We start from the raw sequence: 288,358 nt of genomic DNA on the forward strand, positions 1-288,358 counted from the left end.
CTATGGTATGGTGGTACAGGCTGTAGTGGATTCAAACATGAGGTGCATGGACATCATGGTAGGATGGCCAGGACATAACAATGACAAGCGTGTCTTGTGCAATAGTGGATTCTTTAGAAAGTGTCAAGGGGGGGAGTGGTTGGCAGGTGCACCCATAGTCGTGTCTGGACACAGTTTTAGAGAATACATCGTGGGAGATGGTGGCTTTGCATTGTTGCCTTGGCTTATGATACCATACAGGTGAGATTGTTTGCTGGAAAAACGAAGACGAGCACTGTTCAATTTTCTTCTATCATCGACACGTATTATGGTGGAGCGCACCTTTGGGCATCTGAAGAAGACGTGGAAGATCTTGATGGACCCAATCAAGAATCCAGATGTGCCATGTCTCCCAAAGCTCATACATGCATGCTGCAATTTTCATAACTTAACCTTAGACTATGACGAGGACAGGGATGTAGCTCCTGAGCTTGATATGAATGATATATTGCTTATGTTGCAGATGAGGACTTACTTGAGGCCTCTTGCATGTGCAATTCGTCGATGGAGTATGTGGATTCAATCAATCTTGAATGACCTTGAGTGCTAGATGTTTGCTTTGAAGCGGGCCCTTATGGAATTGCGAGCCATTCTGCTCCTCAATTTTGGTATATCTAATGTCTTCCGTGGTTGAAGGTGGTTCATTTAAAAAAATTTGGAGTCGTTAAACATTTTACAAATTCCTTTGGTTGCTCTAGGTGCGTTATTTGTCAATGTTTTAATATTGTTTTTTTCGCTAAAAAGGGAAGATTGATTATGTTGTAATTTGTCAATGTTTTGATTATGCTGTAATTTTCTTGAATTGGTTAAATTTGTTAACGTATGTATGTAGTATTATGCTTTGCAACTATTTAACTAGCCTATGTAGTGTTAACTGTGTGGCGTCCCTATTCTTCCTGTTGGGTTTGTCGACAACAACGATGAATTGCCGTCTTGTGCCATGGTTTCATTGGATGGAAAATCTATCGTTTGGCAATTTGAAGCGGCGATCACCATCGCCACACCTTTTGGCCAGATTCACGGATGAGCAGAAAGAGGTAGGAAATACACACCTTCTGGAACTGTGAATGAGCTCGGTGGGCCGATTACAGGTTCCTCTCGGGTGGTGCGTTGGCAAGCATGGACCCAACCAGGCGTTTTTGGGCACGCGGGGACGATGGCCGCTACTACTGGGCGTAGAGTTCCAAAGCCAACTGGGCAGACCCGAGCGACGCACGAGAACACGCTCTTAGAAGCTTGTTATGGGGACATCGTTTAGCTCTAGAGGCCACCTAGAAGTCCCGCATCACCGCTAGCCACTGTACGAAGAATGCCTTAGGTCCTGTTTCCCCGCCATGCAGGTGCGCGCATCCAGTAGTTTGACAATGATTGCTGGGTGTTTGGCCACCTGTGGCACCACCAGAGACCCCGTCTGTGGACTCTATTGGTGAAATTTGCTGCCATCGCACCGCACCCCATGGCGCGGAAACAGGCCCTTATTAGTAGGTGTTTGTACCGATTTGCAGCGTCACCAAAACGACTCGTCAAACTCTAGCGAGCCAGCCAGTGGTATTCAGACACAGTTCATGTATTTCCTTCATCTTTCTTTGGAGGTTCCTTGCAGCTTAAAAGAAAAGCATGGCAGAACGACCCCCTCCTCCATTTCATCTCAATCCTGCCAGGTCGCCTCCGCCCTGGCAAACCCCCCAACAGTTCCGTCAACATCTCTCTCGCCTCCTCGAAGACGTCGCTCTGCTTAAAGTTGTGTAGGTGTCTTGTCTTTCACGTCTTCTTTCCCGGAGGACGAGCTTTCTTGTTGCTTTTTTCTGGAAGAAGTAGGCAATGGGAGTTCTTGTTTGAAACGCAAGTATTCCACGGGTATTTATTCCTGCATTTCTTGCAGAGCTGATGAATTGGAGGCTGTAGTTTCCGTTAAAGTGGCACTCTCTACCACTGAGGGTTCCGCTGTTGCAAGTATATCAGATCGGGTTTTTCGAGATGTCTCAGGATGTCCTTATTCGGCTGTGGTACTGGAGGCCGTTGAAGGAAAGAGTTCTGATCTTAAGAGCTTGGAGTCATTGACATTGGAAGCTGCAACTAGCTTGCAACAGTCCATCGAGAATCAGCTTTCGCCATTACTCGCAATTGTGCAAGGTACTTCAACGTGGGAGGAGGCGGCAGCGGTTGCGAGAATGTCCGAGAGGCAATTGAAAACGGTTCGTAACCGCAGGTGGAGGCGGAGAAGAAGGCAGCGTTCAGCAGAAGCAATTCGTAAGGTGACCGAAAGCAGGCTAAGATTCGATGGAAGAAGCCATTTGCGAGTTTCTTGAAATGTAATGTATTCGCTTTTGTAGGAAAAAGAAAGGTATGATCAAGCAGATCAGGAAGCAGATGAATGGAGGGCGAGACAGATTGCCAAAGATATAGCTAGACGAAAGGTGATTAGCTTCGGCTCAAGTCACTCGGATTTTTTCCTCATGTGAAAAGTTGCGTATCACTGTTTCAAGTTATGCTGTATTTTTTTTTTGTCAGTAAATATCCCTTAATTTTGAACATAAAATTTACAGATGGAGAAAATGAAAGAAGTAGCCAAACAGAAGGCCAAAGAGGACAGACGAAAATTGGAAGAAGAAGTAAGCAAAATTGTGCCCGGGTCACAGACCTTCCTATCTTCTGTAACTGTGGACACAGAACGTTGTAATCTGACAGTTCAAAGATTTTCAGTTACATCTTACCTGCGTTTCTTTTGAGGCAGCTTGAGCTTGTTCTCGTTGTTGAGAAACTTCAAGAGCTAAGGACACTCAGGATTCAGAGGCTGAAGAAACAAGGTTTTGGGCCTGTGTGCTATATTTGCATCATTGACTTATACGTCCGAACAACTTGTATATAAAACCTTTGACATCGTGGATCTTCCATTTGTTTAGGCTCCTTCTTTCCAGAAGAAGACAACAAGTTCATGGAGCGGGTGCGAGCTGCTGTGGAAGAGGAGGAGCGACAAGCTGCAGCTGCGGCCGACACGAGTGCCACCGCAGCAGCTATTGCAAATGCAGAAGAAGCTGGAAAAGCTGTGATTCCCACAGGAGTAAGGCCAGAAGATGTTTCACTTGCTTTAGAACCTTTGCCATTTGTAACAGTCCGATCTCTCTGCTCCTTTGAAGATGTTGACTCTCCAAAAATTGGAGAGTCAACATCCTCAAAGAAGGAGCAGAGGGATCTTATTGTTACAAATGGCCAAGGTTCTAAAGCAAGTGAAACCATGGTCACAAAGATTCGAACGTCAAATACTACACTACAAGATGAACATGGAGTCTTGCCACCAGAATTCTACCATTATTATCATGGTAGCAGTGCCGATATGGGAACACTCATCGAGGTACCAGCTAATGCTCAACTGTGTGTGGGTGTGTGGATATGTATGTGTGAGAGCATTTGTTTATACTTTGGTCTACACCCACCCTTGGGCACTCGTGATGTTGGTGGATATGTCATAGTAGCTAGTCCCTGCTATGCGTGATAGAGTTTTACGATTTTTAACCCGACTATCATGAGATTGAAACTGCGCTAGTTATTGGTTTTCAAAGGATGAGTTTGGGCATGTCCTGGATTCATCTAGATATATGTTCCTGTTGTATTAGCGGACATGCATATTTCACCTTGTGAATTTTTTGTCCATGTTGCGGTCTGCTGATACTGCGACAAATTGTTTCTATCTTAAGTGGTACATTGCTCTATCACCCTTCTTTCATCTTTTGCTTAGAAATGAAATGAAATACTATAGTCTTCACAAGCAGAATAGAACGTGGACTACTTTTTGATTAGCGTTCTCCTATAGTGCTAGACAAATTGTTTCTATCTTAAGTGGTACATTGCTCTATCACCCTTCTTTCATCTTTTGCTTAGAAATGAAATGAAATACTATAGTCTTCACAAGCAGAATAGAACGTGGACTACTTTTTGATTAGCGTTCTCCTATAGTGCTAGCCTTTGTCATGGCTGACCTGCAGACTCTTAACGGAAACTTAGTATCAAGACTTTTGTCTAAATGGTTGTTGAAGTGTGCGTGGGTGTGTGGATATATGTGAGTGAGAGTATTTGTTTATACTATGGTCTACTTTCACCGTTGGGCACTGCATGTCGTATCAGCTAGTCCCTACGATGCGTGATATAGTTTACAGTTTTCAACCTTGGATTATCATGAGATTGAAACTGCATTATTTGTTGTGTTTTCAAAGGATGAGTCTGGGCATGTTCCTCGATTCATGTAGATATCATATTAGTGTACATGCAAATTTTACCTTCTGAAGTTTTCATCCATGTTGCGGCCTGCTGATATTGTGATAAATTGTGTCGGTGGTCCAACATGTGGGAAAACCTTTGTTGAAGGGCTCGTATCAGAGTGAGCATTTCTCAACTACGGGTTATAAGTTTTACTTGAAGACTTTCTTGCTCCAAGGCTCTGCCATTTTATAGTTCAAGTGTGAGGCAGTGAATGTTGCCACTTAGCCCTGGTATGGCCTTGTCGGGTAGTTAGGACTAGTTAGGACATTTAGTTTACTTGGGACACTAGTCCTATTAATTGAACTTGTAGTCCTAAGTTGAGTTTAGGCCCTATATAGGCCACTTTTTGTACTTTATGATTATCCATCTGCAACACTTCCAGTTCCTTAAGCTTGTCTGCTCGCATTCTAGCTTCCTTCCATTGCTCCCCACAATCAACGGTGGTATCAGAGCTAGATTTACTTGCTCCTATTGGCCTTCCCTTTGCACATTGCAGTTCAGCTCGTTCTAGCCTCAGTCCTCCATGATTTGGAGCTTCACCTTCAGTTCGCTTTCAACTTCGATTTGCTGCTCCATATCAGCCTGATGCTTTTGTGCAGCTTCGACTTGTGCTTGCAGCCTCGACTCACGGTCTTTTTTGCACAAAGATCTCTAGCCAGCTGAGCGCCACTTTTTAGTGTAGACCTGTGATGCCATTTTCTGTCATAGCTTGCTGTTCAGAGCCAACAGCAGGCGCGATTGTTTCATGGGCGCTTGCTGTACAACAGCACCTACACAACTCAGATGGCTTCTATTTCGCTGTCGGTATAGGTGTACTTGCTCTTGGCACTATCACGACCCGTTTCTGTCTCAAAAGAAGCTGTCTGTATAGTCGTACGGATCCGTACAAGCATATGAATTCTTGACGATCGGTACAAGCGTATGGATTCTTGACAGACGTGTGTACTGTATGGATTTTGAGCTCATACTGCCGTACGCCTTCACGTGCTATTTCGCTATTTCGCTACAGGTCTGTGGTGGCAGTCCGTACAGTATGGCATCCGCCAACATTTCCTCTTTGCAGGTCCTTTTTTGACAGCCGCCTGGTTCATTAATTCTGCTACAGTCTGCAAGTTCCAGCTCAGCTCCACATTTCTTGGCCCCATTTGCATTTTGTAGCTCGCATTTGCAGAGCAGTCAACTTAGTTGACTTTGAAGTTGCCAGAAGAGTTAGCTTTTGGACTTTTGGGTCTACTGGCAGCACATTGTATTGAAATTGGCGTATAGTTGGATTTGGTACTTCTTTGCAATTTTCCTATGCCCTCATTTTGGCTCAATTCTTCCACCAAAATTTGGGGTTTTTGCAAACATTGTAGTGTATTGCTCTCAGATTGCCTAGTAAGGCTTGGTCCTTCAATTTCTTGCAAGAAATTGGGGATTTTGCTCCCGTTAACTTGCATTGGCATTTGTGCATTGAAGACTTCACTTTCAGGTACATTGGGGTAGTTTGGTGCAGACATTTTGGGTGCACGACAGCTTTTGGGAACATAATTTTGCAGTTGGCTCAATGTTTGAGCGGCCCATTTGGCATTCATGTTTGCAGGGCATTGCTGTCATTTTGGGCTTGACATTTGCAGCTTGAAGCTAGATTCTTGGCCAGCCAGCTCATTGCAATGATAGCCTTTGACATTTGCAGGTCACTTTTTTTTTGGGGGGGGGGGGGGGGGGGCAATGGGCAACAATGAATTGCTTGAAATGCTGTCCGTTGAGAACAAGCTCGATGGTATCAACTATCCCATGTGGTCGTACAGGGTGCGCTGCTTGTTGGTATCCAATAATTGTTATTGGATCAGAGAGTAGACCCGTCTCTCCAGAAAAGGCACCTGCTGCCACCACACTCACGACGGGTGGTGCTACCCCGCTGCTATTTTGCCACTTCTGGTTCATCTACCATTGCTGCCGGATTGCCTCTCACGCCAGAACAACTATGTTGGGATTAGAGGGATGCACATGCATTGTTGCATGGGACACTTTGGCCAATCTATATCAGATTCTGAAGGAAGCCGGGGTTGCCTATTTTGCGTAGGTAGTTGGACACCGTGAAGATGAATGAAGGGGACAACATGGAAGCATATCTCACACAAGTCGACGACTTTAGAGAGTAGCACATGTTGATGAGATTGTGCTAGATTCTAAGGTGGTGTCCACCACATTGGATGGCCTATTTGATTCATATCAGGGTTTGGCTATGACATTGAGGCTAGTAGCCATGGGTAACTCCAACCACTACTCCTTCGATCAGCTTGTTTCTCTACTCTTGCAGGAGTAGAGTTGCCAAAATCGGCTTGTTTCTCTACTCTTGCAGAAGGAGTAGAGTCGCCAAAGTCGGCTTGCTTCCATTAATGCAGGTCAGGCCTTTGCCATGGATCACAAAGGCAAAGGCAAAGGGGTAGGAAATTTCATCAAGCCCAAGCCTCCTTCTGGTACTCCATCCTCTTCTACCCTGGCTGATGGGAAGAAGAAAAAAGTGTTGTAATTATTGCAAGAAGCCAGTTAATGACATCTTTGAGTGTCGGAAGCGCATTGCTTCAGAAAATAAAAAACAGTAGCAAGGTCTTGCAGTTTCAAATGCCCCTGCTGCCCATGAGCACAGCCATGAGGCAGCCCATATGGCTCATGATGAGTGGGCATTTGTTGCGACTTCAAAGCATGATGCAGCTTGATCAGTTTCAAATTCTATGTCCGATTGGTTTTTTTGATAGTGGTGCTTCTAAGCACATTACATCCTGCAGAAATCTATTTCAGCCCTGAGTCCTTGCATGATGCACCCAAGGGGTTAATTGTCACTTGTGCAAACAAAGCATCTTATCCCGTTAGAGGGATTGCCATGACTCTTGTGGAATTGTTATATGTTCCAGGTATGAAAAGGAACGTGCTTTCTATCTCAGCCATCTCGATAAATGTCTTCAGGGTTATTTTTTACGGTTATCGTTGTGTTGTGTGAGACAACCGGCATGATAACTATATCTTGATGTATATCAAAAACAGGCTGTTACAGAAGCAAAGGCAGCTTTGCTGAATATGTCATTTCAGATACACACTTGTGGAATGAGAGATGGGACATCTCAATTGTGGAAGTTTGGTGAAAATGCATTCTAAGGACATGGTGATAGACCTTCCATCCATGCATGCTCTTACTAAACAAGATTGTGAGGGCTGCTTGTTGGGTAAAATGCATCATTCTCATTTCCAAAAGATGGGACTGTTGGTGCATCTAGGAAGTTGCATCTCATGTGTAGTGATGCATGCAGGTCAATGTGGACAGTATCACTTGGGGGCTGTTTATACTTTGTCACGTTTGTGGATGACTTCACCAATCATACTTGGGTTTATCCTTTGAAGTCCAAGTCTGATGACTTCTCTTGTTTCAAGCATTTCTTGCCATGGGTGAAAATGATAGTGGAAACAAGCTCTTGACCCTCCACATTGACAAGGGGGTTGAGTATATGTCCCATGAATTTTCAATTTTCTTAGCAGCTCGGGGCATAATACATCAGTGCCATAGTGCCCAGAAACGGCATGTCTAGGCACCTGAAATGGTTCGCCATCTTGGAACTAGAAACGGCGTTTCAGGCAGGGCCTTTTTTTTTTGGGGACAGTACCTGCTGCTCCTCCTCCTTGCTCTCCTCTCCAACATCTCCTCCTTGCTCTCCTCAGCCCTTGCCCTCTCCTTTCCTCCTTGCTCTCCTCATCTATTGCCCTCTTCTCTTGCTCCCCTAGGCCTTGCTCTCTCCTCTCCTCCTTGTTGTCCTCTCAAGCCTTGTTGTATGACATGTATTGATAATACTTATATATAAAATATATTTTATTAATCTTAAAAACCGAAACTCCTTTTCCACCGTTTCTTCTGGTGACCGAAACTCCGAAACACCATTTCCCGCTCGTTTCCATTTCCCCGTTTCCGAAACTCGTGGGAAGTATGATCAATGCACACTGCCATACACTAAGATAAGGCTGTCAAATGATTTCAAATGCATTTTCAGTGGCTATAGCTCAGAGTGCCAAGGGTATAGGTTGTATCAGCCTAGTGCAAGCAAGGTTATTGTCAGTAGAGACGTGGTTTTTGTTGAGAATGCAGCTTTACCTTGGCTGAACTGTAAAAAACAGCCATCAGTAGATGCCTTTGATTTGTTTGATTCCTTGCTGCCCCTCTTTCAGTCAAACACAGATTCAGATCAGATTTTGTAGGGTCCAAAATTCAAATCCAAAGGCTTCTAACAGTTCACAGCCTTCTCATGATGGTCTAAGCATTTTTTGCTTAGATGCTGGTTTGGGGGAGACTAAAATGAAATCGTATAGTCTTCACAAGTAGCTGTAGCTTGAATGAAGAGAATGTGGACTACTTTTTGATTAGCCTTCTCCTTTAGTGCTAGCTTTCGTCACGGCTGAGTCTGCCCTTCACCTCCAGAGTGCCAACAGAAACACAGTACGAAGACCTCTGTATAAATGGATGCTCAAGTATGTGTGGGTGTATGTATGAGAGCATATGTTTATACTATGGTCTACACCCAATGTCGGGCACTGATGACATCAGTGGGGATGTCATAGTAGCTAGTCCTGGTATCTTCTCCGCTCTCTAAGTGTCCTGGTATCTTCTCCGCTCTCTAAGTTTCCACTTAATACGGAGGGTCCACACTTGAGGTGGCACCGAATAAATAAGTTTGGACATGTCTTGGATTCATCTCTCTCTCTCTCTATCTATCTATCTATCTATCTATGCCAATGTTCAGCCTGCTTTGCAGCCACTTGATGGTCATGCTATTGAGTAGGTAGTTGCAGAGGAGAGGGCTGTCATTAGACAACAGAAAACAGTCCCACGGTGGCTCTTGGAGACTCTCAGGGACAACAAGCAAGCTGAGCCCTTGGCTTTCGGCACAAGAGGTGGTCTGAGATAGATGCATGGCAATTTGCTTGATGTTGCATTGATTGCCACTGCTTGCAGTGAAGAACCTCTATGTTGTAAGGATGCATTTGATATCAGGGAATGGATGGATGCCATGAGAGCTGAACTTGATTTCATTCATGCAAATGGCACATGGGAGTTGTGTGACTTGCCAGGAGGCAAGCGTGCCATCGGTTTATAAGGTGATAGGACAGCTTGTGTTCATAGTTGTCATTGGTTTACCTACATGTTGTCTGAGCAAGAGTCAAGTGTAGGTGTGTTTTTCAACATGGTATCATAGCATGATGAAGGTAAATATAATATGGCACTAGAGCCCAAGGAGGTGAAGTCCTTGGTAAATCCCAGTAGAGTACTCTTGAGGTCTACTTTTGGCAGCTGAAGGCTGAGGCTGTTGCTCAAAGAGAGGAGAGTAAAGGTACGCATTTGACAAAGGTCAGGTAGGTGTGCTTCAAATCATGGCAAGCTTGTAGTGAGTGCAAAGGTACGCATTTGAGAAAGATTTCAGGGAATTTATGGAGGCACCCCATGGTGTCTCATATGCCTATTCCCAACTTTGGAGAATAGGGGAATGTGGGATGGGAGTAATGACCCAATTTAGAAGATAAAGCTACGGTGAGAGCACTCTTGGTTATTTCTGAAGGTTTTGAGACCCTCGAGGACGTGGTGCTTAGAGATCGCGAGGCATTGCTGATGATCATTGGGATGACTGCTGAGTTAGTTCTTCCGCACTTTTAATTGGCAGAGATCATAATACAGTGAGGCCTGGAAGATCTTGAAGGATCTGTATGAGATGAACAATGTGGTGCGGATACTTACCAGGATCAGTATTTACAATGACACCGGGAGAGGGAGAATGATCATGTGGAGTAATATCTAAACATGTACTTCTAGGTCAAGTCCTAGCTTCTGGTATCATGTTAGAACATGCAGTTGAAAAATCAATCATCCATGCGTTCACACCTGAGAACTCTAGATCCCACTAGGATGTGCACACATATGTAAACCACACTTGGACCTGGAATAGACAGCAAGATATGACAAACAATTAACGGAATAAGAACTCCAAGGGAGGGCCCAAAATGTATTACAAAATAGTGCACTCACAAACCACCCCATGTCGAGAGTGGGCTGCTGGATCTTAGGCAGTATCTAGCAGCCAAATGCCTTATGCAAGGCCTTATAGCTTCCTGGATGCGAGATAGGGAGGAAAGCTGCAGCAGGAAAAAATGATATTAAACAACATACTAGAGCCATCATGGACAGCAAGAAGAGGGCACAATTATACTTCAAGTGTAACCTGATTTCTCTAATCTCGCTTCTACTTACTGATCACGGGAGTAGCACCATGATTATCCACCCAGCCAATTCTACCAAGGCTTCCCAGCAAGAGAGAGAGAGCTGTATCAAAATCACGTAAATCATCATTCTCCACTTCTCTCACTAGCCTTGACAGACCCCAAATCCCTAGATAGATCTAGATGCCACATGTCATCCCTATAGGGCCTTCCTAATGCAACATTTCACCCCTCTCTTGGGATGCATTTAATTCCTTGCCCCTAGGCACAATCTTTGCACTAGGCCCTTGGTCTCAGATCTATCTAGTCTGGTGCTATCAGCCCTCACCTAGGACCTTGACATTAATCCCTCCCGATCATTTACATAAAGCGCAAACACATATATTACAAAGATAGATCCTATAAGGGAAATGTCGACTGATTCTTCCGAGGTCATGCTACCTCGGCTAGAGTGTAACATTCCTTCCCTCTTCAGACATCAGCGTCCTCGATGATAAAGTCTGGGAACACTCTCCGCAACTGATATACGGATTCCCAGGTAGCTTCGGATAGAGGCTGACCATGCCATGCAACCAACACCGTGGGTATCTTCCGATTTCGTATTTGCATTGTTCCTCGGTCCAGGATTCTTGTTGGTTTGCGCCTTGCAATATCCTCTATCTCCTGAAACAAAACCACACCTTCGATTAGTGAGTCACCAGTATGTAAAAATTTCTTTAAACGTGAAACATGAAAAACCGGGTGCACCTTACACCCCTGTGGCAATTCTAATTTATAGGCTACACTGCCTATTCTTTTCAGAATTAACCACGGCCCACAGTATCGAGGTGATAACTTAGCACACTCTCCTGAAGTCAACGACTTCGAGTGCGAAGGAATTCTGAGAAAAACTTTTTCTCCTTCTTCAAATACTCTTATAGACCGATTTTCATCCGCATACACCTTGGCTCTATCCATAGCCTGACGGATATTAGCTCTCGCAAGTGCTAGCATCTCCCGCATCTGAACTACAAAGTTCGCGGCACTAGGCACTTTCTGAGGTATTCCAACTATAGTCGGATTGACTGGTCTATAACCATAGTTCAGCTCAAACGGACTGAACCCAGTAGATGAGTGTTTCCTATCATTGTAGGCAAACTCCAACAATGGCAACCACTTGTCCCACGTATGTTGCCTCAATGACACATATGCTCTGAGCATATCCTCTAAAGTCTGGTTGACTCTCTCCGTCTGACCATCCGTCTCAGGATGATCCCCACTACTCATTCCCAACTCAGTCCTTAGTGTCTCAAATACCGCTGTTCAAAAATGACCGGTAAATCTAACATCTCTGTCTGATACTATGGATCTAGGCAATCCATGCAGACGAAATATATGTCTAATGAACAAATCCGCCACTTGCGGGGCACTAACAGACTCTCTAGTCGGAATGAAGTGAGCCATCTTGGTTAGACGATCAACCACCACAAGGATAGAATTATACCCTCCTTGTGTTACAGGTAGCCCTACAATAAAGTCCATGGAAATGCTCTCCCACTTACTTAGTGGTATTTCCAAGGGCTGTAAAAGTCCGGGTGGCTTCACCCGCTCGGCCTTACTTACCTGACACGAGAAGCACCGTGTCACATATTCATGAATATGCTTTTTCATCTTTGGCCAAAAAAAATCTCGCTTCACGAGATCATATGTCTTCTCGACTCCTGGATGTCCCGCACACGGGCTATCATGGCATTGTCGAATGACTCTCTGCCTGAGATCATTCTGACTAGGTACTACTACCTTGCCATTTCTAACTAGCATACCATCCTTTATGGTATATCTTGCATAAGTTTGGCCTTTTCTGGATGCCAGGTCATCCTTTTCATTTTCCCCGGGTTTTAACACATGAGCTTTAGGCCATAAGCTCTGGACAAACTCGTCCACCTTCTGAGTTTCTCTAATCTCGGTCATTAGAGCACTCTCTAATACCGTGAAACTCAGGTTGTGCATAATGCGAGATAACGCATCAGCAACCTTATTGTCTTTTCCTCTTCGGTACCGAATCGTTAGATTAAACTCCTGCATGAGCTCTGCCCACCTAGCTTGGCGGCCCCTCAAGTCAGGCTGTTTACAAAAATGTTTCAGAGTATCATGATCCACATCCACATAAAACTCTGAACCATACAGATAATGCCTCCATGTTTTCAAAGCATGGATAACAGCATACAACTCTAATTCATGAGTTGGCCAATTCCTTTGAGAGGGAGAAAGCTTCTTGCTTTCAAAGGCTACTGGCCTTCCCTCTTGAAGGAGAACTGCTCCTACCGCAATGCCACTTGCATCGGTTTCTAGGAACAACGGTTTCTGGGGATCAACTATTTTTAACACCGGTCCTGAGACCACAGCTTGTTTTATGGTGTTAAAACTTTCTTGTTGATTCTGTCCCCAAATAAAAGGTACTTTATTTGAGGTCAGATCAGTCAATGGCGATACTATTCCGGAATATCCTTTGATATGCCTTCTATAAAACTGGACAAATCCCAAGAATGATCGCAACGCGGTCAGACTCTGAGGGATTGGCCAAGTCAGTATCGCAGCCACTTTCTTCGGATCCATCTCTACCCCCTGTGGAGTAATTATGAACCCTAGATACTCAAGCCTAACCATACACAGTATAGTTTTCTTTTTATTCACATAAAGACTGGCTTTCCTCAAAGTACTGAACACTATCCTTAAGTGTTCACGATGTTCAGTAAGACTTTTACTGAATATCAAAATGTCGTCAATAAAATGTACTACGAACTTTCCGATATACGGACGTAGTAAATCGTTCATAAGCATGACGAAGGTCGCTGGAGCATTGGTAAGTCCAAAAGGCATTACCAAAAACTCATAATGACCAAACCTGCTTCTAAAAGCGGTTTTATGCACATCCTCGGCTCTAATCCGGATCTGATGATAGCCGCACTTAAGATCTATCTTGCTGAAAATCACGGCTCCATGTAATGCATCTAGCAAATCATCAATCCGAGCCATCGGATACCTGTGCTTAACAGTGATATTATTCAATGCTCTGTAATCTATACAGAGGCGAAACGTATCATCCTTTTTCCTCTTTAATATCACTGGTGAAGCAAAAGGTGAGAAACTTGGTTGAATCTGCCCCAACTTGAGGTATTCTTCCAGTTGCCTACGCACCTCCGCTTCTTCAGTAAAGCTCATTCTATAGGGAGGTCTATTTACAGGTTCTGCCCCCGGGATCAGTTCAATCTTATGCTGAACATTCCGCTCTGGAGGTAACCCATAAGGTAGTTCATCCCTAAAGCATTCAGAGAACTCCTCTGTTATAAGATTAGCCAGCTTGGCCATCTCATCACTTTGCGTAACATCAGTGCTAGTCGAAGAATCATTCACCGACTCTACCGATGCGGTGCAAAGGTATAAAAACTCTACTTGAGCCTTTCTGATTTCCATCACGGAAACCAACGGTCCCTGAGGTATATCTCTTTCACCTCGCAAGACATAAAGCACCTCATTCATCTTGAATTGATATACGTGCTTTTTCCAATCAATGGCTGGATTCTTCCTAGAATGCCACGCCATTCCCAGGGCTATATCCGCATGAGCAAGCTTAGTCATTTCAAAATCAAGCTTCTCAGCATAGTCCTGAATCCGAAGTTCCAACTGGGTAACCCTTTGGTCCCATACTTCAGTTGAACTTCCATCTGCCATCCTGACTGTGTACGCATAGTCAGATGGACTTGTCTTTAATTTCAGCCTCTTCACGAGCTTGGAGTTAATCACATTGTGAGTTGACGCCGAGTCAAACAACACAATGACATCATGACTGGCTACTTGCCCTTTCATTTTAATTAACTCCGTATCATTAAAGGCCGTATACCCCGTTGCTGCGGGCTTAGATAGGATGTTATCAGGTGCACTCGTCACTAACTTAGTAACAGACACACATAACAAACAAGGTACTAACCTCTGAGAAGATCCCGCTAGCTGAATCTGCATCTCTTCCGCTCTGGGACTCCCCTGCATCTCCACGTCGCACTCTGAGATCACCATCTCAGCCATCCGACGATCTTTATTACGTGGACAATCTCTCCACTGATGAGGTTGAAGGCAACCAAAGCATAAGCCTTCTCTCCTCGCTTTTTCCCTTTGTTCCGGGTTCAAGGGAGACTTAGACCAAGCCCGGGCTGCCATTGGAGTTACTTTTCTCTTCACTCCAATGGTGGTACTTGGTTTAGGAGTTTCAGCCGGTCTCGCCTGCTTGGCTTGACCACTCGGCTGCGAACCACTCCCTTTACTAGTCCACTTCTTCTTAAACCCAGATTTCTTCGGATACCCATACTGGGTTCCGACCTGTGCAAACCCACTTGGCTTGCTGCCCTTGGCATCCTCGTAGTTCAAGGCTATAGCTATTGCATCATCTAGCGTGTTCGCGACTTAGCCCGAACTTCCATTTTTATTCGGTCATTCAATCCAAATATGAAATCTTTCACTTGGATTGATTGAGGCAGGGGTTCGTCAACCTTCATTACACTCTCTCGAAACTTATCAGTGTATTCTGCCACTGATAAATTTCTCTGACGCAGGTTCCTATACTGATCCCAAGCTCGGGATGCCTCGTCAGGAGGTAAGAAGTGTTTCTAGAACTCTCTTTTAAACCCCTCCCAGGTAGTGGATGCTATACCGTCTTTTTGTTGTTTAATCCACCACCGATCCGCCGCCTCACTAAACATATGGGTGGCCTCGCGGATCTTTTTGATGTCATTTCTGATCTCACAAATGGCGAACGCCTCGTCCCATTTGTGTAGCCAGGTCTCAATGACATCGGAGCTACGGTCGTTCATCCGACCAGAATACTTTTCCGGTCTGTAATTGGCAATAATTGGCACTTTAGCCTTCCTAGGCTCCACCGTATGGACACTAGACTCCGGTTCCATTGGAGCCTTTCCCTTCTCCTCTCGAGAAGGTCTGGCAGACATACTCTGTAGTGCTCTCCTAAGTTCGGACTGCCCTGCATTGGCTTGTAACTGCTGTGCTAACAACTGTTGCAAAGCATCTTCCAGCAATGCAATCCTGCCAGAAAGTGTGAGCTACTGGGCGCGATCCCTGCTGGGTCGGCCGGACTCCTGATTCACCAGGGTCCCTCCTGGAAGCCCCTTCTTCTGCTTCCATTAAGTTCAGTAGGTGTTTTGTTTTGGGGCTTTTAAAAAAAAAAAAAAAAAAAAAAAACTCCCCTAGAACACTGTAATCACAAGCTGACACAATTCAGGGTACTGACACTCTGAACACAATTCCCTATACTAGGGAATTCCTGCAATCCCACATGCACACTAACTACGCATTTGACACAGGCATATATCCGAATCCCGCTTTTCCCTATACTAGGGAGATTCCTGCAAATTAACTCAGACTCAAGTATACAGGCATCTGCACAATCTGTCCCTGCTACAGCATCAAACTCTCATGCATACTTGTCACTTTTCACGCAAACGGATCATCAGCAAACCAAACCAGGGAAAAAAAACATAGAATCGACAGAAATGACAAAGAACCTTCCTGGTCTATGAATTCTGATCCAAAACCAAAAGGGAAAATAGATAGAAGGCCCCCTGGAATTCGAATCCTGCTGCTTGCAGCCTGCACGTACGCTCTGCTATCAACCTACGGGCTTGGTCTACCCTTTGTAGTCTGTAATTCACCGATCGGCACCGTGCCTTCAGCGATGCCCACACCAATGTTACCCGAAGCCAATCGTCAGCCACCACGTCTCCGTTAAATCCACGAAGGGCATCGTGATATGGGTCTGCGCTCCACGCCTTGTCTTCGTTTGGTCGGGAGACAACGGTATTCTCGGAGGAGGATGGCGATGAAAATCCTCTCGTCTTAACCCAATGAAGGAATGAGAAAAGCAAGCAAGAGATGATCGCGATGATGATCGTCTCGCCTTAGAACTGAGATCTTCCGTGAGGGTATCCGGAGACTTACACTTCCAGACATTCACCCGTCACTTGCTTGCAGGCGTCGCCGAATCACCACCTACGGGACCCAGGCTAAAACTTCAATTCCGAAAGCCTGCGTTCTCCAATTCGTAGGCCCACACGAACGCCACGATTGCTCCGTCACCACCAACGATCGTCGACAGGCCTTCCTACGGCCCCTGCTCCGTCACCACGCTTCAGCCCGTTAACTTGCGTTGCCCACAGGTCTTACGCTCCATACCTTACCCCTACACAACCTGGAGCTCTGATACCAAATGTAACCTGATTTCTCTAATCTCGCTTCTACTTACTGATCACGGGAGTAGCACCATGATTATCCACCCAGCCAATTCTACCAAGGCTTCCCAGCAAGAGAGAGAGAGCTGTATCAAAATCACGTAAATCATCATTCTCCACTTCTCTCACTAGCCTTGACAGACCCCAAATCCCTAGATAGATCTAGATGCCACATGTCATCCCTATAGGGCCTTCCTAATGCAACATTTCACCCCTCTCTTGGGATGCATTTAATTCCTTGCCCCTAGGCACAATCTTTGCACTAGGCCCTTGGTCTCAGATCTATCTAGTCTGGTGCTATCAGCCCTCACCTAGGACCTTGACATTAATCCCTCCCGATCATTTACATAAAGCGCAAACACATATATTACAAAGATAGATCCTATAAGGGAAATGTCGACTGATTCTTCCGAGGTCATGCTACCTCGGCTAGAGTGTAACATCAAGTGTGCTGAGAAATAGACTCCCTAGCAAGAAATGCTGAGGCCGCCAAAATTAGCTTGATCATAAAGATGCTTGATGATAAGGAGGAGTTGGTGGATGTTCTTGAGACCCGTGATGTGACGCACACGGAAATAGATAGAGCAAATGATGCAAGGCAAACTCCAGATGCTGGAATTGGAGATGGCTTTGAGTTTTCTGGTACTACACGGCATGGAGAGCATGCCCAGCACATGCACATGATTAATTCAATGTGGGTATTTTGCGCCAGACTTCCAGAGATACATTTGTTGAGCACCACATTGCTACACAATTCCATGCACAGAGTGATGCGGATGGAACTGCCCCTATAAATGATGGGAAACAGTATTGGGATGCCCATCTTGTGCTCTACTCAATATCCCTTGATACATTTATGGGTACTAGAAGTGCGGAGACACTCGAGCTGATGAGAGATGACAATGTTCGTAGGACTGTTCACGTGCTAGTGGACAGTGGAAGCAATCACAGTTTCATCAACACCAAAACCCTGCAAAAAGGTAGGCTTGCAGCCAATGACTATGATTTTGTAGGAGATCTATTTGCCTTGGATATGGGTCCCATTAACATTGTTTTGGGATGTGATTGGATGAAATCTCTTGGGGAGTTTAGTGTCGATCAAAATTCCACGACTCTGTTTTGCGTACAAAGGCAAAGTAATGATGTTTTGGGGTGTGACAACTACAAAAATGTACCTTATTTCAGACGGTCTTTGGAGAGATGTGGTGCAATGTGTTACGGCGTCTTGCTATGCCAGCAAAATAAAGTGGACAACAAACTTCCAGTTGGGTTGTTGCAGCCTTACCCATTGTAGAAGGCAAAATGGACACCTTGCTATGGACTTCATCACTGGGATGAGACATGGGACAGCATCTGTGTCTTGGTTGACATGCTCACGAAACAAGCCCATTCATACCTACCAAGACATGGTATTCAGCATCTCAGGTTGCCTGGTAGTTCGTTGATCATGTTTTCAAGCTTATGGAGTTCCTCAGGAGATTGTCAATGATAGGGATGCGAATTTCTGGGTCACTTTGGCAGGAATTTTTTACAGTAATGGGCACCATACTCACTCTTAGCACATCATACCATTTTAAGACTGATGGCCAGTCTGAGAGGGTGTACGGATGGGTGGAGTAATACCTGAAGCACTTTTGCCATGACACTCAAAGGCCTTGGGATAAATGGGTGGAGTAATACATGAAGCACTTCTGCCATGACACTCAGAGGCCTTGGGATAAATGGCTTGGACTTGCTGAATTTTTCTACAATAATACCAAGCATTTATCTATTGGGATGAGCCCGTTTGAAGCAAAACATGGATGCAAAGTAAGGATGGCTTCCACGATTTCAGATATGGCTGTCAAAAATCAGCAAGAACAAGATGCCTCGAAAAGGATGGAGGCTCTTCTAAATTTGGCTAAAAAGGACATGCAAGATGCCCAAGCCAAGGAGAAGAAGTATGTGAATGAACCTAGGAGGTATTTGGTTTCAAAGAGGGGATTTTGTGCATCTACATCTCCACATAAACGTTATGCTTCTTTGACGGGCAATACCAACAAGAAGTTGATATTTTGGCCCTTAAAGGACCATCCGTAGGGTTGGAAAAGTTATCAATTGGAGCTAGCACCCACAATGTGTGCCATATATTATTGCTGAAACCACGTGTGGGCCAGAAATGTGCATGTTCTCTCAGAGTTGCCACCTATGACTGAGGACGCCCATGTTAGAAAAATAAACTGTTACACAGCAGAAGATTCACCTTGTAATGTGGGACGCAATTCAAATACATGTGCTTACTTAATGTAAAGAGGGCAACTCAGATCTGAAAGAGAGGCTTCATGGATGGCCACATGGCTGGGGCTGTTCCAGCCCCACAGTTTACCCTAATTGAGGGCAGTCGGCCCGCCCTCCATGCTGACCTGGGTGGCCCAGTGGGCTGACACAAAGGACTCTGATCTGCTGCCCATGTGGCAGCCATGTTGCTGCCCACATGGCAGCCTCATTCCTTCCCCCTACAGATCCATCAGGTGTCAAGCCCGTAGTCTCTCTTCATTGGGGCCTCACAGGTGGGGCATTGACCCAAATCTCCAACTGGCCATATCCTCTATATCCGGGAGCGCATTGTGGATATCAGAGATAGAATACTTTGTAACAAGGTATACATTGAGTACCTCATCAATTGGAAGGGATTACTGGAGGATAGAGAATTATGGCAGCCAAAAAGCATTGTGCAGGAGCACCCACATATTTTGTCAGGCTGATCACCAGCATTTTGCTGTTCTGGCACCTGTGTATGACAGCCACAGCATAAAATTTTGCAGAATTTGTATGGGAAGGATATATATCTAGATGAAGCCAGGAACATGCCCAAACTCATCCTCTAAAAACGCAACACATAGTGCAGTTTCCATCTCATGATAGTCATTCATAAGGTTGAAACCATAAACTCCATTATGCATAGCAGGGATCAGCTACTATGACATCCCCAATGAGGCCATCAGTGCCCAACAATGGGTGTAGACTATAGTATAAACATATGCTCTTACACATACAAATCCACACACCCACATATACCTGAGCATCGATTTATACAAAGGTCTTCATTCTAATGGCTATAATAAAAGGGGAAAAGAGATCCTAGTTAGGGGTATCCCTAGTGGCAAAAGGGAATTAAAAGGGCTAAAAAGGAGATAATGGGAGAGTGTGTGTAACTTCTATTTCCCTCATTGTGTGGGTACTTTTGATGTGTCATCTCATCTACAACTTCCTCCTTCCATCTGCTCTACACCTCTCTCTCTCTCATTGTTATAAGTTCTATTTCCCTCATTGTGTGGGTACGTTTTGATGTGACAATCCTTATCTAATCTACAACTTCCTCCTGCTTCGTACCTCCATCTGCTCTGTACCTACCTTTCTCTCTCTCTGTCGCTACCGCTACTCATTCCTTCCTTCTGCCATCTTTCTCCTTCCTTTCACTCCTTTCTGCTATTCTGTTCCCTTTCTCTACATCTGTCCGGTCACCTTTACTACAGGGCACTCCCGACTGGCTCATCTGTCCGCTCAGCCCATCAGATGATTGGCTGGTCAGACCCTGATGGATGAGGCTGACCAGCTGGATGGTTTTGGCCGAGTAAGTCTAGTTGGTTCGACTGCTGGTTGTTTGGGGTGGTGGTCAGCTAAGACTAGCCTAGGGCTACAAAGACAAGTGCATAGTGCTGCCGCCTGTTAGCACCTATGTGTTGGGAGTGTAGGGTGACACCTTAGGTGTAGGCCCGGGGCACTTTTTACTCCAACTAGTGGAGGTTTTTTCCCCCGAGCTTGGCAGGCACACTTCCATGTGACCTGTAGGGTGTGCTTAGCAAGCACAACCCTATCCATGTATATGATGTGACTTTAGTCACATCTTCTCTATCATTCATTCCAATCATTGCTATTGCACTTGCTTACTCCTTGTGTGTCTTGTCTCTGCACCAACAAATGGTATTAGAGCATTCTCTGTGACGTGACATCCTAACGTGTAGCCACCATCTTCCAGCCGCCATCCCCCCATCGCCTACTCGTGGTGTAGCTGATATCGTGGAGCAGCCTGTCGTCGTTCGAGAGGAGCGCTCTGTTGTTGTTCGTGTTCTGCCGCCCTGCGCCGTGGAGCTAGTCGTGGAGAGCTGCTGCTGTATCTGCTCTGCCCTGGTTGCTGAGTGCTGCTGCCTACGCCTGGCCGTCGCCCCTATGCGTGGAGCTGCTCCAGCCTAGTGGACGTGCTGTCCATCAAGCTCAGGCTCCAGCTCAGGCCCGTGGACGTGAGCCTGTTGCAGGCCCCCGCTTTGGCCCGTGGATGTGCACCTGCCTGTGGTGGCCGACGCCTGCTCATGCAAGCTGCTGTTGCCCTGCGTCGTCGCCCTGTTCGTGCAAGCCGCTGCTGCCCTGCGCCGTCCCCCTGCTTGTGGAGGCCGTCACCAAGCTCGTGGAGCTAACACTTCATCTTCCAGCCTCTCTAGCCTAGTGGTCGTACGGCCCACCGACTAGCTCAGGCTCCCGCTGCACGTAACTTGCACCTACCTGAGACCTGCGCCGTGTTGTTGTTCGTGACATGCACCTTGTTGCCGTTCTTGAGGTGCGGTTGGCTCCTATTGAGGTGCGGCTGGATCTGGTGCGGGTAGCCCTGTGCTAGTGTGGAGTGGCCTGTTTCTAAGGAGCGGCCGGAGGTGGTGAACACAAGCATCGTCTTGACCCTGTGAGGCTTATTTTTGTGCGGCCCTGCGACGCAGCCAGTACTCGTGCTGTCCTGTTTTGGTGCGGGCAGCCTTCTATCCGCGTCCTGTTACTGGTTTGTAGCATCTTGCTTGACGTGCTGGTGGTTTTGGCCCGTGTGCCTTGGGGTATTTCTTTATTTTCAGGTACACAGTCATACAGGGCAGAATCAGAGGGATTTTTGCATTTTGGGGAAATTCTGTGCAATTGCAATGGCAGAAAGGGATGTTTTTGGATTGCTCTCTTCAGAAGATAAGTTGGATGGCACCAACTATCCTCTCTGGTCGTACATGATGTGACATGTGCTTGTGGCCAAAGGTTTTTGGGGCATTGTGGATGGCACTCAGTTGTGTCCACATGCACCAACAACCGCTCCTTCACCCAGTTCAGAGGGTGAGTCATCTCGGATTACAGAGATATCACATGCACCTACTCCAGAGCAAAGTCGATGGGATGGCCGGGATGCCAATGCACATGCCTTGATTGCATTATCTATTAAAAGAAGCATTATTCCTCACATCCGGTCATGCAAAACAGCAAGGGCAGCTTGGGAAAGTTTGGCAAACTTGTACCAAGTCAGGAATGAAGCCTGTGTGGCATACTTGAAGAAGAAATTGGAGACTCTTCCTATGCGTGATGGTGATTCCATGGATGATTATCTCACGAAGGTAAAGGATTTACGGGAGCAATTAGCATCTGTGGATGAGATTATTCCGAATGCCTCGTTCGTTTCTACAGTGTTGCAGGCCATCCGCGACACGTATCAGAATGTGTCCACTACTATGCGGCTTATGATGAAGGGTAATCCTAATTCGATTACCTTCGATGAGCTTGTTTCTGTACTCTTGCAAGAGGAGCAGTCCAGACATAACAGGACCGTGATGCGTGTGGCTGATCAGGCTTTTATTGCCAGCCAGAAAGGCAAAGGTAAGGCTGCGTTTCAGGGGGGCAGCAAGCCCAAGAAAGATGCAGGCCAGCCATTTTTGCAAGTATGAAAAAGAGGGTGATAAACCCAAGAAAAAGGGGAAGTGCAACTATTGCAGGAAGCCAGGACGTCACATTAATGAATGTCGCAAGAGGCTTGAGAAGGAAAAGAGCAAAGAGGCCAGCATGGCAGTGATGGATAATGTCCCCAAGTCGGATAACAAAGAGGCTGCAAATTACACTTATACATCCTCCCATGATGAGGAATGGGCTTTTACAGTGTTATGCAGTTACAATCCGTCTGTTCATGATGCATGCCTATCTGTGAGTGATGCCAATGCATGGTATTTTGACAGTGGTGCTAGCAAGCACATTACCTCACAGAAGGATTTGTTTACATCTTATGCAGCTGGTTCTCATGGAGGCACGGTGACATGTGCCAACAACTCCTCCCATCCTGTGCAAGGAGTGGGAAAGATTGTACTTACCGCAGCAAATGGTGGTGCATTTACACTCTCTGATGTGCTATGGGTGCCTGGTATCAAAAAGAATTTGCTTTCAGTTTCAGCCATTGCCCGTGGTGGCTTAATGGTGAAGTTTTTGGATGACAGATGCACCGTACATGACATTAGTGATGGTGATACAATTGTGGCTTCTGGAACTTTATGCCATGGTCTTTACAGACTTGATCACTATGAGAGTGCTTTGCATGATGCTTTATTCACCACCAGGTTCTCATGGAGGCACGGTGACATGTGCCAACAACTTCTCCCATCGTGTGCAAGGAGTGGGAAAGATTGTACTTACCGCAGCAAATGGTGGTGCATTTACACTCTCTGATGTGCTATGGGTGCCTGGTAAGAATTTGCTTTCAGTTTCAGCCATTGCCCGTGGTGGCTTAATGGTGAAGTTTTTGGATGACAGATGCACCGTACATGACATTAGTGATGGTGATACAATTGTGGCTTTTGGAACTTTATGCCATGGTCTTTACAGACTTGATCACTATGAGAGTGCTTTGCATGATGCTTTATTCACCACCACCCCATCACAGCTGGCAAATGCTGAATTATGGCATGCTCGATTTGGCCATCTCAATTTCAGAAGTTTGCTGCATTTACACAGCCATGAAATGGTGTCCGAGATGCCACCCATACATACTCCGACTCGCCATGTATGCAAGGGATGTATCTTGGGGAAGATGCATCGCACTCCGATTCCCAAAGATGGGACTGTCAGAGCTGTCCGGAGATTACAGCTTATACACAGTGATGTTTGTGGTCCTATGAGGACTCCATCTATTGGGGGATATCTGTATTTTGTCACTTTCATTGATGATTTCTCTCGTTTCACGTGGCTCTACCCATTGAAGGAGAAGTCAGTGGTGTTTACAAAATTCAGACATTTTATTACTCAGGCTGAGAATTATGCCTCAGAAAAAGTGGGGGCACTTCGCACTGATCGAGGGGGGGAATACATGTCCAAGGAATTTCATGCATATCTTGCAGAGAGAGGCATCATCCATCAGTGTACCACTCCATACACCCCATAGCAAAATGGGCTGGCTGAAAGGAAAAACAGGTCGGAAATGAAGATGGGGGTTTGCCCAACAGGTTCTGGATGGAAGCTCTCATGTGTGCAAATTATGTGCTTAACAGATGTCCCACAAAGGCCTTACATAATCTCACCCCGTATGAGGCATGGCATGGTAGAAAGCCTTCTGTTGCTCATCTCAGAGTATTTGGTTGCTTGGCCTATGCACATGTGCCACAGCAACATCGTACTAAACTTGATGATAAGGCTCTCAAATGCATTTTCGTGGGGTACAGTGTTGAAAGCAAAGGGTATCGGCTGTATCATCCATCCAGCAGGAGGATTATTACAAGCAGAGATGCCATTTTTGCTGAGGATTCCACTCAGCCATTGCTGTCCTGTCAAAAACAGCCTGATGTCTACTCCAGGGATGTGTTTGAACAAATGCTGCCCATGACAACTGAAGGTCCCTCATTTCAGAACATTCCAGTTTGATTCCCCATGCTGTTACGCAGGCCGGTACAGCACCTAATCAGCCTATTGTGGCTGAACCACATATGCCTATGGATGAGGCAAATATTGACCAGGCAGTTGATGACGAAATGACAGCCATTCAGTCATCCAAACGGGTGCCCAGGTGGCTGATTGAAACATTACGGGACAGCAGGTTACATACTCCTTTACCTGCGAGGACTCGTGCAAAATCTCATCATGCATCTGGGTTGTTTACTGATTATGCCTTTCAGAGCACATGCAGTGATGAAGAACCTTTGACATTTGAGGATGCTGCAGAGGACAGTAATTGGATGGCAGCCATGCATTCAGAATATGATTCTATCATGCAAAATGAAACATGGCACTTGGCTGAATTGCCTCCGGTACTAAGTGGGTTTACAAAATTAAGCGGAAGGCTGATGGTTCAGTAGACCGCTTCAAAGCAAGACTCGTTGCGAAAGGGTATGCTCAGCAAAAGGGTATTGATTTTGATGAAACCTTTGCGCCTACCTCTCGCATGACCACTATCAGATGCATGATTGCCATGGCAGCCCATCATGGATGGCAAGTACATCAGTTGGACATCAAAACAGCGTTCCTACATGGAGACTTGCATGAGGAGGTTTATGTTACACAGACTCGTGGATTTGTGCAGGATGGTCAGGAACACTTGGTGTGCAGGCTTCGCAAAGCTCTGTATGGCCTTAAGCAGGCACCTAGAGCTTGGTATGAGAAGATACACACTTATTTGGTTGCCCAAGGATTCCGCAACAGTCCAATTGAGAGTACCCTCTATGTTAAGAGGACTCACGATATTTTTTTGGTCATTGTTTTATATGTTGATGACATGCTGCTCACGGGCCCCAATGAGCAAGATATTGCAGCCTTCAAGGCTGAATTACATTCCTCATTTGAGATGAGTGATCTGGGCCCTTTGCATTTTTATTTGGGCATTCAGTTTATACATCGGGATGATGGTATTGTTTTGAAACAAACTAAATACATCCAGAAGTTGCTTCAGCGGTTCTCTTTCCAGGATTGCAAGCCAGTTGCAACTCCTGTGGAGCGTGGCATGAAATTCAGCATCGAAGATTGTGGAGATGCCTTTGATCAGAGATTGTACCAGCAGGCTGTGGGCTGTTTGATTTATTTGTGCAATACACGGCCAAATATTCAGTTTGGGGTCTCCTTATTGAGCAGATTCATGCATTGCCCAGGAACTAAGCATTGGCAAGCTGTTAAGCCGGTGTTCCGCTATTTGCATGGTACTCTGCACCTTGGTTTATTCTTTCCCAGGGGGGCTGATCAACAGCTGCATGCTTTCTGTGACTCCGATTGGGCAGGATGCTTTGACACAAGAGTGTCCACTTCAGGTTTTTGCTTCTACTTTGGGCAGTCATGCATCTCTTGGTTGAGTAAGAAGCAACCCTCCGTGGCCACTTCAAGTTGTGAAGCTGAGTACAGGGCAGCTTTCACAACCACCGTTGAGTGTGTTTGGCTCAGGTGATTATTTGCTGATTTGGGTATGAGACATGAGTCTGCTACCTCTATTTTTACAGACAGTCAGAGTGCTTTGGCGATTGCGAAGAATCCCGTCTTCCATGCTCGCACAAAGCATATTGAGGTTCATTATCATTATGTCAGAGAGAGATTGTCTGCCTCAGAAATCAGCATGATCTATGTGCCTACACATGACAATGTGGCAGATTTATTCACCAAAGCATTGTCTCGTGAGAAGTTCAAAGGCTTTCGCAAGCTTCTGAACTTACTTCCTTTTGGTGATTGATATCACATTTGCCTTGTACATTGTCACCACTTCACTCCAGGGGGGTTTGTTAGCACCTATGTGTTGGGAGTGTAGGGTGACACCTTAGGTGTAGGCCCGGGGCACTTTTTACTCCAACTAGTGGAGGTTTTTTCCCTCGAGCTTGGCAGGCACACTTCCATGTGACCTGCAGGGTGTGGTTAGCAAGCACAACCCTATCCATGTATATGATGTGACTTTAGTCACATCTTCTCTATCATTATTCCAATCATTGCTATTGCACTTGCTTACTCCTTGTGTGTCTTGTCTCTGCACCAACACCGCCTGCCTAGCCATAGGCTGGTTCTCACTACCAAGGTGAGAGCCCAGTGCTGCCTACCTACATCCAATGTCATGTACAAGAGGACTCACGTGGTGGACAATGAATAGATTATAGCCTACGCATGCATAGGCATCATGTAAATGTGAGAGATTGGAGAGAGAGAGAGAGAGCAAGAGAGTGAGAGCTTGAGAGCTGAGTTGCAATAGAAGAGTGTAAAAGAGTACAACTCAAAGAGTGAGAGATAAGGTTTTGTCCTAGTGACAAAACCTTAGTATTCACTAACCATAGTTAGTGAACTAACTGCGGTTAGGGGGAAAAACCTCTTAAAGAGGAAAAAGTGCCCCTAACTAGCTTATTAAATTACATTGGCTACTGCTGAATTATATCTATAATTCTAACACCCCCTGCAGTGCCAATGTCATGTACAAGGCTGATCAATCACCAAACGGATATAAGTTCAGGGCACTGCGAAATGCCTCAAACTTTTCACGTGGTAGTGCTTTGGTGAAAATATCTGCAACGTTGTCATGTGTGGACACAAAGATCATACTGATCTCTCCTGCATGCAACTTCTCTCTGACGTAGTGATAGTGAACCTCAATGTGCTTCGTGCGAGCATGAAACACTGGATTCTTTGCCACTGCAATGGCACTCTGACTATCAGTGAGAATTGGAGAAGGACCCTCCAAAGATAGATGAAGATCAGCAAATAGACGTCGCAGCCAAACACATTCAACTGTTGCTGTAAAAGCTGCCCTGTACTCAGCTTCACATGATGAGGTAGCCACTGTAGATTGTTTCTTGCTTAGCCAAGAAATGCAAGATTTACCCAAAAAGAAACAATTGTCACTAGTGGACTGCCTAGTGTCATAATCACTAGCCCAATCTGAATCACTGTAGGCATGCATCTGCAAGTCACCCCCCCTGGAAAATAGCAAGCCAAAAGACTTCGTGCCCTGCAAATAACGGAAGATGCGCTTAACTGCCTGCCAATGCATAGTTTTTGGGCTGTGCATGTACTTGCTCACCTGAGATACTGCAAACTGAATATCAGGTCTAGTGTTGCAGAGATATATGAGGCATCCAACAGCCTGACTGTAAAGTGTGGCATCAACTAATTCTCCTGCATCATGCATTGTGAGTTTCAGCCCTGGCTCCATGGGAGTGGCTATGGGCTTACAATCATGCATGTTAAATCTGTCCAAGAGTTTTTGCACATACTTGGACTGAGACATAACAGTGCCACGTCTCTCATGAGAGAATTGGATCCCCAAATAAAAGTGAAGCAGCCCCAAATCTGACATGTCAAAGTTGGTCTGCAAATCAGCTTTGAAATCCGCAATTTTGTCTTCATTGGACCCTGTGAGCAGTAAGTCATCAACATAAAGAAGGATGACTAAAATTTCCCCCCCATCCATCTTGATGTAGAGGGTGCTCTGAGTAGGACTATTGTGCAGCCCCTTGCTGGTCAAAAAGGCATGAATCTTGGCATACCATGCACGAGGGGCCTGTTTCAGCCCATACAAAGCTTTGTTTAGCTTGCATACTTGAAGTGCATTTGCTGTAATTTCAAATCCTGGAGGTTGTTTGACATACAACTCTTCCAGCAAGTCTCCATTTAAGAAGGCTGTTTTTATGTCCAACTGATGAATATTCCACCCAAAATGTGCAGCCATTGCAATAACTGATCGGATGGTGGTCATCCGGGATGTAGGAGCGAATGTCTCCCCATAATCTATGCCCTTTTTCTGAGCATAGCCTTTAGCAACCAGCCTTGCCTTGTATCTGTCAATGGAGCCATCTGGCTTCCGTTTGACCTTGAAAACCCATCGTGTCCCAATGGCATGTTTACCTGGTGGCAAGTCGACAACATCCCAAGTTTGATTTTTTTCAATGGATTGCAACTCATCATGCATGGCATTCATCCAATGCACATTGTCCTTTGCCTCTTCGAATGTGGCAGGCTCCTCCTCATTAAGAAGAGTACGTGCATATGCTGATTCCACTGAATTAGCACCTTCCATGTGCCTTGTTGCACTGCGAGTCTTGCCAGGTAACGGAGCATCAATTTTACTCTCCCTGAGAGTCTGTAACATCCAGTTTGGGACTGTTTTTGCTGCATGTATGTCTGCAATTTCTTGCTGCACCACCTGTTCCACTGCCTGTGGAGGTGGCAAGACATCGTGTGGCGGAACTAAAGCATCGGGAGGTGGCTGTAAATTCTGATTTGCATCAGAAATATCAGCAGGGGAACCCAAGGCAATGGGTAGCAACCCCTCAAAGACATCCTCTGAAGAAGAAGGCATTTGAAATTCAGCTTGAGTGTGAGCTGAATTTTCTGCAAATATCACATCTCTACTGACAATGATCTTGCGTGTAGCAGGATTGTAGAGACGGTACCCCTTGCTTTCTGCACTGTACCCCACAAATATGCACTTAATGGCTTTATCTGACAACTTGTGCCTAAATTCAACTGGCACATGAGCATAAGCAAGGCATCCAAAGACTCGGAAATGATCCACTGAAGGCTTTCTCCCATTCCAGACCTCATAGGGAGTTTTTGTTTTTAAAGCCTTAGTGGGAGCCCGATTCAAAATGTAATTGGCACACATCAGACCCTCAAGCTAGAATTTGTGAGGCATGTGTTTGCTTTTCAGCATACATCTGTCCATCTCCATGAGAGTTCTATTTTTCCTCTCAGCTTTGCCATTTTGCTGAGGGGTCAGCCTCACTGTGAGCTGATGCACAATACCCTTGCCTTTCAGAAAAGCATCAAAATCTGCAGACAAGTATTCCCCCCCTCTATCTGTGCGCAATGTCTGTATTTTGAGTCCGGTTTGATTTTCAACCATGGCTGAAAAGTGTTTAAACACCATGAACACTTCTGATTTGCGCTTCAGCCCAAAGACCCAAGTGAAATTGGAGTAATCATCAATAAACGTAACAAAGTAGAGATGACCACCCAATGATGGAGTCCTCATGGGACCACAAACATCACTGTGTATAAGCTGTAATTTGCAGACAGCTTTAACTGAACCATCCTTTTTGAAGGGAAATCTATGCATCTTGCCTAAAATGCACCCTTCACAGGCATGTGGAGGAGGTATCTCAAGAGGTGGCAATGCATCAACCATAGAATGCTTTCGAGGGTGTCATCAAGCTGTTGTAATGCATGTGGCCATATCGGGCATGCCATAATTCTGCATTTTGCATGGCAGCAGTAGGGGTAGAAACTGCAAGAGCATGGGCTGCTCTTTTCTCAAAAAGATCAAGCTGAAAAAGCCCACGCAGCAGAGTACCAGATAATCTTAAGGCATAATCATCTTCCCTGTCTCGGACAGCACATTTGTCATCCTCAAAGATGACCTGAAATCCAGCTCTGTTAAGAGTGGACACTGAAAGAAGATTTTTGGTGATACCAGGCACATATAAGACATCTGAAAGTTTGAAAATTGAGCCATCAATGGCAGTAAGCTCAACATCTCCTGTGCCACGTACTGAATATGATGAGTTATTGGCACAAGTGACTTTCTTACCAACGGGAGGTGGATGCAAGGAAGTAAAAAGACACTTCCTAGAAGTGATATGCTTGGATGCACCGCTGTCAAAATACCAAGTGTTCAGTGTTTCATTGACACTGAAAGCAGATGCATCAGTAGAAGAGTCATAACTGCAAGTCAAAAATGCATATGTATCATCATTACAAGTGGCTGTACTATCCCGAGCATCTGGAGCAGCTAGCCTAGAATCTGAAATGCAAGATAAAAAGGCATAATCCTGTCCAACAAAGTTGGCTGCAGCATCCCCACTGTCAGATGCATGAGGAGCTGAATCTGAAACAGCCATACCGGAGCTGTTTTTCTTCTCTTTTGCAAGCCTTTTCCTGCATTCTGCAATGTGATGACGTGGCTTTTTGCAGCAGTGACAAAAAGCCTTCTTCTTGGGCTGGCTTGCATCATTTTTAGCCTTTTGTGAAGGCTGTCCTGACCCACTGGAAGGCTGATTTACTGATGTCTTTGCCTGTCCCTTTGTTTTTGATTTAAACTTTGAGAGCATAGCTTGTTCACTTGCACGTGAAGCCAAGGTTTTCCTGGTCTGCTCTTCCTGAAGCAGAAGTCCTATCAACTCATGAAAAGTGAGAGGATTTGCACCCCCCCTCAATGATAAGTTCAGCGAGGTATGAAAGCTGAGATAAGACTCAGGAAGAGAATTCAGAGTGGTAGTAAATATCTCCGAATCAAGAATAATCTCATCTATGTTTAATAATTGCTCTCTGAGATCGTGTAGCTTTGTGAGGTGGACTGACATGGAGTCACCCTCTTCCATATGTGTATTACTTAACTCTCTTTTCAAGAAAGATACCCTTGCATCATTGCGGGCTGCATACATGCTTTCTAAAATATCCCACGCTGCCTTCGAGGTCTTACACGACCGGATATGCGGAATGATAAATCTTTTCTCTGAAAGAGAGATGCATGACAAAGCTAAGGCATCCCGTGAATCCCATCTCTTATGCTCTGGAGTAGTGGCTATAGCTGCACCAACAACTTGTTCTGTAGCTGCACCCTGTGCACGACCTCTTTCACCTCCTTGCTGAGGAGGGGTATTAGGTGCCATACTTGCTGGTCGGATCTCACCCCCATTCACATAATCCCATAAATTGCAAGAAATCAAAATATTGCGTACCATAAAACTCCAGAGGGAGTAGTTGGTACCATCCAACTTGTCTTCCTATGAAAGACCACTGAACTGGAAGTCATTCTGATTTAGCTGGGCCATATGTGAGAGAGATTTAAGCAGATACAAAACTGAATTCCCTTACTGGGAATGAAATGCACAACTCCCAAAAAACACAGCCAAGCACTAGCTGTAAATGCAACTCAGATTTCTGTACTTGCACTGTCAGAAATCTGTCCAAGCATAAAAAACTCTCCAGAATCTGCCAAAAGTGCTGCAAAACACTTCAAGAAAGGCAGTATGAACTAAAATCTCCAGAAATTGCTCTCCCAACACAAAAGCCCCAAATTAGGCCCGAAATTGCAACCAGAAAGGGGCAAATTGATCAAAAGCCCCAAATGTTGCAAAAATTGCCCTCTGTCTGCAAAAGCCCCAAATTTAACTGCAAAATTGCAGTGTAATCACAAAATCCCCAAATTTCTTCAAGAAATTGTACTGCAAAACTTAAAGCCCCAAATTTCGAGCTTGAAATTGCAATCAGGAACGGGCAAATTCACTAAAAGCCCCAAATTTGCAATTTCTGATCAAAAGCCCCAAATTTCAGACCAAATCTGTAGATCTGTCTGCAATGTTTGCTTCGCAAGTAACTGTGAAGCTGAAAATACCCAAATGACAGCAAAGAACTGCAAGTATCTGCTGGTACAGTGAGTACAATCGACCAAGTACGAATGTACGACTGAGTACAGATTGTACGGACAGTTACACAGAACCATACGGCGATGAAGCAGGCTGTACAGAATCAGGACCTGTACGGGAGCATAGCCTGTACGGAAGCAGTCACAGACCCTGTACGGAAGCAGTACGGAAGCAAGGCCTGTACGGAAGTAGGGACAATGACCTGCTGTACGGCTTGTACGCGCAGGTACGGATGGTGACAGCGAACCGTACGGCAAGTACGAAAGCAGGTACGCGCAGGTGCGGATGGTGACAACAAGCCGTACGGAACTGTACGGCGAACCGTACAGTATGGCGACGGACTGTACGGCTGAAGATTTGCTGTACGGAATGGAGATGCAGAATGTACGTCGCTTCACTTGTACGGACGACGAGCTGTACGATGACCACGCAGGTATTGAAGGTACGGATGCAACAGGAGTAGTACTGCAAGGTACGGTACGGCAGGTATCAGGTACGGCAGGGTACTGAAGGTACGGAAGGTAGCAGCAGGAGCGTGGGCTGTAGGCTGGAGCTGAACGGGGAAGAAGCAGGGAGCAGGATCAATTGCTCTGATACCAAATGTGAGAGATTGGAGAGAGAGAGAGAGCAAGAGAGTGAGAGCTTGAGAGCTGAAAGCTTGAGAGCTGAGTTGCAATAGAAGAGTGTAAAAGAGTACAACTCAAAGAGTGAGAGATAAGGTTTTGTCCTAATGACAAAACCTTAGTAGTCACTAACCATAGTTAGTGAACTAACTGCGGCTAGGGGGAAAAATCTCTTAAAGAGGGAAAATTGCCCCTAACTAGCTTATTAAATTACATTGGCTACTGCTGAATTATATCTATAATTCTAACGATAAAACCAGCCTATGGCTATTGAGTTGAGAGCCTAGTACTGCAATATCTTTATAAAGAGGACTAATAAATAGACTGCCTATGCATGTACATGCATCATGTAGCGTAGGCGAAGGATGTGAGATGCACTTTCTTGTGGAATTGAACCTACTTGGAATTGGATGTTGTGAATATCTGCCCTAACGGCGAATTGAAAATCATAGACAAGTCACAATACCTTGTTCCTGTTTTCTCGCTAAAAATCATGGTGCGAGAGTAGGGAATCATGGATCGAGAGTTTGATATAAACTGACAAGGGTATGCTTTTATTATTCTTTTCAGGTTAGGCGAACTTGGGATAGGTTTATTCTACCTGGTGGAAGGTGAGCTTAGACCATGGTTTGACACACAGCTGGTGCTTTATTAGGATGGGATTTTGTATAACATTGTAATATGAGATACACTGTTTTTGCAGCCGCATACCTGGTCACTGGGTTGAACCTCCAGCACCAGCAGATGCTGTATGGGCATCTTGTCTACTTAGTAGTATATGAATAGGCTATAGTTTGGAACAGGTTCTAACGCATCAGAAGAAATGACAGTTGGATTAATCCATATAATTCAGGAAGGGAGCTTGACGTTACAAATGCAAACAAATGACTTCCGCCAGATCATAAAAGTATATCAGTTTGACTCGGACTCGAGTTTTATGACTTTACTCACTTTTGGGTTGAAAAGCAGTCATATACTGGAAAGGTCAAAAGGTATTCAGAGTTTGCAAGAGTTAGAAGGAGAAAGTTACATTCCCATGTGTCAAGGTCAACAGGGAGCATTATCTTAGATAGGTACATGCCAACTGCAGCCAAAGGAAGGCCTACTTTCAGATACCATCTGAATGTGACTTGTATATATGGTCATCAGCTATGATTAAAATTTATTGTTTTGGATAGTTTTTTGAGGGTATACTAATTATTTGAGTGTAGGATTAGGATTGAGTGCGAGCTGGTAAATCTGGTTGAAGGCAAGCAGAAGCCATGCGGGTATGATATGGCAGTGTACTTAATTGTGTTTGAAAAGCTGAATTTTCTGCTTTAGTATTCTAGTTCATTTGGAGAAGCTCTGTCAGTATTCTTGTGGGCTGAACTAAGAACAGGCTAATCGTTTTATTTGATAAATGGCCTCTGTCAGAAAATAATCTGCCGTCCCAATTCATATGTTTCTGATAAAGACGAATGGGTTGATTGCTCCTCAGTTCTATAGCTCATTGTATTGCTAGTACAAAAAGATAAGGCTTTGTAGTGAAGTATAGTGAGTGGGTTAAGTACTGTTTTATGCTAATGTATTTGTGCATGAAGGGAACTTTAAATTTCTAAAGGAGGCAACATGAGGAGTTTCAATACCTGCTTTCTTTTCTATCTTAACTTTGCAAGCTACTGTCTGAATAAATCTGTCATATTTAGATGTGTAACTTTGTTTCAGTTCACTTTAGTCATTTGTTGCCAGCTCGCAGAAAGGATGCATAGCGTTCAAAATACTATGCACAGTAGAGTTGAACCACTTGTGAGTTGGTGACATGAATGAAGAGAACTTGCATTCGTGGCTCAGCTGAATCTTGTTGGTGTCACCTATAGGCTGGGACTATTAAAGTTGTCATTTGTGCAGTATGCCTTCCTACTGATGCTTTTGGTTTTAATTATTTAAAACACATGCAACAAATAAAGTAGAATGAACTGAGGTTTATTTATTATGAAACTTTAGGTGAAGAAAAAGGTGGAGCGAACAAACTGTTTTTTTTAAAGTAAAATAAATAAATAGCAACATTCTTTTAAGTAACGCTTTTTTTTTGGGTTTGGTTAATAAGGGCATACACTCTTTGGAAACAAGTTGTGGTGAAATAGTACAAATGAGTTGCCTCTCAGTGGACAGAAAATTGGGATTCAGATTATCTGCTCCTTTTGTACGTAGTAGTATATTGTAGAGGTGTCCTCGCAGCTCGTATCCTTTGTTGGCGATTGGGGTCTCGTGAAGTTTGATGCATCTTCTTTAATCCATGCGATTTGCTAGTGTTCCTGGTGGTTGCTAAGATTTTGATTATGAAGCGGTCCTTGAGTTGCTTGTATCTGTTATAATATCAGTCGACACTTTAGTTTGGGGTTTGGCCATATATGCCTGCTCCCCTTTTTCTATACTAGATGTTTGGTCGATGTATTGGTCGTGCATATGATGCAATAAATAGTGTCATTGAGTTAGTGTTCCTAAATCATCCACGTTGATCACAAAAGTAGATCCATACAGATAATCTCCACTTTTTCAACGCGTGAATAATGGCATCTAGCTCCTTTTCATTTGTTGGCCACTTGTAACGTAAACTCTCAAAAACTAGTGATTCACTTTTTCACTTTTTCTCTCTTTAGCAAAGAGCTACCCTTGTCTAGGGATGGATAGCACAATCCATAGATAGCCCGAAGCTCATCAAGAGTCTTGCTATAAATCAAGGTGTCATTGATATTGACCACAACAAAGATATGCATGTAAAACATCATTTATCATATGATCTTGACTACAAGGATTATTTTTGTTAGAGAGTGGAGAGGTTACCTTTTCTTCTCTGAGATTATCACAGGTGTGATGTGGCGCTTCTAGCAGTAGACCTTGGTAGTTATTCATATCTTCAAATTGTATGAGTGGTATTTCACCACAGGGTCCTCGTGCTTTGCATGATTAATGCCACGAGTTCTTTTTCGTGGTTGTTCTTTCATAATTAATAAAAGTCTACTTCACGACAAATAAAATAAAAACCACAGGGCCAAACACATTAACATTGAAATGGTGTCCCTCATAACTATTTTAAGAAGAAAATACATCAAGACTAATAATGTGAAGAGGATTATTTGGAGTCAATTATAGACTTAATCAGATGGGTAGTTCCTTTGCCCTTACTATGGTTAAAAGGACCAATGTTAGATGAGTGACCAAACTTCTTGCACTTAAAGCATAGTCCTTTAGGTTGAGCATTAGCTTGTCACGAAGAATCATTAGGAGTCTTGTTAGAAAGAGGCCCCAATGTGTGCTTTAGTAAATGTGCCTTTTTAGGCTTGGTGTTGTTAGCTCGATGGTTCTTACTCTTTTAAGGCTTTCCATTCAGACCAACGACGAAGGTCTTACTTCTTAGCATATTATGGCCAAAATGCTATCATAGTCCTTCGCAAAATGAATAGCATGATCGAGTGTCTCTAGTTTATAGTTTTGGTTCTAGTAGTCCTTTAGAAGACTACTCATGAAGAAAGTCAAAGTGCTTGCTAGCTAAAATTTAGAAATTAAGCACTAATTTGTGAAGATCTCATGAAATGTTTGCGGAGGGTTTCTCCTTAAGATCCCACAAAAAGAAAGGGCTATCCCATACAGACACGTCTCCATGAGAGTAGCTCGAATATGATTAGGTAATGGCAAAGTGTGCCTCCGCCTATTCTTCCAAGTGTGAACATAATTAGGTAAATGCTCCTCCTTTTCTCATGAATAGACCTTGGTAGAAAGGAAAGGCATCCTTATGTGAACACACTGAGATCTTAGCTTCTTACTAAGCAACAAGACCTGTTGTCTATACGGTCTATATATGTTAAAATAAATTATTCAGCACGTGGAGCATCTGTCTAGACTCTACTTCCACGTGAGGTGGTATAAAAGGTCTAGGTCCTTCAAAGTGCCGATGCTCCTTGCCAAGATTCAGTTCCATTATGATGTCTTATTGGATGTCTGCAACAAAGCATGCATATAATAGCAAGCAATAATCAATAGTATATCGCAAGATTATAATATGAAAAGAAGAGCACGCTTGTTTTAGAGAGAGAGAAATGTAAGAGAGCTTTTGGCATATTGCTATGGAAAGAGATAAAGAGAGAGAGACTCAATTGCATGCGTACACCATGCAAACCTCTCCATCACATAAAGGCACATTCTTCTTCTATTCCTCTCATCCGCTCCCTACTCTTGCCACCCTGAGTACTACGTAAGTGCTGTTATCTGTGGCGGTTAACATGTTGGTGCATAAAGTCGAATTTGAGGGCGTTGTTCATTGTCGACAAAAGGGATGGAGGGTGGCCAAAAATGTGTGGACAAAAGGGAGGGGCAGACACATATATATAGGCAGCACAACTGAGGGAATTGAGGCTTCTTTTCGATGTCGAAGACGAGACCTGAACGTAGATTTTGTATGTGTTCTTCGACGGTTGGTGCTCGTCGGGGTATGTCCCTTGGCAAAATGATCAATAGCTGAAACAAGTTGAACCACGTTCAAGTGGCCTAACGTGAAGAGGACAACAAATAGAAATTAAGTGGCCAAGAAAAAGGGGGACCGAAATAGAAACAAGAGAGAAAGGAAGAGAGAAAGGGGGAAGAAATAGAAACAAGAGAGAAAGGGGGAAGACAAAGGAGCCTCAACAAATCACAAAAAAGATAGAAATATTTTACAAAGTAGTGAATTTCACTTCTACAAAAAGTCGCTGCCTCAACTTAGGCCTACCTGTGGCAGGCCAAAAAATGCATAGTAGCGCATCGGGGGCAGTAGCAAAAGTTGTGTTGGACTCTCGCAGTTGGGCTGCTAAGGCTACTGAGGTGCCGACTTTCGGAAAATTGAGCTGGAGGAAGTTATAGAAGTGGATGTTGGAATCATCCTTATGCAGGTTGTAAAATTCCTTCCATGTCCAGCGTCATCGCAGCGGCATATAAGTGGCGTGGACTCGTCGCAATTGACCTGCGCAGCAGTATGTAAATGCCCTGTCACCCTGTGCTTCAAGAATGGAATGTGATGATTGTGGCTGCAAACCCACGTCGGCATCGGTGGCATTTGGTCAATATGGGCCCTGGGGTAGCTTGAAGCCTCCGCGTTTGTGGGTGGCGGTGGCGCCAGTGTCGGAAGCTCCGTTCAATAAGCTCTCGATTGGCTGATTGAAACTCGTCAGCTTGCCCTTCCACCTACCGACGTCGGTGATGTCCTCGATCACCCGAGAGGATGTGATCGTGTCGAACCATGTGTGGTGGTTGGGGGCCTGAGTTATTTGTCGTCATCAAAGTGTCTTCGACATGTGTAAAGAGTCTGCATCGTGCTGTGGGGGTGTGTGTTTGTTGTGCTGTGTGGAGGAAGATGGATGTGGGGCAGATGGGGCGATACGGGAGGAAGGAGGGAAGTCGGACTAGGAAGGACGGGGGCGGGTGGAGCAAAAATGCCTGTGCAAGATTAGAATTGTGCTGGGGAGATGGATGAATTTATCTTCAAAGTTGCTGAACTTCCAGCAGAAAAATTGTTATTAAAGAGGATAATGATTCTCCTTGGGTGGTAACGAGTCGAATTATGTGTTAGGAGACAATGGTAAATGTACTCAGCTTCTTGCCTACCCGTTGTTTTGCAGCCAGTCAAGTGAAGAATTTACAGATCGGGTCCTATAGGGTAGAGTAGGCAAGTCGCCGGGCTTGGCTAGGTCGAGTGGGAAAAGAGTGGAATTTTTAATGATGACACGACCCATTAAAATTATATGCAGTAGGGTGGTGGGGAAGAGCAAGAATGTCAACATCTTGCTTGAGGACTATATCTTCGTGGAAATAAGGCATTACTATTGTCTTGGGTTTTGCAGGCCTCAGCTATGGCTTGCTCTTCTGTTGAGTCGATCATTTTTTGGCCTGCCCTTACAGGGTAGCCTTAGCAATGGTTCTACTTTGGCAAAGCTAAAATAGGAGAGTTTTTAAATTTCATAAATTTGAGAATTTTCTCATTGGCCTTTGTTAAAGTTGTTAGCCCAATAAATGGGGCAATTATGCACAACTAACTATTGTGGGTCTCTCTCTCTCTCTCTCTCTCTCAGCTTCCCTCACTCCACCAGTCGTCCCTAGCCCACCCACCCTTTGCCTCCCCATTCTCTCTCTTAGCTTCCCTCATTCCACCACTAGTCTCTCTCTTTCTCTCTCTCTTAGCTTCCCTCACTCCACCACTCGTCCCTAGCCCCCCCCTTCGCCTCCCCATTTATTTTGGGCAGGCCTATTGAATGACGTGTCATTCATCTTTTTTTACTTGTTCTTCTTGGAGCCGTGTTCGGAGGCGGATGCTCTATTGATATTTTATTTTGGCTAGCTCTGTTTTCTAAGACCTTGGCAATCTCAGACATTCTAATCAAAGCATTCATAAAGTTGTATTCATGAAGAGAGGCTCGCTTATGATCGGTCTGGTGTCCCTAGAGGTAGCCCTGGAATGTGGAGTAAAACTCGGACGTACAGTGGGCAACTGATTTAAGGGCAGCATCCTAGAAATCGTGGGGAGAGGGAGGTTGCTGAGTAGTAGATGGTTGGGGAGGAGCTAGAGGCCATGGGGGAATGGAGCTAGAGGTCGTGGTTTTGACGACTTCACCATGGAAATAGTTGGCCTAGTTGTCGACATACTGTTGGGGGTGAGCCAGTCATACCAAAATGTTAGGCATTATTGTGTTGTGCCTATCCACATTTTTTACTTTTGTAAGAAGAGTAACTGCTCGTGCTGCATTTCGAAGCTGTGGTCTTCATAGGGCTCTGCCTTTGTGCTTCTTGCTGCTGTAGTCAAGGACCCTTACAATGTCTTATCCATCTAGCGGTACTCTGTGTAGGAGCCACTGACCACTGGGAGTCCAAGAGCGTTCTTGACCGCATCAAGACTGAGTCTTTTGATTATGGTGTTGTCCTCCTCATGAGAGCCCAGATATGTACACTAGGTCATGTCATTGAAGTTGGCCACAGATTGGGTTACCAACGTCCGTCCTTGAGCACGGCATATGTGGCTGTGTTGTGATAGTATAGCCATTAATCGATCGCTCCCATCTTGAATTTCGAGTGTACAATGAGGCCATCAAGTTGGCGGAACAGACAAGCTAGTCACTTGCATGGCGTGTTTTGGGATCATCCAACCTACGTTTTTTGGTGGGGCATGAGATGGATTATTGAGTTGATTGCTCATGTTGTTGCATGGTAGGGATTTCTAAGCCTTCCATCTGACCGGGTAGAGGAACAGAGATGGTGTGGGATGAGGAGGTGGTGGCAAAGAGGAGGATGGTGTAGACTTCGAATTGTGGGATGTTTGAGTCAAATGTAGAGGCTAAGTCTTCCTAGGTGAAGAGGTCCGAGGATTTCAGTGAATGGGAGCTGTTTGATGGCATCCGAGGAGGTGGTGATGTAAGCCGAAATGTTGGTGGTGAATGCAAGAAGTCTGGTAGATTCTAATGAAAATTTGGTAGAGTTTTGGGGTAACTGCTAAAGTAGGGAGTAAAATGAGCTCTGGGCTGCTTATATAGAAGTTTAGCTAACACTATGACTCGTGGCATTATTAACGCTACACAGCATGCCGTTAGCGACGAGTCATGGTAGTGTAGCAACGATCGTGGCATTATAGTTGTAGCATTATCTCAGACGTAGTGTTATGCCTAGAGCGTTGGCAATATATTAGAAGCCTATATAGGGGTCGTGCAATGTCCGAATAGAAGATAATAAATCTTCGATAGTATCTTGCATGCCCGATGAGCCACTGTATGTCTTTGGCATTGGTAGGGGTTGGTAACTCCAAAATAAGTTTGATCTTGTTGTAATCTATGGAGATCTCATTCTTGGACACAATGTGCCCTAGATTTACCCCATGTTTTGACCTAGAATTGGCACTTGAGAGGGTTCAAGGATATTCGATATAAACACCTCAATTCTAAGGTACTTCAGATGATCATCCCACTTGCATTGGATACATAAATCATCTAAGAAGACCTCTAAAAAGTCTCTCACATATTCCTTAAAGGTTGTGATCATCAAACGTTGAAATGACGCGAAAGTGTTGTAAGTCCAAAGATCATTACCTTAGATGCGAGCACTCCCCATTGTATGGCAAATGCCATCTTGTGCTAATCTTCAAGCATGAGGGATACTTGGTTGTAGCCAAAGAATCCATCTAGGAATTTGTATGCTTCCTTGCATGCCACTCTCTCTAGAACATGTTCAGTTAATGGAAGTGGAGAATGGCCTTTCCTTGTGGTGGCATTACTTCCTTTTGAGATCAACGCATACTCATATTTTCTTATTCTTGCCTATGGGGGATACCCAGTCCATATGCTCGATCTCATCTATGAATCTGATGTTGACTAAATTTTGGATTTCCTCATGTACCAACGCTACATCCTTCAGATTCATAGGATAAGTCCTTTGTTTGACCGGTTTAGCATCATCCATCATAGGGATGGTGTGTTGTATGACCTCTGAAGGTATACCCTTCATGTCGTATATTTATAGGCAAAGAAATCCTTATACTCAAGGAGAAGTGCTATTAGTGCATCCTCCTCTACTTGGGTGAGGTCATTGGCATGATGAATACTAGCTAAGGCTCAATGCCTTTTCGTTCCAGATTTACCTCTTTCACCTTTGCAGGGCCATCATGAGCATGTAATCCACTCTCATCAACCGTTTGTTTTGCTTATTGGTAGGGTATCTTGTGGTCCTCGCTAGTGTAGGCCTTATAATGAGGCGGGACTTGTCATAATTCTTGTTTGTCTTCATCCGCTTCTTTTACGGGTTCCATGGGCTACTTACTTGCCCTTGGGCTTGGTTTAGTTTTTCTGGGGCCTTGGTGGTGTCGCATTGGTTGCACTCATAGTCCCTACAGGAGTAGTCATGCAGCTGAGTCACTTGCCCTAGTTAGATGAAATCCTATTTGTTGAGGAACATCTATGGAGGTGAGAAAATGCACCCAACTATGTGAGAACTCAGGATCCAGAAGCTGAGCATACCAATGCTGGTCCCAATCCTCACCCTCATTCCTCTCACTACATGCCTATGCCATCTTGACTGAGGTTGACTCCTGGGTGGCATCTGACTCAGTAGCAAATAGAGGTCTAGCCATGGGGTGGGATTTCCAAGTATGCAGGTCCACTCTTATGGTTTGGTCTTCATGCCTCAAATATATATTGTTGGCATGCCAATCATGGGCTAATCCCACTCGGTGCAAGAAGGGTCTTTCTAGGATGGCTTCATATCTAGGATCATTCTTGAAGTCCATCGCTATAAACTTCACTAGGTACGTGAAGTTGAAAACCTTTATCTTGGCCTCCCTTAATACCCCTAGGGGTTTGGCTGTATAACCATCAGCTAGCCTCATTATTAGGGTCGTGGATTCCATGTTGTGCTTACACCATTTTTCCCAACACTGTTTCGTGAGAGTGTACACGTACACCATCTCCGCCATTTAAGATAGCAATATACTTCCATTTCTAGTAAGAGATAGGAAGGACGACATTGTATTCTCACTCTCGCAGTACCATCCCAATTTAATTACTGGGAACTTCGATTGTTCTTCCTCATCTACGAGGCCATCGTCTAGCATCTCGAGGCCTGCAGGTTGAGTTTTCACTATCTGGCCATTCATCCAGTCCATGAGGTCTCTTCAAAGAGTTGGATTACATCTTAGCAGTGCCGCTATGGGCATCTTGACTTCAGTGGATAGGAATGATGCAAGGCCTGCTATGTCTCTTTGGACGTCTGACAGGGACTCTGCCTACCAACTTTGGCTTTTGAAATCCATAGAAGGATAAATTCTCATCTTCATGTAGCCTCTATAGGATGGGATCCTCTCATTACAAAAAATTTGGACTAAAAAAAGGGGCCCTTTGGAGAATTACTAAACTATTAGAGGCTTGGATAAGTTAATATGGTATCCATGAAGGAGATTATGCCATGTGGACTTCTCTGTAACAAAGGCTCCCCAAATCTAGGGAAAATTTTAGTTTTTTTCCAAAATACCCCAAAAAACGTCATTGGTGGTTCACAATAAGAAATTATCTTTGACAGGCCTGCCCTGACCATGTCAGGCCTCCTTGTTTTCCTCCCAGGGCAAACTATCCCCTAGCTAGAACTATGCTCACGTTTTTTATTTGGTTCAACAATTTGGCCCAAACTTTGACTTCCTAACCAGCTCTCCCCCTATTGTCTCTCTTCCAAAATGTTTCAAACATTCATTCCCGCCACTTTCTAGTAGTTGGTTTCAAAATATCTTCTTTCCACTCTTGCTTAGTCATTCTCTCTCCTCTTTGCTCATGTTTTTCTTCCACATTCGAAAATCTCTCAAAGAAACTTCTGTCGAAGCTCTGTTCATCCCTCTTCTCTTCTATTCATTCTCTACTTCTTTCACTCTCTCTTAGAAACCAAAGTTGCGACCTAAATCTGCTTGAAAGGAGTGAGAAAAATGGGTGTTCTCTCATTTTCGGTTCTTTCCTCACCCTTTTGGAGTATAAAGAGTCACCTCCTGAAGTTGTGACCTAAATCTTCTTGGACAGAGAGAAAAGCAGGTGTTCTATCATTTTTGGCTCTTTCTCTACCTTTTTGGAGTATATAGAGTCAACTCCAAAAGAAGGAACACATACTTTCGAGGTAATGAAGTGATTTCGCCTTGAAAGTTTTGTTTGTATTAAGTAGATACGTTTTTGTATCACACTTTGTCTATATGTTTGTTATAAGAGACAGGGAAGAGGGAGAGATTGAGGTAGATGATATATAAAACTACAAGATGATTTTCAACATTTTTTTCTTCAGTGGTATAGCAGGGATAGATAGAGGAAGGGAAAGAGAGAGAGAGAGAGAGAGAGAGAGAGAGAGAGAGAGAGAGAGAGAGAGAGATTATTTCAAACTACTATGTTGTTTTCTATTTGAGGGGATGAGTGAGGGAGAGAGAGAAATAAAATAGTCCATTTTTTCTTCATTGGTATAGGAGGGATAGATATAGGAAGGGAAAGGGAAAGAGAGAGAGAGAGAGAGAGAGAGAGAGAGAGAGAGAGAGAGAGATTATATTTGAAACTGCTATGTTTTTTTATCTGTTTGAGGGGATGAGTGAGGGAGAGAGATAGAAAATAGTCATTTTTTTAGTTGCTAGTATAGGAGGGGTAGATAGAGGAAGGGAAAAGAGAGACAGAGATTATATTTTGAACTACTATGTTTTCTTCTATTGAGGGGATGATTGAGGGAGAGAGACAGTTGTGGGTGCTACAAAGTGGGTCGGAAGGATGCAATGGACATCTCCAAACATTGGAAGGGAAGGATCTTAGATTTTGAAATTTCTCGTGGCAGTAACAATGTGACACATGTATATATTCAACATGTCTTTACCCATGCAAACATATATGTGCATCCGAATGCAGGACTTCCATATCGTAGGCCCAATTGTAAGTTTTTCAAAGTGTACTAGTACTTCATTTGCTTTTTAGAGTATTTTCATTTATTTGGGGACGTTGACACTATTGTCTTATGCCTTGTATTTGTTTTACAAACTTATATCCATCTACTTACAAAGAGTCAGAGCCTACAGCATGCGTAACTGGGGTGTTGCATGTCTCCATGTTTATATCAGGAGTCTTTAGTATGAAGGTCGCACACCATCAGAATTAAAAAAGGACGGGATCTTTTTCTATGACTCAATGTTCATTGTACCAGATGAAGAAGGACAGTATGGTAGATTAGAATCTCTTCCCTTGCCCTCTTTTGATAGTCCAGAATGGCCGCTTCCAACCATGGAGATAAGTGAATCATATAGAAATAGAATGTTTAATGATGTGAGAAATGCTATGAAGCCAACTACTGGTGGAAGAAATGCTAGGTTGAGCTGGTTTCTTCCATTTCCATGCTTTGTTGATTTCTTTGCAAGTTGTAAGCAATTAAGGAAAACAAAGATTACTTACACTTGCAAGAGCTTAGAAATGGATTGGCTATCTGAGCTATTTGACAATGGATGGACAACAAGAACATGCCATGCTAAAGATTTAGTACAATGTCGATTGAAAACTTCATATGTGACATTTCGGTGAGCAAATCTTACAATTCTTGTTTGTATAAAAAATGATCAGGATACTATGTATTAATAGATCCCAAATTTTGCAGGTATTTCATTGGAAGACAAAATCTCTGCATGACTTTCACATATAGAAGATTAGATGAAAAAACCTTCAATGGGAAGCAATGAATAATGATTTGCGCGATGGGACTCACAGTCCTATTGTCAAGGTATCAATTTATCGGCAAGGATATCTTGATCTAATGTTGGAATTGGAAGAGGAGTGGACCATGCGATTTATCAGGGAAGAATTGCAGTTGGCAACAACAAGCCCTCCCCAAGACTATTATTTGACTTGATAATCGCAAAGTTAGATATAGGGATGAGACAAGTATCCTTTGTAAGAATTGTTGCCCCCCCCATACTCTAGAGATAGTAGAGACATGATGGTAGGTATTTCATATGATATCTAGTTTCTTGAATCCTTAGTGCTTCAACAATGCACTTGGCAATGAGACATTGTTACATGTATGAACAGAAATCATATATAATACAAAGTGTTGTTTCATTTACTATTAAGATTTTTTAAATTAAGTCTGCACCTCTAGATTGATGGCTCTCTATGGTCTATGAATGATAAAGTGATAAATATTTGTAATTTTAAATTTGTGTGAGTATTTGTATATCTATATTGTGCAAGAGAGAGTGTGAGAGAGATAGAAAGCAATTAGAGCGTGAGAGAGAGAGAGAGAGAGAGAGAGAGAGAGAGAGAGAGAGAGAGAGAGAGAAGTTGAGAGTACAATAAGTGACACAAATAATGCACCTGGCCCCATGAGATAGAGTTAGATGTATGAATAGAGAGAGAGAGAGAGAGAGAGAGAGAGAGAGAGCAGTCAGGGACACAAAGGGAGGGAAAGAGACAGAGGGAGGGGGAGGGACACAAAGGGAGATAGAGAGAGTTAAGATTGCATTTATTCATTTGCACCTCTAAGTTGAGAAAGAGAAAAAACCGAAAGTTAATTAAGGTCTTTGAGAGACTAAGAGATTGAAAAAAAACTGATCCAAAGGGTGGATCTGCTAACAAAATACAAAAAGTGTATACGTAAAATCAATGTCCATGACAATGGAGACGGGGATAGAAAGAGGGAGATGGAGAGTGGGATAGAAAGAGAGAGAGGTAGAGAAAGGGAAGAGAGAGAAAGCTAAGATTGCATTTATTCATTTGCACCTCTAAGTTGAGAAAGAGAAAAATAAGAAAGTTAATTAAGGTCTTTGAGAGACTATGAGATTGAAAAAAAACCTAGAGACGACTAATCCAAAGGGTAGAGCCAGTAACAAAATACAAAAAGTATATATGTAAAATCAATGTCCATGACATAGATAGCTAAGGGCAACATGGCAACAAGATGATCATCGGATGTCAGAGAGATCATCTTCCCGAGCATCCTCCTACACTCATGGCTTCCCCTAGAGAGGCTTTTGACTAGTGGATTTCATCCACTGATTCCCATGCTCTATAGATTAGGTTTATCCTATCTTCTGCAAGGCATTCCATCCTGAGTCACACTTGAGAGCTCTCCTTCCTGCTGATAATCCCTCTCTTCAATTTTTTGATAGACTTATCCATGGGCAATCTGTCGCGATTGCTAACTCCCGTCACCAATGGGTTTCGTTGGATATTTTAAGCTCTTTTGACCAGAGTGCTAACTTCAAGAAGACACTAGGTAGGGCCATGGATAATGTCCCTATCTCTCTCTATGAGTACGCTATTCTCATCGGGGATGATTCATCTTCCCCAATTCATTTGATCGAGAGAGATGCAGCCCTTACTGCTCCTTGCGACTAGGAAGTTTGATGAGGATGTTCGCGAGTAGCCCGAGGGTCCTGCATCCACAGGTCCATCAACAAGTGGTGGAGGAGATGACCTAAACCTAGACCTAGAGCCTAAGGAGCATACTATTAGCCTAGCTGAGGAGCAAGTTGAAAGCGAGGTCATCTTATCTTTATATCCGACTCGTGCATATCCATCCTCTACCTCTATAATCCAGATGAGGCAACCACACCTTGCTTCGATTGATCCAATCAGGATTGAGGGTGAGGAATACCTTACCCTATTGGAAGTGATGGAAGAAAGCAGTCTCCAAGAGGACGAGGTGCTATGTTGGCTCTCGAATGACATTTTTGATGATGTTATTGACTTTGATACTCCAATCAATCTAGCAATCGATGAGATTGCATGCTTTGATGACTCGAGCCTCACCGATCTGGAGGTAATCTATCTAACACAGAAGGCAATTGAGGATGTCGCACTAGAGTATGACATGTCCGATGAGTAGTTCATGAATTCACAAAGGGAATTGTTCAGGGAGAGACATGAAGATGCTGGCACCTCAAGCCAACATGAAGTTCAAGACCAACCACAAAAGGGAGTCCAGTTGGACACTGTAGCTGACGCACTCCGTGATGAGGTAGAAAAGGTATGTAGCTTTGCTAGCTTCATCATGTGATTCAAAATCATCAGTATAATTCTAGGTTCCATTTTAGGAACAAAAATCATTGCTTTTTCTTCAACTGGTAGGGAATAAAAAATAGGGTTTAGGGTTTAGAGTAGAAAACCCAACCAAATTTTATGATTTTAAACCCAAGACATCTTGCCACTGCCACTTGCCACTACCACTTGCCCCTAAATTTTTGGAAACAATTAGGGTTAGGGTTTTGTAATTTAGGAAATTTTTTTTTAGTTCTAATCAAATTTGGGAGGCCACTGACACCCTAGCAACCATGTGCATCATTTTCAAGCCAAAAACAAAAATAAACCCCCCTCGAAACGCTAAATCTGACATCATGCGACCAGAGCCCTATTTTTGTTTTTGGCTTGAAAATGATGCACATGGTTGCTGGGGTGTCAGTGGCCTCCCAAATTTGATTTAGGGAATGAAAAATAAGATTGAGGGTTTAGGGTACAAAACCCAACCAAATGTTGTGACTTTAAACCCAAGACATCACTAACACTTGCCCTGCCACTTGCCCCTACCACTTGCCCCTCCCACTCCATTTGTGTAAACAATTAGGGTTATGGTCTTTTCATAAATAGAAATCATATCTTTAAGAAATCTAATTTGGGAGGCCACTAGGACCCTAGCAACCATGCTGCAAGCCCAAAATCCAACATCATGCAACTAGAGCCCAGTTTCTACATGGTTGCTAGGGTCCCAGTGGCCTCTCAAATCAGAATTCTTAAAGATATGAATTTTCTATGTAAAAAAACCCTTATTCTTATTAATTCTTGAAAAATGATATTTTATTATTTTATATAATCTTTGGGTTTTGATGTAATATGTTGGTTGCAGGATATTTTATGGGTATCATGATGAGTATACTGGATGCAAGGGTGAAACCAGAGGGTCTTTTGGTGGGGGGATGGCGTCGATCAGCTACTACATCAACAGAGTGGCTCAACACATTTTGGTATTCCATAGACAATTATCGCCAGATGGAAATATGAACATCATGAAGTTCACGGTCCTCAGTCGGATGGTGAAGATGGATCGTGTTCTTTTGATTAGGTGTAGTGTAGCTTTATTTTTGTTCTTGGACACACGATCCAGTCCGCTTCATAGTATTATAGCTATTGCAGGGCTAGCTGGCATTAGAGATCCCCAAGCTATAGAGAATGAAATTGTGCAGCCCTCTCTACTTCAGCAAGCAAAAAAGGGATCTGAGCCAAGCAGGAAGAAGCATAGACTAGAGTAGCTTAGGCATTCAAGGTTTGATGATCTTTGTAATACTACTCAATGTAAATAAAGAATACCATTTTCAAATTATTTTCTCTTCCTGTTTACAGAATATTGTTTCCTTTTCTATGTTAAGTAAAATTGAGTATTATTTCCTTTTGCATGTTTTTCGGAATGAAAAAAGGTCATTTATGTATATACCCATGAAAAAATGGTATATGTTTAGGAACTATATTAGCATTATACTCACTATTACCATGCTATAAGTGGTGTAAAGTACTGAGTGTTCCACCCTATCATTAGTGTAAAAATTCATGCTATTTGAGATAGTAGTTACCTCTTATTGGCTTGAGTGCTCCAACTAAGGTTCGAAAATCCAATTATAGGAAGCATATTTGTCATGTAAGCATCAATTTTAACCACCAACTGGCCCTTATAAAGCTTCACTAGGGTCCAAATAGTAATGATAATTGATGGTAGGTCATTAGATTATTAGATCATGGGATCACATACAACCATAAAAGAGTAACGTATAGATTTGAAAAGGAACTCCTATCGGTCTCTAGATTACCTCTTATAGTCAATAGTTGTGGTCATAAACATGCATAAATCATCATATCTTGGAGTGCAGATCATGATAACTGGCTTTGGTAGTGCAGATCGTCATATGCTAGAGTGGTGATTGGGCACAAAGTAGTTGGTTGTGATTGCGTACTCCCCATGACTCTGAAGCATAACTTTGTAGATGCTTGGAGTATCTTTGTGCACCCACCTTTCACGTCGAAGATGCCATTGGCGAACTCTTGTGATATCTCTTATAACACATTAACTAGCTTGCAAGCTTCTTTTTAAAAAAATGATAATCGGTGTGCCACTTCTCATCGATCATGCGTAGTTTTACAAGGTAGATAGCCGACACGAATACTTGTTCCTGGCACAGCTTTTTTGGCTGTCAATGATTGTATACCTGGCTTGCTTCCGTCGTGAAAACCTTCCATCAACATCCTATAGTCTTCAGGCCTTTAGATGCGCCGCAAGATCTTTCCATGCCTTTGGAGTAAACTGGCACACAATTTGATCGTTCAGCCGCCTTCTTATCCTATCCCTATGCAAAGGAGGATAGCATGATATCTACATACATGGCTCAAGGCAGAGTTACACTCAACACCAAATATGTCTTCGGGCAATGAAGAAAATATAACTACCAGCTGAGATTAGAGAGCGTATAAGAGCCGTGTCTCATCCCTGGATTGAGAGTCAGGATCAGAGCCTCCCTACACTCATAAGAGCTGAGAGGTCTCATGGATGTCTACACCAGCAGTTCTTTACTTTACAATGAGTCTACGTAGCTTGCCTCTTCCGCTATCAATCTTGATTAGGTATGAACAAGAGTATTGGTGGTAGTATAGCTTGGAAGCTATCATATGAGGGAGAGAAAAGAAGAAGAAGAAAAAGAAACAACCAAGCACCGTGCTCTATCCCTGGGTACTCATGGGGCCTTTGAATAAATATTGCATGCAACCTATATGAAAAATAAAAATTGATTGAAAATCAATATTATTATCATTTTCTATGGAACATATGCTTATGCAAATTGCAAATTCACAGATCTAGCCATGGCAAGCTCCTACAACCTGCAAATCAACTAGACCAACCCTGTGAAACCAACCTCAAGGCTAGCAAGAGGGTGGTAAAACATTAACTAAACAAAAGCCTTCACAAAAATATACTCAGCAAACACTCCACAAATAGATAGGGGGAGCTAAAGCACTCCCGTTCAAAGTACAAAGACACAGACTGGCCCCAAAGCCTTGGTGCCCTTTTAGTATTTCTTTATTAATTGAAGAGTGCCACAAAGAGATTACACAGTGAGTACCAACTCACATGCATTCAATGCTCTTCCTTGACTCAGAGGCATCAATATCACTATACATTAGGCTTTGCTATCACACCCATGTGACCATAGGCATCCATACTCAGTGCAAACACATGCATTTAACATGGGAGCCATTATTTACAGCCCAAGCAAGGCGACATGCTCTCCAATCAATCACAAGTGTTCACTGATCCACTGGGATACCCAAACAATGGGTGAAATTCATAATTGAGCTGCCCCGATGCTCAGAAACACAAACAATATTTGCAAGCATACATTGTAATCATCGTACCAAGAAAGTCTCTTAAAAAACATGGCCCACCACTCTCGAGCAATCACTAGAAAGCATGTGTGGACCCTTTACTAGCCCGAAGCTCATCCCAAGCTCTTTCATGAGCCAATGCACAACTCCCTGCCAGCTTTCTGCTCACATGGCCATGTAGTTGGCTACACGCAGGACCCAAATGCTTGTACACGTAGCCCAAAGCCTCTGCAAAAAGCTCACATGAGCTAAGTAAAAGGCCAGCACCAGCCCCTTCACAAGCCGGTACAAGTTGTATGGCAGACTTGTGCGTAAGTCTCCAGTTTTGGTAAGGAAGTCACGGGAACACCTGCAGCAATAGCCAAGAGCAATGTATGCACATTGTGGGAGCCCATATTACCATCTGTATAGCCCGTACGTCTCAGTAGCTCCATACCAGTAGCTTCTACTAGACCCGTATCCTAGGGAGAAACTTGCACACCCCCATTGCCTGGCTTCGCCACTTGATTCTCGGGGTCGCCACATGCAAGCATTAAAACTCATGCCCTCGTGACATACCTATATTTTGAAACATGGCATGTGACCTCGATTGCATTTGGATGTTACAAGGATATGCAATAACTGAAATACATGTGAATATATCATCATGAAAGCATGTATTACCATGGAAAAATAGCATATTTGATTGCTGAGAATCTAGGATAACAATCCATATAAACTTCACCATCTTCCAACCACTTTGCATGTAATGGAGAATAATATTTGAATTTTACTAAGTAGTGGCGGGAAACTCTACCTCTGATCTTCCTTTCCTTATGTGGCAAAATCTACTTTGGAACTAGGATTTCATCCAATTCCTCAACCTCTGGTTGCATCTCATCATGCATATCCTCTAGCACATCACCCTTGAAAGACTTAAAGAGGCTTACATGGAAAGCATTGTGAATCCTGCACTGATCCGGTAGCTTCAACCTGTAAGCTACATCACTTAGCTTCTCTGAAACCTGAAATGGCCCACCATATCTCATGCTAAGTTTGGGGAACAACCGGTCTTTGCCCCTTTTCTTTTTCAGCCTTGCCTTTTCAAAGTGCAAAAGACCCCAATCACCTTCATTAAATATCAATTCACGATAGTGATGATCGATTGCCTTCTCTTTTGCTTTGCCTGAGTCTTCTGGAGAGCGTGCTTTGCCTTCTTATATCCATGCTTTCAACATACCTATCAGCTTCAAAAATCTTATCCTTTGTATGCAAGATAGGTGGAACTTTCTTGCCTCCTTCCACTATTTCAAAAGGAGCTTTCCCAGTGGAAGTATGCATAGTATTGTTGTAAGAAAATTCTACTAAGGGTAGAAACTATTCCCATTGTGTCTTATGCTCAGACACATAGCATTTCAGCAAATTGAGAGCAGTCAAATTAGCTTCTTTGGACTATTTATCTGACTGAGGATGAAAAGAAGATGCAAATCTCAGCGTAGTGCCCATATTTTTGAAGAGCCCTCTCAAAAAGAGACTCATCATGCATGGATCTTTGTCACTTATGATAGACTGAGGCATCCCATGGTATTTGAAAATGTTCTGCATGAACAACTTTGCCATATGATCCACTGTAATTTTCTTCCTTACTGGAATGAAGTGTGCTTGCTTACTGAATTGGCATATAATAGTCCAGAGACCATCATTCCCCGTATGCATCCTAGGAAGTTCAAATATAAAATCCATGGCAATGCTCTCCCACGGTCTATTTGGGATTAGCAATGGTTGCAACAATCCAAGTGTCTTTTGCGTGTCAAACTTGACCTTCTGGCAGATGATGCATGTTCTGACAAAGGCATCCACATCCCATCTCAAAGCTGGCCAAAAGAAAAAGTGTTCCACTGCTTCAATCGTAGCATCAATGCCTCTATGTCTTGCATACTGTGGAGCATGACTTTCTATTATAACCTTTGACCTTAGCTGCTTTGACATGTTTCGTGCTCTTTCATTATGTTTTTTAAAAAGTTTTTTGAGTTGCAATTCTTGTTATAGAGTTACAATATGCATCTTTTCTAATAAATATCAAAGGTATAGGTGGGAGGTTTGGTGTTTTATTTTTTATAAGAATTCAAGGCTCTTCTAAAAAGAATAGTTATGCTAGTACATCTATGTCACAAGAGAGAATAGATATGTTAGTATAGGAATTCAGTGATCATCTAGAGAGAATAGGTATGCTAGTACATCTATGTCTTGTTACTCTAAAATGTTTGAGCTATTCTTGTAAATAGAATCTAAGTTGCTACATTTGACCATGTATGATCAAATTGCATTGTATAATGTAGTTTGTGATTGAAATTCATTAGAGAAGTCAGGCCACTTCCAATATTCTAATGCCCTCCACCAGCCAATATTCTATTGCATTTTATTCACCTTATTCTTCCATGTCACCAGCCCAAGGGCTCCCTTACAAGGCCCTTTTTAAGTCCAAATTTTTTGTAATGTCAAACATCCTTTGCATTAGAGAGGGATCATTGGTTCAAGGGATGTACATGCCCTCCTCTTCAACTCTTTCTGACACTTGAAGTGCCTTCACGTTTCAGGGGGTTCCTTGGTAATTTGGATGATTTGTGTTATCCCCCTTCCTTGATTTGAGCCTCTGATCAAATTTGGCTTGGCATTCATGTACCAATTCCTATAATAATTAAAAAGTTGGTGCATCTGTACATCATTGATGCATATAACTTGAAGCCATAACAATAGAGTGAGAGGATGATTGCAAGAATCGAAAAGGTTCTTTCATATATGGGACTACACTCTGGGCAAGTAAAGATCACAAAAGATGAGAAAAGATCTAGAAAAACAACCAATGTTCCTTGTAAGCCAAGCTTTAGTGGTGTCAAGGCTTTAAAATTCCTTTCTACAAAGAAGAAGAATGACAAATTCAAATGTGCTAATGAGTTTGATGTATGGAGAAAGTTACACAATGCCTCTTGTGAACGAGGGGGGAAGGGACAAAAATACTGGAAAAGGCATGAGTGTGGTTAGCTCTTGATAGCTTGGTACCTTTACTCTACAAAAGAAAAGATTCGAAGAAGATGATGCAAAGTGTTTCATCAATGCTGTGAATGACTTTAGTCGGAATATGGAGATAGCTTGGGGAAAGAATCATTTCACACAATACATGGTAATCTCTAACTTGGACATTGAGATGTGCATATTGAATGGTCCTATATTTACGAATTTGTTTTTCTATTTGCAAGACATATTATATGCTCATGCACCACACATGGCATGGAATTATGGAAGCATCGGAGTGTGGTTCACTCAGGGCATGGAAAGATCCCTTTGGCAAGCACATTGTGCATATAATAGAGCGACCCAACATGGGGGTGGTAGAACTAAGTCAAGCACAATGGTTCAATTGGTTCAATGGTGGTACAGGCATATTGAAATAAGAGCTGCTGCAACACTAGCGTTCAAAGAGTCCTTAGTGTCCCATGCAGTGCAAGATGTTAACATGGAACATTGAAGAAGAATATACAACTCATTGAATGCAAGACAGAATCATGCAAGGTGGCATGCAACCCATCCTAGACAAGGGCGCATATGGGTGGAGATAGATGAAAATGATGGTGTAGACTCTTCCAATGTGGATGCCCATGCATAAGTTTCAGAATTTCTTTGTAATTTTAGTTATGTGATTGCAATAAAGCCAATGTATAATGGACATGAGTTGCAGTATAAATGAGAAATTTTGTGTTATTGGATGTTAATTATAAGTATTTAGCTCAAGGTTGCACTAACTTTACTTTTTTAGATTTTTATTGAAACAAGTATTTTTAAAAATTAGGGTTTTTGTCCCTATATAAGCGAACGCGCCCTCATTTTCATTTCATTGTTTAAAGAGCTCTCCACTCCCACACCACCTCCCACTTGCCCCTGAGATTTCCACCCTCCTATCTCTCGCACCCTCACCCTTTCTCTAGCACACTCTCTCCATCCCCCATGGCTAGGCCCAAGATCAAGGCACCACGGAGACTAGCACAGCCAGACCCACCTCCAGACTCAAAGATAGAGAGTGATAGCCCCCCCCCCCTCTCCCCGTCGAAGGGAGAAACTGCCAATCCGAAAGCCAGACAGGGAGCAAGAGGGATAGAGGAAGGCATAAGAGGAGGGACAGAGGAAGGCACAAGAAGATCCTCTGATAGAGACGGATGACTCAGAGAGCACAGAGGAGGAGCATGCGGAAGAGGAACAACAAAGTAGAGGACCAAGGCAAGAACAGACAATTAGGGTCTATGCCAATGGGGGAGAGGTGCCCGATCTCCAAGTGCAGGTCAAAGAGGACCTCAACATCCAGGAAGAGGCCTCCACATCAAGGGCAAAGAGGCCCTCCTCTAGTGAGGTGGTACAGATTCAAGCTAGGGACAGTGGCACTTAAGGAGATCAGAAAGTTTTAGAAGTCCATTGATCTGCTCATCCTGATGGCTAGCTTCACAAGGGTGGTATGCGAGGTCATGCAGGACCCCAATGTCTCGATTTTACAGGTGCGAAGTTGTGAAGGTTGCCTAGCATATTTCTAAAGATGCCTTGCTTGCCCTGTAGCATGCATCTAAGACCTACCTAGTAGACCTCATGGATGACACCTAGCTAGCTACCATCCATAGGAAAAGGGTCACGGTGACCGCTGCAGACATGCAATTTATTGTATGTCTTAGGAAGCCCAAGGGCACTTAGGGATTTTGTATGCTCCACCTTGTACTCTGCCTACGGGAATCTATCTTGTACTCTACCTATGGACATCTAATTTGTACTCTACCTACGGGCATCAATATAATAAAATGTCGTTTTTGGAATTGTCTTTGTATGTGCAATCTTAAATTTATTTTCAGTGTATTTTCCATCTATTAATTTATTTACATACACTCTCAATTTACTTAACGAAAGACTTTCTGATGACGTATACAAAAGCAAAATGAAACAATACACATTAAATCAAAATAATCAGGGATTCACTTGGATCCCAGACGTGAGTTGGTGGAGACTCAGGAAAGTCATACTTTACTTCTGGCCTAAGGGCCTAGCCTTGTTGTCTCATATTCTAAAGGTATGATGATTTTTTTACCAGGCATATTATTGTCATATTCCTATAGACATGAATCGATACCACTGGATGTATATTACTAGATTTCATTAAATGGTAATCTATATGACTAAATCCTTGGTCTCTATAAGAATCTTGTCTATAGCTTCAATGGAGATAAAACTTTCTCCATATCAGTCAAGACTAAAATTTCTTCCAACCCCCTTCCTGGGGTAATTTGTGAAAATATGTTTCAGAAAGTGTGAAAAGCTCACACCATACACATGGATCATTTGGATGCCTGTGACTCAAATATTGAGATGCCGCATGGTGCACCACCATCCAAGGTTGATTCAATTTTGCTATATTAGAATAATCTATGATATTGTGACATCGATAACAAGTGGAGCTGCGCATTGAAGCCTGTAGTCCCACAAATAAGGGTTCTTGTTCTAACTTGTCCTTGTTGTGGATGGATGCAGGTGAGTGGAGCTCCTTCAATGTCATTTGGTATTTATAATTGAGCAAAATTACATGATTTTTTCATAAACTTTCTTTGTAGAGATTATCTTATCACAAATTGTCTTAATTGATAAGTCTAAGATGGATAATGTTTGTCTTGAAATTGCACACACACCTGGGGGATGGAGAAGGGAGGATAACCCTCATCTATTGCCATCGATAACATTATCCTATCTTTTTCTATTTCTTTCTTTGTCCATATGTACTTTCACAGGACTATACTTGGCACGGTGATCTACACAAAATGGGCTATATTGATCCCCTTACGGCTCCTTTCCCCTTACGGCTCCTTCCATTGGGGTCCAAGGATTTTTATCTATTATTTCTAGCAAAGAAATCCATAAATTCATCCAACAACATGACAATGGTTTGCTTTTTATCGATCTAGAGGACCAACAACTACTATTGATCCAGTTAAGTATTTTAGATTGGTGCCACATCTGGGAACTTTCTGTAAAATCTTCTGACAATGCCCTTTCCACTATACAAAAGCTATCAAAGGTTGTTGGTAAGATCATTTCCAATGATGAATTAGAGTATGAGGAATATAAGAGAAAATTTGATGGGGTAATTAAATCTTTTTGCCGCTACCACAATGCGGAGTATCTTTTCGATTATATTGGAGGAAGGAAATGTAACGCCACGATTACACCTTTTTCCACAAAATTACATTCTCTGATTCCTTTTGACACTTTATCTCAAGAAGAGAGAAATATCCTTATGCAGGACTTCCTTGCACCAAATACTTTGGCTCTTAATATCAAGGATATTTCAGTTAATCCCCTTATCCCAAGAAGGATATTAGAACAGACATTTGCACATCAAGTGGACCATAAATTGTGGTCACTCAATGACTTAAGCGTTGTAGCACCCATCACATTTCAAATGTGGACAGTTTTGGCTGGAAAAACTGAGAATATTGATGCTATTAAAAAAGAATACAAGAACATGGCTATTGAAGGGAAGACAACACATATAGATAACATTATCTTACCGGAGCTCTTTGCACTAAATGATTTAGAAGAGTCAAATTGCACATCAAAACAAGGAATTTTTTGCAGCCACAAAACTTTATTACCTACAAAAAAAGTGCTGGATGTTTGGAATTATATGCGACCCTACTTAAAATGCAACTGTAACAATATGGGGTTAGAGTGTCCCAACAAGGTAATGTGGTTTGACCATGCTATATGGTACATACTCAATCATGTACACCAATTTATGCATGGCAACACCCTTACAGTCAAAATATATGCCTTCATACAATGGTGCTCTTCTTTTCTTCAATTCTCAGTTAAGCAAGCCATGATTTTTTCTTGCTACCGGGATTAAGTCAATGAAGGTGTCAGGGCCATAGTAAGTGATCCAGACATTGACCCATTTCAGGGGCTTAATGGAAAAGGGATTAACTTTTTGGTCAGATCTCTTAACCCAAAATGGGCTAGAGTTATGGATGAAAGGCAACCAGAAGTTCTAGAGGTGGAAACAACTCGACACGTGGTGGGAGACATGGTGGTGTGCCAAGAAGAGGAGGCTACCGCCCTCCCATAGGCAAAGGCAGAGGGCAACGTGCAGTGGACTCCTATGGGTTCAATAGGGGCAGTGATGCTAGGAGAAGATAAGATACTATTGATTTCTCCCCTGGTAGATCATCCGTGATGGACAGCTCAAGACGTGGTAACACAGGATATGATACAGAGGAGGGTAGTAAAAACTCTTCCAAAATATCTCTAATAGAGTATGGGGATCCTACTAAAAAGATTTTTTTGACACAGGTTCACAGATATATCTCTTTTTCGGTTCACGGAATGAAGATGTTGGAAAGTACAAGAGAAAATGACTTTTCACACTTCATCCATGTTCTTTTTTATGACTTTTTTTCTAAATGCTTGTAATTTTTGCAAAGTGATAGTGGAAAATACTATCTTTGATGAAATCTTGTTAACTTGGAAACTCCACAAAAATCTACTAGGGTACATTTATTCTCCAAAAGAGACCTTTTGCAATAATACTGAGTTACAATGCTCATGCCACAAATTTGGTAAATTTATCGATAAAAAATGGAATCATGTGGTTACTTGTGATTTGAGTATAATTGATTACGAACCATTAAGACATGAGCTCAAAAAAGGACTTAACCACATACCGGTTAAAAGGCCTTGTATACGTGATGCTCTTAATTTAGCACTTGAACAAGCTTGGAAAAATTTGTGCCACATACTTGGCATTTCCCTATGGGCTACTTTAAAATCTTTCAGAAAATTCTCTTATGATTGGCTACGGAACCAATGCAGAAAGTTACCCAACCATAAGAAATTTAGAAAGATGTATGGAGTGATAAATATTTTTGGGAAAATTTGAGAACTCTCAAGGACCATTTTTTCATGCATGGTATTGACAAGGCTTCTAATAACGTTGCATTGGTGTGTCGGAAATTTGCTCATGACTCGGCCTTCAAAAGACTTAATGATGGAGATTTCAAATTAGTAAATAAATATAGAGGTGAAAATTGAAACCGAACTCCAAGCATTTTCTATAACACCTCTATCCACTCAATTACCATTTATTATGGGTATATACAAAGCCCATAAGAACACTTTAGATGGATTACCAATGCTGCTGGTTGCATTTATGATGAAATTTGACTTATCAATACATGCATATCAAAAACATGCGTTTCACAACTTAATAGTAAATCCGCTAAAATGCAACATGAGCTCTTTCTCAGAGGTGGAGTCAATTGTTCTTGTTGGTGGGGGATTGAATCCCTCTACAACTACACTCTAAATCTTCCCAACAAAATATCTAGTATTTTTTCGACTGACATAGCACAATGCTATGAAAGCATTCCTCTAGAAGGGGAACTTGGCCTAGTTAACATCATAAGGGAGGTAATCATTATGACATTTAAGGATAGTAGCTTCAATTTTATCTCTTTTCAAAAAAAGCCTCACTCTCCAATTGAACGTATATGGACTTTGGTAGGTGGACTTGAGCTAAACTATGATATGGAGGCAGTCATTAAAATTAATTTATGGCTCATTTCCAACATGTACATTCAACTTAACAACATGACCTGGAGGCAAAAGAAGGGAATTCCTATAGGCTTATCTTGCTCACCCATTTGGTGCAATCTTTACCTGTTTTACTTTGAGTACAAATTTTGCATCAATTTGGCCAGACAAGGCAGATGGAATATTTTGAAATGGTTTGAATATCGCTTTAGATACATCGATGACATTTGCCTAGTCAATATACCTAACCCTATGATACTATGTTCCCTTGGAGACAATTGTATTTACCCTCTTGAGTTCATGGAGATTATTGCTGATACCACAACTTTTTGTCGACTGGATAGTGGTTGTATAATTGGAACTAGTGCTAAGTTTCTTAGCACAAAGGTCATTATCACATCAGTACATGATGGAGCCTTCGTCATCCTAAAATATGACAAAAGGGATTCCCTCCCTTTTAAGGTTTCAAGATTCATCAAGGTGGATAGCAATAGACCATCAAAACTTTGCTATATGGGTATATGCTCTCAGATTATCCTATCATTTACATTTGTAACAATGACAAACAGGCGGCTTATTTTATTCATAAACTTTTCATATACTTTTCTGAAAATGGTTGTAATAGCTTGAGGCTCAGGAGGGTTGTTTCTAACTTCCTTAACATTGATTTTCTTGGGACTTCAATCAATACTCGAGATCTAATAAAAGTTATTTGATATCACTCAAAATGATGCTCTTAAACTATTATTTTTTGTCTAAGTTCTTTCTCTTCAAAAGGTGGGCACCATGACCCCTCTCTACAAGGAGCATGGTGACCCTTGTATGTAACTTTCTCAAGGGTGATTTCCATGGCACTTTGATCAAGACTGAGGATCTAATAAAATTTTTATAAATTCTACTTTTATAAAATATCAATTCAAAATTTGATAAACATTAGGGATTATAATTGACTTTCTCATAAATTGGTGTTCCTGAAACATTGATCAAACATTCATGATCTAATCTAGGCTTGTTCGGATGTCTATCAATTCTAAAGGTGGGCACCATGATCCCCTCCCTACGAGGGGACATGGTGACCCTCGTAGAGTGTGGGTTTGTGAATGTGCGTGTGGACGGTTGGGTGCGCGCACACACACACACACACACACACACATGTGTATACTTTTTTAGAAATATTAAATCTTGGATTTACCATCAAAGCTAGACCATGACTTTTATCTTTCTTTGTTCAAACATCGACTGTCCGTGAGGAATTGCTATTAAAAGATATTGTTTTTAAATAATTACCCATGGGACTTTGCATGGAAATGCACATAAGAGATGAAACGTTGCATGAATATAGACCGACTGGGTCGCCCTGAATACGTTGATGGCTATATAAGCCTCCCACTCAAACCATTGTGATTCAAGGCGCATCTTCAATTCCTAGGGATAGAGCATGGTGCTTGGCCGTTTCTTTTTCTTTTTCTTTTTCTCTCTCTCATATGATAGCTTCCGAGCTATACTACCGCCAATACTCTTGTTCATCCCTAATCAAGATTGATAGTGGAAGAGGCAAGCTACGTAGACTCATTGTAAAGCAAAGAACTACTGGTGTAGACGTCCATGAGACCTCTCAGCTCTTATGAGTGTAGGGAGGCTCTGATCCTGACTCAATCTAGGGATGAGACACGACTCTTATATGCTCTTTGATCTCAATTGTGGTAGTTATATTTTCTTCATTGCCCGAAGACATATTCAGTGTTGAGCATAACTCTGCCTTGAGCTGTGTACTTAGATATCATGCTATCCTCCTTTGCATAGGGATAGGATAAGAAGGTGGCTGAATGATCAAATTGTGTGCCAGTTTACTCCAAAGGCATGGAAAGATCTTGCGGCGCATCTAAAGGCATGAAGACTACACGCTATTGATGGAAGGTTTCTATGACGGAAGCAAGCTAGGTATACAATGATTGACACCCAAAAAAAGCCGTGCCAGGAACAAGTATTCGTATTGGCTGTCTACCTTGTAAAACTGCGCATGATCGGTGAGAAGTGGCACACCGATTATCATTTTTTTAAAAAGAATCTTGCAAGTTAGTTAATGCGTAGAAGCCATATGAGAATCATATTTTTGCTCCCTTGATACAGCTTAATCGTGATAGCTACACATAAGAGATCTCACAAGAATTGGCCAACAGAGTGTTCGACATGAAAGGTGGGTGCGCAAAGATACTCCAAGCATCTACAAAGTTACGCTTCAGAGTCATGAGGAGTACGCAATCACAACCAACTACTTTGTGCCCAATCACCACTCCAACATATGACGATCTACGCTACCAAAGCTAGTTATCACGATCTGCTCTCCAAGATATGATGATCTATGCATGCTTATCAACACAACTGTTGAATATAAGAGGTAATCTAGAGACCGACAGGAGTTCCTTTTCAAATCTATGCGTTACTCTTTTATGGTTGTATGTGAACCCATGATCTAATAATCTAACGACCTACCATCGATTATCATTACTGTTTGGACCCTAGTGAAGCTTTATAAGGCCAGTTGGTGGTCGAAATTGATGCTCACATGATAGATACGCTTCCTATAATTGGATTTTCGAGTCTTAGTTGGAGCACTCAAGCCAGTAAGAGGTAACTACTATCTCAATTAGCATGAATTTTTACACTAATGATAGGGTGGAACACTCAGTACTTTACACCACTTATAGCATGGTAATAGTGAGTATAATGCCAATATAGTTCCTAAACATATACCATTTTTTCATGGGTTAAAATAATCAGGGATTCACTTGGATCCTAGACGTGAGTGTGGAGACTCAAGAAAGTCATACTTTACTTCTGGCCTGAGGGCCTAGCCTTGTTGTCTCATATTCTAAAGGTATGATGATTTTTTCACTAGGCATATTATTGTCATATTCCTATAGACATGAATCGGTACCACTGGATGTATATTACTAGATTTCATTCAATGGTAATCTATATGACTAAATCCTTGGTCTCTATAAGAATCTTGTCTATAGCTTCAATGGAGATAAAACTTTCTCCATATCAGTCAAGACTAAAATTTCTTCCAACCCCCTTCCTGGGGTAATTTGTAAAATTATGTTTCAGAAAGTGTGAAAAGCTCACACCATACACATGGATCATTTGGATGCCTGTGACTCAAATATTGAGATGCCACACAGTGCACCACCATGCAAGGTTGATTCAATTTTGCTATATTAGAATAACCTATGATATTGTGACATCGATAACAAGTGGAGCTGCGCATTAAAGCCTGTAGTCCCACAAATAAGGGTTATTGTTCTAGCTTGTCCTTGTTGTGGACGGATGCAGGTGAGTGGAGCTCCTTCAATGTCATTCGGTATTTATAATTGAGCAAAATTACATGATTTTTTCATAAACTTTCTTTGTAGAGATTATCTTATCACAAATTGTCTTGATTGATAACTCTAAGATGGATAATGTTTGTCTTGAAATTGCACACACACACACACACATGCACACATGCACACATGCATGCACATGCACACACACACACACACACACAAATGTGCATCTCTAATATGAAATCACTACTAGATAAACCGAATTCTTACTGTTCATAACCCTAGGTTCTCATTCCTTTGTTCCTTCAAGATTCAAGAATTCTCACAAATATCTTTAAAAATTACAATCCAACAATAAACCATTCCACATCATTCATTCCAACACATAGTTCCATGGAAATCAAATTAGGCCAACTACCCTCAAATATCTACTTCTTGGTATCCAATTTTTTGGTGAAGTTGTTTACAACAAATTAAGTGTATAAAGTTAGATCCATAAGATAATGAAAGACAATTCATCTAGCAATTAGTTAGGGTAATTTAAAAAATTAATGCCATGTTCTCTTTTGCTATTATATTCAATGCATTGATGTTAGGCATTGTGCTACAAAATGTATATTTGTGCTTCTCAAATTCCAATTCATCCATGCACTTGTGTGAAAAACATAAGGCAACACAACACATGTCTACCTTACATAATTAAGTCAGTATTCTAAGTCTTATCAAGGCCTTTTACCTAAGCTAGCATCAAGTTTCATGGATAAGCCACAAGAAGATTTGATTGAACTTGGTCACTATTCATATTTGTCCTTTGAATCATATTTTTCCAAATGTAGTGTGCATGGACATTGATGCTTTCTTGTTGGATGGTCATGAAGGTAGACCTTACATCCATTTGTCTTTTTCTCTTGCATGGATGGAAAGTACATTTGCAATACATGAAAGACATGCATGTGTGTCCTCAAGGTCAATACCACTTTGAGGGAAGATGTCCGTTGATTATTTTACATACCTCTTTTGATAAGAGTTTTGAACGAGAATGACTTTGGCTTTCTGCAACACATGGAAGTCATGAATTTGCATTCTAAAGTGAGACAATATTTGGTGAGAAGGAAGGTTCTCATTGCTTTTACGTGCCTCGTGTCTTGAGAAAACAAGAGTACATAAATTATGTCTTTTGATATCCTAGGTTGTTCCTTGAGGTAGTACAAAGTAGAATGCACTAGTGAAGCGTCCTTTTTATCAATGAAATGGAGCTTTCGATTTGATGATCGAGCACTAATCCCCTACCACTATCCTCTTTTGAAAGGTTTCTTCCTTGATCACATTATATCCTTTAAAACTTGATGATCCAGTACTAATCTCCTACCACCATCCTCATGTTTCTTCCTTGATGATTAAGATCTTCATTATATCCTTTAAGACCTTTTTCTTGAAAATAGATGAAGGGATGCACCACTAATGAGCCCAATATCTTCTCCATTCTAGTGGCTCATGTAAGCTTGAAGGTCCTCTTCATATATATGTTTTGGCGTATAATGTCTTTATAGTGGTAATGATGACTACACACTTGTTCAAGCATACCCATTAAAACAAAAAAAGCAAATAGAAACATCAAAAAGTTGTTTCCTACATCGTACTCCCTCTCCACCTGTTTTCATAAAAAATTATTTTTTTAAGGTTAATACATTTTAGGTTCTTATCTCCATCTCTTGTTCATAAAAGCTTTCATCATAGCACCCCCTCTTTGTAAGAGGCTTTAAAAAGCTTTTTGGACTTATCTTATGAAGGATCCCCAGAAGATATTCTTATGAAAGGGTTGATCACATTTTTGCAAGCAACAAATTCTCAAAGAATCCTTCTTTCCCTTCACTCACTCGTTGGCCTTACCGTGCTCTCACTCGGTAGTAACTATGGGTCCCTACTAGAAGCGAGAGACTCCAACCCTTACATCAATGTACAAGGAGGGAATAACATGAGGATCATTAAGAATGATCGATACAATATATTTCTAACATCATTATTGGAGTTGCATGGAGTAGTGAGACTTGCCATGCACGGTGGGCCTATAGGTAGCCAAGGCTTGAATGTGGAAAGTGGATATGCTAGTAGAGTCAATGTCTACATATGTTGAACTATAACATGACAATTTGCTAAGGGAGGAAGGTCACGTGTTGACAAAAAAATGGCAAGCTCAGGTGACATGGATTACCTTATAGGACCTTAGATGTGAGGCAATATGAATGAGCCCTTTAAGAGTAGGGAAGTTATGACATCTCATATTATACCCTTTGTCATTGTCTCAAAGTAAAGTCTCACTTTTACATCACCTTTGACATGAGACTCTTGTTGTTGTCAGTGGAGTCAATAACAAATCTTGAGGTACATTTCCATAGGAACAACATATCAAGTCTCCTAGGTTAGGATAAAGAGAATCATGATAACATTTGAGATTCCTTGGAGGTTTGCGGGGAAAACTTTTGTGAGAGAGTCCATGAGTAGCTATGTGCGTGCGTGAGAATGCATGTGCATGTGTGTGCACGTGCATGCACGCTCATGTTCGCAACACACGCATCTGCACATCATTGTCGCGCAAGGAGATGACAAGGCAAGGTGACGTGGATGTAAAGGGCAGCCTGAATTATAGGACAGATGTCGGGGGAGCGGTGTGAAGAAGTGGAGGGTGCATTATAAGGTTTCTAGTCATTCAAGCCATCATCCCATTGGCGTTTTTACACCGAGAATTTCTCTTCTCTCTGATCTCCACCATCTCTTCTCAGCTTTTTCATCCAGATTTTACTGCCTCTTTCACCATCCTGTGCATGAACCACCATGTCTTACCAATACTTGTTCAAGTATATTATCATCGGTGACACAGGTGCCTCTCTTTTCCTGGCAGCCTTGCTTTGTTTCGCTTCTGGTAGGAGTTTTTTTTTCTGGAACGAAGGCCTTGTGTGCGCATCATGTTCGTAGCAAGATACATTGTCGTAGTGCTCCTCTTATAATAAGTTTTCGCAACCGCAGGTGTAGGCAAGTCATGCCTTTTGCTGCAGTTTACGGACAAGAGATTCCAGCCAGTCCACGATCTTACAATAGGAGTCGAATTTGGAGCACGGATGATAACTATTGCCGCCAAACCCGTGAAGTTACAGATTTGGGACACTGTGAGTCCGGCCTCTTTGCTTGTATGCGGCTTTGCCAGTTCGCGTCTCAGATTGGACGCTACAATTGCTTCTCCCTTTATATTTCTCCTTGATTTGTGGCGCACTTTGCGGCAAGCGATTTTTGATGTGCAGGGAGGATTAAAGGAAACTAGAAAGAGAGAGAGAGAGAGGTGTGTTTTGATTAATTTGAGGGAGAGGAAAATATCGAAATTTAAGACTTTCAAGCGTTTTTATGCATCCTTGAACTTAAGCGAGAGCATTGAGAAACTCCTGATGATTTAGTGATATGCAAATTTTGCCTTGTCAAGTTTATCGCAGAAAGGATCTTGGTAAAGTCCGCAGCTTCATCTATGTCTCTATCTCCCTATCCTCACTGATCCCAAGAAAACGCCTCTGCAAAGCTAGATTGGGGATGCATGTGCGTGCCCTCCCCTTTCTTTTTTCTCATGTAATATGTGCATAGGCAGATGTAATCTACAACCTAGAGGCTGAGAGAGCAGTCCGCAGGACCTGAGTCTGAATTCACATACTGCTCACTAACTTACTGTTAGGTCCACTATGCCCTTGCATTCTAGGGCCCACATTTCTTTTATGCAATGAGTCATGGAATAAATTGTGGATTTGGCAACATGTAGGAGGTAGGCTACAACTCATGTGCCAAGTCTACCTCTCAGTTACCATAGCACATACAGGGACGTTGGTTATTGTGTCTCCTTCCAATAAGGAGCACTTTTGCTTATGAAACCCTTGAGTTGCACATGATCATCGTTTGAGCTCAAAATTTCCCTCTACGTACCTCTTCATCCTAACTTGGCCTTCCCACATTTTCTTCTTGGCAAGCTGTAGGCTGATCACCCATCTCATGTCAGAAATAATGCTGGAGATCTGACCTTACAGCCATAAAGTTCCTTTAAAGGCCTCACGCCTAGATATAGGCTGCAGAATATATTCAGGGCAAAAAATAATAATGTGGCTGATTATTTATCCAGCCTCTTAAATCATCTACTTGGAATCTGAACTCAGCATACCTATTGGCTGTTGGAGTGGTCTATGGCACAGCATAGAGCTTAAAAATGAAACTTGAGATGCCATATATAGGCATTTTGGGCCTTGTTTTGTAAGTCTTATCTCTGGTTAACGAGCTTCAGTTTTGCAAACTCTGAGCCAAGTCTACCTACTAGTGTATGACCAAACATGTATGACCAAACACTGCAAACCCTAATTTGACTATGCTAGATGAGATACCTTACACTGTTTTTGCTGTGGGAAGTGCGGTGTGCAGGACCTTGTATAATGAATGAAGTCCATGCTTATAGCCAAATAAGTCCAGTGGGATAACCATTTAGAAGGCCTACAGACCTCATCCACTTTAGCTTTACTTTTAACCATTGGTTTTTACCAACCTGAGTTTAGACACCTTCAGTTCATCTAGCTGGGTGAGACCATGTTAGACTTGCCCCCCACCTCTTCCCTCAGTTATATGGAGAAGTTACAAGGGATGAACTTTAAGAATCGCTTGAACATTTTTTCCCAATATTTCTAAATATAGGCTATGGTCAAGGTAACTCCTTAGACCCTTGGACCTTGTAGACCTAGTATCCATTGGCATTATAAAGGTCACATCCCCACCTGTGCAACAGAAGCAACAGCAGCATCAGATCGGCAGACTGCATAAAGCAGCTGAGGAGCAGGTTGGGTCAACAAGCGACTGCCACATAGCAGTCAGGCGGCAGTCTACAGGAGCTATTGTTGTGGCAGACATGTCGGATGGACTGTCGGGCCAGTGTGCAGATCTGGGTTAACTATTTTAGGGGCATCCAACCCCTATATAAAGGGACCTATCCTTGGGCTCCTTATTTTGGGGGTATCCATCCCCTATATAAAGGGTATATAAAGGGTATATGGCAGTCAGGCGGCAGTCTGCAGCAGTTATTGTCGGCAGACATGTCAGGTGGATTGTCGGGCCAGTCTGCAGATCTGGGCCAACTATTTTGGGGGCATCCAGCCCCTATATAAAGGCTCCTAGCCTTTGGGCTCTTTCACTCATTCATAGAGCCTCACAATTGGCTGCCTTGCAGAGCAGCAGGGAGGTGAGGCCTGGAGACAGTGGGGGTCCACATCTAGGCGGTACCTTATCTACTAGATGATGGCACACTATGCACACCTTTGTACAAGGTTTTGTCCATCTTTGCATATTTACTTCGGTTCATTAACTGTCTGCATCTATCTATATTAAATTGTGTATACTATAAGGAAAAGGAGTGAGATTTGACTTAGCATTGTGTGATTTCTGGGCAATGTTTTTCACAATCTTTCGCTGTGCAGGAGTGCTGGCTACGGCAAGCAACCTCCATCTCTGTTTTCTAACAGGCCCATCGACATGGAATCTAGGTTGTTAAACAGACCTTATATTGGGATCCTAAAGGATTATTAATTTCAAATGGCTTTACTTATTGTGTTGGATAGGTGGGGCAAGCATATAACTTTTTCTTCCATGCTAGCAAGTTTTCAAATCATGGATTTCTGCTCCATAAAGCTTTTCACTTTTTAGGTTTGAGAAAATTCGTAGAGGTTCAAGTTTTACCAACATGCCCTAGAGTCTTTTACTCAATCCTTGACCGAAAGAGTTTTCCCTATGCTCATCTAGCTTTAATTATCCACAATGTTGCTAGGACCTCGACATATTCAATGAACACAAACTCAATTGAACTAGTTGCATAGTGGATCTCAAAGTGCTAGTTTACTATCACACTTAGATGCTCTAGTTGGAAAGTTCCTTACTGCCAACTGAAATTCATTCAGCAAATGATCTAGTGGTTGCTGACATTATCCATTCATAGTTCATAAGCCGAAATGATTTAGTAAAATGATTTTTCTTGAACCTAAATGATCTATATTGCTAAATTAATCCACTCATGGTTCATACCTATTCTGTCCACATGCATTGCCTGTCTGTCGCAATTCGAAGCCAAAGCTTGTCAAGAATGACGATTAAGAGCTGTATGCTCGAAGTCTGGAGCCTATATGCAAAAGCACTAGAAAAGATCACATGCAACAACCATTTGCACGCTTTTTTTTCCCCATGAAGAATATTTCTATTAAGTATGAAAACAGCCCCAAGCACAAAGTGCTCAAGGCAAGAGTAGACCAGGTGTAGTATGAGAAACATGAAGATAGTCCTCTTGGTAGAAGCAGGCCCTCAAAGTGCATTCTTGGCCAAATGACCATCAAAGTGTGTGTCCAAATACTAGCCATGGTGTGACCTGGGAACCATCTGGCATCAAGTGCCTTTGTGAGGCGCTATGATCACCAAGGCATATGAAGGTTTTCGACAGGAGGGAACGGTGTGTAGAGAGCATAGCTCAACCAAATGACATCGCACTGAAAAAGCCCAAGAGGAGCTATGCATCTCATAAAACACTTGATGCTGAGAGAAAGAGAGCCAAGCCATTGAGCCCCACCACATGACCCATAATCTTGACTGGCTCAAAACGTACATCCGCGAGGATATCCTCATCTATAGCCCCCAGAATGCACATCAAAGACCACATCTATATCCTGTCAAAGACCTTTGACCTAAAGCGGAATGGCAAAAAAGCCTGACCTAGTCAAAGGGTTAGGCCGGCATCAATCTGCTCAATCCTCCTCCCTCTGAGGTGACTAAGCATTTAAAATGTGCATTTAGATGGAAGCATTTGAAGAGCCCATAAAGGAAGCAGGGCTTCTCTCCCATCTGGACTATCGAAAACGCTTAGGGGTTTGCTATGATCATCAAGAATCAAATCATTCCACATGACGGGCTGCCTATCAAATTTTCCTGGGAATTCAGAGGTATGTATTTGCCCATTGTGGGTGATCGAATTTCAAGAGATAAGGTTTAGTCCTCCAAGTCCTCAAGAAACTCCTATGTTTCAGACGCTTCATTGTCATGCTTAATGTTGTACATGAGTTTTCTATCAAATAAAAAGGCTTTTAAGGAAACTTAAAAGACTATTATGAGACACTTGCTGTAACGAACCTCAAAAAATAGCATCATGAGACACTTTAGTTAAAAAATAATATAATCATTAGAGTGTGAGTTACAGTTGCAGACTGTTCAGTTTGAAAGTGGGCACGTTTTGGATGGTCATACTTAATGTCTTTTAAGATGTTTCAGGCAGGACAAGAATCGTTTCGTTCTATTACAAGATCCTACTACAGAGGAGCTGCTGGTGCATTGCTTGTATATGATATCACCAGGTAAGAACATAGCAAGTCCTTGTGATTTCTGGCAGCTGAGCCTTGTTCCATGAATCATTGCTGACTGTTGACGGATTGCTTATTACTTTCATGTAACTATATCCTTCCTTATAGGCGGGAAACATTTAATCATCTTGCGAGCTGGCTTGAGGATGCTAGACAGCATGCCACTGCAAATATGGTAATCATGTTGATAGGAAACAAGTGTGACCTTGCTCATAGGAGAGCTGTAAGCACAGAAGAAGGGGTACAATTTGCTAAGGAAAATGGTTTGATTTTCATGGAAACCTCGGCAAAGACAGCCCAAAATGTTGAGGATGTAAGTTGCTCTTTTTGTTAAAGGAGCACATCTTTGTATATACTATTCTTGTCCAAAGATGAACTACATACTTCTCTTCTTCAATTGGATTTGAAACAACTATTTTCGACTTCATCTGTTATGTAACCGTCAAATATCCCCAGTTTAAGCTCTGTTGAACTCATTTACAGGCTTTTAACAACACAGCAGCAAAGATATATCACAAGATCGAAGAGGGTGTCATCGATGTATCCAATGAGGTAGGCTGTTTTCTAGCTTCCATTAGCTTTTAGCTGTTTTGAAACTTATGCTTGGAGTTGCAGCTGCTTGCATGCAATTTATTTCTAGTATAACTGAGTTGATTCCTTCACTCCTCTTATTTTGTTTTATATCACCTAGTATACCCACACACAAGTGCATACGCATGCACACATGGGCCTAACATCTAGACCACAACATGATCAGCCTAATGGCTACAAATTCTTGGTGCAATGTCATAACATCTAATAGGAGCCACGTGTTCTACCCTTAATGTTTTTTGCAAAATCATCATCTTGTTTCCTGCTTCTATAATTAGCATATGGCTAAGTAAGGTGCTCTTGCTATTGCTTGCTGCAAATAATGACAATGGCTGACTATAGAAAGCTGTAAACCTCCCATTTCCTCCACACCTCATTCAAAACCTGTCATCAACGTGGCATCACCATTGCAAGCTTGAAGTTTGTACCTGAGTAGATCCTTTATCATCACAACTCCTACAGGTCCTCCTGGTCTCGCCTCTACAGTGGAAGAAGTCTGTCATCATCCTCTGGCTGGACTCCTCCTGGTCTCGCCATTGCAGTCGAAGGAATTGGTCTCTATGTTGCTCGGCTTCAAGACAACTATGCACCACAATGGGATATCTTGGCAAATATTCCTCCACCATGCATTGGCTGAACCTTTTAAATGTAGATCTCCCAATGGGTAAATTTTGAAACACTCCTCCAGCTTAGTTTGGCCATTCCTTTAGCTGTAACAAAGGGTAAATTTACTTAGTTAGCTTTTATAATATTAGGCCTTTTAATGGCTTGTAAATAAATAGTCTTTTAGCAAGGGGAGCCAGAAGTTGCCACGTGGCATCATAGGCTGGCTATCCCATAAGTAAACTTGTAATTGATGTCAGACCCACAGCTATAAAAGGAGGCTCTGCTGTACTATGTACTCAATTCATTTCTTAACTTGTGGTCACTCATTACAGCTGAAGCTTGAATAGCTCTAAGCTGCGCTCATAAAATCTGAGTAATGCTGACTCGTACCATGGAATTTCCGGAAATTGCTTGAGGGCTTTTGATCTGCTGATCAAACTGATGCTGATCTGACCACGTTGGAATTTGACCTAGTATAGGGCTGCCACTTGTATATCTGCAGATCTAGACACCTAGTCGCGACAGTTTTTTGCAGGTAGATATATGCTCATGACTCAAAATGATGTCCTCCAAGTTTCAAAGCAAACTGATATGATTTCCCCCACAAAATTCCCCAAAAAAGTGCTCTGATACCACTGTAACTAAGCTAGCCTACAGCCTGGTAGCTTAGGTCTAATTCACAGCCTAATGGTGTGTGTAGGTCCATAGCTAGTGAGGGGCACCAGCAACTGGGCTAGGAAAGAGGATAAGACATCCTAGTTCTGCCAAATTTACTGATTCTGCTGCGAATTAGGGTTTTGCTGTACCAGATCTGGATTTTGCTGAATATATCATTTCGCTGCAGCCTGTACTAAGTTTCATTGGAATATGAGGTCATTTGCCCTAATTTCTACCTTGAAATTGGTTCCAGCAGAAGCTTTTCTGAACATCAGCAGTTATAGTTTCCCTAAAATTTGGGGCTTTCATGTTTTTCCTGCATATATGAAGTCACCCCAGCTGATTACACTCATGTAGCAAGTTCCAGCAGGTGCATTTTTGACTAAAATTTGGGGCTTTTGAGTTTTTCCAGCTAATCTGGCCTATTCTATTCCATCTATACCTAATCTGAACTTTTGGTTGGGAATTGAGCTCCAAATTGGGCCAGACTGTGAACTATCCAGTCAGAGAATGACACGTAACAGTGAACCTGCTGCCCTGATCAGTGACATTTCTGATTCAGATAGTATGTTTTCCACACAGTGGGCCAATTAGCGTTCTAAATCTCACTAAGCAGTGTTCTAAAGTTCTGCACAGTGTTCCCAAACAGCCTGGGATAAGCAATCTGCAATAGTGCTGCTACAGAGCATCTGACAGTAAAGTTCTACCCAAATAGTGTTTAAATTACTGTTTAAACATTTTTTAAACTTCAGAATTGATTTGGGGTTATCAGGATGCCTCCACAGAGTGCTGGAAATCAGTCTAAGAAGCATTAGATGGGGAACTTTGACCCCATTCCAGGCGAACTTTGACCCCATTCCAGAGGATGATCTGGTGTTGGATCCTTCAAGGCTGGGCATTAGCTCTAGTGAGGGAGCCCAGGATGATGGCACTGAAGTGGTGGAAATCACTTGCAGTTGCAGACAGGAGCTAACTGATGGTACTTCCAATGCCCAGGCATCTCAGGCCCAGGAGCAAAACACTAATGGATTTATGGATCCTATATTACAAGCTCTAAAGGAGACGACTCTGGAGATAAAAGCTAATGATATAAGGATGCAGAATTCCCTTGCTACATTGAACAGGAAGTTGGACCAGCTCAGGAGGACTCATGAATAGGCCCTAGAGGGTGACTCAGATTCTGAAAAGGATATCTTGGTGGAGCGTACTGTAGACCCTCATGGTTTCATGGCATTAGCAAGGAAGACCTATCATTCTAATGGGGAAACAGCTCATAAGAGCAGGGAGCCATTAAAAAGTAATGTCCCCAAGAGTGCCAGCCTCTATCAAAGGTTTAATGAATACAAGACCTTACCTACTGATCTCAGGTCAGTAATGCCATTTCATCAATATATTCAGTCTGTTAAAGTTGCTGAACCAAGGGGACCTACTCAAGACAAGGATGTCAAGGATAAGTATGCACTATCTAAGTTCATGGGTGATACTTGTAGCCCTTATGAATTGAGGAATGGCTGAGTAAAATGGAAGACTATTTTCTGCTCTATCCTAGAAGTGATCAAAGTAAGATAAGATTTGATGTCCTACACTTGGAGGATTATACCCATTCCTGATGTTTTCAACATGAGGGAATCACTATTCACTCTTAAAATGTTTCAGACATTTGTATCTTCTATTGCTAGAGAGAAACTTGCTTGTGAATGTTATGATCTATCTCAGCAAGGCTCTGTAAGGAACTATATTAAAAAGTTTTGAAATTATCCTTGTTTGTCCATGGTATTGATGAAAGAAGCAGGCTGCTTAAATTCATCTACGGATTCCATCCCATTATAGATGCTGATGTGACATTCCTCAATCCTAGCACACTTAAAGAGGCAATGAGAATGGCAGAACTCTATGAGCCTAAATATACCCTGAAGGAGAAAGGATTGGGCATTGGGCACATGGACAGTAGACCAACCTGCCATTGGTTCCAAAGCAAGTGTTACCTACTACAGCAGCCACTCATAATAATACCAAATCGCCTTCTTTAAATTCTAGCAAGACTTTACTTGCAGCTTCACTTAAAATTACTTGTGAACTTGCTATCCTGACACACCATGATGTACAAATGTATGCTTAATGAAGAGCGTTGCTGCCTCAGTTGCTCATGTCTTCTTGCAAGGACTAAAATTTTGCTTCCTTTCTGAACCGGAGGCATGAGAAATTGTTGCTGCTTCGCAGAATCACAGTTGTCAAGCATATGTCTGCCCCTGCTAGAGTTTGCTTCCACCATCTTACCTTTTTCGCAGGGGTGTGATGACCTAGGAAATCATTTGACAAAGGAAACTGGTAAAGGCTGAAGTAACCCTTGAGGGATTTCAAGTGGTCATACTCTGCCTTGACAAATAGGACAAGATTACATGTCCTTCCTGTAAAAGATTTGCTCCAATGCAACCACCACTAGCATCTGCTTGAACTACAAATGACGTTTGCAAGTCAGGCATCGCTAAAACAGGTGATTATGTTAGAGCTTTCTTGAATTGCTCAAAAGCTGAATTTTCACTGTTTCCGGAGGAAAAGCTTTTCTCCTTAGTTTGTAAAGGAGATGCTTTGTGAGCAAAATGATGCATAAACCTCTTGTAGAATGAGCATAACCCAAGAAATGATCTTACTTCATGTGCCACCTTCAAATCAGGCCATTCAAGAATCACATTCAACTTAACGGGATCCATTTTGATCTCTCTCTCAAAAATGATGTGCCCCAAAAACCTTATTTTTGAAAGGGAGAACTCACTCTTCTTGGCATTTATAAATAGTCGGTGTTCCTTCAATAGCTCAAACACGATCTTCCAGTGTTCTCTCTGCTCCTCCTCATTCTTACTTAATATTATGATGTTTTTGAAAAATTTGGCACAATGTAGCTGCTGCATTACTCAACCCAAAGGGAACTACCAAACATTTGTTAAGTCCTTACATTATCTGAAAGACTATTTTGTAGATTTTTGGAGGGGCAATCTGGACCTGATGGTACCTGCTTGTAAGATCTGTCCTGCTGAAAATTTTGGCTCCCTTCAAAGTATTTAGAATCTCATCAATCTTTGGGATCGGAAAGCAATTATAGATGGTCATCTTGTTTAATGCCCTATAGTCCACACACATCATGATTCATCCTTCTTGAAAACTGGCAGGGGGTGTAAGTATTACATGCTCAAGTAATTCTTGGACCTGTCTCTAAATCTCTTTTGGCTTACGGTGGCTTATTAGGTGTCGTGCTACCCAGAATTAAGCCTATTGTGAGATCATCCAGTCTCTCAAGTGGCAATGACTTTTCCTTAAACTCTCCTAAGAACTCTCTTCTCTCCGTGGTGAGACTCCTTTATCCATCTTTCATACATAAATAAGAGCAAAAATACTTTTGAGCTTGGATGTGATATATCATCGGAATGAGGCTGCCGGAAACTCCAGCCTGAATAGTGAGAACCCTCACGGTCTTCCTCCTATAGTCATACGTGGGCTGCATCTTATAGTACCAAGTTTGTCCCAACACCACATCCACATCAGCTATCATCCCAACTAAGAAGTCCATGTGGTCTAGTACACCTGGATGTGTACTCTCAGCTGGCTGCCAACAGTACAAGTAGATGCATGGGTGAATCAGGAAATGCTCCTCTTGCTTTCCTCCCTTGATGTCGGTGAAACTATAGCAGTCCGGATCAGTCATCGTAATGGTCATGCCATCGTTACGTTCAACTCACGAGATTTACGTATAAAGGTTCTACGACAATCTCATAAGCTGAAAGGGACTAAGATATGGATAGCCGAAGAACTCACAAGAGCTCAACTTAAGGATAAGGCAACGGAATTAGCCAAGGTTAAGGCTGCCAGGAAGGACGGTAAATGGGCAGTTTATTGTGATGGAATAGCACTCATTAAAGAGTTTAAATCTAAACCAAAAACACTCAGAGTTTTAAACTGATGTATGGCCAGCTATATTTATGCTTTCTATGTAGGTACTCTGAATAAATAGAGTCGCTCTTTGCACTCTAGGGGAGCGGCCATGTGCCCTCCCTAAGCAGTCTCGACGATGACGCGCTTGGATACCTAACTGCTGCTGCCAGAGGCAGGACACGCTGGAGGCTTGTCGAAGCTCATAAAGGTCCCTTCACAGGTGATCAATCTCGTTTTGAGTTCCCTTGGTCGGGGAAAATATTCCAGTCATTGAATTTCCCCCCCGGCCGGTAGACCCCAACCAGTAGACCAATAGATGTATTGGATGGTTTTCTGTTGTCCCATAGACTTGTAGGCTTCTCCTTTACTTCCTGCTTCCCCCACGTCTCTCGGTCTGATTTCTCCCTTGCAAATTTTTGATCCTTCACCATCTGCTCCATCTGAGTTTGACTTACTGTTCTGTCTGCATACCTAGCTTCATCTCATCGCGATCAATCCAATAAAGCAATAAAATCGAATTCTGAGCTTTTTCATAAAAAGACCTTTTTAGGGGTGCCACGTGGCATCTGACAGATGGCAGCACTTCCTGCAACATATTTTGGCTGAGGGGTAGGCTATCACATAAGGAGCTCATGCTCCAAATTTCTGTGTAATAAAACTGGAAATATTGCTCAAGAGCGGGCCACTTAGATGAGGCTTCATCTTGCTCTAGTACCACATGTGTGAATTAGGCCCAGCGGGAAAGGAAAGAGGAGAGGGAGAGAGGAGAAGAAAGATCCAATGTCATTTCCAAGATGATGTTTAAAATCGTCCCTTGGCACTTTTATAGTGCTGAAATGAGTGAAAGTGCACTTATGTTTATGGCATTATTCCTGGCATGACACATGGCAGCCCAGCATTAAAATACATGTCGAGAAAGTTCTGGCTGCCAATGTTACATCCTCCCCTTTCAATGCAAAGATACGGACCCCGTTTCTGTTCGACTGCTTGCTACAAGACCAGATGATGCATTGCCTAGGACAATCGCTCGGCAGTGGCATAGTCCCTTACAAGAGACAGATTCTATCACATACAACAGGGGCATCATCGATTTTCTCTCACAAAAGGTTCCTAGGAATGCTGTGGGCTCTTATATTGCCCGAGTCCTGAAAAATAGGAAACAAGTCATTGAGCTTTTTTATGACATTGCACACATTGCTAGTAGCAACCACTAGTGTCGCTAGCTCCACGTTGCACACTACATTTTTCTATATTTGTGATGCTGTTTTCTGGTCCCAGAGGCTGTATTCTGCTACCCATCTGTAAATGAGCTAAGAATCAAGAGTATGGTTTTCACACCTCATTACTCTTTTCAACATCATTACATGTGAATGTTGAGGGCATGATGCAAAACAACTAAGAAATAGTAAAACCAAGACCTGGACATGTCATGACCATAGCATACATTAAGTCTCCTAGGGAAAATCTTATTCTCTTAGCATTTTTTGTAAGGTTGACAACCCATCCATGGTTGTAGTAGTTGGCCTCGCATCTGTATATCCCCATTTTTAAACCAATGCTTGCAAATAATTCTTTTGGGATAGATAAATTGTATCAACACTCTCAGACCAACATATTCGCATCCCCAGAAAACATTGGACTTTTTCCAAATCCTTCATGCGAAAATGAGATTTTAGCTCCTCTTTATTATTGTGCACTAAGGCGGGATCGCACTAACCAATAGTAAATCATAAACATACACTGCAACCAACATAAAAGACTTGCTTGAATATCTTTGGTACACGCTACACACTAGGGTTTATGATTGCATCTATTGAAAATTTTCCAATGAAGACATTTGAATTTTCCTTAGTCATGGTGCATAAATAGGGGGCGTAGACCTTCATAAAGCCTTTATTACATTTGTCCAAGACCATATAAAGAGATTGGGACTCTGTCTAGCCTTTAGTACATTCGTTGCCTACACAACACTTCTTTACCACCTTTACACATCCCTTCAATGGCCACCCCTCGTGAAGCATACCACAATTTTGTGGCAGCATCTCCTTATGCAAGCAGAGTGGAGGAGCTGTACGAGATTTTTGATTGTGAGATTGACATCATTAACACAGTGCAAAAGCACACAGATATTTTCAGTGATGCCATGTATGCTCATAGTTACATTCTCCAATTTGTTGTCTAATTTTGATTTTTTATGTGGACTATCAAATTAAAGGTTTTAGTGTGGATTATCAAATTAAAGATTTTAGTGCTTATGCTCAATGTTATGCTCTAGCGAGATAGCATGACCTCGGAAAGATCGGTGGGCATTTTGTCTTAGATGACCAACTGTTGTAATAATTAATGTGCGTAAATGAAATGGTCAAGAGAAGTAACTGTCAAGGTCCTAGGTGAGGGTGAAATGGCATTGACTAGGTGGTTCTGAGTGCTAAGGCCTAGGTGCACCTAAATGTGCAATAATGCCAAGGAGCAAGTGGTTTTAAATGTGCCCCAAGAGAGGGGTAAATGGTGCACCAAGTGGAAAGGCTAAAATGATGACATTTGGCAAGGGGAACCATCTAGGGAAATGAGGGTCTCGTGGATATGCATGAAGAAGAAAAATGACATATGGATTGAAAAACGTGCGATCCAGGAGAGTATGGCTGGGTGGAAAATTTGAGATGCCATCGCCCGTGATTGAGAGAGAGTTAGAGAGTAGAGTTCTATCAGTTGGTATCAGAGCGCTGTCCATCTATAAGCTTACAGAGATTCCGTTGGTTAACTAAGTGCAGGCTAAGATATCCTAGTGGATTGACGGTGTAACAAGGGAAACAGGCAACGTAGGGAGAGTGGACAGGAAGAGTCGCCATCGCCATCGCCTGCCGTACCTAATTGACATTATAGGTCTAGAAGGTCGCAGGTGAACCGATGTGCATCAGAGGCGCTTTGGTATCTTTAACGGTGGAGGGAAAAGATTGTGGTTAGCCCAGGATGGTTAAAACCCGATCGTTGAACTCGGGATATTAAAAAAAAAAAAACGAACCAGAGATAAATACGACAAGGGGGATCAATCGACATTTTGAGGAGAAATCAGGGAGCACCTTCTTTCGATACAGTTTTTATACATGGTCCTATTATTCCTGCACCACGTTCAGAGTATTATATAATTGGGAGTTTAGTGCGCAAGAGAAAGAAAAACAAGAAAGCAAAATAGAAAAGAGGTGTATATATATTTTATTTGGGTTCTAGAAAAGACTGAAAAAAAAAAAAAACCATTTTCCATTGTGAAACTATGGAGGTAGAAGGACAGAATTCTAGGGTGAATCCTAGTGAGTCTAGAGCACAGTCTACACAACAAATGTCACATCACACAGCACCTACTTTGATCGGTAGGATTTCGATATTAGAAGATGCTTTACAGTTGATTATGAACCAGCAGCTTCAAGTGAATGCTGGTCAGAATGAGATTAGGGAGATGGTGCAGGCCTTGTCGGCTAGACCGTCTAGCGATTTACTACGTCCGTATATCAGAAAGTTCGTAGTACATTTTATTAACGATATCCTGATATTCAGTAAAAGTATTACTGAGCATCGTGAACACTTAAGAGTAGTGTTCAGTACTTTGAGGAAAGCCAGTCTTTATGTAAATAAAAAGAAAACTATACTGTGTATGGTTAGGCTTGAATATTTAGGGTTCATAATTACTCCACCGGGGGTAGAAATGGATCCGAAGAAAGTGGCTGCGATACTAACTTGGCCAATCCCTCAGACTCTGACCACGTTGCGATCATTCTTGGGATTTGTCCAGTTTTATAGAAGGCATATCAAAGGATATTCTGGAATAGTATCGCCATTGACTGATCTGACCTCAGATAAAGTACATTTTATTTGGGGACAGAATCAACAAGAAAGTTTTAACACAATAAAACAAGCTGTGGTCACAGGACCGGTGTTAAAAATAGTTGATCCCCAGAAACCGTTGTTCCTAGAAACCGATGCAAGTGGCATTGCGGTAGGAGCAGTTCTCCTTCAAGAGGGAAGGCCAGTAGCCTTTGAAAGCAAGAAGCTTTCTCCCTCTCAAAGGAATTGGCCAACTCATGAATTGGAGTTGTATGCTGTTATCCATGCTTTGAAAACATGGAGGCATTATTTGTATGGTTCAGAGTTTTATGTGGATGTTGATCATGATACTCTGAAACATTTTTGTAAACAGCCTGACTTGAGGGGCCGCCAAGCTAGGTGGGCAGAGCTCATGCAGGAGTTTAATCTAACAATTCGGTACCGAAGAGGAAAAGATAATAAGGTGGCTGATGCGTTCTCGCATTATGCACAACCTAAGTTTCACGGTATTAGAGAGTGCTCTAATGACCGAGATAAGAGAAACTCAAAAGGTGGACGAGTTTGTCCAGAGCTTATGGCCTAAAGCTCATGTGTTAAAACCCAGGGAAAATAAAAAGGATGACCTGGCATCCAGAAAAGGCCAAACTTATGTAAGATATACCATAAGGAATGGCATGCTAGTTAGAAATGGCAAGGTTGTAGTACCTAGTCAGAATGATCTCAGGCAGAGAGTCATTCGACAGTGCCATGATAGCCCGTGTGCGGGACATCCAGGAGTCGAGAAGACATATGATCTCGTGAAGCGAGATTTCTTTTGGCCAAAGATGAAAAAGCATATTCATGAATATGTGACACGGTGTTTCTCGTGTCAAGTAAGTAAGGCCGAGCGGGTGAAGCCACCCGGACTTTTACAGCCCTTGGAGATACCACTAAGTAAGTGGGAGAGCATTTCCATCTCGAGACGTTTGTCGAAACTCTACCTCAAGCATGGACTTTATTGTAGGGCTGCCTACGACGCAAGGAGGGTATGATTCTATCCTTGTGGTGGTTGATCGTCTAACCAAGATGGCTCACTTCATTCCGACTAGAGAGTCTGTTAGTGCCCCGTAAGTGGCGGATTTGTTCATTAGACATATATTTCGTCTGCATGGATTGCCTAGATCCATAGTGTCAGACAGAGATGTCAGATTTACCGGTCATTTTTGGACAGCGGTATTTGAGACACTAAGGACTGAGTTGGGAATGAGTAGTGGGGATCATCCTGAGACGGATGGTCAGACGGAGAGAGTCAACCAGACTTTAGAGGATATGCTGAGGGCATATGTGTCATTGAGGCAACATACGTGGGACAAGTGGTTGCCATTGTTGGAGTTTGCCTACAATGATAGAAAACATTCATCTACCGGGTTCAGTCCGTTTGAGCTGAACTATGGTTATAGACCAGTTAATCCAACTATAGTTGGAGTGCCGCGAACTTTGTGGTTCAGATGCGGGAGATGCTAGCACTTGCGAGAGCTAATATCCGCCAGGCTATGGATAGAGCCAAGGTGTATGCGGATGAAAACCGGTCTATAAGAGTATTTAAGGAAGGAGAAAAAGTTTTTCTCAGAGTTCCTTCGCACTCGAAGTCATTGACTTTAGTAGAGTGTGCTAAGTTATCACCTCGATACTATGGGCCGTGGTTAATTCTAAAGAGAATAGGCAGTGTAGCCTATAAATTAGAATTGCCACAGGGGTGTAAGGTGCACCCGGTTTTTCATGTTTCACGCTTAAAGAAATTTTTGCATACAGGTGACTCACTAATCGAAGGTGTGGTTTTGTTTCAGGAGATAGAGGATATTGCAAGGCGCAAACCAACAAGAATCCTGGACCGAGGAACAATGCAAATACGAAATCGGAAGATACCCACGGTGTTGGTTGCATGGCATGGTCAGCCTCTATCGGAAGCTTCCTGGAAATCCGTATACCAGTTACGGAGAGTGTTCCCAGATTTCATCATCGAGGACGCTGATGCTTGAAGAGGAAAGGAATGTTATGCTCTAGCGAGATAGCATGACCTCGGAAAGATCGGTGGGCATTTTCTCTTAGATGACCAACTGTTGTAATAATTAATGTGCGTAAATGAAATGGTCAAGAGAAGTAACTGCCAAGGTCCTAGGTGAGGGTGAAATAGCATTGACTAGGTGGTTCTGAGTGCTAAGGCCTAGGTGCACCTAAATGTGCAATAATGCCAAGGAGCAAGATGGTTTTGAATGTGCCCCAAGAGAGGGGTAAATGGTGCACTGGAAAGGCTAAAATGATGACATTTGGCAAGGGGAACCATCTAGGGAAATGAGGGTCTCGTGGATATGCATGAAGAAGAAAAATGACATATGGATTGAAAAACGTGCGATCCAGGAGAGTATGGCTGGGTGGAAAATTTGAGATGCCATCGCCCGTGATTGAGAGAGAGTTAGAGAGTAGAGTTCTATCACTCAAGTGGCCAATTATTACATAAATGTTTTGGGGCAAATGCAAATTTGTTAATCGAATACATTTTCCTAGAGGGCTGAATATCAGATAAATATAATTTGCCACTCCTTCCTCTTGGCCTTGTTTCTGCTTTTGGCCACTGTGAGTTTACCTCGGATCTTTCTTTTCCTTGAAATGGATGTTGGCGACTGTCCATGTAAGTCGTGGAGTCTTAAAGCTCTTCCTAAGGTCTTCTGATAGAGTTTTGTTGAAGGCCCTATTTTTTTTGTCAATGAATGGGCCCTATTTTTTTGTCAATGAATGCATCTCTTTTGTGTATGAGCTAGCTAGATGGACTTCAAGATGGTTCCATTAGAAAGGAGTGTGCTTACCAGTCTGTTTTTATGTTTGTAAAAGGATCAGCCAATCCACATAATTTTACATTTCTAGGATTTAATTTTACCACAACCGTGACAAGTGTATTACAAATTGCCTAGCTTTATACTTTGTTGTTGATCCGATATGGAGGGGTTTCCAGGATAGTGGCATCACTCCCATCTGTTAGACCTTGTCTAACCCCATACTTTGTTGTTCTTTTTTGTTGAAGTCATGTGGTATTAAGATTGGATATGGAGGGGTCCCTGGGATGGCAGGAGTAAGGGGTGATACTTCTCCGTCACAGAAAAGTGGTTGCTGCAGTTGATAAGCTTGTTACGTTGATGATATGGACTGCATAGTGCCTTAATTCATCTGTGCAGAGGCAGATGCTCCAAGAAAATCTCTGATTGTAACCTGTTCTCAATCCCATGTCTTGATGCCGGATGCAGCAAATGTTCAGCAGGGGTTTTCTAACAGTTGCTCACAACTACCTCATTGTGCAGAAGATTTAGTAGCACTGCTACCTTTGCTGAATACTATGTCCAGTGCAAAAATTTGAGATCTTTATTATTAATATTATTCTTGTTTAATCCTCATCCGGACTCCAAGCTTTCTTTTGGTATATTTTGCCATTCATTTACGAAACCACCGTGCATAGCACACACACACCCAGGAGAAAAATTGATCATAGTCTGGCCTAGGAATATATCTACCAAATAGCCAAACTTGTCTGCCAAAAGAAATCCTGGTTAAATGAGCATGAAGATAGCCCCTGAGTCGTTGAAGTATATAAAGGGAACAAGATAGGTTGCAAAACTATCTCCCTCGGATGTGAGCATGTGGTACAGGCCAAAGAAGTGATACGGTGAGTAGCCACAACGCACACGTGCACACACACAATGTGACTGGAATATTCCACATGCTTTATTTCCCCAAGGTTAATTTCTTGATGTGTCACATTAATTCCTTAGCCCCCTATCTTGCTGCTCATCTAAAGAGGAAACTTAATTTGCTCATTGTCTTGACAAAGATGTAGAGAATATTGACTTTAAGTTCAATTTTTGTTCTATAGTTGATTTGCTTTCGTCCAAAAAATACACTTGTGCATAAAGGGAATGGCCAAGGAAATGAACCCTTTTAAATCATGGCTAGAAATTGGCTTCAAATAATGAGGATGCAGCAATGTACTTTACATTCTTTTGATTTACAGTTTGGTTTACAAAACTTTTTTTAAAACGATTGTTTTAATACCATGGGAGAAGGCCCAAGAATATATTTAACTAAAATTGACGGTAGTAGGACAATGATCAAACGCTATCTTCTTTTATGTCAAAAGACATGCAAGTCTTGCTCACAACAGTCGTTGCCCCAAGGTTTGTTATGCTTTTTCTATTTGCATCAATGCATTTCCAACCAGCTCCCTTTCTTGGAATTTTGAGTGTCTAATGTAGTTTTAAAATAAAATTTATCACTCAGCCAGAGTAGCAACTCCTAAGGACACAATTTACAAGGTTGCCCTTGTGTGGAGTATTATAGGTGTTTGTGCTTCCGCTAGCAAGGTATGTGTTATGGTGTCAATGGTGCATCTACTATTTTATTTGCTTGACCTTTGTTGTAAGGTGCATGGGGTAAGAAACTAGCAGTGTTCAAAGGGAATACAATGATTTGTCACCTCGTAGGGAGACATATGAGTGCACGTTCCATCCCGTCCACATTATCTTATTGCCCTTCATGGGCTACATTTGGGTTTCACGTTGAAAGAGGTTAGATCTATGTTTCATCTCTTGGGGAATGCTGCTATAATTCATTAGTAGATTCATTGTGTGCTTTGAGATAATCTTCCTTCTCTACATGTAACACAATCACTTTTCATAGGGATGTGCACATAGCACTACATCGAGCTCCGTAGATATAGGATCACTATGTGGTTGTCTAGCTTGCCAGGTGCACGAGTAAGTGCTTATATTTGTAATCTTGAAGTTTGCAATGGTTTTTGTGGGTGGGGGGTTGCTCTTGAATGCATGGTTAGCAACTCTTATGCAAAAGAATCGTCCCTTTGGACTATGCTTGCTTGTGTCATTCTTGTTTGGAATTTCTACCTCTAGGTCATTCTTGGTCTCCCTTTTTTATTACCTCTAGATATCACTTGGGTCGTTTTTCACTTCGGCTCAGCCCCAAGTAAGGTAAAGTGAAACATGCCTAGGATGTCGTTCGTGACCCTCACTTGCTTATCAATCTTGCATTTTGCACTGCTTAGTCATGCATAGTGTCATGTTTTGTGGGAGAATGTAACACACGGTTGGATGGAGATGCCTTGGTTCCTTTATGGGTATGCACACTCTGCCTTGAGGGTCATTTCCCACAGGTGAACCATCCACCGTATGGAGCTGGAACACATTACTCATGCCATCCATGTATTCGAGGATAGCTACATGGTTGATCTTGTCAATAGTCATACACACGTCTCAGATTAAGCCATGCATGTGTGAGTGGCTCATTGAATCAGTTATAGTTTCTTTGATGGTACCTTGCTACTCACATACCGATAGTAATTCTAGAGCTAATACATGCATTAACTCCTAGCTTTTGAAAGGGATGCATTATTATATAAAGAGCCTATGCGAGCTTCCCTAATAATGTGGTGAATCATGATAACTTTACAAATTGCACGGCCACATGTTGATAATGCTTCATTCAAATTTCTACCTTATCAACTTTTGATGGTTGGTGATGGGTGTAGGGTTCGTCCTAAAAAAGGAGCTTGAGAACCTTTGCATTATCATCCACAATAACTTCAATGCTTATGTTACAAAAATTGAAATTAAACATGCTCAAGTTCAAGATTTACCAAAACCATAGAAACCAAGAACTAGGAAACAAGTGGGGGAGAGAAGAGAAAGAGAGAGCGACACTGCATGGGGTCCAATCTGCCCCCATTAGATGGTGGCTCTTGCTTCCCATCTAGAGTATTTATAATTGTAATTCCAAAAAGCAAAGAGCCAATAATAGTACATCCAAAAGCATCCCTTGTCTTTAATTAGAGGGATTGCTCAACATAGCTCCACAAGCTTAAAATATCACAAGGCTTAATATGCCTCACCCACAATTAATAAAATAAATTAGCCCACGGCTTAAAATTCATTACTTTACAATATGGCCCATAGCCTTTGACAGCCATTAGATACTTCGATCAATCCAAATCACCTTCACCATCTCCGTTCCTCGTTATCCAACTCATCATCTATACCCAAGTCGCAATCAATTAATGAATCATCACACCAACTAATCCCAACATATTTGTAGCTTGATATACAGACATCAAAATACACACCTTGCGACCAATTGCAATAACACCAGTAACACTATAGCGACATTAGTATTAACATGGAATCACCCACAATACTAACCATCTAGCCTGGCAAAAACATAGGTAGTTAGGCGTCCCCAACTAAACTCCACAAAGCATCCACTAGGACCCCCGTCGCGTCCGGTGCGCTCTTATGGAATACTTTGCCATAGTCACACTTGACTAAAATAAAATAATTTCCATAGCAAGAAATATTAAAAATACAATTCCCTAACAGCTTAACTGGAGGATATACTTTGCAATGTAGACTTGTCCATGTGCTACACCCCCATTGCATTAAAACCATAGGTTTGGGTGTGGACTACAAAATATGGTTTATTTTGAGTTTTCATAGAACAAGAAGATAAAAAACCAAAAGAGTATCTTTGAGCCTTTCAAAGGGATAGCATATCACATCGATATAGAAATAGAAAACGATTGGCTAGAGATGCTCCCAAATTAAGTTGGGATCAAGCATGCACACCACTTGTCGCAGTTTGTCTCACAATTTGTCATGGAACAGGAAGATCCATTGTACCTAGAGGGGCCATCTTTAAGGTGTGATAGTCTTCCGAAATTAGATTTGATTGGATTCAATTAATCTAATGAATCTCGGTCAAACAAAATGAAGGAGTGATGTTGTGTAGTAGCATTTGGGCTTTGACCTTTTCTTAAAGTAAAAAGCTCCTAACATTATGATGGAGCCCCTTATCAAAAAGAAATTTATCAACAATTTAGAGGCACCTTAAAAACAATACTTAAGGTTTGAATACCCTGTTGACTTGCTAATAGCCATCAAGCTTGTAGAAATGTGAAATGGTGTACTAATAAATGAGATTCCAAAAGTGCCAAAATTGGTAAATCTTGAGCCTACCAAGTCTCTCTTAAGGGTACTGCAACCTCTATTAGTGGAAGTAGCCCTTGTCGTCGTAACTCCTACCGCTACTCTTTTGCTTGTATAGAACAACATATTCTATTGTTGACCTTGTGATTTGAACAATAAACTGCAAGGATGATAGGAAAAATGATCTTGTACTCCTCTAGAAAGAGTCGATGTTACTTGCTATAAGTGTGCAAAAAAGGATATTACGATAGTCACGCACCAAGCAAAATCTTGACTCCATCTCTTAGGGTTGGAAGAGGAAGAACAAGTCTTAAGTTTGCAAATGTTTGGTGCAAAGAGAAGTTGAAAAGTTGAGAATACTTCAAAAATACGAGAGTGGTCTCAAAGCATGGACAAAACCAGGTCTTGCAACACCTCAAAGGTCAAAGGACTCCTCTCCCCTTTCAACTTATGACCTACTATACCTTGAAATATTTACAAAGTTATCAAACCTCTATCTCTGTGCCACACTTGTTGACATCTCTCGACCAAGGGGCATCTTCATTGGAGTAGTATTTGACCATGTATGTCTAGCTCAAGTCCTAGCCTTCGGTATCATGTTAAAATATGCAGCAAAAAATTAAATCCCCCACAAGATCAAACCTGAGAAGTCTAGATGTTACTCGAGATGTGCACACATACATGTGTAAATGCCCTAGAAAGCAAGATACCAATACTTGGATAAGGAGGTCCAAGAGAGGATCCCAAAATGTATTACAAAATGGTGCACTGACAAACCACACTATGTGGATAGTAGAGTGATGTCCACTAGTGCTATATCTGAGGCCACAAATGCAAGAAATGTGGAGAGATAGCACATCTCCATATGTGTAGCTTTAATGGCTCTCTTGGATATGGTGCAAGATTCCCAATATAATCTACGTCATGGTGCGGTCTTGCTCATATAGTCTATTGCAATGAACGATTCAATCAAAGCTAGTCTTTCTTACATTACTTCAATGGAACCATTCTATCAACATAGTGTCTCTTACATACAAGGTGAGAAGATTTTGCAATGCTTGTAATAGAAGAGGTTGCATTACAATACCTAACATGTCAAGCTTGTCTTCATGGCATGTCGTTTGCAAGGTGGACATATATGCAGGAAATGCGGTTCTTGTAATTCCTTCATATGCTTACAATACTCGCTACTTGTGACCATGGATACTTTACCAAAACGGTAGCCGAAGACTTGATGTTATCTTGCACAACCACAATTGGATATATTGAGAATTTATATGACTGGCCGTAGTGAGAATGCCTGAAACATTTTAAGATAACCTAGGTAGATGCCAAATGGATATCTTGCACAACTACAATATTTGTAGCGCCAGAGCTATCATGTTCACTCTATTCCAAAACAGCCTTCCCGATTCAAGAACAAGAATCAGTCGGAGAAGAAATATGGCGAAATGGCCCAAGTTTAAACCGTCGCAACTTCAGTCTTTCCAACTTGCTCTTTGCACAATCGAGGATTATTTAACGTTAGATGAAGTTTCTACTTTCACGCTCCCACACACACCACTTCTACCACTGCGAGATGTAGCATTATGAAAGATTGATGCACATAAAACTTGGGGAGGCTCCAATTTTATTTTTTTGTGTTCTTTGGAAACATTGAGAACTTCATGCACTTCAACTCCACATAAGAGAGCTTAGCACGTTGTGAAAAGATGCAGAGGTTCTACGTCATGGAGTGAGAGTGAGATAGGCTTTTCGAAGGCCTCCCTTGTTGATGATATACAACAGAGTGAGACAGTGAGGTAGATTCTAGCGATTGAGCACAACGAAGGTTTAAGAACACAAAACTTGAAAAAGGGAGGCTGACTCTTTTGTCCTCGTTGGAACCTTGAGATCTTTGACAGGTACTTTGAATCCACCAGATGGTATTTGCCTTGTTCGGGTTGGCTTTCCTAAGCTCCCCATAAACAACGATCTCAACGTTCAGATATGGATCCTCGGTCTCCAGCTTCTTCTTCGTTCCCTCTGCATATTCTCCCATGAGTTCTTGGGGTGTTTGCCTCTATGTTTGCTTGAATTCAAGCAAGAACATGGCACACTAGATTTCAAAAACCTGTAACTAGATAAAACAGCAGCAGCAAGTCATACACAGCACGTGTGGATTCCAGAGGAGAGCAATCACCTGCTGCATTTGCCATTGCAGAAAATCTAGAATAAGCAGGCAACGGAAAAGAACTCGAGACACTATTAACACTAGTTTGTTAACAAGACATTGAAGTGTCCAAAGACATAAAAATGTCACGTTTGAGGAATTTTCATGAGGTACGTGCAAAGATTTTTCAGATCCTTTCTTCATCATGTCCTTTCTTATGATCCAAAATTTATTTTAAAAATATCATAAGTTATAAGTACATGTCCTAGGATTAAAATTTATAGAATTCTCTCCACCCTAAAATCCTGGTGGTCAAAACAACACCCCAAAACAACAGCTTCAAATTTTGCGAAAATCAGGTCTTACAAGGTCTTAATGCATAATTTTTCCAATCTATAAAGTTAAACTCATCTCTGTATGGTAAAAAACATCTTATTTGAATAACAAAGTCCAAAATTTAGGTTTGTATCTAGGATTTGATTGCTATTTGCTCTTATTTTTGTTGTCAAACAGGCTAAAAATGACTCGTAATCAATGATTTTTTTCTCAAAATAGGTATTTATATTTTAAGGTTTCTATATATGGATGGAAAATTCTTTGTATATCAAATATAATGTTACATTTTTCAAGTCCTTCAATTGGTTGAGTGTAAGGGTTTTATCATCTTGTTTTGGGTCTATGCAAATGGTGAATTATTGTAATTGTGCCTAGAGCATAACATAGTGTAAAGTTCAAGGTAATATATTCCTTAAGAAAGTTCTAGGTCATGCATGGTCATAAATAGTAATATGGGTTATATAAGATATATTCCCACACTTTTATAGTAAGATAATGCCATTAAATGAGATATAGCAGATATCAATGGCGCATAAGCTCCGTTGTATCATACTACAAGCTTGTGAAACCTAATTGAATGGTCAAAAAATGATTACTCATGAATTGATTTATATTATATCATGTAAAACAAAGTTTCAAGGTTTAAACTGTGTGCATGTGTATAAAATATAGGTTTTATGTGTATATAACTTTGAGTATGCTGTAGCAAACAATGACATACACATATTTATTCGACTTTAAATATCATTTTTTGAAGGACCCATATATCTATGGCCAGTACTAAATAGAATATATGCTAAAATATGGACAAGAATTCCATTCAATATACCATTGCAAATCATCTAGGATAATCTTAGATGATGACCGATCGTACACATGTTTCCCAGTTGGAGCCTATCGGTCAAATAGGAGTATTACTTTAAAATGAATAAGCATACACATCTTTCAATGTATGTTTGTTTCTCTTATACAAAAATTAATCCAAGACAATCTTGATTATATTTATTCTAGCAATAGATCAAAAAACATTTTATATATTTCCTAATGAGCTGGGAGGCAGTGCGCTCGAGCATTCATGCTCTCTTGTTTACCATGATGCAAGTCCTACTAGTCTTTATGACGACCATATTAGGCTAAAGCAAGAAGTTGTGGGACTCACTTCATCTACCTAATGACCAAACTCTATGTAGTCACGAGTTGACGAGCAGCAGACAAGGAGAGTTGTTGGCCTACGTTATGGACCTTTAGTCATGTCTCTTACTATAGTGTTCTCGTGCTACTACAACAGACCTGCAGAGTCAAAAACACCCTATTGGATTAATAGGAAGGGAAGGCATTTTGTAGAACCGCAAGGATAGGGATTATGGATGGATCTTTTCCTACTCTCCCCATACTAATCCTGCATCCCACATTGTTCCCGCGTCCCTTTCTTGGCTTGCATGTAACTTCGTTGTGTGGGATCCAAGAAGTTATTTATATTCAACAAAGAAGTTTTGTTTTGATTGTAGACTCATTTTTTTGTAGCCCTTGATTGGATCTAACTATCAACTCATAGCTTTCCTTGAGAAAATGATTACTCATATTAATTTTTTAACAGGGTTATGATTTGCATTATGGTGTTTACATTTTTAAAAGTTATGTTTGATTAGTGCAAATTATATACCTAATGCTCTAAGAGATTATGGAAAATCTACTCTTAGAATTGAGTGACCAAGATAAATATGCTAGTGATAAAATACCAACTTGAAAATGGCACTTTGCCTTTGAATTGGATTTTGCCTTGGGTTTTGAAGCATTGGTCTTCATTTGTTCTCACCTCATAAGCACTATCCTTTATTATAATTTCAACAAAATACATATGTTTCTATTGTAAATTCTTGAATCTTATACATTTTTTCTTTCATTTATTGGAATCATAATATATATACATAAGATCATTAAAGAATTGTCAATTCACATTTTCATGTTGGAATTCAAAAACCTTAGGGAACTTGAACATTTGGGAGTACATATGCATATTATAAAGGATTTTATGGATATTTTCTCAATCAAGTTCATAATATTATTTAAGGTCCTTGAATGGAAAAAAGACCATGGTCTAACCATGTAATAGGAGTATTATTTTGATTCTAACATGGCTACAAAGCACTGCATGATGGAAATTTTTTACTTTTTCTAAAAGAAGGTTATGGAATCTACATATCTATTTAACCTAGGGTATAAACAATGTTATGACGTGGCCTTGATATCAGCAAAATGAACTACTTACTTTTGTGTTAATATGCACACAAATGTTACACAATTATGCTTCAGGGAAAGATCAAGTTAGAGAGAAATAATTACTTTACACTTTGTAATGTTCTTTTCGATCAACTTGACTACATCGTAAATATTAAAAACAAAAAGTAAATTGATTTAAATATTGCATATGAATGGAAGGATATAGATAAGAATTGTGTATTGATGTTGAATCCTACAATCCCACATTGTCCTTTTATTGAAGACATGTGATAGCCACATCTTTTATATGTGACACCCTTGAGCTATTAACTCAATCATGATAGGAATCATTATTCTCATGGCATCCTCATTTTCCTCATCTAGCTGCACCCATAGATTTGTACCAATGAGAGCTTGTTGTGTGGCCCTTCTATGCTCTAAAAGTGTATCCAAGATATCCCAAATGGTTGGGGCCTTTGACTCCAAATCTCTTGACAAAATCATGATATGAATTGTTATCCCCATGGCATGATGGTAATGTTATCCTTTTCTTCATGTCATCATATTCACATCTAATCACTCTATTCCTCGTCTTGAACATTCATCTATGAAAATGAAATGTCTCAATCAAAAGTTTTATTTTTAAATCAATGATTGCAATATGTAAACTTGCATGCAAAGCCTACTATTGGAAAGTGTAACACCATGGATCCATCTCTTCACCAATTCTCTTCACTAATTCAAGCAATCAATGATCATTGAAACTTTGTAAAATCTTCTTAAATCATAGCACATGTTTGTATCAAACATTCAACACCACATTTCAGGCATGTGTGCAGCATGCTATGATGCAGACAAATGCCCCAACTCTCTTTGTAATATTTCACTAGCCTTTTTACATGTCTTCACATTATCCATGATGATTTGTACAACGTTTTTTAGGTCCCTTACAGGTTTTGACAACATACTTTTTGTGTAAATTTTATTTGGATCTTTTAAAACAATACTTATGGAAGGCATCCCCTCTTGCTGATACAATTATTATATTCTATGATGGGTGTATTTTTATATTTGTGCAGCCATAAGAAATAATTGTGCATCTGGCATTATGCAAGGGCTAAAAAATACTATGGTTAATGTAAGGTTTTTATTCAGTGTGATTTATCTAGAGGATAGTTATCCACAAGCATTATAAGTGGCACGTCAATGTTGTCCATCATATTCAATCAATATATGTTGTGACATAAAATCAACCTACCAAGAATGTATTGAGAAACTCTAAGTCCTAGATCTATACACACTCGATAATTGACGATTGTATCATGATTTAACTTCTAGTTCTTGCTATCAATTTGGTTCTACATGGTTAGATATGGGTATTTCTTGATTGCTTAATGAAGGGGTTCTTGCACCAACACAATTAAGGTGGTGGGCTTGGGTCACATGTAGGGGTGTGCCAATGGATCCCTATGATGATGTGTCACCTATGTGCACATGCAATGCTTGGCAAGAGGTAAGTGTGCTTGACAAGGGACTGTGTGCCACATGGCATTGGTGAGGTGTACATGATGATGTGGTAGTCAATGCTAACGTGGTAGCCTATGTGGAGATACTAACATGGCAATTGGTGATGACATGGCACTCAAAGGTGGCCTGCCTATGTGGCAAATTACATGTCAGAGATGATGCGACAAGCGGCTGATATGGGACTACCATGTGTCACGATAAGGTGACATGGCCATAGGGTAGGCCAATGATGTGGTGCCATGTGTCACAGTGGAAGTGGATGCCACATGTCAAGTGATAAGTTGCACTACCAGAATCTTTAAGATTCCTTTAAAATATATCAGAGATTCTGTCTGGCTAATCAAAATCTCGAGCAGATACTGACGAAATCTTGGGACTTCGTCCTAGAGAGGATTTCCTTGGAGGCGTAGGCGTGGAGGCGTAGAAGCTTCTGGCTCGTTGAGGGATCGTCGCCTTCTATGCATTGGTCAGCTAGAGCAGTTGGGTGGTCAAGCAATAAGGCTTGGGACTACGAGGCAGCTGCTTGTCAATAGCACCGTTCATTGAGGCGACAGTAGCATTCGTTTGGGTCGTGAGATGGCAAAGTGTATGGTCATAACGGCTGTGGAAATCTATTGATGGTAGGTGCTATGCATAGTAGGCAGTCTTGGAGCCATGGTTGCAATTTTGTTGATGAAGTCGGGAGCTGGGAGATGCATGTAGGAGGCAGCTATAGTGGAGTTGGCATTGTGGAGCTTTGGAGCAGGTGGGCATAGTTGATGCTGTTGATGGAGTGCCGCCTCAGTTGCTTGCTAGAGGCACAGTTGAAGGAGGGATTGACTAAGGTTGTGGCACTGCACATAGAGATACCAAGAACAAGTCAAAGAACATATTTCACATTTTCTAGGTATTGAGTACTTGTTGGGCTAAAGTAACTACATAGTTTTTGGGCTGGCTGCTCTAGTAGAATTTGGAAGTTGTATATTGTCCCACAACGTTCTATGATGTGTGTAGGGGCTCTACATTTTATGATTACATGTTACTCAATTTCCACCTCCCTTATGGGGCAGATTTTGTAGACCCCCCTCTTCCCTTAGGACTCTAGGTCTCACCCACATGCCCCCCTCCACCTCTAGATCATGTGAAATGGTTCTGATTTTGTAGATTACATGCCTTTTCAATATTTGAATGTCTTCTTTAAGGGAATTCTACATCCTATAGCTACTCATTTAGCTGGTTTCCTTCTTATAGAGCTTTGCCATAGTTTTTGTAGCATTCTTTGCATCACTATCTCCCTAATTTCACATGCATCTTTTGGTATATTAATAGCTATTATACCCCATTATTCCATCCACTAGAGAGAGAGAGAGAGAGAGAGAGAGTACAACCATTTGCATCATTTGCAATGGTCATATCAATGGCTAGAGCAGATAGATAGATAGATAGAGAGAGAGAGAGAGAGAGAGAGAGAGAGAGAGAGAGAGAGAGAGAGAGAGAGAGAGAGAGAGAGAGAGAGAGAGAGTACAATTTGCAATGGTTATATCGATGGCTAGAAGAGAGAGAGAGAGAGAGAGAGAGAGAGAGAGAGAGAGAGAGAGAGAGAGAGAGAGAGAGAGAGAGTATACAACTATTTGCATCATTTGAAATGTTTATATCATGGATATAGGCATCACTAGGGAAGAGTTGATATCACCATGGATGTATGAGCATATTGATATATTGATAGCACATTTTCAATGGTTATACCAATACGCGCAAATTGTAAATATTTTTAAAGGCAGATTGTCGAGACTTGAACTTTGCTACACCCTCAAAACAATTTGAGTGTTAATTGAAGGAATTTTCTCATACATATGATATCAACTATAGCAGCTCATATATCCACAACTCACTCAAAGCATGAATTGAAATGGTAGAGAATAGATGCAACATTATAAAAGATCCAAAACAACTCTAGATTATACAAGGAAAAGATATAACTTAGACAATGGGCCTCCTGCTCATGCCTACCTGCCTTTTTGTAGATTACAAAAGATTACAACAACCGACTAAGGACCTAGACTATGAGCAACAATGCTCACACTTTAAAGGAAGAGAACTATGTTGACTAGACGACTCTCATCTAAGCACCATGTATCACCTCTCCACACCAAAGAGCTCCACACTAACTTGCCTAAATATTTGTAGAAGGCCACGTAGACATCACAAGCCAAGTGGTCGCCATGTAGTGGTCGACCAAAATTTTCCCACTCTTTTCAGCCTATCCATGCTTGCAAACAACTCTTGATCTATGCTTCCATTACACGTGGCATCCCTATAGGCTATGGTTTCCTTCAGAGTTTTTGAAGTAGTCATCCTCACACCTTAGGCAAATTCGAGGCCTCATATGTGTTTTGTGCAACATCCCCCTTAGAATCTCAATGGGGGAGGAAAACCAAATGAGAGACTATCTACTAAGTTCTACAAATTAAAGGAAAGATGGGATAACTCAAGATTGGTGCAACATTTATAAGCACCATAAGAATTAAATCTGCAATTCAAGACAAGTGCCAATGACTAGCACCCTTAAGAATCAAACTTGTAATTCAAGACAAGTGCCATAACAAAAAGCACTATAAGAATATAAAAGGCCCAGCCATCATCCACAACTACAGTGAAATCAACACGTTTATCTAGGGCCTCATAAACTTTACCCTTCTAGCTTTTCGCCTTTTAGCTTTCTTCCATTTCTAGCAGTGCTCTTCTATCTACATGACGTGACTATCCACAACCATACTTTCTCTTTCCCATGCTATGCTATTCCTTAGCAACATGGGGAAGTTCACACCTCCATGTTGAAGATATTCCTCTCTCTTCTCTCCAAGTAGTAACAATGATACATAATCAAGAAATTCCATATCATCATCTAATCATAAGGTTCTTACTATTTAGTATACCTAGGGGCTAGATTCGCTAATAAGAAAACTTTTCTATCTTCTTCTTTTACTCTAGAATTGAGCACATGCAGTTGCTTTGATAAGTTTTGCATTTGATCAAGGAAGGTCCCCATTCCTTTTGTTTCTCCCATCTCTAGGATGAACATCTCTTGCTTCAATGTAGCTTTTGAATGTTTCACCTACCAAAAATTGTCTCCAAAGTCATCCAATTCTCTACTATAGTCTTCCCAACATCAATATGATGAGAATAGTTGATCCCAAATGCATGCCTAACAATCCAATTGCTTTCTTGCTACACTGCTCCCAAATTGATCAAAATGATCAAGCTTCCTATTAAAACTAGTGACTAGCCCCCAAAATCTCTTTTGCATGAGATAAAGTGGGTAGATATCTACTACAAGGAAAATTGTATTCCATTAAACTTGATGTTAGAACCTTCCCCTTTTTCTTTTTTCAAAGAATCCATAGTCACAGTTGCCAATTCAATTGTACACTTTTAGTTTAGAAGGGGAATGGGGGAGAAGAGGATTGAGGAGAAAATAGAAATTTAGAAGGAGAATGGGAAATTTTAAGGGGATGGGGGAGAGGCGAAATTTAGAATGGGAAATGCATGAGGAGGGGAGAAAGGGGGAAGAAAGTGTGGAGAAAAGAGGGGGGGAGCATAAGGTGAGAAAGGAGGAAAGAAGGGGGAATTCAGATAGAGGGGGAAAGAAGGGGGATGATATATTTATAAGGGGGAAGGAGTGAGAAAGAGGGGAGAAATGGGGGAGAAAGGGTGCAAAATTGGCTAGAAAGGAAGAGGAGAAAAAGGAGTAGGGAACATAAAGAAATTTATATAATGGGAATGATAGGTAAGGGGAAAGGAGGATAGGAAAGTTGGAAGGGGGTGGGGAAGAAAAGGGAAATTTAGAAGGAGGATGGAAAAATATGAAGGGGGTGGGGGGGAGGGGAAATTTATAAGAGGAAAGGCACAAGAAAGAGGGGTGAAAAGGTGGAGAAAAGACAAGAGAGAGGAGGGCAGAAGGGGAAATTTAGGAGGCGAGGATATTTTAAAGGGATGCGAGAGAGGGGAAATTTAGAAGGTGAAAGGCATAAGAGAGAAGGGATAAAGGATGGAGAAAGGAGCCAAGAAAGGAGAAGGGTAGAAGGGGAAATTTAAAAAGGGGATGGTAGAGAAGGGGTAATTTAGAAAGAGGATGGGAACTTTACAAGGCATGGGGGAGAAAAGGGAAATTTAGAAGGGAATGGGTGAGGGGACATTTAGAAAGGTATGGGAGAGGGGAAATTAAAAGGAATGGATGAGGGGAAATTTAGAATGGGAAAGGCATGAGAAAGAGGTGAGAAAGTGGGGAGAAAGGTGGATAAACGAGGGGAGAAAGGAGGAAGAAAGAAGGATGATAGGGACAAAGGAGGAGGAAAAAGGATGAAGGATGGAGAAAAGAGGGGAGAATGAAGGAAGGGAGAAAGGAGGAGGAAAGAAAGGAGGAGGAAAGGCAATTGGGAAGAAAGGGGGAGAAAGGAGGAGAGGGGATAAAAAACCAACCAAACTTCTCTTGAAAACTAGTGTGAAGAACTCCACACTTGACTCTCCCACCTAACTTAGATCTTTAGGGAAAGGATGGAGAGGGGAGGTAGTTTCTTTTCCCAAAGAGGACAGTGTGATGTCACGAAAGTTAAGATACTCATTTAAGAAACTACCATTTAAGAAAGCATCACGTTAAGTCACGAATGAACAAGATGAAAGTCAACATGTTGCATTACATTATTGACCCCATGAATCACAATTCAATTGAAATTATCAATGCTTTCTAAAAGAAGCACGATCAAAGAGAAGAAGAAACATAAGAACTTGAATATATACCTACAAAGAGTGATCATGAGTAGGATGATGCAAGGCATGATGTGATCTATATATTTTGATCTAGATCCAAGGAATGAAATGAATAAGAGGGCCTTTCAAGAGATGCACAGTAGTTAAAGCTGCACCTTATGAGTCTTAAGGAGTCGTGATTAAGAGATGAAACATGCAAGCTATCTATGCATGGTCCGACATAAGTGTCGCCTCTCTTTTTTGGTAAGGAACCTTGTTGTATTGTGATAAGAGATTTGTTTAAACAAAGACACAATCTAACATTTGCAATTTTGTATAGGTTGCTTCGTACATTGCTTCCCAAGGCTAACATTATCTTAAAGTTCTTGCATTTTTCTTTTTTGCAATATTGCAACTCCATCCATGCTTAATCAAATGATTGAATTTTATATAGGAAAGCATATTAGCATGCCACAGTTTGTTCAAAATGTGGAGCACTATGATATAGGCAAGATACACAAGGGAATAAGATATCAAAAAATAATATTGGCATATGCCTATTATATGTAGGCTTAAAAACATGTTTTGTTGCACTTCATCAGCCCAACTTATGGGCTGGCATGCTTAAAATTGCTCAATATTTGGCATATTATGAATCCCATGCCACATAGAGGACAAGGGGCTATAATTTAAAGTTGAGACTTAGCATTTACATCTATTGGCTATGGATGGTGTTCATCACTTTGGGCACCAATCCATCTTGGTCTAAAAATGGCCAGTGATAGTTGTAAACTACAATATTCCTCCATGACTTACCATAAGCAAAGGACATCTCATGCTAGCCCTGATAGTTCTATGGAAGCATAAGTTAAAGTACATGGACATGTATCTTGCATCACTAGTGGATGAGCTATAATCTTTGTGGCATGGCAATTAGGTGCATGGTATCTCATGACCCATTGGAAAAATAGAACTCATGCTATAAAGGGACTTTATTATGGATCATGCATGGCTATCTCAAGCTACATAATTGTTCAAGTCTAATAATGCAAGGATATCATGCTTTTTTGTGTAGAAATGTTGGAGAGTCACCACTCCGCGAATCTTGGAAAAGAACCATCAAAACTCTCTTCCTATGGATTATCCCTTCTACATCCATGATTATTTGAAAAGTCTAATATGATAGAAGAACTTCATGATGAAGGAAGGGATGGGTTCATGGAATGGCATATGCAAATTGATTAAAATATTCTATAAGCTTTATAGCAAGGTTTATCTCCTTGATGGGCCCCCATTGTACCAAACTTCTTAAGAACCTCCATTACAACTTGAGGTATTTTCCTCCCCATAGGGTTAGTCGCCAGCATCTTGTTACCAATACTCATCTTAATGGACTCAAAAATTGAATGTTGTGTAGATTTGATAGACATACTTGTTTTGATATAACAATCACATTGTAACTTGATAAAACTTGATCCCTTTTCATGAGAAACTAATTAAGATAGGTACATGCTTTTGAGTTAAGAACTTCCAATTTGAAAGAAGAAAAAGGACTACATAAGAAAAGGGTGACTTTGATTTTGTAATCAAAGTAACTAATGGAGCGTGCATGATACCAATTCCAAAATTTGAAGTCCAAGTGCAAATGTTCTCAACAATAGACATTGCAAGATTCCATAAGGAAGATGAGAGATTCATATTAGGAACTCTTCAACTTACTATGCTTGTAGACTCTAGGATACATTCAAGGCCAATATGAAAATGCAACATTAATCGAAAGTATTGATGGAAAAATAACGCAATGTTAAAACAATTAACTTATTCATGCTTTTTCCTCGATTAAGAATCCATTCTTTCTTCTTTGTGAACACTAAATCTTGCCTTCAGTGATGACTTTGAAGATATAAAGAACATGCTCAAAGAATTTTTTGATGGAAATGCAGCAACATATGTGGTAAAAAATGTTAGGACTCACAAACAATGGTACAACAATAAGAAAGCTACTTTTTACACATTACCCTTTTGCAACTCCTGTAACATATGAAGAAGTCATGAAGAATTTAGCAAAAGTAGTTGCATTCCACAAATTATCAAAGAGTTCTATAATAGATTTTGGTTGCCTTCTTACACACTTTTACTTGTATTTCAAAATAGTCACATATTTTACAGAGATTTAATTTTAAAAGCATTGGGTAGCCATACTTTAATTTTTATGCACAGTGTAATAATACAATGCCATTAACCGAAGTAGCACAAAAGTATTCTTTATGAACAATGCAAGAGAAAGCTAACTCTATAAATGTTCCACAAATGCATGGACAGGGGCGATCTGGCTCCCACAACTGGAAATTGGTTTTTAATTAGCAAACTGATAGTAGAAGTGCCCCTAGTCGATGAATACATTGTGACTGTGTTGAATATGAATTTCCATGGGTAGAATCATCATTTTCATGTCAACACGTCTCGACTTCATTTCTACAATCTACTGACTGCAATGTCCTCTTGTTTTTGTGCATGTTGAATCATGCTCGCACCCTAGTCTTACCTGTCACAATTTCTCACTGCATTACTTTTTCTCATGTATAGCATGCTTACATGGAGAAAACCACGAAAGTGGAACAAATGAGATTGCAAGTTGCAATTATTGTATAGATGATTCGTCAAAGAACAATAATTGCATTGTTTCCACAACGGCCAAAGTTACACAAAGAGATGTGCGTACTCATCTCATCACCAACAATTGCACTGCTTGTAGTATGCCCTTATCTGAGGATGGTGACATGCTAATTTTTTTAATTTTTGCAGTGAAAACACTCATACCACTCATTTTGCTTTGCACATGCGTCTCTTTCTCAAGACAATTGCCTAAACAATAAGTGCAGCCAGGAGATTTCTCGTTCTACAAAAGACATGGTGTCTAGAAGACAAGAGAGATCTATCCTGAATATTCCCAAGAGAGGTGAGAGATCTACATTGCATATTGTTTTGATACTAGTTTCCACAAATTTGGTTTGACATTAATGCTATCACAATCGAGGATTGAATAATGGTGGATATTGTTTAGTGGTATAAACTAGTATCTATCCCTATTAAACTTGGAGAGCTACTCTTCAATATGTTGTGCAGTCGTATAAAGTGGTATCTATCCCTTTCAAACTTCGGAGAGCTACCATACTTACTACTTGATTATAGGAAACCTATTGTAATACATGCATTATACTATTGACATTACAATTATTTTATTAATAACATTATTAAATCTATTCGGATATTTTCTATTGGTATGAATTGGTATTTGTGACAAGAAACTACTTATAAACTTAGGAGAAACATGATGTTGAAAAGTAGTGCTTATTGTTTGTCGGTATCAACGGGTCTATTGGATGGAAACTACTATTACGCTTAGTGTAATACTGATATTTCACTCCTAGCTCTACTATTATATTACTAATGCCACTATTAAATCAAATCTCAATCAAATACAAGATGTTAGAAAGGATTGCTTATTTTCTATTAGTATGAATTAGTATCTACTGGTATGAAACCGCTTTTATATTATTAACACCACTAGCTATGCAATTGTTGGAAGGTAATGCTCTTTTTTGTCAGTCAACTAGTATATGTGATGAAAGTACTATTATGCTTAGTGTAAAACCAATATTTCACTCCTAGCACTACTATTTTATTATTGAACCAAATACGAGATGGAAACCAGTGCTTATTTTTATTGGGATGAAGTGGCATCTACTAATATGAGACCACTATTATATTATTAACACCACTACTAATGTAGATGGAACACGTTAGCAAGTAATAAGGTTAGAACGATGTCCTTTAGCACTTTTACTTACTAAAATAACAATATATCTTTGTAGTGACATTTTCTATTTTATATGATTATTGTCAAAATTAACTCCAGCACATGCATGTGGGATTGCAACATTTTTAGATCCTCAAATTAATTTATTTACAGGTAGTGTTGAGTGTATGCTATGGTACCAATTACTTCTGCACACTGATGGCACATGTGGTGCTCATAGAGGTCGGTATGAAGGTGGTGACCGGACCACAAAGAGTAGTCTAGATGCACCTCAAGAATCCAATTGAGTTTGGATTTTGCTAGAAATAAAAAACAAAAATGGCTAAGTAACCTCAAGCAAAAAGGACCCCTCATTGAGATGGGGGGGTCATCAAGTCCGCAAGCAACGATCAATCGACCGGCAAAGAGAGAGAGAGAGAGAGAGAGAGAGAGAGAGAGAGAGAGAGAGAGAGAGCTTCTCCTAGGACATGTTGACTTGATTCTACTTCATCCTTGTCTTCTCTCTCAAATTCATTCCCATCCTTTGTTCAATTCAATGAGACCCTATAGGTAGTAGCAGGCAAGAAACAAGTTGAACAAGTAGGAAAGGCGTCTGACGACGAGGATGAAGGGGCATCTGGTTGCTATAAATCCAAAGCTTGCAAGCGCTTATAAACAACTATATAAACCTATGGATGGCATTGTGGAATGAAACCAACATTTTCTTTGGACAACTCAACCCTGATATATTCAAGGATACTTTGGAAATATCACTCTGGATATTTCTTTAACTGACACTCTGGGTACTTTTCTAAATGAAACTCTAGAATCTTCTGTAGTTGATTTCTTGATACTTTTGTGTGTGAACTTTAGGCTCGTAAAGTAGAGCAATTAATATTTGCTACTTAAGACATTAGACTAGTTCTATTTTATCACTTCATCCACTTCAATGTCCTTCATTTCCATGTCCATCTGTCATACAATACTTCTGTTCCAAAAAAGAAATTGATGTCTAGATTGTGGTTGTTGACGCTTCCATTCCTCCCCGACTAACTCAAAAGTGCTTGGTTTACAACCCAACCTGGTGCTATGCTCAATGAAGATGCTCGCTCTTGCAATCCGAAGGTGAACGTGAAACACTTGAGGTCAGGGCTAGCTACCGTAGGAAAATTGTGTGATGACAGGAGAACACCGAATTGTGAACACTTAAATACTAAGACAACGATATACAACAAAATGGAATCAAACTCACTTGATTGCAACCAAGCCTCCTCGACTTGCAATGAACACTCCCTATCCTAGTAAACTCAAGTCAAAGGAAGAGAACTCGGCGCGCTGCTCTCTTGTTCTCTTGTCTCCATGTTACAATCATATCACTACCTAAAGAGCCGCCTTCTAAAAGAGTATGCGCTCTGTGCACCAACCTCCATTCACTGATTGGTTGTGTCACTGCAATCAACTGCACCTCCCCTACAAAATTAGTGCTGACCTGACTCCCCTGCTTCCAATCGAGATCGACGCTCGGTGACCACATGCGACTGTTATCCTAACCATGGGGCTAACATCTTGCGTTGACTACCCTTGGTTGTGTCCTCACAGACAAGCAGGGACAAGTCGCTGCTTGAACGCGAAGGCTCTAGGATTGAAGCTCCATGGTCATCGATGACGCCTTTGATGGATGGGAGGTCGAAGACGGCAAACTGGTTGTCGAGATGGGCCAGCCTCGTCTGCGATAGAAGTGTGGGGCGGGAAACATGATGGCTTAGCTTCAAAACGTTGCTCCCTTGGCGGCCAAGGATAAATTTCACTAATATCTACAGGAGGCCGCTCGAGGTTGGTGAGCCAATCCATCGTCTAGGCTTCAGATACCGGGTCTTCAAATCGGTTCATCGATCTCCAGTTCCTTTGCAAAATTGGTCTTGTAATCATTGAACCTGCCTGGCACTTCACGCCTAGAACCTTACACGGACAAGGAGTTGTGGGAGGCTCTTCGGGCCCTTCCAGCCCAAAGTGCCCTTGCGAGGATGGCTTGACCCCGACCTTTTTTTGGTGCTTCTAGGAGCATATCTTCACCCCTTTCAGACTAGCTTGCTAGGAGATCTTTGACTCAGCTCCCTGCTCACAAAGCGCTATACCTTACATACAACTTTTTCGCTTCAAATCATGTGTCGCCCTGGCTTGTCATCCAATTTTGCTGCTCAAACAACCCTTCAGCCCTGCAGAAGCTCCCAACCCTCCTCATAAGCCTTCCACCTTCACAAAGCCTCATCCCTTCACCTCCTTTGACGTCCTCTTGGTCCCTCTTCGCTCTGTAGTCTTGATAGAATTTACACGGGTTTTCAGACAGCAAGGTTGTCTCTTGATCTCCACCTTGGTCAACTCCCTCTCTGCACATATGCTTCAACCCTTCCCTTCTCCTGCATCAATGGATATTCCTCTAGTTGGAAACATTTGGGTGGCATGTGTGTACCAACACCTCTCATCTTCCTTGGCTGCAAGCTGCGTGGATGAGAAAGGAACCTCTATGGTAACATTCTTTTACTTGCCTTGGTCATGCCATACTGTCTAAGCTTGTCCAGATAGATGGTGATCTGAAAAGAGGTGTGTCAGGTTGAGCTGCAAAATTTGCCAGTATAATGTCATGTGAATGGTGCTGCTCCCCCCAAACCATATGTAAGAGCATCATGACCGGTAACCTCTGAAATCCAACCCACTTGATCTCTGTAAGATACTCTCATGTGCACGGATTGGTATCTGAGGTGTACTGGGGTACACAAGACTAGCTCAAGTAGCTTGGGGAGGCTTGGGCTAGGCAAGCTTGATTCTCAGGTTGCGTGGCAAGGGTACAAACCAATTAGAGGTCCTCGCTATTTTTAGCACATTGTGCTCGAGTCTATATAAGAGGCCCAGAGGTTCAGTTCTCAAAGAGCCAATGAGAGCAAGTCTCGTTTCCAGGTGCTAGGTTCGATTCTGCATTGAGTCGTAAACACACGCCTGCATCTTAGCGTAGCCCAAGGCCCAGCAGCAGATACAAGGCCTAGAGAAGAGAAACAACAAGTGGGCTTAGAGCTAGGAGACTGGAACGGAGTGGAAGCATAGAGTAGGAGATAGCAAAGAAAGAGCAAAGTTGGCTGAGAAGAAGAGAGGTTGAGGCAAAGCTGACGATCAGCCAAACTGACGAATCACGGAACCCTGCTCCCCGCGACCGCGATCCTGGTTGTGTCGTACGATCGTAACCACCTAACCATGACATCTACGGGATGCGATCCCGAATTAGGAGATATCTCCTCAAGAGCCACGAGCTTAGCTACTAGCACGAACTCCCAACCAGATCTTGACCAACCTGGTGTCCCATATCGCCAGGTGGTGCCTAGCGGCCTTGGACCTGTTACTGGGCCTTGGGCTACGCTAAGATGCAGGGGCGCATCCGTGACTCAATCGAAGATCAGACCTAGCACCTGGGAATGAGACTGGCTCCCATCAGCTCTCTGAGAACTAAACCTTTGGGCCCCTTATATAGACTCGGGCCCAATGCGCCAAAAATAGTGAAGACCACTAACTGGTTCGTACCCTTGCCACTCAACCCGAGAATCAAGCCTACCTAGCCCTAAGCCTCCCCAGGCTACCTAAGCTAGTCTTGTGTACCCCAGTACATGTCAGATACCAATCTGTGCACATAACAGATACACTTCCCAAAGCTTCACATATAGCATTGCTTGTTTAAACACAGAATCATAGAGGAGGGTCTTCGTGTGCACATGCTTGAAATGGGCCTAAAGGCAATGTCCTCCAATCAGGGTAGCTTGAGCACCAATTTCATGCGAAACTAGGATCCTATGAAGATGCATCCCAAACAACATGCTATAATACACGTCGCCAGTGGAGGGCCTCCTGAGGCAAATCTACATGTACATGCTCATCTGAGCTTCAAGATCACGACATAGGGCTGCAAGTGTGATTGAAGCAAAATGGCTCCCCATCCTAACCCTTGCATCTATGTCATATGGACTGACAGCCATATGTATCCGTGTGTTATATGTAATACCCTTCAGAGGCTTTAATGTGTCTCTAGGTAGACCACAAGATCCATTCCAGAAATGACTCAAAAACGTTGTCTCATGCGACACAAGCTCCCATGTTGGTGTTCCACAGAGTAATTGCTATAATAATGCATGTGTCTCAGAAGTCTCGCACCCCTATTAGGCCCCTATTAGGCAAGAGAAGGGCGGACACCCACGGGAGAAGGGGGGGGGGGGGGTTATTCATGTATTCTCACCCTGTGTTCCTTGTACACTCCAACTTCTAGCTTAATCAAGGGTTAGTACCTTGTGGCATCCCTACCAGCTGTCTAGGAATTCTTGTAACCAAGTTTTTGCTTCTTTGGAGTGCTCCTCCATCTTGACTCGATGTTTTCTTCAAAAACTTGCCCATGACTACCATTTAGATCTTGCATGCATATCTTGAGTGCTGTGTTCTCATTGTTCACTTCAAATGATTGGAGATTGTCCCCCTTCGGCTCCTTCTTTATGCTGCCATTTTGCTATTCCCCTCCTTTGCCATGATATCTAACCACATATATTGTTTGTGTGGTCTCCTTTTACAACTTTTGCTGTTTTTTCCCATGTCATTTGCATGTAGCATGCTATCCCACCAAATCCTCATCCTCCTTTGTGTGTTTTTACATTCCATATTAATGTTTTTATGAAATCTTGAATTTCAGGAATGTGTTCCCCTCATGCTCCCATGTCTCCAAATTATAAGTATGTCTATCTCAGCTATTTCCTCTTCTAGTGCAATGAGCTTATCCCCGGTTCCACCTCCTATGTTCCACACTTTCATCCTGAGGGTCTCGAGTCCCTATGCTTGTTTACCACCTTGTTTTTTTATTTTTCCGATTTATTTCAAGCTCCTTGACCTTTTCGCCACTTGGCTCCTCATAAGGTCTTCATTAATCCATATGGAGTGTCCCTTAAGGTGATGCTTGTGGTTAAGCACATTGAGACGAGATTTAGTATTGTGAAACTTCCCGAGTATTTGCCTTGCCTTTTCTGCTTTCCTGCCCACCCGGAAGGCTTCCTGCCATTTAGTGGTTCATATGTGCATTGTTTTTTGAAGAATGTGGGTGAGGAATTTCTCCATGTCCTCATCCTTACTCTCTACTATTCCCACAATCCGAATGTTCAGTGCTTTTTCCTTTTGATCTTGCTGCTCTTTCATTGTAGAAGCTAACTCATCCATTCTGTTCTTCACTTGATCATCAATAGTATTGTTGATTTCCTGCTTTGGTGACACTAGTGGAGTTTGCATTTGATCTTTTCTCTCTCAACACAATTTGTCTCGGGATATGCTGTTCCATTTTCTGCTCCATGCTATTAAGTTTGGCATAACCTGTCTCTATTCTCTTCTCCATTTCCATAATTTTCTGATGCATCTTGCATCTACTTTGCTTCTTGCATTAGTGTTGTACTTTCATTCTGCAATTGTACCATAGCCTCATACCTTGTTGACCTATAGAATTTCGTATATGGTGACATATTACTGCCAGGAAACTTCTTAGGAGTAAACATCATTCTTTCAAGTCCTGACCAAAGGTCCCTCTCATGTGTTCTTTGGGCCAAATTTGACTCTGATTGTCGATTTGAATTGGACTTCTGCAAGTCTGTCGTTCTAGGTACTGTTTGTCTTTGTTTTGCATGCCTTTGCAGGTTCGGGTGTTCTGGAGGGGTGCAACAGAGCCGCAGAGGACCTAAAGTAGGTCTGATGGCCTATGAGGATCCCTGGTACTCACCGGGTATATTGGAGCGAGCAGGTCAGATGGCCCCCAAGGGACCCTGGTGCAGGTCCGGGTGTACTGGAGGGGGTGCAGCAGAGGGGTAAGGGCCTCGAGTAGGCCCTTGTGCAGCGCGCCTTCGCACTGAGCTTAGCAACTGGAACGGGGCCCAGGCCTAGACAGCCCAACAAGGCCTAAGACTATCCCACAACAAAGCTGGTCTGGAGATGCAACTGGCGGGTGGGCAGAGAGAGAGAGAAAGAGAGAGAGAGAGAGAGAGAGAGAGAGAGAGATGTATTAACGTCTTTGGAAGGCCTCGCGAGCCTATGAGACAAAGTACAATCATAGGTGACTCATACAAGCCGGTATGGGCTGAGGCAAGGGGTTCGCTGAGACCCCTGCAGCGTACTAAGGAAAACTCAAGGAACATCATAACTCAGAAACAATACATATGGAGACTCAGATACTCAGAAGGAATATCCACGAATGGAACCAGTTGGACAGCTGGCAACATGAACCTTGAAGCTTGCAGAAAGCTAATGGGAGAGTGCACAATGGAACAAGGTGAAGCAAGTGGGCAGTAGGTGTGCTGGTTCATAAGCTTCTTCAATCTCTCAGCTACTCTGGAACAGCAAAGATGGTAGAAGAATAGGCAGCAGTCTCCACAATTGACCCACAACAAGGCAAGCAGATGAGCTGGCAAACAAACCAAAGGCGCATGACATTATTGGTCAATTCCATGAGAAATAAACTAGCCACAATAGCTTCATGTGAGTATATACAATTGTACGATCCTGCAGACTTATGACGTAGATGAATGAATTCTGAATGATACTGAGTGCCAAATTCAAAGCATCACACTATGCCACGATATAAGTGCTACAGGCTATTCAAAAATAAATTTGAAGACTTCAAAAAGTACAAAAAAGATGATGAATGAGAGAGAGTGATAAATATGCACCTCAAGAAACATATGAAACCTTTGCTGACAAAAATGGCTACGGCATTTGCCATACGAGTTTGTCAGAATCCATATGACCCAAAAACCTGACTGTACTTTTTGTCATAGAAGTTGCAATGGAGAAACTCTAAAATGGTGATAAACCAACTGAATTTTACACATACACTGAGACCTTGTCGACCGTTCTCTAAAGTGCTCACAGCAATGGCCATCATCTGCAACTCTCCCTTTGATACAACCATATCCATTTCCAGAACTGTTAAGTTTTACAAAATTTCGTTTGACAAAGGTTTTAGTTAATCATTTACAAAATCTGTAAGAGATAAATCTGATAGGTGATTACAAACTTTCACCAAGATCTCTGGGAAGAACTGTACAGAGTTCATGATAGCAATCTGCAACAAGCAGAATGCTTTCTCATAGAACACATTAAAACTTGACTGCTCTTTTTCTCGTAACCAAAAAACTTGACTGTTTAGCTTGCCGTGAACACAAATCTAGGCATTTCTCTTTGTCCTTCCAATTTACACTTGTTGACTCAGAAGAAAATATTAATCATTGCAATGAATGATCCCGCTTATATGGGAAATTGCATGGCAATGTCGATGGCTGTAGCTACATCATATTCTGTCAACGTGTTTGAAAATATACCAGCAACAGTACATATACGTTTGGCGGCAGTTCATAGCCATAGACAAACTGTAAGTCATTCAGCATAAATGTCCTCAGCCAGCTCACCCATTCCTCTGGTAATCCATCAAACACAGTTATTTTTACATTTTTGTCAATAGCATGAAACATTGATGCTTTAAGTGCCTTTAAAATACTTGAAATCAGTCTTGTGACGCATCCATTTATTTTGTTTGTAAACCTTCCCTTGATCGTTGAAGAAATTAGAAATTTCTGGGGTAGGCTAACAAAAGCAGGATCTCAAATCAAAGCTTCCATCATTCGTGGACAGAAAGTGAAGTTCATGTCGTGAATGTCTATCAGATATGGGGGTTTTTAAAAACATGGAAAGTAAGTCCAATCAATCTTGTTTACATATTGGACAGAAAGTTTACTATTAATGTCACTGAATTAATGTCCTTCCTAAAGCAAACTATGTAAGCCTTTAACAACATGCGTAAAACACAGGGAAATTGTCTCAAAAAAGGTTAGATGCCTACGCTACTCATCGGTTTCACTAAGCAAAGGTCTTTCTGAGGGCCATGATAGTGAAAAGCAGAAAAGTTTTGCTCGGTATTTGTAAGGATGGCCAGAGGCTGGTGTTATTGTTTCCACCTTCATGAATGCACCCTAAAGACATGTGAAGAGCTAGAAGTCTTCCAAACCATAATGCAGTCTTATTACTGTATGGGAAAATAGAAAACTCGTGAGCTCTAGTCTGGCAGGCTAGGATTGCACAGCACAGGCATTTTGATGTTGTCTTTGACTTGCACACAAAATTGGAAGGAGAAAGCTACTTCAGAAAATATTCAGCCCTGGACCCAGCGTTACATTCAACATCTAACAGTACTTAGTATTGCATGGGCAATATGACAAAATGACAAGTATGAGGCACCTGGGAGCAATGACATTTACTCTATTCCCTCCAGAAGGAAGGTTAGAAGAGGGATCCAAATGCAAAGCCCACTAGGACATCAAAACAACGACCATCCACAAGGATTAAGATAAATTTGCAGATTTGCCCAGGACTCAAGCAACCAACTTGCAAACCAACCAAAAAGGACAATGTGGCATTCAGTAGATATATTGGCATGTCTCTGATGAGCGCCAGTCCTTCAGAATGACTTAAGGAAACCAAAACGTTTCCAAGAATGGGCAATGCAAACATGACTTGTTCAAGATACAGGAAAAGATACCCTCTTAGCACAAGAAAACAGCAGCAAAATAAGAACCTCAATGCAACCATTTTGGACCCAAGCATTCAGAATTTTGTGGGAAAAAATAAACTGTACATACAAACAAGATTGGTCTTTAGTAAATTCATGACATATACTTGTAAATTCAAACAAGATTGGTCTTTAGTAAATTCACGACATATACTTGTACATTTAAAATCAAACCATGAGGTGATTTAAAGACCAAAAAAATCGATGTAACAAGACCAAATAAAAAACAATCTGTATTCAAGGCCTCTACTTCGAAATGGCAATATGTATGAAGCACCCTCGCTTATCATGAAGAGCATCATTGTCAAACCTTGAAATCGTGACAAATAATCAGAGAAACAAGTGATACAAAACACTTCTTGCAAATATTACATCAAAATATGGTAGGCATGGAATGACCACGAGTTTGAACATTTTTATCCCAAGCTTTCTTGGCTGCATGTTTATACTCAGTTTTCAAATGTGTCAGCATTCACAGAAGACTTTTGGAGCACAGACTCACATCTTCACGGCATTGTAATACTAAATCCCTTATCTTTGAATTGTTAAGTCCAGTTGGTTTTATATGTTCAAGATACAACTTTATCTTCCAATGCTTTCGAGGCACATAAAATGTAATGAGAAGATTTTGAATCCAAATGGCATGCTCCCAACATATTATAAACTGTATTTGGAGACCTACACAAACCTCATTATCACAGAACAGAAAAGCTTACCATCGGCAGATTTCCAGCAGCCCTAGCAACTGAGCTTCTGATTGTTCTGGCAATGACCCTTGATGTCAGCCTCCCTACAAGTTCTGCAGGTAGGCGAAGTGCCTGCTGCTGAGCAGCTAAAGGAAGCTGCAATAAAAAACATTATAACATGATAATTACATCAAAGAATGTAGAATGCAAATAATAGAAATGCAGGGTTTTAAAGAAGCTATGAAAATAGTAGATTACCTCTGATATTATTGCAATAGATGGCAAAGATCTGAGAGTTCCTTGAAAGACAGCTGAAATAACTTCCCAAGTAGCAGGCTTCGTTGTGTCTAAGTCATTGTTTCTCAAGGGATTCTCAAACTGACAGGCCAAATTTGCAAGTAATATTAGTCACTGAATGAGATTCCAAGGACTCAACCCCTGATCAGGATTAGGAAAAAGGAGAAACCAAACACATTTCAAACCTTTTCCAAGGCTGCATCTTCTCCCAATCGTTCAGCAACAAGTGCCCTAAGTCTGTGCAACGTGGCAAGATTGACAAAATCTTCCTCTTCTAAAAGGCTTGGAGGTTCCAACATTCCCAGTGGAAGGCTTGAAAGAATAGATCCAGCAAGAGATTCTAGGGTTGCTCGGTTCACAGCATCAAAGCCCTGACCACTCCAAGTAAAAGATGACCATGAAAGACTCCATTAAACCACCACAAAAAGAAAAAGTGCAAAGCAAATTGTATGCTTCCAGCTTAGAACTCTGACTAATGTTTAAGATTACAGACAAACTTTTAGAATTGTGAAGTCAATTACATGCATTACCTTAGCTAATTCGTCCAAGAGCATTTCTCGCACATAGACTCCCTGAAAATTGAACAAGATTGTCAAGTCATGAGTTTAATTTGTCGCAGCTAAGCTTCGGAAAATATATCCATAGCATAACCTGATCATGATATTAACAGCCCTTAAATACAAAGTCTTTAACAAGTAGAAGGAAGTTATCTACCTTCAAAAAGTAGAAGGCAGAGCGAAATTCTTCAACAAGTAGAAGGAAGTTCTCTACCCTATGTTTTAACAGACCCTCTTGTAGAAAATGAGCTCTGGACTTAAAGAATACTTAACAAGACATATCGTTAACCTGATGAACTACATGAGAAGATGCAAATAATGTGACTTTTATAAAGAACAATAATGGACAGGAAGATCTGACTACAGTGCAAACTAGGGGACCTAAACATTCAAGGAAAAGAGGACCCACAATCTCAAAAGCTGGAAATGTTCAAAGATGCCACAGCACAGGCCAAATCTGTATTATTGACACTGATGCTACCTTCAGGTTTGTCCATCTGGTTTTGACAGTAGTGTGTATCTTCTCATAAGAATGAGGTGAAGGCTGGCTGAGTAGTACCGTTATCTACGGTCAGTTAAACAGTCTAATGCACTCACCTAATGGTAAAGGAACTTCCAAAGATTGTAGATCTGACATTCCTACAACTTTTAGTCTCTTACAGAACCCCTGAGCAGCTGAGGGCTCCCCAAGTAGGTCTTATGCATCTCCTCACACTGTTCTGTGGTCTAAAGGGCAGAGCCCAGAACAGGCCCAAAAGACTATGATGAAAAACAGATTCTTCCATGTGTAGTTCCTCACAGATTTGTACAATTTAAAACAGATTCTTCCATGTGTAGTTCCTCACAGATTTGTACAATTTAATATGGAGAGTGTACAAACCTTATAACTTTTAAGCTTTTTCAGGAGTTCCTATCATACAAATCCAATATCTAGAGGCAAAAAAAAAGCAAGCACGAAGACAAAACAGTATCAAGGAGAGAAAAGTGATATTCTGGGAAACTCTAGTTCTTGAGAAAGCAGAATCACCATAAATCGCAACAAGAACTATGCATACACAAATATTACAAGAAAATGATGATCAGTTTACACAGGTACTCTACAATCTCTGCCCTTGCAAGCATGCCCTGATATCTCGATTGTTGCAGAGTTACAATTTGTTGATCTAAGTAGTAAGCACTGGCAATCGGTCACAGGCTAAGGTAAGTGAATGGCCAAATGGTGTGACTATAACTGATTGACAAAGCTTTCAGTCCCTCCAAGGCTCACCTCAAGCTTGTAATGTGGGCATAGCTCACCCCAAACATGAACTCATCAAATAACTGGCCTTGAGGCTATTCAGGCCTGACATCTGGAATATTGCTAGTCATCTAATTATAGAGACATAGACAAAGCAAGCCATATTTAGCCTATTGTGACTCATATAAACACATGGTGACCAGACAAGATATTTTTTTCACTTTTCCAAAAGTCTAAATAGTAGCAAGTCAAATTCTTCCTGTCTTCCTTGTTGCTGGCTAAGAAAGATATCCCCTATTCGCTACAGCATTTATGAATTTGTATGAATAGCAGAGAGAGCAAAAATAGCACATCCAAAGGTATTCCTTGTTCAGGATTGGAAAAGTATGTATTTATAAATTTGTATTAAAAAGCAGAGAGAGCTAAAAATAGTACATCCAAAGGTATTCCTTGCTCATGATGGGAGGGATCTCCAGGAGCTCAGAAAACTTCAAGGCTTCTCATGCCTACGTCGAAACTTCATTAAAATGAAAATACCCCACAGCTTAATATGTATTCTCTACAAAAGTTCAGCCCACGTCCATTCAACCACTTGATTGACAATCATCTTCATCGTCTTTCTGTCTCTTATCACCCAACTCATCATAGTGGCCAATCATTCCAGTCACAACTACTTGAATGAATCACCAACTCAATTAATCCTGACAAAATTACTAGTGGCATACAAACATGGAACATATCACCACCCTGTCTTAATTGCAATCACTCAAAATGCCAAGTAAGCAATATGCCTATACATCCACTTGCACAATAACACCAGTCACACTAGTGTCATCAATATTAATTGCAGATCACCATGATACCAAGTAAGCTAGCCTGTCAAGACATAAATTTAATCAAGCATCCCCAAGTAAACTGATCACTTTGCCATTGTCTATGTCTCATTCAAGAAAAACTATATACCTATCAATATCCTATTCAAGGAAACAATAATGAAAAAATAATTTCCATAAAAATCACATGGAGGCACTATTGGAGGGGGTCACATTTGTGGCGAGCAAATGAAACTCCTATACCAGAGGATTCCAAGCACCTCTAGCAAAGAAATTCTCATTACCAAGAAGCTCCTCGCAATGATGCTAGGTTGGCTCTTGATCATTATTCTTTAGTTTTTGGAAGGTCCAAAACTTTTAATGGCCAAGACGTAACAGGATGTAGTTATTGAACTAGGCTAGCAAGAACTTACAAAGAGACCGTTCTCGCCTTTCCATGCAATCTTTGCCAGACAACCAAGGAGGTCCCAACAAGAAATTTTAAATCTTTTGACATAGACAAATCTCATTTGACTTGGCATTAGAGGACCAGAGCTAGCTCATGAGCCCCTCTAAGGTAGAGTATCTGAATCTCTGCATGGACCCCACTCATACAAAGCACAGAAGAAGCCAAACAATGAGACAGTTTGAGAGAGTCTGGGAGACCAGACGTGTTAGGCACTACATCTATTCCTACTACAGATCACGGGAGCAGCACCAATTCTTTCCTCCCAGCCAACCTTGCTGAAGCACACGAGCTGACAGAGAATTACAGTCCGAAAAAACATACGTGAATTTCCATCTCTTCTCTCTCTAGCTTCGACAAGCCCCATCTCCCTAGATGGATCTAGATGCCACATGTCATCATCACAGGGCCTTCCTAATGCAACATTTCACCCCTCTCTTGGGATGCATTAATATCCTTTGCACCTAGGCACATTCCTTGCATTAGGCCCTTAGCCTTAGATCCACCTAGTCTGGTGCTATCAACCCTCACCTAGGACCTTGACATTAATTCCCTCCTGATCATTTACATGAAGCGCAAACAAATAATTACAAACATAGATCCTTTAAGGGAAATGTCGACTGATTCTTCCGAGGTCGTGCTACCTCGGCTAGAGCGTAACAAGACGTGCTACCATGTTTGGGAGGCACATCCTTCCAACAAGCAAGTTCTATGTATACGCAACCTTCAATAGGTAAGGAACCTAGAAATAGTGAAGAAGGGATACCAAAGCTGCATAAACATATAGAAATAAGGTGTGATGGCATCATACTATGCAATATTAATGGTTTTTTCACCATCTGTTGCAGGTGAAATTTCAGGCCCCTCAATTGTTTTATTGGTGTTGTCATGCTAAATATATGGCAGTGATGGGGAGGTGAAACTCCACGCCATGCAAAAACAATGAAGTAAATCAGGTGGCTACAATGGCATTATTGCTTCAGTGACTGCATGACCCCAGTGTCTAAAGTGAGCAGGGCCTTTGTGATTCTTACTTCTTCCTTGTGACGAATGGATCTAATTAAGTGGAATTTGGAGTGATGACATGAAAAGGAAACATAAAAAGAAATATGAGTATAATAGAAAACTGTGAGTGGACCCTTTCAGTATAACAATGCAGAAAACACGTTCCACGAGAAACAAGGACACAAAGGCATGCTAATATAAAAGAGGATGAGTTAAGACTGAGCACAGAAAATCTAGCCTACATAAGAGTGAATTGCCAACAACCCAAACCACACGATAAAGTGCATGACCAAAACAGGAAAGGTGAGCTATATTGAAAGCAACGGACTGGCACAAACAGAAACTAAAAGGGACATGCTTATTGTGCACAGATTGAAAAACAAAGCCAAATTCCTTAGTTCAAATTAAAGGGATACCTGCTCACTTAAAACAAATTTGAGGGCCTTCTTCACAATGATTTTCTCATCATTGTCCAGTCTCTCTCCTTTGTCCACAAGTGATTCTCTTGTTGCAGATCTTAAAGACTGTGAGAAAAAATATATAAGCACACTCATATGTGCTACATTGACAGAAAAAGATGATGTCAAAAGTGAATCGGGATATTAAGTACAATGCATATTTAAAACATGTTACTCCAGCATATTCATGAAAAGGACAAGAACACAGTTGACAACCATTTCACACCCTCCCTTTTGCAACCAATTAGAAAAAGGGTATCCAAAAGCTCATGCGAACCTCTGTAACAAGCGACTCTAGCCGATCAATCTGAAAAACACCATCCTGTTACAGACAGAATGGCGAAGATGTTAGTTGGAAATGACAAACATGACTAATGTTAAGATAAAGCTTCTGACTGCAGTATATCCATGCCAGAGAGGCCTCATTAAGAAGCAACTGAATTGATCCACTGATAACAAATTTTCAAGAACGTGTTTTATTTATTACATAGTCTCTAGTAAACCTTCAATTTCTGGACCAGTTCTCACAGAACTCAATCTTTCAAACATGCAGGCTCAACTTGATTGGGCTTTGTAAATTCCTAGAAATGGTTGTTACAATCGAGCTCCACAATCTGTTTTATAAATGGTCTGACATTGAGCATCCAAGACTTCATGGACGACGAATTCATGCCAGTGGACAGATAATTTGGGAGTTTTGCAAGCAGTTTTGGACTCAGTTTGAGTCACATTGCAAACATTTGCCAAGTTTTGTAGACAAATTTTGCAGATTTTGGGCATTTGCAGAGAATTCTGATGCATTTTAAGCCTTTGATAGGCTGTGACAGCAAATTGTCATTTTGGGCAGATTTTTTGCAGACTTTGGTTGTGCATCTTACATCCCACAAGAAGGGATTTCACTTGTCAGGTTTGCTGCATTTTTTGAGTTGTCTGGCAGATATGGCTCAGAACAATCCCAATGAGGTTTTTGGTTTCCTCACACAAGAGGATAAGCCAGAAACTGTGGTCGCACCCCAAACTCCTCCTCAACAAGGTGGAGGAAGGGGTAGAGGTCAAGGTGCAGGACAAGTGATAGGAGCAGCAGTTGCTGCCTTGGTGGCTCCCACACAGGAATAGAAAAGGTGGGATTCATGTGATGCACATGCTCTTTCACTCATTTCCCTTTCTGTAAAAAGGTTTATCATTCCTCACATTTGGTCATGCAAGACCTCAAAGGCAACTTGGGATATTTTAGGGAGCATGTTTGCAACCAGAAATGATGCCCGAATCTCACTCCTGAAGAGAGACCTATCTCACACACATATGGATGAGGGTGATTCCATGAATGTCCATATCACCAAGCTTCAGGATTTGAGGGAACAATTGTTGAATATAGATGAGATCATTCCTGATTCAGCGATGATTACCACCACTCTTAATTATCTTCTTGAGTCATATCTCAGATTTCATATCTCGTTGAATTGTTATTGAGGGGGGGTGCCAATCCTCTCTCCTTTCACGAGTTGGTAGGACTCTTGTTGCAAGAAGACCAAACAAGAAAGAACATGACCACACGGGCTGGCGAGCATGCCATGCTTTCAAAATTCAGGGCCAAAGGGAAAGGGCAGCAAAAGCGACATGCAAATCAGCCTACACATCAACATAAAGATGATTCCCGACAACCCTCTCACAAGGCTAAAGGTGCTGTAGACTCCAGAGAAGCCAAAGAGGAAGGGTATTTGTCACTACTGCAAAAAGCCGGGTCACTACATTGGTGAATGCAAGAAGAGAATAGCAAAGGAGAAGAAAAAGGATTCGAGTATGACTGTCTCAGACGCATTAGCCCCTAATGCACATGAAAGAGCGGATGTTACAGCCAACTTTGTGAAAGAGGATTATGCCTTTTTTGTCTTGCATTTCAGATTTTCAAGTGGCTGGTCCAGATACTACAACCACTCTTGAGGATGACTCTTATGCTTTCCTGACTTGCAACTATGACCCTTCGAAGGATGCATGCACTTTCAGTGTCAATGAGACATTGAACACATGGTATTTTGATAGTGGTGCATTCAAGCATATCACTTCAAGGAAGAGTCTTTTTGCAACTCTGCATGCACCACCCGCTAAAAAGAAGGTGACATGTGCAAACAAATCTTCTTCTTCAGTGTGTGGAGTGAGTGATATTATACTTACCTCCACGGATGGCACAGATTTCAGAATTACTGATGTTCTTTATGTGCCTCGTATAAAGAAGAATTTACTTTCAGTGTCCTCTCTCAATCGAGGAGGATTTCAGGTTATCTTTGATGATGCTAAGTGTGCAGTCCGAGACAAAGAGAATGATTATGCTTTGATGTTGTCTAGCATTTTGTATCGGGGTCTTTTCCAGCTTGATGTTTATGAGAAAAGATCCGATCTTGCACTTGCAGTACACACTCCCACTACTGCCATGCAGAATGCGAAGTTATGGCATGCCAGATATGGGCACATGAGCTATGGTAGCCTAATGACACTTCAAAAGCATACTATGGTTGATGCATTGCCTCCTTTGGAGTCACCTCCTCGTCATGCCTGTGAAGGATGCATCCTCGGTAAGATGCATAGATTTTCCTTTAAAAAGGATGGTGCAGTACGAGCTACTCGCAAATTACAGCTCATACATAATGATGTCCGTGGTTCCATGAGGACACCTACTTTTGGTGGTTATCTGTATTATGTCACATTTATAGATGACTACACAAATTATACTTGGGTCCATGGCTTGAAGAAAAAATCAGATGTGTTTATGCATTTCAAACACTTTGTGGCCATGGTTGAAAATGAGACAGGACTCAAGGTGCAGACACTTCGCACTGACTAAGGGGGGGAGTATATGTCTCATGAATTTTAGGCATGTTTGAAGGAGAAAGGCATCACACATCAGCTTACAGTGAGGCTTACTCCTTAGCAAAATGGCAAAGCTAAGTGGAAAAATAGAACTCTCATGGAGATGGATAGATGCATGCTCACTAGCAAGAAGTTGCCTCACAGATTTTGGCTCGAAGGTCTCATGTGTGCCAATTATGTTTTGAATCGGGCTCCGACAAAGGCTTTGAAGACAATCACTCCCTATGAGGCTTGGCATGGCAGAAAGCCTTCAGTGGATCACTTTCATATTTTTGGCTACAATCCTGCTACACGTAAGATTTTTATGAGTAGAGATGTAATTTTTTCAAAGAATTCAGCTCATACACATTGGTTTCCTAGCTAAGGCTCATGCTGAAAATCAGCATTTACAGCAGCCTCCACCTACTTCACATGTCCTGATTCAACCACATGCTGATTTTGTTCCTCCACAGGCAATGGATGATGTTGTCAGGCAAGAAATTCAAGAGATACATGCAGCAAAAACAGTTCCGAACTGGTTGCTACAGACTTTCAAGGAGAGTAGACTTGAGGCACCTTTTCTTGGTAGGACTCGTAGTGCAGCAAGGCACGCAGGGGGGACTCTTTCCGTTGAATCAGCTTATGCGAGTCCTCTTCTTACTGAAGAAGAACATGAAACTTTTGAAGAAGCCAAGGATAATGTGCACTAGATGAATGCCATGCACAATGAATTGCAGTCCATTGAGAAAAATCAAACTTGGGATGTTGTGGATTTACCACCACTAGGATAACATGCCATTGGTACCAAATGGGTTTTCAAAGTGAAAAGGAAGCAAGATGGGTCTATTGATAGGTACAAGGCATAGCTGGTTGCCAAAGGCTATGCTGAAAAAAAGGGCATAGATCATGAGGAGACTTTTGCTCCTACATTCCGGATGACCACCATCATATTAGTTATTGCCATGGCTACAACTTTTGTTTGGAATGTCCATCAATTGGACATAAAAGCAGCTTTCCGTAATAGTAATTTGCAGGAAGAGGTTTACGTCAAACAACCTCCTGGCTTTGAGCTTTCGGGCCATGCACTTCAAGTTTGCAAGCTGAATAAAGCTTAATATGGGCTGAAACGAGCCCCACGTGCATGGTATGCCAAGATTGATGCCTTCCTGGCAAGTAAGGGGTTACACAATAGTCCCACTGAAAGCACCCTCTACATCAAGAAGGATGGGGGGGATATTTTGGTCATCATTCTTTATGTAGATGACATGCTGCTCACACGGTCAAATGAGGAAATAATTGCAGATTTCAAGGCTGAATTGAAAGCTGAATTTGACATGACAGATTTGGGCATGTTAAATTTCTATTTGGGGATCCAATTCATACAAAACAAGCGTGGCATTGTTACGTCTCAATCCAAGTATGTGCAAAAGCTCTTGGATAGGTTCAATCAGTGTCACAAGAAACGTTTCTAGATTTTGCCAGGCGAAACGCCTAGAAACGGGTTTAAAACTTGTATTTTTTATAAATTATATAGCAAACATAAATAATTATCTCCAGATTCTCTCTCTCTCTGAAAAGAGCTCTCAGATACACACATACACACTGAGCACTCTCAAAAGAGTCAAAAAAAGTAACAGCCTGGCACCAGGGGGTTTCGCCCAATAAATTGGTGTTTCACCTGTTGTAGCGAAATGTTTCGCCTAAAAGCGTTTCTAAACATTTCGCCTGGACGAAACTTGTTTTTTGGTTACACTGCAACCAACATGCAAGATTGTAAGCCTACAACAACTCCCATGGAGCCAAGTCTGAAGCTTACTATGTATGATGCAGGTGAATCAGTGGATGCCACACTTTACAGCCAGGTTGTTGAATGCCTCATTTATTTGTGCAATACACGGCCCAATATTCAATATGCAGTATCTATTTTTTGAGATGATGTTTAGTAATGAATATATATTTTGGAAATAACTAAGCGCTTGTGTGGAGAACCCTCTTTGTAGGAAATGATGATAAATACTTTGTCGACAATCAGACGATTGGATAGCCATTGGAGCTTGGATGTGGGCCTTGGATCTTGCATCGGCACATGGGATAATGGTGAACTAAGTGAAGACTGTGCACTTTCAAAGGAAGGGGCAATGAAAGGAGTGGTCACTAAGGCAATGGAAGAAGAGACTATAGGTAAGAAATACTTTGCATAAAGAGAGGACCATAAGGAGAGGAATTAAAGGGATGGCTCCTATTGGTGGATGAAAATAGCCAATCAATGGCCAAGGATTTACATGGAAAGCAAGGGATGAAAAGTAAAGCAAGTGAAAAGCACCTACTAGCATCTATAAGAAGGGCAACCAACCTCGGTTCATGATCATCTTCTGGCTCGTCTCTGGTTGTAGAGGGCAATTGATCGTGTGCACTATGAGTTAGTGTTCTTTCAATACAGTGGGAGATCCCATCTTGTTTGGTTAGTTTTGGTTTAGAGGTCGGGAGGCTGGCCAATTCATGTTCGAAATTCTGATAGTTGAAGGAAGATCAAGGTTTGTTTGGTTGATAGCCCTACGTGTGGGCTCATATTAATTGCTTGTGCAGTTTTTTTGAGTTTACAGAGTGAGTTGGGAAGAGTAGTTGACACCAGCACTGAGCTTGTCGCTCTTTTAAATTGATGTTGAAGGTGATAAAAGTTTTTCTCGGCCGAGTGGATAATGGGTGGCAGATCACCGGTTTTTAGTTCAAGTCAAGGTTGATAGGGAACTATTGTTCAAAGGTTTCCAGTTGCTTTATACGAACTATGAGTCAAGGACGTGGTTGATTCGAAGTTGCTTAATTCAAGGGACTGTATGTGATCATAGAGAGCCATCGATTGTGGTTGAGAAGGGTTCTTAATCTCATATAGGTTGTGGAAGCCGTTGAAAGAGGATCACAGGGACTTTTGACAAGCCATCCAACTCGGTTACAAGCTGCACCAGTGTCCTTGGAGTCCTTGGCTATTCACGGTATTCTCAGCGTGGGTTCTTCCTTAGAGGTTGTGACAGGTTTTGTCGCAGGGTTGATATCATTCAAGAAGGCAGCCAACTGTAACAACATGTCTGTGGTTTTAGGCTTGTCCATTTCGAAGGCTTTTCCATACATAGACAATCTTGGGGCTGTTGAGTACGTGAGTTGGTGAAAGAAGGAGATCAAGAAGGCGTGGGTTCTTCCTTAGAGGTTGTGACGGGTTTTGTCGCAGGGTTGATATCGTTCAAGAAGGCAGCCAATTGTAACATGATGTCTCTGGTTTTAGGCTTGTCCATTTCGAAGGCTTTTCCGTACACAGACAATCTTGGGGCTGTTGAGTACGTGAGTTGGTGAAAACGAGGTTGAAGGAGATCAGCAAAGAAAGAGCTGCGCCTTTATTTTGTGTAGGCAGCTGATCGTTAGTTGCAGTTTTGCTCATTCTAAATGCTCTTGGTCGTTTGAGGGAGCTCATGGTTGTTCACAGTTGTTCACAGGAGGCTATTGCTATTGTAGGTGATAGTGGGAGCTAATTCTGTGATGTACGGGGTGTAGAAAAGTTCTAGGAGATCAGCATGAAAATCGTGAAGGAGCTTTGGTGGCCGTTGTTGACATCAGGTTTCACGCTCCAGGGATTAAAACTGCAGTGGGACTTGAGGTTTCACCACAAACCTGAGGGCTGTAAGAAGGAAATCTGATCGGATCAAGGAAGATTGATGAGGTGCAAATCCACAGCAAAACTGCAGCACGAGAATTGTTGTGAGCTATTTGATGCAAAGGGAGGTTGTCGAAGGTTCAGGGGATAGACGTGAATTAGCTCTAGCCCTTCCATGTATTTATTGGTTGCACCATGGATCTCTACTCGTGGGTGTAAATACGTTAAGCATGAAGGGATAGCATGGGCAAAGAGCTGACTTTGGTACTCACCAAAAGAAGAATTGGTGCAAAGTTTTTATGGTGGCTTCACCTTTGGTTGTGATGGTATCGGGGCTAGCCATTGGGTAGTTCAATAGTCTCAAACATTTCTAAGTATTTAGAGGACCAAGTAAGGAGTTCACATGAAGATCAAGGTCCCATTCAAAGCTCTTTGGCATCTAGTCTATCTTTGGCAAGCAAGGTCCTATCTGATCCTACAGAGGGCTTTTTATGAGTCCATAATTTCTAGGATGATGTGATTGATATATGCTTCAGTGATCTTTGTATTTCCGACAGTTACTAGTTATTGGTGCATGGTCTTTTCTTGGTGTTTCCCAGTTCAGAGTGATTTGAGTTTGTGCTGGGATTGCATTTCTTCTCGGTGTGTTTGCAAACGTGACTGTGTTCCCAGCTATAAAGGCATTTCAGGTTAGCTCTGCCAGTCTCATCACCATCATGGTCTTCCACTCAACCGTTACAAAGCTTCAAGGCTGTGTGTTTGACACCATGGGTTGTGAATAGTGTGCATGAAGGGTGTGGTACGTGTGGGACATCATGTGCAGGTTTCAGTGTCCATGAGAGGGGATGGCGATCATCACTCCAAAAACCTCCGCCAGAAGTCTTTAGAGTTGCTGCTGAAAAAAATGTTTAATAACCACTACATTCTTTTGGCCAATGAACGAGTAGAAAGTGAAAACAGCCGCGAGTCTCAAGACGATGGCAAAAGAGATGAGGCAAAAATTCCCTTGGAGCCAAACATTTGTGCCACTACAATGTGTCTGTTCGCCAGGGGTTGGCCGAATGGAATAATTGCAAGCATTACCAGGTTTGCAGCTCCAAAGTAGCTTCAATCGTCTCTGACACTACTCGGCATTACGATTCATAGACCATATCTAATTTGCTCGAGCTGCAATCCAAGGTGGAGGCATCAAAACCTTATACCAACACACATCTTTCACACAGGCACCCTTCTTTTTTTTTTTTTGGGGGGGGGGGGGGAGGGGGGTTTGAAGAACCTTTCACTCACTCTTTTTTTGTTAAACCTTTCACACACACACATTAAAAAGATTCAAACCTCTCTCTCTCTCTCTCTCTCTCTCTCACGCACACACACACACACACAGAAACCGGCCTCTAATCACTCAGAGGGCAGTGGAACTAAACCTTTAATCACTTCAACACTTATTTACAGCTCACAAAGCATATATCACAACCATCAACCATTGCATGATCACCATTTGGCATTTACCCATTTGTTCACAAACAAAACCACTGAAAAAGGGATGGAGGCTAGAATGCCCTTGCTCAACAGACATAGACAAGTGCACCCGATTGGCCCCAAACACCGTGGCGCCCCTTTCAGTATTTCTTTATCTTTCACAGTGAAATGATTACAAGTTGCATCTAGGAGACCTTTCCTGCAACTAAGCATGCAGCCCCAATTCACTAAGCCTTCACAAGGCTTTCAAGCATAGAACACCGTCACATAAGTGCACTTAACCCATAGGCTCAACCCAAAGGCATTCTCTTTTCCGAGTGTAATTCCATTGGCTGTCCAGATGCAATCACACTACTGCATCCCAACTGCACTCTCTTTGAGTGGTTTCCAGATGGGATTCACAAAGATTTTCAAAGCTCCAAAATAAAATCAGCAAAGTACCCAACCAAAGAATGACTCATGTAGCACTGCCTGGGCACCTGTGAGCCAAGAAAGAGGCGGCACACGAGGCCAACCAATAGCTTATGGCAAAAAGAAATTGCAGCAGTAAAATCACAATTCACCAAGCCTTGAAAACTCACACCAAGTCCTCAATCGCCAAGAGGACATAGTAGCCAATGCCTAATTGCATTCTCAGCCAAAGAGGAGTGCAAAGGCATGAAGAAAGCATTTACAAGAGCCGACTAGCAAGAATTCCACTGAAAAATGCGAAAAGAAGCACTTCTGCCGCGAAGAAATGGGAGTTCTTGGGCTCAAAAGAAGCGTGCTTCAGAGAGGAATACATTGAGAAGGTTTTGGAGAAGTTTCAAAGGCGAGCGCTCTCGAATCTGTCACTAAGCCATTGAGAACATGGGTCCTACTCCCTGAGCCTCTCGATGAAGGCGAGGTATCTCCTCAAAGACCGCTCACGCTCCTGAAGGGTCCTCCTCCGCCTAAGGGCCTGCGCCTGCAGCTCCTCACGTAGCCCAACCCATGTATGGTATCATCTCTGATTGCTCCCAAATCCCTGCCATGACCTACAGGATCTCCTCGTCTTGCAAGATATCCTCTGGAATGTGGACCCCCTTCTGGGGGAGACCTCGGCGGGGCTGATCCAAGTGAAGTACCACTGGAGAGGGGTCTGACATCGTGATACCTGCCAGAATCCCGGTAGATCCGCCTCTGTGTAGTGCCCAGTCCCCAACATAGAAACGGTTTAGTCTCTCTAGCAATCCATCGTGTCTTCTCTGTTCAAAGCAGAAGAGAAGGTTGCCAGGTGTCCTACTGAAATCTGGCTCTCTCCACGGGTCTCTGCCACTGATCATGAAAATGAACTACCCTACTTGTCTTCCCCAAACTCAACGTTGTTGAAGTCACCTCCAACAATCCAAGAGTCTACATCCGGAAGACACTCTAACAGCCTCCTCCAAAAGGCCGGGCGGTGCTATCTACACGCTAGGGCATACACGTGCAAGATCCTAATCTTGGACTCTCCCGTCCGAACTCCCATCTAAACTGCCCGTCTTGGAATGAGCTCACCCTGATCGTAGACCTCTGGAGTCAAAGTCTGTGAGACTGAGATGCAGACCCCTTCGCTCCATCCTACTGCAGGGGACCACTCCTCTGGACCTCCCCCTGGGAGAAGGTGATGACGTCGTCTGATGTCTGCGGCTGAAAACATGTGCTCTTGAATTATAAGGATGTCCACTGCCTGCCCTACCACTGCCCTCTGCAACTCTTGCCGGAGTATCAGGTACTGCGGCTGGCTACAAACACGGTTGTGGAGCTTGTGTACGTTCCAACTCACTATGGTCCAGCTCATGAGGACGTGGGTGTTGGGAACAAGGCTCTCCTATGAGTGGGTGCCTGTCTTAGAAAGACTGCCTTTTGTGACTTTGCCAAGGGTTTGGAGGGCGAGTAGTCGATGTCTGTGCGGTGCCGTACTAGGGTGGATACCGGATCAATACCGATCTTCCGTGCCCACTTCATCATGAAGGAGGTTTCCACCCCGAACAGCTCCGCACACTTCTGGAGGGGCCAGAAGTATGCCTGCTCCACCTTTGCCTCCAGTGGCAATCTGATAAGTCATGTCGCCAAACCACACACCGGCTCCTCACGCATGAAGCTCAACTGAAAGTTCACCTACCGCGCCATGGGCGTACCAAAGGCCCCATCTACTCGTCCATCATGAGTGTAATCTAATTTCCCAAAATAGCATCGAACACCTCTGAGGACCACTTCTCCAACCCTATGGAGGCAAATTGAAATCTCCAAATGGGGTGTGTCTGAGATCCCACTACACTGATCAAACCCCCCTTTTGGGACTGAAGGACCATGAGCGTTACCTTCAATGGTAGAGGATATGAGTCCGGAATCTCCAAATAGTTCCAGGGTCCTAACCTCCAGAAGTCCTGCGGTAAGGGACGCCCAAGCAGGAGGTTGGGAGCTGCTGACCGGGAGGACGAGCCTCGTCCCTAAGGATCCCTCCCTGAACGGCCATGCTACTACGATGAGGATGCAGAAGGGGGCGTCATTGTTCCCTTGCCTGCTAGCAAGGATATCAAGGCAGAAGGAGAGGGGGGCGGCGGGAAAGGGAGGGGTAGGGACACAGGGGGCAGAGGGCGGGGGGCAAGTGGTGAGAGTGACCATAGAAGGGGGGGATGAGGGAAGGGGAGGGGATGGGGGTATCAAGGCAGAAGAACCTGCTACTAAGGTGGAGAGGGGGGGCGGGAAAGGGAGGGGTAGGGACACAGGAGGCAGAGGGCGGGGGGCGGGTGGTGAGAGTGACCATAGAAGGGGGGGTTGAGGGGGGCGAAGGGGGCGGGGGGAATCTTGGAGGGGGAGGTGGAAGTGGAAAGGAAGAGGGGGAGCGGTCTGGAGGGCGAGGGGGAGGGGGAGGAGGAGGGATAAGGACGACTTAGGCCCCCCCTGCTCATCAGGCTCACCGGGACTCTGGATCCGCTCCTCCGCAGCCGCCGCCAGGTTAGTGTCTGCGGCTTCTACCATCACCGCATCTGAAGCTCCTAGGGCTCGCTGCTATTGCAAGGGTGGGTGCGGAGGCTGAACCTCTGAAGCTGGAGGATCATCTGGATGGATGGTGGCCCTGCCGCTGGGGGAGTTGGCTCATGTTGTTCCTCCTTCGAGGCCTCATGGTCAACCCTGTCCCTCTCTCTACGATTAGCCCTCTACCTACGGCGCTTGCAGGCTTGCTTGCTTGGTTTCTTTTTCTTTTTAACCTGGATCCAATCCCCTTTTGAGGCCCATGGGCTTTGAGAGTCCTGTTGCTCTTGCCTAAGAGGACGCTAGGCTCGAGCCTGCTGCTCTACTCTGCGGGGGAGGCGCACGGGGAGGCCATGGGGGCAATCTCTGGCGAGGTGACCCATCTGTCTGCACCGAAGACACTAGCCTGGTAACATGGAAATCTCCACCCTCTAGCGAAGGGTGCCCCCTTCAAGGGTCTCGAGAAGAATCAACTCTAGGAGCAACTCTGGAGTCTCAACCACTTGTCTGATCCTGGGGACTCTATCATTTGCTAGAACCGAGGCGGCCGACTCTAGCAAAGACTCAAGCACTGTGCCAAAGGCCCAACGAATGGAAGGGAGGATGGCTCGATACTCCTTGGGGAGCCCTAGGAAGCGGAGTGTAACCGAAAAACGTGAAAGATGGTGTGTCGTATCCATGTCCTCCACTGTGAGCCCATGATACCAAGGAAAGAGGTAAACAAGATGTGGGCCAAGGAGGATGGGGCTCTGCTCCACAAGTGTCAAGGCAGTGTCGGGGGAGCTCAACTGGATGAGGAAAACGCCTCTTCCATAGATGGTGACCTCTTGGATGTGGTCTCCCTCTAATGCCAAGCTCGCCTGAATCCACTCTCGCACCTGTCTCCGTGTAGGCGTGAGGCCCACAATTCTACCCACAAGCACCTTGTCCTTGAGGAACTAAACTGCCTGTTGTACCTGTTGCTTGTCAGCTGGGAAAAGAAGAACCTTAACGGCTGTGGGAGTCGAGGGTGCTACCATAGAACCCCTCTGGCCAGACCAAGGGTCACCACCACGATGTTCTTTCACCGTAACAAGCACGAATGCTCCCGTTGCAGGGAGGCAAATGAAAAAAAGGAGAGAGGAAGAAGGGCATCGAGGCGAAGAGGTGGGGGAGAGAGGTGGAGAGGGCGGCAGGGAAGGAAGAGGGGAGAAGAGAGGAAGGAGGTAGAAGGGAGAGGAGAAGGAGGAAGGAGTGAAGGGTTGGAAGGAGGGCGGGAGAAGGAGGGGAAAGACGGGGGGAGGCGGAATGGCAGGGGGGGCACGCTGGCGGGGGGGGTAGGAGAACAAGAGGAGGTACGAGGTGGAAGGGAGAGGCAGGAGAAGGAAGGGGCGGAGGAGCAGCAAGGGGCGGGAGCGGAGAAGCAGGGCGGAGCGGGGAGAAAGCAAGGCAGGGCAGAGGAGGCCGGGCGGAGCAAAGGCAGAGGAGGAGGCTAGGTGGAGCGGAGGTGAGGGTGAGGCAAGGCAGAAGGGGGGCAGCGGGCAGCAGGCCCTCAGGCCGCCGCGGGCAGAAGGGGGAGTTCACCGAGCAGCCAGGAGCTCACCGAGGAGCTCAAGAAAACCACACCAGCTTCCTCACTAAGTCGGCACAGCCCAAATTGAGAAAGTAGTATTCATAGCTTGATTCCAAAGGCATGTATATCAAGTCTAATGAATTAATTAATCCAAATGAGGATGGGAGAAAATGATACAAAAATCAATCCAAGGCTAACAGCATTTGATCATAAGATGTGAATCATGTGAGTATGAAAGTGCATAGTAATTCACCATCACCCATTTTCTGTCAAGTAGCACTGTATAAGAGAATAATTTCCTCATTTATAAAGAAACAAATTCACTTGGAAACATGGCCAACTACATGTATGCTCATGAATGCCCACAATTTTGAAAGCCATTTCACACTCATGTCACGCACACACATTCTTTTTTGTTTACTTGCCAGATTCACGATTGCTTTTAATGGAGAAGTTGCAATTTAAACTAGTGGATTGTTTCTGATTTGAGATCACTCATGGCTCGCACAATTTGGACAGCTGTTCATCCTATTTCTTCAACAACAGTTGTATCCATTATGTCTCATAAAAAGCAACTGTCACTTATTTTGGTCTTATTTAAGTCATACTTGACCACACAAGTGATTCATTTCTCCTGTTCATGCAGTGGAAGAAGTAAAACCAGTACCTTGTATAAAAGCGCTGTCAGTGTTGACTGGAGCTGAGGTGAGTTGTCAGTTAGCACCTTCCTTGCAATCCAGGGATATGAACTACTGAGAACTTTGTAGTTAGGATCACTGCTCAATGCTATGCCCTCCAATACTGTCAAACTGTGGAAGCCCATATTCTCTCTCAGTATTAACCTATGACAACACCTATATATAGATCTGAGAAGAGAAATTAAACGAAGGCCTTGATTATAGAGGTATTACAGAAATTTTTCTGTCCTTAGAATGGCACGCTATATGGAAGCATGCCTACCTGAATGTAATTTACAAGAAACACTTATCACAATGACATAAGGTCTCCCTGCCATCATCACAACCGTTGCTACACTTGTGAAGTCTTGGCAGGACAATAATTAATGGAATGAGCAACCCTGAAACCATCATAAAGACAAACACAATAGGACAATACAGGCTTCCTTTTGGGGCCTATAACTATGTCCGACTATTGTGGCGAAATCATGGATGTTTGTTTTCCTATGCCATCGATTCACAGAAAATAGTTTTGGCTTTCAATGACTGATTCATCTCTACCTAGGCACAATATTTTAAGAGGTTATAAAATCTGGTTTCTTGGGCAAGAATAACAGATAATCAGCCATTTTGCATGCCAAAAAATTTTATTATAAGCCTCTGGTTCACATTTTTCAGAGGTATGACCATAAAAAAAAGATACATGCACATTACGAGGCCCAAGTGTGACCAAAGTTCCCTTTCCTTTCTGACAAGCCAATAAGATGTCATTGTAACCATCTATATATTATTTCTGGAAACTCTGAAGATTCAGGCTCAGGTGCAATTGTGAAATGGTCCTTCTACGAAACAATGTATATGCCAATACTACAATGCCATCCTCACAAGCATGGTAAACTTCCATGTGGCACAACTTTCAACCCCCCCCCTCCCCTTTGGTCCTTTCCGAAAAGCGGGCTTCCAATCTCTATAACCACCATATCACTTCTCTCTTCTTGCTTTCTTCATTCAAATGGAGTAAACCCTTTCAATTAAAAAGGGTTCCCAACCACTAGTGAGCTGGGAATGGGTAAGGTCCCCATAAGACCAAAACTACTTTTGGACAATCCTAGACAAGGGAAAGAAGATAAGAAAATGACGAGCCCCTAGGAGGCACCACAACCTAAAAGGAACAGCCCCCCATGTATGGCAAAAGTATCAATGGGATGCCCCCCATCCACAAGAACAACCATCAGGCTAACAGGCTGAGCGCAATGAGCCGATGTTAGGTGCGGGAACCGATTAAATGGAGATGGAATGCAAGGAGGCAGTCAATAGCTGAATGAACTGGAAGTACTTGCAAATGGATAACGAGAAAGTACAAGTGGTGGCTAATATAGGCCCCAAAGTCCACCACAAGAGTTGACCAATGAAGCTAACCTGAGGGTTGACTGAATCCTAACTAGCCTACAAGGCCATACCAGGGCTAAGTGTTAACAAACCCTCCTCCATTGTATGGCTGAAGTATCTTGGATACATCTCAAGTATACATGGAAACTATATCATGGTTGCACATATTCGTCCAAGATGGATATAGCAACCTATGATAGTACATGGAGATCTACATCACGTAATAAATGATGCCAAGTGTAAGGCATTTCGAAAATCCTCAAACATGGGTCGTGGTAGAGCCTCGTGAAGAGATTTGCTAAGTTATCCTCGATGGAAATGTAGGACAATGGTATATCTCCAATTGACAAGCGCTCTCGAACATAATGGTAGTGCACCTCAATGTGCTTGGTACGCACATGAAAGACACAATTACGTGCAACAGCCAAAGCACTCTGGCTGTCCATGTAGATCATAGTAGAGGAGGTCGAGTGTACATCAAGATCTACAAGTAGCTTACAAAGCCAAACACACTCTACAGTGGTTGTGAAGGCTGCCCTATACTCAGCTTCATAACTCAAAGTAGCAACTATAGGCTGCTTCTTGCTGATCCAGAAAGGCATGAAGAGCCAAGCATGAATTAGTTGCCACTATGATACACCCTCGTGTCATAACAACTTACCCAATCACTGTCTGTGAATGCATGCAAATCCAATGAAGATTGATCACTATATAACAGCCCCAAATTTTGTGTGGCCTTTAAGTAACAAAAAGGTGTGTGCTGGGCTTGTGCATGTACTTGCTTAACTAGGAAAGGACATACTGCAAATCACGCTGGGTATGATGTAAGTAAATAAGGAAGCCCTAAAAAGTGGCATCAAATAGGACACTCCCATCTTCAGAGGAGAAACGGAAGCTAGGTGCCAATGGACTAGAAACCGACTTGCAATACTCAAATTGAAAGCACTCCAATATGTGTGTGTGTGTGTGTGCATCACAGGAATACTCCCCTCCTCATGGAAGCATGGCATAGTTAAACTCATTCCCAAGAGGAAATTGTGTGAGCATCTTATGGATTGGAGGCCCATCACATTGATGCCTGTTGTTTACAAACTCTTTGCTAAAATGCTAGTGCACCGTCTTCATCAAGTGCTTTATGAGGGCTTGCATCCTTTGCAATATGGTTTCGTCCCTCGGAGGCAGATTCATGATAATATTGGCAATGCTCTCATGGCTATTGAATATGCAAAATATTCTGAACAGGATGTTTTTATTATGCAAGTGGACTTTGCCAAAGCTTTTGACACGGTCAACTGGGATTTTATCTCACAAACAATGGCTAAGATGGGCTTCGGGCCTAAAATGGCTAATGTCATCTACTGTTTATATGCTGGCTCTACAGCCCAATGCATCCTTGGAAATCATCTCTCGCAATCTTGGTCTTTGGGTCGTTCGGTTCGACAAGGATGTCCACTCAGTGCCCTGTTATATGCCATTGCCACTCACCCACTTCTCTCATATTTGGATCATCTTACCACACAAGGTCTTCTTACTGGTCTTCAGATTCCTGGAGCCCCTTCCTTTATTGCTCAGGCCTATGCAGATGATTCTTTTTTTATGCAACATAATTCTCCACAGCAGTTGAAGACTATTATGGACACTCTTTCTTCATATGGCTTGGCTGCTGGCATGAATGTTAATTTCGATAAATCTAGCCTCATACCTTTGCATTCATATGATTGGCATACTCTTCTATGGCCTGGGCACATTATGCAGCCCTGTGATGTGGTCCGCCATCTTGGTCACCCTATTGGCTGGCACATCACCAGGAAACAACAGTTAAAGTGGATTTTTGATAAGCTTCATGCCAAACTCCATTATTGGAAGCTCTCCACTTGGCCACTCCATGTTAGGCTCCGGATTGTCCAGTCGATTATTATGGCTTATGTTCAGTATTATTTGCCTTTGATGCACTGGACTTCTCAAGACATTTCTGCCTTTATGTCTCACGCTATGGAACTGTTATGGAAAACAAAGTCTTCTGCTAAAGCTCTAAGACTTATGAGGATGACAAAAGTCTGTTCCCCAAGGATGCACGGTGGATTGAATGTGCTGAATATTGCGCACCATGTCTTGGCCAGGAAAATTCCTCTTCTACTCACCTTTTTTCGTCAGAAGCAGCCATGGACTCATATGCTTGCAACCATGTGCACGTCCTTACGTACTACTGCACATGGTGCATGGATCACTGATTTTTGGGAGGTCATTTTGGGCAGATTTGTAGGCTCTATCCCGGGTTGCCCTTTTGCTACTTCACTTATTAGCGATTGGCAACAGGTCCTTTCGCATGCTCATTGGGCCCCTTCCATTTTATCTCATGCCAATTCCCTTCGGCAAGAAAGTATTTATTGGAGTGCTGTTTTTGATCCTCCATTGGCCCTCCAAGAGCCGATTCGGGCCTATAATCTCAGCAAATTGGGGATCAGGTGTATAAATGACGTTGTTGATGCTACTGGTCATATGCTTTCCTTCCCTCTCAAGCAAAAGCTTTTCCTATGGCGTTGTCTTACAGGAACCTTATCCGTGGGGGTCACTCTGGCTCAACGAAGGATTGCATCTGCTTCTTGTCTTCGATGCATGGCCCCTTCTGAAACGGTGCCTCATTTGTTTTGGATGTGTTCCAGCACTAGGACCTTCCTATGCAAAATTTCCATGTCGCTTCGCCTTCGTTTCCCTAACTCTCCTTTTGGGAAACATTTTTGGCTTTTTGGCAGACTTCCTGCAACCCTGGTCCATTACTCTTTACTTTTGAACTGGGTCAAATATTGGGCTTTTTGGACCATATGGCAGGATCACAACATGCGATATTTTGGGAATCTGTTCTTGCAATCTTATGAATATTTCAGACTCTCCCTACGGCAATCTATCTATGATGCTTGCCATCAAGGAGATCTTCCTCAGTCATGCCTGGAAATAGTTTTTCTTTGCTTTTAATTTCCTGTTGAGGCTCTCTGCTTTTTTGAGACCCTCATGTAAATTTTGCTGATAATATAATCATGGATTTACCAAAAAAAAAAAAAAAAAAGTATGTGTGTGTGCATTATGGTGAAAGTGGATGATATCTTTGATCCAGTTAAGGAGTATGCAAAACGTGCCATTATAATTTTCTTCCCAAGACGAATGCCTACTGCAGTAGATGTTGGGAATTGGTTGACTCGAACCTTGGGTAGTTCTTATGTCAAAAAAGTTCATTATGCAGCGTGGGGCTTTTTTGAGATCATCATGGCTGATGAGGAGCACCGTCCAGTTTTGCTGGAGCATTCTCCTCTCTTCTATGGCCAGTAGATGGTCCATGTCCTGCCCTGGTCTCCCACCCCAGATTATCAGGCATTGATTCGGCATCGTTGCCCTGTTTGGGTAGAAGTTGTGGATTTTCCTCAATGCTTGTCTTCTCTTCTACCTAAAATTGCAGCTTCCCTTGGTAAGGTGGTATGCCCACCGCGACCCAATGGAAATTCGAATCGCTTCTACATTTTGTGGAATACAGATCATCCCACTCCAGCTTCATATTCGGTTACTGTGAATAATATTTCCATGGGAAGTGCCTTTTACAAGCTCAAGTGGGGGCTGTTTGCAGGTGCTTGCTTTGAATGCAAGCAATTTGGGCACATGGCTTCACAATGCCCTTCCCGAGCTCCACGGATGCCAGTGCAAGCTGAAATGGTTCAGCCTTTGAATAAGAATGCAAATGCCTCTTCTGTGGTAAAAAACAAAGGGGTCAAACAGTTTTTCTCTGTTCAAGACAAAGGCAAAGCCCCAGCTATCTCAAATGGTAATGCTTCTTTTCCTGTGCCTTTGTCCTCTCCACCTCAAGGGAAGGGGGAACATTTTTTGATTGATGGATGGCAAACTTCTTGCAAAGTGATCTCCCCCAGGCGACCTTTGTCTTCTCGGACTTGGAGTGGTGCATCCTCTCATGGGAAAAAACCTGCTGAAAACTTTGGTGTTGGCTTGACCTGGGCTGCTGTGACTACAAATCGAACCTTGTTTCCTGAAGAAGAAGTTGCTGCACTTTTTTCCTCTCCTCAGGCTGATGCTTCATCCCAGGGCAGAGGCCCAGACATTGAGGTGGAAATGCAGACGTAGACAGCCCGTTAGTTGTTGTATATAACTATCCCATAGCTGTAAATATGCTTGATCATCTAAAGTGCGATACTCTCAATGTATAGGGAATGTGTGATGGTCGCAAATGGAAACTGGTCTGGATGTATATTAGGCAATTGCATCCTGATATAGTTGCTTTGCAAGAGCATAATCAGCATATGTATGATGGTAAGATAGGCCATTTTGCTAGTTATGATATTTTCTATGCTGGAGAGCACTCCTTTTCTGGTGTGGTTTTTTTGGTAAAGCACAACCTTCAACCTGTTGTGGCTCTCAATGATCGCCAGGGTAGATGGATTATTGTTCAATGCCTTGTTCAAGGGGAAATTTTTTAATTTGCATCGGTTTATGCCCCTCAATTTTCTCGTGATAGAGCTTTGATCCGGGCTGCCATGCATAGCTATCCATGGTGACAACATGCCTTTCATTTGTGGTGACTTTAATAATGCCCTTCAATCGGGTGACAACACCTTAGGCCACACTCATATGTTGGCTTCTGAAACACATGCATGGTCTGATTTTTTGCTTCAGTTGCGCCTGGTTGATCTCTGGAAGGAATTATAGCCCATGCTTCTGGGCTATACCTTTCAGTATAATGCTCAATCTTCTTATTAGGCACGCTTGGACAGATGGTATCAGGTTGATCTACAGCATGCCTTTACTTGTCAAATTTGGGTTGATCATGCTTTCAAACATTCGGATCATGCTTCTCTTTGGTTGAGGCTTTCCTTACATGAATTAATAATAGTTATCTGGAGTATGCTGACTTTAAAGCCTTGGTCTCTGATGCTATTCAGCCTCTCTCTCATCAGATACACATTGGTTTGGATTATGCCTGGCAGGCTTTTGTTGCTCGGATGCAAGCAATTATTCGGGATTATGGCAAATCCTATATGCAAGCCACAAGGGAGACTGTAGCACATGCCAAATTTGTGAGTGGATGGTGAGTGACAGAGAGCAAGAGAGAGGAAGAGTTGGAAGCTTGGAAGCTGAAAGCTGAGTTGCAATAGAAGAGTGTGAGTACAACTCAATAAGAGAGAGATAAGGTTTTGTCCTAGTGACAAAACCTTAGTAGTCACTAACCATAGTTAGTGAACTAACTACGGTTAGAGGGAAAAACCTCTTAAAGAGGGAAAAGTGCCCCTAACTAGCTTATTATATTACATTGGTCACTCCTGAATTATATCTATAATTCTAACACCCCCCTGCAGTGCCAATGTCATGTACAAGGCTGATCAATCACCAAACGGATATAAGTTCAGGGCACTGCGAAATGCCTCAAACTTTTCACGTGGTAGTGCTTTGGTGAAAATATCTGCAACGTTGTCATGTGTGGACACAAAGATTATACTGATCTCTCCTGCATGCAACTTCCCTCTGACGTAGTGATAGTGAACCTCAATGTGCTTCGTGCGAGCATGAAACACTGGATTCTTTGCCACTGCAATGGCACTCTGACTATTAGTGAGAATTGGAGAAGGACCCTCCAAAGACAGATGAAGATCAGCAAATAGATGTCGCAGCCAGACACATTCAATTGTTGCTGTGAAAGCTGCCCTGTACTCAGCTTCACATGATGAGGTAGCCACTGTAGATTGTTTCTTGCTCAGCCAGGAAATGCAAGATTTACCCAAAAAGAAACAATTGCCACTAGTGGACTACCTAGTGTCATAATCACCAGCCCAATCTGAATCACTATAGGCATGCATCTATAAGTCACCCCCCCTGGGAAATAGCAAGCCAAAAGACTTTGTGCCCTGCAAATAACGGAAGATGTGCTTAACTGCCTGCCAATGCATAGTTTTTGGGCTGTGCATGTACCTGCTCACCTGAGATACTGCAAACTGAATATCAGGTCTAGTCTTGCAGAGATATATGAGGCATCCAACAGCCTGACTGTAAAGTGTGGCATCAACTGATTCTCCTGCATCATGCATTGTGAGTTTCAACCCCGGCTCCATGGGAGTGGCTATGGGCTTACACTCATGCATGTTAAATCTGTCCAAGAGTTTCTGAACATACTTGGACTGAGACATAACAGTGCCACGTCTCTCATGAGAGAACTGGATCCCCAAATAAAAGTGAAGCAGCCCCAAGTCTGACATGTCAAAGTTGGTCTGCAAATCAGCTTTGAAATCTGCAATTTTGTCTTCATTGGACCCTGTGAGCAGTAAGTCATCGACATAAAGAAGGATGACTAAAATTTCCCCCCCATCCATCTTGATGTAGAGGGTGCTCTCAGTAGGACTATTGTGCAGCCCCTTGCTGGTCAAAAAGGCATGGATCTTGGCATACCATGCACGAGGGGCTTGTTTCAGCCCATATAAGGCTTTGTTGAGCCTGCATACTTGAAGTGCATTTGCTGTAATTTCAAAGCCCGGAGGTTGTTTGACATACACCTCTTCCAACAAGTCCCCATTTAAGAAGGCTGTTTTTATGTCCAACTGATGAACATTCCACTCAAAATGTGCAGCCATTGCAATAACTGATCGGATGGTGGTCATCCGGGATGTAGGAGCGAATGTCTCCTCATAATCTATGCCCTTTTTCTGAGCATAGCCTTTAGCAACCAGCCTTGCCTTATATTTGTCAATGGAGCCATCTGGCTTCCGTTTGACCTTGAAAACCCATCGTGTGCCAATGGCATGTTTACCCTGTGGCAAGTCTACAACATCCCAAGTCTGATTTTTTGCAATGGACTGCAACTCATCGTGCATGGCATTCATCCAATGCACATTATCCTTTGCCTCTTCGAATGTGGCAGGCTCCTCCTCATCAAGGAGAGCACCTGCATATGCTGATTCCACTGAATTAGCACCTTCCATGTGCCTTGCTGCACTGCGAGTCCTGCCAGATAACGGAGCATCAATTTTACTCTCCCTGAGAGTCTGTAACAGCCAGTTTGGGACTGTTTTTGCTGCATGTATGTATGCAATTTCTTGCTGCACCACCTGTTCCACTGCCTGTGGAGGGGGCAAGACATCCTGTGGCGGAACTGAAGCGTCTGGAGGTTGCTGTAAATTCTGATTTGCATCAGAAATATCAGCAGGGGAACCCAAGGCAATGGGTAGCAACCCCTCAAAGACATCCTCTGAAGACGAAGGCATTTGAAATTCAGCCTGAGTGTGAGCTGAATTTTCAGAAAATATCACATCTCTACTTACTATAATCTTGCATGTAGCAGGATTGTAGAGACGGTACCCCTTGCTTTCTGCACTGTAGCCAACAAATATGCATTTGATGGCTTTATCTGACAACTTGTGCCTAAATTCAACAGGCACATGAGCATAAGCAAGGCATCCAAAGACTCGGAAGTGATCCACTGAAGGCATCCTGTCATTCCAGACCTCATAAGGAGTTTTTGTTTTTAAAGCCTTAGTGGGAGCCCGATTCAAAATGTAATTGGCACACATCAAACCCTCTAGCCAGAATTTGTGAGGCATGTGTTTGCTTTTCAGCATACATCTGTCCATCTCCATGAGGGTTCTATTTTTCCTCTCAGCTTTGCCATTTTGCTGAGGGGTCAGCCTGACTGTGAGCTAATGCACAATACCCTTGCCTTTGAGAAAAGCATCAAATTCTGTAGACAAGTATTCCCCACCTCTATCTGTGCGCAATGTCTGTATCTTGAGTCCGGTCTCATTTTCAACCATGGCTGAAAAGTGTTTAAACATCGTGAACACTTCAGATTTCCGTTTCAGCCCATAAACCCAAGTAAAATTGGAGTAATCATCAATAAATGTAACGAAGTAGAGATGACCACCCAACGATGGAGTCCTCATGGGACCACAGACATCACTGTGTATAAGCTGTAATTTGCGGACAGCTTTAACTGAACCATCCTTCTTGAAGGGGAATCTATGCATCTTGCCTAAAATGCACCCTTCACAAGCATGTGGAGGAGGTATCTCAAGAGGTGGCAATGCATCAACCATGGAATACTTCTGAAGTGTCATCAAGCTGTTGTAATGCATGTGGCCATATCTGGCATGCCATAATTTTGCATTCTGCATGGCAGCTGTAGGTGTAGAAACTGCAAGAGCATGGGCTGCTCTTTTCTCAAAAATATCAAGCTGAAAAAGCCCACGTAGCAGAGTACCAGATAACCTTAAGGCATAGTCATCTTCCATGTCTCAGACAACACATTTGTCATCCTCAAAGATGACCTGAAATCCACCTCTGTTGAGAGTGGACACTGAAAGGAGATTTTTGGTTATGCGAGGCACATATAAGACATCTGAAAGTCTGAAAATTGAGCCATCAATGGCAATGAGCTTAACATCTCCTGTGCCATGTACTAAATACGATGAGTTGTTGGCACAAGTGACTTTCTTACCAACGGGAGGTGGATGCAAAGAAGTAAAAAGACACTTCCTAGAAGTGATGTGCTTGGATGCACCGCTGTCAAAATACCAAGTGTTCAGTGTTTCATTGACACAGAAAGCAGATGCATCTGTAGAAGAGTCATAGCTGCAAGTCAAAAATGCATATGTATCATCACTGCAAGTGGCTGTACTATCCCGTGCATCTGGAACAGCCAACCTAGAATCTGAAATGCAAGATAAAAAGGTATAATCCTGTCCAACGAAGTTGGCTGCAGCATCCCCACTGTCAGATGCATGAGGAGCTGAATCTGAAACAGCCATACCTGAGCTGTTTTTCTTTTCTTTTGCAAGCCTTTTCCTGCATTCTGCTATGTGATGACCTGGCTTTTTGCAGAAGTGACAAAAACCCTTCTTCTTGGGCTTACTTGCATCATTTTTAGCCTTTTGTGAAGGCTGTCCTGACCCACTGGAAGGCTGATTTACTGATGTCTTTGCCTGTCCCTTTGTTTTTTATTTAAATTTTGAGAGCATGGCTTGTTCACCTGCACGTGAAGCCAAATTTTTCCTGGTCTGCTCTTCCTGAAGCAAAAGTCCTATCAACTCATGAAAGGTGAGAGGATTTGCACCCCCCCTCAATGATAAGTTCAGCGAGGTATGAAAGCTGAGATAAGACTCAGGAAGAGAATTCAGAGTGGTTGTAATCATCTTTGAATCAAGAATAATTTCATCTATGTTTAACAATTGCTCTCTGAGATCCTGTAGCTTTGTGAGGTGGACTGACATGGAGTCACCCTCTTCCATATGTGTATTACTCAACTCTCTTTTCAAGAAAGATACCCTTGCATCATTCCGAGCTGCATACATGCTTTCCAAAATATCCCACGCTGCCCTGGAGGTCTTACACGACCGGATATGCGGAATGATAAATCTTTTCACTGAAAGAGAGATGCATGACAAAGCTAAGGCATCCCGTGAATCCCATCTCTTCTACTCTGGAGTAGTGACTATAGCTGCACCAACAACTTGTCCTGCAGCTGCACCTTGTGCACGACCTCTTCCACCTCCTTGCTGGGGAGGGGTAGCAGGTGCAATATCTGCTGGTCGGATCTCATCCCCATTGACATAATCCCATAAATTGTGAGAAATCAGAATATTGCGTACCATGAAACTCCAGAGGGAGTAGTTGGTGCCATCCAACTTGTCTTCCTGTGAAAGACCACCGAACTGGAAGTCATTCTGATTTTGATGGGCCATATTTGAGAAAGAGATTAAAGCAGATACAAAACTGAATTCCCTTACTGGGAATGAAATGCACAACTCCCAAAAAACACAGCCAAGCACGGGCTGTAAATGCAACTTAGATTTCTGTACTTGCACTGTCAGAAATCTGTCCAAGCATCAAAAACTCTCCAAATCTGCCAAAAGTACTGCAAAACACTCCAAGAGAGGCAGTATGAACTGAAAACTCTAGAAATTGCTCTCCCAACACAAAAGCCCCAAAATAGGCCTGAAATTGCAACCGGAAAGGGGCAAATTGAACAAAAGCCCCAAATGTTGCAAGAATTGCGCTCTGTCTGCAAAAGCCCCAAATTTTACTGCAAAATTGCAGTGTAATCACAAAATCCCCAAATTTCTTCAAGAAATTGTACTACAGAACTGAAAGCCCCAAATTTCAAGCTTGAGATTGCAACCAGAAAGGGACAAAAGTACTGAAAGCCCCAAATTTTGCAACTTCAGCAGAAAGCCCCAAAATTCAGACAAAATCTGCAATTTTTGCTCCAAGTGTAGCTCTAAAACTACACAATGATTGCAATGTCTGCAACATACAAAATGCCCCAAATGTACTCCTAGAATACTGAGCCAAACAATGGCTGTCTGCAAAATTTGCCTGCCAAAGATCACCTGCTTGTTCTCTTGTACGAAAACAAGGGACTACCTGCTGTACGGAAGCAGATCTAGTACGGAAGCACTGTACTGAAAACAGTACGGAAGTGCTGTACGGTTGGTAAGGCACTGGAACGGCTGGTACGGCACCGTACGACTGGTACGGCTGGTACGTAGACAGGTACTGTACGACGAAGTAGTACGCTGTACGAAAATATAACCTGTACAAAAACAGGTACAAATACCTGTTGTACAGTGTGTACACGCAGGTACGATCGACCACGACGAGCTGTATGTACGAAACTGTATGGGAGCTAAGCTGTACGGCGGAACTGTACGTAGCTATACGGAACTGTACGGCTAACCATACAGTCTGGCGACGATGTACGGCTAGCGACGACGAAGACGAGTGGTAGCGCAGGTGCTTTTCGGGACTGTACGTAATCAGTCCGTACGAATTGTACGGACGATCCGTACGAACGGTGAACTGATGGAGCTGGAGCTTAACGGGGAGGTTGGAGCTGGAGGCAAGGAGCAGGAACTGAAGGGAGCAGGGAGCACGTAGCTCTTGAACCCGCTCTGATACCAAATGTGAGTAGATGGTGAGTGAGAGAGAGCAAGAGAGAGTGAGAGCTGAAAGCTGAGTTGCAATAGAAGAGTGTGAGAGTACAACTCAATAAGAGAGAGATAAGGTTTTGTCCTAGTGACAAAACCTTAGTAGTCACTAACCATAGTTAGTGAACTAACTGCGGTTAGGGGGAAAAACCTTTTAAAGAGGGAAAAGTGCCCCTAACTAGCTTATTATATTACATTGGTCACTGCTGAATTATATCTATAATTCTAACAAAATTTACTTGTTAGAGTTTGACTAAGCTTGCTCATCTTCGCCCTTTGTCTTCATAGGAAAGCATGCGCTTATGTCAGGCTCAATTCTCTCTTCAATCCAAGGATCGCAGAAAGCTTGCTAAATGGGAAACCTGATCCAGAAAACGGGCTTTTTTGGATAAAGGCTGCTCTTCCAAGCAAATTTTTAAGAGTTTACACTACAAAAGACATGCTGCTAATATTTGTCGGATATGGATGCCTAATGGTTCTTGGTCAACATCTCGTTTAGAGCTTGCTGATTTATGTATGTAGCACTTCTTCACTCATTTTGGGCATGTGGATATTCTTTCTCCTCGGGTCGTGTCTGCACGTCAGCTTCTTTTGCAGCATGCTCATCCAATTCTATCTGATGCTCAGGCTTTGGAACTTGAACATCCATTAACAAGGGAATTGTCTGATGCACTGACATCCTGTGGTAGATGAAAATCTCCAGGAATGGAAGGTCTCACTGTTGAATTCTTTCTTACATTCTAGGATCTTCTTAAATTCACCTTGTTGCAAATGGTAAATATAGCATGGAAAAATCGGCAGATGCCTGTGTCATGGAAAAAGCGTCGTCTCAAGCTAATTCCAAAGAGGCAGCTATGTGATTCACTTGGTGATTGGAGGCCAATCACACTCATACCAGTCATTTACAAGATACATTGCCAAAATGGTGGTTGATCGGATTAAAGGTTATTTGCATGATGGGTTGCATCCCTCCCAATATGGCTTTGTTCCAAGTCGCCACATCATAGATAACATTGCCATGCTTATATTGGGATTGAATACACACAACAGGATGTTCTACTCTTACAGGTAGATATTGCAAAAGCCTTTGACACATATCAATGGGATTTCATCTCGCAAACTATGCGAGCTTTGGGGTTTGGACAAAAAATGCAACAAGTTATTTACTGGCTTTACAGAGTTAGCAATGCGGCTTGCATTCTTTCTGGGGATATCTCTGATGAGTGAACTCTTCGTTGTTCAGTCCGCCAGAGATGCCCTCTCAGTGCTTTACTGTATGCCATTGCTACTCATCCTATGCTGCAATATATTGATCATTTTGTGGCTACTGGATCACTTCATGGCTTGTAATTGGATGCTAATCGCAGCATGGTTGCTCAAGCTTATGCTGATGATTCTTTCTTTACCTTGAAGAATACGCCCCATGATCTTGGTGCCTTGATGCAGGCCCTCTTTGTTTATGGTTTGGCAGCTGGTCTTCATGTTAATTTTCAGAAGTCTAAGCTGCTCCCTTTGCATTCCAAAGACTGACATACTTTATTATGGCCCGGTGGTGTCATTCCACCCACTCAGTTTGTTCGTCATCTTGGTTACCCTTTGGGGTGGGAACTCATTTGCCGAAAACAAACTGATTGGGTTTTGGCTAAGCTTCGAAAAAAACTTGAGTATTGGAAACTGGCAACTTGGCCTTTGCACGTTCGTCTTTAGTGCAGTCCATCCTTGTGGCATATATTCAATTTTACTTGCCATTAATCATGTTCACTAAGGCAGATCTTACATCTTTCATGTCCGTCTTTATGGAAATCTTCAGGCAATCCAAACATGGCAGAAAAAGTCTCAAACTGCTTTCGATGCATCACATTTGTTCTCCCAAGATGCATGGTGGATTGAGCATCACGGATATTCATGTGCATATTCTTATCCACAGGGGAAAAATGTTGCTACAATTTCTGCAATGTGATCAACCTTGGGCTCTTATGATTAGGACTCTAGTCACTCATATCAATATTTCTACGTTTGGTCATTGGCAACTCAATCAATGGGATTTCTTTTTTGGCTGCACTGATGGCACTTTGCCTGGCTGCCCTTTTGTCTCCTGCCTGCTTCTTGATTAGAAGCATGTTCTTTCTCATCTGGAATGGAATGGACGGCAATCTTTGCTTGGGAATTCTTTGAGAGCTGAAAGCATTCACTGGTCGAAAGTCTTTCAGCCTCCCTTGGCTTTATAGGAACCTCGACATTCCTACTTTGTCTCGTTTAAAGGCATCACCTCAGTTCCTGATGTTATAGATGATGCTGGTACTGTGCTCCCCTTTTCTCTAGCAGCCACTAGATATGGATTGGGCTCTCATTATCGTCCTTTGTGGCAACAAATTACTTCTATGATTTCGCCTTTTGTTCCGATTCCTTCTTTGGAACTCCAAGACTGACTCGAAGATTGGACTTTGACTTCTCCAAGGTCCTCCTCTCGTCTTTTGAGGCTTTCTCAGATTACTGTACCTGCATTGTATAAAATCCTTTTGCCTCAACCTTGGGTTTCAGAGAGGTGATTCTGTTTGGCAAATGCATCGCCCAACCAAGTGGTGGAGGAAAAGATTACAGCAACTTTAGGCCTATAAAATACTACTTCGGCAATAGGTTTTCTTTTGGCGAATTCTTTTGGGAGTGTTTCCATCTGGACAGCTATTAGCTCATCGACACATTACTCCTGCACTTTGCCACAGATGTTCTGCTTCTTCGGAGACTGTGCCTCACCTGTCTTGGCATTGTCTGTGCTCTTGTGAGTTTTTTAATCTGCTTCGACAGCGCCTACGAGGCCCATCTGTTCCGTTTGGGAAGTTCTTCTGGCTATTTGGGTTTCATCCATCCAGACTGGAGTTTCATCTTTTCTTCGTTTGGGTTCACTACTTAGCACTGTGGACTTTATGGACATATAGGAATTGTAAAGTCTTTGGTGATCCTACTTTCTCTCTGTTTGGCTTTTTTAGGCGTTTCTCTGCAGCAATCTTTCTTTGATCGCTTGCAGACCTGCTGCATAGATCATGAGGTCTTTTTGGCATATACTGAAATTTTCAATTAATGTAATTGTAGCACCTTGTTTTGAGATTGGTACTCATATAATATAATCAATCAAAGAACTCACCAAAAAAAAAACTGTGTGTGTGTGTGTGTGTGTGTGTGTTTACCTGTGAGTCTTTTCAGCTGGACAGTTTTTGGCACAACGCTATGTTGCTCCACCACTTTGTCGCCGATGTTTGGCTTCAATGGAAATAGTGTCTCGTCTCTTTTGGCACTCTTCTCATACATTTGATTTCTTGGCATTATTGGGTCAAACTTTATGCGCCAAATTTCCACGCTTTACTTTTGGCAAGTACTTCTGGCTGTTAGGGATACATCCCCCTCAACATCAGTTTGTTTTCTTCTTTATTTGGGTTTGATATTGGGCACTTTGGACTTTGTGGAAGGATAGAAATCACAGAGTTTTTGGTGACCCGAATTTCTCACCTTGCTCTTTCTTCAGGCACTCTTTGCAACAATCATTTTATGATTGTTTGCAAACAAGGTCTTTAGATCAGGATGTATATTTGTCATATATTGACATCTTTGCTTGATGTATTTGAGCATATCCTGCTTTGGGATGCTCATCTTGTAATATAAAAGCAACAATATTTTTAACTTTTTTTTTTTTTAAGTGTCTTTACTTGGGTTCGCTACTGGGCACTCTCGACTCTCTGGAAAGCTAGAAATCATAGAGTCCTTGGTGATCCAGTGTTTTCTACTTTTGTCTTTTTCCGTTGTTCTTTGCAATAATCGCTCTTCAATTGTTTGCAAACTCACTGCATAGATCAGGATGTATATTTGTCCTACATGGACATCTTTGCTTTGATGTACTATTTCCGCTTACCAGTTTTTTTCTGGCTAGCTATATTGTAAAATAAAGCAATCAAAGATTTCACCCAAAAAAAAAAAAAAGGTGTGTGTGTGTGTGATACAAGAATCTGGTTAAAGATGCGCTTCAGCCACTATCTCGACAAGCTACCATTGGTATTGATTTTGCCTAGGAAGCCTTTGTTACACGAATGCAAGCTGTCATTCGTAGTTATGGCAAAAGTTATATGAAGACCTTGAGGGATAATGTTGCTCAGGTAAAATCTCAGTGTCAATCTTTGACAGAGTTGTATCTCATGAATCTTCCTTATCAAGAAAATCAGATGTTATGTCGGGCAAAATATTATTTGCAATGCAATGACAATAGGAAAATAGCTAAATGGGAAACACGTGCAAGACAGAGAGCCTTTTTGGATAAAGGCTGCTCCTCTAAAGCCTTTTTTAAAGGGTTGCATTACAGAAGGTCTTCTAAAAATATTTGCAGGGCTTGCTTTGTTATCAAATGGTGTTTGGACTTCTTCCAAGGCAGAGCTTGCTACAGCTTGTAATCAACATTTTTCTTCTCAGTTTGGAAAAGCAGATTTACCCTCACAAGAGATTATTACAGCAAGAGGAAAATTATTACGGCATGTCATTCCGATTGTCTCTTCGGCATAGGCCTTGGATTTGGAAGATCCTTTCACTGAACAAGAGCTAAATGATGCTGTTAAATCCTGCCGTAGATGGAAATCTCCAGGTTGGGATGGTCTCATAGTGGAATTTTTCTTGGCATTTTCGGATTTGCTGAAAATGCCTTTGCTGCAAATGATTAATCCTGCTTGGCAAAATCAATGTATGCCGATTGCTTGGAAGAAAGGGTTGGTTAAACTTCTTCCCAAGAAGCCCATCTGTGAGTCCTTAGCTGATTGGAGGCCCATTACTTTGATGCTGGTAATATACAAGATCATCACCAAAATGGTGGTTGATCGGATAAAGGAATATTTACATGATGGCCTGCTGCACCCAGCACAATCTGGCTTTATTCCACGACACCATATTAATGATAACATTGCAAATACTTATGTTGGAATGGAATATGCCAAGTATACAGAGCAGGATGTGCTTATACTGCAGGTAGATATTGCAAAGGCATTTCACACCATTCAATGGGACTTCATAGCTCAGACTATGCAGGCTTTGGGATTTGGTCAAAAATTACAGCAAGTTATCTTTTGGCTTTATCAGGATAGCAAAGCTGCATGCATTCTCTCTGGAGATTTATCAGAATACTGGACACTTAAATGTTCAGTCCGGAAAGGTTGCCCTCTCAGTGCTATTTTGTATGCTGTAGCCACGCATCCAAAGCTTCAATATATTGATCATTTGGTGGCGGCAAGTATATGAGATGGGCTGGAAATTACTGCAAGTCGCACATTGGTGGCTCACGCTTTTGCAGATGATTCTTTCTTCATTCCAAAAAACACTCTAAGTGATCTTTCTTCACTAATGCAAGCTCTCTTTGTATGGACTGGCTGTTGGCCTACATACTAATTTTCAGAAATCCCGTTTGTTGCCTTTGCATACCCAGGATTGGCAAAGGTTGCTATGGCCGGGGGAAATTGTTCAGCCAACTCAATTGATACGTCATCTTGAATATCCTTTAGGTTGGAGCATTACCCATCACCAACAGATTGATTGGGTTCTTGCTAAATTGAAGAAAAATTTGCAATATTGGAAATTGGCTACTTGGCCGTTGCATGTCAGACTTCGCATTGTTCAGTCTATTTTGGTGGCTTATATTCAATTCTATCTGCCATTGATTTTTTTCACTAAGAAGGATTTTTCTTCCTTCATGTCCACCATTATCGAAATTTTTTGGCGGTCAAAGCACGGCAAGAAAAGCTTGCAGATTCTTCTAGTACAGAGATTGTGCTCGCCCAAATTGCATGGAGGGTTGAATATTCTTAATATACATATGCACATTTTAGCTCATAAAGGCAAGATGATGCTTCAGTTTCTTCAAGATGATCACCCTTGGGCGGCTATGATGCGTTCCTTATTGGTTCACATCACTACACCTGCATTTGGGTTTTTTTTTTTTTTGGGCAAAAAAGAGACTTCTATTAAGTATTAAAGAAAACCGTTAGAGCAAGCTCCATATGGGAATACGGGATACACCATGCAATGCATGAAAAGCTCAAGAGCCAAAAAGAAAGGATTGGGGCTGATAGTGCCATCTCAATCCAGTAGCAACCTCCGAGAAAAAGGCAGAACCTCTCCAAACTCAAAGAAATACAGTCCTCCTAGAAGAGGCTGCCTGTGAAGGGCCCTGCATGCTAGCCCATATGGCTATCAAAGTGTAACCGTGTCACTCCAAATACCCGTGAACGCCTGTGATGGGTGTATCTAGGTGTCATCAAAGGCCTCTGTGCATCTGGCTCTCCAAATGTGCCAAGAGGAAATGCTAGCCAAAATCTCCCAAGAGGTGTCCACTGATACATGTGAAGCTCTGAAAGGAATATGTGGTACATCCTGAAGAGAGCAGGACTCTATCACCTGCCGGCGGATCGAGAGTGCCCAAGAAGAAGGCTCACCCTCATAAAACACCAGGGGCCCAGTAAGGGATAACCATGCGACCGGGCCCCAAGTCATGAAGAAAGGGGAAGTATGAAAAATGCTGAGTATTCGAGCAACTCCTTTCCAAACAATTCTCGCTTGATTGCAGTCCCAAAGGCAATGTCACACTGACTCCTCTGCAGAATGATAGCGAGGGCAAGTGGGATCAGCCCCAAATCATGATCTCCACACGTTCACTACAATCCCTCCATGAATAGAAAGCCAAAAGAAAAGAGTCATCTTTCTATTTCTGAGGGATTTCCAGAGCCTCCTCCAGAAATTCCTACGCAAATCTGCAATGATGAAGAAGCTATCCCAATGGGGGGCTCTTGAGGGAATCCAACCTCTACTGCTTAGCTGAAATCTCCTGGCATTACTAACCGTGAAACGAAAAAAGGGAATCCCCCTCTCTCGGTGCCCATGATCTATCCACTCCCACTCTCCTGGGTCCCACTGCAAGCATCTGATAGGTGCACCTCCATATAACCATAACCTCCAGGATCCCAGGGCCAAGAGCAGAGGGTCGGGGTCTAAGTACCACTGCAAGCCCGCTCCATGGTCCATAAAACTAGCAATCCTGACAGGCTGAAAGGCAACCTCTAGAAGAATATCATCCGTGGATCTAGAGAGTATACCTCCATCCCCAACGTCAAAGACTAGAGCATCTTTTTCGAGATCTCGAAGAGCGATCACCTGTAGAGGAACTGTTTTCCTCGGAAAAGCTCCCATCCAAGTGGTGGAAGTAATAGGCATCTCAACTGTCCATTCCACAGGGATCGCTGCATCTATCTCTTGAATCCTGCATGCTACCCCTCTAAGGTGACTCACGGACTGTAGCCTCTGATCCTTAGGTAGCCTGATAAAATCCTTCCAAGTGCCTACTGTGTAGGAGGGGCCTCTCTCCCATCTAGACCACTGCATATAATGGGAAGTGCCAAGTGGTCTGACATGCTCATCAAGTATACTATCGTTCCAAATGATCGGCTGGGCGGAACCCTTTGAAGAGTGTTCCTAAAGCTCCCCCAAGCTTTTAGGATGGCAGTCATGAGAGGAGAGGTAGGAGACCTGAGAGAGGCGGAAGTAAAAATCCAGCGAGGGCTGTCCACCCAAGGTAGGTGTGCAAGCCTGAATGCGTCCAAAAAAGAAATCCTTCCAAGGTTCCTGCCCAGGCATGAGTCCCCTCCTTACAAAGCAATGCCCTGCACTGCAAGTCCGGGTCAATGATATTAAGGCCCCCTTCCCATGTAGGGAGAATAATGGTCTCCCAGCCTACCCTCGCTGCAACATCTGCCATGCCATCAAGTCCACTCCATTAAAAATTCCTAACTTCTCTAATTAGCTGAGTGATGCAATCCCTAGACCGGCACCAGCAAGAACACACAAACCAGGCAGTGGCCAAGAGAACCTAGTTCACTACCACAACTCTAGAGGCAAGGTCGAGTTTGGTTGAGCTCCAAAAATGGAGCTTTTTTCTTGTACTTTCTAGTACTGGGGCAAACTGTTGTGCTGGAGAGATGCCCAATCCTACCTGGCATCCCAAAAATCTTAAAAGAACACCCCTCTGAATCTAGGAAAAGCCAATGTCAACTCCCCATCCTGGAGTGTCCTCATCACTAATCCAAAAGCCAAAGGATTTATGCCAGTTAATGTGTGCCTCTGCAGCTGAGCAAAAAATATCCAAGGCTGTCCAGAAAGAATCAAGTGACTGCGAAGAGGCCTCAATAAAAATAGCAGTGTCATCAGCCAACTCACAGTCAAGAAGCTCCTGCTCCTGTCTCAAGGGCAATCTCAACCCATAAAGCTCTGCCTAAGGAAGATACTCATAGCTTCTACCACAAAAAGAAAGAGGAAGGGGACTAAAGGGCATCCTTGACGAACTGATCTGGAAATCAGAAACCTGTCACCCCTTACCCCTCCAATCAAAACCTGGCTGTGGGCTGATCTGTAAAGGGAGGCCACTCCTCTAATCCATGCATCTGAAAATCCAAATCGTAGAAGAGTGCCCTCAAGAAAACCCCAATCTACTCTATCATAGGCTTTCTCAAAGTCCAGGAGTAGAACTGCTAGCCTCTGCCCGCTCTGCATAGCCCACTCTGTGGCTTCCCAAAAGGAAAAGATATTATCAAATATGCTCCTACCATGCACAAAGCCTGTCTAAGTATCATGGATGAGGTCTGAAAGAAGGGGCTGCAATCGGATGCTGATCGCCTTGGCAAGGATTTTGTATAGAGTGCCCAAAAGAGTGATGGGTCTCCAATGGGATACAAAATTCCTATTGCCATCTTTCGGCATAAGGTGTATGAGTCCCTCGATCAGTGAGTCAGGCATCTCACCCGAGTTCCAAATGCCCTGCAGTACTGAAGCAATATGATCACCTATCATATCCCAAAAGACTGTAAAAAAAGGAGTAAGACCATCGGAACTAGGGCATTTGCCCTTATGAATGGCGGAGAGAGTAGTCTTGAACTCTGTGTTGGTAAAGCGTGCATCAAGTGAGCATATCATCTCTGGGGTGACCAACACAGGTAAACTCTGCCAAATTTCATCTCTAGCCATATCTCTGGCCTGTGTGTCAGGATCTGCGGAAAGAAGGGAGGCATAGAAATATGTCGCTAAGTGCATGACGGTATCCGGATGAGATTGCAAAATGCCGTCAGAGTCAATAAGCTGCCTGACACTCTCTCTACTATGTCTGGGACCAAGTGTAGAGAGAAAGTGTATATTGACTCTCCTTCCCATCTGTATCCACAAGGACTCCCATGCATGGAAGGCATACACTACTCTCTGATCAAGCAATGTCTGCAAGTGAGCCCTTGCCATAGCAAGGCACTCCTGCACCCAAGCATCTAATGGTCGTTTCTACTCCTCCCTTTGCAAGGCTACCAACTGTGCGGATACCAACCTCCCACCTGAGTACCTCACCTCGTCGAGCACTAGCAACGGAGTGATAAAAGTTGCTAATACTGACAAGTGCTATGGCCACATGTGAAGGACCGGCCACCCCCCCTGCATGTGACCCAGATCTCCAAGACTGCCTCTGTGAGAGTCTCATCCGTGTATAAGGCATTGGGGATCTTAATACCATGAGACCGTCCTCTCAAATGGGACTCTGAGATGGACAAAACTACCGGAAAATGGTTGGAAGTGGAAACCCCAAGTGCAAAGCAAACTGTCCCCCCTCTATCAAGAGCCCAGTCATCCACATAGAATCTGTCAATCTGGGCATGGATAGGCATCTGCACCCTATGGTTCGACCATGAAAACAAAAGTGACTGAGACTGAACATGAAATGCATCATCTGACCAAACATCTTTGCCACTGAACCTAAACAAGAAGGCATCCCAAGTTGCTCTCTCGAGGGATTGAATACAACCTTCTCTGCCCCCTTGCTTATCAAAAGGTGCCTCAACCATGTTGAAGTCACCTCCAATAATCCACAATCAGCAATGTCAGCCCACGAGAGGAACTCTTTCCAAAATAGAACACAGTCCCCTCTGTTGTTCGGAGCATAGAGGTTGAGGACACCAACCTTACGTCTGTCAATCAGAAGTAAAACCCACTGGGCCCTGGAGGGGGTTATGGTACCGTTTCCAATGATCAGAAGGAGAATGGAATCTGAAACTGATATGCAGGTTCCCAAGGCAGGAAGCCAAAAAGTCCGGCCTGAAAGCAACTTACCTAACTTGGAGCAATCTCTGACATCCAATTTGTGTTCTTGAAGAAAAAGAATGTCTAGGGAACCACCTGAAACACCTGGATGGAGCTGATTCCTGATCAGCTATCTGTGATGGCGATAAGGGATGCCGCCCAATCCCTCATCGGTGGGAGGAAGCGGGTTGGAATACCTCACCCGACCTGGTGGCGAAAAAAGAACCCTCCACCGGAGCTGATCTCCTGCCATACACACGAGGTTTAAGGGGAGGAAAGTCCACAGGTGAGAGAGAGAAAGATCTCTCAAAAGGGATGCCGACTCTTCGAAAGTGGAAGGTACAAAATCATCATCTGGGAGGTCAGAGAGGTCCTCCAATAACTAAAAGAAGCCAATAACTGAAAGAAGCCGGTGATAAACTGAGGGGAGACCAGGGAACCTGATGAAAACAGAAACTCCCTGCTTGTCCTCTTCAACTGGATCAAAGCCTAGTTGAAAGGGAAACAAAAAAATCCTCTTGTAGCCTAGAAATAGAAACCCGACGTATAGCAGGTCTCTCGTAACGTCCGGGGAATCTAGGCACACTTGAAAGAAACCTCGTCCCAACAAACGAACATCCTTAAGGTGGGGGGCGAGGTCCTGGGGAAGCGCCGCAAGCATCCAATCTCTAGCTTGTGACCTGGAGGGGTGGGAGCCATGGATGCGTGCGAAGAGAGTTGTGAAACACTCATGCTCCAAATCCTTTTGCAACTGCTGCAGCTCATTCTCGTAGCCGATGTGGGCGGTAACGGATTGATTGAATGGGAACCCATTCGTCAATCGAGGTGGGAAAGGCCGATTCAAACACAAAGAAGAAGTCCGTCCGCTTTCCTAAAGCCCAGGAGACCCCTAAAGGAGAATAGGATACTCCAGATGAAGGGAGAGGGTGAAAGGAAGGTGGGACAGAGAGGAAAGAGCAAGGAGAGGAGGAGTCAGCAAGGAGAGAGGGGGAAGCAGCAAGAGGAGAGGAGGAAGGGAGAGGAGGGGAGGATAGAGGAGAGGAGGAGTGGAGGGGGAGCAGGTAGGGGGGAGGGGAGGGAGGAGGCAGCGCGCGGGGGGGCTCTGCAACAGTGAGGGAGGGGAACCAAGGGGGAGGAGGGGGGAGCAGTAGGTAGGGGGGAGGGGAGGGAGGAGAAGCAAGGAGGGGAGGGAGGAGGTAGGGGGAGCAGCAGGTAGGGGGGAGGGGAGGGAGGAGGTAGCGCGCGGGGGAGGAGGCAGAGAGCGGGGGCGGGGGGGGGGGGGGGGGGCTGCAGCAGCGAGGGAGGGGAGTCGAGGGGGGAGGCAGGGGGAGCAGTAGGTAGGGGGGAGGGGAGGGAGGAGAAGCAAGGAGGGGAGGGAGGAGGCAGCAAGGAGGGGGAGGGGAGGGAGGGGGCAGCAAGGAGGGGAGCAGGAAGGAGGGCAGCAAGAGGAGCGGGGAGCAGCAGCATGCGAAATGTACTGCATTTGGTTTTTGGCAACCCACACAGTGAGATTTTCTTCTGGGCTGTATTGAAGGCACAATCAAAGGTTACCCTATGGTCTCTCAGATGTTTTTTGATTGGAAGCATATTCTTTCATACTTGGCATGGAATGGAAGAGACTCTTTACAGGGCAACTCTTTACGAGCGGAGAGCATCCATTGGTCGCGGGCTTTCTCTACTTCCTTGGCTTTGCAAGAGCCTCGACGCTCTTATTTTCTTAATTCAAAAGGGATTGCAGTTGTTTCAGATGTTATCAATGATGATGGCTTTATTTTATCTTTCCCTATGGCTGCTGCAAAATATGGTTTGGGCATGCACTATCGTCCAGCATGGCAGGTCATTTCTCAAATGATTCGGCCATTTCAGCCACTACCGCCATTAGAGTTTCAAGGCACGCTTCAGGATTGGACTCCTCCTCCTTTATATTATTCTATTCGTCCTTTGAAACTGTCTCATATCACAGTCTCTTCTCTATATGAAGTTTTGTTGCATGGTGGTGCATCCATGCAAGCCTGGTGGTTGTCATTGTGACTCGTAATGGCTCATTGTGCTTACTTTGCATGCAAAACCGGTGTGCTTGCAGGCAAGCCTCGTGGTTGTCATAGTTGCTCACGCTACTTACTCTAAATACAAGCCCAGTGGTGCGTGCAATCCTGCTGGTTGTCATTGTAACTTCAATTCGATTACATTCTTAAGTTGTGACTCGTTACATTCTTAAATTGATGCCACCCTTGGACACTCGCCCTGGCATCCAATGCATGCAAGCAAATTATCTGATGGTATCCGCTTTTAAGGTCAATACGACTGAACATTGAGGAACCTTCCAACCGATCCAATATATCATCAATGCGTGGAATTGGAAAACGGTTCTTAATTGTGACTTTATTCAAAGGCCTATAATCAATACACATTCTCCAATTGCCATCCTTCTTTTGCACAAGCAACATAGGGGAACAGTAAGGAGAATTACTTGGCCCTTTTCCAAGAGTTCGTTCACTTGTGACATTATCTTTTCCTGTTGTGCCCTACTGACATGATAGGGAGGTATATTAGGCAGTGAGCTTCCTGGAATTATATCAATTTGATGATCCTTGGGCCTCTTGGGAGGTAATTCTTGAGGAAGTGCATCTGAGAAACAATCCTGAAAATCTGAAATAACAGCAGCCCTTTCTCTATCTAAAGCAGAAAGAGTAGAGCCTTCTTGAATTGGTTGACTGTCCTCTTTGACAAAAATCAAGTACGCTGAAATATGACGCTGTATTACATTGGAAATACAAGAAGCTGAAACTACAGGGATGGACTCCCCTTTCAACTTTACATCAAGTACATGCTTTTTGCCTCTATGAGTTAAAGAAATCTTCTTGTTTCTCATCTGCACATCAGCCCCCACCCTGTACATCCAAGGCATCCCAAGCAAAGCATCACACTCTGGCAAAGGCATAATGGAGAAGTCCTCTGCATCCTGATATCCCTGGATATGCATCCTCAACTTGCCAATGATAGGAGTGACAGGTGTGTTGAGTTCAGGGTTGGCCATATCACACATGCCGGATGGCCCCATTTCCTCAGGCTTGATGCCAAGCCTTCCTACCATATCAAGAGTTATGAAATTCGCCTTTGCCCCAGAATCAAAGAAAAACAAACAATTCTGATTTTTTATTTTTCCCCATGCTCTGCACATCTGAATCTTTTTCATTTTCCCTTCATCAATGTGCATGTTGCAAACTCCCAATCACATCTGGAAGAAGTTCTGCGAAAGGTTTAGGCCTTTTGCCTTTCTCATCAGCCTTTTTATCATCATTCTTATCATCATCTAACCTATCTCTTTTCTTGGATGGGCAAAAATAAGAGCGGCGTCCCTCTCCTTTGCATATAAAGCATTTGTTTTGCTCCATGAGTGACTTTTTCTCTTCATCAGATACTTGGTACAAGGCTGTTTATTAGGCTGTCCACGCCTTTGACCAGCTTTGAATTGGGCTTTTCCTCCGTTTTGAAACGGTCGTTTGCCATAATTTTTATTTTTGATGTCCTTATCTTGGTGTTTGGCAGCCCGTTTGATGTCTTCTTTCTTGCTGTCCATAAAGCCCAAATTCTTCTCATGCATCCATGCATATGCTGTCCTTGCATTCTCAATTAATTGAGTCATAGAACCCACCTTGGTTTTGATGCAATAATCACGTAGCTCACTAGGCAATCCACAACAGTACCTCTCTATCTGCTCTTTCAAAGAAACATGTGTGTAAGAGCTCAATGGCAGCAACACATTCCAAAACCTCTAGGTGTAATCATCAAGATTCTTGCAAAGTTTGTATGACAAGTCATGCCAGTGTGAAAGTACTTCAACTTCAAAAGTTGGAGTAAGCCAAGTAGAAGAGAACACTTGCTTGAATTTCAGCTAAGTAACATGTGCATCTCCATGAAGCATAAGGCCGGTGTACCACTTAAGTGCATTGCCTTTCAAAAATGTGGAAACCTTCCTCATCTTGAATGCTTCTGTAAACAAACCCCCAAGAAATGCAGCATCAAACTGTTGAAGGAATGTGAGGGCTTTGTGCCTGTCTTGTACTCCATTATATGTCTCAAACTTGATATGAGAACCACCATCCTTAAATTCTTTATATACATTTGATGTTGGCTGTCCCAAAGATGGCTGTATTTTTGCAGCATTCCCTTCACTAGGGAGAGCTTTGGTGATCCTGTTTTTTCCATTTTCTCTTTTTTCATACCCTCTTTTCAGCAATCGCTTTTTGATTGCTTGCAATCTCGTGTCTTTGATCATGATGTATATTTGTCCGATTTTCTCTTAATGTATTATAGCTCTCCCTTTATGGGATAGCTTTTTTTATAATATAATGACTCAAAGATTCCACAAAAAAAAAAAAAAGTGTGTGTGTGTCTCCCCGTTCATCTCAGAAGAGGTGAAGGCTGCCAAAGTTGACTCTTCCGCCTTTCCCTCTTCCTCGCTTCAACAAGATTTGCTGCGTCAACTCTGTGCTGATTCGGTGACTTCGACTTCAGCTACTAGGATTCCCTTGAGACGAACTCTTTCCCCTCAATCTTTGCTTCAGAGTATTCACCAGGAATAGCGACTTGGTGTTTGCTTATACTTTATGGGAAGAGTAATGTCAGTTGCTAGTTTGCAAGCTTGGGCTTCAGCCGCGGTGGGTGTTGGGAAGATTACCTCTTTTCTTTTCATGGGAAAGGGGTTTTACTTTGCTCATTGAGCTTCTGTGGATACCATTTTCCACTTGCTTACCTTGGGTGGACTTCATGGGGCAGGTCACTTTGCAGTTGTTATGCCCTGGGATCCTCTTTTTGATCCAGCCCGCCGCTCCCTCCTCCACTTCTGTCCTGTTTGGATTACTCTCAAGGATTTGCCAGTTCCGCTTCTTCAACATGTTCCTTCTCTTGCAACTCTGTTGGGCCATGTCCTTTTCATTCCTAAACAGGACTTTCTGGTCACAAGCAGAGATATTCGGATATGTGTTCTTTGGGATATGGAGCAGCTCATACCTTCATGTATGGAACTAGATTTTGGATTTTCTCATCCTCTCCGGATTCCTCTTCGTTTTGTCTCCTTTCACAATGCCTTGCCAAACGTCGCATTGCACCTTCCACATGTTTAAGATGTTAGGCTCCTTCAGAGACTGTCCCTCATTTGCTTTGGCACTGTCCGTGTTCTCGGAACCTCCTCGGGAGAATTTCAGATCATCTTCGGCTCCGTTTCCCGAGTCACAGTTTTGGGAAACATTTTTGGTTATTTGGCAGATTTATGAGGTCTTTGTCTCAATACTCACTATTTCTCTCTTGGGTGAGATATCGGGCTCTTTGGAGAATCTGGAGTGAGCATAATTTGGCATACTTGGGTCAGCAGATTCACAAGTCATATGAATCTTTCAGAGCCTCATTGCGGCAATCCTTATATGATGCCTGTCATGAGGGTGATATAGATGCCTCTTGCATAGAGCTTTTCTTTTTATGTTTCTGATCTTTGGGATACTCTCCATCTCTGGAGTCTTCCCATCTTGTAAATTTATGAGCATATAAATACAGCACTGGATATTACTAAAAAAAAAGTGTGTGTGTGTGTATTTTGTGTGTGTGTGTGTGTGTGTGTGTGTGTGTGTGTGTGTGTGTGTGTGCCTCTTCTTCCCTGGTCTTTTAAGCACTTGGCTTCTTATATGTCACAGGCTATGGAGATATTTTGGAAAAGCAAATCTCACAAAAAGACTTTGCGGCTACTACCAATGCAGTCTATTTGTTCACCCAAGACTCATGGGGGGCTGAATATTCTCAATCTCTAGGTTCATATGTTGGCAAGAAAGAGCACTATGATTGCTGATTTCTTTCAGCAAAAACAGCCATGGGCTATTATGTTAGCAGCTATGTGTGGAAACATGACGTCCCATGCATATGGGCATTGGATTACAGATCACTGGGAAGCAGTCATGACCACATTTCAGGGGAAAATTCCTGGTTGTCCTGTTTCTACTGCTTTTATTCATGATTGGAAGAGAATTCTTTCATATGCTAAATGGACAGGTGCTTCCTCTCATCATGGTAATTCTTTTCGCTTGGAAAGCATCCATTGGATGCAAGGTGTTTGAATCGCCTCTCGCTTTACAGGCACCTATTAAAGCATACAATCTCATGAAATTGGGCATAAGATCTGTTGGCGATGTTGTGGATCAACAAGGATGTATGCTTTCATTTCCACAAGCTTGCAGGACATTCTCCTTGGGTTTGCATCATAGGTCCATTTGGAAAACACTTTCAACTATGTTGCAGCCACTTATTCCGGTTCCTCCACTGTTTGTACAGGACAGATTACTGGACTGGAATTTGACTTCCTTACCTCCTGCTACACATACGCTTTCAATGCATAATCTGACCTCCTCGAAGGTCTACAGATTTCTTCTTCCACCGCCATGGATTGACAAGCATGCCAACACTCTTTGGAACTTGGATAGGCCTTTATCTTGGTGGCAATCACGACTCATGAAAATCTGGAAAGCCAAATTGCCATTAAAACAAAGGCTTTTCTTTTGGAGATGTATAGTGGGAGCTTTTTCCATTGGGGTGAAATTGGCAGCACGTCGCATTGCTTCCTCTTCCTGCCCCCGTTGCTCTCATCACCGCGAGACAGTTCCTCACCTTTTATGGTCTTGCCCACACTCTCGCATATTGATCACTCATGTTTCCCATTTGCTGCGGCTTCGGTTTCCCTCTATCCGATTTGGGAAACTCTTCTGGATGTTTGGATGCCTCTCATCTCAGATGTCTCCATTCCTCTTCTTCTTTCACTGGACTCGCTTTTGGGTACTATGGACCATTTGGACACAGAGACTGCATTCCAGGATGGGTCAACAGTTCCCTCAGGCATATATTTTCTTCAGAATGTCCCTCAAGCAATCCTTATATGATAGTTTTGTTGCAAGGGACTTGGATGCTACTAGCCTTGAAGTGTTCTCTCACTGTTTTTGAGTTCTTTCATTGGGCTCTCCTTTGGAGTCTAATGTCATGTACATTGATTTTATGTTAATATAGTAATCTGCTTCCACAAAAAAAAAAGAGTGTGGTTGGTGAGACCTGAGGAGAGCTAAGGAGCACGATCGTGCCATCCCCGCGAGCTTGCCAGCGTCCGGTGCCTTCCAGCCACCGTCGTGCTTTTTGCGGTCTCCCATACCACTTGTACGGCTACCCGTACAGGTCGTACGGCTGTTCCGTACAGGTTCCAGTCTGCCCTCAGCGTTTCTGTACAGGCCCGCATCTACTGCTGCTCTTCCGTACCTTTTCTACAGTCTCCTAGGTCTGTGTGCACTGCTCGCGGTGTGCTTTCTGTGATCCAAGTGAGGTGTACGCCGCTCTGTTTTTTTTGTCCTCGTCAGGAACCCTGTGCAGCCCCGTCCGTACAGCTGTACGGTCGCCGTACAGCGTCCGTACGTCCGTATGATTCCGTACATCTGCGTCAGTTCTGGTCCCCCTCTGTAAATTCACGTACATAGCCCGGTACCTTCTTCCTGCAAGTCTTTTCGTACACTTGTCAGTCAAATTCCTCTCCGTGCAGCGCCATCCGTACAATCCCGTACTTCCTGCCGTATAAATCTTTGGGGTTTTTGGGCTCCGGTGTCTTCCCTAACAGTCTTGTGTTCCAGCCAAAATCTTGCATTTCCCTCTGCTATCTCCTTACCAACTATACTCTTCTTCTCCTCTCTTGTGGACTTCCTGTGGATATTTCTTTGGGACTAGTTTTTTTGGCTTCCACTACCCTTTTACAGGTACTTCATTCCTGAGCTCCCTTTCATACAAAGTCATGGCAGAATATTCATACGAAAAAACGTTTCAAAAGGAGCGCTCGGCTCCCTGCAAGAAGCAAAAGCAGGTTGAGGGTTAGCATGACCCGATGCATGATACTCTTGAGGCGCAACTGGTATATGATGTCATGCATGAAGGATTTGCAGATACGAGGAAAGAGTGGAAAGACTCGATTCCTTCAGTTGGCCTCATGGTTGAGGTCGATGAAATTGTGGATCCAGTCAGAGAATATGCTAAGAATGTAGTCATTTTATTTTTTCCACGCCGGATGCCACCTGCTGCAGAGATAGGTAACTGGCTGACACGCACTTTGGCTGGCTCGTTTGTTCTTAAAGTACATTATGCAGCCAGGGGCTTTTTTGAGGTTATCATGGTGGATGAGATACACAGACAAATGCTTTTGGAACATTCACCTCTCTTTTTTGGCCAGCAAATGGTACATGTATTGCCATGGTCTCCCACAAGGGACTTTCAGGCTTTAATCCGACACAAATGCCCGATTTGGGTTCAAGAAGTTGATTTCCCGCAATGTATGGCCTCACTTTTACCTAAAATTGCAGCATCTTTAGGTAAAGTGGTCTGCCCACCACGGCCAAATGGCAACTCAAACAGATTTTGCATTCTCTAGGATACTGATAATCCCACACCGGACTCTTATTCAGTCACGGTGAATAATGTGAACATGGGAAGTGCCTTTTATAAACTCAAATGGGGTTTATTTGCAGGGGCTTGTTTTGAGTGCAAAAAGTTTGGACACATGGCTTCACAGTGTCCAATGAATAAGCATAAAATGCCTCGTACCACTTTGCCGGTTCAAATGCCTACCAAGGATGCTCCTACTCCAGTTGCCAATAAAAATAAAAGCAGTAGACAGCCTTCTCGGAGTCAGGATAAAGGCAAAGCTCCAGTGGCTCCCAATGGGAATCTCACTTCACATTCACCCCCTGCTATTCAATCCATGACCAAAGGACAGCAACCTCCAACTGATGGCTGGCAAAGTCCAAGAAAAGTTATTTCTGCTCGAAGAATTCCACCCCCCCGCACTTGGAATGGTGCATCTTCTAGCAGAAATACCCCAGAGATAAATACAGGCATTGGGATTACATGGGCTGCAGTAATAGCCAGCAGAACACACTTCCCTGAAGAAGAGGTTGTTGCTTTGCTGTCTACTTCTCAGGTGGCTACTTCTTCTCAGGGGCAAGGCCTTGACCCTGAGATAGAAATGCAAGGCTGACCCCATAAATTTTGCTGCTGTACATAGTTGTTATATTACTATAAATACCTGTACATATGACTGCTCACATCAAATGCTTTACACTCAATGTCCAGGGCATGTGTGACAGTAGGAAATGGAAATCTGTGTGGCTGTACATCAACAGATTTCAGCCTGATATAGTGGCATTACAAGAACACAATCAACATATCTATGCAGGCAAGACAGGACACTACTGTGGATATGATATTTTCTATGCTGGGGAGCACTCTTTCTTAGGGGTAGTCTTTCTGATCAAACATGAGTTTCAACCAATCACTGCTTTAAATGACAACAAAGGCAGATGGCTAGTTCTCCAATGCATTATTAGAGGAGAGGTGTTTGAATTTGCTTCTGTTTATGCACCTCAGTCCTCTAGAGAAAGAACTGCAATTTGGGATGCCATGCAACAATATCCATGGAGATATCATGCCTACATGTGTGGGGATTTCAATAATGCTCCACAACAGGGAGACAACACTTCCAGACATGACCATATGTTATCTCCTGAAAGGCATGCATGGTCTCAACTACTATTGCATCTGGATTTGGTTGACCTTTGGAAGGAATTGCAGCCTTTGTCACCGGGCTACACTTTTCAACATAATGCTTTTTCCGCTTATCAGGCACGTCTGGATCGATGGTATAGTGTAGCTCCCCAACAAAATGGGGATTTTACATGCAAAATGTGGATTGACTATGCCTTTGTGCATTCAGACCATGCACCTCTATGGTTGAGGTTATCTTTTCATAATATGCCTGATGATAGATTGCCACAAAGGAGACATCTAATCATAAACAATAGCTATTTGAAACATGCTGATTTCAAGGCAATGGTTACTGAAGCATCTCATTGTCTATCCTCTAGCAGCCATATTCATGTTGATGGCGCCTGGGATTCTTTTATTTCCAAAATGCAAATTGTGATTAGAGCTTATGGCAAGTCTTACATGAAGACTCTGAGGGAAACCATTGCTCAGGCCAAATCCACTTGTCAAGATCTCACCATCATCGTTCGTTGTCCATGCATGAGCAAACAACACTATGCCAGGCCAGACATTGTCTTAAACTAAATGATCACAAGAAACTGGCCAAATGGGAGACTAGAGCAAGACAAAGAGCCTTTACAGATAAAGGCTGCTCTTCCAAAGAATTTTTCAAAAGTTTACATCAGAGGAGAATCAAAACAAAAATTTGCAGAGTACTCCTGCCTGATGGATCATGGACTACTTCACGGTCACAGCTTGCTTCTGTTTGTGCGCATCATTTCTCTCAGCAATTTGGCTCTGCAGCTCCTCCCTCGCAACAGATTTTGCTTGCACGAAATTTACTGTTGCAACATGTTTCTCCTATCATTTCCCATACTCAAGCTTTGGAATTGGAGGAACCCTTCACCGAGAGGAAACTGTCAGATGCGATCAAATCCTGTGGCAGATGGAAATCTCCAGGATGGGATGGTTTAACAGTCGAGTTTTTTCTAAAATATTGGCCCATTTTGAAGCATACATTGCTATATATGGTGAATGCTGCGTGGCAAAATCAGCAAATGCCGGGCACATGGAAGAGAAGTCTTGTTAAACTCCTTCCCAAAAAACAAATTTGTGAGTCTTTGGAAGACTGGAGACCTATCACTCTTATGCCCGTAATTTACAAAGTCACTACCAAAATGATTGTTGATCGGCTAAAGGGGTTTTTACATGATGGGTTGCATCTTGCTCAATATGGCTTTGTCCCGCGTAGGCATATCACAGATAACATTGCTAATGCCTACATTGGAATTGAATATGCCAAATACACACAGCAGGATGTTTTGTTATTGCAAGTTGATATTGCCAAAGCCTTTGATACTGTTCAGTGGGATTTTATTTCATCGACTATGCAGGCATTGGGTTTTGGCACAAAAATGCAGCAACTCATCACTTGGCTATATCAAGATAGTAAAGCTGCCTGCATACTTTCAGGGGATATTTCTCCATCCTGGACTCTTGGTTGTTCTGTCAGGCAAGGATGTCCCCTGAGTGCTTTACTTTTTGCCATAGCCACTCATCCACTACTTCAATATCTGGATCACCTCTTGGACACTGACCAGCTGCACGGTTTGGAGATTCTTGGCAATCATAGCATGATTGCTCAGGCATATGCTGATGATTCATTCTTTACTCCAAAAAATACTCGGGCTGATCTGTCCATGATTATACACGCTCTTTCTACATATGGATTGGCTGCTGGCCTTCGGGTAAATTTTCAGAAATCAAAATTGCTGCCGTTACATGCACAGGAATGGCACAACCTTCTGTGGCCTGAGGAAATTGTCCCTGCTTCTCAGTTCATTCGACATCTCGGTTATCCTCTAGGCTGGGGACTCACCCGTTCACAACAAACTGATTGGGTGCTAGTAAAGTTAAGGGCAAAACTTGAATATTGGAAGCTTGCAACTTGGCCATTACATGTTCGTTTGCGAATCACACAATCCATTTTGATAGCCTACATACAATTTTATCTGTCTCTCACTATGTTCACTAAGGCAGATCTGGTTTCATTTATGTCAGCTATCATGGAAATTTTCTGGCATTCAAAACATGGCAAGAAAAGTCTCAGATTACTCTCTATGCATCGTCTCTGTTCTCCAAAGATGCACGGGGGTCTGAACATTCTCAATATTCAAATGCATTTACTTGCTTACAGAGGAAAAATGATGATACAGTTTATGCAAGGAGATCAGCCCTGGGCTTTCATGATCCGCTCTCTCTTATTACATCTTCATACATCTGCCTTTGGGAATTGGCAGCCTACTCAGTGGGATTTTTTATTTGGCTCTATCCAAGGCAAGATCAGAGGCTACCCTTTTGTCTCTCGTCTGCTTCTTGATTGGAAACACATCTTATCCCACTTGGAATGGCATGGCAAGGACTCTCTGTCGGGCAACTATTTGAGGGTAGAGAATATTTTTTGGTCTAAAGTATTCCACCCTCCTTTGGCCATACAAGAACCCAGACGTTCTTATTCTCTCCTTCAAAGGCATTTCATCTGTGGCGGATGTACTTCAGGATGATGGCACAATTTTATCTTTTTCTATGGCTGCTCGCAAGTATGGTTTGGGAGCTCACTATCGTCCTTTATGGCATAAAATTTCAGCAATGCTCCAACCGTACTTGCCGGTACCTCATTTGGAACTTCAGAATCGGCTTGAGGATTGAATTTTACGCTCTCCTTCCTTATACGCCCGTCCTTTGAAGCTCTCACATATCACAATGTCATCTCTGTATAAAGTGTTATTACCTCCACCTTGGATTTCTCACTGAGCAAATACTGTTTGGCATATGGATCGTTCAATGAAGTGGTGGAGAAAAAGGCTGCGTCTCCTTTGGCATTACAAAGTCCCTCTTCGACAACAGCTTTTCCTATGGCGAGTTCTCCTTGGCATTTTTCCATCCAGACAGTTACTCGCACACAGACATATTGCTTCAGCTGTTTGTCACAGATGCCAGCACTCTACTGAATCGGTGCTTCACATTTTTTGGTTCTGTCTACATACTTCTGATCTCATTGCTCTCATCCGACAGAGGCTTCGAGCGCGATTTCCTGCTGTTATTTTTTGCAGATTTTTCTGGTTGTTTGGTTTTCATCCACAGAGACAAGGTTTTGATTTATTTTTTGTTTGTGTGCGCTATTGGACCCTATGGACTTTATGGATGGACAGAAATCATAGAATCTTTGGTGATCCACTATTTTCATCCTTTCTTTTTTTCAAACGCTCTCTGCAACAATCATTCTATGATTGTTTTCAGACTCGTTTGATTGATCAGGATGTGTATGCAGCTTATACTGAGATCTTCAGTTGAGTAGTAGCTACTTCGCTTTTGAAGTAACTATGAATGTAATTATTTTCCAGCAATAAAAGATTTCTTCTCACAAAAAAAAAAAGTGTGTGTGTGTGTGAGAGAGAGAGGACGGTGTGTGTGTAGGAGAGGAGAGCTCTAGCTATGGCAATTTCAGCCTTCCACCTGCTTCATAGCCTCTACAGCTGATTCCGCATCCTGCCATCCTGCCGTATAGGTTCCCGTGGCTTGCTGCTGCCTTCCGCCGTACATCCCGAGCTTCTCCCCGCCTCTTCTAGGCTTTCTTGCATGTGTTGTGGGTTTCTTTTCTTAAGCCTCCTGCATCTCCTCGTTTTCTGTGTGTGTGTTGTGGTGTGATCTCTGTTTTCAGCCGTACAGAGTCCATACATTTGTACGGTCGCTGTACAGATTCCATACATTTGATCCCGTTTGCTTTCCGTACAGCCCCGTAGGCTTATGCCGTATAGCTTTCTTTTCTCTTGCCCTTATGTCCTGTCTGCCGTCCAGTTTCCGTACAACTGTACGGTCGCAGTCCAGTTTCTCCGTACAGTCCCTTCTCTGGTTTACCGTACAGCCTGTCAGTCCTTCCCGTGCCCCGTCTACTTCTCTCCATTTGGTACCTGCTGAATCCCTTAGCCTCGATGGCAAAAACAAGCAAGTATTATGTCAAGAGGGCATTCTCTCTTGAACCTAAAAGACAATCAAGGGAAACTTCGCCCCCCATAGCTTCTTCATCTGAAGATGCTTCCTATGTGTTTGACATGTTGAATGAGGACTTTCAACAAAGTAGAAGATAATCGATTCTACCTGCTCCGGAACTCACTTACAAGATGAAGTTGCCTTCTCTTGTACATCCTTTGAAGAAGCTCTCTCAAACTGCAGTTATCATCTTTTTCCCAGGCAAAATACCCTCGGCTAATGATGTGGGACAATGGGTGAATTCTCTCCTAGGTGGATGCTATGTAGAAGGAGTCTATTTTGCCTCCCGAGGATTTTATGAAGTTCATCTTTTGGATGCCTTGACAAAACAAAAGATGCTGGAAATGTCCCCTTTATTTTTTGGTCGTCAAATGGTGCACATCATGCCCTGGTCCCCTAATAAGGACTATCAGAATCTCATCAAGCATCATTGCCCTGTATGGGTTGAAGTGGTTGATTTTCCAGATTACATGAGAACAGAGCTTCCAAGCTTAGCCATGACATTGGGACAAGTGATCAAGAAATATTTCACTTTAAAATGGGGCATTTTTGCTGGAGCTTGTTTCTCTTGTCATAAGTTTGGGCACCTAGCTTCTGAGTGTCCCTTTATCCTTCATCCGCCTCCTCCAGCAGCTATTCCTCTGCCATCTAATAAAGGCGGTCAGAAGACATGTGGAAAAGACTGAAGCAAAAGGAGTAAAGCTTTTAATTCATACAGGGAGCCAGGCCAATTCAGCTCAAAACAAGGTTAAAGGAAAAAGCAAGTTAGTGGAAAATCTTCTCACGAGGGATGGCAGACTACAAAGAAGACAGTGCCTCTCAAACAAAGACCTCTCCAATCTCATAATTGGGATGCTTCTGCTCCTTCTCCGGGTCAACCTTCTACCTCTTCGAGCAACCCCATCTCAAAGGCATGGGTTAATGCAGTCAAGAAGGGTCTTCCACTTTGTGAAGAAGATAATTTAGTCAGGGAATTGGATTCTAAGGGTCAGCAAGACCCTGTGGCAATGGCAGAGGCTTGATGCCTCCCTTTCTTTTTGAGGACTGTTCATCTCTTGTACATATTTTCATGCGTGCTTCTCTTAAATGTATTTCTTATAATATACACGGCCTCTGCAACCAGAATAAATGGAGGCTCCTATGGCATTATATAAATAAAACTCATCCAGATGTTGTGTGTCTGCAAGAGCATAATCAGCATTCTTTTGCTGGCCAGCATGGGTTCTTTTCAGGATATGATATATTTTATGCAGGATCTGAACAATTCTCTTGGCTGTGCATTTTAACCAGACATGATCTGCAGCCCTTGATAGCATATAATGATCTTGGTGGCCGATGGATGATTATCCAATGTATAATCAATGGAGAGATTTTTGAAATAGGCTCCTTGTATGCCTCTCAAAATTCAGCTTCTAGAGCTCAAATGTGGGACTCCATAAAGCAATATCCTTGGTCTTCAAATGCTCTACTTTGTGGTGACTTCAATAATTCTCCTAACTGGAAGGACAATACCATGCATAAATCCCATATGCTGCCCTCTGAATTCCGGCAATGGGAACATATGACTTCATTACTTCAATTTGCAGATTTATGGACAGCAACTCACCCTTCAGTTATGGGATTTACATATCATCATAATGCTTTTACAGAATATTGGGCCAGGCTTGATAGATGTTATCTTATTCATGCTCAGCAATATGATGAATATACATGTCAAATGTGGACTGATTATTCTCAACAACTATCTGATCACACTCCACTTTGGCTCTCCCTTTCATTTGGAATGCCTCTGGATGACATGCAGCTCTCTTCAGTCAGACATTTACAGGTCAATCAATTATATCTTTCTCATGAAAAATTCCAGCAAATGATCAGACTGGCTTGCAGGCCATTGTTATCCCATGCTCAGGAGGATCTGCACTTTGCTTGGAACTCTTTTGTACATCGTATTCAAAATGTCATTAAGGAATATGGAAGATGGTACATGGCAGAAACAAGACAGCATATCCAGTGGGCAAAATCATACAAGCAGTATTTGGTACAGATTAGCCATCAAAGGTCTTTATCTGCTTCTGAGCAGCATTTATTGTCTTGTGCTTCCTCCATAATTGATGCCAATGATAAACGCAAGCTTTCCAAATGGCAGACCAGGGCTAGAGTTAAACCTATGCTAGATAAGGGTTGTTCCTCGAAATCTTTCTTTCGGAATTTACATGCACATAGACAAAGTCAATCTATCATGAGGGTCAAGAAACCTGATGGTCTTTGGATCCAGACTTTATCTCAACTAGAAAAACAATGTTTGGATCATTTTCAGCTTCTTTTTTCTCAGCCATCTTCTTGTACACCTCTTTTTTTCTCAGCCATCTTCTTCTACACCTCAAGTTGCATTGGCTCGGACCAGATTTATTGAGCTTGTTTCTCCTATTGTTTCTTTGCAAAAAGCTTCAATCCTGGAAATGTCTTTTTTAGATATTGAATTGGATGAAGCCCTCAAGCATTTGGGTAAACATAAATCCCCTGGCTTGGATGGTTTGACGGTTGAATTTTTTGTAGTCTTCTGGGCTGAATTGAAGGGTCCAATTTTGAAGTTCATTAATGTAGCCTGGCAGCATCAACATCTTCCCTCAGCTTGGAAGCATGGTCTGGTTAAGCTTGTGCCCAAAAAACCTCTATGTGAGACAATGGATGATTGGAGGCCCATCACTTTGATGCCGGTTATATATAAACTTATTGCTAAAATGTTGGTACATCGGATAAAGGATATCCTTCATGATGGACTTCATCCCAGGCAATATGGTTTTTTTCCAAGAAGGCATATACATGACAATATCTCTAATACTCTCATCGCAATGAAATATGCAAAATATACAGCTCAAGATGTTTTGGTCATGCAGGTGGATGTGGCAAAGGCATTTGATGCGATATAGTGGGATTATGTCTCTCAAATCATGTTTAAACTTGGTTTTGGGCCAAAGCTAGTTAATGTCATATATTGGCTTTACTCAGATTGAACTGCTCAATGCTTTATAGGGAATCATTTGTCTGAGTCTTGGACTCTGGAACGATCAGTTTGACAGGGATGCCCTCTCAGTGCTTTGCTCTATGCCATTGCTTCACATCCTTTGCTTCTTTATATGGATCATCTGGTTGATACTGGACAGTTAGTGGGGCTTCATATTTCTGGTTCACGGCCTTTCATTGCACAGGCTTATGCAAATGATTCATTCTTCATGCCAAAGAACAGTCCTTTGGAGCTTCGCCTATTGATGGATACCCTTTCAGATTTTGGGTTGGCAGCTGGTCTTAAAATTAATTTTCAGAAATCAAAACTCTTGCCTCTCAAGCATTGTGACTGGCATGCTATCCTGTGGCCCGGCCAGATTATTTATCCGGAAAACATAGTAAGACATTTGGGCTATCCCATTGGCCGGAAAATCAGAAATAAGCAACAAATATCTTGGGTGTTAAACAAAATTCAGGACAAATTAGAATATTGGAAGATCTTCACTTGGCCCCTGCATGTACGACTTCGAATTGTCCAATCCATTGTTCTAGCTTATGTCCAGTTCTACCTTCCTCTATTACATTGGTCATCTCGAGATCTCTCTTCTTTTATGTCTCAAGCCATGGAGATTTTCTGGAAAACTAAGCTTCATAAAAAAGCTTTAAGGTTACTCAAAATGGACCTGCTTTGCTCACCAAGAATGCATGGTGTTTTGAATATAATAAACATCAAATTTCATGTGTTGGCAAGAAAGATCACTATGCTCAAGACATTTTTTCAACAAGAGAGGCCTTGGTCTATCATGTTGGTAATTTTGTGTGGTCAGATGCGCACAAATGCTTATGGACATTGGCTAGTTGATCCATCGGAAGTAGTACTTGGCAAATTTCAAGGTAAAATCCCTGGTTGTCCAGTTTCTACTTCCTTGATTCAGGATTGGAAGCAAGTTCTCTCTCACATCAAATGGTCTCCCCATCCTGTTTCTATAGCTTCCTCACTTAGAATGGAAAGCATTCATTGGAGTGCTGTGTTTTCCTCTCCCCTTGCTGTACAACAACCAATCAGAGCTTACAATCTTATGAAGTTAGGCATCCGGTTCATTGATGACGTAGTAGATACGCAAGGACATATTCTCTCTTTTCCGGTAGCATGCCGACAATACAATCTTGGGATGCATCACAGACCTATTTGGAAAGCTATTGCTGATCTCTTACTCCCTTTGGTTCCGATTCCAACATTGAATGTAAGAGACAGGCTTCAAGATTGGCACCTTCAGTCTTCAAGTCCAAGCTTATCCTCTCAGCCTTTGCATTTATTGACTTCTATACAAGCTTATCGATTGATATTACCTCCTCCTTGGATTGCTCATCATGCTAATTCTCTATGGCATCTGAATAAGTCATTAGCCTGGTGGAAAGGAAAACTGCAATTGATATGGAAGCTGAAAATGCCATTGAAGCAGAGACTCTTTCTATGGAGATGCATTGTTGGTATTCTTCCAGTGGGAGTGAAATTGGCTCAAAGAAGGATTGCCTCACCTCTTTGTCCAAGATGTCATCATACTCCTGAGAGTATTCCGCATTTATTGTGGTTTTGTTCATATTCCAGAGACCTTCTAGACAAGATCTCCTATTTCTTCTCTCTCAGATTTCCGCACACAGGTTCTACAGGTTGATTCTTTGTCACAGTATTCTCTTTTCTTCCAATGGATCAGATACTGGGCCTTATGGACCCTCTGGCTGCAGCGAAATCATGCATATCTGAATTCTCCCCTTCAGCACCCTTATGAGTTCTTCCGAGCCTCATTGCGGCAGTCTTTATATGATGCCTTACATGAGGACGATTTAGATGTTTCTTGTATTCAGCTTTTCTTTTACTGCTTCTGATGGATAGGGCATTGGCTCTTTTCTTGAGCACTGCCCTGATGTAAATGAATGTTTTATAATAAAATTTTCTTGGTTTCACAAAAAAAAGTGTGTGTGTGTATTTATGTGTTTGGCGAATGCATCACCCAACCAAGTGGTGGAGGAAAAGATTACAGCAACTTTGGGCCTATAAAGTACCGCTTCGGCAATAGGTTTTCTTTTGGCGAGTTCTTTTGGGAGTGTTTCCATCTCGACAACTATTAGCTCATCGACACATTTCTCCTACACTTTGCCATAGAGGTTCTGCTTCTTCAGATACTGTGCCTCACTTGTTTTGGCATTGTCTGTGCTCTCATGAGTTTTTTAATCTGCTTCAACAGCACCTGCGAGCGAGATTCCCATCTGTTCCGTTTGGGAAGTTCTTCTGACTATTTGGGTTTCATCCATCCAGACCAGAGTTTCAACTTTTCTTCGTTTGGGTTCGCTACTGGGCAATCTTTGGTGATCCTACTTTCTCTCTGTTTGGCTTTTTTAGGCGTTCTCTGCAGCAATCTTTCTTTGATTACTTACAAAGCATAGATCATGAGGTCTTTTTGGCATATACTGAAATTTTCAGCTGATGTAATTGTAGCACCTTGTTTTGAGGTTGCTACTCATATAATACAATCAATCAAAGATTTCACCAAAAAAAAAAAAAGAGTGTGTGTGTGTGTGGTGGACGTGGATGATATTTTTGATCCTGTCAAGGTATATGCCAAGCATGCCATCATTATCTTTTTTCCAGGACGTATGCCTGCTGCTGCAGATGTTGATAATTGGTTGACTAGAACCCTGGGTGGTTGCTATGTTAAAAAGGTTCATTATGTAGCAAGGGGCTTTTTTGAAGTGATCATGGCAGATGAAGAGCATAGACAAATTTTATTGGAGCACTCTCCTCTCTTCTATGGGCAACACATGGTTCATGTGTTGCCCTGGTCACCTACCAAAGAGTACGAGGCATTGATCAGACACAGATGCCCTGTCTGGATGGAAGTTGTGGATTTCCCTCAATGTATGGCTTCTCTTTTGCCCAAAATCACAGCCTCTCTTGGCAAAGTGGTTTGCCCACCACTTGCCCACCACGGCCTAATGGCAATTCAAATAGATTTTGCATTTTGTGGGATACAGATAATCCAACCCAAGACTCTTATATGGTCACAGTCAATAATGTTTCAATGGGTAGTGCCTGTTATAAATTGAAATGGGGTCTCTTTGCACGTGCTTGCTTTGAATGCAAGAAGTCGGGCATATGGCTTCACAACATAGTCACATGAAAACCCGTTTCGTCCTCTTCGAGACCTCGAAACACAAAACAGACAAAACGTTTCGAAATAGGACGAAACGCTCTCAACGAAACCTTTGTTTCGCCCAAATCAAAATAAACATTTTTGCCCCGTTTTTTCTAGAATCCAAGGTGTTAATATTTTGAATTTCCTTTTAGTATCTTGACTTTATATTTCTCTTTGTTCACTCTAACTTAAATATAACATATCTTTTTGTACCTATAAGGGTATATATTAAGTATCAATTCGAAACCTATCCATTTCGTCCGACAACACGAAACGAAACGAAACGAAACAAAACCTGTCGAAACAGCGAAACGGCAAAACAGACGAAATGTTTCTTGTGACTATGCTTCACAATGCCCTTCGCGTGCTCCCAAAATGCCATTGCAAGCTGAATTGTCACCGCCTCCAAACAAGAATTCTTAAGCCTCCTCTCTAATGAAGCCTAAGGGGGTAAAATGGTTTTTTGTTGTCCAAGACAAAGGGAAAGCACCGGTTGCTTCGAATGGTGATGCTCCTCTTTCTGTCCCTTCGGCCTCTCATCCTCAAGTGAAGGAAAAAAATTTGAATGATGCCTGGCAAACCCCAAGAAAAGTCATCTCACCTAGGATACCTTTGCCCTCGTGGACTTGGAATGGTGCCTCCTCTCAGGGCAAAACACCAGCTGAAAACTCGGGCATTGGTGTGACTTGGGCTGCGATGACTGCCAATCATACCCTCTTTCCAAAAGAGGAAGTTGTTGCCTTGTTGTCTTCTCCTCAGGCTGAGTTTTCTTCTCAGGGCCGAGGCCCGGAGGGAAATGCAAACATAGAAGGCATTTTTGCTGTTGTACATACCTGTCCTATATCTGTAAATATGCTTGATCATCTCAAATGTGTCACTTTGAATGTACGGGGTTTGTGTGATGGTCGAAAATGGAAATTGGTCTGGCTATATATACGCCATTTGCAGCCTAATATAGTGGCTTTACAAGAGCATAATCAGCATATGTATGCTGGTAAATCTGGACATTTTGCTGGTTATGACATTTTTTATGCTGGAGAGTACTCTTTCTCTGGGGTAGCCTTTTTGGTTAAGCATGATCTTCACCCTATTGTGGTCTTCAATGATCACCATGGTCGATGGATGATCATACAATGCCTTGTTCAAGGTGACATATTTGAATTTGCATCAGTATATGCTCCTCAATCTTTTGAGAATCAAGCTTTGATTCGGGATGCTATGCATAAATATCCCTAGTGGCATTATGCTTTTATCTGTGGTGATTTCAATAATGTCTCACAACCGAGAGATAATACTTCGGGCCACACTCACATGTTGGCTTCAGAAAAGCAGGCATGGTCTGATTATTTGCTTCAGTTGACTCTGTTTAATCTTTGGAAGGAATTGCAGCCCATGCTTCCGGGCTATACCTTTCAGCATAATGCTCAATCTTCATATCAAGCACACTTGGACAGATGGTATCGGGTTGATCCGCAGCATTCTGATGCCTTCACTTGTCAGCTTTGGATTGACCATGCTTTCACATATTCTGACCATGCTCCTCTTTGGCCAAGGCTTTTCTTGCATGACTTTCCGGATAATAGATTGGCTTGCAGATGCCTTTTGCTGATAAATAATGCTTACCTTGACCATGCTGATTTTAAAGCCATGGTTTCTGATGCCGTTCAGCCTCTTTCTCATCAGATGTACATTGATCTGGATTATGCATGGCACGCTTTTGTTGCAAGAATGCAAGCTGTTATTCGGGATTATGGTAAATCCTACATGCAGGCCACAAGGGAGACCGTGAAGCATGCCAAATACACTTGCCAGAGTTTGACTGAACTCACTCATCTTCGGCCTTTCTCTTCAGAAGAAAGCATGCTATTATATCAGGCTAAATTCTATCTCCAATCGAATGATCATAGAAGTTTGCATTACAAAAGAAAGGCTGGCAATATTTGTCGGATCCGGATGCCTCATGGTTCTTGGTCCTCATCTCGATCAGAGCTTGCTGCTTTTTGTGTTCAGCACTTTTCATCTCATTTTGGGCATGTGGATATTCTTTCTCCTCATGTTGTGTCCCCCCCCTAGCTTCTTTTGCAGCATGTCCATCCCATCCTCTCTGATGCTCAGGCTTTGGAATTGGAAATTCCTTTCACTGAAAGAGAATTGTCAGATGTTGTTAAATCCTGTGACGCACGGGAATCTCCAGGATGGGATGGTCTCACTGTGGAATTTTTCCTTGCCTTCTGGGATATCCTCAAACCTACTTTGCTGCAAATGGTTAATTCAGCCTAGGAAAATCAGCAAATGCCTATGTCACTGAAAAAAGGACTTGTCAAGCTCCTTCCAAAAAAGTAGCTATGTGATTCACTCACTGATTGGAGACCAATATGGCTCATGCCAGTCATTTATAAGATCATAGCCAAAATGGTTGTTGATCGTATTAAAGGCTATTTGCATGATGGGCTGCATCCTTCGCAATATGGCTTCGTTCCCCGTAGACATATCACAGATAATATTGCCAATGCTTCATCGGGATTGAATATGCCAAATACACGCAACACGATGTTCTGCTCTTACAGGTGGATATTGCAAAAGCTTTTGCTACAATTCAAAGGGACTCGCAAACAATGCGAGCTTTGGGGTTTGAAACAAAAATGCAGCAGATTATTTAATGGCTTTACAGGGACAGCAATGCAGCTTGCATTCTTTCTGGAGATCTCTCTGATGAGTGGACTCTTCGTTGTTCGGTCCGTCAGGGATGACCCCTTAGTCATCCTATGCTGCAATATATTGATCATCTCGTGGCTACAGGCTCCCTTCATGGTTTGGAATTGGATGCAAATCGCAGCATGGTTGCTCAAGCCTATGCTGATGATTCTTTCTTTACCCTGAAGAATACGCAGAATGATCTTTTTGCTTTGATGCAGGCTCTCTCTGTTTATGGTTTGGCAACTGGTCTTCGTGTGAATTTTCAAAAGTCCAAGCTGCTCCCATTGCATTCTAAAGACTGGCATAGTCTTTTGAGGCCAGGGGAAATCATTCCTCCCACTCAGATTGTTCGTCATCTTGGTTACACTTTGGGGTGGGGTCTCACTAGTTGTCAACAAACTGATTGGGTGGCTTCAAAAAAAGCTAGAGTATTGGAAATTGGCAACCTGGCCTTTGCATGTTCCACTTCGGATAGTGCAGTCCATCCTTGTGGCATATATTCAATTCTATTTGCCTTTGATCCTGTTCACCAAGGCAGATCTTGCTTCTTTCATGTCTACCATTATGGAAATCCTTTGGCGTTCCAAACATGGCAGAAAAAGTCTCAGGATGCTTTCAGAAATGTTGCTGCAATTTCTGCAAGAAAAAAGGTGATCAGCCTCGGGCTCTTATGATTAGATCTCTAGTCACACATATCAGTATTTTTGCCTTTAGTCACTAGCAAATCAATTACAGGGATTTCTTATTTGGTCGCATCGATAGCACTTTGCCTGGCTGCCCTTTGGTCTCTAGTTTGCTTCTTGATTGGAAGCACCTCCTCTCTCATCTGGAATGGCATGGTCGACAGTCTTGGCTGGGTAATTCTTTGCGAGCTGAAAGCATTCATTGTTCGACAGTTTTTCAGTCTCCACTAGCTTTACAGGAAGCTCGTCGTTCCTACTTTGTTCCTTTTAAGGGCATCACTGTTGTTGCTGATATTATTCATGATGATGGCTCTGTCCTACCTTTTTCTCTGGCAGCTACACGGTATGGCTTGGGCTCTCATTATTGTGCTTTGTGGCAACAAATTGCTTATATGCTTATGCTTTTTGTTCGGATTCCTCCTTTGGAACTTCAGGATAGGTTGGAGGATTGGACTTTGACTTCCCCAGAATCATCTTCTCGTCCTTTGAGGCTATCTCAGATTACAGTGCCATTGTACAAAATCCTTTTGCCTCAACCTTGGGTTTCAGAGAAAGGCAATTCTATTTGGCGAATACATCACCCAGCCAAGTGGTGGAGAAAGAGATTACAACAGCTTTGGGCCTACAAAACTCCTCTTCAGCATTAGGTTTTCTTCTAGCAAGTGCTTATGGGCATTTTTCCATCTGGACAGATATTGTCTTGTAGACACATTGCTCTTGCTCGTTGCCAAAGATGCTTGAGTTCTCAGGAGATTGTGCCTCATTTATTTTGGTTTTATCCATGTTCTTGTGAGTTCATTGATCCTCGGCGGCAGCGCTTGCGAGCGAGATTCCCTACTGTTCCTTTTGGGACGTCTTTCCGGCTCTTTGGTTTTCATCCATCCAGACCGGAGTGTCATCTTTTCTTTGTTTGGGTTTGCTATTGGGCACTCTGGACTTTATGGACAGATAGGAACTGTAAAGTCTTTGGTGATCCTATATTTTCCTTGTTTGGCTTTTTTAAGCGTTCTCTGCAGCAATCCTTCTTTGATTGCTTGCAGACGCGCTCCATAGATCATGATGTATATCTAGCATACACTGAAATTTTCAACTGATGTAATTTCAGCTACTTCGTTTTGAGGTCGCTACTCTTGTAATATAATCAATCAAAAGTTTCTACTAAAAAAAAAGTGTGTGTGTGTGTGCATCTGCTTCTTCGAAGACTGTGTCTCACTTGTTTTGACATTGTCTGTGCTCTCGTGAGTTTTTTGATCTGCTTCAACAGCACCTGCGAGCGAGATTCCCATCTGTTTCATTTGGGAAGTTATTCTGGCTATTTAGGTTTCATCCATCCAGACCAGAGTTTCATCTTTTCTTCGTTTGGGTTCACTACTGGGCACTATGGACTTTATGGACATATAGGAATTGTAAAGTCTTTGGTGATCCTACTTTCTCTCTGTTTGGCTTTTTTAGGCGTTCTCTGCAGCAATCTTTCTTTGATTGCTTGCAGACCCGCTGCATAGATCATGAGGTCTTTTTGGCATATACTGAAATTTTCAGTTGATGTAATTGTAGCACCTTATTTTGAGGTTGCTACTCATATAATATAATCAATCAAAGATTTCACAAAAAAAAGAGTGTGTGTGTGTGTGTGTGTGTGATGTATATACATCATGAGGTCTTTTTGGCATATACTGAAATTTTCAGTTGATGTAACTGTAGCACCTTATTTTGAGGTTGCTACTCATATAATATAATCAATCAAAGATTTTACCAAAAAGTGTGATGTATATATTTGGCTTATACTGAGATCTTCAGTTGATGTATTTTCTAGTGCCTCTTTTCTGAGGTGACTATTCTTGTAATATAATCAATCAAATCGTTCACTAAAAAAATGTGTGTGTGTGTGTGTACTTGAGCGCATCCTGCTTTGGGATTGTGACTCTATAATTAAAAAATAACTCTTTTCACCCCAAAAAAAAGTGTGTGTGTAGAGTTTCAAGATGGCGCAAGAGACCAATGCGCCTTCGTTTCCTAATCTGTGTGATCCTTCTTCTCTAGCCAAGTTTTCGTCTGGTCCATCTCCAACCAAGCGTGATACGTCTCAGCCTGTCGTTGCTTCTGTGTTTCAGCCTGGCCTTCATCGCCTCGTTTAGCTTCTAGTCCTCTGTCTCCAACCCACTCAGTCATCACGCTTAGTACCGTCACTGTTGCTTCTGATTTTTCATCTCTAGCCTCCAACCCGATTGAAATTTCTGCTCCTGCTTCAAAGGCCCTGTTCATTCCCCTGCTGCGGTACAATCTGCTTCACAACAATGTTCTCGGACTCTAAAGTGGCATTTGCTCAGCATGAGAAGACTCTGCAATTTACTTCTACCAGTTTTCCTTCTACGTCTATGAATTGGATCTCCTCCGTTGTTTATGCAAGGAGTATGTCATTCAGAACCAAGTCTCAGGTTCATCTATGTGTCGAGTTCTTTCCTCTGAATCCTTTCTCCAGAGTCTTTCTTAGGGCCAACAACTCGGTATTTGCCTTTATTTTATGGGACGAGTTATGACAGCACCTATGCTACGTGCATGGTTGACAGCAGCCGTTGGAGCAAATAAAATCAACTCCTTTGTTTTTCTTGGCAAGGGTTTTTATTATGCTGATTGTGTCGATGTGGAGACAGTTTATCAGCTAGTTAATATGGCAGGAGTCCACACGGAGGTGGGTATTTTGCTTATGTCATGCCTTGGGACCCTCTTTTCGACCCGGCCCAGAATCTCATGCATTATTGTCCTGTATGGGTCACCCTAAAAGCCTTGCCAGTACCTCTCCTCCTGCACATATCCTCTCTTGCAGCTCTTTTGGGGAGAGTATTGCATCTTCCGAAGCGGGATTTTTTGGTCTTCAGCAGAGATATCCGAATTTGCATTTTGTGGAAAATGGAGCAACCCATACCTTCATGTTTGATAATGATTATGGTTTGGAGTATACTCTTCGCATTCCCTTATCTTTCTCTTCCTTCCCAAATGCGTGCTACAAGTGTAGACAAATTGGTCATTTTGCTCAGAGCTGCCCTTCACAATCATGTCAATCTGCTCATGCTGTTCCTCATGCTACTACTCTTCATTTAGACAAGATGCAAGAGTTGAACACAACAAGAAAAGAATGAAGACGGGTACACCCCCCAAGAAAAGAGATCATCTCACCGTCTCTTTCGGTTCCTTTGTCAAATCCGTTCCAGGCTCTGTCAATGCCGGATACACTTATGCTTGAAACACGGCAATCTTATGGTGTTAATGCTTCCGATTCTCAAGAGTCCTCTTCGCTCAACAATCCTCTTTGGCTGGAATTGACTCTCAGCGGGCCTTACCGGTTGATGAGACGCAGTCTATTGAATTGCAAGTGGATCTCTCTTCTTTGGATATAGTTCATGATCGTGTAGTAGCAACAGATGGGATTTACAAGACAAAGATACTCAGACTGGGGTTGATACAATGAATGCTTCCATTGGACTGAATACAGATGCCTCTCCATTTTCCTTGGACACATTCCATCCTTGATCGCGACAAGTTTTTGACCGGATTTGGCACCTGCCTCTCCATTTTCCCTGGACACTTTCCATCCTTGATCGCGACAAGTTTTTGACCCTGTGATTCAAAAATTTCAGGTGCTTGCTTATCTCAAGAAGAATCACAAGGGTAAAAAACACTTTCATTTTATTGATGGTGATGTGGTTCCTTTACAACAGTTTTTGCATGCAAACAATCTCACTGTGGAGGATATTCTACTTGATGCCCCTCCTAGTGACTTGTAAACTTTTTTACTCTTCTAGCTTTCACTTAGCCTCCTGGCTTTTCCCACGGGCATACTTGTAATTTTTTTACTTTTGTACTTCATGGTTTACACCTATTCTGGGGTTTCTCACAGAGAAATATAAGATCTCACTAATAAAAAATAAAAAGAGTGTGTGTGTGTGTGTGTGTGTGTTCTTTTAAGAGAGAGGTGTGTGGTCTGTGTTGTGAGAAAGAGCGATGGAGCCCTCCTCCTCAGCCTCACCAGCCTCGTCTTCCTCCCCGTTTCTGTCCATATAGCCACCTTCACCATTTACCTTGCCTTCCGTACAGCTGCCGTCAGTTGTATGACCTTCCGTACTGTTTCTGTGCAGCCTACTGCCTCTCGTACAGTTTTCGTGCTCCCTGCAGCTCCCCGTACGGCCTTCCGTGCCTACTGTACGGCCATCCGTACATGCTGTACGGTCGACCGTACAGCCTGTACGGTCAACTGTGCAGCCCCTTTCCTCCTCTTTTGTCTTCTCTGCCTCAGCGCCTCCTTTTGCCTCTGCTTCTCCTACTCGTGTTTTTCTTTGGCGGAAGCATGGTGGTTTGTCTACCTCACCTTTGATCAAATCGGCAAAGCTGGATATTTCCGATGGCCCTCCTTCTTCCCTCCAGCTGGATCTTCTTCGCCAATTGTGCTCTACCTCTGTCACAAAAGTTCCTTCATCGAATTCCCCGCTTGTTTGTTCCTTGGATTCTGGCCTTTTGGTCTCTGGTCTTCGACAGGCTCAGCAATTTGGAGTCTGCCTCTATTTCATGGGCAGGGTTTTATCTTCGGCTCAGCTTCATCATTGGGCTGATGTTGCAGTGGGTCTGGATTGTATTTCTTCCTTTGTCTTTCTGGGCAAAGGATTTTACTATGCCCACTGCTCTTCGACTGAGGTGGTAGAGCGCCTTGTCAGTCATGCTGGTGTTCCTGGGGCTGGTTTCTTCGCCTATGTCATGCCCTGGGATCCACTTTTCGATCCTTCTGCAACCTTTTTGACTCATTGTCCGGTTTGGATTACTCTCAAAGCACTGCCTGTGCCTCTTCTTCAGCATCTTCCAACTCTTGCAGCTTTTTTGGGAAGGCCTCTTCATGTTCCGAGACAGGAATTCTTGCAAGCCTCCCGTGATGTTCGTCTTTGCATTTTGTGGGACATGACGCAGCCCGTACCATCGACTCTAGATCTTGATTTGGGATTTGCCCATCCGATGCGCATCAGGCTCCATTGTGCATCTTTTCCCACTGCATGTTGGTCATTTTGCACGTGCTTGCCCTTCTACATCCAGTCCCATTCCTCCTGCTCCTTCTTCAGCTGTCAAGGTTACTCTCCCTTCTCCTCCGGTTTCTGCTAAGGCTTCTTTGGTGAAGCCCTCTACTGCTCCGAAGCACTACTGGAGGAAGGTTGATAAATCATAGGCAAATCTTCCTCTTGCTGAAGAAGCTCAGGACTGCACCCTTGTTGAGCACCATCAGTTTCCTTCTACTCAGGATATGGATGTACCTCTTGCAGAGGGCATTTTACAGGATGATATGCAGGCTCTCTCTCAGGATGCTGCCTCTGTTCTTACTCAAATTGATCCTCTGAATGAAGCTCAAATGCTAATCCCTGCTTTATCAGCTGCAGCTTCTTCATCGGAAGATACGGATGTTGGTTTAGCTTCTCTACCTTTGCTACCTCTGCCAGAGTTTTCTTCTATCCGGGATGCAGAAGTACCTTTTTTACTGGAATCTTTTCATCCCATGTTACAACAGGTTTTTGACCCTCTGTTTCAAAAGTTTCGCGTACCAGCCTATATCAAGAAGAATCACAAGGGCAAAAAACAGCTTGTTTTTATTGATGGTGTGGTTTCATCACTGCATCAGTTTTTACAAAGCAACAACTTGAAGCTGGAGGATGCCGTGTTTGATCCTCCTCCAGCTTGATATGTCACTTTTTACTTGGCTACCTCATGACTTTTGCTCCGAGGTTTTACTTGTAAAAACTTTTTTCTTGTACTTATTGGTGGGTTTTTACCTCTTTTGAGGTTTTCCACACAGAAATATAAAGATTTCACTTTTTAAAAAAAAAGTGTGTCTTCTTTTATTCAAGATGCAGATGTGCCCTTTTCACTGGATTCTTTTCATCCCATATTACAACAGGTTTTTGACCCTATGATTCAAAAATTTTGGGTGCCGGCTTATATTAAGAAGAATCAAAAGGGCAAAAAACAGGTGGTTTTTATTGACGGTGCAATTTCTTCACTGCATCTCTTTTTACAAAGCAACAATCTTAAACTGGAGGATGTTGTGTTTGATCCTCCTCCAATTTGATCTTGTAACTTTACTTGGCTGCCTCGTGCCTTTTGCTCCGAGGCTTTACTTGTAAATTTTTCCTTTGTACTTATTGGTGGGTTTTTACCTCTTTTTGGGGTTCCCACACAGAAATATAAGATTTTACTAAAAAAAAGTGTGTGTGTGTGTGTGTGTGTGTGTGTACAAGAGCAGCGATGGAGAGCTCTCCACCCTCCCCCTCGCCCATACAACCGTTTTCAGCATCCATACCCTGTTCGCAGCCCCTTGCCTCAACTCTGTCTTCACCTTTGCCTCGTCCGTACATCCCCGTACCCTTGTCTGTAAATAATCCGCCCTCAGCCGTACAGATTTCAGCGTCTGTACAGCCTGATTTCTTCCCCGTACAGTCTCCGTACCCTGCCGTACCTGTCCCCTCGTCTACACAGCCTGGTTTCTCCCCCGTCCCACTTCCGTACCCTGCCGTACATCAACCGCCTGCTTCCGTACTGTTCCCATCGCCCCTTGCTTTCAGTCCTTTGCTGTCCGTTACAGATTTGCAGCCTTCTGCTGCCCTAAAGCTCCCTTTTGTACAGCCTCTTCATTCCGACCTGCTTTCTGCCTCTTTTTCGGATATTCCTTCCATTATTCAGCCTCTTTCTTCAGTCCCTTTTGCCTCTACTCCGGCTGCTCATGTCTCCTCTCCGTTCCCTGTGCTTTCCTTTTCTTCTCCTTCTCTTTCCAGCTCTCCTTCTCCTATCCTTCAGTATGCTCGGAAGAAGAAAATGGATTCTCTTTCTCCGTCCCCTTTGGAAGGGGTGAAGGCTGCCAAATTTGATTCTGTATTTAGCCGATGCATCATGTGGATCAAAGGACATTCCAAAAACCCCAACATTCGCTTCAACAAGATCTGTTTCGTCAACTGTGTGCTAGCTCGATTACTTCATCTTTTGCTGCTGGATTTTCCTTACGCAAAACTCTTTCCCCTGAACCTTTTCTTCAGAGCATTCGCCAGGAACAACAACTTGGTGTTTGCCTTTATTTTATGGGAAGAGTTATGTGTTGGCTTCTTTGCAAGCTTGGTCTTCAGCTGCCATGGGTGCTGGACAGATTACTTCCTTTGTGTTCATGGGCAAGGGCTTTTATATTGCACATTGTGCCTCTATGGACACTGTTTTCCACTTGCTCACTTTGGAAGGAGTTCACGGAGCAGGTCACTTTGCTGTTGTTATGCCTTGGGATCCCCTTTTTGATCCAGCCAGCTCCCTCCTCCACTTCTGTCCCGTTTGGGCTACTCTCAAAGACTTACTGATTCCGCTTCTTCGGCATGTCTCTTCTCTTGCAGCTCTGCTTGGCCATGTTTTTATTCTGAAGCAGGGTTTTCTGGTCGCAAGCAGAGATATTCGGATATGTGTTCTTTGGGATATGGAGCAGCTCATACCTTCATGTCTGGAACTGGATTTTGGATTTTCACATCCTCTCCGAATTCCTCTTCGTTTTTCTTCCTTTCCCAATGCCTTCTATAAATGTCACCAACTTGGCCATTTTGCCAGAGCATGCCCTTCTTCTTCTTCTTCAGCTTCTGCTCTGCAGACTTCTGCTCCTGCTGTACCGGTTCCTGTGGTTCCTATTTCTTCTTCCAGTACACAGGAAGTCTAGCATTTCTTCAAACCTGCTAAAGTCTGGAGGAAAGCTCAAGAGGCTAAGTTTCGGATTCACTCCCTACAGTGTCAGATTGTCAAGTTCCTTGTGATTTGGTTTTTGCTACAGCTTTGACGTCTGAAGTTCTTCTGTCAAATTCTTCTTCACTGCTGCAAAATTCTGCTGTTATGCAAGAAGTGGAAGAAAATCTACAATCTCGTTCAGCTCCAGATACTATTATTCCGGATGCAGATATTGTTATTCAGTTTCATATTCCTTCCCCTGAGAAGCTAGTTGATATGCCGGCCCCTTTACAGAGCCTCTTAGTTTCGGATCCTAATGTTCCTTTTTCTTTGGAGTCTTTTCATCCTTGGTTACAGCAGGTTTTTGATCCTATGGTTCAGAAGTTTTGGCCAAGTTCAGGAGGCTAAGTTGGTTCAAGATTCAAACCCTTTTGCTGTTTTATCAGTTCCGGATCCACTCCCTACAGTGTCAGATTGCCAGGTTCCTTGTGATCCGGTTTTTGCTACTACTTCAACATCTGAAGTTCTTATGTCAGATTCTTCTTCACTGCTGCAAAATTCTGCTGTTATGCAAGAAGTGGAAGAAAATCTACAATCTCCTTCAGCTCCAGATACTGTTATTCCGGATACACATATTGTTATTCACTTTCATATTCCTTCCTCTCAGAAGCTAGTTGATATGCCGACCCTTTACAGAGCCTCTCAGTTTCGGATCCTGATGTTCCTTTTTCTTTGGAGTCTTTTCATCCTTGGTTACAGCAGGTTTTTTATCATGTGGTTCAGAAGTTTCGGCTACTCGCTTATCTTAAGAAGAACCACAAGGGCAAAAAACAACTCTGTTTTGTTGATGGCACTACCACTCCCTTGCATCAGTTTTTACAAGTTTGAAAATGGATGATGTTTTGTTGGATTCTCCTCCAACTGATATGTAAATTTTTTACTTGGTTGCCTCATGAGTTTTTCTCTCTGAGGTCTTACTTGTAAATTTTCTCTTTGTACTTATTGGTGGGTTTTCACCTCTTTTTGAGGCTTCCCACACAGAAAAATTAAAGATTTCACTAAAAAATGTGTGTGTGTGTGTGTGAATTTTATCTTTGTTCGTATTGGTGGGTTTTCACCTCTTTTTGAGGTTTCCCATGCATAAATAAAAAATTTCACTTAAAAAAAAGTGTGTGTATGTGTGTGTGTGTGTCACAATCGTTCCTTGCAACAATCACTCTTCGATTGTTGCAAACTCATTGCATAGATCAGGATGTATATTTGTCTTACATGGACATCTTTGCTTGATGTACTATTTCCGCTTACCAGTTTTTTTAAAGCTAGCTATATTCTAATATAAAGCAATCAAAGATTTCACCCCCCACAAAAAAAAGTGTGCACATACACGTATATGCCCAAATAGTTGTGCAACCTGCCCATATCTAATATTGCAAATGATTTCTAATAGATGCGTAATCATCAACTTTATCGCATTTGAATCACTGAATCTTATAATTCATGGTGTGGAGGTAGGCTCCAGATGTAAAGAAGAGAGAAGAATCAGGTAGGGGAGTAAACTCAGCCCATGTGGAGTGATGTTGTCCGCATCGACCCGCATACATCACTATGTACTAGGTGCAACTTCCTGGATGCACCAAGGGTCCCTTCTTTTAGACAAACAGCACATACATGTTTTATAATTGCACGCATGGGTAGGTCGACCTGATGGAGCAAGATCTCAGAGGGCTTTTGCAGCAGAAATAAGTTCTAGGGGTCGCCTATCAGCAGCTACAAGCAGAGGCAAAATTCTTGCACAGGTCCTCAGATTGAAGCAATAGAAGGCCGAGACAAAAAACAGCCAGATCTCTTCGAATACTCCAGCATGGCTCACCAAAACTGACAGGGAGGCTCCTTGTGATGTTGTCCAGCTGATCCTAGAAGGGTTTTGCAAGATAGACTTCCATCAGAGAGAACTAAGACAAAGTGGCGAAATTTCGGCGACTTTTGCAGAGACAATATCAGGCAAAATACGTCGAATTAGGCCGAGCCCTTCGTGGTGTGGATTCGCCCTAATATGAAGTATCTCCAGCTGAAAGGATGGAGCAAACGAAGCTTTGGATGAGGAGAACTAAGGTTAAAGAAAAATGGCATAAGAGAGAAGAAGATGAAGGTGAGTTTGAAGAAGATGAAGGAGATGATGACACGTGGCATCTAACTAGGCTCATGGTGGATCATATGGCTCTGATAACAAATGAAGTAACTCAAAGGAAGACATGATGAGATCAACAATGAAGGAGAAAGTGTAATCTATTCATGAGATGAAGTACCAATATATAGGCCAGTGATACATTGTATGTGAGCTCAAGAGAGAGCATCATAGATCCACAAATCACTCCACTGATCTCTCCATGACTGTGTGCGTGACTGACTGAGGAGAACCTTCCACACTCACACCTATCTACCACGATGTCCTTTGAATGGATCATCACCAACCTGTTAAAGTTTAGATGTCCCAATCTCTCATGCCATAAGTGAGTATCGAAAATCATAGATTCAGTAATGGCATTAGCTTAAATAGCAGCCTGCTTTTCAAAGATATCACGATGATACAGCCCACTTTCAAGTGTCCCAGTGAGTACAATACAGTTATCACACCGGTTATCATATACGGTACGGCAATGACCATAAAAAAGAACTCTGAAACCATTTGTGGAGATGGCTGAAATACAAATCAGATTCTTCTTAATACTTGGAACATACAAAACTTCCACAAGTATTATTGAATTACCTGACACTGCTGTGATCAGCAATTCACCAATCCCTTTCATGAGATAAGCTACACTGTTGGCACAAGAGACAATGCCCCCGAGTGGAGCATCACTCAGGAACTGAAATAGAGATTTGCAGTAGGTAATGTGCTTAGAAGCACCGCTGTCAAAATACCAGCCTGACGTAGATTCTGAAAGAGATAAAACTAAAGCATGCAGCTCTGGATTGTAGTTGCAGGTCACAATAAATGCCCACGTATCCTGACTCCTGAGCCAAGTTTGCTGCCTCATGAAGGTGATCATGGGCAGCAGGAGCATGTGTGACTGCAAGACCTTGCTGCTATTTTTTCGTCTCCAAAGCACTCTATGGAAGGACCCTAACAATAGAGTTTTTGGTGATCCAACTCTGGTTAAATATCTCTTCTTTCGGGCAGTTTTACGACAGTATTTCTTTGACTGCCTACATGCACAGGGATATTCTTTTTTGTCTTACAATGAGATTTTCTAATGATGTAATTACACATCCTCTTCCTTGGGACTGTTTCCTGTAATATAAGAAAGTCTGAATTTCACCCAAAAAATGTGTGTGTGTGTGTGTAGAAGAGGGATTTTTATTTCATTTAATTTGTTTTTGTTTTTGTTTTTGTTTTTGGGGGGGGGGGGAGGAGAGAGAGAGAGAGAGAGAGAGAGAGAGATTCCTGCAAATGATACTCATTTTTCACGATTAAACCATGGCTCATAAAAATACATTGAAGGATATTAGCATAAATTCATATCTTTTTCCCAACAACCACCCAAAACAAGGAAACAATCACAAAAAATACCTGCGGACAACAAGTGAAAAGTATGATGGTATCCTAAACTTGAATTGATACCTACATCCAAAAAATCACAAGTACTATTAAAATCATTTAGAGGCTTCATGTTTTATTTCTTGGCCCCATCCAAAATAATGATATCCAAAAAATTGGGGGATGACTTACCTGCATTCACATCCACAAATCCTAAAACTGAGAATCTTATTTCTTTTGTCCATTCATATTTTGGGAAACATTTCCACAACAAAACTGCATAATCATTGCAAAAACATTATATTTCAAAATGAATTTTTTTCCGTCAAAGGAACCCTTACATTGTTCTACCTAGGTTCCCAGAAAGATCACCAAAGCTTACATTTCGAACACCTTTGCTAACAGCACTTTGGAAAACCCCTGTCAAAAGCAAACAATGAAAATACTAATTTCCTTCAAGGTAGTACTATTGCTTATACAAGATATTCACGACCATTGTGCTTATCTTAAGTTAAACAGAAAGCACATGCACCATCAATCAGTTATAAAAATTCTTTGCTAAACCAATCAGTACAACACTTATGAGGAACAGTAGCCAGTAATGCTCCTTGTCCAAGCACATAATATAAGAATGGTCAGTTAAGCAGCTGCACAATACTATAGTAGTCAAAGGAATGGCTAGCTTTTCTGCATGAGATCATAGTGTAGGTCCTTTTCAACGTCAACTCGGCAAGGATTTTAGTGGCATACAAAATATGACACTTTGGTTCAGACTATGAAGCAAACTCTTCAACTATGAGCATTCTAATATGTTTTATAGGCTTTTCATCCAAAATTATTGGACATGTGACATCATGCCAATACAATCCAATATATTGGTAGACCTTTTCTAAAAAAGCAGACAGAGAAAACCATCCTAAAGTAGTGCATCAGGTCTGAAATTCATGACATTCAAAGCCACACCACATTCCTAAAAGATTGCTTACCAGGCTGCAAATTTGCCTCACCACAGATTCTAATGATTGCTAGGGTTTCCTTCAATGTCAAACACCATATGTCTATTGATATACATGTGTTCTCAATGGCATAATATTGCATGTACCGTTCTTTTCTCATCGCATTATAATTGGTAGTGAATTTTCAATCCAAAAATATTTGAACGTGACAAAAGCTTTACCTTGCTGCCTGTCCTTGAGAGTATTTACGAGCATGTCTATTTTGTCTACATTCAACGATCCACTATGCCAATTATCGTGTTCCAATCCATGTTCCAAGCCAAGAGCACATTGTTCACATATAGGAGTAGTATGGTAGTCATCTGTAAATTCACTCTTCCAATGCATAATCCTTTACTAGTTACCCCAGCCTATCCATGCATGTACTAAAACAAGGGGAAGGAGGTATGTGAAACCGTCCTTCAGTTACCTAAAGGGCAGTAAACCGTAACTATCGTAGCATTCATTCCTTTCACAGCCACATTGCTTCATCCCAATCACTTCTTTTAATTAGTTGCAACTGAAAAACATTTAGAAATAAACTGAAAACGACTAGATGGAGGCTAGAATGCCCCTGCTCAAAGAAACATTACACAAGACACCGCATTGGCCCCAAATATCTTGGTGCCCCTTTCGGTATTTATTTAATTCCTCAAAAAGTGGAACTCCGCTTTACAACAAGGGAGCACCCTTATACTATTCTGCTTGCATTTTCCACTGCCAGAGCCAATACTTGGCCTCTGCCTGCATCCAATTACAATGCACCACTAGTACCCAAGTGCCAGGGTCAAAACTAAAGCATTTCTCATCAACTGTGACACCTGATTATGACAAGGCATCAATACAAATTCCCGGACATGCTCAAATTGCCTCAAGGCATGAAGCTGCAACCAATTTGTTCCTCTGGCACAAGCCAGGTATACCCTCTGTGACTGGGTTTCTACTTACAGCCTGTAATGCCCAAAAAGAACTCCATACAACAAAATGCAAAGCAACAAACTTCCACGATATCAAACGCAAACCAAAAGGAAGTCAGAATGCCCATACCCGCTGTCCATGGGAGAGGGGCAAGATTTTCCTGTACCTATCCTCTGCCCAAGCCCCCAGGAGTGTAGAAAAGACTTCCAACCAAGGGGAAAGAGAGAGAAAGTGAGAGATACAGATTCAGAGAGCTGAAAACAGAAAGACGAGCAAGGCTCACGGGTGTAGAGGCTTGGGCGAGCAAAGAAGGGCTATCTTCCATGGCAAAATCCACCTGTAGCTTGGAATTGACCCGTGCAGCTTCAACTGACAGCGCTGCTTCGGAATGAGTGCTTCGGAAAGCATGCAGCAGCAATTCAGCGAGCAAAAACACCTCTGGATGTGGGCAGCAGCCTCGAGGTATGTGCAGCTGTCTCAGGAGGTGTGCAAGCAGCAAACCAATGCCAAATCAGGCCCGTACAACAGCCTTTAGGACTGCGTACAGTGTGGAACATATCCGTACAGCAGCCTTTAATGGCCATACAGCTGCTTTAATGGCCCGTACAGTCCGTACGGGGGACCTTGAATGCAGCACCTGCAGTCCATACAGCTGTACGGACTGCCTCGAAATGCATGGAGACCCAAGAAATGCGTGGAGCGGGGAAAGAAAAAGAAAGAAAGAAAGAAAGAAAGTTTATTAATGTCCACTGGAGACCAAAAGGTCTATGGAACAGCAAGAAACCCTCTAGTACATCTGCTTTAGGGAGGGCACATGGCAGCTCCCAAGGAGTGCAAAAAGCCACCCCCATTATTTAGAATACCTACATGATAGTCTGGAAGAGTAAATAGCCAGCCATACATCACTTTAAGACTGAGAGTCTTTTGGTTTTGATTTGAACTCTTTGATTAGTGCTACGCCTTCATGGTAAACTACCCATTTTCCATCCTTTATGGCCGCCCTGACTTTAGCTAATTCAGCTCCCTTAATCTTAAGTTGAGCTTGTGTAAGCTCCTCTGCTATCCATACTTTGGTGCCCTTCAACTTGTAAGATTGTCGAAGAAGCTTAATCTGCATATCCTTTGACTTCAGTGTAAGGCTACCTGCTGTACGGACCAGGGGTACGGACGACAAAGGTACAAATGGGCAATGACTATAGCAATCCAGCTGACTTAAGCCTATCATACTTTACCTTCTGACAAGTGATGCATGTCTTGACATAAGCCTCTACATCCTTCCTCAAAGTCGGCTAGTAGAAGAAGTGCTCCACACCTTTGACTGTGGCTTCCATGCCTTGATGTCTTGCATATGTTGGGGCATGACTCTCCATCAAAACCTTTGGCCTCAATTGCTTTGTGACACAAAGTCTACCACGCATCATCAGAAATCCATCCTTAAGCATATAGTGCTCATGTCGATCGCCCTCAACCAACTGATCATAAATCCTTGCAAAATCGTCATCATTGGCATACTGATCCTTCATGGCATCAAGTTCACTGTGGTATGCAATGGTGACAGCTGAAACTTGCAGTTTCTTTGACACTGCATCATGAGTGGACTTCCTGGAAAGTGCATCTACAACGACATTCTTCTTGCCAGGCACATGCACAATCTGAAAATGAAACATTGAGAGGAAGTTTGCCCACCGCATGTGCTTTTCTGACAGCTTTCACTGAGTGAGAAAGTACCTTAAGGATTGGTGATCCGTCTAGACATAGAAATCAGCACCTATGAGGTAATGCTTCCAAGTAGAAACAGCATGTATGACAGCTGCCATCTCTTTCTCATATATCCCAAAATTTATCTCCGCATCGGTGAGCACTCTGCTCTCATACGCAACCACTCTACCATCCTGCATAAGTACTCCTCCTATGCTGTTCCCGCAGGCATCACACTAGACAACAAAGGGCTTGCGTAAGTCTGGCAAAATTATGACAGCATAGCTTCTCATTAGGCTCTTCGAAATCTGCAATTTCCTTAGAACCCCATCTGATGACAATCCTTTCTTCTGTAGGGCATGGAGAGGCGATGCTATTTCAGCAAAATAGCGGATAAACCGCCTGTAGTACTAGCATAAACCAAGAAAGCTCCGTACTTCATGGATGTTTTTCAACGGTGGCCAATTCCCTCCCTGAGAAGTCCTCATTGATAGTATCACCTATAAGTAACAACTCTGTAGAGCTATCCACAACAACTAGGCCCACCAACAAACATAATGCTGAAACTTCCTCTTGTGTGCCTCTGAATCTCATCCTTCCGTTATAGCCCACAATCCACGCACAACCATGTGACTCCGAATCTCGATCTTCCAGATCAGGTAGGTTGCCCAATCTAGCTTCCCCGTCGAACCAAAAATTGAAATAAGCATCAGCATGTGGTTCACCATCTGCACCTGCAGGGTGAACTGTTACAAGGACTCACCTTCTTGTCAGATTGCTACTGATCAGAAGTCGCCTTCCTCTTTCAGTTGTCGATGTTGATCTCTTAGTAGATGGCTTGATCATCAAGGCATACGCCTCCCATCTTCAAATCTTAGCCTCCAATGAAACCCTAGTCTCTTAGATCTCACTTCCAAGCTCACCACTGTCACACAGCTCTCCAGATAGCCAGCCGGGGCTCCCCTACCATGTTAGAAAAACCTAGACCCTCGGCTAGTTTGTCCACACAGTGGACACAGAAATGGATTAAGGTGTGTGCAACGGAAGAATCTTAGAGAGGAGAAGGGAGTGATTTGATTCAAAACTTGAAACTTTCTCTGTCCACAAGAGAGAGCCACAAGCACCAAATTCAAGAGATGGACAACAGTAGAGCCGACCCAATCTGTGCTGACCCGAGTCCTGACTAGACCAGGCCTATATATAAGGCCATCTTCACCTCTGCTGCTGACCTGTCCTGACTAGACCACATGCTCTCCTACTAGCTGTAGGTATGCACCAAGATCTGCTCCAAATGGTGAGGGCTGCTTCCTGTCTGAACTACCAAAATGGCCCCCAATGAAGCCTTTTATAGAGGGCCAGTCTGGAGGTCCAGCCAGCCAGCCACAACTGGGCCGACCCAGTCTGTGCTGACCCGAGTCCTGACTAGACCAGGCCTATATAAGGCCATCTTCACCTCTGCTGCTGACCTGTCCAAGACTGCCTTTGGCAGTCTGTAATGTTCTGTACAGGCTGCTGGCTTCTGCTGCAGCGACCTACCAGTCTGTAGACCTATGGGCTTTCTTCTCTTGCCCATATCTCTGTGCACAGCCTGCCATAGCCATTGCTCCAGCCCTGCTGCTCCTTTCTGCAAATCTGCCAACCAGTCTGCCCTCTCACAGGCCCTGCAGCTATTCCATACAATGATTGTGCAGCCTGCAGGCCTCCTTTCATGCTGCTCCACCTTCTGTACCTGTTGCTGCAACATCCGTACAGGTATGTACTCTTTTCAAACTCTGTTACCAGCCCTTAGTCTTGGACTGTGTGTCAGCCCATGTAGCAGCTCATGCGGCAGCCTACAGTGCTGCCCACACACTTGCCTTGTGGATGATTCCCTCCACCTAATCTACCCATGTGGCATCCAAACCTGATGCTCACACAGTAGAATCTCAGACCCCGCAATCTAACATTGGTATCAAGTCCCAGTGCTCTCCTCATATGGGGGGTTACAGGTGGCACAATGGACCCTAAATTGCAACAATTACGAACTACAATTTGAACATGTGAGACAAGAAAACAGAAAAAATAAAAGTCTCCAATGATTGGAAAAACTGGAGGAAGATGCACTTCCACCCTCCTGTGGCACTCAGCAGCATTTGGAGTTCCGAATCGAAATCTCATTTCTAATATATATATTATAATGATAATAAGTAAGTATATGGTTCCATAAATCATAAATTAAGAAAGAATTGTATATTCCTTTGAGAAATATATTAGCATGGTTGGTGTCAAAAATTATCGCTCTGACTTTTCTGCTCGTAGGTTTTTGCTAGAAAATTGTGCTCATCCATTCCTAAGGAAGGCCCTAAGGATGAATTGAAAACTTGGAGACCCTCACAATGTTAAACTGCAGTTACAAGATTTTTGCCAAAGTTTTAGCTTTAAGGATTCAAAACAAAATGAAAGATTGGATACTACCAGAGCAAAAAGGGTTCATCAAGGGACGTCACCTTTTAGAAGCTATCATAAACATTTGGGAAGGGTGTGAGTATGCTAAAGAGACCTCAGACCAAAGCAGCTACACTTGTTGACTATTAATGCTTTTCAGAATCTTCTCATTTTGCTGAAGAACTGTGCCAACGTGTACTTTAAACATACTTGCACAAGCATCAAGCCTGAAAGGTTTTCCTAAAGAAAACAACTGCCTCCTTACTTACAGGATCGGTTAAGGCTATGACCAACCATAAATAGACAGGACAAAACATATCTTGCTTTCTAAGAATTACCTCACCTGTCAAGGCTTTTGACACATCACTCATCTGAGAAGCTGCAGGTAGAAGCCTGTCACACATTTTCCACGCTGATGTAAGACACAAGAAGTTCCACACTGTGTCATCTTACAGACACATATAATCAAAGAAGACCAGATATAACATTAAAAGAATGGAATACACCATGACAGACCACATGAGATCTTGCATGCTGATAAGACATACCCAAGTGTAACAAAGTCTTCAGCCAAAGCATCAAAATCACGGTTCACCAGATGCAAGCAGGCTTCAATTAATCCATCCCGAAGATTTTGCTTAATTTCACCCATCATGCCAAAATCTGCAAAAAATAGTATCTTTGGATTAATTGAAGAATTTTAAGAAGATATTGGAAGACATTGCAATCGTCAGGCAGTAACAAGGGGAAAACATGTACAACTCAAAGTAACTATATTCCACATGCAGTAACAAGGGAGAAACATGTACAGCTCACGTAATTATATTCAGCATGTACAAGAAGCGAAAATCATGAGCTTGCTAGAATTTATAGGAAACTTGAGTTTCTAAGCTAGTCATGGAGGATGATCTATGACCTTGTGAATGAAAAACTGACATTGTTTAAGCATAGAAGGTATAGCTTCCATGCCAAGAGCTGGGCAACTATTCACAGGGTGGCCAATAAACACTAAATATAAGTAAACAATCTTAAGCATAACTCTGCTTGTGTAAAATAAACAATAGTCTTGTGGATCCATGCCAAGAGCTGGGCAACTATTAACACTAAATATAAGTAAACAATCTTAAGCATAACTCTGCTTGTATAAAATAAACAATAGTCTTGTGGATTACAAAAACAGTATTCATCCAAATATGTTTCTGAAGTTGGTCTCACCTCTCAAGAATGTTCCTTAGCCACAAAAATTAATGTTAATGTGACTTGTACAAACCAATTATTCTAAATTACCAATCATCACATATAACATTCTTCTCTTTTGCGAACAGCACATATATTTCATGTGATCATCGAGGGGTTTGCAATCATATTCTCGTATTAGATTATTAATTTAACAGAGTAATACAAACACTAGCTGGCGCATCAAAACAATAAGAAATCGCTAAGATTGAGTTTTTCGTTTCCTTTTATCATCATGTGGATTAGTAATATAATAGTGTTAGGAAGGCAGACAAATCGCTTACCAAGATATGCCAACTTCCCATCATAGGTCCGCATAAGATTGCCAGGATGAGGATCCGCATGATAAAATCCATTATCAAGAAGCTGAGTCAGCGAGCAGTATACGCCAACCTGAACATTTACGAAACAAAACAATGTAAAAGATTGTCATTTCCATTTGCCAAAGTACATAACTGCCGTGCCCGGGGAAGATGTTCACTACTTGAGGTCTGCACCAGCCATGGCGGACATACAAGCATCATACATGTGTAGTTTATATCTAATTGACTAGTACAGTGTTAAAATATTCTATATTTCGCAAGTGTAGACCTCATGACATTCCGTACCTCAACAAGATGTAGATCATTGACTTCGGACAGTTTCTGCCCCTGCATATTTGCATCAACTTGAATATTAAATCAATGAGAAGAGGATAACTTTACATGTTCCCAGAAAAGAGAAAGATAGATAATTTCAGAGAAAATTTTACCTCGACCCATTCCATTACTAAAACTCTCCGGCTAGACAATTCTGGAAGCATTTCTGGCACTACAACATCTGGTAGACATCCAAATGTTTTCCTACACAGGCATTAACATGTTTTGAGGAAAAAAGTATTTGCAAAAAAACAAAAAAAGTAACAAATAATGTTTTGCTTGCAAGTTTTTTTTTTCAATGAAAAGACTTTTTTTATGCATGAAAAAAACCCCAAGAGAAATGCTCGCGGCAGAAATACATCATAGATAGCATGAAAAACAAAATAGCCTGAGTGGGCAAACAACCTACTCATCAAGAAGAGCTAGTAAAGTACCAAGGTTGACGTTGAAACAACCTCAAACCTGTGCTGGACTCCAAGGATAAAGGGGAGCCACTCCACTCCCTAAGACAAATATTCCTCCTAGCAGAGGCTGCCGAGAAGACCCCTGCATGCTCAACCGAACGGCATCAAAGTGTGCACAGTATCTCTCCAAATACTAGCCAATGTCTGCAAAGGGTGGACCTAGGAGCCATCATGAGCCTCTGTGCATCTAGATCTCCATATATGCCATGCTAAAATGCTCTCTAAAATCTCCTAAAAGGTATCCACCAAGGCATGTGCAAGTCTGTAAGGAGATTGGGGAACATCATCCACTGAGTATGACTCGACAAACTGTCATCGAACCGAAAGAGCCCAAGAAGAGTCACAACTCTCATAACAGATTAGGGGACAAGAAAAGAGAGCCAAGCCACCGATCCCTAGGTCATGAAGAAGGGGAGGGAACAAAATTACTCGAAAGTCTAGCAATCTCCTTGCAGATACACCTCACATGTCTGCAATCCCGTAGACAATGCTGAATGGACTCCTCAACAGAAAGGCAGCAAGGGCAAGTAGGGGCTGATCCAAACCTAGATCTCCATAGGTTTACTGCAAACCCTCCATGAAGAGAAATCCAAAAGAGAATAGTGAATTCTCTATTCCAGACGGACTTCTAGAGTCTTCTCCAAAAAGATTTCCACAAGACTTTAGAAATCTGAAATTTCTCCCAATGAGGAGCTCTAATGGGCTTCCAACCCCTAAGACTCAGATGAAGCCTCTTGGCATTGCTGACTATGTAGCCAAAGAAAGGGAGGCTATTTTGATGGCTCCCTACATCAATCTACTTCCACTCCCTCGGGTCCCACTACAAACACTTTATGGGGACACCTCCACAAAGCCAATTCCTCCATGAACCCAGGGGAATGTGATCCGAGCTTGGGTCTAGGTACCAACCTGAACTCAAGAAGAGAGTCGCCAGAAATGTTTTTAGAAACATTTCTAGAAATGGATTCAAGCTTTCTTTTAGAAACATTTCAAATTTCACAAAGGAGTTTCATCTAGAAACGTGCATAATTAATATATGTAAATTATAGAATGTAGCAATACATATACTCTGAAATACTGAAGTCCAATACACTTGTGAGGACTCAAACTTGTATTCAAAGATTTTATTGTACACATGGGACCAGCTCTAGTGTTTGGGCATCAATGATCATACTTGCAACTTGCAAGGGAAGGGGATGGAGAGGATAAGGGAATGAAATGGAGAGAAGAGCTCTCATATGCAGCAGTCAGCCCAAGCTGCAGTGACCCACTTGCAAGATGAGAGCACAAGCAAAGGGAATGTGAGGGATAAGGGATGGAGAGGCTAGTGGACAAGCAAAGGGAATGTGAGAGCTTAGTAATATGAGGGATAAGGGATGGAGAGGCTAGTGGACCATAGTAGGGTGGTAGAGCAGCTGAGCAAGTAGGCAAGGATGCGCAGTAGGAGCATCAAATAGGCGCAAGGACATGGCAAGGGTAGAAAATGAAAAAAGGCGGCTGTACACTTTTCACCTAGAACCCTAATTTAGGGTTGCATCAAAAAACAGACCATTCAGCTGTTTTGATGAGACGTTTTGGGTAGAAACGTTTCGAAACGTTTCTACAGCCCGAAACACATTTTTCAGTGACTCTGGTCAAGAAACATTGCTCTACAAGACCTAAAAGTCTGACAGGCTCATATACAATGGCTGCAAGGATATCCTCATTCCTGGACCTGGATAACTTGCCCTTGGAATGAACATTGAAAACCAAGAACGTCATCAAAGCCCTATGACTTGGAGTGGGATACCTAATCTATGTAGAGCGATGGTAAGGTCTACATCTATGAAAAACCAATCAAAGGGTAGGGTTGCATCAATTTGCTCAATTCTTCTTTCACTTTCCCTGAGGTAACTTACCAACTCAAGCTGCAATCATCCGTAAGGCTTTTGAAATCCTTTCTAGAATGCAGAAAGGAAGTGGGTCCTCTCTCCCATGTAACCAAAAGTTTAAGAGGTTTGCCATGATCATGAAGTATGATGTCATTTCACATGGCATGCTGCCTATCACTCCCTCCTAGAGAAGAGGGAGGGACTATCCAAAGATTAATCCTACCCCAATCTTTCAGGATGAAATCCATAAGAGCAGAGAAAGGAACCCTAAGATGCCCCGAGGTAAAGATCCCCATCCAAGGAGGGAGAGCAAAGACTGTATGCAAATAATGTTTCCAAGGCTGATGTCTTGGCAAAAGCCCTTGACCAGAAGCTTGCAAAGCAAGGCCTTGCACTACAAATCGCAATCCCTAAATACTATGGCCGTCTTCTTGCCTGGGGAGAATCAAAGTCTCCCAAGCCACAATGGCTCTTGTATTTAGTGAACCATCAAGCCCACTCCACAAAAAATTTGAGGGGATTCGGGCACAGCAAGGCAGAAGAGAGGCAAGAAGCAGCAAGGAAGGAGAGATGCGGGAGGCTGCAAGGAAGCAGGCAGGTAGGAGGCAGCAAGGGAGCAGGGAGGCAAGAGGTAGTGCAAGTAAGAGCTTTGAGACATAAATTTCCATCATTAGGTGAATTGACAACAAGAAATCATATAATAGCTCCTATAGCCACTTTCAACTTAGAATGCATTGAATTTTATTTTTGGAAGCTAGTTTAAGATAAGCATACCGGAACCGCAGGCCATTTTGAGCTTCTGCTTGATAATCCATCTCCTGTAAGAAATAATAGCTTATGTATAAGTGCAAGATTCTTGATCAGAAACAAAATTTAATCCAAATCTCCATAAGAAAATAAGAAAAAGAATGAGAGAGAAAAAGTATTTTTCTCTCTCAACTCATTGTACAAGGTTTCTTTTAGTCTCATATACCCTTTGGTCTTCCAAAGACTTTTAATAAACTCTCTCTCTCTCTCTCTCTCTCTCTCTCTCTCTCTCTCTCTCGTCCCAGCGCCTGGATAGACTAATTGATATGATTATGATTCTGTTAGCATAGATTAGTACTCAGCAAGGGTCCTAGCCCACTGAGGCTTTTATGAGTTCGCTTTTCTGTGCACTTTGTCCTGTAGGCCTGCGAGGTCTCCCATGGACGTTGATATATCTTTCTTTCTTTCTTTCTTTCTCTCTCTGTGTCTGTTTATAAATGTTTAGAAGGCCAGTTGGTATCCTATCTGCCCACAAATCCAATACTTAGAGAAAAAAACTCTTCGAGCTCAAAGGATGGGAGCTGACCAGGCGTCACCTTGTGAATGGCTCGTCACTATGTGAGGCTGCTTTGGTGGCATAAACCCTATGATGGAGCACTGGTGGCTGTCGACGTGTGCAGTCCGTTGTGGTCTCCTAGCTATGGCTAGGGTTATGTCTCCAGTCTAGTGAGCATGGAGGGGAGGGGGAGGTCCCCTAATATGCCTCAGTCCCTTGGTGAGTCTATCGTATCTTTGGCTCAAGTCCTCACATAAGCTATCTTCATGGGTCCTGCTGGTCGATGCTGTCCAGCTGAAAAAACTCAATGATCATGCTTTGAGAGGAGTCTAGCTGTATACCCTGATCTCACCTATGTACCTGAAGCAACCGTTCCTTGCATCGAACAACCTCATGGATGAAGGCTGCCAAGCACCTTTGATCTTGGTAGGATAGAAGACTGGATAGGGGTCCAAAACTATCCTTGAAGAGGCAATGATAGCAACCTCTGATCTCATAGTACACGGGTATCTGAAAGCAAAGTGCTCCTCTGACTCAATTTCCTAGTGATCGCACACAATGCAGATCTGACCCTCTGTGGGTATGCCCTCCGCCAACCACTCTCAATACGACGTCAGTGTGATGACACACAAAACTGTCCGATAGATATCCTCAAGGAGTGGGGGAGGTGAATCCGTGTGTATACTGACGGATCGATGAAGCCCTCTGCTAAAATGCGCAGGCAGTGGTCTCTGTAAAAATTGATCTTCAAAAAGAGCTCCGAAGGTGCCAGCCAAGTTTACCTCTTGGATGACCTAGTTTACCTCGTGATCTGTAAACGGGATGGAAGGGGCCTCGACGTTGTACTGGAAGGGAGGTAAACTATCTATATGGAGCCCCAGGCTCTCAAATCATCTGCATGTGCATGCATACCAACACGTATGGTCGCCCTCTACCGCCAGTGCTATGGATGAGGACAAGGCCAACCAAGGAAGCCTATGTCATCGTGTGTTGCAGGAGCCATATTGTCTAATGGGGTAGAGATACGTGATAACCTAGAACATTGTCTTGAGATGTAGTAGGGATGCTCCAAACTTAGCTAGGACTATCTGATGTGGGACTGAAGGTGTCCTACAAATCATCCATGAAAGCATGAGAGCCTAAAGCCTCTCAACTCGAGCCCAATCTGTCTCTGATAAGTCTGGCTCCCAAAAAGGGTTGTTATACATACCTGCTGTGCTGACCAAAGAGTCAATGAGAAGGGTTTTTGTCCGAGGGTCCTGGAAGTGATCGTATCCCAACTCTTGTAGGTTCTCGGCACTGTGCTTCCTCCGACAACCAGACGGCCGTACTCACGTATGGTCTCTGCCTCACTCGGAAGGTGATGCTTAGTTTCGACTCGGAGTGCTAAGTCGAGAGGTGGGAGCCACATTCGAGTGGTGTGTGAGAAACTATGTAGGGCAGCCTCAAGGAGAGAGCATGTGATCAGGGTGGCTCCATCCTATTATGTTGTAAATTCTCTGAGTAAATCGGAGAGACGTGCAAATTATTGGGGTGTTAATTTGTAATCAAAGTGCATCTCATAGTAAGAAGTGTGTGTGGATGGTGTCCTAGTGTGTGATGTAGGCAGTGGTGTGGATATACTAAAAAACAAATAGGTGTGGTGGTGAGATAGAAAGTCAATAATATGTGAAGTGAAGGGCAAGAGATCCCATGAGATAGTCGACTACACTGGAGTTCCCCCCTCCCCCAATGTGGGAAACAAGTGAGCCCGCTTGAGGAGGGCCAGCGATCCAAGCCCATGAATATGGTGACAAGCAAAAGCTCCCTGCCTAAGAATGATACACGTGTGCCCAACCAGGGTGTCTTGCTCTGCCCCATGGTCTGTTTGCTGTCTTACTTGCACAGCATATGGAAGAAGCCTCAGATCCTTAGTTGACAATCTCATGCGCTTGTCCTTATACCATATCACCTCCTAGACAAAGACACCGCAGTGTAGAGGGATAGATCATCCAGCCACACACTTGTCTAGCAATCACATGAACTCCCTGTCATAAAAGCGCGTCATTGTGTTGGAGAAGTTGAAAAAGTGCAGGTTCCAGCTCTAGCCTCCACTAGGATGAGATTTGGGAGAGCCAACATTAGTTGTGCCTCGCTCCCCTCACCCACATGGGACAGCCTATCCAAGACACTTGTCCCTCCCATGTTGTGAGAGAGATGGAGTCTAGGGAAGACATCCCACCAATCAACCCCAATGACAGCATTTATGCCAAGGATCGAGACATCTTTATAGGCTCCAAACATCTGGTCATTAGATACCTAGCCTAGGGATGCTAGAGCAGCTTCCTCCCATCGACTCTCTACATTGAGGTCTCAATAGAGAAGGCGACTCAAATCCACATCAAACTACTTAGCAAAGATGAGTTGTGTCCATGAGAGAAGAAATAGAAAGAAACCCACTTGAATGAGGCATGCCATGCCCCCTAATACTTCCTATTATTCCAGAAAAGGCCACATTGATGAAGCTGCTACCAACTCGGTGCATTGCATCAAACCACGAACAATGAGCTTGCCTAGAAGGGCCTTGCTTTGTATCTCTGAATCAATAACATAGGCAGGCTCCTCAGCTAGCTTATACATCTGCTTGTTAGAGTTTCACATCTCTTGTATGTACAATAGGGAGTGAGTGCTGCTATGTGGGTGTGCCCACCTCGTGTGAGGCAGATCATCAAGTTAGGAGGCTGCTGGACAGGTGCCAAAGCAGGGGCATGTCATCGCCACCCATTGCCAAAGTGCCGTGCAGGGGGGTTGGTTTCTCGATAGGGTCAAGGGCTGTAGGTGGGACTAGAGTGCCGCATCAGGACATCCTAATAGCCAGGAATTAACATCTTCAAGCGGCCTCGCGGGCCTATGAGACAAAGTACAATCACAGTAGATGCCGCAGTGGGCTGAAGCAATGGGTTCGCTAAGGCCCTTGCAGAGTGCTAAGAAAACACAAAGAAAATCATAACTCAAGACTCAAAACTCAAAATTGATACACACTTTTTTTTTGGTAAAATCCAGTGCATTGTATTTATATTGTCATAACTTTACAAGAGGGAAAGTCTCCAAGATGGAGAGTATCCCAAAGATCAGAAGCATAAAAAGAAAAGCTCAATGCAAGATGCATGTATATCACCCTCATGGCAGGCATCATATAAAGATTGCCGCAATGAGGCTCTGAAAGATTCATATGACTTTTGAAACTGGCGGCCCAAGTATGCCAAATTATGCTCTTCCCAGAGTGTCCAAAGAGCCCAATATCTCACCCACAAGAGAGAGAGTGAGTATTGAGATAAAGACCTCCTAAATCTGCCAAATAACCAAAAATGTTTCCCAAATATGTGACTCGGGAAACGGAGGCGAAGATGATCTGAAATTTTCCCAAGGAGGTTCCGAGTAGACGGGCAATGCCAAAGCAAATGAGGGACAATCTCTGAAGGAACGTGACACCGTAAGCAGGTGGGTGGTACAATGTGACGTTTGGCAAGTGTGATTCCCACTGACAATGTGCCGGTCATGCATCTCCAAAGAAAGAGTCTTTGTTTCAAAGGCATTTTACACCTCCATAATAGTCGGAGATTCTTCCGCCACCATGAAAGGGGCTGCCTGATATGCCACAGAGTATTAGCATATTGATGAATCCAAGGGGCAGGCTGAAGAAGCTTGTAGACTTTGATGGAGGTCAAAACAGGCAGAGGAATAGGACGAGAGCATGTAGCAGAGGGGTACAATTGCCAATCCATAAGCCTGTCTGTGTCAGCCACATGGGGAATAGGTAGAAAAGGATGCAAGAGATCAACAATTTTCTTCCATACCAATCTGTGATGCATTCCCAATGCATAAGAGGCAGTGGCCTGAGGAAAAGATAAGACATGGCCGTGATCATCTACCACATCATTGGTGTATCTAATTCCCAATTTCATGAGATTATATGCTCGAACCGGTTCCTGTAAAGCAAGTGGAATGTCAAAGATGGCACTCCAATGAATACTTTCTTTCCTCATTGAGTTTGTCCCCGAGTGATTATCAGGAGCCCATTTGACTTTAGAAAGCACTTGTTTCCAGTCCAGTATCAGAGCAGTAGAGAAAGGGCAGCCAGGAATCTTCCCTACAAATCTCCCAATGACAACCTCCCAATGATCAGTAGTCCAATGGCCATAAGCAGTTGTCCTCATGTTGACACACATGGATGCTATCATACAAGTCCAGGGCTGTTTTTGACGGAAAAAGGTATGGAGCATAGTCGCCTTCCTTGCAAGTACATGAAATCTGATATTTAGAACATTAAGTCCTCCATGCATCCTAGAAGAGCACACCATTTCCATCTTCAGCAGTCTCAATGCTTTCACAGTAGTTTTTGTCCTCCATAACAGCTCCATAGCTTGAGACATAAAGGCTAAGATATCTCTAGAGGACCAATGTAGCAAAGGCAAAAAGAACTGAACATAAGACATTACAATAGACTGTACTATTCTGAGCCTGACATGAAGTGGCCAAGTAGAAATTTTCCAATATTCCAATTTATGTTGAAGTCTTTGGAAGATCCATTTTAGCTGCTGCTTCCTGGTGATATGCCATCCTATAGGATATCCCAAATGCCTGACTACTTATTTGGAATGCACTATCTGACCAGGCCAGAGAATAGAATGCCAGTCACATTGTTTCAGGGGAAGCAATTTGGATTTGTCAAAGTTGACATGCAATCCCGCTGCTAATCCATACAATGATAATGTGGTCATAAGCATGCGGACTTCCCGAGGAGAGTTATGTGGCATAAAGAAGGAATCATCAGCATATGCCTGTGCCAAAAAAGATGCAGCCCCAGGGATTTTAAGACCGGTCATCTGTCCTGTGCTTGTAAGATGATCAAGATACATCAGGAGGGGATGAGTCGCAATGGCATAGAAAAGAGCACTAAGGGGGCAGCCCTGTCTGATTGATCTACCCAATATCCATGACCGAGATAGATGACTTCCGAGAATGCACTGGGAGGTAGAGCCAGAATAAAGCCAATAAATTGCATTTGCTATCTTGGGACCAAAGCCCAACTTTGTCATGGTTTGAGAGATAAAATCCCATTGAACAGTGTCAAATGCCTTAGTGATATCTACCTGCAATATGAGCACATCTTGATTCGAGTACTTAGCATATTCAATTGCAGTCAATGCATTGGAGATATTGTCATGGATTTGTCTTCGCGGCACAAACCCATACTGATGAGGATGAAGGCCCGCATTCAGTGTCCCATGAAGCCTATACACAATCATTTTGGCAATGAGTTTGTAAACTACACGCATCAAAGTAATAGGCCTCCAATCTGACATATGATCACATAGATTTTTTTTTGGCACAAGTTTGATTATGCCATGCTTCCAAAGGTGCGGCAATTGATTTTCTTGCCAGGCAACATTGATCATTTGTAAGAGAACATTTTTCAAATCATCTCAAAAAGAAATATAAAATTCCACCGTAAGACCATCCCAGCCAGGGGACTTGTATTTGCCGAGATGAGACAATGCATTATCAAGTTCCATGTCAGTAAAAGGTCTCTCAAATAAAAGAGCATCATCCATTTCCACTATCCCAGAAACATATTGAAGAAATTCAGTCCTCGCATCAGTCATTTGATTTGATGGGGAGCCAGGGGTAGAGAACAGTGTCTGGAAGTAATTTTGGCATTCATCTTGGAGATCAGAGAAAGAGTGCATCCAAGAGCCATCTAGCTTCCTTACCCTTAGACATGAGTTTTTCTTTCGAGTGGCATGCAGGCCCTGGAAGAAGGCTTTTGATGAGCAGCCCTTATCCATGAGGGGCTTCATTCTTGCTCTAATCTGCCATTTGCGCAATTTCCACTGATCATTATCAGTCAGTTTGATCCGGGCTTGTGAGAGGGAATCATTTTCTGATTCAGATAGAGGCCTTAAATGTGAAAATTCAGTCAACTGTTGTGCTGTCCTTTTTGCCCATTTGACCTCATTCCTCCATGTAGCCATGTGCCAGTTTCCATACTCCCTAATGACATTCTGTATACGAGAGACAAAGCTGTCCCAAGCATAATTCATGTCCTCCTGAGCATGCAAAAGCAAGGGATGAATTGCAAATCTGATCATTTGCTGGAAATATTGATGTCGAAGATAAGCCTGATTAACATGCAGTAATCTGCTGGAGAGAGTCGGCAAATCATCCAGTGGCATACCAAATTGCAGATTTATCCATAATGGGGCATGATCTGACAAGCCCAATGAGAAATCTATGAGGAGATGAAGGCTAAAATCTGCATATTGTTGTGGATAGAACAAATACCATCTGTCAAGCCTTGCCCAGTATGTTGTAAATGCATTATGATGAAAAGTATATCCGGGCACTGACCCTTGTAGAAGCAGCCATAAATCTTCAGCCTGCATAGAAAGAAGCATGCTATCCCATTTCTGTCTTTCCGATGAAAGCATATGAGATCTTGAAGTGGTGTTATCTCTCAGCAGAGGAGAATTATTAAAATCTCCACAGATAAATGCATTGGATCTCCATGGATATTTGCTTAAAGAATCCCATAGAGAAGCCCTCATGGCAGAGGTCTGGGAGGCATAAACTGATGCAAGCTCAAGAATGTCGCCATTGACATTACATTGTATGACTATCCATCGGCCACTGCTGTCATTGAATGCTAACTGAGGCTCCAGCTCATGTCTGACCATTATGCATACACCTGAGTAGGTAGTGGTACCAGCATAATATATATCATAGCCGCCAAAGTGATCATGATGACCAACCTTAGAGTATTGATTATGCTCTTGCAAACAAACAATATCTGGCTGCATTTTATGTACATAATTCCAGAAAAGCCTCCACTTTGAGACATTGCAGAGGCTCTGTACATTGTATGTAAAGCACTTAAGTGTTTGATGCATGAAAGAGATATATACAGGAAAGTATAAGTATGAAACAAGATATCAAAGAGGCAAAGCCTCTGCTTGCATGGGTTGCAGGCTTTCATGATCCATAAAAGAAATGGCATTCTCCCCTTCTTCAGAATCACATATGGGGATACCCTTCTTCAAAAACCCCACCCAATTTTGAAGGACAGGAGCTGAAGTAGAAGCCTGTCCTGGTAAAGGGAGAAGAAGCATCCCATTGCCGAGATTGAAAGGGGCGTTGCTTCAATACAACCACCTTCTTAGGCTGTTGAAAACCATCCCGATCTGTCCCCACAGATTCCTTCATCTTCTCTTTTTCTTTTTCTTTCCCTTTTCCAGCAAGTGATTGCACCTGATTAACTGGTTTAGCATTCTTTGCTCCATTTCGATTTGCTGCCTTGGCTTGCAAATTCTCATTCTTTTCCCTTGTCTGGGGCGGCAAGGCATTAGGAGGGGGTTGATGCAGAACCATTGGGCATTCAGAGGCTAGATGCCCAAACTTGTGGCAGGCAAAGCAAGCGCCTGCAAATACACCCCATTTCAAGTCAAAAAACTTTTTCCCCAATTGCACACCCTCAACTTCCACTGCAATAGAAGGAGGGGTAGGTGTGTCAGTGTCCCAGAAAATGCAGAATCTGTTACGATTTCCCATGGGGCGTGGAGGACAAATGACCTGTCCCAATGAAGCGGCCAGGACAGGCAATTCTTCATGCATATAATCCGGGAAGTTAACAACCTCAACCCATACAGGACAATGATGGCGTATAAGACTTTAATAATCCTTGTTGGGGGACCAAGGCATGGCATGTACCATCTGCTTTCCGTAGAAGAGGGGAGAAAGCTCAAGGAGCCTCTGGTTGCACAAAGCATCTGATAAGTGCACCTCATAAAAGCCTCTGGAGGCAAAATAGACACCCTCTACAAAACATCCTCCAAGGATAGACTTGATCCATTGCGCAACATCACTGGCGGCTGGGATTCTTCCTGGAAAGAAAATAATTACCGCGGTTTGAGATAGCTTCTTGAGAGGATTCACAAGGGAGGGCAATTTCAATTTGTATGTGACCTTCGGAACTGGTTTGCCCCATTCCTATCGTGACTGCTGAAAGTCATCCTTAAGTGTGTCAAACACATATTGAGCTTCCATAGTAAGCTCATCATCCTGTGATGCAGGCTGAGAAGGATGACGCTTGGCATCTGCAGATCTTTCTTTTCTAGCATATGTACAGACATATGTACAGACATCGGAACCCGAAGCCATGATTGAGATATGGCAAAGCAAGGAAGAAATAGAGTGAAAGACAAAGCAGACAGAGAAAATGTACGGAAAGGCACAGGGAGAAGGTGCAGAACTGTATGGCAGAGGCTGTACGGAAAAACTGTACGGAAGGCCTTGTACGGGATAGGCTGTACGGAACAGCAGGACGAACTATACGGAATGTACTGTACGGGCGAAGGGGTGCTGTATGGAAAAACCTGTACGGAGGATCGTACACGGGATGAACTATACGGAACAGCGGGAAGGCTATACGAGGGTTCTGTACGGACAAAGGAGTGCTCACGGAAATGTACGAAACTGTACGAGAAGAAACAGGGTGGTACGGGGAAGCTGAGGGCACTGAAGGTGTCGCGTCGTACAGAAGGGCTGACAAGAACCGTACGAACGTACGGAAAAACGGCGAGCTGTACGGGCCTGCACGTCGGGAGAGTCCGTACGGCGATCGTACGGACGTACGGACGAAGGGGGAGAGACCTGGGAGGGTATCGGGCGCCTTCACTCACCGTCGCTCGTCATCGTACTTGCACACACACACTTCTCTCTCTCACACACACACTGACAAACACACACGCACACACACACACACACACACACACACAGAACCTCTGCTCCACACAATCTGCAAAGTCTAAAAATTGATACACACACACACACACGGAGAGAGAAACTACCCGAAAAAGGCTCGATGCCCATTCATCCACAATAGCCTGCATGAAACTCACAAAGAAACAGTCACCAAATATGCATTCATTTGAATACTATTTTTAGAAAACACAAGTTTTTCACTACTTCATATGTAGTTAACAAGCTCTCCCATAGCTTTCTTTCTTTTAAACATTCCATCTATTGAGAAAAATACCAAAAAGATGAAAAGAAACTTGACAATAAACAATCTAGAAGGTTTCAAATCAAACTTTAATAACTTAACGATCCATGATCAAGTTAAATAAACAAAGTGTTACAGATCTGGTCTCTTAATCTTGAGGAAAAGGCATGCCTACCTTAAGAAATTTACAAAACTTGTGGTCCTACAAACACACAAAAAACTCATAATGTAACTGTTGCATGAAAGACTTCTTGGATTCCGTTTGGAAAATGATGAAAACAAAACTCCATGGGGTTAATGAATGATAAGTGATGGAGTGAACATGTAGTGAGGAAATGCAATGTAATAGGAATGAAAGACCAGAGAAGATGCGTGGAAAAGAGAGAGCAACAGAATTAGAAGTGGAGAAAGAAAAAAGGGAGAGAAAGAATAGTAAAAGATGACATAAGGGCAAGAGAAAAGCAGTGATATAGAAAGAAAAGCACTTTCAAAAATCAAGCGTATGACTAAAGGGGAAATATCCCTAGAGCTATAAAAGAACATCTCTTGTATATGATTTCTTGTGGAGTACTTTGGAGAGAGTCTCCCTCTTTGGTCTTCTGCAATTAGTCTAATTGAAAGGCCTCTCTTCATGCTCCATCATCTTGGTGTTAAAGCATAAGGTTTTCCATCATGCTTTGTTTATTTTCCCGATCCCGTTACTCTATTTGAAATATTAGAGCTTGAGAAGGAAGATAAATGTTTAAAGAGCAAAGTGTTGTTTCTAAGCTTCAATGAAGCTCAAACTAGTCACAATTGAGGCTAGCAACTCAAATACAAATCCCACATACATCCATACATGTACACACCCACACGTGCACAAAACACACACTCACACAAATATAAAACTATCCCAAGATAGGCAGGCACTGCAGCAATTCCAGAGAAGCAGAAGACCAGGCACAACAAGCAACCTGTAGAGGCCACATCATAGTACAAGATGGTGAACTGTGCATCAAAACAAGCTACGAATGCCTTTGAGCAAACACGCAGCAGCCTGCAAGCATCCTCATATAAAAAGTTAAGCCAAATTCATTAACAGTGGCCCAGCAGCACACACGTCTCCAGTGAGTGTGACGTGACAAAACTTTGCAGATAATGCAGCGCACACACGTGCCATCCAAAGTGCCCCTTCAATCTCTTCTACGCCTCCTTGCCTTGAGATATGCATAGAAGCTTTACTTCGTGCATATTTGGACTTGCAAGCACCCAAATGGTATGTGGGATTTCTCCCAAGAAATGAGCATGGGTGGCATTTCCTACAAGGGTAGATCAGGAGGGGAGAAAAGGATTGTGAAAGTAGATGGGAGAGTAGATTTTAGAAATCAAGATGGTCCTAAATTTGCTTGCGCAGTCAAACTCCTATTGAATGGATATGAAAAAGGAGCATATGTTCTTGAGTAACATAAATTCCCATTTGCTGATGAGTGAAAAGAAGTTGAGGATGCATATCTTAAGAGTGCTTTCGATTTGACAAATATCCCCTTGAAACTATCCTTGCCAATATTAGTTTATTAGCATCTCTCCTAATGCACTGAAAGGACTGAAAGATAAAGCTTCAAGACATTCCTTTCCACAAATAATATATATACCTTTGTAAGACTAGAATATATCCAATCATACAAATTTAGATTTTTTGTTGTTCTAAAGTCCGAAAATCTACACAGAAAATGAAAGGGAAGAAAAAAGAGGCAACAATAACTTTCTTGAAAAACAAAAGGAAGACATACTTAGCAAGCAAAGCAACACTTACGTCGTCATCAGTGCCCAAGCATAAGCAGCTATACTGGGTTTCTAAAGACCCACAGAGTCTCTTGGGCAAACCCAGTTCTTACTAAAACACGTCAAATAAACAAAAGAGAAAGAAAACAAGAAAGGAAGAAGGTGACTAAGCAAAAATAAACAAGCAAATCAAAAAACAAAATCTTCCAAAAAACAGGAATAAAATCTCTCTCTCTCTCTCTCTCTCTCTCTCTCTCTCTCTCATTTAAAACATAAAAAACTAAATGGACCCCTTACACTTATGTACCACTTCCTACAAAGACGCAAAATTACAATCCTAATTTAGAAAGCACATGCATACTCAATCAAACTCTCTTTTGAAACTTGAAAAAGAACGGGCTATTCAGTTCCCCACTTTTGTTTTCAGCTTATGTTCAATCATTCTAAACATACCTAAGGCCGATACACCATAGATAAAAGACTTCAAATCTAAGATTGTGCGTACTTTTTTCATTATTTTTCTTGGATTATACCTCTTGTGTATTAGTAAAGTGAGCAAATTACTACATTGAGTGATAAAAGACTCCTTAGCTGTACAAAGGCGGAAAAATCTATGGAATTGGGACGAAATGACTCCATGTTTTGCCAAATCAGAAATGCTTGAGTCAATGTGAGGCATTTTTATAATGTGTAAACCACTATATTCAAGTTGTTCACGTTTATCGTATGTATCTACCTCCAATCCCATGGTAGATTGAGAAATTCTAAGATCTAAGAAAACGCAAGAATCCCCTCTTGAAGTGCAACTCAGTTCACAAGAGCCACGAGGATAGATTCCTACATAAAGTCTTGAAAGTCAGGAACATCTGGTACAAATAAATCATCTATAAAATGCCTAGCGTGGCTAAGCTTATGTAAAATGATAGGGTAGGTATTGATAGGGCAAGACTCTTTAAAAGAGTACAATCGAAATTTCGTGCCTTTCATGAAAAGGTCTCATAAGTTACTACAAAGCAAAATTGAAGTATTAGCTGCTGTGACTACATGTCTTAAATCAGCATCAATAAAGCTTTGGAACCTCTTACTTTTACAACAACAAGGTTCTCTAAGCATAAAAGATTTTGAATGTTCTGAAAGCCTTTTACCTCTCTCTCCATAGTTGAAAGCCTTTTGTCCAAAAGTTTTTACATACTTCCAAGCTACTACTAGATGCTTCCAAATTCTTCTCACATAATGAGGGAGAGAATCCATTACTTCAGGAGACTTCAAAATTGAGTTCAAGCCTACCTTGTCAAGAGAGGGAGAATAAAAATTAGAAATCGACAGTTCCTTATTTAGTCTATATAGAGTTCTTTGCTTTGAAAGGAAGCTTTTACCGTCAAGAAGCGATCCAACGAAGTTTTAAGTTGTATATAATGGAGCTTATTTAGATTCAAATCCTCAAAAGATAAGTTTTCCAAGGTGTATTGAAGCTTGAAAATAACTTTGACATTATATTTTTCAAAAACTTTTATCGAAGAAAGACCCAAAGACATTAGTCTACCTAGGTAAAGAAGTCTTCTTTTATAGCCTCGAGAAGCAAAAACTCTTGGTATTGAGGAAGTTAAAGGGACTGAAGGAGGCGGAAGAGGAAGTGAAGGAGGTAACTCACGAACAAATATGAGATTGCAGAAGAGCTAGGACAAGCCCATAACATAACTTTAGGTTTCCATACAATATGACTATGTTGGTAAAGAGGAATGTTAAAAGGATTGATATGAGTTCTCCAACATCAAAGGGTTCTTTTTTAGAGGTTCTTTTATTATTAAAATGAGTTTATTTTCCTTCCAAATTAAAACCTCTTGGGAAGAAAGTGTGTAAAGTTCTCATCCAAAACAATTCACAAAGTCGAGCAACCTTGTAAAAATCCTTGGCATTATGCTCAATAGGAAAGCAACGGAAACCAGACTTTGTCATGCCGCATATAAGGGTTTTGAAATGCTAGTGATAGTCTTGTCGCGTGGTCAAACATGAATAATCTTCATGATTTAAGGCTTGATTAGTTAGCACTCATTATACAAATAATAACATAAGAATTCTTAATAAAATAAGACGTATTTTTTTTTCAAGAAAAGTACTTCATTAAGTATGAATAAAAACCGCAGAGCAAGCTCAAGTGCGGGAGTACATCATGTCAAGCATGAGAAAAAACAACTCAAAATGAGCAAACAAAAATCCCGGGTGGTGGCTGAAAATGCCACTCATCCCCGAAGGAGAGTCAGAGAAGAAAGGACAATCCTTCTAGACTCTGAGAAAAGCAACCCTCCTAGCAATAGCAATCCTGGAGGTTCCCTGTATGTGAGCCCAAATGGCCATCAAAGTGTGTATAGTATCTGCCCAGATATTGGCCATAGTTTGAGAAGGGTGAACCTGGGAGTCCTCCAAAGCCTCTGTACATCTGGCTCTCCAAATATGCCATGCTGTGATACTAGCCAGAATCTCCCAAGATGTGTCTACACACGTATTAGAAACAAGCATCTCAAGACTTCTATTTCTATTAGTCCTATTCATGCCACATAAGTCATTTATGTTATCTATAACATACATAATAACATATATTGTCTATAACATACATAGTAGTAATATGCTTTATGTAGGACAAAACATGTTAGGGAAGCTAGAAAAGTCATTGTTCGGTGAGGTCAGACAATCCAACATTGGGGAACTTGCTTGCACTCTCCCTGCCCATCCCAAGGCAGTTTCTCCCTTCCACAAATAAGGCCAAAGATAGCCCATCAAGTACACTTCCATGGCCATTTTCACTTGTTCTTCTCTATTCACCTTGCTCCAAGGCAATCCTATCCTACTTCACTCACTTGTCCCATCACCCACCACACAGAGCTCTATAACGATCTCACCCATATGGTTAGTATGATGAAAATTGCAGGGTTCAAAACACAGACAAAGCAGATTTTTATAAAGTTTTTCAAAAGATCCACATATTTAATGACAGATACCCATAGCTCTTCAACTGTAGCACCAACAACTAATCATGTGCTTGTGATTTCATTTAAAAATCATGCATCCTTTCAAAGGTTTATCAATTCAAATCCACTGATAAAACGTAGCTTCACCAGTTTTAAGTTACAACCTGAAGGTCTGTGTTGAGCTTGCCAGCCTTGCGAGCATATCCAGCAAGAATACGCAATATAAAAATATCTAGAGCAATGGCTGCTCGTACACCAGGCCTCTGCACTTTTACTGCAACGGTTTGTCCATTGGGGCGTAGACGTGCCTGATACACCTGCCAACATGAAGCATGTGTATTCAGCTACAAGTCAAAAAGCTACACTTACCAGTAAGCTGTAATTTTCTTGATCCCTAACCACAAATCTTATAACGGTTATCCTCACTGCACCTAAAGCACCTGACCAAGAGATGCAGCAGCCACAGGTTGCAGTGAAATCTCTGAAAAGATAAGATCCACTGGGACTCCCAGATCTTGTTCAATCATCTCTAATGCCATGTCTGTTGAAAAAGGTGCAATTCGATCCTGTAACAATGCAAGCTCCTCGAGATATTCTGGCGGTATCACATCCTGTCAAGCACAGCCCAGTTAAAGGAGTTTTACTTCAAAAAAAAAGCAATGCTCTTCATTAACACACGTCCCAGACAGGCTGCCAAAGATTTCCTTAAGCATTACAGGGTCAAGAAAATCTGAAGGATGTTGAAAAACAGGTGAAAAGAACTTACAGGGCGGGAGGATACTGCTTGAGCTATTTTTACAAATGCCTGCACCCAATCAAGCAACATAAGACGCCCCGAAATTCCTTTCTGCTAGGCCAACCTGTGTGTGTTGCACATGCATAAGGTGACTTCTATTCATTCCAGGTAATGCCTTGAAACTTAAAATTTTCAGATGGAGACACTCCACATTACCCGGATATGACAACAAATGTACAACATGAAAGCCCAAGAATGGGATAGGTACAGCAGCCCTGCATACATATGAGGCTAAATATGCCACATCATCATACACTTTGTTTACAAATGCACTTAGTGGTCACTTCAATTCTCAAATGACACAATCGATAAATTATAATTACATTGACATTGATCAGAGCATTGACAAGCTTGTAGCTTTACTTGAAAGAATCAAAAAACAAGTTTCAAATTATTAGAACTTATGTTATTCATTATTCAGGATTTCCAAATTCAGCATATCTTCGGAAGTACTTAATAGCACATCTCATGTGCCATATATCGACTTTCTCCCATGATCAAACAAGTTGTTGGCCTTTTCAGCTTGACAACACTTTGTTGTTGAGGCACCCCTTACTACAACCACAGCATGAAATTTTGTGGGCAAAATTGTATGGGAGGAGATGATTGTAATAAACTGAAAAAAGAGGCTATAGTTAGAGGTAGTGCTAGGGGCAAAAAGAGAGTTGAAAGGGCTAAAAGGGAGATAATGGGGGGGACAAATGATGAGAGCACAGGAGAGTGATACCTGCAGCAAGATAGAGGGAACATGGAGGGAGAAGAAAGAAAGAAGGTTTACTAAAGTCTTCGAAAGACCAAAAGATCTAAGAGAGAGAAAAAAATTAGGTACAATGAGCTGAATGGATGGATCCACTAAGAGGGTATCTGCACCCAAGACAAATATAAATACGAATACCAAATATCTGAACCCATGGGAAGAAAGATAGTCTGCAAAGAGGTATTATTGAGACGGTCCTCTGTATGATGTCTCACGAACCAAGCTCACTGGGCATCTGAGAATGGATAGGAGATTCTTGGCAGATAGAGGCTCCGGTGGGAAGCCCGTGATGAGATGAACCAAGAGGCCTAAGAGGAGCCTGAATCCATCTCTAAAAAGACAATGGTGATGGCCTTGGATCTCATGGTACACAGGACATCTGAGAGCGCGAAGTGCTCCTCAAACTCAATCTCTTGTAGATTACATAGGGTGCAGATGCAGTCCTCTCTAAGTATGTGGCCCTCTTAGGAGGCTGCCATGTGGGCATGCCACATGGACAGTAGATGATTATACTTATTAGAATTACTTATGACCCACCCTTCAGGGCAGATCTGTCATGGAACAAACAGCCATGCTGTTGGCCATGGGCCCTGATTAACGGCAGGTTTGCAAACTATTGGAGAGGCACAAGGGGCTGTTGTCAGCCTTCGAAATGGGCATAGGAGGCGCAGCCAACAAGGGGTTTTATGGAACTCAAAGGCTGGTCTGTTCAGCCAGTCATAGACTAGATCAGCCATCCAGCAGACTGGTCAGCCTAACCTGATTGGGCAATCAGTACAAGCCCCCAGTCAGCCTGTTTTAGGGGCATATCAGCCTCTATATAAAGCCCCCATTGTGGGGGCATAGCCATTCAGATCTTGGAGACGCTACAACTGTGTGCCTGCTGATTGGGGCCCAGTGGTTTGAAAAAACTGCTTCGTCATCCTATCCCCCTACTGTTCCCACTGGGCCCGGGAAGAGAAAACCCATCGAATCTCCGTGTCCTGAAGCTCAAGGCGAGCACTCTCGAACCTGTCGCTAAGCCACTGAGAACCTAGGTCCTGGTCCCTGAGCTGCTCTGAGGCGAGGTCTCTCCTCAAAGCCCGCTCGCGCTCCTGAAGAGTCCTCTGCCTAAGGGAGTGAGCCTGCAACTCCTCACTACTCCTGTGGATCGCATCGGCCACCCACGCAACCTAGCCCTCGCATGGTGTCGTCTCTGACTGCTCCCAAATCCCTACCATGACTTGCTGGATCTCCTCATCCTGCAGGAGGTCCTCTGGAATGCGAACCCCCTTCTGGGGGAGACCTCGACGGGACTGATCTAAGTGAAAGAGTGGTCTAACATCGTGGTACTTGTCGAAATCCCGGTAAAGCCGCCTCTGTGCATTGCCCAGTCCCCAGTCTCTCAAGCAGTCCATCATGTCTCCTCTGTCCAAAGGAGAAGAGGAGGCTGCTAGGTATCCTGTTGAAATCTGGCTCTCGCCACGGGTCTTTGCCACCACGGATCATGAAAATGAACTGCTCCCAGGTGATACACTCTGCTGCAAGCATCTCAGAGAAGGAGGCGCTGCCCTGCTTGTCTTCCCCAAACTTCAGGTTGTTGAAGTCCTCTCCAACAATGCAAGAGTCTACGTCCGGAAGACACTCTGACAGCTGCCTCCAAAATGCCAGCGGTGCTGTCTGCATGCTGGGGCATACACGTTCAGGATCCCAATTCTGGACTCTCCCGTCCTAACTCCCATCCAAATTGTCCATCCTGGGATAAGCCTTCTCTGATCGCAATCCTCTAGAGTGTAAGTCTGTGAGACCAAGATGCAAACCCCTCCGCTTCGTCCTACTGCGGGGGACCACTCCTCCGGACCTTTCCTTGGGAGAAGGTGGTGTCACCGTCTGATGTCTGATGCTGAAAACATGGGCTTCTGAATCAAAAGGATGTCCACTGTCTGCCCTACCACTTTCCTCTGTAACTCTTGCCAGAGTATTAGGTACTGCGGTTGGCTACGAGCACAGTCATGGAGCCTGTGCACGTTCCAACTCACTATGGTCCAGCTCATGAGGACGGGGGTGTAGAAAACAAGGCTCTCATGTGGGTGGGTGCCTGTTTAAGAAAGACTGCCTTATGTGACTTTGTCGGGGTTTTGGAGGGCGAATAGTCCGTGTCTGTGCGACGATGTACTAGGGTGGAAACCGGCTCAATGTCGATCTTCCGTGCCCACTTCATCGTGAAGGAGACTTCCACCTCGAACAGTTCCGCACACTTCTGGAGGGGCCAGTAGTATGCCTGATCCACCTTTGCCTCCAACGGCAATTTGATAACTCCTACCGCCAAACCACACATCGGTTCCTCTTGCGTGTAGCTCAGCTGAAAATTCACCTCCGCACCATGGGTGTGCCAAAGGTCCAGTCCCTATGGCCCCATCCACTCGTCCATCATGTGTGAAATCTGATCTCCCATGATAGCATCAAACACCTTTGGGGACCACTTCTCCAACCCTGTGGAGGCGAACTGGAATCTCCAAACGGGGTGTGTCTGAGAGCCCACTACACTGATCAAACCCCCCTTCTGGGGCTGAAGGACCATAAGCGTTACCTCCAACAACAAAGGATAAGATTCCAGAATCTGTAGATAATTCTAGAGTCCCAACCTCCAAAAGTCTCGTGGTAAGCGATGCCTAGGCTGCTGGAAGTTGGGAGCTGCTGACCGGGAGGATGAGCCCCGTCCTTTTGGCTCCCTCCCCGAATGGACCTGATGCTGCGATGAGAAAGTAGAAGGGGACGTTGTCTTACCCTTGCCTGCTGGCAGGGGTGTCGAAGCGGGGGGGGGGGGCCGAGGTGGAGAGAGGGGCGGTGGGGGAGAGAGGAGGGAGGGGGACGGAGGGAAGGGGGCGGGTGGTGAAAGTGATCATAGCAAGAGGGGCGAGGGGGGGGGGAACCTAGGAGGGGGGGGAGTGGAGAGGAAGAGAGGGAGGGATCTAGAGGGGGTGGGGGAGGGGGGGGGAAATAGGGGCGACCACAGGCCCCTCCTGCTGATCAGGCTCGCGAGGGCTTTGGATCCATTCCTCCTCAGTGGCTGCCTGGTTAATGTCTGCCATCGCCATATTAGGAGCTCCTGGGGCTCACTGCTGATGCAAGGGTGAATGCGGACGCTGAACCTCCAACACGGGAGGATCATGTGGCTAGGCGGTGGCCCCTTCCGTTGGGGGAGGTGGATCTCCTCGTAAGGGCTTTTGCTGCTGCTCCTCCTCAAGTGCCTCGTGGTCAATCCAGTTTCTCTCTTTGCATTTGGTCCTCTGCCTGCAGCGCTTGCGAGCCTGTTTGCTTGGTTTCTATTTCTTTTTAACCTGGGTCGAGTCCCCTTCTAAGGGGGTCACCTAGGGGGTCTGAGACTCCTGCTGCTCCTGTCTGAGGGGGTACTGGGTTTTGGCCTGCTAACTCTGCCTGCTCTGTGGGGGTGGGGAGGGGAGGCGCTCGACCATGGCCACGGGGGAAATCTCTGGCTAGGTGACCCATCTGTTTGCACCGAAGACATTGGCTTGGTAACCCAAAAATCTCCAGTCGCTGGCGAAGTGTGCCCCTTCGAGGGTCTCTAGGTGGATCAACTCTGGGAGGGACTTTGGGCTCTCAACCACCAATTTGATCCTGGAGACCTCGTCATCTGCTACAACTAAGGCGGCCGACTCCGGAGGAGACTCGAGCACGGTGCCAAATGCCCGATCAATGGAGAAGAGGATGGCCCGATACTCCTTTGGGAGCCTTGGGAAGCGGAGCGTAACCGGAAAACGGGGAACATGGTGTGTTGTGTCCATGTCCTCCATTGTAAAGCCATGGTACCAAGGAAAGAGGTACACTAGATGCGGGCGAGGGAGGATGGGGCTTTGCTCCATGAGTGTCGAGGTAGCGTCGGGGGAGCTCAGCTAGATGAGGAATACGCTTCTTCCATATATGGTGACCTCCTGGATATGGTCACCCTCTAATGCCAAGCTCGCCTAGATCCACTCTCGTACTTGTCTCCTTGTAGGAGTGAGGCCTACAATTCTGCCCACGATTGCCTTGTCTTGGAGGGACTAAACTACCTGCTATACCTGTTGCTTGTCAGCTGGGGAAAGAAGAACCTTAACGGCTGTGGAATTTGAGGGTGCTATCTTAGAGCCCCTCTGGCTAGACCAAGGGTCACCACCAAGGTTTTCTTTCGCCTTAACAAGCACAAATGCTCCTGCTGCAAGGAGGAAGAAGAAAAAAAGGGGGGGGGGGGTGAGAAAGAAGGACGTCAGTGGGGGAGGCGGAGACGAGGCGAGGATAACAAGGACAGGCTGGGTGAAGGAGGGAGAGGGCAAGGAAGGAGGTGGAAGAAAAAAGAGGGCAAGGAAGGCGAGGGAGAAGCGGCGGAGGGCGGAAGAGGAGAGGGGACGAGAAGGCGAGAAGGTGGAAGAAGTGGCAGGGCGGCAGAAGAGAAGGAGGGAGCAGAGGAAAGAAGGGGGCAGGAGAGAAGGCAAAGGCCCAATCTCTAGAGCAAAATCGCCTTAATGTCATTGCAATGTGTGCAAACGAGAGATAAAAGAGGGTAGAAAGCTTCAAATCCAACTGTACCAGGCAGATCTAAGTCAAGAGGGAGAGAATCCCAGCCAAATGGTGCTAGAGCAGGTTGGAGCACGTGGAGGAAGGCCTGAATGACTGAAAAGAGTCCAGATCAGAGCAAAAAACCTCCAAAAACAGTTCAAAAATGCTCGAAATCAACTTCTGACAAGTTGTACGGACTCCTGGCAGCATCGCACACCTGTCCGTACAGATCCGTACGACAATACGGACAACTGTACGGACACAGTTTTTCCTGGACAAAATGGTGCAAGTGTATGCGGGCAGCTAAAAAATGTCAAAAAACGTTGAAATCGGACCTCAAAAAGTGAGAAAACAGTTGCTGGACTGTTTATCTACTCAAAAAACAGGTTTCTGGCGATGAAATGAGGCACTGGACTGAGCTGGAGCAAAATGGCAGGTAGGAGCAATGGGAGAGCACGAGGGAAGGCAGGTAGGAGCAACAGAACTTGCTGTGATACCACTGTTGGGTGCAGGAAGCAATGGAACGGGAGTGGAGTGCGAGAAGCAAACAACAAGCTGGAGCAAAACGTAGTACTGCTCAAATGAATAAGAGGAAACTACAAACGGTGGCCTATATGGCCCCCAAGTCAACCATATGGTTGACCAAAGAAGTCAACTCATAGAGTTGACCTGACCTACAAGGCTGATACCAAGGCTAAGTGCTAACATTTTGGAGCCATCATGCAAAGTCTTTGTCATTTTGCTCTTGAAGTTTGCACTGAGTGTGTACATCTGCATCTTCTCCAATAGTGGTGAGAGTCTGGTCCTCAGTCTCTATCTCTGTTTGTGAGTGACAAATATTGTCCTCTACATAGTAATTAGAATTAGTGCACCAACACTCAACGCTTGACATTTGGACACTATCCCATTGTTTGCGAATATTGTCTTTGTGGTGCTTGGGGCAACCACAAAAAACAACTCCTCTTTCACCAGATTGGCTGTTGGTTCTTCCTTCTGGGACTAGTCCTCCTCCTATTGATCAGCCTTCTTAATTTGCAGTCTTTGGCTATGCGTTCAGGCTAGTTGCAGTAGAAGCATTTTCTTCGTTTCATCTTGCTCCCACTCTTTGAAGAGTCCCTTGCCTCGTTTGAAGAGTCACCATGAGTCTTGGGCTTATCTTGTCAAGGTTTACCCTTGTTTGCCTTTACTTTGCTTGATGCATGAAAGGCCTTATATGATGCATTTTTTGTCTGTGTACTTCTTGTCCATGTCTTCCTCTTACTCGAGCATTAGATGTAGCTCTCAAAACTGAGTGGCTTCGATCGCTTTGTAGTGGTCAGTGTCATGACCAAACTTTGAAGCTCTTTGGAAGCGTAGTTAGTACTAACAATGCAAGTGTCAATCTTTTGACCTACAATTTCTAGCTGATCTCTGAGAACCTTGAACTGAATCAAATGTTCACTTACTAGATTTCCTTCTCAATCTTCACAATTGATGGTAAAGATAATGCCTTTGCATTCTTCTCTTGCCATTTTTCCACATCATGTGGGTCAGCATGTGTGACTACCTTATTTGTGGCATTTAATTGATCCTCGGGTTTTATTTCTTCTCGTGTTTGTGACTTTCCAAATCTTCCTAGCCATCATGTGCTGGAGTAATATGTGAACATGTATGTCTGGATTAAGTCCTAGCTTCTAGTACTTTGTTAGAACACGTAGAGGAAATGAACCGCCCACGAGATCAAACCTCAGAATTCTAGATCCTAGTTCGGATGTGCACACAAATGTAAACAATGCTCAAACCCAGAATAGACAACAAGATATAGCAACCAATAACTGACTAAGAATGTCCAAGAGAGGACCCAAAATAAAATACAAAGTAGTGCTCTCACACAAACCACACTACGTGGATAGTGAGTTGCTACGTACTGGTGCTGGATCTGAGGCCACAAGTTATTGCCCTAATCCTCTGCTCTCTTCTTCTACTATGTGCCTCTGATTAGGACTTCAATGGCTATGGGAGGAGCCTCAAAACTGTGTGTGTGTCAGCCATTGCCCTTTCTACCTCTCTTCACTTAGGCTAAAGTTTGCTTCTGCTATTGCGGCTGGTGCCTCTGCCTCACCCAGCTGGAACCTCTGTCTCCATCTTCTCTAGTGCACAAATGGCAAATGCACTTCTTGAGCTTGCGCAGATCTTGGATTGTCTGCTACCCTTCACAGATCTGGCCTGAAGACCTGTTTGGCAACTTGCAGTGGGCTGGACTGAATGACCCGCAAGAGATTTTAGACCTGACCACAGGTTTTTACAGCCAGCTCTTTCAAACGGAGAGGATGACTTCCGCTAGTCTTGTGGCCGGAGAGAGAGTTTGGGATCACGTTCCGACAGTAGTCTTGCAGGATTTATGCAGCAGATTGGAGGAGCCTTTCACAAATGAGGAGCTCTAGGAAGCCCTCAAGGCTCTTTCGACCCAGAAATGAGGATGGCTTGACTCCAGCCTCCTTCCGGAACTTCTCGGAGATTATCTCCACCCCCTTCCGATTAGCGTGCCAGGAGGTATTTTACACAGGCTCCCTCCCTCAGTCCTTGAGCAAGGGGTGCATTTGTTTGATCCCGAAAGGGGGAGATAGGTCAGACATCCCTCTCGATTCTGCAAGGCTTGGCCTGTAGGAGTTTTCTACATCTTCACTCCGCGAGGGATTCGTAGGTTGTATAGTCCCCCTACCTGGCTGCTAGCCCCAGTACCAGAGAGGTTGTATAGTCCCCCTACCTGGCTGTTAGCCCCAGTACCAAAGATCCCCTAGGTAGTGAGCTGGGTTTCTCTGGAACAAGCCGGTCTTTTCTTTCAGCCTTTTCCCATTTTTTTCCCATACTCAGCACCTTTGGGGCTGCTATTTTGTATGAAGTCGTTCAAGCATTAATAGAAGGTTCCTTTCTTTGCAAAAAGAGATTGGGGCTTTTGTATCACATTTGTAGATTTTGCAGTGGGGCTTTTGAAGTATGCCCTATTTTGACTTCATTTCCACTCCGACACTGGCCTATTAACTGAGAGATTGTGGTATATTTTTTAGATTTGCAGGTTATTTTGTCACATTTGCTTTATTTCAGCAAAATTTGGGGTTTTTGGTCATTTGCCCCAAATTTGACAGTTTTGCCCTTCAGAAATTGGGGGTTTTGTCAATTTTGTTGAAATTTGCAGTGACATTGGCTTGGTACATTTGGGCATTTGGTAGACATTGACATGCAGGAACATTGACATTGGCTTGGAATTGGAGCACATTGAATCACATTTGCAACTTGCAGCACAATTTGGGGCTTTTCCCAATTTGCCCTCTTTTTGGCATATTTGCCCTCTCAGATTTTGGGGGCTTTTGCCAGATTTGCTGCCCATTGCAATGACATTTGCTTTATTCACTTCAATTTGAGGTAAATCATGCATTTGCCCCTTGATTTGGGCTTGTTGTCTTGTCAGATTTGAGTTACGCAGCCTTCGTCTGGGACATTTACAGCTCAATTGATCATTGAATATATTCGCAGACATTTGCCCCTTGTTTTGGGCTGATATTTTTGTAGGACAGCTATCTTTGGCAGGGGATCCTTTGATCGGACATATATTGTTTTGCATGTCATATTTTTGGGGACAGCACGTGCATTTAGCTCATTGTTTGAGCAGTGAATTTTTGGTTGTTCACTGCCTGACATTTGCTGTCATTTTTTGTCAGCCAGCTCATTTTGCAGTAAAAGCCTTGAGGCTACTCTTGAGCGGGGATTTATTTTTGCCATGGGAAGCAACTATTGGATGGGTATGTTCTCAGCTAATGACAAGCTCGATGGACCCAATTATCCAATGTTGGTCATATGTGGTGAAACATTTGCTGCTTGCCAAAAAAATTTGTGGTATTGTCTCAGGATCGGATCTTCGACCTTCCTCTGTGGCATCCACTTTTGCTACTGCTACAGCTAGTACAGCCACTTCTGGATCTACTGCCACCACTCGTGCAGCTGATACAGCCACCTCTGGATCTACTACTTCTACAGCCACACCTCCTACACCCGAACAGGCCACATGGGATGGTAGAGATGCCCAAGCACATTCTATCATTGCTTTTTCAGTCAAGAGACACATCATTTCTCACATTCCGTTTTGCAAAACATCAAAGGTTGTGTGGAACACCTTGGCTCACCTTTACTAGGTTTGCAATGAGGCAAGTGTTGCTTTCTTACGCAGGCAATTGGAGAATGTCAAAATGGAAGAGGGGGACAACATGGATGCATACATCACAAAAAACAAGGATTTTCAAGAGCAGCTCATTAAAGTGGATGACATTATTTTAGATGCTTGGGTAGTGTCCACAACACTCAATGGACTTCCTGAGTCCTACTACCCGGGGTTTGCTACTAGTAACTACATTGAGGTTGGTTGCCATGGGAAATCCCAACACTTAATACTGTCAACCAGCTTGTTTCCCTTCTCCAGTAGGAAGAGCAGAGTCGCACAAATCGTGCCGCCTCTCAAATTGGAAATTAGGCTTTTGTCGCTAAACCCAAGCCTTCTGGAGGCTCATCTACTGCTGAACACTCATCTAATTCTTGCCCCGTCTGATGCAAAGAAGAAAAAGAGCAAACATTGTAATTATTGCCGGAAGCCAGGACATGACATTTCTAAATGTCGCATGTGCATCACTTCTCCAGAGAAGCATGCTACAACCTTGTCTGTTTTAGATTCTAAGTCGAATTGGTGCTTCGACAGTGGTGCTTCCAAGCACATCAATTCTTGCAAATCACTCTTTCAGACATTGGGGGCTGCTCCACATGGTGGCACAGCGACATGTGCCGACAATGCATCATATCCCATGAAAGGGATTGGCCAGGTCAAGGTCACTTCAGTTTCAGATGATACGATCACGCTCATGAATATTTTGTTTGTCCCAAGTATTAAGAAGAACCTCATCTCCATTGCAGCCATATCCTTGAATCGCTTTTAGGTTCTCTTTGATAGGTTATTGATGTGCCGTGTATGACAACTGGTACGATGACATCATAGTACTTATTGGGTCACTTTCTTCTCGCCTATATCATCTTGATGTTTACCACAAACATCCTGCTATAGAGGCAAATTTGGTGGCTGAATCTGTAATTTCAGATTCCCACTTATGGCATGCGAGGTTGGGTCACCTCAACTACAGAAGCTTGGTTAAAATGCATTCACGAAACATGGTGGTTGCTCTCCCACCCATGCATCCACCAGTTAAACATGTTTGTGAGGTATGCTTGTTGGGCAAAATGCACCATTTCTCATTTCCAAAGGATGGGACAGTTGGTACATCCAAGAAGCTTCACATTGTGCATAGTGATGTGTGTGGGCCAATGCAGACAGCATCTCTTGCGGGCTATCTTTACTTTTCTACCTTTGTGGATGACTACACCAAATTTTCTTGGATATATAGCATGAAGGCCAAATCTGATGTGTTCCCATGCTTCAGACATTGGCTTGCCATGGCTGAAAATGAATGAGAAAACAAGCTCCTTACTCTACGCACTAACAGGGGGGGGAAGAGTACATGTCTAGTGAATTCTCTCAAGCGGGCACCCACAAAGGCATTGAAGACTGTCACACCTTATGAGGCATGGCACGGTCGCAAACCTGAAATTTCTCATATGCGGGTGTTTGGGTCATTGGTTTATGCTCATGTGCCATCTCAGCGGAGGCACAAGCTTGAAGACAAAGTCGTAAAATGCATATTCATTGGTTATAGCGCAAAGAGCAAGGGATAGAGGTTGTATCAGCCCAGCACGTACAAGGTCATTGTCAATAGGGATGTTGTATTCACTGAAAATGTGCCTTAACCTTGCTGGAATGCAAAAAACAGCCTACTGTTGATTCCTCAGATGTCTTTGATACATTGTTGTCTCTCTTTCAGTCGCCCACAGATCCAGAGCAGCTAGTGCAGAGTGTTGTGCAATACAATTCTACCAGTGCACATCCTCCTCCAATAGTTCCTGCTCAGCCTGATATGCCTTTAGTTGATGATCATGCTTTTGAGCAGGCAGTTGCACCAGGAGAGTGGATGCCATGAAGGCTGAGCTTGAATCCATTCATGCAAACAACACTTGGGAGTTGTGTGACTTACCAACAGGAAAGCTGATGGTAGTGTTGACCGCCTCAAAGCCCGCTTGGTTGCAAAGGTATATGCACAGCAGCACGGGATTGACTTTGAGGAGACCTTTGCTCCCACCTCACGCATTACTACTATCAGGTGTGTTATTGCTATGGCATCTCATCGGCATTGGGAGCTTCATCAGCTAGACATCAAGACTGCCTTCCTTCATGGTGATCTTCATGAAGAGGTCTATGTCACTCAGCCACCAGGTTTTGAACAATTAGGTTCTGAAAATATGGTTTGCCGTCTCAGAAAAGCCCTCTATGGCTTAAAGCAAGCACCCCGGGCATGGTATGCGAAGATAAATGCATTTTTGACAGCCCGTGGCTTTCAGAATAGCCCAACCGAGGCCACTCTTTACGTCCAAAAGAGTACATCAGAATTTTTAATTCTGATTTTATACGTGGATGACATGCTTATCACTAAGCCAGATATGGAATAAATTGCAGATTTCAAGGCTGATTTACAGCAGTATTTTGCCATAAAAAATATGGGACAGTTGCACTTTTATTTGGGCATACTGTTTGCATATGTTGGGGGGAGTATAATGATGATTGGAGCATGGCTTTCGTTTCTCCTCCGAGGATGGAAGTCTGCCATTTGATGCATTCCTTTATCAGTAGGCTATTGGTTGCCTCATATACCTTTGTCATACCCGGCCTGATCTTCAGTATGCCATTTCCCAGCACAACAGGTACATGCACAAGCCTAGTACGCAGCATTGGCAAGCAGTGAAGCGGATCTTTTGATACTTGAAGGCCACACAGCATTTGAGTTTACTCTATGGTTCAGAGCCCCACTTGCTTTGCATGCATTCATCCCGGACAGCGACTGGACAGGATGTTATGACACTAGGGTGTCACACAGCCGCAACTGTTTTATGCTTGGAGCTTCATGCATCTCTTGGTTCAGCAAGAAGCAACCTACAATTGCCACATCGAGTTGTGAGGCTGAGTACATAGCAACTTTCACAGCTACAATAGAGTGCGTTTGGCTTCACAAGTTACTTGCAGACCTTAATATCATTCAGCCCGACTCTACTACGATTTACACCGACAGCCAGAGTACTTTGGCGGTTGCTAGAAACCTAGTGTTTCATAAGTGCACAAAGCATATTGAAGTCCACTATCACTATGTTCGAGAGCAACTATCTGGTGGAGACATCCAGTTGTCCTATGTTCCCACCGAGGACCACTTGACAGATCTTTTCACGAAAGCTTTACGAATATGTGCAACCATGATGTAGTTTCCAAGTATTCCTGAGATATTTCTAGGATACTTCAGCCATACCATGGAAGGGGGCTTGTTAGCACTTAGCCCTGGTATGAGCCTTGTAGGTCAGGTCAACTCTATGAGTTGACTTCTCTAGTCAACAATATGGTTGAGTTGGGGACCATATAGGCCACCCTTTGTATTTTCCTCTTATCCATTTGAGCAGTACTACGTTTTGCTCCAGCTTGTTGTTTGCTTCCCGCACTCCACTCCCGTTACATTGCTTTCTGCACCCAGCACAAAATCACAAGAGGATGGCACTCAAGAGATGTGACGTGCTTGCTGCAATAGTAGGCAACCACATGATGATATTCACTCACGGTATGTATTCTCATTAATCCTTTACGACTTCACCAAGATGTTATACAATGTTTCGTTGACCATGAGTTCTCAACAGGAGGAGACTTGCTGGACAGCCACAGGGGGTTGACTGAGAGAGTTGGTGGCATGGACTTCTTGGAGGACACAGAGCTGACAACGTCGGTTGTCAAAGAAGCCTTCCCAAAAGAGTTTCCGTTGCACAATGATGACGATTAACAAAGTAAACTTTGTCAAAGTCTTCATGTCGAAGACGAGAGAGCACAACGAGAGTACAAATGTGACCTTCAAAGGCTCAAGATCCAGAATCCGAACTGAGGATTGCTCGTGAAGAGCATTGATTCGAAGACGGTCAAAGTTTCTTAACAAAGATTTCCATGAAGAAATTTGTCGGATTGCGGCGACTACTCAAAGGGTCATGCCATGGCTGAGTTACCAAGTACGACTCATGTCATGATGCAGGGTAGTTTCAAGATGGGCGCTATCACTTGGAGGGTCGCGTCATTTTGTGGAGGGGTTTCCAATGACATGGACCATGCCATCACAGAGCATGTGCCAATGTTTGCTCTACGGGTGTTTGGATTAGACATATAAAACGCCTTCAATGTGTTTCTCATAGAGCTCTTCCTAGGGAGCAAAGGGAGTGTATTCTTGGAGAAGTGCGCCGCAGCTCACAACAACTCATTAAGAGGATGTCCGAGAATTAGGGCCCACTCTCTGTTTGTAAGCCCCGAAAAGTGAGGAGAGCCTGGAGGAGTGACACCTGTAGCATGATAAGAGGAACATGGAGGGAGAAGGAGGCTGCCATGTGAGCAGCAGATAAGCTGCCATATGGATAGCAGATGATTATCCTTCTTAGGGTTAATTATAACCCACCCTCTAGGGCAAATTTACCATGGAACAGACAGCCATGGTAATAGGCCATTCATTGGGCCACACATAGGTGCTAATTTAGGGCAGGTCTGCAGTCTATTGGAGACCCCGTTGGAGGGGCACAAGGTGCTGCTGTCAGCCCTAGAAATGGGTACAAGAGGCACAGCCAACAGTTTTATAGGAGCCCAAGGGCTGGTTTGTTCAGCCAGTTCACAAACTACGACGGCCAGCCATTAGATTGTTGGGTCGGCCTAACCCTGATTGGATCGTCTATATAAGCCCCCGATCGGCTTGTTATGGGCATATCAGCCTCTATATAAAGCCCCCATTCTAGGGGGCATAAGCATTCAATCCATCCCACTACAGGCTGCCAAATATGTCTTCAGCAGTGCATGCCAGACACTACAGAGATTTGTGAAGGGCAGTAACAAGGGCCAAAATCCAAGATCTGCACCAGCCTCCAGAATTGCATTTGTGCACTAGAGAAGGTGGAGGTAGAGGTTCCAGCAGGGTGCAATAGAGTAACCAGCAGCAGCAACAATAGACTTTAGCTAAAGTGAAGAGTTCAGGAAGTACGCAAACCACGATAGAGCCACAAAGGGTGTTGGCTAACATGTCAACCAAATCGGAGCTTGGAAGTGGTGGAGATGGAGGGAGCATGCTTAACTCAAAATTGCAACATGGAGAATGAGAGTATAACAGCTGCCTAACATGACAAAACCCTAGGTGGCACCCAACTAGAGTTAAATCACACGTGCTAACACTAACTCGACCTCTAGCTACAATTAGGAGGAAAAACCTTAGATAAGGATTAAAAGTGCCTCTAACCCTTCTAACTAATAGGTACATCGGCCACTACCTAAATTATATATATATATGACATTATTTCTTAACAACCCCCCCCCCCCCCCCCCGTGATAATGTCTTGGTGTACAAGGAGTGATGTCAATCACCAAATGGAAAAGCTTTGCAGAGAGCTTCAAACTTTTCTCTGGAGAGGTCCTTGGTGAAAAGATCTACAACATTCTAATTTGTAGGACAGTAGATCAAATTAATTGATGTCTCCTACATGTATCCTCTCTCTGATATAATGACAATGGATCTCAATGTGTTTCGTGCCTGCATGAAACACAAGACTCCATGCCATTACAATAGCACTCTAACTGTCATCGAGGATAAGAGTAGATGGCTGCAAACTACCACGAAATATTTGCCATCAACCTCCTGAGCCATACACATTCAACTATAGTGGTGAAAGCTACCCCATACTCAACTTCACAAGCTGAAGTTTGGATTGTTTCTCACTCAACCATGAAATGCATGAACTGGCAATAAAGAAACAAGTTCCAATGATGGAATGTCTAGTGTCATAATCACCAGCCCATCTGAATCAATGAAAGCATGCAAGTCAGAGTCACCCCCCCTAACATAGAACCATCCAAGAGACCCTACAAATACTGAAAACACACTTTACAGCATAAATGCTGTGTCTTTGGCCTGAGACACATTGATCTGAATATCTGGATGGGTATTGCAAAGATAAATAAGCCATCCAACAGCCTAACTCTCTAGAACAACATTGAAGGTTCACCTGCGACATAATCCCAGCCCATCTGAATCAATGAAAGTATGCAAGTCAGAGTCACCTCCCCTAGCATAGAACCATCCAAGAGATTGAGTACCCTACAAATACTGAAAACACACTTCACAGCATAAATGCTGTGTCTTTGGATGATCTGAATATCTGGATGGGTATTGCAAAGATAAATAAGCCATCCAACAGCCTAACTCTCTAGAACAACATCGAAGGTTCACCTGCGACAGCCTCAACCCAAAATAGACTTTCAGTCCTGAAAACTGAACCTCTGTAACAGTCCTGAGTGTATTGATTGTCTTAGCACAATGCCTTCATCTGTTTGCAAAGACTGAATGCCCAAATAGTAGTGTAACAAACCCAGCTAAGACATCTCAAATGAAGCTTCAAGGTCCTTTTTGAATAGGGCGTGCCTGTGCGCAGCATACCATCCACATGCAGGATCATAATCAGAAAATCCTTTTTGTCTTTCTTGACACTCAGTTGGACAGTTTGTTTGCTAGGTGATGCTGCAGGGGTGTTTTAGGGAAGAATCAAGTGTTGATAAGAGCCAGAGTCTTGTGGTCCTTGTGGGTGTCCCACAATAAGGTTTCAGTTTGAAGATGTGGCTACTCATCCATACTTTTGAGTTGCATGACTGAACACGAATTGAGGATGGTGACCGAGGAGATGGAGAGTACCCAGGCTCACATCCACATGCTGATGCAGAGCACGATACGCTAGCACTCCACTGGCAAATGCAAACCAGCAAGTGGCTATCGACCTGAAGGATTGGGAGCTGCATGTGAACAATTTGGGATATCATCCGGATGCTTGACGAGACGGAGTTCACGGGAAGGACACTGTTTTCTGTTTGTGCAGCTGGTGCTTTTATTGGATTGGATACTAGAAAATCTTTTGTCATCTTGATGCCTCAGCAGACGTTTGGTAACAGCACAAGTCCTGCTCTTCAGTTTTGAGCTTCACAGCTTATATGCATCATGTTTTTGTGAAACTGTTTAACTCATGTGAAAAGTGTAGACATTGATATAAATCAAATCATTTACTTTTCTCAAAAAAATGAAAAAATCCTAACATTCACTGCCAAAGAGATGTAAACATAGCTCACTCTCAGATGCCAAAATGTTTCCCATGTTTCTCTTGTATTCAGCATTTCTAGACTCGAGACTCTTGATATAAGACTTAGTGTCCTGCCAAAATTTTACTAAAGGCATGTGCAAAGCAGAATATGAAGCATCGCAGAACTCAAAGCCCCCAGGTTTGCAACAATTGTATACATACAGGGCCTAGCTGTACCAATGCTGCTCGTAGCTCTCCAGCTCTCTTCTGCAGAATGTAAATTGCAATCATTAGTATTTAAAGTTATGTTGTAAAAATAGTTCTGTCTGGGTAACGCTAAACTTAGACAGTAAACACAATACTACTTCAAAAAATTTACCATGTAGATTCATGTTGCTTTATCATATCTGTGCAAGGGACTGGAAAACGAAGAGCCAACACACCATAAATGTTTATTTCCACTGTTGCAAGAACCCGAACAAGCACATACGTGCCGCATCTTTAAGTTTTCCTAACTCCATTAGCTGCACTCTGATATGTTGTAGCCTGGTTTTTATTCCCAGAAATATTTACTCAGCACCTTCTAATTTCATCTTGAGCACCAGCAAGCTGCATACCCAGAATGCCAGGTGGGCCTTCAAGATGTTGGGCTCTTGGCCTGACTACAACCGTTGCCACGCATTTTCAAACAGCAGCATTTGAAACACGTTTTCAAAATGTTTGGAAATGTTTGACGAAAAAAAAGGGCACCTTTTTTGAATTGTATTTACATGTCAAAATAAGCATTTATCGAACACGTATAAGCTTAAATTTAATCAATGTTACCATTAATGATTCTGAAAACACTTATGTGATAAACACGTTAGCCCTCAATTCTTGTTGTGTAAAATTTGTTAAAAATGGAAAAAATACATCCAGGTCCACAATTTCAAAGATCCAAAATTTAAGAACTTGCAGAGAGAAGCAAACGAGTTTTTTTCAGCACTCTACAACAAACAAAGGATGGCTTATCCAGCAGGCATCCAAGACACTGGATCCAAATGAGCTTGGCAACACTGTATGTCCCCATTATACACCAGATGTGTGCTCTTGCTGCAATTTGGTAACATTCTAATCTTCAGCAAACGACTGCAGTGTAGTTAATCTGGCTGTCAATTGAGAATTTCTGCCTGTCAACTGAGATTCCTTCCTAGGTTGAGTCCAGAAGAAAAAAATAGAATTTGAACCTTTCGTGTCTCTAAAGGTATGAATATAGCGTGGTCCTTGCTGTCTACCCTACAGAGGACCACTACATGTGAGAAATGACCCAAAATGAATCATTAATTGAAATTACAGTCCATTAAATGATCTTTGACAGATTCATGCGTTGGGGGTACCTGCTTGTGTTTGAAGTCCATGAAATGATCTTTCACAGGTTCTCTGAAAAAGGAGAATCGATTTCTTTCTCTGGCTTCCAAGCAGGGGAGTATTGCAATGAGCACTTGGTTATATAGCATAGCTAGATCACCTTGTTAGCATAATTATTAGAGGTGGTCCTTTGAGTTGAAATTAGCTAAGACCTAACAAGTTTGAAATTTGTCGATTGATCTCTGTGTGGTACACTGTGGGGCTAGGTATTTTCACCATAGGATCATAACTGGACCTTCATTTCTTTACGATCAGCTTAAATGTCTTATTCTTTTAGTGACATCTTACAATCACGGGCCCAACTTGATCCTCTGGTGCTGTCTTCATGGAGGGTTCTGGCTTTTTTTGAAAGATCATTCCCAACATTGTTTTGGGATGTCATTGTATGCATGTTATTGGTGGGGATCTGCTTCACAATAGGAAAATCTTCTCAAGATTTGGTTGGAAACCATATTCTTTTTTTTTTTGTGAAGATCATATTCACTCTGTAATGCCATTGGGACAAAAGTGACTCCAATGTTGCCTTTTATAGAAGAGAGGTTTCTCACACTGAGATTGTGACATTTTCTTTTATCTTTCAAAGTATCGCATCACTCCTCTTTGATCTTTCATAAAAGTTCTCAAGATGACCGACAGGACCGCCACATACAAAAGACTGCTCACACCCTTAGACATTTACATGGTGCTATAGTCCTGGGGCCCCAACGATGATCCCACCCGGTCACGTCAGTCTCTCCCTCCTTCCAGGTCTCACCTCCCTCCGACCCCCATGCCTCTTACCAATCTGCCTTGTCGATGACTACTCGGTTTTCTCCAGCTCACCTCCTCCCTCCACTCCTCCTGTGCCTTACGCATACCCACCACAGCATTCCTTGGCCTTCCCAGACCTCTTATAGCAGCTCCTCACAAAGATACATGGGCTACAAGCTCGAGATGCCGAGTAACAGCAACAGATCGGCCCTCGTAGGCACGACTTACCCCACGATCTAGGTTGAAAGGACCGATCTCTGGAAGGAGATAGCGGATCTTTGACAACAGGCAGATATGACTCCAAGGAGCTGTACAGCTATGGAGAAGCACATTGCCATGCAGTCTATTGTCGAGGGAGAGTTGAGGAGACCTCCAAGTAGGTGGATGTAGTGAACAACAAGAGCTTGCAAAGGCAGCTGTTTCAGCCACCTTACTTGAGCAGCAGCAGAGAGTGAATAAGGCTCTCAACATTAGAGTCCACAGGATTCCCTGCGCCCCCTTTGCAGTCACAGATGCCAACACTTTTGTGATCTCCATTTTGGGGGTACAAGAGCATGGGACTGAGGGGACCAACAGAGACCAGCCCCTGGTGAGACACTCCAGAGATACCCAAGATCGACTTAGCGGCACTTTTAGAAACTCATGGAAATGACAATTCTGTGCTCCCTTTTGGGTTCATTTGTGTTGTGGGTTGTCCTCCCGCCTGAATGGAGCTGTTGCAAAGCCCTCTCACTTTTGAGACATTTTCCTCTTCTTTTACCTCAAATTTCCATCCTCTTACTAGGCTTTCTTTTGCTTTTGCTCTGACCTTTCTATTGCGGGTTTGGACCTGAGAGAAGGCTGCATCGAGGTCTCAAACTACTTATCATCTGCAAAATCTCATCCTTGGTCTGCAGAATAGGTGGTAGAACCACCTTCCCATATATTACTCCAGAAGTATCTCTCTCTCTCTCTCTCTCTCTCTCTCTCTCTCTCTCTCTCTCTCGCATGTGAGTGTGTCTGCAGCTTGGATGCCCCCCGAGCAAGGGAACAGGAGGTGAGGATGTCTCTCTCTTTCTTTGCATGAGGACAAGCGCGTGTGCATAAATCATCAACAGCCATAACATTTGAAGGACGTTGTATGATTAGCCATGTGACAGGTCAATGGCAACCCTTCATGCTAATTTGTGATGCTATAGCACTAGTGGCTCGGTCCTCACCCCCCCCCTTTCCTGAGTGCGCACACACACAGGCATCTTATAGACCAGAAAAAACTGCACCTAACAGACAAAAAATGAAAGAATTACCTTGAACATGACTTCGGAGCGTCCTAAAATTGAGTCCAAATAACGGAGAGAAGCCCAACGACCAAGCGTGGAAGTGATTTGGAGTATCCGACGCCCCAGCAAAAATGGGCGTCTTTTATATATTGCAGCTATCTGCTTCGCATCATACTCATTCAACTGTTCAGCCTCGGAAGTTGCTGCTGCGGCTATGTAACCTGAATATTTGGAAAACGTATCAGCTTCTTGAATTGCATAACTTTCGGCAGCATTCATATCCCCGGAGGCGAAGCAGCAAATGCGGTGATTGGTAAACGTGTGCGTTGCATTGGCTCTCACCCAACTGCTTCGGCTGTGGAGGAGTAAGGAGTGAGCTAACGGCGGCGATCTGTATGTAAGGCAGGACTTTGTCAGCCCCAATGCTGCCATTGCGAGGACTGATTTGGCACGCCACCGTTGGAAAAAAGAATGATAATCAGCAGGCTTGAACCTAACCGGTTTGTATTCGAAGTAGACGTTCAGCCAATAATACTTAGACTGGACTGTATCGGCTCAACTAGACGGCGAACAGAGATTCTCAGAAGGCAAGTTTTAATTATGCAAGACGTTCGAACAATGGAGGTGTAACTTTATCACAAACCGGCCCTGTGACACTTTTCTGATTTTGAATGCAATGACAGTTTTCTGCTTGGATATCCTGTGACACAGGAATCTGAAAATGAGTTGAAGAGTGCAAAGCACCGTGGGTGTGAAGTAAATTGATTTGGCGATTGGAATTGGAGAATAGAGTGTCCTTTTCAAAATCGAAGCCTCAAGATTCGAGCTCATAAAGCATCTAAACATCCAAGCTGAAGCTCATCTTTCCCCTGGTTTTACAGCCGTCAGTATGTTCTTGGAAATGGAGAGGAGAATGGGCTTCTCAATCCAAGCCTGAAGATTCAAGCTCATCCAAGCTGAAGTGCGTGTTTCCTCTGATTTATATCCGAGCTCATAATGGATTGAGAGGACTTGTGTTCTGGATTCTGCAGCATTTGGACAATGGCGAACGGAATTGAAAAAGCTATTTCACAAGCATTTGCGAGTCAAAGATAGCTCATCACCGATGCTTCAAGCGGGCGACAAATCTACACAGACCGATGCTGTGGGAATCAACCTAGCGGTCTCGACTCTCGAGGGTTTGCAGACCACAAATTTGAGCTCAAAACTCTTTTCCACAATAGGATGCCCTTCTGTCTCCTTTAGTGGGTTATCAATCTGCAAACAAGCTGGCCGTGAGAATAAACCATTATGCAACAAAACTGCTACGATGAGGTGATCTCCAAGCTTTGCAGGACGAAAGCATTTCAAATTGTAACGTCCCATTGACACGATCTCCAGAGTATGAGCTCACACCGAATTGCTCCAGGTCCAACATCTCAGCAAAGCTGCTCCGATCTCCAAAAAGCTTTTCACGACCAAAATTTGAGAATCAAATCATTTGGCCAAACGAAGCTCGTTTCCGATCTCACAAATTTGAGGTCACACAAATGTCTCGCTCTCCACCACAATCACTGGATTTGCAACATGATACAGGAAGCTTCCACGTGGCTACCTCCATCTCACTCATACGAAATCCTACTACAACCCTCGATGCTTTTGTATGAGCCCTACCTCAAGTGACAAACTTAGCTTGTTCTTTATGGATTAAGTTTTCGAAGCTGCATTTGAGCTAGGGAGAGTATGTCAATCTGCCATTGCAATAGTTGATCGTGGGGCTTCACCCTTTGCACCATCCACTATGGCTTGATGGGAATGTGTGCCTTGGCACGTAGCCACTTAGCAAATGCAATGACAATAGTTTAACATCTTGTCCCTCACCCTTTTTCACATCACCAAAAAAGTGTAGCAATCAAAGCAACAAGGGGGCATGCTTGCGTAGTAGTTTTCAAAGGAATTACAAAAAATGCATCAAAACAAAAGATAGACAAAAAAGCATTCAATAAGCATGTAACATGTGGCAAAAGGTTCAAAATAAGGAACCCATAAGATAGTGCTACCAAAATAGAGCAAGAAACTGAATAATGTCCACAAAACCTACCACAAATTTGAAGTTGTTCGAGTAAGCAATATTTAGTGGGATTTTACAAGATTGACAGTTTATTTTACACATTGCAAACATGCAAAGAACTATATAAAACCTTCAGGTCATAAAAATATATAGAGATACTACCATTGCTCTAAAGCACAAACTAGACTGTATGCTACAAAAGCATGGACCAAGGAATAGCAACATTCTCGTAGGGGACACGATAACATCAAAGGGCCATCTTGTAATCTTGCCTCATTTGCATACTTCAACTTTGTAAGCTTATAATACTTATATAGAAACCAAATGGTAATTGTTTCCCATAATTTCTCCTTGCAAATGAAAACTCTACATGATCCCCTACTCGTAACTTTCCTTGCCAAGCCCAACCCCATAAATCTTTCCGTTAGCCACGCAAAGAAGCCCTGCAACTACAATTTAATCACAACACCTTCGCACCTTCTAAGTTGAATCTTTCTATCTTTCAATAGTGCAACAAGTAGTTCATAAGAAAACCTTTGGAAATTGTCATTCCTCTAAACAAGGTCATAAAATACACCCTTGCCTCTCTACTATTATTGTATAAAGCAATGACCTCTCCATTATTATTGTATAAGACAAACACCTCTCTGCTCTCTACCCAATGGCCTTATGTGCACCTCATCTTCCTTTGACCAAAGATATGTGCACATCTATGCTGATACCCAATGACACACAAACTACTGTCATGTGTTAATAATTAAATGCCAAACAAATATTGTGTATTGCAAAGGAAGAAATAACTCCCTCCCCTATAAAAATTTATTGTAATGTTTGTATGAGCTACTTTACATTCTCTCCAAATGGGGACTTACTGATTGCCTTGTTAAAAGCAAGGCTATTATGGTTTTGCCACCTTGTTGTCTTTACATTCCAATGGACCTCTTTATGCCATAAATGGGATTTATTCTTATTGACTGTTGGTATATTAATTTCAACTCAACTAAGTCTTTTCCTAGCTTTTATTTATTTTGACTTCAAATAAATGGTTTTAATTTCTTTGTACTCCAATGGATCTCCTTATGCCATGAATGAATTGTATCATTACTAATTGTTGCCGTGCTTCCACATTTATTTGCATGTGTTCACTTTTAAAACTAATGCTCATGGACAAGGATGGTTGTCACTACAATCTCTGTAGAGCTGGAGTTGAAAGAGATTAATTTGATACTGTATAGATATGAACAAATGTTAACTTTATATAGACGATGGCTATAATATCTTGAATCCACATCCCATCCGTAAGATACGAAATATTTTTAAAAACAGTGGATGTTGTTAGATAGACTATATGAGTGTTCACCTTAAGCATGTGAGGGATGTTGCTACGATAGAACTCTTGATGATGAATCCATATTATGCTATAACTTAGTTAAGGACCTAATTAAAGTGTTAAAGGTAATGTCAAAGAGGATATAGCTAGAAATGCATAATAAATTTTAGGATGGTACAAATAGAATAGTTTAGCAATGGTCACTATGAAACCCTAGATAGAAGCATTGAGATCACAGACTTACTTTTATTGAGTATAATGGTTTGAAGGCAAGAGGACCATAATGCATTGTTGGGAATATCAGCATCCCTTGGCTTCTTCTTAGGCATGATTATTGCATTATACTCTTATGTTAGTCGTATTTTTAATGGAGGCTAATATAGAAGAATGGAGTAGATTGGAACAAAGCAATAATCCACTTTGAGCAAACTATGTATACTAGGTTACATTATGACAAAAGCAATGATTAGATTGATGGATATTCCAATTCATTGTGCTTGTTCCTTAAAATTATTGTATGGGTTTTCTTACATTTGATGATGAGGGCAAGTTTTTGACGAAGGTGTTATAAGCATGGGATAAGCTAGAAGCAAAGTTCAGTGCATTGTCCATGGCTAACTATGGCTATGGATGCTGGATATTTCTATGAGCCTCTCTTGAGAAGAAGCTAGATATGACTTACCCTATCCCCTCAATTAGCTCTAGGCCTCTAAAATGACATACCATCTATAGAAACTAGTGCATCTTTTAGCAAGAAGGCAAATGACTATAACTAAGTATTAAGAAAGCACACAGGGCAAGCTAAAATTGTGCAAGCAAGCTTTGCAGCCAACAAGCAAAACTTGAAACATGATAAATACAAGGTCATTATAAGAGGACGTGTGTGTGTGTGTGTGTTGGGGGGGGGGGGGAGAGAGAGAGAGAGAGGGAGAGAGAGAGGTGGGGGGAGGGGGAAGGGTTTAAGCTTGAGTGAAAATGAGCTTCAAAGGCAACACAGTGTATATAGTAGGGTTTTCTATGGTTAGCCTACAACCCTTCCAATTTACCACTCTAAAAGACTATTTCAATTATCCTAGAGCTATCCTGGAGGCTCGAGCTTCTCACGGGCACTTCTTAGAGCCATAAATTGGGCTGGGCTTCTAATCTTATGTTTTAAATGCTACAAATCTTTTCATGTATGTGTGTGCATGCGCACGTAGGTAGGCCTGCGCACAGTCACGCATGTGCGCACACACACTTGTGCATGATCGAATGTGAAATTATGAGTAGACTTGCTAGTAACCATGTTCCATAATATTAGGGATTTGTAGACAAATTATAAACCAAATATAATGAAGTATTTCCAACATCTTATTAAATTGCCATCACGAGACCATTGTCAAGTTTTGAGTTATGAACATAGCCATGACACTTATCATGTTCAGATTAGACTTTAATTAGATGCCTTCAATATTATTTTAACATCTATAATTTTTACATTATGACTAAATATCACTTTATGTGCCCATTAGAGGGGCTAATTGAATCGAACACCCATTTTAGACCTTGCCTTTGGGACAATTATCAATAATAAGGCATGTAAGTAGAAACAATTCATAGTAGACAATGGAAGTTGCTTAAAAAACCATGCTAGAGAGTTATCGAATTTGAAATGTCATCATCATCAACACCTAGGGGACTTCTCTTCATGTAAGGTGGGATAGTTGATCCGAGCACAATGTGCACAAGACCATAAATTATCATTTGATAAGATTGAGGGGGATATAATATAAGTAGAATTGATCAAAGACCAAAGATTTCTTTTAAGCATTTCAAAAGGTCATTGTATGTAGAGTGCTACATAGGTCATCCATGAAAACTTCCATAAATTGTTGGAGCTAGTTTTTGATGGTAGCACAACCAAACTTTAAATGAGGCTAAAGGGCATGAGCTTAGTTGCAAACATCCCCCATTACGTGGAAAATGTTATTTTTTTGTACTTTGGGCCGATGAGAACCTAGTTGTGCCTTAAAAAGCCATCTTAAAAGGTCAAGGCTTCCTTTCCTGCTACTCCATTAATGAATGGGAAAGGGAAGAGGTCTCAAATTGTGTCTAACATGACTTTTCTTGAGTTTCTACATACCATTATCTTCTCATAATCTTTTAATATGATGGCGGTGAGACCGGATTTGCATGCTAGATTTCATAAATGAGATCAACTTCTATTAGCATTTTCAATTCTTGCTTAGCCAGCTCATTGGCATACTTGGGATTCATTGTGTAAGTTCTTTGTTAATTTGAAATTGCATATTCCTTGATGGGGTTTGTGTGTGTTATTACTTTTGGAGGCACACTTTGCATGTCCTTATAAGATCATGCAAAAAAATTCCTAAGAGGTCTAGCTTGCCATGCAAAAGTCCTTCCACATAGATTGGCTTTAGAGTCTCTCTTGGGAGGTTAATCTATCGGTGAGGCCATCATATGCTCCATGCTCACCTTTGGATCCATCATATGCTCCATGCTCCATACTCACCTTAGGGGTTTCTCTTTGCTAGCCAAATATCTACGATCAAATTGCCAATCTTGTATGTAGTGAAGTACTCAATGGTATCACAAATAGATAAACCTTCAACCTCTTCATTATCTTTTAGTTGTGATGGATTGGGAATTTGTCATCCTTGGAAGGTTTTTGCTTGTCCAAATCTTTGTTCTTGTTGTTAAGTACTACTTGGCTTTGACTAGATGAATTATTTTATGCTTTCTCATTCCCCATTCCATTTCCTTTCCAGATTGAGAACAATGAATGATCTTGCTTAATATTTATTCTTTGTGGAGCTCCTCTCAAAAGTAGAGGGTGACTCCAAAAAGGTTCTCTATGTCTCTTGGAGCTTTTTACCACTCCATGAACTAAAATGGATGATTCCATAGAGGTCTCTATAACTCCTGGATCTTTAACCTCTCCATGAACTATAGTTGGATTGATCATGTCATGGTTGGCATAAGAGTTGGTATTATTGGGTAGGTAGAGATGTTTAGGGCATGTGTTATTGTGCATTTCGGTTGCATGGAATGTGAATGGGTTTCTTGCTATTTTTTATGAGGTTTTTGTGATGTTTGGTTGATCTTGCAAAGTAGAACAAGTGTGGAATTATTGAGTTATGTGGAAGATCCTTACATTATGTTGTCGACATTGTCATCCATCCGTGTTGTTATTTTGAACCTATTCAAGATGTTTCCAAAGTTTGGGTTGTCTTGACTCAAACTGTGATGTAAGTAGTTTTGCCAAAATTATGCACACTGATGTTTTTAAAAATATTAACTTGTCTTTTATGGGGAAATTATGGTGCAAGTTGCCAACTAAATAAAATCAAGGCCATCAAATGGTAGATGTTGGATATGCATGACACCACATAATCCTTGGTCAATGAATTTGAACACTCTACTGCCTACTAGAGAAATTTTATCAATTATTATTACTTGGAGCTCGTTATAAACTTTGGTTAGCATGTCAAGTTTGTTATCACTAATAGAAGGTTCTTGTTCAGGGTTATTTTGTAAGTGTAAGTGTGTACAATTCTTGTAATTAACAAAGATAGATAAAGATGCGTGTATTATGGTTCCATCTATGTTGCATGCGAATTTTGACACTTTTAGCTTTATAGGATTGTTACCTGGTTTTTGGTTGTAGCTTCTAGTTAGTGGTTCCTCTAGTTAGTTAGTTAGTTATCACAATGCTTTTCCTTGTTCCTACTCCTATGATGATGAAGATATGTTATGCATGGTGTGGCTTATTATTTTTCTATGCATTATGTTATAAAAATTAGCCTTTTCTTTTGACTCAAAGTTGGAATTTGATTATGGTATTCTAGTCATGAGAACCTGACATGCTTCAATTGAATTGTTTTATGAGAATCTGACATGCTTCAACTGAATTTCTTTGAACTTTGGGCATTCTATGGTTTTTTGTGGTATTATCTCATTTATAGTGGTGGCGTCTATATTAGGAGTAGGGTCATGTAGTGTCACATTGATTATTATTATTGGCTTAAGTAATGTTGCACTTTGGAAAGCTTCTACCTAGAGTGTGTTGTCCACTTTGGTTGCTAGTTTGTGAGCTCTATGCTCTATCTCACTCCATTGTATACTGTCATTGTTAGAGATTGTTTGCAATTTTGCATGTAAACTTATTCTGAACCTTTTTTTTGGTAGCTTGTTTCTTGTGAAAGCATCATGCCATGTTTCATTCTAAATTTTCATGTTGTCTCTCATCTTGCAAAAGGTATAAAGAGGAGTATCTATTCTTGATATTATTTTGTTTGGTCATGACATCGGGAATTAAATTAAAGGGTGTTTGTGATTTGTGGAAGTAGCAGTAGAATCCCCCGCGCGATCGTAGTTGTCTTGTTGTAGTGCATGTATCAAATGATTTGTGGATTCTTTAATTTTTAAATGGATGTGTGCATGTTATCATATGATAATACTTCATCCAATGATAAGTTTTTGATGGAAATTAGATGATGAATGCACTCGTTGATTGTAGATGGATAGAAGATATCAATAGAATCACTTGGTAGGTTTTGCAATAATGTCTGAGGTTTTGCAATAATGTATGTGGTTTTAGAATGAAATCATGATTTTTTAGCGGTGATGTGTTGATGGATTGGAATGGTCTTGATGAACGATACATTGGTAGCAAAAGTATTATGTACAATACTTATTGTGTTGACATTTGTTGCATGTTCAAGAATGTGCTTTTGAGTTTTTGGATTCACATTTAGCATTGTCATGTAAGCCTTTTATGATTGTGTTATCAACTTTTATGATGTATGATGGGTAGTAGCTTGCGGTTATGTAAAGGTCAAGTCTAAACTATGTGTCTATGTTTGCTTGCCCAAAGAGGTGCTACCTGTTTGTTAAAGGAATTTGTCCATATGCTACGTAGTGGTGTTCTTAAGAAGAGATTGGTCCTTTGTAAGCCAATTTGAAGGTATTTTATGTATTGTCTTTCATCTAAGTTAAGGTCTTTTAAAATTGTGCAAGGTGCCAACCATCAGAATTTGTGATAGAGTTTAATGCATTGCATAGTTTTTGTAGTGTTTTTATTATTGTTTTGTAACATTTTTTAGTGGTTTAAGAATTTATGTTGTGTTCTTTGTGCTAAAGGGTAATGGAATCGACATGTTTGGTCCTTTTTTTTTTTTGCAATTGTGGATGTGGCAATGTGTTTGGAGATAACACAACTTTCGGTATCAACATCGCTAAATCGATTTCCATGGTCTCTTCTTCATAAAGAGTGAGGATCCAAGTGGCCTTTCTTGCGACACATGATGAGGTTCCAAGTGGTCTCCAAACTGCACATTCATTAAGGAGACATGGGCATCAATCCCCATGGAGCAATTCTCCAATACGATCAGATCTCAAGTCATTCACAACTTTCGTGCACATCAAACAATGGTTTCACAGCAGGCACTTTGAGTATATTTATTGCACCGTGTCACCCTAGCAACTTCAATTTGGAGGCATCAACTAAGCTAGACAACTCCAATTATGGTACATGGAAATACCAAATGGAGATCATTTTTGTAATTCAAGACAAAGCGGAGTATGTAGATGGGTCTAAACCTAGACCATTGGACGTTTTAGCTAGCAGTACCTCCAATCCCATCGTTGCTATAGCACCAACAGTGGGATCTACAGCTGCACCACTAGAGTCCGCACTTGTAATAGATCCTGCCATTGCCCAAGCACAGGAAGAATGGGACAAGAAAGACAAATATGCATATCATTTGACATGCATGCAAGGGGGGCGGGTGGGGGGTGGGAAAGGGGTGTAGGGGAGGGGGGGGGGTGGGGGGTGGGAAAGGGGTAGAAATAAAAGAAGCCCAGGCATCATCAGCATGAAGATGGCTGCTAGAGGAAAGACAATGAGCTGCTTTAGTAACCATTGCCTTGAATTCAGCATGTTGCAAATAACTATTGTTGATGATTAGATGTCGCCTTTGTGGCAATCTATCATCTGGCATCTTATGAAAAGATAACCACAGCCATAGTGGTGCATGGTCTGAATGCACAAAGGCATAGTCAATCCACATTTTGCATGCGAAATCCCCATTTTGTTGGGGAGCGACACTATACCAACGATCCAGTCTTGCCTGATAAGCGGAAAGAGCATTATGTTGAAAAGAGTAGCCCGGTGACAAAGGCTGCAATTCCTTCCAAAGGTTAACCAGATCCAAATGCAAAAGTAGTTGAGACCATGCATGCCTTTCAGGAGAGAACATATGATCGTGGCTGGAAGTGTTGTCTCCCTGTTGTAGGGGAGGGGGGGGGGTACATGACATGCACGCAAGGGGGGGGGAGGGGCATGGTGGGTTGGGGGGCATGGGGCGTGGGAGGGGGGGGTACAGGACATGTGCACAAAGGGGAGGGGCATGGGGGGTGGGTGTAGGGGAGGCGCGCAAAGGGGGGGGGAGGGTGGTTGGGGAGGGGGGTGTACGGTGGGGGGGGTAGGCGACATGCATGTAAGGGGGAGGTATGTGACATGTGCACAAAAGGGGGGGTGTTGGGGAGGGTGGGAGGCAGGGGGCGAGGGCAACATGCGCGCAAAGGGGGGGTGTTGGGGAAGAGGAGTGGGGTACGCGACATGCACGCAAGTTGGGGGAGGTATGTGAGATGCGGGCAAGGGGGGGTGTATGCGGAGCAAATCATCACATGAGCTATCACAAGGATTGGTTCATCTACTACAAGCCATGCACCTCCGTCACAACTGTTCAAATGGGTGATGACACCGAACACACCATCGAAGGAGTTGGGGACGTGGAATTCACGTTACTAATAGGTGATAATTTTTTACTCTCTAGAGTACTATATGTTCCCAATTTGAAATGAGATATCATTTCAGTAGCACGCCTGACTAATATGGGAGTGGTTGCTACATAAATTATATTTCTGATAGATCTTGCTTTGGACATTAGTATTTGAGTCAAGCGTGACTTTGGCAAAGTATTCCATAGGAGTGCACCGGACACGGCGGGGGTCTAGTGGATACTTTGTGTGGTTAGTTGGGGATGCCTAACTAGCTTGTGTTTTTGCATGCTAGATGGTCAGTATTGTGGGTGATTCCATGTTAATACTGATGTCGCTAGTACTATTGGTGTTGTGCTTTATTATTATGCTTTGAGCGCGGTTATGTTGGGATTGGATGATTCGATGATTCGTTCAATTGATTGTAAATAACTAATGTAATAAGAGGCTTGAGTACAGGTGATGGAACTCATAGCGAGGGATTGGAGTTAGTGCGAGGGACTGTGATCGAGGTGTCGCATAGTGCATCATTTATGGCCATGGGCCAATATTGTATTTCTTCATTATTGCAAGTTTGAGCAATATATTTTGGAATGGACATAATTCAAATTTGGGCCCAAAGATGGCTATGTAAAGCAAATTCCTCATTTTGGAAGAGAGGGATGATTTTGGCTCCTGTGCTTTTATGAAATATCACAAATACTCTAGATGAGGAAGCCTGAGCCACTCATCTAGGGGGGTGAGATTGTACCCAGTTTGCTATTAATTTCGTGGTGTGATTTCTGTTCTCCTTCTCCAATTGATTAAGTGGTGAATTTTGTGTGGAAAGATCTCCTTTTGGTTTCAGTGGTATTAGAGCAAGGCTATGCTCTAGGATTGTTGGGAAGAAGACAAAATCCTTTAAAAAAAAAAAAAGAGACTTCAAAGAGCTTGCCTCAAACTCAGTGACATTAAGGCTGAGTTCAGTACTCAAAAAGGACACATGTTTTGAACTATGGAGAGCCTTTACTAACGCTTGGGACTATGAGCTTTGAAAAGAAAAAAGAAAAGAGAGAGAACATTATTCAAGAAGAGTCCTGTGGCAGAAGGGCCAATGCTACAAAGCAAATGCACAACCTTGAAAAGACTTCAGAATAGTGGCGCAACCTTCCGAATAGTAGAAAAAACTCTACAAAGAAATTTGTGTGCCGATTCAATTGAGCAGGCTTTTGTCCGTGAGGAGCCAGGACTCTAGGAGTCTAGGTACCATGCTGCCCATGCATTAAACAGTACCGCTGGCTTGTAGACTCTCCTTTGCGGCTCTTCCTTCTACTCAACGTGCAATCTGCTACCGTCACAACCATCTCAATTATCCACGCCTTGTTTAAGGCTGTGACTCCCTCTTAGCTCTCTAAGATCTGCTCGCATACCCTTGCAAAGCCGCCTCCCAATCTTGGACTGTGTGCCTAGGATCTCAACCCGCGCACCCATCTGTGGACTCTAGAGTCTCGATGCACTGCGAGTCTATGACTTGCCATCATACTCAAGTGCCTATAGACTTGGAGCAGCCATTGTGCATGCGGATTTTGAAATGCAGAAGGACCCTTGGGAGCATTCAAGAGTGAGCAGTCAGTTGCATTGCCAAAGGCCCAGAGCACCATCGCATGGATTGTCACACTGTGCACTATACTCCAGAGTCCGTGCCTATAAAATTTTCTTGATCGCCGGTGCCCAGACAACCGAGCCAATAGTCTTTTAGTACCTGCAGTCTTGAGTTTGGCAAGATCAAGATTATGCATGCTGCCAAGTCAAAGATCCCTTTCACCACATACAAAGAAAGGGTAAAGGAATCAAAGGTCTATATTTTAAGAGAGAGCCCCAAGGTTCCCAAAAAAAAAAAAAAATCCCTTTAAAGGATTTTTTTTTTCAAGGAAATCAGCAAGTTACGAGGCCACTCTAAAGATAAAATTTTCCCCAATGAGTCCCCAACAAGGTGAAGACCACAACTGAATCTAAACGCTCGAATCAAGGAGGCAATTTGGAACCATGAAATCACCATGCAATTAATTGGAGAGTGGTTGAGCACAAAGACGACTACGAGTGACATCATCGTTCACATATCTCCCACTCTGGTCTTTTCTACATCCGATCAAAGAGCCAGATAAGTGATTTCTTTTGCTTTATATTTCATACACTTACTATCATCCGCCATCCGTCTCTTGCCATACACTCAAATCACACTTTTTCATCTGTTTGATTTCTCATATACTTAATATCCTTATTTCCCTCTGCTCCTTTTTATTTGTATCTATCGCATTATCATGGCAAATCAGCCACAACCACCCACGCTTCAAGAGAAGTTAGACACACTTCACGCACAGTTGGCCAATGAGCATGAGCATAGGGAGAGATTGGAAAAGAAAATCAATGGTAAGAAAAGGAAGAGGCATTCATCTAACGATGAGTCATCCGACAATGATTTTGAAGATGATCCTATTATCAGGATAGTTAAAGCCACACTGAGAGCATAGAATTCGAGAAAGGGGAGTACCGTTTCTTGCCATACACTCAAGTCACACTTTTTCATCTGTTTTATATCTTATATACTTAATATCCTTATTTCCCTCCGGCTCCGCTTTATTTGTATCTATCGCATTATCATGGTGAATCACCCACAACCACCCATGCTTCAAGAGCAATTAGATGCACTTCAAGCACAGTTGGCCAATGAGCGTGAGCATAGGGAGAGATTGGAAAAGAAAATCAATGGTAAGAAAAGGAAGAGGCATTCATCTGACGATGAGTCATCCGACGATGATTCTGAAGATGATCCTATTATTAGGACAGTCAAAGCCACATTGAGAGCATAGAATTCGAGAAAAGGGAGTAAGATAAGTAGAAAAGCTTTCTCATTTCAAAATTTTGATAGAAAGAATGATGCACACACTATCTTGTCTTGGATCAGTCAGGTAGACGATTACTTTTCAAGGGATAAATTCTCTGAAAAAGATAAAATTAAATGTGTTGCAAATCATTTAGTTGAGAGTGTTGCACTTTGGTGGAACATCACTAAGCACAATAAAAGGCGAGCAAAATCTTGGAAGTCTTTTCAAAAGCTCATCAAGAGAGATTTCCTTCCGTCACACTTTAAAGCAGAAACTAGACAACAATGAGATACTTTCTGGCAATTCGATAAAGAAACGATCTCCACATACACTGATAGGTTTTGCAAACATTGATCCAATTACAGTTCTTAGAGAAAGTGAGCGAGTAAGATCAACGAAGAAAGTATGTGGCAGGTCTAAAATCTAAGTTGAGAGTAGAAATTAACATGTTTCATCCTCATTCACTGAACTCTGCGATTTCCCTTGCAATAAATTATGAGAGGAAGAATGGAATCCCAAAGGAAGGGAAAGATTTGGAACGGCCTGTACCCTTCCATAAGAAAAGGAGGTTTGATAAAAAGCCCTTCTTTAAATCTAAATTTGGTTTTGTTCCACAAAAGACAGATTCTTCTTTTAAGTCGAACGGTGGAAATTTTTCGAAGAAAGAAATAAGGTGCTTTAGTTGAAACAAGGTGGGACATATAGCAATTGAATGCCCCAAAAGAAGGAAGACCTCGACATCAAAAGTGCACGTGATCGAGAGTGAAGCAGCCAAGCAAGAGGGAGGTAAGTATAATTGTCATGCTCTTCTGAAGATGAAAGGTTTCATTAATGGTAAAGAGGTTGTTATTCTACATAACGATGGTAGTATACATGATTTCATTTTGGAAAGAGCCTTAGCAAATCTGAACCTAGAGTCATTCCCAACTAACTACTATAAAGTCAAAGCTACTTTTACCAAGACAAAGTATAATTGCACTAGAGAAGTTAAGAATCTTGAAATTTCAATCAAACCTTACAAGGATAGAGGAGACTTTCCAGTGGCACCCCTATAGGGAGTTGATATCATCTTAGGAATGCCATGGAGACATCATATAATCCTAAGATAGATTACGACTCACATCAGATGTGGATTGAGAAGGACAAACAAGAAATATGTCTGAAAAGTTCTATGAAATCAATCCTTTGCTCAACCATACACAAGCCAAGAGAGCAACTAGGAAATGTGAGAAGACATATCTGATTTTGGTGGCTACTCAGCCAAACATTATGCCTACACACCAAAAGTCTCTTTCTCAAAATTTTGATTGTTTCTTAGAGGATCTACCGCCTGGATTACCCTGCTCTCGACCTGAAGATCATAGGATATAAATTCTACTGGGCAATACTTCATCTTGCAAAGCTCCTTATAGAGTCAACTAGTTAGAGCAAAAGGAAATTCAAAAGCAAGTGGAAGAACTAATAGAGAGAGGATTGATAAGACCAGTAGTTATCCTTATGGAGCACCTATATTATTAGTCAAAAAGAAGAATGGAACCTATCAAATGTGCATAGACTACCGTGCACTAAACAAAATCATAGTGAATTGACGATCTTTTAGACAAATTGAAAGGGGCCCAGGTCTTCAGTAAGATTGATCTTAAATCCATGGCTATCATCAAGTTTGTATGGTAGAAGAGGATATATATAAGATTGTCTTTAGAACTCAAACGAGATCAAATTTGCAACAGTAAATATAGTAAACAAATAGATTAAGAAATTGTGGACAACGTTATTCAAATTCTCAGATACATCATATTTCTCTAAACTTGCACATCTCTCCCTCTCTCTCTTAGAATCCTCTATCACATGTAATAACTAAATAACTAAATACAAATCATGAATTGAAGAGGTACACTCGACAGATTGTGCCTCTTGTATTGAGACTACTCCCATCATTGCCATACAAGACAATCATTCTTCATTGACATCTAAGTATGAACATCTAAGTACATATATATCTATTTGGATCATTAACTTCATACATCTAAGTACATGTATATCTATTTGAATCATTAACTTCATACATATTCGGATATTCGGCTATATTTAATGGCATATATCACTAGCACACCCAATGAAAAAAATCTTGACCACTTGAACACACCAATCAGTGTTGTTAGTAAACTAATTGCTAAGATAGGAATAAATCCCCTTCCTGAGGCAACATCTCCTCATTCCAAGACTATGCTACTCTAAAATAGTATTCAAATGAGATTGTTGGTCTTGCTAGCAAGCCATAGAAGGCATTGGATTCTTCTCCTCTATATTCTCCAAATACGCTGCTACTTGTTGAGTTTTTTGTTCCTGTACATCTCTTGAATCAACATTCATCTCAATCAATGAAGTAGACCATGTTGCTGCATCCATGTTTGGACAAATATTCTCTACAAAATCATCCAATGTCTTTCCTTCTATGCTTTGTGGATTTATAATGTCATCATCTATTTTTACAAAAACTTTATTGTGGGGATCATTAAATGCTATCAAGATTGTATCTGAATTAACAGGGGGAATTTAAAGATTGCTATCTAGTATGAATTTTGATTTGCAACTCTTGCACCTTGCCATCGTTCCTCTTGTCCAAGCCACAATGGAATTTAAGAAAGAGGTTGCAAACAAACATTTGTAATGATGGCTCTTGAGAGAACATGTAAAGCTAGAATCTGGGTTGAGAGAGGCCACAAATCAAGCATGAAACATCTAAACTGAGGCCACACATCAGGTTAAATCTAGCAATCTATACCACAACTAGATCTAAACAGAGAAACACAAGAAATGAAGACAAATCCACGACACTGGGAAAGGGAAGGCAAAGATAAATCTTATGTATGTTGCAGAAGATTTCCCACCGATGGCCCGTTTCAAGAAAACTCTATGTTTCTTTGCATGGTTTAGATGTGGCAAACTTTATTATTTCCACTTACACCTTTTCCTCATTTGGCTGAGATGAGCTAATTCCTCTCCTTCCCCATGTATGGAGCCCATGCACCTATCTTTTCCTTTGCCACATGTTGCTTCCCTAGCATCTCGTGCTTGCTCTTAAGATAGAAAAGATTTTAAAAATCAAATTTCAAGAAAAAGCAATGCACTTAGCATTACCTCAAAATCATTTACAATAGATTCCAATGTTAAATTTAGTTTTATGAAAAAATCATCATAATTTCAATGAAAATAATTTATAAAATCAATTTATAGATTAAGATATTAAAACTTTAGCCAGTTATCGATATTAACATCTAAAATGCATCAGTTGGCAATCTCCCCTCACCCAAAAGAAAATTTTCTATGCCAAAGATTTGACCTCACAATCTCACCCTTCACATTCATTAGCCCTACCACACCACTAATCATCTTATTCTGATATTCCTTATTGGAGATGTGCTGAAGCATTAACTTTTTGCCCAAAAGAAGATTACTACATCAAATGATAATGGAATTGTAGACAAGACAAAAGCAAGATACAAGGTGTCATCCATCTCCCTTTTACTCATGTGCTATTTTCCAAAACCACCTTGTAAATCTCCACTTCCACTGATGCCCCATTTTTCAAAAAACCCCATGTATAAATATGTTGGCTAAAGCACTATAAAAATCTCCTCCTTCAATAGATGTTTGTTTTATTTCTAATGTCTAACCTAAAAATTTATCTTTTTTTTTAAAGCCTAAGGTTAAAATATTAAAACTCTTGCATGAACAAGGTCTAAATGATAAGGACCTAAGAACACAAAAGGTAAGATCCAACTTGAGCATAGGAAGCTTTTTGCAATGGATATAAACATGCATAGGAAAGTACGTGTGGGGTATAATTTGAGTCCTCATCTTGTGCCATGTCTAAACTCTTTGTTTATAGTTTTGAAAAATTTGGTTTGATATGTCTTATCAGGTTGTGTGCAATGGCATCAAAACCATGGGTATGCTCTACCCTTAACTTCGAAGAAGTCATTGCCCCACTTGTGAGCCCCTGTTTTGGGGGTGGGGGGAAAGGGGCTGAGGCTAAGTAGATACATGGAGGACTGCGCCAGCAAGAGGATTGCACTAGCATGGTATGGAGGCACATGGATTAGTACCAGGACCAACCAGCAGTAGCAACAAAAGGCCACCAGAGGGGGCCTATTTATAGGCTAGTCCAGCCACATATGGTCGGCCCAAGTACAACCCTAAAAGTTGGTTTTTATAGACTGGACCGATTGGGAAAGTCGGCCAGTTCTGGGGGTTGATTGCCCTCCTATATAAACCCCCTCCCTCCCCACACTTTTCTCATCACCTGCACTTACAGCCTTTGCACATAGGCAAGTGCGCAAAAGGAGAGAAGTGGCTCAGCATTTGATAGCATCCTTTGGCTATTTGTGCATGCTCACCCATTGAGCTTTTGTCTACCCACGATTGTGGAAAAATAAATCTGAGTTTTGGCTATCTCTTTTTTTTTCTCTCTGAGTGTTGTATGAGATAGATCAGGAGTGAGGTGTGAATGATTCTATCCTCTATTTCCAACAATAGCTTAGGAAATTATGATTTTGAAGTACACTTCTTTGGCTAATTTAAATTCTATCATCCTACAATGAAGATCTCCATACATCCAAACTTTGTCTTCAGCCCTTTTTATATTATATTTGCAAGTTTAAGCATTTGATTCATATCCTCGAGAAAGTTACATGCTACTTGAGCCTTTATCCATTTGGAGTCTAGATACATATGGACCTCTTGGTTGAAATCCATATATTTCATAAATGGACTATTTGTTATTGAATGATTGGAATTGCCACATGAAAGTTCTACAATTGGAAGATACTCCTCCCAATTGGTTTGGTATTTATGTACATACATATGCTCAGGTGCAAGGGTGGTGTCAATTCAAATAATGATTCAAATTGTAGCCACGATGACAACCATTAGGCTGATTACCAAGCTCATAGAGTAAGTATATGGCATGTATTGGACGCAAGTGGGAGTGTGCAAGGGTGGCATAAATTGAAGAATGTAACAAATCACAATTTAAGAATGTAATGATGATCCAAAGTGAAGTCACAATTACAACCATTAGGCTTGCATGCACCACTAGGTTTGCATGCATAATAAGTAGAGTGAGTAGCTAATTATCAATCATCAAGGCATAATTTGGTGTCCTAGCCAGTAGGAATGGATCCACTTGGCGTATTAGAATCATGTATACAATTCGAATTGAGTCTATGCAAGGGTAGCACTAACCAAGACATCTTTCTTGCAAGGGATAGCATTGATGATTGGAATGATAGCCAAGGTTGGCCTTAAAACCAACTTTTGATAGCCAAGGTCAATATTAAAATTGGTCTTGTTTTGGCACCTCTACCTCTTGCACATTATCCTCCCACCCCTCTTCTCTTGTAAATTTGGATGGGACTATGTCTCAACATTTCAAGATGGGAGTGACCTAATGGAGAGCCAAAGGGATCCATTAGGGAGGAGGGGTCAGATGGCAACCCAGAGGGATCCATTAGGGAGGAGTGGCTAGATGCAAAGCTCTGGAACTTGTTGTGCCTAGACAGATCCATTATGAGAGGGGATAAAAGTTACAGGAGGGGATGGAAGTTGCAAGATGGCTAAGTGGAAGGGAGTAAAACTACCAGGGAGTGTGATATGAAGTAAGATGGATGAGTGAAAAGGATTGTGTAAGGCTAGCATCAATTTAACAAATGTAAAATGCACCACTTGGCTTTCTTGGCTGGCATGCATTGGATGCAATTATACGGCTTGAATTTTGATTGACTAGATGAGTAATATATAGATTGACATAATGCAAGTATTGAACTAAAAGGACCATGGATACAAAGCCCTCTACATGGAAAAATAATTAAATAATAGCTCTAAACTATTTTACATCAAAAAAATATACTAAGTTGTCTAAATCCAACTGCTAAGATATCGCATATGGTCCCACAATAATATAAATGTGTGTGTGTGTTTAGATTAAAAAGTCCCATCAATGATTGGGCCATAGAATTAATTGTGGGGGTTAAAGGTCATTGTGCCTTTACCGCGGTTATGTACAATACTCAAACACATATATAAATGAATGAAAAAGAAGATTAGGGCGGTTCTGCACCCACCAAAACTTGTGTGGCTCTCTGTCTCTCTCTCTCTCCTTCTTCCGTTCTTGCTTCCATTGAGAGCACTCTATACTGGTATCAGAGCCCGGGTGATCTAACTGAGCGTGCGTGAATGCTTGGAAGCTCAGTAGCTTTGTGGGAGGAAGGAGAAGCTTTGTGGGTGACTTTACTTGCATCCGAGTGTGCAGAGACCTTGGAGGAATCTTTGGAAAAGTCACTTTGGCTTTGCGAAGTGGTTTTGAGAGCCTGTTAAGTGGTTTCAAAGAAAAAGTCGTTTTTTGAGCTTTTCCCTGTTCCGTTCGATGACAGAGACTCCACATTGACTTGTAGAGGCAACTATTGCTTGCTTTTGGTATCCACTTCACTTCAGGAGCTTGGAAACACCTTCATTCTTGAATCTGGGATCATTTCATTGGATTTCTGACTCACTGTGTCAGTTCCTGCGTTTTTTGCCCGGGTGTTAGAACTCAAGTTTGGAGCAACCATTTGCAGATCTGTCAGTTCCAATGGACTCAGGAGGTCCTAAAACTTCTATGTTGCTCATCATTCACACTCCGGTGGAGTTTCCAAAAACGTTTTTCAGTCCGTGTGTTGGACCCAGTGATTGAGACCACGGTTTCCAAAACCGTCTATCCCATTGCGTTCCGGACGCCCAAAAACCCCTACCTGTCAGTTCTTGTGCAATTCGGTGGAGGATTTTCAGAGTTATAGATCTCTGTATATTCGATTTCGTCTCTCTGTTATGCATTTTTCATTCTAAGGTTTTGAAACCTTAGATTTATGCCACATGGTAGTGGATAAGTGTTGACTCCCATTTCTCACTCATCGGTTGGGATTTTGGAGTTCTGGCAGAAGAGAGATATTTGTAGATTTTCTTGCTGAGTCCGATTATGCAATGGCGCCCATGTTTTGAGGCATCTCAGGTTCTATTTTTAGTAGCGGTCATTACCGTGGGACTATGATTTCTTGAGCATACCTTATGCAGATCACTCTGGTTGTAGTTTGAGCAGTGTGCGCTCGTGGTTGGTATGCATTGGGTTGCAGTGGATGATTTATAGGCCATTTGGATGCATTGCGGTTCTTATTGGATGCACTGATAGGCCCAAATTGCCTTGTGGGATGATATTTTTTATGGACGCTTTACACATGGATGCTATTTTATGCTGAGGGACAGCTTTGACACATTGCAAGTGATGCACTGATAGTGCTATGCTCTCTTGGATGAGATATTATTGATGCATATGCCAGTGGACAGTGTTTATGCTTGAGTCATTTGGCACTTATTGGCATTTTCTTTTGGGCCAGATTTGCTCATATGGATGCATAGTATATGCACATGAGTCAGATGCATCTTTTGATGCTTTGAGCTTTGAATTTTGGTGATATTTCACTCTATTGTGGCATACACATTTGGGTGCACCTGGTATTTGGTGTGATTCTCTCTTGAGGCACTAGCATTTGGGATTTTGTTTTATTTGCATCATGGCATCCTCTTCCATATCTGAAAAGGAGTTTTTCAACATTAAAAAGTTTGATGGGACAAACTTTTCTTTGTGGAAAGAACAAATAAGGGATGTGCTTATTCAAAAGAAGTAGATTAAACCCTTGGCAGGGATTGAAGCTAAGCCTGCAAATATGTCTGAGGATGATTGGAATGAGTTGGATGCATTAGCAAAGTCTACTATTAGACTTCATCTTGTAGAGTCAGTTTATTTCACAGTAGTAAATGAGCAGACTACAGAAGATTTGTGGAAGAAACTGTGTGCCACTTATGAGAAGGAAACTACCTCTAATAAAGTTTACCTCGTGAAGAGGTTGTTTGAGCTGCAGATGAAGGAAGGGGTCTCCATTGCTTCTCACTTGAATGAATTCAATATTATTTTCAGCCAGCTTTAGGCTCAGAAAATGAATTTTGATGCGGAGACTAAGGCAATATTTCTCTTATGTTCATTGCCATCCTCATGGGATACCTTCTGTACAGCTGTCAGTAACTCTGCACCTAGTGGAGTACTCAAATTTGATGATGTTGTGGGTAGCTTGTTGGCCGAGGAGATTAGACGGAAGTCTATGGATGGCAATAAGCAGGATGCAGCCTTAAATGTGCAAAGGGGTAGATCACAGTTCAGGGGGAAGTCCCAAGAAAGAGGGAAGTGTCATAGCAAATCCAGGGCACGAAACATTGAGTGTTACCACTGTGGCAAGAAGGGCCATATGAAAAAGGATTGGTACAAGCTGAAAAGAGAGCAAAAGGATAAGAAAAAGAATGCAAATTGGGGTGCAAATCAAAAGGAAGAGAGTCCAAGGGAGGACAAAGGAAAAGTGAAGATCGAGGAGATCAATGCAGTCACACATGATAGTGACAATGATGTTCTCTTCATGTCTACTTTATCTACAGAGTTGCTTACCACTTCAGATGATGCATATTCCCAGGATTGGATTTTGGATTCTGGTGCTTCATTCCATGTTACTCCTCATCTGAAGAGGCATGGAGTGGCAAGAAGCCCTCTTACTCTCATTTGCGTATATTTGGGTGTGAGGCATATGCACATGTGCCAAAAGAGCTTCGAAAGAAGCTAGATCCTAAGTCTAGGAAATGCATCTTTCTGGGTTATGGAGAAAATGGAGAGATGGGCTATCGTCTCTTGGATCCAGAAGCAAAGAAGATCATACGCAGCCATGATGTGGTCTTCAATGAGAAGAAGATGCATAAGGCACCCATGAGGGATGTGGAAATGAGGAGAATCACTTTCCAGGATGTGAATCCACCTACATATGTTGATAGACAGCAAGCTACCCATGCACCAAATGTACAAGAAATGGTACCATCAAGTACTCCCACAGGTATACAATCAAGGGTAGATGATGGATCATCTATTGGTGGAAATGATGAGCCAAATGTGGCTGATATGTAGGTGGGACAGCAAGCTGAAATGCCATTGAGAAGATCATCTAGAGTGTCTAGACCGCCTGATAGGTTTGTTCCAGGGGTAGACTATGTGATGCTTACTGATTGCAGGGAGCCTTCTTGCTACAGAGAGGCTATGATGCGTGAGGATCAATGCAAGTGGGAGTATGCTATGCAATCAGAGATGAGTTCACTTATGAAGAATAAGAATTGGGACTTGGTTTCTTTGCCACATGGAAAGAAAGCATTGCCATGTAAATGGGTCTACAAAATGAAGGTCACAGGTGATGATGTGCCTAGGTACAAGGCCCGTTTGGTTGCTAAAGGGTTCAAGCAAGAAAAGGGTGTGGACTTTGATGAGATATTCTCTCCGGTTGTGAAGATGACCACACTTAGATGCATGCTTGGACTAGTGGTAGTAGAGGATATGGAGCTTATGCAAATGGATGTCAAGACAGCTTTCTTGCATGGGGATTTGCATGAAGAAATTTACATGGTGCAGCCGGAAGACTTTGAAGAAAAGGGCAAAGAGCATTTAGTTTGCAAGCTAAAGAAGAGTCTTTATGGTCTTAAGCAAGCGCCTAGAGAATGGTATCAGATGTTTGATGCTTTCATTCGGTCCCAGGATTTTAGGAGGAGTGAAATTGATCACTGCCTCTACACTAAAAGGGCTAAGGATAATAGCCTGATAATCTTGGCACTATATGTGGATGATATGCTATTGGCTAGCAAGAATACTTATGAGCTAGATGCATTAAAGGCCAAGTTGCATGAGGCCTTTGATATGAAGGATTTGGGACTTGCAGGTCATATTCTTGGTATGCGCATCACGCGTGATCGGAGTAGGAAACTCCTTTGGCTTTCACAAAAAGAGTATGTTACAAAAGTATTGCAGCGTTTCAATATGGAGGGGGGGAAGGCAGTGAGTACTCCATTGCCTCCATATGTGAAACTGAGTCATATAGATAGTCCCAAATCAGATGAGGAGAGAGCCATGATGGCCAAGGTTCCTTATGCATCAGTAGTTGGGAGTCTTATGTATGCTATGATAGTTACTAGACCAGACATTGCATTTGCAGTGGGAGTTGTTAGCCGGTATATGGCTAATCCAGGAAAGAGGCATTAGGAGGCAGTTAAGTGCATCATGAGGTACATGAAGGGTACCAAGGAGATGTGCATTTGCTTTGGTAAAGGAGACGTGTGTGTACTTGGGTACACAGATTCAGACTATGTAGGGCATGTGGATAGTAGGAGATCCACTTCTGGTTATGTGTTCACCTTTGCAGGTGGTGCAGTGTTGTGGATGTCTCGTGCACAAAAGTGCGTTGCTTTGTCTACCACAGAGGCTGAATATGTTGCAGCCATAGAGGATTGCAAGGAGGCTATATGGCTTGATCGGCTAGTGGGAGATTTGGGGATTCATATAGGTGTACCGACATTGCATAGTGATTCCATGAGTGCTATTCAACTAGCACGGAATCCGGTCTTTCATGCAAAGACCAAACACATTGAGGTCAGGTACCATTTCATCAGGGAGGTACTTGAGGACAAGCGCATAGAGCTTGTCAAGGTTCATACAGATGATAACCCTGCCAAGCAAGTGCACTTGAAATATCACAATGCTTGAGGCAAAGTTCTTCTCAAGCAAGCACACATCTTTGATAGAGTCACACCCTAGCCTTATTGATGCTTGTTAAGGAGATATATTTTCAAGAGATCCATCTACTTCACATGTCAAGATCACATTCAAATTTTACTACTAATTTGAAATTAAATAGAATATAAGGTTTAACAAAATATGAAGAGGGGAGAGGAGAAGAGTGGAGATGAGGAGAGAGGGCAAAGCTAGAGAGCACACCACAAATGACTAACTATACAGTAGATTTAGTTGAAAATGTAGAATATATACAAACCCATTTAGGGTTAGGGTCAAGGCATCTAACCCTTTCCTTTATAGCACTCTATTGGGTTAGTGCTATGCACATATGATCACATGATGTTGAGCATGATCTCTCAACACCTTCCCTCAAGATCAACATCATGAAATAGGCCTTCCCTCAAGATGATGACTCTACAGAATCGAAGAAGGATTGAACATTACATTCCATCACACCCCTTTAATGGGAATGTCCTTCCTCTGTGTCAAACCAAGAGGTAGTCGGTGTTTTTTGAAAAGCGCTTTACCGAGTGGTTTGGTAAAGATGTCTACAACATTCTCTCTGCTATCACAATGTTGTAGTGTGATGTCACCAAGTAACGCTCTTTCTCTGATGAAGTGCTCTCTGACATCAATGTGCTTTGTCTTGGAGTGATATACTGGATTCTTGACCAATGCTTGAGCCGATTGGTTATCATAGTATATTGTTGTTGGCTTTGACTTATCAAAGTAATCTGTTTGTAACAAGAGTCTTCGGAGTCATATAGCCTCACATGCACCTGTAGTGAGTGCTCTATATTTTGCTTCAGTTAAAGAAAAAGAAACAGTTGGTTGTTTGTTTGACAACCATGATATAGCACCTTGACCAAGGAAAAATACATATCCCTGTGTGGATCTCCTGGTCTCATGATCTCCAGCATAGTCACTGTCACAGTATCCATGCAACTGTAGATGACTTCCTCTATATTCTATTCCAAACTATCTTGTACCTCTGATGTATCTCAAGACTCTTTTGGCTGCATTCCAATGAGACTATTTTGGATTTGCCATCAACTGTGCAAGTGAATTTACTACATAACAAATATCTGGCCGTGTGATAGTCAAATATATAAGAGATCAGATGAGTTGCCTATAGTATTTGTCATAAACTATAGGCTTTTCTAAATATTTAGTAACTTTCAAACCCTATTCCATGGGAGTGGCTGCAATCTTGCAATCTTCCATATGGAACTTCTTCAAGAGACTGTCAACATACTTGAGCTGACTCATGAAGGTGCTGACTCATGAAGCTACTGTCTTCAAGAGACTGTCAACATACTTGAGCTGACTCATGAAGGTGCTGTCCAAGACAATCGTACATAAGTCCAAGATCTCTCATGTTGAACTCTACAGATAAGACTTGTTTTAGCTTTCTGATGAAGCTATCCTTGCTTTCGTTCACAATCAGATAATCTACGTACAAAAGTCCAATAGTAGTGTCTTCCCCTTGAATTTGTAGTGGAGAGTATGATCTGCATTGGACTTCATGTATCCCAGATCAGCAAAATACTAGTCGATTCTGCTATACCAACTTTTGGGTGCTTGCTTTAAGTTGTAGAGACTTTTCTTAAGATGGAAAACCTTATTCTCCTTTCCTGGTTCTACATAACCTATTGGTTGTTGCATGTAGACTTCCTCGTCTAGGTGACCATTGAGAAATGCATTCTTGACATTGAGCTGGTACACATTCCATCTACTGAGTGTTGCTAGTGATTTTAAGAACCATATGGAATCCATCTTTGCTACTAGAGCATAAGTCTCATCATAATCTTGACCATATTGCTGTGCAAATCCTTTTGTAACTAGTCTGGCTTTGTATCTTTGAATACTTCCATCTGGATTATACTTCACTTTGTATACCCATTTGTTTGCTATGGCCTTCTTTCTTGGTGGAAGGTCGCATAATTCCTGAGTATTGTTCTTATACAAAGCATCCACTTCTTCATTCATAGTAGTTTGCCATTCTGGCTTGTCTACTACATCTTCAAAGTACATTGGCTCTTCTGTAGCCATGATGGTAGTCATAAGAGTAGAGTTGGTGGTTTCAACCTGAATTGCTTTGCCTTTTTGAGCATATGTCAATCTGGCTGGAGGTCTTCTTTCCCTAGTAGACCATCTGAGTTGCTGTGACTCTGCTTGGGGTGTTTTTGGCAATTCTAGCTCTTTTTCATCAACCTTTTTTGTAGATGACTGTGAAATTGGTACATCTATCTCCTGGTCTTTGAGGTTTTTCATTCTGATTCCTCATCAAAGATTACATCTCTAGAGATAATGACCTTGCGTCTGATGAGATCATACAACTTGTATGCTTTGCTTTCTATACTATAGCCAACCATGATGCATTTGTGTGACTTGGCATCCAATTTCCTGTAATGAACATCATGTATGTGGGCATATGCTATGTTCCAAGATAGATTAGCTTGGACTCATGAAGAGAATCTTGAGATAGTGCAAAGTGCTTAATTGATATTACTTCAAATGAACCTCTCTTTTATAGGTGAGGGTACTTACATCCATATGCTTGCTCACATGTGGGATATCTCCTTCATGCCATGTGGCAGCTTGCCCTTTACTCATACCTTTGCTCTACATGTGCTCATGGCACCACAACTCTCAACACCTCCGCTTGGTGCCATGATTCTTTGGCTACTGCAAGGTGGTCAGATGTGAGTTACAAATCCATCACCTCCCCTTAGTGCATGCATTGCTACTTAAGGTGGTCAAGTGTGGTTTACATGTCAATACCTCCCCTGGGTGCACCCTTTCATAGCTACTCTCAGGTGGTCAGGCTTGATTTACAAACATATGGGCAAGGTTGGCAAGGTTTTTGTTTCTCAATACATTCCATTGATGTCACCTTTTGGCTCATGGCTTGATGACGATGGCGTTCGCTTCTTTGCTTGGTGTAGCTTCATGCATGATGCTTCCATGTGTCTTGATGCTTTATGTGTGGATGCCATGCTTCGTGCTATGGGGATCTCATGCACTTGTGCTTTTGGCATGCTTTTTGCATTCATGCGTTGCTTTTCCATTTGTTGCAAAGGTCTTACCATGAGCTTTATTTTGCTTCAATGACAGTGTCTAATTGCTAACAATGATTCTGACTTGATAGGTGCATAGAGCTCAAAAAGACGATCACTTTTTCTTTTTGGAGCGTGTGCAAATTCTTTCTGGATTGGAAGTTATGACTTATTGAAGTTTTTGTGAAGAAGAGGGGGCCTTTGATGATGTGGCATAGGGATTCATATGTTGAATTCAAATTGTGCTTAACAAGAGGCTGTGTGCTTAGAAGGCACTGCTGACTGTGCATGCTGATGTGGCATAACTAACCCTAACTCTAACCATGGTGGGTTAAGTTAACTACATTGGGGTCCTATGTGCCACGTGTCACTTTTTAGACCTCAATGACTAACCCTTAGTTATTACCAGAACAAACCCTTAGTTACCTCCAATCTGCCATGTGTCACACAGTGAGAGCCTTATAATTTCTGAGGTAAGGTCTCTTCTTCGAATTTTCGCCACATCTCTTCTCCGAATGTTGATGAAGGCTTCTCATCGATGAAGGCTGATTGTTGATTGTTGATGGTTGGTCGTCTGAGGTGGGTCACTATGCAGCAAAGATTGTCGTTGAGTGTTGTAGCTTGGTGAAACTTTCCCATGAGCCGCTGCTTCTCTTGTGTGGCTGGAGAGAGCTATTGTTGTCGCTAAGAGCTAGCCCACGTGTCCATACTCTCAGTGTTGACCACTGTGCGAGCATCGTCAGTAGAAGACCACAGCCTCAGCTTCCTCTAATACAATATTTTGTGAATGCGTTGCCCCCTACAATTCAGCTCCTCCATAGTCCTTGCCCGTGGCTTGATTTTTTTCAAGTCGTTTGGAGAGTTCATTCTGGTTTGCTAGGCAGGAGTGCTGTTTTGAGCAATCCGAAGCGTCGGTGTATCTCAGGCCAAAAATCTCAGAAGAAGCTCATTGTTGCCGATCACCAAGTCGATGGAGAAGCCATGAGTCTCGAAGATTTTGAGTCGCCTCTTGTCTTGCTTTGCCTCTGTGGCTATCTCTCAAAATAGAACCTTTTGAAACTTAAGGAACCTTATAATCAGAGAATAGAGAACACTCAAGCAACAACTGCCCTTCTCTCTCTTGCAACTGAAAACTCTCTCTCTTTCTTTTGAAGAAGAAGAACACTAGATATCTCTTTAAAGGGAGAAACGCTCTTAAACTAATCTGGGAGCAATCCTAGTGAATACTAATGAGCTAAACTAGGAGAGCTAAACCTATGCTCTAATACCATGTTAAATCTAGGGATTGAGCTCTCCTAGTCATGAGACAATATCCTAATACAACACTAATCTAAGGAGGATGCAACCTAAGTGCAAACACTGATGAAGAGAGTGCTCATGACATGTACCTCAAGTCAATTAAGTTCCAAGATAGATTAGCTTGGACTCATAAAAAGAATCTTGAGATAGTGCAAAGTGCTTGATTGATATTACTTCAAATGAACCTCCCTTTTATAGGTGAGGGTCCCTACATCCATATGCTTGCTCACATGTGGGATATCTCCTTCATGCCATGTGGCAGCTTGCCCTTTACTCATACCTTTGCTCTACATGTGCTCATGGCACCACAACTCTCAACAAACCATTCCTGATGATTTGTCATGTGAGCTGATGCACCGATGATGATGTGCACTGACGATGATGTACCAAGGATCTTATTTTGCATGGTCGACTTGGTAGTTGAGATTCTCTTTTGTATTGCAATCAATGTCTAGGTACACTGTATCAATCTTCTACATTTCCTCTTTTGCAAGAAACATATTCCCATGTTCATTTGCAAAATGACTGTGACTAGAATGTCAACCACGATGATTTCGTCTATCGCAAAAATTCCCTTGATTCTACTGGATTGATCGCCTTGGTCGTACTGCTTCTTGCAATAGCAATCTCTTTCATAGTGTCCAAATTTATGACAGTAGTTGCACTAAATGTTTGACACATTGGTGGATGCATTCCCTCATCCTTGGAATCTTCCTCAGTTGGAATGATTTCCTCATTTTTGATTCTGATGTTGTTGAGGATGATGCTAATGCTGACTCTAAATTTGTTGATGACTTTGTGATGATGACCACTTCTCTAGAATGATCTACCTCTGCCTCTACTTCTGTCTGAAGCTGTGAATGCCTGAACATCAGAATGACCTTTGCGTGCATGAATGGCTTGCGTACAGAGTTCTTCACCAAGTAAGTTTTTCAAGTGTCAAAATCTGCCATTGGATGGCAATACTATGGACTGGATTCTCGTATCCCTCTCCTAGTCCATTCAGGATGACTTAAACCATTTCTACTGGATTCATGGGGTCTCCTGCTCTGCTACGAGTTGATTGTTATAGTCTTTGATTCTGAGTACGTAAGCATTGAGAGTGCTCTCAATGGAAGCAAGAATGGAAGAGGGAGAGAGAGAAACAGAGAGCTACACAAGTTTTGGTGGGTGCAGAACCACCCTAATCTTCTTTTTCATTCATTTATATATGTGTTTGAGTATTGTACATAACCGGGGTAAAGGCACAGTGACCTTTAACCCCCACAACCTCCCACTTAAAGGACAATGTGCCTTTAAGGGCGAACAACCAGTGAGCATACTATCCAATGCCCATCAATACACGATAATACTCAAACCACTAACTAGGTAGACTCTTCGTCAGCATATCTACAGGGTTATCATCTATATGAACCTTGACAAGCTCTATGCGCTTATCCTCAAGTACCTCCCTGATGAAATGGTACCTGACCTTCCCCAGTGCAGTGGACATCATCGAGTTAATCCATAGCACAACCTAGGGAACATCAGTGTTTCATCATGCACTTATGGCTGTCGTATATACTTGATGTAGATCAGTGGCTGGATCCATGACTTCATATCAGTTTGACATCAATATTCAGCACCGCAAATGCCTCAGGGACACCTTGTGCTTTCTCAGTTGTATTTCAGGCTTCTAGGCCTTTACACTATCAGGTCCATCTTGAGCTTATGACTGCCTATCTCCTCTACAAACTCCTTTTTATTTTTTGAACTTATTTAACAAACTATCTTGACAAAATTATGTCTTTTTAAATAAAATTCATACCTCTCTTTAGATTATTTTCCTTATTTTAAACATTTAATTATGCAAAAGGGGCCTTCAAAGTTTTTTACACACATATGTGCTCCCCTACAACGTTGTAAGTTGCACATAGTGCATTTTAAGTCCTGTGCTTCTTTCCTCATTTCATAGGTCTACTTTAACTAACTTCCTTTTTTAGTTCGAAAATGTTCGTGGGACTCTTCTCTACAAGACAAATCTTGGAATAGGCCACTTCCCTCTGCCTCCTACATCACAAGCAAAACTCTCCTACTTCCATAACAATGAGTTCTTTTTCTTTTATTAGAACTCATGATCTTGGAGCCCTAATCTCAAATTCTCCACTTGTACTTAGTATTCTCTCTCTTAATGATTGGGTTAAAGTACTCAAATTTTTTGCAAAAGAAAAAGATGATGACATATCCAGACTTCAAAGAGCGGCTTCAAACCTTATAGCCATATAGCTTAATGACACAAACCCACTCAATGATTACCTTTCACTTATCCTTGGGGTTGCTAATGGCATCCTTGTTCTTAATGGAGCTTTTCCTTTCCCTATACCTGTTGGCCTTGCTCTATCCAATGATAACATCCATAGTTTTATCCATCTTGATTTCCTCTTCTTTGATGATAAGATTTGCTTTGGAACTCTTTTCCAATCCCTCTCTCAACTACCAAAACCTCTGGATGGGAAAGAATCCTAAAACTTCTCCTCCTACATACCTCTTCTCCCACTTATACATGTTGAAATAAAATCAGATTGGCCACAAAATTTGGTGCTTAAATAATTTGGGCTCTCTAGCCCCCTTCATTATTCAAACCTTACATTTTCTTTTCAACCTTTCCTCTAAGGATATTGAGCAATGAAAGAATGATGTTTATCATGCTAGACAACACCTCACTTCAACTATTTCTTTAATATCCATTTTTACCTTAAAGCCATTGACCACTCCAGATGTGACCACAGTAAAGAAATCTTCTTTTATCAAAGGGTGCTAGCCGCAACAATTCAACTACCTCTAACAAAGAAGATAACTATTATGTAAAAAAATGTTGGAATGTCTTTCGCCCTAACCTCAAATGTGCTTGCCTCATCAAAAACCAAATACATCTTGCAAATCCTCCATCCTTTGGCTAGACCACATCATTTGATACATGCTTAACCATCTTGAGACGACCTTCCCTCTAGGCTCCCTCCAAGCTCATATTCTAGGTAAATAATTGCTAGATTTCAATGGCCAATTCAAGTTAACTTTTATATATGTCTTTAAATGTTAGTAGCCAAGCTGTAGAGTGGTCCCATATTCTAGACTCTCCTTTTAATTATTAATCGACAAGGGGCATTTTAGAAAACCAGATTGATGAATATGCCATGAATTCATCAAAGGTTTACCTAATACATGCATTCATCAAAGATTTATCTTATTGTATGCTAACCTAATCCATACAAGGAATATTAGGAATTAAGGTAATAAACAAAGGGGTCAATAATAAAAATCTCAAAACTTAAAAAGATAAAAAAGTAGTATTTAGTGCTTAAGTTCACTTTGATACAATTGTGTGTGTGGATCTCTCTCTCTCTCTCGCTCTCTCTCTCTCTCCCCACACACACACATATAGGGGTGTGCATGTGTGTTTATGCATGCATGTGCATGCGTGTGTGCTTGTATGTGTGCTGAATGATAAATAATGTGATTTATAATTTGAGAAATGAGGAAGGAATGAAATTTGATGAATTTTAAACTGATCCTATATCAAAATTTCCAAAACTATAATTAGATGCATATTAATGTCTCCCATTCACAAGTGTTACATTATGGTATATTAGATGTGTAATATTTACTTTTGTCCTCCTACTAGATTTATATCGATCTTTTTGTTGAATGACAATTTTTGTATGTTAATATCCTCTTGTACATGGCTTGACAATAATTCACTATGATAATTAAGGTTATTAAATCATATCGCAAAAATTGCAAAATGTGGTGTACAATACTCTGATCTCTAGACAGATTGCTTACAGTTTGTGGGAAATCCCTTTCATGAATTCACAATTGCCCTTTGGACATCTATGGTAGCACACAATGTGAAATAAATGAAGACAAGGAAGAGCATAATAATCAGTCTCCGTATCAAAACAATCTTGGCATATCGGAATTCTCTTATTGACTTCCTAGAACATGCAACACAAACAATATTTCTATCTTCTAATGGTTGAACACAAGAAAATTGTTTCTTTATGTGGTAATGGGAGCAAACAAAGATAATGTGCAAGCATTTTTCAAGGCATTGTCTAAGTTGTCTTGCTTTAAATAGACTAAACGAATTGAATATTTTACTTAATAACGATCCTCCATATTAAGAATGGCCAAATTCAACTCCTAATCATTGATATATCTCCTCTACCATTTGATGGACATGGAACACATGATTACCGAATCAACACTTTAGCCAATCTTTAGAGCGTACAATTCAAAATAATTCAAAAAACCCTAGGTATGAGCATATCATTCAAGGACATCCACTATATTTCAAGTATGAAAATGTAATAAGCAATGCTTTGGGCAATTGCAATGCTAAGATGAAGCATTACACCACAAGTTTGCAAGAACCATCCAACAAATGAAAAAGAAATTGATTAGATGTGCTTCTTGGGATATGATCACCATGCTTCTTGTGTGACATGGTTACCATGTTTCTTATGAAAGAAAATTTTTAATCTTGTTGGTGGTGCCATCATATCATATGACTCGTATATTATGTTAATTTGTGTTTTCCTCAAATTTTCAGCTTTCGTTTCTTTGATTTACATAGTACTATCTATTGTCACAATTCGAAGTTGCCTTTGTGCTCACGTTTGAGAATAAGGGTGTGGGGAGGGAGAGGGGACGGGGGGGGGGGGAGGGGAGAGAGAGAGAGAGAGAGGATTGACTCCAAGTGCAATTCATATATGAGATCATGTCAAGGCAAGACATAGGAACACATGCACGTGCACGTGCACACACAACACATTGTGTGTTCTATCTCTTAAACTTGACTTGAGCTTTGAATTGCACTATTGGAGTCTTATCTTTTTAAATCTTTTAAACCTCTCTCTCCCTCTCAAACGTGAGCACAAAGGCAACTTACTGTAAGCTGTGACAATAGATAGTAGCATGTAATCAAAGATATGAAAGATCTCTCAAAAATTGAGGAAAATATAGACTAACATAACACATGAGTTCTGTTGTTTATTAAAAGCCGTATGATATGGTGGCATTGCCAACAAGACAACTAAAATTTTCTTCCACAAAGGCACATACATGTGTGTGCATGTGGTGTGTGTGTGTGTGTGTGTGTGTGTGTGTGTGTGTGTGTGTGTGTTGTAATTTATTGAAAGTTGTATGATATGATAGCACCTCCAAGAATAAGACAACAAGGATTTTCTTACACACACACATGCACATTGTGTTTCTATCTCTCTCTTGCACTTGACTTGAGCTCTGAATTGCACTATTGGAGCTTTTTAAATCTTTTAAACCTCTCTCTCCCTCTCTCAAACATGAGCACAAAGGCAACTTACTGTAAGCTGTAACAATAGATAGTAGCATGTAATCAAAGATACGAAAGATCTCTCAAAAATTGAGGAAAATATAGACAAACATAACACGAGTTCTGTTGTTTATTAAAAGCCGTATGATATGGTGGCACCGCCAACAAGACAACTAAAGTTTTCTTCCACAAAGGCACATACATGTGTGCATGTGGGGTGTGTGTGTGTGTGTGTGTGTTTTGTAATTTATTGAAAGCTGTATGATATGATGGCACCTCCAAGAAGACGACAACAAGGATTTTCTTCCGCAGGGTGCACACATGCATGCATGGGCATCGCCCTCTTTGCTTTTTCTTCAGCTTCCTTGGATACATGCAAGCATTCATGATACGCACCTCCTAACCTCCACAGCTGATTTGTGTATACGTTTGGATATATATATATATTCATGCAGGCATCCAGTCACTTTTGCCAGCTCACTTCATGTTATCTCATTACCATTACTGGTCATGTGCGCACGCACGGGTTCATACTTACATACAGTATCTGTGCAGGACAATTGACAACCAGTTTATTGATGCTTTTAAGCATCGAGGATGCCCGTTTGCAACTTATTTAACTGCAAACCCCAATGCATTGAAGATCACCTATACACCTAGCCCTCTTTGTTAATGCCAACGCCAGATCTCGCTCACAGCTTGCCATTACAACACAACTTTATAGGGCTCCTTTCTATCACACAAATGCTAGCCACAAAACATGAAAATACTGTGAGCTTCCAAGAACTTCAGCAGCCTGTGCTTAGTCATACACCCTTGTATATGCCTCCTCAGGTCTTGCATAAAGAATTTTAGTGTTCTTTCAACCACAGAGAAGGCTTTTCAATGCATATTGAAGACTCCATCTATTTGTCCGAGATTGTGGAACCTTCTCATTCAAAGAATTAATGAGCAGGTTCCACAATAACATGAAAATACTTTGACCTTCCAATCCAGCAGTCTGTGATTAGTCTACACGGTATACGACTCCTCAAGACTCAATGTATAAAAAATCTTAGTGTTCATTCAACCACAGAGAAGGCTTATCAAGGTATGCTGAAGACTCCAGCTATCCGTCCAAAATTGTGGAACCTGCAGATTTGAAAAAATAGAGGTAGAAACAGCATACACCTTAGACTACACCGACCAGCTCTATGTAGTAATATGGCACACTGAAACTTAATGAGTGAAGCTGTAAAGCTTAGACGTGATATTTCCTTCACAAGAAGAGAAAATCCATAAGAGAGAATTTATTGGGTTAGGATGCAGTCCAGTCCTTTTAATATGATTCATTCAGCAGATGCTTTTAACTTAAGACATGCATCTGTACTTGGCCTTCATAGCATGCACCAAAAAGCACCCTCACAAAGCAATGCGTTTAAAAGAGGCTGTATATTTCTGCATATTATTCCTTCACTGGTTCATTCAACATTTACTTCCATCAAGACATAACACTGCCATCCTTGGCATGCAATCACCTGAACCCCACATTTAGACTACCTGAAGACTCACAAACAAAAGCTTGTACATCAGTCCTAAATAACCTGTGTATAGACTTTAAATTGAATAATGCACTAACGGTTCCTCAATTGCAAGATTATTTCCACACATATATACCTGGTCTCCTTCAGATGTTTATAAAAATAAAACCCTTGAAGCCATAGCCCCCCTCACAACAGCTACCAATCCACGTTGGTATTACCAAGACACACTGGTAGTGCTGCTTAACTTGTTTGTCTTCAACAATCTCTCTTTCAGAACCAGCTTTCTTTTAATGCTATTTCCCCGCAACATGACACTCCCTAGGCTCCACATTTTACATCCAAAAGTATGGTAACATTCTGTTACGTACGAACCAACATTCACTCCTGCAGAACTCTATTCATAATTTTCATTTTACAAAGCATTCAGTGTCTGCCAATGTATATCCTTTCTTGCTCACACTCGTCATGTAACTGTTTATGAATTTTAGGCGTTATTCTGGATGTTGATACCACTACACAGACTTAATTGTCCACAGCATACAAGTCTACTTCAAAATACGTACTTGCAAGAAGCCCAAAATGACACCATGTTTTCTTTACACTCAGCTATCTCCTACAGCATTAATTACAGCTTTTGCGGCTGGGAACATTCAGTTGTGATTGCTTCACACCTTAAGGAAACCGCCTGATGCAGCCTCATTACTAAATTCAGTGATAAAATTTGCCTCTGCAATCTGCAGATCTGCAGAGACACACGTTGCCCTGCGATTGGAGTTCAGAGGTAGATGAGTGTGAACCGTAGTCGATTGTCAATTCCCTGAAGGGAGGAATATTATCCATGGCAAAAAGCATAGCCAAGGGGCGTTTTGCATGCTCATGATTCTGCAGAACGCACTGTAAGAGGAGATTTGGAGAGCAACTATGATTGATAAACCGTGCTACATTTCCGATTTCGCTGGAGTCAATGATGAGCTCCGGTCTTGACAAACCGCAAGATGCTTGTGAGACCTGGCTCTCAAGAATCCTGGACACGTCTCCCCATGGGGGGTCATTTTGAGACAATTTGTTAACATTCATAACATACTCCTTGGTATGCAAAGAGTGCAGGCTATGGAGGACCTTGCCCGTGTACTCGCAGACGAAGCTCCCTGCAGGAATGGTGTCCCAGGACCTCAATCCCCATCCCCTGTCCTCTGTCTTGAAAACCTCCAATCGGAAATTCCTTCCCCTTTGCGTCACTCTGTTTCTACAGCTGAACGAACACTTACAGCTACTCCCACATTCGTAAATCAAACCCCTCTCTTTCACCAGAACTCCACTGTTTAGATACGCGAGCACATTGTGATTCAGTGAGAAGCATGAGCACTTCTGGGATGCACTACACACGCCTGTGCAATCACAACCTTCGCAATGACCAAATTGCTGGAGAGTCCCATCGGGGTAATGCAGGCTGGTGGAATACTCGAAACCAGCCGGTCTAGCCTGATCATCAACAGTGTTCACCACGTAGATGGGGAGAGTTTCTCTTCCATTGGACAAGTCCGCCATGCGCACTCCGTTTCGCGTGGCAGGCCTGATTTTCAGATGGTTAGACAGCTTGATGACAGCCGATCCAAGCTCTGGCTGTCCGGGCAACCTTCGGAGCCTGAACTTGAACTCCTGGAACCCGAATTTGCTCTTCTCAGACCAGCACTGGTCAACAAAGTAGAGCCCATCGTAAGTGTAGACCTTGCCAGAGGGGCTCGCAGCATCCTTGATGCCCCGAATAACTCGCACCGGTACCTGATGCTTCCTGCTACCTTCCATTGCAAGATTACCCCTTTCCAGCTTTTGATCCTCATTGGGCTTGCTGTCCAGAGCGCTTTTCCCACCTTGACCGGTGTATATCAGCTCTTCACCGTCATCTCGATCATCGTATTCCCCTGCGGAAATGATGCTCGTCGCAACCGGTACGTCCCATCGGCTCTCCTTCGTTGTGAAGTACTCAATTCCACCTTGTATCGGGCCATGCATTCCGATACAGCAAATCTCCATCCTGAAGTAGAATTGATCTCCGACTTCCACCCCCGGAACCGGCCCGGTCACCTTCCCACTTCGATTGACGGACAGACCCTTCAGATTTATAATACTCCCTGCGTGCAAGTCGGGCCTGCTGCCCTTCCCAGAGTCCTTACCTTTCATTTCTTCTTCGAGGAGCAAGTTTCGCCACACGGCGTGGTAGTATCGGAGCGTATGCGTGACGGATGTACGAGCAGACCTTGTATTAGGAGCTGCTTCTGCAGGTGGAGGACGCCCTGCTGGCCGCCTCGGTCTTTTGGTATCCATATCACTGGAAGCCTTGCGAGTGCGTTTTCGATCACGAGAGGGAGAGCCTGGTTCACTGGCTTTGGTCTGCTTTCCAACCCTTGATTTCGACCCCTCACATTCTCCGGCAGATGCATTTCCTTGCTGCGTCTCTGGCCTTCCAAGATCTGGATCTTTCAGACCGCCATTCCGACCACATCCAACAGGATAATCACGTACTGCAGACGATTTGGATCTGCCAGCCTTGAGGTTGGGATCAAAACCCATGCTGGGGCTGGACATGTCCGGACGAAAGCCATTGAAAGGATTCTGCGGATTAAATGAGGGGGGCAGAGACGGATGGATGCCTGGGGGAACCACGATTCGAAGAGGCGGAATGCAGAGGAAGGGACGGAGCTCGGGATCGCCAAGGGCGGCAAAGGCAGGTTCTTCCATGAAAAGTAAGATTATGGTTCTTTCGTTCGAGAAAAATGAGTGAGGCAGATGGGCGATCGAGGTCAGCAAGGGCCAAGTTGAGGAGACGAGGGCAAGCTCTTGGCTATGGCGGAAGGGGTCTGTTTAATGTTGAAAATGAAAATGATGATCAAGGAGATTATGAACGTTATACGTCCATTATGTTTTAGTACTAATACGTTTTTTTAGTGGAGCTTTCCAAATTCCCATGGTGTTGGAGGAGACTTTACACTCTACCACAAGTTAGAGACCGGCTCCACTGGTTCTCAAGGGTAGCCGCACTCTCTTGCGAGACTACAAGTTTTCCAAAAGCTTGCGCAATGTAATAGGAAATGCGAGACTACAAGTTTTCAGAAAGCTTGTGCAATGTAACAGGAAATGCGATGCCCTTCAATCACCACATTACTGCGTTGATTTATCTCTCTTCCTGCACACTCGCCTACAAAAAATGCTTCTCTCCACGCACTTTGGGTTCCTCTCCTCCGCTCTCACCTCCCTTTTGTTACAAGATTACATACACAAGAAAAGAACGAACTCGCCTCCCCTTCGTTACAAGAAAGTGCTGGACTTTCCATCATGATTCCTCTTGATGCTTTCCGTCTTGCCTTCCATGCGGTGATCTTGCTGGACCAGAGAAAGTACGAGTGGATTGTTAAGCAGCTTCATCGTCCTTGGTAGTTCGTTGAGCAACTTCAAGCTGCATGGATCATCGAGCGATCTAAGGCAAGTCTCAATTTGTAAACGATGATCGCCCTTTCAAGTATTTTGCGGTCCTTTCAATTGTAAAATAAGATCTCAGGTGCCTATCTGCTGGCAATTGCGACAATGCACGTTGCTTTTTGTGCATTTGACGATGGTGAAAGAGTGCAGTCTGCACCGAGAGAAACCTCACCTGGCCTCAACAACGCTATGTTCAGTATTGTAAGCCGTCAAGAGCCCTTCGCCATCTTCCGGTTTGGCCCTCCCTCCTCAACCCTGATCAAGAATGTCTAGCGATAGAACCAAATTAACTCAAAAGGAGCACCGCCATCAAGTCTCCGAGCAAATACAGGCCGAAGCTACGTTGGGAATGGCAGAGCAGCTGTGAACATCGATATCCGAAAGGCGATGCAATGATTGTGCATTTTTGTCCCTTCGATTCTTAGGTTGGAAGGTCAACATTATTTATGGAGTGCGCAATGAGTGCTCAAAAATTTGGAGAGCGCTTCTTCATCCATCAGAATCGACGTGTTAGCCTCAGTAGTGCTATGTTCAGTATTGTAAGTCGTTGAGAGCCCTTCGCCATCTTCCGATTTAGCCCTCCCTCCTCAACCATGATCAAGAATGTCTGGTGGTAGAACCAAATTAGCTCAAAAGGAGCACCGCCATTGAGTCTCCGAGTAAATACAGGCCGAAGCTACGTTGGGAATGGCAGAGCAGCTGTGAACGTCGATATCCGAAAGACGATGCAATGATTTTGCACTTTTGTCCCTTCGATTCTTAGGTTGGAAGGGCAACATTCGATTTGGAGTGTGCAACGAGTGCTCAAATATTTGGAGAGCGCTTCTTCATCCATCAAAATCGATGTGTTAGCCTCAGCAGCGCTATGTTCAGTATTGTAAGCCGTGCTCAAAGTCTATGTGGATTTTGCAACAACAAACATTCCTGTCTTTGAGTTTCCTGATGTATCAGGGCTTACAATGCTCAAAGCTCCTCTGCCCAATTGAAATGTCCGGATTCTGATCCACAAACTTGAGATACAACTCCGTTTGCTGACCCAACATGCAGGAACAACAGAACAATGAGCCCCCTTTTTGCTACTACTAAAAGAATACAAAACACAGTCTAATTAAAGTATATAATGAAGCAAAACAATTTTCAACCACCGCCCTAGTTTAGGACAGTCACAATTTCAATCACCGCGCTGGTTTAGGACACATTTAGGATAGTTACAATTTCAACCACCGGGATGGTTTAGGATATTGTCACAATTTCAATGACCGGGATGGTTTAGCCTGATGGTCTGACCACTTCACATATTAGACAATAACAAGTATATTGCTTTCCATTTCTGAATTTCACCATTAGAAAATAACAATATATTGCTTTTCATTTTTGAATTTCACAATTTAACAATGGTATATGACCCGAATAGCAAGAAATTAAATTTAATAAATTTAAGTACTAAGAAACACAATAATTTCAACCACCGGGTTGGTCAATAACTAATGTCTATTCAACCACGCTGGTTCAGGACATATCACATAATTGGTGATTGAGCTAAAGCAGCCATGGTTGCATGATGTTCCAACCACCAGGCTGGTTTAGTAAAATAACAATATATTACGAAATATATTACTATTAATTTATGCTCAACTATGCCACTAGGTTGGGCAACAACTAATGTCTGTTCACCACTGGTTCAGGACAATCACATAAGTAGTGATTGAGCTGAACCAACCTACGGTTGCATGATCCAACCACTGGGCTGGTTTAGGAAATCACATTTAAAAAATAACAATATATTGCTTTTCATTTCTTAATTCCACAATTTAACAGTGGTATATGACCCGAATAGTAGGAAATTAAATTTAATGAATTTAAGTACTAAGAATCCAATAATTTCAACCACCAGGCTGGTCAATAACTAATGTCTGTTCAACCACACTGGTTCAGGACATATCACATAACTGGTGATTGAGTTGAAGCAGCTACGGTTGCATGATGTTCCAACCACTAGGATGGTTTAGTAAAATAACAATATATTGCGAAGTATATTGCTGTTAATTTTTGCTCAGCCATGCCACCAAGCTAGACAACAACTAATGTCTATTCAATCACGCTCGTTCAAGACAATCACATAACTAGCGATTGAGCTAAACCAGCCTACGGTTGCATGATGTTCGAACCACCGGGCTAGTTTAGGACAATCACATTTAGTCCAAGCCTGGTTTAAGAAATGAAACAAGTAAACTATCCTAAAGCTCAATCACAAACAACCACCAGGCTGGTTTAGGCACCACTGACATGCATTGTATCTAGCATGTGTATCATGTGCTCCTCAAACACCTTGCATCTCATCCGCTTCTTATATATGTCCTTTCTATTTGGAGAAACTTGTGTATTTTTGTGCCAAAACGTCGTCACTGTAGCAATGACTTCCGCACTTAGGTTGTCTCTCCTTTTCTTGTGTTCTGTTGAAGCCCACAGACTTCTCAGATCAGGATGATCGTGCATTGCTTCTACTCTACATTCAACCGTTGGAGCCACGTTGGTCCTAATTGACAACATCTTTGACACTGTGCACCCAAGCCATTTCTTCTTTGTTTCAATAGACACCAACATAGCTAATGTCACTCTCTTTGTAGCTAGTTGATCTAAGCTGTGCACCCATTTCACTTTTTGTAGGCCGTTTCTCAAGTTAGAGAGCATCGCCTCTTGGGCGTGCATCTCCCGAGGTGTTGGTAGGGTTGTTACTCTATAAACTTTAGGGTGCAAGCTAAAGCTTGTGAAGACTCGAGACTGGTATAATCACTTGAATGGTCTGATGTTGCTGCCTCAAATGCTCCCACCAATCATGACACCACAGCTCGTGTTCTTTGCTCCAATGGCAATGATCAAATGTGTGCATCTGCAACGGCTTCTTATTGCTGCTCTGCAAGGAGTCTTCTTTCTTCTCATTGTTTCTCCTTTCGCAGATGTTGCAAAAGTGTCTTCCATTGCCGATTCGATACTGTGCCAGCACTTTCCTCAACCTGCACTCTGTTCCTTGTGCCTTAACCTGGCTTTTTGGCTTTCCTGTCTCGCATCCTCTGTCTGCTTCTCTTGCAAGCCATGGCAAGCTGCATGTTGCCATTGATGCCATGGCCATAATCAGTCCAGAATAGACCCAAAGAAGCTAGCTGGTGAGGCAAGCAAAGAATAGAAGACAACTTACTCGAAAGAAGACAATGGCAAACCTAAGTCTGTGCAAGGTCACGTCAAGATGCATGTGGATTGCAGGGTGGGGGTAGGTTGCAGGTACTTAATCTTCCAAGATTTGATGGGCGAGAGGTGTGAAATTCAAAATTTATGGGAGTAGTGAAATTTTAGCTACCAATTTTTCCCCCCTTCGGTGATACACGTCAGCAGACTTGGATATCCCAAACAAGTGCAATGTGGCCTAAAATGCTTCAAAACACAAATAGGCCAAAGGGCACGCTATCAGGTTTAATGCTTTGTATTATTAAATGATGTAATGACCTTTGGCATGCTTATGAGCCATATAGCAAGCAAGTGCATGGAAAAAGAACAATTCAAAATTGTGAATAGTGTTGGATTTATTAAAATATCTTTGCACATGCACAAATTGCACTTTTCCAACTTCTTCCATTTTAGGGTGAATCTAGATACCAATACCAACAACTATCAATGTTTTAAGACTACCATGTACTAGTCCCAATAGTTTGGATTCCAAATTTTCAATCCGTTTTGGTTTTAAACAAATCAAAATAAAGTTATAGAGCGTGCCCTCAAATGGGTATGCATCACTTTAGCACAACATTGGAGGCCCATTAGCCCATGCATAATGATCTCATTTAGGTGTGTCCTTGGGTTAAGGAGAAGCTCATGTAGTGTACTTTATAATGATTACTTGGTTGCATGTATGTACAGAACAAAATTTTGATGTTTTAGAATAAATTGCTATATCCTATAGTCTTTAGGATGCATGCTTCACATGCAACATAGCACTTGTAATGCTTTAAAGATCACATTTCAATTTCTTATTCCATAATTTTTTGCTCTCATGTTGAATTTTGAATGTGTACTACAACTTGAAGATAAAGTTTGCCAAATTCCATTGAGCAATGCATAAGTTATGAGTCATGCAAGATACCTATATAGAGAAAAGTCCTTGAACCTCACTAAAAATGGCTACACCCAAGCCAACAATGACCCTCGATTTGTCGAGCAGTGTGACAACATAGATTAGACGAGAGAGCGATGAAATCAGAGGAATTGGATGAAAATTCGATGAGGTAACATGCGAATTGGGAAGCACTAAGGATATGTAGTCAGGATGGTGCATGAAAAAGGCAAAGGAGATGTGGAGATGAAGGGTGGGAGCTTCCTGCTTAGGCCTCAAGATCTTTAATCTTCCTCTTTCTATTGTTTTTTGTAGAGCTAGTTTCAATGAGCCACATGCTAAAAGGCTCATCGATTGTTGTTTATGAAGAATCTGCTTTTCAGGTGATCTCCGCTATCTTGTTTGAGACACCCATTTGTAATGGGAACTTTGGCTTTTGGCATGAGTCATGATCTTGTAGAAAAGATTAAACAAAAGAGAAAGTAGGTGATCTCCGCTATCTTGTTTGAGACACCCATTTGTAATGGGAACTTTGGATTTTGGCATGAGCCATGATCTTATAGAGAAGATTAAACAAAAGAGAAAGTAGATACGTAGAGAAAAACAAGGCCCTTTCCTTCTCTTGTAAATTTCAAGGGGCATGGGACACTTGCATAGTTTGGAGTGTTCCACATGTACATCAAACCATGGAACATAGTGGAGACTCGAGAGAGATTAGTTCATATCAGAATTGGTGATTTTGATTGAGAAACACATATGTTTACGACCTTGCCTCGAAAATGCCATTTACATTCCAACACTACATGTAGCAATTTATATATAAAATTTTGATAAAATCTAGACTAATGGTTTCTTGTTCAATAATATCGTATTTTAATCATGTTTCCATTTCGGACGTGTTTTTTGCATCTTTTCAGAAAGAGAAGCAAACGTACATACTTGATGAGTACACGAATTTGGATGTTCAACTTGGAATACAAACTTGCCCATTGAGATTTAGGTAATGTGTCAATCTCTTACATATTCGCAATACTCAATCTCGACACTAATATTCTTGACGATTCCAATCTCGACGCATGGGGAAGGGCCTATTCCCTCGGATTATAACTCTTTGGGGAAGGAAGCATGCCACCTCCCTACCCACACTATGTGTGGTTATATAAAGTATATTATATATATGTATATATATGTTTTGAATTTCACCTTGTTTGTTGTCTTTTTCTTTTGAATATTCTAAATTCTTATATGTTTCTGCGTTGAGATACTCGTAAGAAGCGAATGCTTAAACACACACGACATTTGCTCATACCTACTATTGCCTACTTAGTTTATAGTAAGGTATTTCCCTTTCTTGACTTTCAAAACTTACAAAAATCATATTCTTCAGTTTTCTTCCGTCTCCTTGATTCACGTGTAACGAATATGAGCCCTTAGATTGATTTTAGACAAATATGAGCCCCTAGATTAATTTTAATTAATGTCAATCATGAAGGTTTTATTCAAATAGCTAAAAACTCATGGGGGTAAAAGCATATCTTTGCTTTTTAAATGCAAAAAAGCAAAAATCATACAATTTTGATATTCTTAGCTTACTTTTTTCATTTCAATTTAAAACATTGTTAATTTAAATCCACTTATTATAACTTTCATAATTCATTCCGTCTTTCCCCTTAGCCATATATTTGACCATGCATAAGGATGGCGCACACATGCTCTACATATCGCCATTACATAATTGGTGCACACAATGACACATACTCATTGTGTAAGTGGTGCACACAATGCCACACACTCATACGAATAGCGAGCACAATGCATCAGATGCACGACAAAAAATGATGGATCTCACTCAACTAAATACTGAAGGGTTAAAATAATGGGAAAATTCAAATTCTCATACCAAGCACTTAGGCATGCTCCCTCACTTACCCCTACCTCCAGTGTATTTTTTTCACACCCTCGAGAAATGATAGCCTAAAATGGAAAATCCTGCTTTAAATGTGGCGGAGAAAACTAGCCATGAATTCATAGAATTCTATTTTGATGCATGTAACTTTGTTAAATGGTGCAACAAATTTAATAATATCTAAATAATGCCTTGCCATTTAATTTTGATATGGTACATGCCCCCATTTGGATTTTTCAATCAAAAGATATAGGTTGTCAAAGTTTGGCAGCTTTTGGTGATCAATATACATTTTTTCAAAAAAAATTGAATGCCATGGTTGATAGCATTTTGTCCCAAACCAAAATGAGGGCCTAATTTTCTAACATTGGCACTTTAAAAAAACATTTCCTTCCACCCTCCCTCTCTTACCATCTCACTCCCTCCCTCCGTGCTTGCTTCTCTCTCTCTCTCTCTCTCTCTCTCTCTCTCTCTCTCTCTCTCTCTCTCTCTCTCTCTCTCTCCCCATGTGTGTGCATGTGCACGCTTGGTGTGGCTACTTAGTTTGTTTATTGGTTTTGTGTTCTTGGTTGTTGGTTTTCTTTTTGTGTGTTTGTTTGTATGAGGGTAACATTTGTTTACGTATTATACTATTGTTCGTGTGTGAAGTGTGTGTCAATTGTTTTGTTTGTCTTGTCTTTTTTTGTTCGTAGTACTTCTTCCTATCACTATATGTGCATTTTCTACTTTATTGGCATCCTTGTGAGTTGGTATATTTGTGGCTATCTACTTTCTTTCTCTTATTCTGGCTGTGTTTGTTGGTTTTTTGAGGGTGCATGATGCACGCATTTATTCCTCCTCTGTTGTAGCTTTTCAAGCCCTCATAGATTTTTGTATTCATATTACTTATGATCTCTATAGTCCTTGTGACCTAGCTTGAGACTTCAAATTACTTTCAAGGGATTTCAATACTTTGTAAGTTTTGTTATACTCATCACTTGTGTTGATGTCCATGGGCTCTTATTATGAGCTTTGTTCTAGTGTTACATGTAGCCATTTGTCACTTCTATTGAAGTAATTCTACCCATGGACTTAGAAGGTCTTTAAGCTTTCATTTCTTTTGGCCAATTTCACACATTTTGTAAGCAAAAAATTCATTTTCCTATAGAGTTTTAGGCTTTGAAGCTTTATCATTGGCATCCGGATATCACATAAGCTTTGGCTTGATTCAATACTTTAGTGGAGAAGTTGCATTTAAGTTTTTTGGTCCAATGCTACTAAGTAGTCTCAATCGTACTACTAATTATTCTCAACTATTGTGCTTTTCAACACATTGCTTGTTTAGGTCTCTATGCCTTGCTAATTATCGAGGCTTTTGTTGGTTGCCTAGTGACACTAATATGTGGCACCTTCAATACAAAAACTAAAAATGGAAGTCTTAGTTGTTTGCTCTACCCCATGTGAGAAATTAACCTAAGCTAGAAGGTTATGCAACTTGTTTATAAAATTAACCTAAGCTATGTTCATGTCATTTATTTGTTAAGGATGCTATGTGAATTAAACCTTCCCCCCTTGCTTCCATTGAGTCACCAGTGGAAGATGATGATTTAGTCTCTATGACCTTGAATGGTCTAGGAAAGGATTATGCATAGTTCTAGACATCCATTGCCATCCCTGAGAATTTTCTTAATATTGGGGAGTTGATTGCTCTTCTAATTTCTGAAGAGCTGATTGGCACACGATGCTCCAAGTAAGCCTTTTATGTGCATATCTTTCCTTCCAAATTTTTGAGTGAATTAGAAGCAACTAATCAACCATTCCTGGTGTGTTCAATTCATGCTACCTACTAGCATTTCTCATAGTGCATCGAAGGATGTGAAGGATTGTATTTACAAGATGGGCGAGATTGTGAGGTACTTTACAGGATACAAAATGTGAATATTGTATTTACAAGATGGGCGACGAGGTGCTTTGTGACTTCACCGAGGTAATGGGCCAAAGAATGATCTCGCCCAAATGTGCTGCAAACATTACCCCATCGAGATGAGAATTCATCAACCTCAAACACCTCCTACAACAATACAACAAACATTAGAAGACCGTCAAAACAAATTATACCGAAAGAACATCAAAATACAAAATATTGTTCGAACTTACCACCACTATAGTGTCGTTGGCTTCTAAAGCTCTTGCATGAGAGGGCTATGCATCATATATGGACATGTCTACATCGTCAAGAAAAATTCTTCCAGTGTCATCAAGAGAAACTCTTCCATTGTCTAGTCTTTGGAACCTAAAACCCCGGAATCTTTAACACTTGTGTCAACAATCAAACCCCAATAGGACTCCGAGAGCCTCGTCCTCTCTTATTCCAAAAAGAACCTCTATGTCATGGAGGAATACATACTCTTCTCCATCAATGATGAGGGGGGACAAGGACCATAACTCTACTTTTGGGTCAGTGGTCTCTGATGCAGATTCTTGCTCTACTCTTACTAGGGGCTCTTGAAGTAGGCTCAATGCTCGAGCTACTTCCATCTCCTCTCTTGCATGGTCAAGACTCTTTTCCATGTACATATTAGAGTCTAGTATAGGGACGAGGATACCAACAGTTCCACTAGAGGGGGTGCTAGACAATGAGGCTTCTACCCATCCTCTATCTCCCCCTCCCTCTATTTCTTAGCCACCTATCCTCTTCTCCCCTTACTTTAGTGTTTCTCAACCCTCCCTCCACTCCTCTCCTCCCTCCTCTCCTCTCCTCCCCTCCCCTATGCTCTCCCTGATAGTGAGACCCCTCCTTGGCACCTTCTTTGCTTAGCCTCTTGCTACACTCAATCACCTTGTAGCCTTGCCCCCTCGCTCTCTTCCTATCCCTCCTTTCTTCCTTTCTGTCCTACTATCCTTCTTGGCTCCAACCTTTTCTCACCCCGCCCTTCCCCCTTCTCTCTCACCTCCCTCCCCTTTTCTTAGCCTCTCCCTGCCTCTCAGCCTTCAAGACAAGCAGTAGATTCCTCTCAATGAGCCGGGGATGATCTTTGTATGTAACTAGAGGATAGCCAGACCCTGTCCACTTACAATACACTCTAGACTACACTCTAGAGTATTGTTACTAATCGTATGCTACCACTTTGTAGGTCTTGCTAATTAAATTTGTGCAATTTGTATGCAGTCAATGCTAAGCATTTGTAATGGCTTGGGATGTTCTTAGAAGCTTGGATTTATCACTTGTGTGCCTTGTGGGACAGAGCTTGGATAGAGCTCATCACCTTTTCTTGTAATTCCACCTTCCCTACATAGGTTACATTAGGCTACTAAGTTAGGTTATGTTCAATAAGGCTAGTTTGTGTTAGGTTACATTAGCTTAGCTTAGCTCAAGTTAAATAAAATCATATTTGGTTATTGTAGCTTAGAATAGTTCATATTAAGCTACATTACATTTGATTATTATTGTTACGAATCATGGAGTGTACAATGGAGAGATATGCTCTCGAGAGGGAGTGGAGAGAAGATATGGTGAGGCCAACTATAGTAGCCAATACATAAGAGTCATATTAGTTATCAGCCTCACCAACTAGGAGGCTAAGGTGATCCACACATACAATGGCATGTCCACCCCATTAAATAGGACCAAGTCTCTATCCAAATCCCATCCAATATCTGCTTCAACCAATCATGTGAAGGTGGATTTTAAACCCCTCTAATCATCCTGCTGTACTAATCTCAACACTCCCCCTCAATACGAACTGGGTAGAATATTGCACTAACATCAAGTGATAAAATGGGATAGCCTTTATCAGTAATAGGATTTTACAAGTTGAAGACATGGTGTTAACTAGCAACACACTACATAATGTAGGTAGTGCATTGATTACAATATGACTCTAGTGTTTCTTAGTCTCTTAACATTCGTATGCATTACACCTTGGTTATTCTCACACAATGACCATTGTGAGTCTCTCATCCTCACTGAAGTAATGTGCACATGGATATGAAAAGCTGCTATGAACATGCATGAGATTTCTCTACATATAGAAGGAGGGTCTTACCACTAGCCTTTTTCAAAGTTCAAGAGTAGTATCTACTCTTTTAACAAAGTGTAGAGAAATATGAGACATTTCATGGCATGAAACTCCATAAAAAGAAGATACAAGCATGAAAAGAGTCATAATGCTACATCAACTATGAAAGTGACCTTTCCATAAATTCCCATAAATGGTTTGCTATTAAGATGTCGTCAAAAAAATATGCAAATCTATGAAGCAAAGTGAGAAATGTGGGCATGAATAACTTCCTTAATATTTCACTCATTGGATCAAAAATCCTCCCATGAATTTGTGGCAAAATTGCCACATGTGAATTATCTTGCCCTGATAGTTGTCTTTGGCCATCAAACCCCAAAAGGACGAAGTCCTTAATAGAAACCGAATGACATTCCGATGATAATAAAATCTTGCCAAAAGATACACTTGAGCCATTAAGGCCTAAGAAACAAAAGGGAAAATTGCGACTATAGGCCACAAACCAACCCCTCCTTTGTAACTTCCAAGCAAAATAAAATATAGGGTGAATAGAAAAGTCAACCTTATAGTTGACCAAGGCAAAAGACTATAGAAAAATCTTGTCGATAACATTTTAGAATATGCCATGTGTCATAAATCCACGACCTTAGCTAACGCTTTGGCCAAGAATAGGAAAACAAATTTTCAAGTCGGAGAGATACCATAAGGTAAGCACCACAACAAGTAGGCAAAACGTTGTAGAATACACAGAACCAAAAAAAGAAAACATTGAAATAATTATCTGACTGTAGCTTCTCTTGCTAAGATACATGGCATCATAGAAGCATAAACCTTAGCACTTTGAAGGAAGAGACCAACATGAATAGAAAGCCCAGATCTCTCGAGAACCACAAAGCAGCTCTTGCTACAAATCCTTGCTTCTTAAATGATAGCAATGGTAGATGTAAATCATAGAGAGAGAGAGAGAGAGAGAGAGAGAGAGAGAGAGAGAGACAGAGAGATGCATGCATGCATGCACGTGTGCACCTGTGTGTGTGTGTGTGAGTGTGTGCATGTGCGTACACCAGTCAGTGCATGCATGTGGAGAGAGAGAGAGAGAGAGAGAGAGAGAGAGAGAGAGAGATCCACACATAAAATCCTATCCTAGTGAACTTAAGCATTAAATACGACTTCTTTATCTATGAAATTTTTAAAAATTTTAGTATAGACCCCTTTATCTACCTTGATTTCTAAACATACCATATATGAATCAGGTCAGGCATTACAATAAGATAAATCTTTCTGAATCCATGGAATATTCATCAATGAAGGTTTTAAAATACCTCTTGCCCCCATTAACAATGAAAAGGGGATACTAGAATATGGGACCACTCTACAACTTGGCTACTAACATATAAAGGATATGTGAAAGTTATCTTTGAATTGGCCATTGAAATTAAGTAATTATTTACTAAAGATTTGCCAAATAGGAGTTTGATCACTTGTACTAAGTAATTATTACATGAGATACCCCTCTACCATTATTATTGGAATAATAAATTTGGACTTAGGGACACATGAGAGCTACTGTACCTTCCCTAAACATTAATTTTTTTTTTTGAAAAATATTTATCTTTGAATAATGAGAGTAATTTCCTTTGTAACTTACTTTATGTAGTAGAAGAAAGAGATTTTAGATGATATTGTGTTCTAAGGTTATTAATAACTCAAAGAAGGAGCTTGCTAGAGTATTACACCAAATATTCCATTACGTTATTTATTGTTTCCCTCCTCCTCGACTACCCTTTGCCACTTCATGTGTTGGGACACTCTGAAATAGCCATTAGCTTTCCCTTAAGTTGAATTTGTTTAGGATAAAGGCAAACTAACTTCCTCCTTATTTTTTAGATTTGCAAATGTGCACTTTGGCTTCTTCTTACAAGTAGTGAAGCACTTAAGCACCATCCTAGCCTTGAGAAAGCTTCTCAAGGCACGTTTGCTCCCTCCCAACATGCCTCTCCCCCCCCCTTCTCTCTCTCTCTCTCTCTCTCTCTCTCTCTCTCTCTCTTTGTAGCTGCTTGGTCTATTTATTGGTTATGTGTTCTTGGTTCTTGGTTTTTGTTTTGTGGGCTTGTTTGTATGAGGGTAGCATTTGCTTTTGTATTTTTCTATTGTTTGTGTGTTAGGTGTGTCAAAATTTTTTGGCTTTCCTTTCACTACATGCACATTTTATGTTTGATTAGCATCCTCTTAGCATCCTTGTGAGTTGGTGTTTTTGTGGTTGCCTATGTGGGTTTTTAAAGGGTGCATGACACACATGTTTATTACTCCTCTAGTGTATCTTTTCAAGACCTCAAGGAATTTGTATTCATATTACTTATGCTCTTAGACTTTGTAAGGCTTGTTATACTCATCACTTGTGTTGTTGTTCCACTAAGCCATGAGTGCTTATCATGATCTTTTCTTGAGTGTTACATGGCCATGCTAAGTAGCCATTTGTTTCTTATTTTGTATTTTTATTACTTCTATCAAAGCACTTCTTCCCATGGCCTTAACAAGGCCTCTAAGCTTTGCAAACATTTCTTCTCTCTTAGCCAATTTCACACATTTACAAGGTAGGAATTCATCTTCCTTCAAAGTTTTAGGCTTTGAAGCTTTACACTTGGCATCAAGCTATCTCATAATCTGTGGTCTTATTCAATACTTTAGCTGGGCTGCTATTGTAGTGGACTGGTTGCCTTTTCATTTTTTGGTGCAATACTATTAAGTATTCTCTACAGTACTACTAAGTATTTTTTATTTTTGTGCTTTGCATAATGTTGCTTCTTTAGATTCTCTATGCCTGTTTTGTGCATGTCCTTGATGCTACCAGGACCAAATGGGAACCGAAGAGCCGGAAGTGTATTTTCTTGTGCTATGAATTCCTAGTTATGCCTTTTGGGCTAACTAATGCTCCACCTACTTTTAGTAGAATGATGAACCGAATCTTTCTTAAACACCAAGATTGTGTGGTAGTATTTTTCGATGATATTCTAGTGTTTAGCAAAGACATAAAGGAGCATAAGGAACATCTAAAGCTAGTCTTTAAACTCTTGAAAGAAAATCAATTGTACATAAATCCTAAAAAGAGTAGTTTCTTTCAAGATCAAATTGGGTCACATAGTATCTACCGATGGGATTCGAGTAGATCCAAAGAAGATCGAATGCATAGTCACATGGCCTAAACCCCGAGATATACATGAATTAAGATCATTCTTGGGATTGTGTAGCTTTTATAGAAAGTTTGTTAAGAATTTCACATACATTGCACATCCATTGACATACCTTCTTAGAAAAGCTAAGCATGATTTCTTATGGACCGAGTGCCAAGACAAATCATTTATAGCTTTGAAAGAAACTTTCATGCAATCTCTTGTGTTGCAACTACCCGATTTCTCTAGACCATTCTTTGTAGTTGTAACAGATGCTAGTGGATATATGGAATTGGAGCCGTGCTTATGGATGGACATCCTATAGCATATGAGAGTTGAAAATTAAAACCAGCAGAATGCAATTATAGTACATATGATAAAGAATTAACCATTGTTGTGCATGCCTTACGAATGTGGAGACATTATTTGATGGGAGATGAGTTTCTTATCAAAACCAATTAGCAAAGTATCAAGCATTTGTTGACTTAGCTACTAATATTCGATAGGCACATCAAGTGGGCGTCATTTATACAGACCTTTTAGCCCATGATTCATTGTCAACTTGGAAAAGAAAATGTAGTTGTTGATGCTCTTAGCAGAAAGCCAAGTATTAATCACATCGCTACTGTAGAGACCTAGCCTTTCGAAGGAATGAAGAATTCTTACCAAGAGGATACAGACTTTTTCGATATATGGAACAAATTATAAAATAATAACTAGAATTCCATGTTGGACTATTCATGCAATGATGGATACCTCTTTTATCAAAAGAAATTATGCATCACTCGACCCTTTAGACAAATTGAATGGAAGAAATGCACCAATCACCATTTATGGGACATAGGGGAGTGACTGCCACTTTACAAGTGATAGCAAGAGAATTTCATTGGCCTACTATAAGAAAGGATGTGGCTAAGTTTGTAGACAAATGCATCACTTGCTAGAAGATCAAGAGTTATAAAGGAAAGACTCCTAGATTGCTAATGCCTTTGCCTATTCCCATGCAACCCTAGGAACAAATATCCATGGATTTCATAATAGGTTTTCCTAGTACAATGAATCAAAATGATATGATAGTAGATCACTTTAGTAAGCAAGCTTATTTCATCCCATGCAAGAAGACTTTAGCAACTCAGCAAGCTGCACATATATTCATTAAGCATATGCTTTGTTCATCACAGCTTGCTAAAGATTATAGTGTTTGATCGAGATTCAAAGTTTTGTAGTAATTTTTGGACTACATTATTTCATAATCTAGGCGCTAAGTTAGATTTCTTATTGGCTTTTCATCTAGAATCGAATGGACAAACTGAAGTCGCAAATAGTACTATTCTGGACATGCTTAGAGCTTATGTGGAAAGTTAACCAAAGACTTGGGACAAATATCTTCAGCTCTTATAGTTTGCTTGTAATAATACTTCTCATTCTGCAATTGGAAGAGCACCCTTTAAGATCATCTATGGGAAGGTTTTACCTATTCCTATCACATGATTGACCCATAGAGTGGAGGCAACAGATGCATTTACCCATGACTATGAAAATATTCTCAAAGAGGTTCGATAAGCCATTGCAATCACTCAAGAGAAGTACACAAAACAAGCTAATAAGAAACGAAAACACATGCTTTTTAAAGAAGGTAATTATGTACTTCTTTAGATTGAGAAAAGAAGATTGAAGAGCATTGAGAAATGGCCAGTAATCAAGATGTTCCCTTGTTTTTATGGGCCTTTCACGGTGATTCATAAAATCAATGATCTAGCTTATAGGCTTGAATTACCTGATAATTGGAAAATACATAATGCTTTTCATAGTAGCCTCTTAAAGCCCTTTAAAGGACCCTTACCTATACATCCTGTTATGAAGAGGCTCCATTTTTTTTTCAAGAAAATTACTTCATTAAGTATGAATGAAAACTGCGAGAGCAAGCTCAAATGCAGGAGTACATCATGCAATGCATGAAAAAAAAATATCTCAAAGTGAGCTAATAAAGAACCAATGTGGAGGCTGAAAGTGCCATCTCAACCCTGAAGGAAACTCAGAGAAGAAAGGAGATCCCCTCCAAACTCTGAAAAAAGTAACTCTCCTGGCAGTGGCTGCTCTGGAGGATCCCTCCATGCTCACCCAAATGGCCATCGGAGTGTGTACTGTGTTAGTCGAAATACTGGCCATAGTCTGGGAAGGGTGAATTTGGATAACCTCCATTGCCTCTGTACACCTGGCTCTCCAAATACACCAAGCTACAATGCTAGCCAAAATCTCCCAAGACATGTCTACTGAGGCATGAGCAGCTCTAAAAGGAGTGTGGGGAACATCCTGGAGGGAATAAGCAATCCACTTTGGTGGAATGGTTGCCTCTATCTACTGTATCCTGAGTGCACTCCCTCTGAGGTGGCAACTGATAAAATACTACGATCCTCTGGAAGCCTCATAAATGCCTGCCAAGTGTTGAAGAGGCTCCATTGATTGTTGATGAAGAAGAAATACTAGTTATAGTGAATGCATTATTGATCATCAACAAACCTTGACCTGAAAAGGAAATGTCTATACTAAATATTTGCTCAAATTTAAGAATCATTCGAGAGATGATGCTCAGTGGATGCTTGAGCGGGTTCTTTTGAACTTTTCCAAACCTCATCAGTTCCTATAATCAAACACGCAACTGAGGTCAGTTGCAATCCAAGCAAGAGGGATGTTACGAAAATTATATTTTTGATATATCTTGCTTTGGACATTATTATTTTAGTCGTGTGACTATGGCAAAGTACTCCATAGGAGCATACGATGCGGTGGGGGTCCTAGTGGATACTTTGTGTGGTTAGTTGGGGATGCCTAACTAGCTTGTGTTTTGGCATGCTAGATGGTCAGTATTGTGGGTGATTCCATGTTAATACTGATGTCGCTAGTGTTAGGATCGGTTGATTTGGTGATTCATTTAATCGATTGTTAATAACTAATGTAATTGGCGGCTTGAGTACACGTGACGAAACTCATAGTAAGGATTGGAGCTACTGCGAGGGTACCAATCGAGGTGTCACATAGTGCATCATTTATGGCCATGGGCCAATTTTGTATGTCTTCATTATTGCAAGTTTGAGCAATATATTTTGGAATGGACATAATTCAAATTTGGGCCCAAAGATGGCTATGTAAAGAAAATTGTTCATTTTGGAAGAGAGGGATAATTTTGGCTGTTGGTGCTTTTATGAAATATCATAAATACTCTAGATGAGGAAGCGTGAGCCACTCATCTAGGGGGGGAGATTGAACTCAGTCTACTGTCACTTTCATCGTGTGATTTGTGTTCTCCTTCTCCAATTGATTAAGTGGTGAATTTTGTGTGGAAAGATCTTCTTTGGTTTCGGTGGTAGTTGAGTTTAATGCTAGCTCTTGTATAATTCGTCATGAAGAGTCTAATCAGATAGTTGCCAAAGGTCTCTGACATCAGTCATTGTATCTCTTCACTGACACAACGAAAATTAAAAATGTTGTACTACTAGCCACTAGTGATAGCAACATTGATATTTGGCATAAGTATCTCAAAAATATCAAACTCCTGCACTCTCGAGGTCTCAAGTGTGAGGCCTCTCTATCCCAGATCACCCATGATTGGGAACTTGTGAAGCCTGTGTACTTGGTAAATAGACTAGATGCTCCTTCTTGCATCCAATAATAGGAGCCATAAAGCTCCTTGCTTGAGTACACTCTGATCTCTGTGGTCCTAGGCCTGTGCCCTCCAAAGGTGGAAGCAAGTCTACATGACGTTCGTAGATGATGCCAGTCGATGGATTGAGGTGTATCTTCTCAAGTATAAATCATAAGATTTTGAGTGTTTCAAACACTATAGAAAGATGGTTGAGCTATAAACAGGCAAGAGACTCAAAGTATTTTGATCAGATAATGGGGGTGAGTATTTAAGTCATCCTTTTTGTACCTTTTGTCAACAAGAAGGTATCATAAGAGAAATCACCATCTCGTATACTCCTCAATTCAATGGTGTAGTAGAAAGGAAGCATCGGACATCAAATGGCTCAGCTCGCACCATGCTCATTGAGAGCAATTTGGACTCATCCTTCTGGGCCGGTGCCGTCCACACTGCCATATATGTGCAAAATTGGCTTCCCTCTTTTGCATTGCCGAAGTCTACATCCTATGAACAATGGAACGCTATGAAGCCCAGTGTCTCTTACTTACTTTAAGGTCCCATGCTTTTTCTAAGGCTCCTACAGTGCATTGTGAAAAATTTGATCCACGAAGTGTTCGAACAATTTTTATTGACTATCTTCCTGATCAATGTGGTTACAAATTATGGGATCCCATTCATCACTGCATGCCTTTTAGCACTGATGTGATATTCCATGAATAGATTTTTTCGGGTGTAATTGATCAACCGGTGGATCCTTCCACTTTGGGTCTCTTGGAGCAAGATCCTCTCGAACAAGCTTTGCCTGCCACACATGAACTCAGAGATATTCAAATAATTAATCCTCGGCTTCATGAACAGCTTACTGTTGTTGAGCATGATGAGCACCTCCTTTGACCTTGTCTTCCTCATCTTTTTCCACTGATCTTGGCTCCTCTTCCATCAATTCAATGCCCAAAATCCTCTTGAAAATACCTCTCTTCCTGTCATTGCTTCAGATGATCCTTCTTTTGATGACATTTATCATGATTATGAAGACCCTCTTGCTCTCACTGAGTCAGATAGGCACATCTTGCCACCACGATCTCGTAAACCATCTCTGAAGGTGGTGGAGAGTGCTCAACTTCACTATGTAGCGGCTTGTAGCTGACTATCTTGGATTCAAGCTCAAGCTTATTTTCAAATTGATTAGGGTCCCAGTTGTTGTTTTCCACAGGTAGGTGTTGTTTTCTTGTGAATGGTACTACTGTCAATTGGATCAACAAACACTAACGGGTTGTTGCCCTCTCCTCAACCGAAGTAGAGTACATTGCATCTTCCACTGCCTCTCGAGAAATCATTTGCCTCTGGTGCCTCCTCAAAGATATCTACTATCTAGATCCTAATGTACCCACCATGTGATAATCAAGGTGTCATCACTCTCACCAAGAATCCGATTCTTCATTCCAGGACCAAGCACTTCGCACTCTATTAACATTTCATTCAGGATCTTGTCAAAGATGGATGTCTTGAAGTCTTGTATCTATCCACTGAAGACATGCATGCAGACATCTTCAGTCTCTTCTAGCATTCAAATGGGGGTTTCACCCTTGCGTGGAAATAGGTAGTTAATGGGGTGT

The 288,358-nt window shown here is 42.3% G+C and overlaps 5 protein-coding genes across 11 annotated transcripts; 2 read left to right on the plus strand and 3 right to left on the minus strand.

The window, feature by feature from the left end:
• Nucleotides 1-1,523: 1,523 nt before the first annotated feature.
• LOC147882154 (U11/U12 small nuclear ribonucleoprotein) lies at nucleotides 1,524-34,467 on the plus strand. Of its 2 annotated transcripts, XM_087401605.1 has the most exons (8): nucleotides 1,524-1,784; nucleotides 1,922-2,294; nucleotides 2,373-2,456; nucleotides 2,586-2,651; nucleotides 2,774-2,846; nucleotides 2,943-3,391; nucleotides 33,145-33,185; nucleotides 33,278-33,944. In XM_087401605.1, the coding sequence occupies exons 1-8, from the start codon at nucleotides 1,657-1,659 to the stop codon at nucleotides 33,354-33,356; spliced, it is 1,293 nt and encodes a 430-aa protein (XP_087257731.1). In that variant the 5' UTR covers nucleotides 1,524-1,656; the 3' UTR covers nucleotides 33,357-33,944. The 2 variants fall into 2 exon arrangements, with proteins under 2 accessions (XP_087257731.1, XP_087257732.1); XM_087401606.1 differs by lacking the exons at nucleotides 33,145-33,185; nucleotides 33,278-33,944 and adding an exon at nucleotides 34,306-34,467.
• A 30,471-nt stretch (nucleotides 34,468-64,938) lies between these two features.
• LOC147882155 (ras-related protein RABB1c-like) lies at nucleotides 64,939-82,841 on the plus strand. Of its 2 annotated transcripts, none has more exons than XM_087401174.1 (6): nucleotides 64,939-65,327; nucleotides 65,432-65,571; nucleotides 69,728-69,810; nucleotides 69,925-70,129; nucleotides 70,300-70,368; nucleotides 82,475-82,841. In XM_087401174.1, exons 1-6 carry the CDS (start codon nucleotides 65,240-65,242, stop codon nucleotides 82,568-82,570), a joined length of 681 nt encoding a protein of 226 aa, XP_087257300.1. In that variant the 5' UTR covers nucleotides 64,939-65,239; the 3' UTR covers nucleotides 82,571-82,841. The 2 variants fall into 2 exon arrangements, with proteins under 2 accessions (XP_087257300.1, XP_087257301.1); XM_087401175.1 differs by having other exon boundaries at nucleotides 64,940-65,285.
• A 25,085-nt stretch (nucleotides 82,842-107,926) lies between these two features.
• LOC147882156 (Protein kinase superfamily protein) lies at nucleotides 107,927-233,062 on the minus strand. 5 transcript variants are annotated; one of them, XM_087401571.1, is made up of 25 exons: nucleotides 232,912-233,062; nucleotides 232,673-232,773; nucleotides 231,544-232,541; nucleotides 228,323-228,367; nucleotides 211,711-211,785; nucleotides 211,525-211,563; nucleotides 211,199-211,369; nucleotides 210,923-211,075; nucleotides 205,877-205,912; nucleotides 196,463-196,506; nucleotides 193,467-193,557; nucleotides 193,324-193,365; nucleotides 193,000-193,108; nucleotides 192,028-192,142; nucleotides 191,823-191,872; nucleotides 185,786-185,864; nucleotides 185,478-185,528; nucleotides 128,503-128,644; nucleotides 115,616-115,660; nucleotides 115,297-115,404; nucleotides 111,334-111,375; nucleotides 110,989-111,174; nucleotides 110,765-110,884; nucleotides 110,537-110,662; nucleotides 107,927-108,671 (listed from the first exon to the last, which is right to left on the minus strand). In XM_087401571.1, exons 3-25 carry the CDS (start codon nucleotides 231,946-231,948, stop codon nucleotides 108,660-108,662), a joined length of 2,286 nt encoding a protein of 761 aa, XP_087257697.1. In that variant the 5' UTR covers nucleotides 231,949-232,541; nucleotides 232,673-232,773; nucleotides 232,912-233,062; the 3' UTR covers nucleotides 107,927-108,659. The 5 variants fall into 5 exon arrangements, with proteins under 5 accessions (XP_087257697.1, XP_087257696.1, XP_087257700.1 ...); XM_087401570.1 differs by having other exon boundaries at nucleotides 231,544-232,773; XM_087401574.1 differs by lacking the exons at nucleotides 232,673-232,773; nucleotides 232,912-233,062 and having other exon boundaries at nucleotides 231,544-231,737; nucleotides 231,859-231,975.
• Nucleotides 200,102-201,391, minus strand: LOC147882157 (uncharacterized). The gene has a single exon (XM_087401249.1). The coding sequence runs from the start codon at nucleotides 201,389-201,391 to the stop codon at nucleotides 200,102-200,104; it is 1,290 nt and encodes a 429-aa protein (XP_087257375.1).
• A 33,818-nt stretch (nucleotides 233,063-266,880) lies between the features above and the next one.
• LOC147882158 (histone-lysine N-methyltransferase family member SUVH9-like) lies at nucleotides 266,881-269,278 on the minus strand. The gene has a single exon (XM_087402094.1). The coding sequence runs from the start codon at nucleotides 269,180-269,182 to the stop codon at nucleotides 267,152-267,154; it is 2,031 nt and encodes a 676-aa protein (XP_087258220.1). The 5' UTR covers nucleotides 269,183-269,278; the 3' UTR covers nucleotides 266,881-267,151.
• Between the last annotated feature and the right edge of the window lie 19,080 nt (nucleotides 269,279-288,358).

This window comes from Dipteris shenzhenensis, chromosome 30 (assembly GCF_047967505.1).
Source record: "Dipteris shenzhenensis isolate YYH24624 ecotype China chromosome 30, Dip_SZ_1.0, whole genome shotgun sequence".
NCBI classification, from domain to species: Eukaryota; Viridiplantae; Streptophyta; class Polypodiopsida; order Gleicheniales; family Dipteridaceae; genus Dipteris; species Dipteris shenzhenensis.

Excerpts from the sequence above, each read along its gene's own strand:
- LOC147882154 (XM_087401605.1), top strand. The coding sequence starts at position 1,657 with ATGGCAGAACGACCCCCTCCTCCATTTCATCTCAATCCTGCCAGGTCG. Across the intron at positions 2,457-2,585 it reads AAGATATAGCTAGACGAAAG|ATGGAGAAAATGAAAGAAGT; the intron begins GTGATTAGCTTC and ends TAAAATTTACAG. Across the intron at positions 3,392-33,144 it reads ATATGGGAACACTCATCGAG|GTTAGGCGAACTTGGGATAG; the intron begins GTACCAGCTAAT and ends TATTCTTTTCAG.
- LOC147882155 (XM_087401174.1), top strand. The coding sequence starts at position 65,240 with ATGTCTTACCAATACTTGTTCAAGTATATTATCATCGGTGACACAGGT. Across the intron at positions 65,328-65,431 it reads CTTGCTTTGTTTCGCTTCTG|GTGTAGGCAAGTCATGCCTT; the intron begins GTAGGAGTTTTT and ends TCGCAACCGCAG. Across the intron at positions 70,369-82,474 it reads TCATCGATGTATCCAATGAG|TCATGTGGTATTAAGATTGG; the intron begins GTAGGCTGTTTT and ends TTTTTGTTGAAG.
- LOC147882157 (XM_087401249.1), bottom strand. The coding sequence starts at position 201,391 with ATGGAGCTGTTATGGAGGACAAAAACTACTGTGAAAGCATTGAGACTG.
- LOC147882156 (XM_087401571.1), bottom strand. The coding sequence starts at position 231,948 with ATGGCAGCATTGGGGCTGACAAAGTCCTGCCTTACATACAGATCGCCG. Across the intron at positions 211,370-211,524 it reads AAGCAGTATCCTCCCGCCCT|GATGTGATACCGCCAGAATA; the intron begins GTAAGTTCTTTT and ends TGTGCTTGACAG. Across the intron at positions 110,885-110,988 it reads AAGATGCAGCCTTGGAAAAG|TTTGAGAATCCCTTGAGAAA; the intron begins GTTTGAAATGTG and ends TTGGCCTGTCAG.
- LOC147882158 (XM_087402094.1), bottom strand. The coding sequence starts at position 269,182 with ATGGAAGAACCTGCCTTTGCCGCCCTTGGCGATCCCGAGCTCCGTCCC.